Below are 287,659 nucleotides of genomic sequence, written 5' to 3' on the forward strand. Positions count from 1 at the left end.
TCTCTCCTCTGTGCACTGACTGACTGTGTAGCTCAGACATAGTGCAGGCCTTTAACCAAACTCACTCTGATAGTTCCTCTCTCCTTGGTTTTATCATGTGTTCAGAATGTCCTTGTGTATTCAATTAAAGATCCATTGTGTGACATCTGTTAAAACTCTCAGCTCTATGGCTAAAACTCAGAAGATACACTCCAAAAAGTTAAACATTCTTTGAAAATAAACAGAAGGGCAAGAGAGGATTCTGGATTGCATGACTTGTCTTTTTGAAGGCAGCTATAATGATCAGAGGTCCTTTATCTCATAGAGTGGGAACACAGAGGAGCCCTCCATCACTGGGTGAAACATTTCTGAGGCACCAGGTTCTTCACAGCAGCCTTCACGTCCTTGTTCCTGAGGCTGTAGATGATGGGGTTGAGCATGGGGGTCACCACCCCATAGAAAAGGGGGATGAGCTTGTCTGAAAGGTCTTCTTTGTTATTCCCTAGGGTATCCTTAGACTTGGGCTTTGTATACATGAAAAATAAGGTCCCATAGAAGATGACCACCACAGTGAAGTGGGCAGAGCAGGTGGAGAAGGCCTTTCTCCTCCCCTCGGCTGAGGGGATCCTCAGGATGGTAGCAATGATGAACACATAGGAGACAAAAATGAAGAGAACTGGGACCACCAGGAAGATCACATTGGCAACCCCCATGCTGATCACATTGATGGAGATGTCAGTACAGGCCAACTTTAGGACAGCTAGTAGCTCACAGGCAAGGTGGTTGATGACGTTGTTCCCACAGAAAGGCAGCTGAATTGTCAAAGATGTGTGTACCACAGAAGCCGTACAACCAATAGCCCAGGAGCTGACAGCCATGGGGACATAGGTGGCCTTGCTCATGACCACGGGGTACCTAAGGGGGTTACAGATGGCCACATAGCGATCAAATGCCATCATGCCCAGAAGCACACACTCTGTGGCACCCATGGCAAAGGAGAGAAACATCTGCACAGCACAGGCTGAGAAGGAGATGGTTTTCCTGGGGGTCAGGAAGCTGTCGAGAATGAGGGGGACTGAGGAGGTCGTGTAGCAGATGTCCAGGAAGGAGAGGTTCGCCAGGAAGAAGTACATGGGTGTGTGCAGGCGGGAGTCAAGGATGGTCACCAAGATGAGGACCCCGTTTCCCAGCAGGATGACCAGGTACATCAGGAGGATGAGCACAAAGAATATTTTCTCTAGCTTTGGGTAGGCTGAGAGCCCCAGGATTATGAACCCTGCCACAGGGGAGGACCAGTTGGCTTTTTCCATGTGCTATGCCTTCTGTCATCAGCCAAGGACAAATGCAGCACAGGAGGCTTTCTTGAGAAAAGTCTCAGGCATCTTGTACACCATCACTCTGTGCTACAGAACAGGACAACATATGTGCATGAGAGATAAATGATTGAAAGAGACAGTAGGTAGGAGTGGGGTTAGATCTTAGATGGGGGACGGTCAGGGCTGGAAGAGGGCTTACAAATACTGCATTGAGGCCCAGAGAGGGGAAGTGACCTGTCCAAGTCTTCTGAGCAAGGTGGTGATAGAGACAGGACCTGAGCCCAGCAGAGCTAATCCTCAGTCAAGGAGGGCTTTTCCTCTTCTTTTGATGAGCATGGGAAAATGCTGTAAATTCTTTGTATTTGATGTAAATGAATAGAAATTTCATTTAATCTGGGCTTTCCTTGATTCATAGAGAGGAGACTCCCCAAGCTGACCCTATTCTTACAACTCCCAAATTTCAAGCCTTTGTTAAACATTGATTACCTTTGAAAGAACCTTTTTTAAAGTGCTAATCCCCACCGAGGCAGAATAAATCCTAGGTAAAATTTCAACCACATGAGGGATCCTTCCTTAGTTTGCTCACCCTCAGCAACAGACTTGCCTATTGTCAGAATTGGGATCTGCCTATTGTAATACATATTAAAGGCAATATGTGGGGGGGTTCCCTCATGGGCAGGAATTCATGAAGGCCACAGAAGGAGTAATTGGAGTGAGTGAACCCACACTATGGGATGACAGCCAAGCAGCTTATTGACCAGTTAACTCAGTTCTTGATAAAAAAAAAAAAAAAAAAAAAAAGCTTCGGTTTCTGCCCTGCCACCACCTCTAACTATGGTTTGCAGCAGAAGATAATATTTCTGACCTGTGGTCAAAAGGTCAACAGTAGCCTTATGTTGCATCCTCACTGTCTAGATCACTTACCTCACTGTGGCTCATCATGTGGCCATTATCATCTTGCATTGTCACAGGATGAAAGGGAGTCCGGTATAATAAGATACTATGAGGGAGAGACCACATTCACATAACTTTATTATGAGATGTTGTTATAATTATTGTATGTTATTACCGGTTATTGTTAACCTCTCACTGTGTCAGATTTGTAAATTAAACTGTATCATAGGTATATGTATGTAGGAAGAGAAGGGATACATAGAGTTCAGTACTATCTGTGGTTTGAGGCATCCACTGGGGGTGTTGGGAGGTATCCCCATGAATAGGAGGTAGAAAGAAAGTGAGGAGAATAGAACTAGCCACAGACTGGGCATCACAGACAGGATGGGTCCCAGCTTGCCTGTCTGCTCTCCCTGTGACCCCGTGAAAGGCTCAGTCTTCTGGGAAATCTCAGCAGGATGGGGTAGAAATCAGGCTTCCTTCTTGCCAGGACTCTGGGCTCCTCTCAGGGAGGATGGAACAGCAGTGTCAGGGCAGGGCTGGGTCAGTGGTGAGCTCTGTAGAGCAGGAGGGACTGCCTGGGCTTAACCTCAGCTGCTCCTCCCTGCTCCAGCATCAGCGGCTCACATCTGGTTGCAGCTGGAAGGTGCTTGGAGCAGAGGCAGAGGGAGGAGGAAAGTCCATTTTGGGAAAATGCTCTGCAAAAGTCATGGCCACCAAGCTTGTCCCAACCACAGCCCAGCGCTCCCCACCTGCATCCTGCTTGTAGCCATTTCTCAGTCTCCTGATCCTGGAGCCAATTCTCAGTTTCTCGCTGTGCCCTGGGCCAGACCCTGGATCCCAGAGAAGGACCCCAGACACTCTCCTGCTGGGCTTCTTTCACCTCTGAGATCCTGTGTCTTCTTTTTCCCCATACAGCCCTTTGGAAACTCTAGCCTCTGGTGGGGTTTCTCTCACATCCTTCCTCCTAGATGTGCAGGCTAACTGGGTGTCTCAGCTACAGACTCTTCATGGGGAGGACCTGTCATCCTGGTCTGAAGCCCAGAAATCCCATGGGTACATCTTCCCCAGCAGTGAAAGGAGTCCTCAAGAAGTAGCTGTGAACTCCTACAGGGACCTTGTTGGTCTCAAAAGCAATTTAAAGTTTGGAATGTCAAATGTGCACAGGGTACAGGCCCTATACATACATACCTGGGGCCTCCAGGGACCTTCTCCCTGTCCCAATTAGAGATAACGACTGGGACATGGGCACCTGGAGATGGACAAGGCTGTATAGCAGATGGTGGTTTCCTCCTGAGCTTTCCCTGGGCTCCCAGAGAAGCCAGTGCTCCTTTCAGGGCCAGAGTATGTTGTCCCCCTGCTGAGTCCTTGACATCCAGAATGGGGAGGCAGGACACATGTCTCACAACAGCAGCAGCAGAACTGGCTACACTGAGTGAGGTGCTCTCATGGGCCAGGCACTGTGAAAGACACTTCACAAACCTTCATTTCAACATTTCCTCCACTTCCTCACCAGCACACTTTATTTCTTGCCATATTGATTCTCAGCATTCTGAGTTGTGTGAGGTGGTATCTCACTGTCGGTTTGATTTAATTTGAGCATTGTTTCATGTTTTCTTTAGCCCTCTGTAGGTCATCTTTGGAGACATATCTATTCAGATCCTCTGCCCATTTTTTATCAGATTATTTTCTTGGTGTTGAGTTGTATTTTTTATGTATATATTTTGGAGTAGTATCTAAATATATTGTTTGCAAGTATCTTCTCCCATTGAGCAGATTGCCTTTTTGCTTAGCTGATGATTTCCTTCACTGTGCAAAAGCTTTTTAGTTCGATGAGGTCCAAGAGGACTTTTCTGAGGAAGATTATCCTGAAAAATATTGTTGCAAGAGATTTTTGTGCAAGAATGTGTGCAAGAGATTGTTGTTGCCTAGGTTTTCTTTTAGGAGTTTTATGGTCAGGTCTTGTCATTAATCAATTTTTATTTCACATTTGTATGATATAAGAAAATAGTACTGTTTCATTCTTTTGCATGTAGTTCTCCAGTTTTCTCAACAGCATTTATTGAAAAGACTGTCTTTTCCGCATTTTGTGTTCTTGTGTCCTTTGTTGTAGATTAATTGATGAGATCAGCACCAGTTCACTTCTGGGTGTGCTATGCTATTCCTCCAATCAATGTGTCTATTTTTGTATCAGCATCAAACTCTTTTGATGACTATAGCTTTGTATTGATTTTGTCCTCCTTCTTGATCTCATCATCATGATTGTCACCCCATTAGTAGGTTTTACTTGTACCTGAAAGAAAATGTAAAAGGTATAGAAGGATATAGAATCAGAATTACTCCTTTATCTTGTCACCTAGTTAAGTACCCTTGAGGCAACCAATGCTAGCAATGTCCTAATGGTTTTTTCTCCCAGAGATATTCTATGGATTTTGTTCAGTTAGAAAAGCAAGATAATAAGACAAATTTTGCACAACAATGCACCACCTTAATACCTTGATTTTCTTTTTTAAAAATAAATTTTAGAATTAGTTTGTCTGTATTTCTTTTAATTTTTATTTAAGATTTTATTTATTTATTTGATATATAGAGAGAGAGAATAAGAGAGAGAGAGAGAGCATGAGAAGGAGGAGGGTCAGAGGGAGAAGCACATTCCCTGTCGAGCAGGGAGCCCAATGCAGGACTCGATCCTGGTACTCTGGGATCATGACCTGAACCAAAGGCAGTCGCCCAACCAAATGAGCCACCCGGGTGCCCAATACCTTGATTTTCGCACAGAACAATATACCTTGGGTTTATCTGAAAAAAATGTGTAATACTGCCTCATTCTTTGAAATCACGGAATTTATTCCATTGTAAGAATGTGCCATCATTTAATTAACCAGTCAAATATTAATGGACATTTAGATCTTCTAGTCTTTTCCAACCTTATTCTGTTATAATCAATGGCACAACATATTCATAATTTTGCATGTGATAAAAATATACCACATTTGTAATTTTGAGAAGTATTGCCAAATTTACACATTGCTATCATCAGCGTATAAGCATAGGTGTTTTCCACACTCTGATAACATACTATTTTAGTCTCTCAGGAGCTCTTTTTGCTATTTTTCAATCTGAAAGATGAGAGATGACATCACACTGTAGTATTTAATGCTTTAGGAATTTAAAACAATTTAAAATGTGAAAATAGCACACATATGTAAATGCATATGAAAGCTCATTAAACACATATTGTTAATTTAAAGATTAATAAAGTAATAATCTTCTAATTTAAAAGCTAAAACACTGCTAATACCTTGAAAGCTCCCTGGCTACTTCCTCAACCATCCTTTCCCTCTCTTTCCAGAGATAACCACATTCCTGATTTAATTTGTTTTCCTGAATTTTATTACTTTGTACACATTCTTAAATGCTAAAGTTTAGGCTTTCATTTTTCTAAACTCAATATACATGGTGCCTGGGGAGCTCACTCGGTTGTCTCTATGTCTTAGGGCTCCTTGGGTGATCTCGGGGTCCTGGGATCCAGAGACTTGTCAGGCTCCTTGCTTGATGGGAGTCTGCTTCTCCCTTTCTCTCTCCCCCCCTTCTCCCTCTCTCTCTTAGATAAAAAAATTTAAACTCAATATAAATTGACCCCTTATAGGTGTTCTTTTTAATTTGTTTCTTCAGACAATATTATGTTTGTGAGGTTTACTCATGTTTATGAGTATAGCTAAATTCATTAATTTGTATTGCTAAATTCCATTTTATGAATAAAACACAGCTTATTTATACATTCTATTTTGATGGATCATTGGGTTGCCTCCTAGTTGAATGCTGCTATAAATATCTTACACATTTCTCCTTGGTACACGTATTTCCAATTGTCCTGTTTGCGTTTATGACCCATCCTCTCTCCAGTGACATGTAATACATCACATGTGTTATATATCAAATCTCCAAACATGCTTGTGTCCATTTCTGGGATCCCTATTCTTTTTTTTTTTTTTAATATAATTTTTTATTTTTTATAAACATATATTTTTATCCCCAGGGGTACATTTGCGACAACATGGATGGAACTAGAGCGTATCATGCTTAGCGAAATAAGTCAAGCAGAGAAAGACAACTATCATATGATCTCCCTGATATGAGGAAGTGGTGATGCAACGTGGGGGCTTAAGTGGGTAGGAGAAGAATCAATGGGATCCCTATTCTTTTCCATTCATTTATTTGTCTGTTCATGTATCAATGCTAAGTTGCTCCAATCACTATAGCTTTATAGTATACTTTGATATCTTGTAGGGTAAATCCTTTTATCCTAATCCAGTACATCTTCAAATATGTCATGGCAGTTTTTAGTCCTTTGTTCTCTAAAATTATTAAGTTGGTTCAACTTCTTAAATTGTATAATTATTATTTTGGAGATTTAAAAATTGATATTACATTGAAGCTATAGGTCAGTTAGTAGAGAACTAATATCTCCATAACAAATTTTCTGACCCATGAATGGGAATTTTTCTCTATTTTACTATTACTCAAAACATGTTATAATTAAAAATTTTACACATGAAGGTCATGGAGATCTTTTGCCAGATTTACCGCTGTATGATGATATTTATATTTTAATACAGATGTATTAAAATTTTATATTTAAATATATGAATATGTATGATTATATTTAAATATATAATATGTATGCTTATGTTTCTTGGATTTAAAAAATATTTCATAATCTGTTGCTGGAATATGAAAATACAATAGATTTTTTGTACATTGATTTAGTGTTGAGGAACACTTTTAAATATTTATACCTCTAAGTTATTTTAGATTTTGCTTATAGGCAACAATAACACCAGTAAACAATGACAGCTTTCATCTTCCTTCAAAATTGATAGACTTTTCTCTCTTCTTGCCCTACTGCACTGGCTAGGACCTCCAGTTTAACACTGAAAGGTTTTTGTTTTGTTTTGTTCTCTTATTTGTGGAGCATAACAAATAGCATGGAGGACATGTTTTGTTTTGTTTTAATCATGAATGGGTGTTGTTTTTTTCAAATGCTTTTCCTGCTTCACTTGATATACTGACGTAGTTTTCCTTACTTAGCCTCTTAATATGATAGATTACATTGACTGATCTTCGACTATTGAAACAGCCTGTCATTCTTGGGCGACGAGACTCTCCTTGCTGAATCTCCTAGAGAGCAGGAGATTCAGCTTGCCACTAGGGCTCTGCTGATTCCATCCTGGCTGGCAAGGGCAGGGGTACATTTTTACTATTGCCAGGTCCTCTGCTGACATCATGGGAAGAGTGACCTCACCGCCATAGGCATAAGTCCAGACTCTCCTTTAGACCCTCTCTGATACCACCCGGGTTGGGGGGGACCAAGAAGGGGCACCTCATTACACAAGGTAGAGGATGAAAAGTCCAGACTTCCAACATGGTCTCCACCGACACCTGGAGTGGGGATTTGTTACTGTCCAGTGGAGACAAAAGTCCCACCTCTCTGCTCAGCCTCTTCTGATGCCACATTAGATTTAGGATATTTGCATCAGTGTTCCTAGACAGTACATGCCTGAAAAGAGTTTACTGCTTTTTTTGTTTGTTTCAAAAAGAGCCTGGGATTTGACCAAGACTGGTTTGCACTTTCTTGTATGTCAACTGAGAATGATCTACTATGTAGGATTGGAGATGGAATATGCAGTGGTCAGCAGGAGAGGGAGACCAGACAAAGATGATTTTACTTTGGGCTTTGTTATTGTCAGGATTCCCTAGGCTTCTAGCTAGAGAACTTACTCCAACCAGCTTATTCTCACAATGAGCTGTAATGTTCATGCAACTGAGAAGTTCAAAGGTGGATTCAGTCCCAGGTCCAGTCGGATTTAGGGACTCAACATGTCATTAGGACCTTGAGTTTCTTCATCTGTTTGTTTTCTCTATTTGTCTTTTCCTGGCTATATTTTACACTCTAGTGGACAGACTTCCTCACATGGGAGGGAAGAGAGTTGTCAGCAGTCTGATTCAGTTTCTTCTATTGGAGTCTCCAAATGCGAACCGAGCCCTGGCCAACACCTTGACTGCAGCGTTGTGTGGGACTTGGTTGAACTCTTGACTTACAGAAACTGCAAGATTATAAGTGTGTGCTGTTTGAAGCTCCTAATTTGGTGGTGATCTGCTATGCAGCATAGAAAGCTAATATGGGACCTTTTCTATGCTTGCTCCAATTACAAATGTCCTAGGGAATAGCTCTGCTTAGTTTGCCTTAGGTTACGTGCCTTCCATTAGACTGACTGATGTGCCAAGAGTTGGTGTACTATGATTGGTAGCTGCATTAGGTGACATAAGAGTGAGAGGGAGCAGTTGGGGGCAAAACTTTGCCCCCAAAGCAATAGGTGTACTGTGCAGGATACAGCTGACTTCTGTGATGGCATTCTTAGGGAGTCCAGCTGTGACTTTTGACTACTTATCGCAGACGTTGCAAATTGGCAACCTCTACCCAAATCTGACTATGGAACTCATTTTTGTTTGGCCCTTATAATACTTATCTTGATACTAGAGGTAAACAAGGAACCTGCAGGTGGGGTAGATGCTCTACATCCCTTCCCCTACTCCTGCATCCCTTCCTAGCAGCAGCTGACTGGAATCCAGCAAGGTTATCTGCTGGAAGACACAGTCAGCTGCTGCTTCACACCTGGTCCTCTCCTATAGTCCAGCATCTGAAATGCTCCCATTTCACCTATTGAGGTGATTACATTCTTGACTTATTTTCTGAGACCATCTGGGATGTTTGATTTGGTCATGTCAGTAAACACGTTGCACTTGAAGGTTTTAGGGGTGATCCTAACCTGAGATAAATGGTTATGAGTTGTAGTGAGGCGGGAAGTAATCAGCACATAAGCAGAGCTGTGAAAGCCTCCATTTGTCAGTGGTCTGTTCTAGACTCTTTGGTTACCTCCAAAAGCATGGACTGAGTTGAAGGCTGGTTTTCTTTGCTTCTGAGACCTTTAGATCAGGGAGCATTCATGTTTGCCTCAGGACTTGGACCTTCCCTCCCAACTAAGAGTTGGGGCTGCTCTAAGGATGGGAAAGTGGGTGGAGAATGGCTCTTCCCACCTGCTGGCAAGAGGGAGAAGGGCTTTGAATGAGGCACTTGGAGGATAGTTAAGTGTCCTGAGGCTTGCATTCTAGACTTTTGATTCTTCAAAATGAAAATGTCTCATGACTTCTCCTGTTAATATATAGTCATTGTAAATATATGATTTTCACACAGGCCTCTCATACTTCTTATATATTTTCCTTAGGTATTGTAAAACTTTTCTAACTGCAGTGAATTATATACAGCCCCTCTTGTGCCCTGTTTTATTATTTCCTGTAGTTTTAGTATTTGAGTAAAATTTTCTTTAGTAAAACAACATTTGTTGTTTTTCCTTCTTTCCAATATTTATGTTCCTTGTTTTCCTCATCTCATCTAATTATCTAGACTGCAAAGTGATGTAGACATTGCGTGCTGATGTTCTGATACTTCCTTTCATGTTAGGGGTAGTGTCCTCTAATGAAGTGTGCTACTTTTAAAAAGTCAGAAATCAGTTAACTTATGTCAAGTGACTTGTCAACATCTGTTGATGAGATCACTTTTTCCTCTTGAATCTATTAATAAAATTGTTGCAATAGATCTAATTTATCCTAATGTTAGAAGCCCCCTTACAAAACTGGATACTATGTACCATGTATTATTTTAAAAGATTTTATTTATTTATTTGACACAGAGAGAGAGAGAGAGAGAGAGAGATCACAAGTAGGCAGAGAAGAAGGCAGAGGGGGAGGGGGAGGCAGGCTCCCCGCTGAGCAGAAAGCCCTATGCAGGGCTTGATCCCAGGACCCTGAGATCATGACCTGAGCTGAAGGCAGAGGCTTCACCCACTGAGCCACCCAGGTACCCTATGTACCATGTACTTAATATGCAATGATTTAAATCTATTCAGGTTCAGTGTATGACTTTTTCATTTGATCAAGTTTCTTTGCTCATTCATTGTTCTCTTATTCTTTCAAACGTCTTCATGTTACTACTTGTCTACTGGTATTTCTCTTAAGATTTCCACAAGCATATACATTTTTCAAGATTTCATTTATCTGAGAGAGAGAGGACAAGCAGAATTGGGGCAGAGGAAGAGGGAGAAGCAAACTCTGTGTTGTGCTATTGAGCGGGGAGCCAAAAACTTGGCTCCATCTCAGGACCATGGGATCATGACCTGAGCCAAAAGCATCTGCTAACTGACTGGGCCTCCCAGGCACCTTTTTAAACAAGCATAGTAATACTTTTGTTATTTCAGTATCAACACATTATACTCATATATTATACTTGTAAGATTCCCTTTCCCGCCACATCCTTCATAAGATGAGATCTTCAATGGGCTATAACTATACATCGTTTTCTAAATTTCTGAGCTTAATAGTCATCTAGAATTGTAACTAGAGTTACACCATTGCTTTGTTGTCACTGTTTACCTCAATGCACTTTCTAATAATTTCTTCATATATTTTTCTTTGCACATTTGGTATGAAGTGTTCATTAGACTTTATCAATCTTCAGATATTCGACCATTCTCCACTGTGTCTTACATACCATATCTGTCCCAGTCCTTCCATTATTTATTTTTAACTATTTGTTGGGAGAACATTATAAACAAAATTTCTTTTTGAGAAGGGGATTATAGGGGTGTGTGCTGTCTGTATTTGCATGTGCCAACAATGTCTTTTCAAGTGTCATATTGGTGCAATGGTCAGGGTATATAGAATTCTGATTCTCAGCCCCTTTCCCTCAGTACTCTGTCAGTCTTGTTCCACTGGCATCTACATTTAGGGCAGGAGGGAAGCAGGCCAGCGGCAGCCAGATTCTTGATCCTTGTTGGGAAGTATGGCTTTAAGCTGTGGAAAACTCTATAGAATTCTTTTGGAATATGTGAGAATCACAACTTATCCTTGGATTGACTGTACATAAGTTGGTCTTTTGCTACAATTCTTACCTGATGATTGATGAACGTTTTATGAATAATTATACAGAATTTCTGTTGAGTGAAATGTTTTTCTCCTCCTTTATTATTTGTCTGTCATCTGTTCTGTTTTCTCCTCCTGAATTACATAATGGATCCCTGTGGTCTCCCTTTTATGTCTCTCACCTGTTCTTGAATAACCAACTTCTCTCTCTTGCTCTCTCTCTCTCTTCTTGTTTCCCTCTCAGCCTTGGAGAGAAACTTAAGTTCTTTTTTTTTAATTTAATTAATTTATTTATTTATTTTAATTTATTTTCAGCATAACAGTATTCATTATTTTTGCACCACACCCAGTGCTCCATGCAATCCATGCCCTCTCCAATACCCACCACCTGGTACCCCAACCTCCCACCACCCCCCCCTGCCACTTCAAACCCCTCAGATTGTTTTTCAGAGTCCATAGTCTCTCATGGTTCACCTCCCCTTCCAATTTCCCCCAACTCCCTTCTCCTGTCTAACTCCCCATGTCCTCCATGCTATTTGTTATGCTCCACAAACAAGTGAAACCATATGATAATTGACTCTCTCTGCTTGACTTACTTCACTCAGTACAATCTCTTCCAGTCCCGTCCATGTTGCTACAAAAGTTGGGTATTCATCCTTTCTGATGGAGGCATAATACTCCATAGTGTATATGGACCACATTTTCCTTATCCATTCGCCCGTTGAAGGGCATCTTGGTTCTTTCCATAGTTTGGCGACTGTGGCCATTGCTGCTATAAACATTGGGGTACAGATGGCTCTTCTTTTCATGACATCTGTATCTTTGGGGTAAATACCCAGGAGTGCAATTGCAGGGTCATAGGGAAGTTCTATTTTTAATTTCTTGAGGAATCTCCACACTGTTCTCCAAAGAGGCTGCACCAACTTGCATCCTCACCAATAATGTAAGAGAGCTCCCCTTTCTCCACATCCCCTCCAACACATGTTGTTTCCTGTCTTGTTAATTTTGGCCATTCTAACTGGTGTAAGGTGGTATCTCAATGTGGTTTTAATTTGAATCTCCCTGATGGCTAGTGATGATGAACATTTTTTCATGTGTCTGATAGCCATTTGTATGTCTTCATTGGAGAAGTGTCTGTTCATATATTCTGCCCATTTTTTGATATGATTGTCTGTTTTGTGTGTGTTGAGTTTGAGGAGTTCATTATAGATCTTGGATATCAACCTTTTGTTTGTACTGTCATTTGCAAATATCTTCTCCCATTAAGTTTTTTTTAATTTAAAAATTAATTTTTAAGCATTGTTTAATCTACTTTTAAATACTTTCTACATGAAGCACTGGGTGTGGCACATAAACAATGAATCCTGGAACACTGAAAAAATAAAATAAAATTTAAATAAAAGATAAAGTATAAAACAAAAAAATACTTTCTACTGGGTTTTATTTGACCAACAATTTCAGTTTTATCCCATAAGACAAATTTTTATCTCCTAGTCACCTTTTCTCCTCCTAGCTTCTATTTCATAGACTGCTTTTGTTTTATTGATGAGATTGCCTTCAGAATTCCACACAGGATACCATTGAGGCTTTTCTTTAGTGTCTCACCATCTTTCTGCAATAACTTCTTTCCAGGAAAGACTGTTTGTTTTGATGACTAGTTTATGTCCTCCTATTGGTTTAAAAGTTCGTGTCAGTTCTCGGAAGCTTTCTATTCCGCTCATTCTTTTAACTGGACTTGTAGATTGCTCACAATTGGGAAGTAGCTTGGAATTCCTCACCAGACATGGGGGTGATTCTTAGATGTCTGCTGGTGTACCTCACGTTCCTCTCCCTCTGACTGCCATGTAGGGTTGGGTATTCTTGGGCAGAAAAGCAACTGATGGTTATCAGTTGGCTGCATACATGGTCAAGCCAGGTCAGGAAGTTAAGAGAATTCATTTGATTCTCCTAAATACATCTCAGGTTCCACATCATTCTGATGAGCTCTGGGAGGTCTCAGCTATCCAGGGACAGAAGCAAGGGGGTGAATAACACCCTCGACAAGGGGAAAGGAAAAAAGCCTGGGGGTTTGACCCTTACATCAGTTTTGCCACCACTTACGCACTCTCTTCTGCGCTCCCAAGGTGTGAATGGTTTTCTGGTGGGTACCATGACTGAGGACAGGAAGAGGTCAATTTTGGAGACACAGGAAGAGAACAATTCAAGAAACAGTTCTAGGAATTAATATGAAAATAGGGAGAAAGAAGCAATGAGCACAGAGATAAAATATTACTATTATTTAATATGAGATAGGATATGTTGAAAGGTCCATGAATTAAGGACCCATCCAAACATGTTCAAAGAAAGAGGTCAGGGAGCAAGTGAATTACAGATATATGCCCAGAGCATTTTATAAGTTAAAAATAAAACTTGAAGGGTACCTGGATAGCTCAGTGGGTTAAAGCCTCTACCTTTGGCTCAGGTCATGATCCCAGGACCTTGGATCGAGCTCTGCATCGGGCTCTCTGCTCAACAGGGGACCTGCTTCCCCCCCACCCTCTGCCTGCCTCTCTGCCTACTTGTGATCTCTGTCAAATAAATTAAAAAAATCTTTTTAAAAAATTTAACTTGAAGAGTTATTTTTCTTGTACATCAATTTGTTCAATATGCATCCCAAAGATAGATGACTATAAGGTTTGAGGAATGTATATACTTCTCTGGAAGTGCTTCTAGAATGGGACAGAAACGTCCCATTAAATGCTTCCTATTCACACAAAGTGTTCTGTGTAATCAGATTTGCCTATGCACCTTTGATGAAATTAGCCCGTTAACTTATCCTCTGAGCTCCTCAGGTGAGAGAAACTAGGGAATAGAGATCTATCAGGACCCCTTTACCATCACTGGATGACATGTTTGCGTAGGACCAGGTTCTTCACAGCGGCTTTCACGTCCTTGTTCCTGAGGCTGTAGATGATGGGATTGAGCATAGGGGTCACCACCCCATAGAAGAGGGAGGTGAGCTTGTCTGAAATATCCTGCTTGTCTGCCCCCAGGGGATCCTTGGATTTGGGTTTCCCATACATGAAGAGGATGGTCCCATAGAAGATGACCACGACTGTGAAGTGGGCAGAACAGGTGGAGAAGGCCTTTTTCCTCCCCTCAGTTGATGGGATCCTCAGGATGGTAGCAATGATAAACACATAGGAGACAAAAATGAACAGAACTGGAATGCCCAGAAAGATCACATTGGCCACTGTCATACTAATCACATTGATGGAGATGTCAGCACAGGCCAACTTAAGGACAGCCAGGATCTCGCAGGTAAAATGGTTGATGACATTGTTCCCACAGAAGGGCAGTCGCATAGCTAAGGATGTTTGCACCATGGCAGTCATGCTTCCAGCTGTCCAGCAGCCGACAGCCATGGGCACACAGGCAGCCTTGCTCATGACCACGGGGTACCTAAGGGGGTTACAGATGGCCACATAGCGATCAAATGCCATCATGCCCAGAAGCACACACTCTGTGGCTCCCATGGCAAAGGAGAGAAACATCTGCATGACACAGGCTGAAAAGGAGACGGTTTTCCTGGGGGTCAGGAAGCTGTCGAGAATGAGGGGGACTGAGGAGGTTGTGTAGCAGATGTCCAGAAAGGAGAGGTTCCCCAGGAAGAAGTACATGGGCGTGTGCAGGCGGGAGTCAAGGGCAGTCACCAGGATGAGGATCCCATTGCCCAGCAGGATGACCAGGTACATCAGGAGGATGAGCACAAAGAACATTTTCTCCAGCTTGGGGTGGGCTGAAAGCCCCAGGAGGATGAACCCCACCACAGGAGATGTTGAATTGGACCTGTCCATGTATATCTTCCCTGTAATCTGCTGGAACTCAGAAAGCAACTTCAGGATTCTCTGATAGGTAAAATGGCCAGAAAGCCATTGAGGATATTTTCCTTGCTAAGCAGCTGGAGAATGGCCCTGGCAATGCCGGGGGCTCTTTACATTGTCCTAATTAAATGCAGAGAAATTGGTCAAAATCTTCTTTGTGATATTGGCCACCTATAGAGGTGTTTGACATTTCACAAAATTAGATTTAATCTTCCTAATCACATTTAAAATTAACATCACACATTTACCTCAGCTTATACCATGTGTGGCTGATTCATTTTAATCAATGTTGTAGGAATTGTTATACTCCATTTGTATGAATTTTTTTTCTTTTGAGGCATAAGACTGGTGGAAGTAACTGATCTTAATCTCAATTCCTGATCATTCCCTTCTCTATGTAACTTTGGATATGACTTCCCTCCTTTTTTATAGTTCTCTCTCACTGTCCAATGAATGAATATCCATTAGCCAATGATATCCTAATGGATATTCATTCATTGGAATATGCATTCATTCATTCCTTCACTCACCTTCCAAACTCCTTGGAGTACTTACCAAAAGAACTTTCACCAATCATTCAATGTATAGGGATTATCAAGTCCCTTTTCCTCTCTGGGCTCTGTTTCCCTAATACTCATTTTGGAATCGATTGTATTTAGAGATATTCTATCCAGGGACTAAATGATCTTGTGAATTTCTCATTCCTGGACTTTCTGTTCTGTCACTGAAATATACTTCTCTCTTTCTTTTCTGTTCACCCCATGCCACATAGTCATAAGGAATGAAGCCAGGAACTGGGCTGGGCTGGGCTCACAGAGCTTACATATTCTTTTACAAGTTCTCTCTTACCTTTTCTATAGATAGGGTAATGAATAAAACAACTTGTCTGAGGTCCAGCCAATCTGATCTGAAACTAGCAGCCAGAGGAGTAAATGGATGAAAGCTAAATTTTCTGGTCTTTGCTCTGTGTTTGGTTAAAATCCACAAAGGACATGCATTGCCTATATGAAGCCAGTTAAATTCCACCCTGCTGTTGGGACTATTCCAGTCCCTGAAGTGATTTAAAGTTTTGAAAGTGAAGTGACAAATTTTAGAAACTTTATACATCTGGGATTATGTCCCTAAGATCCAATTATTTTGAAGTCCTTCCAGAAATACTTTCTTCCTTTTCCCTCCCTTTATACCCATCCTGTAGAGCTATTGGAAAGCATTAGAGAGGAAGGGTCATTGTGGTTCTGCCAGGATTAACATAAATCCCCAGTCAATGAGAAGAGTCCATGGCAAGTCTAGGAGAATGTGAAACTCACTGCGCAGGACAAATCCTTATAGCTCAGTATCCCCAGAATTTCCAAATTCAGGATGTTGGGCTTGGAAAGAGGCAAGTGACCTAGAAATTTTCTTCTTGTCTGTGTTCCTCCATAGAGAGTCTGAGTTCCTATCATATGCCAGGCCTTTATAAGGCACTGGGAGAGTCATAAATGAATCTGATTATAGCTCTTGCCATGAGAGTTTCAAGGTATAGCAGCTGTGGGCTTGAAAAAAAGCCATTTGATTACAGAAGTGATGTCCTATTATTTGAAATCTTTCTTATGCTCCTTTGTTTTATCCTTTCCAGAGAATAAACTTTTTGTTGGGATGGTTAAGGACACTTGGCCAATGTCATGGGTTGAGTGAAGGGCTGTGGGGACTCTGTTTCTTTTACATTTTTTGCCTAATCCTCCTGGCTTTAGCAGTACCCCTTTACCCCAGGACCTAGAGGGACCTGGTGCAGTGGCTGCTCAGTGCTTGAGATCTGTCTGTAGCACAGTACTCTTCCCATTTCTGGCTCAGGATTTGGCTCTGTGAGATCTGCCTTAGAAATGACCACTAATCCAACACTTTCCAGCCTTCAAATTGTTATCACTCTAATGTTCCCCTTCTTCTTAACCTTGCGGTTTTTCATTAAAAAAAGAAAAGAAAAGAAAAGAAACAAACAAACAAAAACCCTGTAGTTTGGGTGCCTGGGTGGCTCAGTGGTTAAGCCGCTGCCTTCGGCTCAGGTCATGGTCTCAGGGTCCTGGGATCGAGTCCCGTGTCGGGCTCTCTGCTCAGCAGGGAGCCTGCTTCTCTCTCTCTTTCTCTCTCTGCCTGCCTCTCTGTCTACTGTGATCTCTCTCTGTCAAATAAATAAATAATCTTAAAAAAAAAAAAAACCCTGTAGTTTTTCTGTCTCAGGAGGGAGCAAAATTAGGTACATGTGTTCAGTCCTCCTGTATGCCTCAGTCCTGATTCCGTGCAGTTACTAACATCCTCTGTTATTTTCTTATATGTGTTAGTCATTGTTTTTGTCGGTTTCTATCCACTAGAATGGAAGTTTCATAGAGGCAAGGACTTTTTCCTACATTGTTTATAAATGTATCCTAAGTATAAAAACTGGACCTGGTTTATGGTAGACACTCAATGAAGAGTTGTTGAATAAATTAATAAATTAATTTGTGACCTATTCCAGTTTTCTTCTTTGTTCCATGGTAGCTCTCCTTTTTATTTTTACTTTCATCCCATCTTTTTACATTTTTATTTTGTAAACATTTTATAATGTATATAACATATTGGTTCAGTAGAACATTTATGCATTTTATAAATAAATAAGAGAGAGTGTATTAAGAGACAGTGTAATAAGAGACAGTGAGATAGTGTAAACTGTAAGGAAGCATGACTTTAAACCTAGGGGACCATCGATCCTAGATACCTAGCTTCTGGTTATGGCTGCAGCCCTTCAGTTATGTCGCAAACCTCTCTTTCCTAAGTGGCTCTTAAATACTGGAAACATCTATCTTTAGAAAAAATAAGCTCACAAAAGACCTCAATGTGAGGCAGGAATCCATCAGAATCATAGAGGAGAACATAGAAGAGGTTCGATGTCGAACCTCTTTGACATTGGCTACAGCAACTTCTTTCAAGACATGTCTGCAAAGGCAAAGAAAACAAAAGTGAAAATGATCTTTTGGGACTTCATCAAGATCAAAAGCTTCTGCACAGCAGAGGAAACAGTCAATAAAACAAAGAAGAAACCCACAGAATGGGAGAAGATACTCTCAAATGACAGTACAAAGGGCTGATATCCAAAATCTATAAAGAACTCCTCAAACTCAACACACACTCAACAGGACAAATAATCACGTCAAAAAATGGACAGAAGGGAGGAGGAGTCTAGATGGCGGAGAAGTAGCAGGCTGAGACTACTTCAGCTAGCCGGAGATCAGCTAGATAGCTTATCTAAAGATTGCAAACACCTGCAAATCCATCGGCAGATCGAAGAGAAGAAGAACAGCAATTCTGGAAACAGAAAAACAACCACTTTCTGAAAGGTAGGACCAGCGGAGAAGTGAATCCAAAGCGACGGGAAGCTAGACCCCGGGGGGAGGGGCCGGCTCCCGGCAAGCAGCGGAGCAACCGCGCACAAAATCAGGACTTTTAAAAGTCTGTTCCGCTGAGGGACATCGCTGCAGAGGCTAAACCGGGGCGAAGCCCACGCGGGGTCAGCGTGGCCTCAGGTCCCGCAGGGTCACAGAAGGATCGGGGGTGTCTGAGTGTCACAGAGCTTGCGGGTATTGGAACGGGAAAGCCAGCTACAGAGACAGAGCCGACAGTAAGCTCGCAGCTCGGGGTTACCTTGAACCGGTCGCAGGCTCGGTGACCTCGGAGCGCGGCCGGAGGTCAGGCAGACGGGAGTAACTGGGCGCTGTTCTCTGAGGACGGCCGGAGACCAGGAGGCCGCCATTTGTATTCCTGTCCTCCGGAACTCTACGGAAAGCGGAAAGCGCTCAGGGAACAAAAGCTCCTGAAAGCAAACCCGAGCGGATTACTCACCCCAGCCCCAGGTAAGGGCGGTGTAATTCCGCCTGGGGCAAAGACACTTGAGAATCACTACAACAGGCCCTTCCCCCAGAAGATCAACAAGAAATCCAGCCAAGACCAAGTTCACCTACCAAGGAGTGCGGTTTCAATACCAAGGAGAGCACCAGAATTCCAGAGGAGGAGAAAGCCAAGCACGGAACTCATGGCTTTTTCCCTGTGATTTTTTTTAATCTTGCAGTTAATTTAATTTTTCTCTTTTTCATTTTTTGTTTTTTTTTTTCTCACCTTCGGGTAACAATTTTTTTTTTAACTGTTACCTTTTTCTTTTTTTAATGATTTTTTTACTAGTTTATCTAATATATATATTTTTTAGTTTTTACATTTTTCTTAGGTGTTTTCTTTTTTTAAATTCTTTTCTTTTATTTTTTTTTTCTTTTTTCTTTTCTTTTTTTTTTTTTCTTTCTTCCTTTTTGAACCTCTTTTTATCCCCTTACTCCCCCCTCACGATTTTGGATCTCTTCTAATTTGGTTAAAGCACATTTTCCTGGGGTTGTTGCCACCCTTTTAGTATTTTACTTGCCCCTTCATATACTCTTATCTGGACAAAATGACAAGATGGAAAAATTCAACACAAAAAAAAGAACAAGAGGCAGTACCGAAGGCTAGGGACCTAATCAATACAGACATTGGTAATATGTCAGATCTAGAGTTCAGAATGACAATTATCAAGGTTCTAGCCGGGCTCGAAAAAGGCATGGAAGATATTAGAGAAACCCTCTCGAGAGATATAAAAGCCCTTTCTGGAGAAATAAAAGAACTAAAATTTAACCAAGTTGAAATCAAAAAAGCTATTAATGAGGTGCAATCAAAAATGGAGGCTCTCACTGCTAGGATAAATGAGGCAGAAGAAAGAATTAGTGATATAGAAGACCAAATGACAGAGAATAAAGAAGCTAGCAAAAGAGGGACAAACAGCTACTGGACCACGAGGGGAGAATTCGAGAGATAAGTGACACCATAAGACGAAACAACATTAGAATAATTGGGATTCCAGAAGAAGAAGAAAGAGAGAGGGGAGCAGAAGGTATACTGGAGAGAATTATTGGGGAGAATTTCCCCAATATGGCAAAGGGAACAAGCATCAAAATTCAGGAGGTTCAGAGAACGCCCCTCAAAATCAATAAGAATAGGCCCACACCCCGTCACCTAATAGTAAAATTCACAAGTCTCAGTGACAAAGAGAAAATCCTGAAAGCACCCCGGGGAAAGAGGTCTGTAACATACAATGGTAAAAATATTAGATTGGCAGCTGACTTATCCACAGAGACCTGGCAGGCCAGAAAGAGCTGGCATGATATTTTCAGAGCACTAAACTAGAAAAACATGCAGCCAAGAATACTATATCCAGCTAGGCTATCATTGAAAATAGAAGGAGAGATTAAAAGCTTCCAGGACAAACAAAAACTGAAAGAATTTGCAAATACCAAACCAGCTCTACAGGAAATATTGAAAGGGGTCCTCTAAGCAAAGAGAGAGCCTACAAGTGGTAGATCAGAAAGGAACAGAGACCGTATACAGTAACAGTCACCTTATAGGCAATACAATGGCACTAAATTCATATCTCTCAATAGTTACCCTGAATGTTAATGGGCTAAATGCCCCTGTCAAAAGACACAGGGTATCAGAATGGATAAAAAAAACAAAACCCATATATGTTGCCTACAAGAAACTCATTTTAAGCCCGAAGACACCTCCAGATTTAAAGTGAGGGGGTGGAAAAGAATTTACCATGCTAATGGACATCAGAAGAAAGCAGGAGTAGCAATCCTTATATCAGATCAATTAGATTTTAAGCCAAAGACTATAATAAGAGATGAGGAAGGACACTATATCATACTCAAAGGGTCTTTCCAACAAGAAGATTTAACAATTTTAAATATCTATGCCCCCAACGTGGGAGCAGCCAACTATATAAACCAATTATTAACAAAATCAAAGAAACACATCAAGAATAATACAATAATAGTAGGGGACTTTAACACTCCCCTCACTGAAATGGACAGATCATCCAAGCAAAAGATCAGCAAGGAAATAAAGGCCTTAAATGACACACTGGACTAGATGGACATCACAGATATATTCAGAACATTTCATCCCAAAGCAACAGAATACACATTCTTCTCTAGTGCACATGGAACATTCTCCAGAATAGATCATATCCTCGGTCCTAAATCAGGACTCAACCGGTATCAAAAGATTGGGATCATTCCCTGCATATTTTCAGACCACAATGCTCTAAAGCTAGAACTCAACCACAAAAGGAAGTTTGGAAAGAACCCAAATACATGGAGACTAAACAGCATCCTTCTAAAGAATGAATGGGTCAACCGGGAAATTAAAGAAGAATTGAAAAAAATCATGGAAACAAATGATAATGAAAATACAACGGTTCAAAATCTGTGGGACACAACAAAGGCAGTCCTGAGAGGAAAATATATAGCGGTACAGGCCTTTCTCAAGAAACAAGAAAGATCTCAGGTACACAACCTAACCCTACACCTAAAGGAGCTGGAGAAAGAACAAGAAAGAAACCCTAAGCCCAGCAGGCGAAGAGAAATCATAAAGATCAGAGCAGAAATCAATGAAATAGAAACCAAAAAAACAATAGAACAAATCAACGAAACTAGGAGCTGGTTCTTTCAAAGAATTAATAAAATTGATAAACCCCTGGCCCGACTTATCAAAAAGAAAAGAGAAAGGACCCAAATAAATAAAATCATGAATGAAAGAGGAGAGATCACAACTAACACCAAAGAAATACAAACTATTATAAGAACATACTATGAGCAACTCTACGCCAATAAATTTGACAATCTGGAAGAAATGGATGCATTCCTAGAAACATATAAATTACCACAACTGAACCAGGAAGAAATAGAAAGCCTCAACAGACCCATAACCAGTAAGGAGATTGAAACAGTCATTAAAAATCTCCAAACAAACAAAAGCCCAGGGCCAGACGGCTTCCCGGGGGAATTCTACCAAACATTTAAAGAAGAACTAATTCCTATTCTCCTGAAACTGTTCCAAAAAATAGAAATGGAAGGAAAGCTTCCAAACTCATTTTATGAGGCCAGCATCACCTTGATCCCCAAACCAGACAAGGATCCCACCAAAAAAGAGCTATAGACCAATATCCTTGATGAACACAGATGCAAAAATACTCAACAAAATACTAGCCAATAGGATTCAACAGTACATTAAAAAGATTATTCACCACGACCAAGTGGGATTTATTCCAGGGCTGCAAGGTTGGTTCAACATCCGCAAATCAGTCAATGTGATACAACACATCAATAAATGAAAGAACAAGAACCATATGATACTCTCAATAGATGCTGAAAAAGCATTTGACAAAGTACAGCATCCCTTCCTGATCAAAACTCTTCAAAGTGTAGGAATAGAGGGCACATACTTCAATATCATCAAAGCCATCTATGAAAAACCCATCGCAAATATCATTCTCAATGGAGAAAAACCGAAAGCTTTTCCGCTAAGGTCAGGAACACGGCAGGGATGTCCATTATCACCACTGCTATTCAACATAGTACTAGAGATCCTAGCCTCAGCAATCAGACAACAAAAGGAAATTAAAGGCATCCAAATCGGCAAAGAAGAAGTCAAATTATCACTCTTCGCAGATGATATGATACTATATGTGGAAAACCCAAAAGACTCCACTCCAAAACTGCTAGAACTTATACAGGAATTCAGTAAAGTGTCAGGATATAAAATCAATGCACAGAAATCAGTTGCATTTCTCTACACCAAAAGCAAGACAGAAGAAAGAGAAATTAAGGAGTCAATCCCATTTACAATTGCATCCAAAACCATAAGATACCTAGGAATAAACCTAACCAAAGAGACACAGAATCTATACTCAGAAAACTATAAAGTACTCATGAAAGACATTGAGGAAGACACAAAGAAATGGAAAAATGTTCCATGCTCCTGGATTGGAAGAATAAATATTGTGAAAATGTCTATGCTACCTAAAGCAATCTACACATTTAATGCAATTCCTATCAAAGTACCATCCATCTTTTTCAAAGAAATGGAACAAATAATGCTAAAATTTATATGGAACCAGAAAAGACCTCGAATAGCCAAAGGGATATTGAAAAAGAAAGCCAACGTTGGTGGCATCACAATTCCGGACTTCAAGCTCTATTACAAAGCTGTCATCATCAAGACAGCATGGTACTGGCACAAAAACAGACACATAGATCAATGGAACAGAATAGAGAGCCCAGAAATGAACCCTGAACTCTATGGCCAACTAATCTTCGACAAAGCAGGAAAGAATGTCCAATGGAAAAAAGACAGTCTCTTCAATAAATGGTGCTGGGAAAATTGGACAGCCACATGCAGAAAAATGAAATTGGGCCATTTCCTTATACCACACACAAAAATAGACTCAAAATGGATGAAGGACCTCAATGTGCGAAAGGAATCCATCAAAATCCTTGAGGAGAACACAGGCAGCACCCTCTTCGACCTCTGCTGCAGCAACATCTTCCTAGGAACAACGCCAAAGGCAAGGGAAGCAAGGGCAAAAATGAACTATTGGGATTTCATCAAGATCAAAAGCTTTTGCACAGCAAAGGAAACAGTTAACAAAATCAAAAGACAACTGACAGAATGGGAGAAGATATTTGCAAACGACATATCAGATAAAGGACTAGTGTCCAGAATCTATAAAGAACTTAGCAAACTCAACACCCAAAGAGCAAATAATCCAATCAAGAAATGGGCAGAGGACATGAACAGACATTTCTGCAAAGAAGACATCCAGATGGCCAACAGACACATGAAAACGTGCTCCATATCACTCAGCATCAGGGAAATACAAATCAAAACCACAATGAGATATCACCTCACACCAGTCAGAATGGCTAAAATCAACAAGTCAGGAAATGACAGATGCTGGCGAGGATGCGGAGAAAGGGGAACCCTCCTCCACTGTTGGTGGGAATGCAAGCTGGTGCAGCCACTCTGGAAAACAGCATGGAGGTTCCTCAAAATGTTGAAAATAGAACTTCCCTATGACCCAGCAATTGCACTATTGGGTATTTACCCTAAAGATACACACGTAGTGATCCAAAGGGGCACGTGCACCCGAATGTTTATAGCAGCAATGTCCACAATAGCCAAACTATGGAAAGAACCTAAATGTCCATCAACAGATGAATGGATCAAGAAGATGTGGTATATATACACAATGGAATACTATGCAGCCATCAAAAGAAATGAAATCTTGCCATTTGCGACAACATGGATGGAACTAGAGCATATCATGCTTAGCGAAATAAGTCAAGCAGAGAAAGACAACTATCATATGATCTCCCTGATATGAGGAAGGGGTGATGCAACATGGGGGCTTAAGTGGGTAGGAGAAGAATAAATGAAACAAGATGGGATTGGGAGGGAGACAAACCATAAGTGACTCTTAATCTCACAAAACAAACTGAGGGTTGCTGGGGGGAGAGGTTTTGGGAGAAGGGGGTGGGATTATGGACATTGGGGAGGTTATGTGCTTTGGTGAGTGCTGTGAAGTGTGTAAACCTGGTGATTCACAGACCTGTACCCCTGGGGATAAAAATATATGTTTATAAAAAATAAAAATTAATTTTAAAAAATGGACAGAAGACATAAACAGACACTTCTCCAAAGAAGACATACAAATGGCTAACAGACACATGAAAAAATGTTCATCATCATTAGCCATCAAGGAGATTCAAATCAAAATCACATTGAGATACCACCTTAAACCAGTTAGAATGGCCAAAATTAGCAAGACAGTAAATAGCATGTATTGGAGAGGATGTGGAAAAAGGAGAACCCTCTTACATTGTTGGTGGGAGTGCAAGTTGGTGCAGTCACTTTGGAAAACAGTGTGGAGATTCCTCAAGAAATTAAAAATAGAGCTTCCTTATGACCCTGCAATTGCACTATTGGGTGTTTACCCCAAAGATTCAGATGTAGTGAAAAGAAGGGCCTTCTGTACCCCAATGTTCATGGCAGCAATGGCCACATTTGCCCAACTGTGGAAAGAACCAAGATGCCCTTCAATGGACAAATGGATAAAGAAGATATGGTCCATATATACAATGGAGTATTATGCCTCCATCAGAAAGGATGAATACCTTTTGTATCAACATGGACAGGACTGGAAGAGATTATGCTGAGTGAAATAAGTCAAGCAGAGAGTCAGTTATCATATGGTTTCACTTACTTGTGGAGCATAAGGAATAACACAGAGCACATGGGGAGATGGAGATTGGGGGAAATTGGAGGGGTAGATGAACCATGAGGGACTGTGGACTCTAAGAAACAAACTGAGGGTTTTGGAGGGAAGGGGGTGGGAGGTTGGGTGAGCCTGGTGGTGGGTTTTTATGGAGAGGACGTATTACATGGAGCACTGGGTGGTGCATAAACAATGAATTCTGGAACACTGAAAAGAAATAAAAAAGAAAAAAAAAGGAAGCTCACAGAACACAGGACTTTTGGCCCTATTAAAAAAATAATCTGCTATCTTACTTGTCTGCAACATGTACCTCTCATTGTTGGAGGCCATCCATAGTGAACAGGGGTGGGTGACTGCACCTGTTTTGGAAAGTCACCTCTGAGCTTCGAGAAGCCTTGAGGATCTGGTTTGGAGTCTCTCTCTCTCTCTCTCTCTCTCTCTCTCCTCACCTTGGGTTTCTCTTGCAACTCTTCCACAGCCTGTCACCCCTCAGTACTCCACTCATGGGCTTGGGTCTTCTGCAGAAAGCTCAGGAACAAGTGAGAGGGCCCACACCATTGCCTCAGCTGTTATGATTGGCCCCAATACTGCCAATCATAGGAATGGCAGTATTGACACATAGGAATGAGGACACATATCACAGTGACAACCTGACTCACTTCTATTCTTTACAGGAGCTGTACCCACATTAGCTCTTAACATTTTTTTATGCTGATGTAACTGTTGATTGGTGGACTGGGGATACCTCAAGCTCCAAGGCCTTGACACAGCCCATCCAAAAAATATTGCTGGGGGCTCTTGGTCTCATCATGAGAAAGAATTCAAGGATAGACACAACACAGCAGATGATCAGTACAAACAGGAGAGTTTATTAAGTCTTATTATTAACTCTCTAGATGAGAGAGCAGGTGGGTTCAAGGGAATGCTGCACCCACGGAGGTTTGGATTTCAATCTTTAATAAATAGTTGTTAATAAAGGGGTAGAATATTCATTACTCAAAAGGTGGAAATTTTCTTCAAAGCAGGTGATCTCCTCCAGGAATGTAGGTTATGTGCCTTTTTTTCCTTATTTGGTCAAGGTTTTCTGTCATGGCTCCCTTAGGGAGAAGACTTTGTCAGCCATCTTGGGCCAGTCTGGGTTAATCTGGTTTCCTGTTGTTTTGTTTTGGAGTGCTGCCAGGATAGACCCCTGACTTTAGTTAGTTGTGACTTCCTCTTTGCTAGCTTCCAGGCATCCTGTCAGAACCTAACTAACTGCCTCTAACAACTTTGAGCCCTCGCCATACTTTCCTGGAATGAGATTGTACATGGAAAGAGATAACCTTAATCAATAGGTTCAGTAAAAATTCTTTAGAAATTATAGATATGAATTTTATATATGTATAAATAATTTATACTTACATATGTTTCCTCTTTCCACTGAAAGATCTAGAGACTATGATAAACTCATTAGCACCATTGGCACCCAGATTGTGGTTTCTAAATACCAGTCCCCACTAAAGAAAACAAGAACTCCTTAGAGAAAATGATTATTTCCATGTCTTGAAAGGAACAGTGAATGTTGAGTCTATGATATCTTGACATACCAGAAAGAAAAGAAGCCATCAAAGATTCTAGGGTCAGGGCACCTGAGTGGCTCAGTGGGTTAAAGTCTCTGCCTCTGGCTCAGGCCATGATCCCAGGGTCCTGAGATCGAGCCCCGCATTGGGCTCTCTGCTCAGAAGGAAGTCTGACTTAAATTTTTCCGTAAAATGAAAGAGAAATTCTCCATATCTTGGGTGATGTGTTGTACAGTTCTCTTTGAGCGTTTGATTTGTCATTTCTCTGCAAACCAGTTTTCTCCTTCTTGCAAGGCACATGGCTACATTAGTCCTGTATTTATGTGGTCCCTCAGCTTAAGAGCCCTATGCCAACTAACAAGGGTCTCTATATCCGCATTCATACTCCTTGGAGAGAAAATATGATTAGCTCTGTTTTGGTCAATAGTCTAATCACCTGTGCCCAGGGGGAAGGGTACTACCTTCTCATCAGTTCCTAAGGAGGAAACATCTTGCCTCTGGCAGAACTTTCTAGCTAGTTTGCTACAGGGTCCAGATATGCCAAGCTTAGAATCCTCCTGGGATCATTAAGCAGGATGTGTTATGACCTAAACCCCCAGGTGAATTGCCTTCACCCTCTACCTATCCCAGGGTGCCATACAAATCCCATTATTCTCTATGTGGTTCTTGGTAAAAAAAAAAAAAAAAAAAATGGGAATGGGAAACACTGAACTAAGGAGGTGGTAGGCAGATTTCAGAGAAGTTAACTACAATATAAAACAAATTTCAAGGTAAGTTGATAAATAGGGGAACTGGAACCTAATCAGAATCTGGTTTCAAAGCTTCTTATGCTAACATAAGTATTGTACATGATTTTTATGAGGATTGCCAGTGTTCTTGGATCTGAAAAGACAATATATGCATCATGTGAACAGTGGAATTTGCATGATGTCACAGTTTGAATTTGACAGGAGGCAGACTGGTGTGGAGATTGTGGTGTATAATGTTTATTAGGGAGTGCTCTTGGGATCAACACTGGAAGGGAGGATGAGAAAGGAGGAATGGGCAGAGGCAGGAGTTGGCCTATCATGTAGTCTCAACAAAGGCCACAGTTAACCCCTTGGGAAACTCTGGCAGTAGGGTCAGCCTTCAGAAGCATCCTGAGTAGGGGCAAGATGTTTATATCTCTTCATCAGTCAATCACTGGATATGGGCTACCCTAAGGAAGGGGGCATGATTTGGGGGAATCAGATCTCTTCAGTTAAGAGCACTCTTTAGCTAATTCCTGATTTAAAAAACGACAACTGAAAGCTTTCTGAGGGTAGCGCTTTCATCAGCTGAAGGAGTCCTGTAGAGAGTCCTATAGAAAGATCTGGGTGGAAATTAGTTCTCTAAGTCAAAACTAGTAAAATGAAGTATGTTGAAAGGAATTTTGCCCTGCAAGTATGTTTCATTTTTCAGTCAGTTATTGACTTATAAAGGATGGGATTGATCCTGACTCAATGTCATCCTCTCTGTAGTGAGCTAAGAAAGACATAGTTGGACTCTGTGCTCAACAGGGAAAGGAAAATTCACACCAGAGTGGGACAGAAAATACTGGGTTTGAAATAGTGGGACAGGAATAGACAGAGAGACTATTTAAGGGCCCACACAGGCAGTGACCCATGACCACGTTTCTGCCCAGTGTGGACAGGAAGGTGCTCTAGGGCTGAAGGGGGTAGCTGGCCATGTCTCAGACAGGAGAAGCCTAGGACACCCAAGCAAGACAAGCAGGGAGCATTTGTTTTCATCAGGAAATTTTGATTCTCAGGAAAATATAGACCTCCAGTTACCTCAAGGAAAAAGAGACATTCAGAGTTCAGTCCCTCACAGAATCCTTGTCACTTTTTGGGTCTCTAGTGACTGAGATCCTCACACATTACACTTCTGGACCCCTTCCCAGGTGTTCAGTGAACTGGTTCTGCCTTTTGGTTTTATCATTTAACTACTCTGCAGTCAGCCACCTTGCCCCAACTTCTTCTGGTCCCATGGTACTTCTGCTCTGCTCTCCCCCATAGATCCATCCTCTAACTCTCCAGACTATAGGGCCAGACTGTTTACCTAATATGTAAGACTTACTGAGGGCAGGAAAATGAAGCTTAAACCCAGATACCAGCTATGAGTGCTCCTGGGCTAAGATCTTCCACATGCATTTGTAGGATCTGGCTTACTTGCCCTCGAAGGAAATACTCTACATGGAATCTACATGATCCCAATTCCTCTGAGTCTCAGAGGAAGGAAAGGGCCAACTTCATTCTCATCTCCAGTCTCAGACCTGCCGCTAAGAAAAACAACATTGAAAGATCTGCCATTTTACTCCAACGCAGACAGTTTGGGGTATTGTTGTGTCATGAGGTTTTGCCCCACACTGCCTTTCATGCCTTCTTTGCACAGAAGGATCTTGGATCTTCATGTAACTCAAAAGAACACTAAGTTGTTTATCCCAAAACAGTGAAACAACTGCTCACAAGGGTGAATTCAGATGTGCCTAGAAGGGAACCAGAAAATCACTACTTGTTTTTTTAGTAGATCACCCATTTGATCCCCTCAAGTCCCACCCTCCCAGGTTTTAAGGTTCATCATTTTTACAACTTGGGTCCAGTAATAGCCAAAGTTCTCCATTATGTATGTAATTCTATTTTCTGGTGATCATTCTTCACGTATCTCTTCTATGGGGATACATTCTCTGGAGATTCATGGATGAGAGAGCCAAGAGCACAGAACTACAGGGATATTTGTCCTCCAGATATCACTGGGTAAAGCATTTCTGACTCACCAGGTCCCTCACAGCAGCCTTTACATCCTTGTTCCTCAGGCTGTAGATGATGGGGTTGAGCATGGGGGTCACCACCCCATAGAAGAGGGAGGTGAGCTTGTCTGAAACATCCTGCTTGTCTGCCCCCAAGGGGTCCTTGGATTTGGGCTTCCCATACATGAAGAGGATGGTCCCATAGAAGACGACCACCACTGCAAAATGGGCAGAGCAGGTGGAGAAGGCCTTTTTCCTCCCCTCAGCTGAGGGGATCCTCAGGATGGTGGCGAGGATGAATATATAAGAGACAAAGATGAACAGAACTGGGACCCCTAGAAAAATCACATTTGTTACTCCCATACTAATCACATTGATGGAGATGTCAGCACAGGCCAACTTAAGGACAGCCAGGATCTCGCAGGTAAAATGGTTGATGATGTTGTTCCCACAGAAGGGAAGCCTCATTGCAAGGGATGTTTGAACCATAGAGGCAGCACTTCCAGCTGCCCAGGAGCCAGCTGCCATGGGCACATAGGCAGCCTTGCTCATGACCACGGGATACCTAAGGGGGTTACAGATGGCCACATAGCGATCAAATGCCATCATGCCCAGAAGCACACACTCTGTGGCTCCCATGGCAAAGGAGAGAAACATCTGCATGACACAGGCTGAGAAGGAGACGGTTTTCCTGGGGGTCAGGAAGCTGTCGAGAATGAGGGGGACTGAGGAGGTCGTGTAGCAGATGTCCAGAAAGGAGAGGTTCCCCAGGAAGAAGTACATGGGTGTGTGCAGACGGGAGTCAAGGACAGTCACCAAGATGAGGATCCCATTGCCCAGCAGGATGACCAGGTACATCAGGAGGATGAGCACAAAGAATGTTTTCTCCAGCTTTGGGTGGGCTGAGAGGCCCAGGAGAATAAATTCAGTCACAGAGACGGTCTGGTTGGCATTTTCCATGACATGTCTCCTCTTTCAACAGAGGAAACCACTCAGAGATCCAAACTCAATATTCTTTGCCTTGCTTAGGTCCAGGGCATCTGGTCTGGAGTTCTGGTTAGGCTGAGTGATTAGGAAATAGTCTTGAAAGTCCACAGTTTCTATTTCTTTCAAGAAAAAGAAGCAATAAAATCAGAAATTACTTTGGAGCCATAGGACTTCAAATTTGTAATATTTAAAATGATGATTCTGATAATTTAATAAATTTGATCAGGGATAAGACATATAACAGATTCATTTTTACGGTTCTATGTCCATATGGCAATTCATCTCATTCAACTTCAATCAGAAAAGTGACTTTACGTTTCCTTCATGTTCTCCAACTTCGTGCCAGTTACTAGTGAAATGATTAGTTGTGACTGCATATTTTCTCTCTTCTCTCCAGAGATCTCTTAGATCTCTTAATCTAAGAGAAAACAAACTCCTGTTGTTCCCAAGATTTCCTTTCTCATGGGTGTCACCTGCTCCAGGGCTTTCCATCCATCTGTATTTCCATCCATCCATCTATCCACCCATCCATTCATCCAATAGTGTCTGACCATCCTTCCACTAAAATATTTGTTGATCACCTAGTATGTGGGGATGACAGTCCCTATGAGAGACAGGGGTGCCCCATAGACCAGACTTAAGTATACTCACAACTTAGCAGGAAAGGGAAGCAGAAGGATTCAAGAGAGGCTAAAATATCTGAAAGGGCATCCATGGTATTGATGGGACTAGAGTTATGGAAGGCTCCTTTGATGATATGGAATCCAGCTGGGCTTTCAAGGACAAAAAGAGACTGGGCATGCAGAGGTGGAAAGGGAGGTAGTGTGTGTTTGGTGTGAGGGGGTCTCTAGAGTAACTTCATCCTCTGGAAATGCTGGTATGCCCCAAATAGTTTGAACCCTATGTTCCACGAAAATAGAGGACTGGCTCTAAAAATGCACAGTGGATCACAGCTTCTGGAAATCTAGTTCTCTTAGATAACTAAAGCAGTGCTTTTTTTCTTATTTTACTGGGTCGCCCTCCCTCTGGATGAGCACCTTTATAGGAATCAATGAACATTAGTAGTCCTTGAGCCTTTTGACTCAGCTGCTAGGTATGTCACCTGGGTGCCATAGTATTCTAGTATTCTGTCACTGATTATGCTCCCCAAGTAATCTAGTCCAACCCTCTCTCCCATTCTAGGTCATTTTCTGCACTGCACTGATGCATGGCTTTCAGTTTCAGTTTGGTATCTTTTAAAAACAAAGAGCTCACTATATTCCCAAACAGCATACTGCATTATTTGCAGAGTGCTAGCGTATTAGAAAACGTTTCTTCACATTGAACCAAGCAGGGGGCTTTCTAAGAGTTCCTTACTCATATGATGATAGTCAGATTCCTTCTGGAAATGCTTGAATCTGTGGAAAGTGATCAGGTCTGTAAGGCAAAGATTTAGGCTGTATTCTTTTTAACCTTCTAACCTGCTGTGTAGACTTCTGTACTTCCTTCCCTCTCTTACATTCTCAGCTTACCCTATTCTGTATTGGGATTATAAGAAATCAAGGATGTTCAAACTATATAGGAAAGGTGTTTTTTTTTAGGAAAGAACTTTCATTTTATTAAATTTAGAACCCTCAAACATAAAGCAGAGCTGCTCTTGTTGAAGTGGGGAAGGAGAATTGGAAAAGTCTGGGCTCCTCAGCCAGGGAGGCTCCTTCAGGGCACTGCAGGCAATTTAAATGGCGCCCTCTGGAGCCCAACTCTGGGACAACTCAAGCCTTTCCATGGCTACTATGTGAATGATGCTCCCTGGAGTTATACAAGAAGGGGCTCTGAAACCATGGGCCCATCTCATTTCTGAGGGTGCCTCTAAAGTTAGATGACTCCATTAAATGAGACTGAAAAGTTTCATAGGCTTCTTCATAGGTTTTTCTGATGCAGGAAGAAGTGGTTTGTGTTGCCCTCGGTCTTTGTAAGACTACTGAAATTGCTTTACCTCTTCCCTTGTCAAGTCGCAACCCCTTTGAAAAATCAAGTCAGAGACTGGAAATTTTACTGTGCTAATAAAAGGCTGAGGATCACTCTGATAAGGACTCTCACTTACCTTTATCAGAACCTACTGAGAGGGGTGCCTGGGTGGTTCAGTCATTAAGTGTCTGCCTTTGGCTCAGGTGATTGAGTCCTGCATTGGGCACCCCACTCAGGGGGAAGCCTGTTTCTCCCTATCCTACTCCTCCTGCTTGTATACCCTCTCTTGCTGTGTCTCTCTCTGTCAAATAAATAAATAAAATCTTATATATAAAAAAAAAAGGAACCTCCTGGGAAAGTGTCCCTACAGTTTGGGAATAGTGCATGGGCCAGAAATAACAACAATAGTTTGAAAGGCCCAGGCTGAGATGCCCACCTCTGATTTAAAGAAGGGGTGAAAAACAGTTCTTCCCACCTGTCTTGATAGTGTATTGTAGGCAAAATCTCCAAAGGAACAACCAGAAGGCAACTTGAAATCAGTGCAGTAATTGGGACTGTTGTGCTCCCTGACGTGATTAAAAGTTTGGAAATGCAATCATACAAAGTAAGAAAACTTTTTATACTTCTGGGACAAAATCCCCAGGATCTAATCATGCTGAAAACACTCTGAGAAGTCTTCTTTTTCTCTTTCATTCATTCTTGCTGGAACTTTCCATTCTTAATCCACTGAAGGACATCAAGGGAAGTTTTTCTATGTCCTGCTTGAATTTCTACAAACTTCAAAATGCTTAATATTCTTGAGAAGAGGATCCAGAGAGATATGAATTATTTACAAGAATTCTATCTTCATGGTATTATAGAACCAACAACTGTGGGCACAGTGCTTCTAAGTCAAGTGCTCAAGGCATGGCTGTGGACACTTGGGGGGAACGTCCATCTAGAGCCCTGAGGAGACTTTAAGGAGCAGGAGATTTCTGGCCAGGACTTGAACATTGGGGGAGAATTTACACACGAAGAGATAGGAAAGAGGTGGGAGAAAGGGAAAACTATCCTGGCGACAGACCTTGGCAGGTCTTCGGCTTGAGTATGGTGAAAAAATAATGAATACTGTTATGCTGAAAATAAATAAAAAATAAATTAAAAAAATAAAAATAAAAAAAATAAGAAGTCAATAAGTCATTGTAGACATGCTCATTTACACTGAAGATGTGAGCTGGAATGAAGATGTAACCACAACATTCCTTCCACAATAATTTTACAAGGAACTCACAGTAACTAAACAGTAAGTCAACAAATATATGATGAAATCATGACCAAGAACCATCCTGGGAAACCAGACCCTAGCATCAGATCAGAAGGAAGAAGGAATCCTCGGCCCTCAAATGAGCTGCATATGAGAGGGAATTTTCACTATCATTTAGAGCAAAGAAACGGTGACAAATACAATAACAAGCTCCTAAAAGAATACACCTTCCTATTGTGTTGAAGCTGCTAGGAAGTCCATTAGACCAATTTGTGCCTTGCCAATACCAGTCATTATAACTAGTCCATACATTTAGGCAGACTGATAGAAAGTTGTTCATTTTGGGGGGGGGGGGTAAAATTTACTTACAGTCAAGTGTAGACATCTTAAGCAGATCATCCAGTGAGTTTTGACAGATGTGCACACCCATGCAACCCAAATCCAGTCCAGTTAGAGAATATTTCCAACATTGCAGTGGGTTTCGTATGCGCCTTCCCAGTCCATCCCCAATACCACCCTGCCGAGAGCAATCTCCATTGTTCTGATATGTTTCACCTTTTTAGAAACATCATATAAATAGAATCATGCAGTAAGTATTCTTTTGTCGAAGTCTTTATTCAGAATAATGTTTCTGAGATTCATCCATGTTGTTAAATGATTCAGTGATTTATCCTTTTTTATTACTGAGTAGTATCCTATTAATATGACCATCCCAGTTTGTTTATCTTTCCTCCTTGTTGATGAGCATCTGGGCTGTTTCCAGTTTGGGCTGTTAAGAATAGTCATTTTTAACATTCTCATACAGTGGGGTGCCCTGGGTGGCTCAGTCAATTAAGTGTCTGATTCTTGATCTCAGCTCAGGTCTTGATCTCAGGGTTGTGAATTTGAGCCCCAAATTGGGCCCCATACTGGGAATGGAGCCACTTACAAAAACAAACCAACCATTCTCATATAAGTCTTATTTTTTTTTAATTTAAATTCAAGTCAATTAATATATAGTGTAGTATTGGTTTTGGGAGTAGAATTTAGAGATTCATCGCATATGTATAATACCTAGGGTTCATCCCGAGTGCCCTCTTTATTATTTTTTAATTATGTTCACTTAATACATCATTAGTTTTTGATGTAGAGTTCAATGACTCATTAGTTGCATATAACCCCAGTGCTCATCACAACATGTGCCCTCCTTAATACCTGTTATGCGGTTACCCCATCCCCCCACCCCCTCCCTTCTGTAACCCTCAGTTTGTTTCCCAGAGTCCAGAGTTTCTTATGGTTTGTCTCCCTCTCTGATTTTTTTCCCATTCAGTTTTCCCTCCATTCACCTGTGGTCCTCCGCGTTATTCCTTATGCCCCACATGTGAGTAAAACCATATGATAATTGTCTTTCTCTGCTTGACTTATTTCACTTAGCATAATCCCCGCCAATTCCATCCATATCAATGCAAATGGTAGGGATTCATCCTTTTCAATGGCTGAGTAATCTTCCATCGTAGATATACATGTATATCCCCTCCACATCTTCTTTATCCATTCATCTGTTGAAGGACATCTTGGCTCCTTCCACAGTTTGGCTATTGTGGACATTGCTGCTATGAACATTGGGGTACATACGCTCCTTCTTTTCACTACGTCTGTATCTTTGGAATAAATACCTAGTAGTACAATTGCTGGGTTGTAGGGTAGCTCTATTTTTAACAACTTGAGGAACCTCCATACTGTTTTCCAGAGTGACAAGTGCCCTCTTTAATACCCATCACCCATTTAGCCCATTCTCCCACCCACCTCCCCTTCAGCAACCCTCAGTTTGTTTCCTAGAGTTCAGCATCTCTTATGGTTTGCCTTCCTCTCAATTTTCATCTTATTTTCTTTTTCCTTCCCTTCCCCTGTGTTCATCTGTTTTGTTTCTTAAATTCCACATATGAATGAAATCATATGACATTTGTCTTTTTCTGACTGATTTATTTCACTTAGCATCATATCCTCTAGATTCATCGACATCATTGCAAATGACAAGACTTCATTCTTCTTGATAGCTGAGTAATGTTCCATTGTATATATATATATATATATATATATATATATATATATATATATATATATACCATATCTTCCATTCATCTATTGATGGACATCTGGGCTCTTCCCATATTTTGGCTATTATGGACATTGTTGCTATAAACATTGGGGCGCATTACCCCCTTTGAATTGCTATGTTTGTATCCTTCAGATAAATACCAAGTAGTGCAATTGCTGGGTCATAGGGCAGCTCTTTCCCAAACTTTTTGAGCTATCTCCAAACTGCTTTCCAGAGTGGTTGTACTATGTTGCATTCCCATCAACACAATAACATGGTTTCCCTTTCCCTGCATCCTTGCCAACATCTGTTGTTTCCTGAGTTGTTAATTTCAGATATTCTGACTGATATGAGGTGGTATTTCATTGTGGTTTTGATTTGTATTTCCCTGATGCTGAGTGATGTTAAGCAATTTTTCATGTGTTTGTTGGCCATTTGTATGTCTTCCTTGGAGAAATGTCTGTTCATGTCATCTGCCCACTTCTTGACTGGATTATTTGGTTTTGGGGTATTGAGTTTGAGAAGTTCTTCAGAGATTTAATATACTAGCCCTTTATTTGATAAGACATTTGCAAATACCTTCTCTCACTCTGTAGGTTGCTTTTCAGTTTTGTTGACTGCTGTGCAAAGCTTTTTTATCTTGATAAAGTCCCAATAGTTCATTTTTGCTTTTGTTTCCCTTGGCTTTGGAGATGTGTCTGGCAAGAAATTGCCGTAGGCAAGGTCAAAGAGGTTGCTGGGTGTGTTCTCCTCTAGGATTTTGATGTATTCCTGTCTCACATTTAGGTCTTTCATCCATTTTGAGTTTATTTTTGTTGCCCAACCTGATAGTTTCTGTATTTTAATCAGTATGTTTAATCGATTAATGTAATAATTGATTAGTTGGATTTAGATTTATTCATTTCTTTTTTTTTCCCTTCTTACCATAACTATTTTTTTATTAATTTTTTATTTTTTATAAACATATATTTTTATCCCCAGGGGTACAGGTCTGTGAATCACCAGGTTTACACACTTCACAGCACTCACCAAAGCACATACCCTCCCCAATGTCCATAATCCCACCCCCTTCTCCCAAACCCCCTCCCCCGAGCAACCCTCAGTTTGTTTTGTGAGATTAAGAGTCACTTATGGTTTGTCTCCTTCCCAATCCCATCTTGTTTCATTTATTCTTCTCCTACATTTTTAAAGTAATTATTGTTATGGTATATGCTTACTATTGTTTTATTGTTTTCTATTTATCTCATCATTTTTTTTCCCTCCGTTTTTCCTTTCCTTCAATCTCTTGGGTTAATTAATCGTTCTTAGAATGGATTCGATTTTAATTTATCTATTGGCTTTTTGGCTGTATCTCTTTGCCTTATTTTTCAGTGGCTGCTCTAGAGATTACTGCATTCATCTGAATCCTTTAGCTGTCTCAAAATTATTAGTCAAATAAGAATATATAAATCAATCAGGAAAACAAATTAATAAATCAATCCCAGTGACAGACTACTTCTACCAGAATATTCTAGGTACTTGCTATTCAAGGTGTAGTCTAAGACTAGTAGCGAATCACTTGGGATTGTGTTAGAACTGCAGAATCTCTAGTCCCACTCCAGATTTACTAAACCATAATATGCATTTTAACAGAATCCCCAGATGATTCACATGCACATTAAAGTTTAAGAAGGTCTGTCCTCAGTAATTAATTGACATGCTGCAGTAACACAGTGCAAATATTAGACACATGAGGCTCCCTATTTGATGACATCTATCACTTCTTGGAATCCACCAAACCATGATGGTCTTCAGTCAACTTGCATAGTTTTGTTTGCTCCTGTTGTGAGTACTATCCCCAGATGACCATAACCACACCACCAATCTTCTGTTGTATTATCAGTTCCTTGGCTTTCTGGGTTATTCTGAAATCTGATGCTTACCAAGCCCCTCTAAAATGGAAAATGCACAATGCTTTTGCTCCATGCAATGCCACATTTATTTTATTTTATTTTTTTGTGAAGTGTTGTCTTCTATCTCCATAGCTGTGTTGTGCTGACAATGGAATAACTTCTGGACTGAAATGATAGCTCTCTCAAAAGCCAGACAACCTGATTCCGAATTTCTTGGGATATGGCCCTACTGTTGGATACATAGCAGTCATAGGTTGAGTTTCCCAGGTAACAGACTCAGGAATTCAATGCATGCATTTTGTTTATTTTTAATTTTTTTTTTATTTATTTGACACAGAGAGAGAGCACAAGCAGGCTGAGAGGTGGGGGGGCAGGTTCCCTACTGAGCAGAAAGTCCAATGCGGGGCTCAATCTCAGCACCCTGAGATCCTGACCTGAGCTGAAGGCAGAGGCTCAACCCACTGAGCCACCTAGGCACCCCTCAACACATGTATTTTAGTGGGACACAGACATTTAGTCCATAGCAGCCCTCATTGTGTAAAAGCAGCCCTATCTCCTCCTGATGACTAGCATCAGTTATATATAATTAGGATAACTCCTTTTCTTGCTGGCTGGTCTCTTGGCATAAGAAGTTCAACCTGACTCGGGGATAGCCACAGCTTTAAGTTTAGTAGAAAAAACAAAATGGAAATTTCTTATAGAAATTTGGGGCACCTGGGTGGCTCGGTGGGTTAAGCCGCTGCCTTCAGCTCAGGTCATGGTCTCAGGGTCCTGGGATTGAGTCCCACATCGGAATCTCTGCTCAGCAGGGTGCCTGCTTCCTCCTCTCTCTCTGCCTGCCTCTCTGCCTACTTGTGATCTCTCTCTGTCAAATTAACAAATGGAATCTTTAAAATATATATATATTAAAAAAAAAGAAATTTGTCCTTATAGGGGCGCCTGGGTGGCTCAGTGGGTTAAGCCGCTGCCTTCGGCTCAGGTCATGATCTCAGGGTCCTGGGATCGAGTCCCGCATCGGGCTCTCTGCTCAGCAGGGAGCCTGCTTCCTCCTCTCCTCTCTCTGCCTGCCTCTCTGCCTACTTGTGATCTCTCTCTGTCAAATAAATAAATAAAAAATCTTAAAAAAAAAAAAGAAATTTGTCTTTATATTTATGGTCGATTGGCTTTCAAAAAGGGGCGAAGGCAATTGAGGGGGGCAGACGGGGAGGTAGTCTTTTCAGCAAATGCTCTGAAACAATTGAATATTCATATGTAAAAAATAAATAAGACACCTATTTCACACCGTACAAAAGGTTATTTCAAAAGAGATCACAGACCTAAATGTAAAACTTAACAATTATACAACTTCTAGAAGAAAACATGAGAGAAAATCTTTGTGACCTTGGGTTAAGTAAAAGTTTCTTAATAAGACACCAAAATTTATTTTTAAAAATTGATTATTGTACTATAAAATTTAAAACTTTTGTTTCTCAAATGACACCATAAAAATGAAAAGACAAAGTTGGGTGAGCCTGGTGGTGGGTATTATGGAGGGTATGTATTGCATGGAGCACTGGGTGTGGTGCATAAACAATTAATTCTGGTACACTGAAAAGAAATTTAAAAAATAAAAAATTATAAAAAAAGAAAAGACAAAAAGGACTGAAAATACTCACAAATTATATATATGATAAAGGACTTATGTCCAGATTACATAAAAAACTCATACATAGGACTAGGGGTGCCTGAGTGGCTCACATGGGTAAGTTCCCAACTCTTGATTTCAGCTCGGGTCATGATCTCAGGATCCTGGGATTGAGACCTGCATCAGGCTCCATTCTAAGTGGGAAGTGTGCTTGAGGATTCTCTTTCTTCCTCTCCCTCTCCCCCTTCCCTCTGCCCCACTCACATGCTCTCTCTCTCAAACAAATATTAAAAAAACAAAAAACAAAAAACTCCTACATATGATTCAATAATAAAAAGACAAATAGCCCAATTTAAAGTATCTTCACCAAAAAGGTATGTGAATGACTAATAAGCACATGAAAATATGCTCAACATTAGTGCCCATCAGGAAAATACAAATTAAGACTACACTGAAATACTACTGCACATCCACTACAAGAGCTACATTGAAAAGACTTTTAACACCAAGTGTTGGTAAGGACAGAGAGAAACTGGACATGTCATACATTGTGGTAATTTAAAATGATACAGCCACTTTGGAAAATAGTTTAACAATTTCTTAGAATTAAACACATTTGTACCATATGACCCACCAATTCCAAACAAAGTTGTGTACTTGAACATTCATAGTAGCATCATTATTCATGAGGGCCAAAAACTGGAAAAATCCAGATGTCCATCAATGACTAAATATACACAATGTGGCAGATCCATAGAATACTTGTTTGAGAGACTACTGATATGTGTTATAGCTGGATGAGTCTCAAAAACATGGTAAATGAAAGATGCCAGACACAAAATCTACATATTGTATGACTCCAATTATCTAAATTTCTAGAAAAGGCAAATCTTTCTAGAAATGAGTTGGTTAGTGGGTACCTGGGGCTGGATTTGGGGACTGACTACAAATGGGCACAAGAGAAGTTTTTGAAATGATATAAATGTTCTAAAATTTGTTTGTAGTGATAATTGCAAGACTGTATAGATTGATCAAAAAATCACTGAACTGTGTAAGTGCTGTGTAGCACTCAGTTAAGTGCTACAAATATCTTGAAATATCATATTTCAAGTAGTAAATGATGAAAATTGATAATGAAGCTTTTTCTTTGTCCCCTGGTGGAAGCAACCCTCCATTAGGAACTAGGATCCTTAGACCTATAAAGCCCGGCATTACAGTGACTGAAAGCTCAAATTCCCCCAGGAGCTCACTGGAGGAGATGTAACCAGAGCTATTCTTGCTACCACTCTTGATTCCTGGACGGTATATTTTTCCTGTTGGGAAAACAGTACCATAAAACAGTCATTGATTTAGGGTTCATACTGCATTCTGGAGGGTTGCATCCCATTCTTGAAGAGTATTCTCTCTAAGCTGGTGCCTTAGCTGTGCTTTCAAAAGACCATTATGTCTTTCTCTTGGGCCAGCTACTTCTGGATGGTGCAGTATATGGAAGGATCAGTGGATCCCATAATCATGATCTCAGAGCTATACCAACTTTGCTAAGTGAATCTTGGCCCAAAGAGATATTATGCAGGATCTTTTGTCATTAAATCAGATCCTCTGTGAGTTTTCACATGGTGATGTTGGCTGATGCCCTACAGAGAGGAAAGGTAACCCATACTCAGAAGAGATGTTAATTTAATTTAATTATATTTTATTTTATCTTTAAAGATTTTATTTATTTATTTGACAGACAGAGATCACAAGGAGGCAGAGAGGCAGGCAGAGAGAGAGGGGGAAGCAGACTCCCCGCTGAGCAGAGAGTCCGATGTGGGGCTCGATCCCAGGATCCTGAGATCATGACCTGAGCTGAAGGCAGAGGCTTAACCCACTGAGCCACCCAGGCGCCCCGAGGTGTTAATTTTAATCAAGGTGAATCATTGCCCTTTCAGAATGGAAATGACCTAATGCAATCAGCTTACCAAGTGGTTGACTAGTCTCTTCAAATGAAGGTTGGTCGCTGTTGCTGGCAGTTTGAACAGTCTACTGATGCAGTAGCCACATCAGCCTTTGTGAATGAGACCCTGCTGTTTAGCAAATAGCCTCCCGCCATCATGGCTGCTCAGTTCATTGTGCCAATGGAAGGAGTTGGATGACATCAGCTCCTTAAGAGCCTGTGTTCTGTTTGGTTGTTGAACCTATTGGGGAAGAAGGAGGCTCTGAAGATGCTCCTAGCAATGAACAGCTAAAGAGGTGAGAGAAACCTCAGCTTCAAACACTGAAATACTGCTGTAAGACAGAGTGGGACTCTCCCACCAGAGAATAGAACCAGAGATCCAAGGAAATTCTCAGGTGGGCATCACCTCAGATTTAGTACTCCCACTTCATTGTATGGAAGAACATACTGGAAATTCTTCCAGAGCATACACTCTTGGTCTCTCAGCTCCATGTGGGAGGGCAGGGATTTGAACCCAGAACTTCTGAACATGTTCCAAATTTACAGGTGATAGGATCCACAAAGGGAAAAGCCACTGTAGCAGGAAGGTAGTAATTGATGACAAGAAGCATTACATATGGAGCTAACAACAACTGTTTTAAAACTGAGTTCTTGAAGATTTCTGCTGTGGCTTGTAGCCTGGCGCTCTTTGCACAAGGCACACTATAGAGACTATCCGCTTTATACAAGGTGGCAATCATATTAGATAAAACTTTTGTTGCTCTCTTTCAAAGAAAGTAACTTAATCTAGACTAGGGAAGATGGAATCTAGTGCAAAGATAGAGGAGTGTTCTTTAGAAGCAAAAGTGTAGGAATATGGATCAGGCCTATGAAAAATTGGAAACCAAGAACTGGGGACATATGAGGATGCTCTCATCATCTTTGCTCTTTGGCTGTTCTTTTTTATTTTTTCCTCTTTGCAAACTTGTTTTCTCTTTACCACCCCAATACACGTGGGCAAACACAATTACCTCAAAACTCCTAAGTATGTGTGTTATGGATCCAGTGACCTGCTCCCTGGTTATCAACAACAATCCCCAAAACCTTGCAGGAAGAATCTGGTTGGCTTAGGCAGAGTCAGTGTCACACAGCACAGACATGAGTACCTCATCTATGTGGATAAGGAAGAGGGGTGACCGGGAAAAATGCCCAGAGAAATGGGATTGTTGGCTCATAAGTTAGAAAGCCAAACAAAAACGTGCTATAAAAATAAATTAGAATTGATTCAGTTAAGTGTGGAATTGAACTCTCTCTTCAAATGTCATAAGGCTTCCACAAAGGAGTTATTTAACAAATTTTAATAATAATAATAATGTTCATTTATCAATTTGGAAGATATTCTTTGCTAGCCTTTGTGCATTTTATATTTTTGCATGTGTGTATGCATATGCTTTATTTTAAGTTAATCCTCACAATAACTCCATGGGGTTGGCTTAATTATCTCCATTTTGCAAATTAGAAAACTACAAATCTACAAGATTAAGTCACCTTTTTTTTGTTTTGTTTTGTTTTAATGTACCTGATATTAACACAGGCAGAGGCACCTCCCCATCAGTCAGGCTCCAAAATCCATGTTCTTAACCACAAGGGTAATTACAGGTAGATTTTTAACAACTGGTGCCTGTGTCCAGTCCAAATCCTGAAGAGAGAGAGGAAACTGAGTTTGACCACTGTGGTCTGGATGATTGCAAACATTTTCTAGGGAAATAAAGGAACTCAGAATATAAACTTTGCAGTGTAGTAATAATGAACTAGAGAGTTTTAGAAATTTTATTCTTGGCCTACAATATCTGGAGTTTGATTGGTGTTGACACAAAGTTCCCCTTCATAAGTTTGGGCAGGAATAGATGTGCTTTATGTACAGTAAAAGAAGATGGAGGTTCCCAAAATTGGTTCTAAGATATTAAGCAGGAAATAATCAAACAGCAACCCTCTGGGCTCCTTGCAGGGCGAAACAGTGTCATTTGGGATGTCTTGGTGTTGGTGATTTTCCAAAATGGCAGGTTGGTTTTCATTTTGGACACCAATGAAGAAGTGACTTTTCCTCACTGCCACCCTCTTCCCCATTGCACAGTAGAGCAGAAACAACATAATGGCACATATAACATGCAGCTGGCCTGCACAGGAACAAGGAAAGTGTGTTTTTCTTTTGAAATTTTACTTTTTACTTGTTTTTTCATAATAAAAATAAAACTTAATAGTCACTTATTCTAATTTCTAGGTGATTTAGCACAACCCCTTCTTTATTCTAAAGACTTGATGTTCCTTTATCAGTCATTCGGGAAAGCCCCATCCTGATGTGCATCATTTGGGGAGTTTTATGATGGAACTGATGTGTAGGACTATCAAACAAATCCATACATATGAAGTAGCCATTTCCTAGGGGACCTGTGTGCACAGAATCACAGGATATGCTGCTTTCTTCCACTCACTGGGCAAAGCATTTCTGATTCACCAGGGTCTTCACAGCAGTCTTCACATCCTTGTTTCTGAGGCTGTAGATGATGGGGTTGAGCATGGGGGTCAGCACCCCATAGAAGAGGGAGATGAGCTTGTCTGAAACATCCTGCTTGTCTGCCCCCAGGGGGTCCTTAGATTTGGGCTTCGCATACATGAAAAGAATAGTCCCATAGAAGATGACCACCACAGTGAGGTGGGCAGAGCATGTAGAGAAGGCCTTTCTCCTCCCCTCAGCTGAGGGGATCTTCAGGATGGTGGTGAGAATGAAGATGTAGGAGACAAAGATGAACAGAACTGGGACCCCCAGGAAGATCACATTGGCCACTGCCATACTGATCACATTGATGGAGATGTCAGCACAGGCCAACTTCAGGACAGCCAGGATCTCACAGGTGAAGTGGTTGATGACATTGTCCCCACAGAAGGGCAATTGTACTGCAAGGGAGATCTGCACCAAGGAATTGACTCCACCAGCCACCCAGGAGCTGGCCGCCATGGGCACATAGGTGGCCTTGCTCATGACCATGGGGTATCTGAGGGGGTTACAGATGGCCACATAGCGATCAAATGCCATCATGCCCAGAAGCACACACTCTGTGGCTCCCATGGCAAAGGAGAGAAACATCTGCCCAGTGCAGGCTGAGAAGGAGATGGTTTTCCTGGGAGTGAGGAAGCCATCCAGGACTAGAGGGATGGAAGAGGTTGTGTAGCAGATGTCCAGGAAGGAGAGGTTCCCCAGGAAGAAGTACATGGGCGTGTGTAGGCGGGAGTCAAGGGCAGTCACCAGGATGAGGACTCCATTGCCCAGCAGGATCACCAGGTACATGGACAGGATGAGCACAAAGAATGTTTTTTCAAGCTTTGGCTGATCTGAGAGCCCCAACAAGACAAATCCTGCCAGAACAGATTTGTTGGCCACTTCCATTTTAAATTCTCTCTTCTACCCTCAGGAAAACTGAGGACAGCAAACACATGTTTATAGGGATCAATATGTGGGGATAACAATGAGGTCCTTCTAGAATCTATTAATTAAATTTACCCTTTGTCATGCCAGTGTATAATATCAGCAGCAAAGTTCTAAAAATCATTGTCCACTGAAATACCTTAAAAGTTGGGATATATCAAATCAAAAGCAGAAAGAGCAGGCCCTGGAAGCCCAACCAAACCGCAATATATGGCAAAACTGTAGCCAAATCAATAGTATTAACACACTGGAAGGAAAGATCTCTATGGGAACACACAAGAGGAACCCTGAGGGTGTGCTGCACACATGGGTCCAGGGCACTGACTAACTCTTCTCACCAGCCCTGCCTGCCCACAATTGTCCCTGCAGTGTTCTTGGGGGCTTCAGGCTGTCACACTCAGTGATGCTAACCCCTGGCATCACTCCCCTGGCTCTAATTCTGTGTTTGTATAGTAATTTTGTAACTATCATTTTGGCTCCATGTGGAGTCCTACATGGAGAGATCGTGATGGACAGAGGTCAGGAACATTAAGACCTGCCTACTATTTATATTTGTTACTTTATGTCAGGTTTATACTTCATTTCTTGTGAGTTTGCCTGGTGATCTCCCTTCATTGCACTGTCAGTAGGCAAAATCCTGTTAATAGTTCAGTCAGATCCCAATGGAAGCACTTCCACATTCCCCCTCTGTAACCATGGCCTTTGTCCACAGCATTGCAATTCTACACCAGCCCCCAGGGCTGGGGAGCCGGTGTAAAATCCAAGGACAAATGTCCCTCATGCCTCCCAGTGTGAGCATTTGCGACTTTGTGAGCAGGCTCTATGCTTTTGTGGCTGTTCTGTAGTCTACAAATCCCCACTCAAACCCTTCCATACCTGCGTTGACCATTAAAGGCACAGCAATGCAACAGTAATGCTTTCTACCCCACAGAAAAGCGGACCATTCTATCCAGCCTTGCAGAGGGGTCACTCCAAAGAGACATTGTACATATGATATACTCCAGTTGCAGAGACCAGTAAACCCAATACATTAGAGGAAACCTTGACCTAGCTTCTCATGTTAAACAGGAGGAAACAGAAGCTCACGCGTGCTCCCCTGTTGTGCCAGAGCAGATCTACTGAGGAGTGAAGGACCCATTATGAAATGCTGGTCAACTTTGCTTTCCCTAGGACACTCGGGAAAAATAGAGATGTCACACCTTTCTCTAAGATGTTTGCCTTATAACAGAGCTTGGGGTAGGGGACAGGGCGGGGGGTCCCTGAGCTTCCCACATTGACTCTGTGACTCTTAAACTATTTCTGTTAGTCTGAAGATATCCTCAAGCAATTATCAGAGGAAAACTGTGAGAATTGGGAACCATTTGGGAAAAAAGAGATCTGTTTTTAAAGACATGAGTATTATTGGCTGGAGAATCTCAGACTTGGCAGGAATGTTGTAATGTAATTGGTTTGCCTCTTTCCCCTCAATTGTATGAACATCTGTGAAATGCAATTTTCCCATTTCTGCTTTGAACACCTTGAGCTATGTTGTATCATTCCTCTGTCAGACAGCCTTGGCTGTTGGAAGGTTTTCCCTCACATCAAGCACAGCTTTCTTCTTCTAAGGTTATCCCCACACTGTACCCCCTGCCCCATCCCTACACTGGCCTATACTCCCAGGACATGCCTGCTTCCTTCCCTTATCAAAGCCTTTCACAGACATGGGAGCTGTGACCAGGTCCCCACTCTCAACCATGTTTTTTCTCTCCCACCTACTTAAAGAAGTTCTGGCCAAAGAGAGAACTCAGTCTAGATCCAGTATGGAGTTGGAGATGAGGCCATGGTGGGGTTGGGAGCTTACCTGGACAGAAGGTTTCATGGTAGAGAGGATGCTGGAAGGCTTCTGGCCTTACAGGTGATTGCTTCAATTGCCCACCTGGACAACCCCTGTCTAGCTCTATCTGTTGAGGCTGGGCCTGGAAACCTGCAGCCAGTTCTGTTTAGCTGTCCTGGAGCTAAGTCGTTCCTTCAAATTTCATAGCAAGATGAAGAACATTCAGGGTTGGCCATAGGCTAAGGAGCTCTCGCTGTTCCCTTTCCTGGCCTTCTCCATGCCCAGTGAGATAATAGCCGGAAGGACATCTTGAGTTGCTGTTTCCCAGTGGTCCTGGCAGCCATGTCCAGCCTGCGTGCTTGGGGCAGACACACTTTGTTCTCTGCCGCTTGCCCTCTCTCCATAGGTTCTCTCATGGAGCCATGCAGCAATTTAGAGTTCTGGTTGTTTGGGGCCAGTTTTAATCCCAGAAGCAATTTAAAGTTTGGTGAAGGCCTCATAGGAGTTTAGGGCCTGTGTCCTATGAACCCAATTAGAGAAGTCATAGACAACACTGTAAATCTCAACTCTCACTACAAAGAGAGGTTCCTTAGATTAGAAAATTCCCGTCCTCTCCTTGCCAACCTTCCCAGAAGTAGAGGAGACGACTAAGGTCTGACTGTGCTTTTACCACAATGGTATCTGTTAAAGGAGTCTTGTCCTTGTCTTTGCAAGGCTAAGAGTCCCAACAAGAGGTGGAAGGTATGCCCAGGCCCTGGCAGACACACTGGGCACATTCATGCTTCAGGAGCTGACCCTTGCTGCTGTCCCTCGGCACCCATCCAGAGCTGACCAGCTCTAACCCTTAACCTCAAAGACAGGAAGCAACAGACATGTACCACAGGTCAGCTCCAGGCACTAGAAAGAGGACAGAAATGACAAGGGTGGCACCTCTGATTTCCAGTGATGTCCCAGTGACAGCTACAGTCTGAGAGATGATTGCCTGGTGCCCCTAAGCTATATGGGAACCCAGAGCAGGCAAGAGTCAGAGGAAGGAGGTCAGGGCAGTTTAGGTCCCCACTAAGAAGCAACTCTTTCTGTGTCCTGCCATGCTATAGTAATGTGGGGAACAAGGATTACGGATTGCAGCAGAGGACATGAGGGCAGAAGAGAGCTCTGGACTTGGTGAGAGAACAATCAAGTTTAGCTTTAGAAGCTGCTCTGGAGTCACAGGTCAGGCAGGGAACTAGGTAACTAGCATTTTGCTAAGAGTTTTTGTTTAGTTAGAGATCTTTAGTGATGGGGGACTGAAAATCCTTCAGGTAAACTCAGTTGGGGTCCAGGAGGTGAGAGTCAGGCAGTATGGATCTTGGCCATGCCTGCTCAACAGGGCCTGAGGACAGGAATCTTCCCTTAGAAGTTGATGAGGGGGAAGGCAGGGAGGAGGAGCCTTGGATTGAAGCGTAATCTCTATCAAAAGCAACTGACAAAGACCTGCCTTATCTGCAGGGTGGGTTTGCTAATAAGAGACTCTGGGTACTAATGCTCCCTCCGTAAGAAGATGGAAGTTGGTATCAGAGTTTGATGTTATGTCCCCATCACCCATGTGGACATCATGGTTCATGTTACCACAGGGGAAATTCACAAAGATTTCATTATAGGGCATGGGTTCAGCCCCTTTCCACCAATGCTGTTGTCATTTTCATGAAGACTGAGGAGAGGCAGCCCTGGAGACCCCTGGCTGGGGATCTCTATAACCCACAGACCACCACCAGCTTCAGGCTAGGGACTGGCATGTTGGGATTTTCTCTTAGGAAAAAATTTAATTTCTCCAAGTCCTCACTTAGACGGTCTATAGAAATCTCCAAGCCACACACCACATGTCTCCGAGCTCAAGGAGTAGAGGGGGATAAGAGAATGTTGAAAGGTAGTTGAGGAGAGACATCTGTGTGTTTCCTTTAGCACCTGGATGCTAAGTACATGTTTAGGCACTGAAGACAAATCTATTTGGAACTGTTGGGTCCATCTCAAGACTCCCCCACCCTCTGCCTGGACACTCTTACTTTAGGACGTCCCATCCCAGATGATGTCAAAATGCACCTGAATTACACTTGAAGTATAAGTTTGTAGTATATTTGTAATGATTTTTCTACTTTTGTTATTAAAATTATTTGGCTTACAAGTGATTCAATTTATAATTCTACGATTTCTCAACAAAAAGCATAAAAACTCTGGAAAGTGAAAGGACCTAACTACAGATTGTTCTAAAATAATGGGTCGCCTGGGTGGCACAGTTGTGTAAGCATCTGACTCTTGGTTTTGGCTCAGGTCCTGATCTCAGGGTCATGAGATTGAGCCCTGCCTTGGGCTCTGGGTTCAGCATGGAGTCTGCTTGGGATTCTCCCTCTCTTTCTGCCCCTCCCCAACCCTGTGCATGCTTGCTCTCTGTGTGCGTGTGTGTGTCTCTCTCTCAAATAAATAAAATAAATCTTTAAAATATGATTCATGAATATAAGCATTTATCCATTACTGAAGTTGACATAATGTTCTCTTTTATAGGAATGCAAATAAATAATTATTAAGGTTTTTTTTTTAAGGATTTTGTGTTTGTTTTGTAGTTAAGAGCCAACATGTTTTCCAGACTTCGAGTATCTTTGTACTTGGAGAACACCCCACAGACCTGACTACCACACCCTCATGTGCAGGAGGTAAGACAGCCCTGCCAACTCGGCTCAGGAGTAAAGACACTTGTACAATAAGTACAAATTAAGATCCATTTATAGGAATTTAACTTAGCAAATCGTTTTTAGGGAATAATTTTTTTCCTTGAACAAAAGGAATTCACCCAGTTTCTGTCCGTGGGAGCCAGGGTACAAGAGACACCTGAGAAGAATGTAGGCCCATCACACACACAGCTCACAAGCCAGTGCTGAGATTTGGCAATTGTTCTTTGTCGCAGGTAAGCTTTCCCAAAAAGCTGACCCTGATGGGGAGACTTTCACGCAGGAGAGAGCTCTTAAGATCAACACCTATGGGGTGAAGATGAAAGAAGCAGGAGTGAGCTCAGAGGGCCAACTTGAACTGCCCATAACTCTCAAGGGCCAAGGGCGAACCAGCGCAGGAACTCCCAACTGCATGCAGTCAGCTACCAACACTCCCAACAGCTGAGGTAAGAGGAGCTTCAGCCCTAGGTGGGGTAGGGGTAGTTTTGGGGTGATACACCACTTCCAGCATCCACTACACACCTGTAACCAATACTTCTCAAGGTTAATGTGCATATAAGTCCCTGGAGGGATTTTGTTAACTGTAGGTCTGGAATATGCTTGTCTAAAAATCTCCAGCTGATATTGACACTGCTGGTCCATGGACCACACTGTAAGCAGCATGGCTCTGAACTCCCGTTGCCCCTCACCTAGTATTAATTTGCACTGAATTTCTCAAGTGATCAGAGTGTATGTATGGGTCACAACGTATCCCACTGTCACTGGGTGACGTGCTTCTGAGCCACCAGGTTCCTCACAGCGGTCTTAACGTCCTTGTTCCTCAGACTGTAGATGATGGGGTTGAGCATGGGGGTCAGAAGCCCATAGAAGAGGGAGATGAGCTTGTCTGAAACATCCTGCTTGTCTGCCCCCAGGGGGTCCTTAGATTTGGGCTTCGCATACATGAAAAGAATAGTCCCATAGAAGATGACCACCACAGTGAGGTGGGCAGAGCAGGTAGAGAAGGCCTTTCTCCTCCCCTCAGCTGAGGGAATCTTTAGGATGGTGGTGAGAATGAAGATGTAGGAGACAAAGATGAACAGAACTGGGACCCCCAGGAAGATCACATTGGCCACTGCCATACTGATCACATTGATGGAGATGTCAGCACAGGCCAACTTCAGGACAGCCAGGATCTCACAGATGAAGTGGTTGATGACATTGTCCCCACAGAAGGGCAATTGTACTGCAAGGGAGATCTGCACCAAGGAATTGACTCCACCAGCCACCCAGGAGCTGGCCGCCATGGGCACATAGGTGGCCTTGCTCATGACCACGGGGTACCTGAGGGGGTTACAGATGGCCACATAGCGATCAAATGCCATCATGCCCAGAAGCACACACTCTGTGGCTCCCATGGCAAAGGAAAGAAACATCTGCCCAGTGCAGGCTGAGAAGGAAATGGTTTTCCTGGGAGTGAGGAAGCCATCCAGGACTAGAGGGACTGAGGAGGTTGTGTAGCAGATGTCCAGGAAGGAGAGGTTCCCCAGGAAGAAGTACATGGGTGTGTGCAAGCGGGAGTCAAAGATGGTCACCAGGATGAGGACTCCATTGCCCAGCAGGATCACCAGGTACATGGACAGGATGAGCACAAAGAACGTTTTCTCTAGTTTTGGATGGGCAGAGAGGCCAAGCAAAACAAATTCTGTCACAGCAGACTGGTTGGATGCTTCCATTTCAAATACTCTCCTGTATCCCTGAAAGTACTGAAGGCAGAAATATGTGTTGGTTTTCTGATGGCTTGCTTGAGTCACTACATGGGGATGACAGGGGTGCCTGGGTGGCTTAATGGGTTAAAGCCTCTGCCTTCAGCTCAGGTCATGGTCTCAGGATCCTGGGATCGAGCCCCGCATCGGGCTCTCTGCTCTGCAGGGAGCCTGCTTCCCCTCTCTCTCTGCCTGCCTCTCTGCCTACTTGTGATCTTTGCCTGTCAAATAAATAAATAAAATCTTAAAAAAAAAAAAGATATACTACATGGGGATCACAATATGAGGTCCCTAAAATTGTAAATAAATTTAACTTGTGGGATTCAACTAAAAGACCAAGTTATCTAAAGTTAGGCTGTGTATCAGTCAAAAGCATGAAATGCAGAATGTGGAAATCCAGAGAAGCTTAATAAAATAAAAGACATTTTTGTCTAGTCAATGACATTAATATACCTCAAGCAAAAATTACATGTCTGCATATGCTGTGTGTCTTCAACACTTTACAGAAAAGCAGGAGCCTCTGAGTAACTCTGTCTCTATCATATAATTGGGACCTCAGACTAGCTCAGCTCAGTGACACCAGCCATTGATGTCATGTGGCCCATTCCTATGGATCTAGTTCTCTCCTTGCCCAGCAAGTTTCTATTATAAGTGGACTTCCAGGGGCGCCTGGGTGGCCCAGTGGGTTAAGCCTCTGCCTTCAGCTCAGGTCATGGTCTCAGGGTCCTGGGATCGAGCCCCACATCAGGCTCTCTGCTCATCTGCTCAGCAGGGAGCCTGCTTCCCTTCCTCTCTCTTTCTGCCTGCCTCTCTGCCTACTTGTGATCTCTGTCTGTCAAATAAATAAATAAAATCTTAAAAAAAAATAAGTGGACTTCCAACACAGTCTTATAGGAAGAGAATATACTGGCTTGAAAACATAAGGTTACTTTAATAGTTTTCTTACACAGTATCTGGTTTACAATTCAGTATTTTATGAATGTAGTTAGTGTAAATCACTTCATCTGATCTTAACCCTCTTCTCTGGAAAATCTGACCAAATTGAATTTCTGGAGCCTACCACTTGCAGCTCCCACCAAAGTCTCCAGAAACCTGACCTGCAGCACAGGCCTTGTGTGTTGCCTCCTGTGAATGCAGCTGACCTGTCTGCACCTCTGCTTCTCTGGAACTTGGGCCCAAGGAATGAAATCTTACCTGATGGTCAGAGCCCATTCATAATTCTCACCCTTAGAGTCAGTTGAGTGGGGCTTGAGTCACACGCCTTCCAGTGGCACATAGATGCTTTGCAGACATTGTCACAGGTACTTCTACTCAGCTGCCTAGAACATCCAAGCCACAGTGTAGATCATCACAATTTTACTGCCAAAGAGATTAGGAACACCAGATGTCATCAGGGCCTGTAGCAGGGGACCCAAAACAGCATGACTGCCAGTTAAAAACAGGCTGCTGAGTCCTACATTTGGAGATGATCTCAGAGCTTAGTTTTTTGTTTGCTTGCTTTTTAAAGAAATGCTCCTCATGTACATTGGATCCACACCAGTCTGGAGGATCACTGACCTCTTAGTTTAAAGGTAGAGAAACGGAGGTCTAGAAACAGGTTGGTGAATTACACGTGGCCCTGAAGAAGGGGTGCGTTTTTCCTAATTGGTAATGATACAATGCTCAAAAGAACTTCTCTTGAGATATATGGAATTAAGGGATAGAGAACTGTGTTTAGAGAAAGGCTCTGCTAGTACCAGGGAGTACAGAATTTGAGACTTGGCAGACTTTCCCGATATTAAACCAGTCCAGTTCCCTTCTCTTACCCACCTGTTACAGTGATCCTCTCTTCAGGAAGTGATTTCACTGCCTCTGCTTCAACATTTATACAACAGGAAGCTGGGCTGTTGATATCTGCCCTTTTACTCACTTCTCCCTTCCTCCACTTGCCCTAAGACTCCTCTGGGCTCATGCAAAACAGACCTGTTCCCTGGCCACAGCTGCAGCCTTCAGAGCTTTGGAAATAGTTGTCTTCTTCCCAGTCCAGTCCTCCCTGCAGACACTCACCACCACTCTGCACAATAAAGAGCTGGCCATAGACATCACCTGGCAATTACCCAGCATGGAATGACGTCTAGGCTGGGTCTGTGGCTCACAGGAAGGGAGGCCCCTGGAGTGGAGAGGCTGCCAGCAAAGGGAAATGACTCTCTCTGGTGTCACCTTCCCCTCTGGGTGCTACCAAGCCATGACCAGGCCTTACAGACCTTGTCTCTCAGAGCTGCTCCAGCAACGTATGGATACACATTCTTAACATAGGCACATTGTCACCTACTGTCTGACTTCCAGGTGTCTCTAAATGACCCCAGGTATAGAAGCAGCCACAAGTCACAGTCCATAGAAGCTACAGCTACTCACCGTGCCTTTGCCTGACCTTGAGTCTCAGTGAGACAAGGAGACAAAGGCTGACTCTCAAGGTTGAGACTCAGCCAGGAGCCTCAGCCCAAAGGAGACTGTACCCTGTGTGGGCTGGCAAGCCATGCCTGGCTGTTGGACCCAACACCCTCTTCCTTGCACTCCACACTTTCTCCAGAGGGCCCCATGATGGCTCTCTCGGGAATTAAGGCTGGGTTGCTTTGGGGCCAGGCCTTATCCCAGAAGCAATTTAAAGTTTGGTGAGAGGCTCAGAATTTAGACTTCATTCTCCTAGACCCAATTAGGCATTATTGTGAAATCTACCCAACGCCCCCCTCTCACTCCAAGGAAATCTCAACTTAGAACACCCTCTGGCCAGGTAATCAGAGTTCCACTGGGTTTAGATCACACAAAATGGGCCCAAGATGGCTCTGTCATTGCCCTCAGAGAGCCTGGAAGGAAGAAGAGCTGGGTCTCAGTGATTCAAATATTCCCAGGGAACTTTGAGCCAGGCAGATTCCCTGCCATCCAGGCACCTCCTCCCCTCCACTCAGTGACCCAGTGTTCATTCTCTTTCTCTCTCCCCTTCCCTCTCTCTCTCTCCCCCCCAACCCCTGTCCCTCTCACCAACCTGCCCACCATTCTGAACAACTGCCGTGAACATGTCATATGTACCAAGCCTTGTGCCAAGTACCAAAGAGTAGAGATGGGGGACATGATGACCAGGAATGGGTCTTTGTCTTCAGAGAAGCCGGCAGAGCAGAAATATCTAGAGAGCAGGCATGACTGAGAAAGCCACAAAGCTGTCCAGGAGGCTGTGCTCGGGAGGACTATGCAGAACTCGCCCAGGACAAAAATAACAGGGACGGGGGCAAGAGGGCATGGGGAGACATGCAGGAGGAAAAACTGATAGGATTTAGAGGTTAGTCTGGGAGGGATACAGGCAAGACAGGAGTCGACAGTGGCTAAAATCGCAGATGCTGGGAAGCAGCTGGTGACATGGAGGAGAGCCTGTCTGGGCTGGTCGGGATAGCTGCAGCACCATTTCTGATATTTCAGTCATCTGAATTTTCACACATCTTGTGTGCCCCGCTCATTAATTACTAGTAATAAAGATAGGAAAAACAGATTCTGTGAGGAGTTTATGGCCTATTGGATTTGTTATATTTGAGATGATGGTGAAATGTTGATATTAATAAGAGTTGCCATTAATTTGTAACTGTTTCCTAGATCTTGTCTCACCTAATGCTCCTCAAGATCCCTTGAGGTAAATCTGAGGGATACCTGTATATGAGCAGTGGAGGGAGCCTCCATCACTGGGCTCCAGCCTGGGATTCATGGTGTCTAACATCTTGGGCTTCTGGGAGCCTATCCCTCCCTCATTCTTGGTTTTCTCAGGCCAAGGGGTTGTTATAGGGCTCATGCAGGTGGGCCTTGTCATTAGACAGGCACTGCAGTGTCAATCTGATCTGGCCCCCCTAAGGCAGAGCTCTGGGTCTCCTGCCTCTAGGACTCTACCACACAGAAGACTCAACCACTCTGGCCCTACTCCTAATCGGCCCCTTCTCTTTTCCCTCTCACTCGACTTCAGCTTACCATGGCTCTGGGTTTTTAGGCCTAACTGTCTATTTACTGTGGTTTCTCCTTCCTCTCCTTCCTCCCTTCCACCAGCTGCTGACTATGTCCTGGTGTTTGAGTTCAAGCTCCTGAGAGACAGATCTAAAGGGTTTAGTTAGTCATCATCTAGTATAGGCTGCCGGAGAGCTCACAGGTTAACTGCCCCTAGAACAGGAGTCCACTGGTCTAGTCAGGTGAGTCCTGTGGTCTGAGTGCTTCATGGTACAAAGCATGGAAACAATTTGAGGGGCAGGAGAACGTGGGCATACCCAGTAAGTGAGGCTTGCTGGAACGAAGCAATGAATCAGGCAAGTATTATTGAGATAGTCCAGCATTCAGACTTCGGAAATTATACCCTTGTGTCTCCACTGAGTGCTTGCTGTGTGAGTAGTCTCCTTTCCATGAAGAAACAAAGCCTTGACCCTCTCACCTACCATGGAGACAACTTCACCCTCCTGCCTCTTCCCTTTTCCCTCTTCAAGGAAGCTCTGTTTCCCTAACCTTATAGCACCTGATTCCAGTCCTGGTTTTATCTCAAAATGGTGGTGGTTCTTTTCTCACAGAGAATGTGCTAGAATGATTCCTGAAAGACTCTCAAAGCGTTTTTGAGCAAGGTTAAAAAGTTTTGACCAGGGATCTGGTCACAGACCTTGTGAATTCCATGGGATGTTATGTCCACATTTGTCCCCAGGAAGCCACAATAAACAGATACCTCCCTACAAAATACGGGAGTTGCTGGGGTTCAGAGTACCCCTTCAGTCAGCGCCACTCATCTTTGGCAAACTCACATTTACACACACCCAAACACATGGAATAAGGATGTTTCTGGCACATAAAGCTTTGTTTTGGCCAATTAAAATCTAAATATTCCCTGGCTGGTCTGACTAGGGCTTCTGTAGGCAGAGAGAAGAAATAAAGACAGACATTTTCAGCAATACTTCTAATCTCAGTGCCCTGAGATCCCACACACAGAGTTTGTAAGAACTCTAGCTCAGTGCTCCTCAAGTGTGACTACAGGCAGCTTTAGCATCACGTGGGAACTTGTAAATAATGCAGATCCCTGAGTACCTCCCTGGACCTACAGAATCAGTCTGGTGGTGGGTCCACCTCTATCCGTGTGTGTGTGTGTACATGTTTGTCTAATCTCTGTATTAGCAAGTCCTCTGGATGAATCTGATGCACGCTAATGTCTGAGAAGCACTGGTCTCTCTAGACGTTTCCTAGAATTGGAATCTAGTTATTCTTTGGAAGGAATCTAAGAGGAGGAGGGTATTTTTTGTGAATGATCCAAGCAGCTGCCTAGAATCCCTCTGCTCTGGAGTCAGCTGTTCTTTCAGGCTTGTTTGCCCCTAGCTCCTGGCCCTTGACCATCCACAGCCCTGTGGACCTCCTCTGGGTCACTGTTCTCTGGGGTCTTTCTATCCTTGGGATCTACTTTGTCTGAGAGTCCTCACCATAGAGTAAGTGGGAGCCTAGCAGCCCAGAGGTGAAGGGGGGAATCCCATAGATACTCTGACTTTGCATTTCAGGGGGCTGTTGGTCATCTCTTAGGGGGGTACAGTAGCAATTGTATCCAGAGAGGCAGAGAAGGGCCAGCAACCCCAGGCCTCCAGCCACTCTAGATGTTTAGTCAGTGAGTCTCCACTCATGAACACACTGTGCACTAGAATGAATTCATCTTGTCTCCTAAAACCAGCAACCCAGTCAGTGTTTTCTACTTCAGTCCTGTCCCCAGCATCCACCCATCATCTGAGCAGGAAATAGTGACTCTACCTTCTTTCCTGCCTACTACATGCAACCAAACTCTAGGATTGTATTTTGCATCCACCGAACATTTCCTGAACCTCTCTCTTCACTCCCCCTCCATCCCTTCCCAGTTGACGTCCTTGTCTTCACTTGCCTTTTAGTGTTCCTCTGTCTCTTTAGTTCTGTCCTCCTGCCCCCAATCTTCCCCCATACAGTGTCCAGAAGAATCAACCTCAGATGGAAATTTGACCACAGCAGACCTTTACTTAAACTCCCTAAATGCCTCTGGAGCCCTTACAGAAGTGTATCTCCTCAGAATGCCCCCGAAGACCAGCTAGAGTCCAGTCCCGCCTCCCTCCCCATCAGCAGCACCTGCCCAGAACACTCCGGCCATATTCCTCACTGCTGGCTGCACCAGCTCTCCTGCACCTGCTCTTCTGTGTCTTTGCTTATGCAGCTGCTGCTTCTGGGATGATTCCCACTCCCCGTTGTCAGGTCAGTTGTCACTCGTGCCCTCCAACGGTGTGCTGGTCAAGTTCGACAACAGGATCTCCAGGTCAAAAAGCCCTGATCTGGAGCATTTGCTGATTTCTGTGGTATAAACACTGCCACGATGGCCAATTTCAAGAACCAACAAAGTCACTGAATGGGAATTAGGCAGGGATGTACACAAGTGGTGAGGCAGCTTCAGCACATGAAAGACTCTGAATCATTTTCCCCCAACCCCACCACCCGCCAGGAGGTCTGACCCCTGCCTCCCTCTGGGCTCTCCCAGCACCTGGGCATTCTCTTCTCCCTCTCCTGCACATCCTCCCTTGGTCATTTCTCTTCATGTTCCTCTCTTGCCACGAGAGGGCGCAATCCAGAAGGCGGAGACGGTGGTCCCTCAGCACATCCCTGCCTTCCGGGCAGTACACACCCAGTGATTGCTGGCTGTACCCATTCTCTGGACCCACCCCGGCTCTTGGCCACAGGCTGTCAGGGACTTCCGAGAGGTTTCAGAGCACGTGCACAAATGACAGGTTGCTGAAAGGAAGTGATTTGAATAGATGCTGGGTGAGGATTGAGGAAGAAAGCAGCAGGTTGCTTCAAGGGCCTAATTCAATAAGTTGAAATTTAGAGGAAAAGTCTAAGTCTTCCACTCAAGGGACACTTAAGTGGCTCAGTCAGTTAAGTGTCTGTCTTCATCTCAGGTCATTGTCTCTGGACCCTGAGACTAAGCCCCACATCAGGGGCTCTCTGCTCAGGGGGGAGTCTGCTTCTCCTTCTGCCCCCCACCGTGCTCCCACTTGCTCTCTCCTTCCCTCTTTCTCTCTCTCTAATAAATAAACACAATCTTTAAAAAAAAAAAAAAAAAAAGGAAAAGGAAAAGAAAAAGTCCACTCAGACTCCTAAGAGCCACTGCCTAAGCACTGAGTTGGGGGGATGGGCTTGGGCATAGCACAGGAGAAAAGACTTGGGAATCAGAGTGAGTCCTGGAATCACTGCCCAGCAGGCTGTTGGACCCTCTTAACAGAATTGTGATGTTTAGAGAAAAGAAGGGAGGAGGGGTGGAAAGGAAAAAGCAAGCAGGCAGCTAACTTCCTCCAGGGCCTTCAGCATAATTGGATCTTGGGGATGACCTCCCAGAAGGATACAAAGTTTCTAAACTGAGTACCACTCACTTTCCAAACTTTAAATGACTTCAGGGACTAAAATGGTCCCGAAAAACACACTAGAATTTAAATTATCTTCTAAAGATGATGGCCAGTCCTTTGGAGATTGTGCCTTGAGCACAGGAGGCAGGTGGAGGGGAGAGGACGAGCTGGACCCCTCACCATCCTTGTCACATGTTCTGAGCCCTCAACCTGGCTCTTCAGACCCAGTGTTGCTATTTCTGATCTGTGGCCTCTTCCCAACCCTCAGGAAACAAATGGATCACTTCTGTTCTCCATGTTTCTGATCCAGGTAAGTGCAGGTTTCAATCATATCAGGATTTTCACTAGCAAGCTATATTTCTGTCATCAGGCTTGATTGTAATGGAGTAGAAGCGCAGGAAGGGGAGAAGCCCTGGCATCGGTATGTGTTACTCTCCCAGAGTCATATAGACCCAGCAAACTGCAAGATCATCTGGACTCATCCCACTTCATACAGAGGGGACAGGGCTCACCTAGGACCACACAACTCATAGTCTTTTGCACACATGCACTTGTCCCTTCTTGATTAAAACCATGGAGGGGGTGGGAGGCTCTATTTTTTTGGTAGTTAAGAATCCAAAGTTCAGTAATAATAATGAGCTGTGTTTCTAGATCTGGTGATGATGGCATAAAGGGAATATTTTCTTCACATGATCCACATTCTTAGGAGAGGATGGGCCAGCTCAGGCTGGGACCAATTTACTGCCCCAACACATATGTCACAAGCAACAGGGTGTCCTGGGTATGGAAGCCAGCCCCAAGCTGGGTCCATTCTCCGGACGGCACAGACAAGTAGTCAATTCCTGAATGGTCTGTTTGCCTCAAAGAGATATATCAATTTTTTAAGATGCTGGGAGAAAAAGGGAGATTGACTCTTGTTTATCGTTATGCTGAAACCAAGAGATCTGTAGCTTTTTGGAGGCCTGGCATTTGGAAGAGGGATTAAAGTTGCAAAGGAGCAAATTTCAGCTCAGTCTAGGGTGAAGCTGCTTCAGAGTGAATGAGCCTCGTCAGGAAGTGCAGTGTCCCACGTCACTCCAGGACCCAAGTGCAGGCTGGAGGGCCAGGAGGAAGGCAGGAGGAGCTGTCTGCATTGGAAAAGGAGCACATTGCTAACTAAATCCTAAGGCCCATTGTTAGTAGCATTGACGTAATTCTTGTGGTTGCTGTTGCCACGGATTCAATCACTTGTTGGCATGGCCATTTGCCTGACAATTTTCCCCCACTAGATTTTGAGCTCTTCAAGGTCATGGGCTATGCCTTTCATTGCTGGGCTCCCACCACTGAGAGTGATGCCTGACCCAGAGCAGATGCTCCATCAGTGTCTGTCAACCTGAACTGACTTATGATGGCACGTACTTGGTCACAGCTACAATGCTAAGAGTCGAGGTGTGTCTCTGAGCTCCCCAGACATAACCAAGGAAGCAGTTGGAGAGCTGAGGGCACTTGGTGAGCTGGATGGAAAGTTTATGAATCTTTTAGAGACAGAGCATGTAAATCTGAATGCCCAACACCCTCAGTGTGGCCTACAAAGTTTTGTTGTTTTGTTTGTTTTTTAATTGATCCAGAATAAACCCCAATTTGGGGAGCTCTTAGTCTGAGAAGACATTCAAGTTTTCTAGAAAGAAATGCTGACAGAGTGAGTCTCGGGGCTTTGTGAACAGTCTCAGGGAAAAGCCAGGGCCTCTGGTGCAGGGAGATGGAGAATGAAGAAAAGAAGGGAAATTCAGTCAGAATTCTCCGTAGTGTGGCCACAGTGTGCAGGAGGTCCCTTTACTGCTCCAAACGTACCAAAGGATCAACAGATGTTAAGACCTTGGCACCGTGGCCTGAGCTGATTCTCTCAACAGGTGACACGGGGCAAGGGATCTATTGGCTCTCATCTGTCCCAAGAAAAGTGATGCTTGATTTTCTGATGATTTTCATTTAGGTGGTCTTGTCTCCTGCATGCCTTACTCTTTTTTAAATGTGTGCCAGATGTTGTATTTGCAAAATTCTTTATGGAAGTGATTTGGAAGACTGGGGCGATGCTGCTTTCCTTCAGCATGGATTTACATTTGCTTCTGATTTTGGAAGCACCACCACCAAGAATGAATCTCAGGGCTTGAGAAGAGCTGAAGCTGAGCTACGGCACCTGTAAACAAAGTTTCCTTCAGATTCTCTCCTGCTCTTGTGGTGCTGCCCTTTGCGATGCCCTACCAAAGGGAGGAAGTGTAGTTAGAGGCCCTTCATGGTGAGCCTCGTATCTCAAAACCTGTCTCCCACCCTCAGGATCCTGTTAATCGCGCTGCTTAGCCTCTCAGCAGCCACTCCCAGATTCTATAAATGCCTCAGTTAACTCACAGCCTCAAATGCTACATTTCTCTGAATTCCACGATTCCCAGAATCATGACCTTATGGTTCTTAAGGTCGTACAACCTCACCAATGCTTTATGCAGATGTTTTATGTCATGGTCTAGTTTTTGTTTTTAATTGTCATATGCAGGAGAGTTTGTCCCATTTAACTCTTCATTCTTACTGGAAGCAGAAGTTAAATATTATTCTCTACTACATTTTTCCTAGAGTCCTATAAGATGACCAAATTATCAGAGTTATTCCCCAACGGCTCCGCAGGGTGGGTATCTTTCCCCTGCTGCCCAGGCACTTTTGGAGTCAGAGAGTGCTGAAACTGACTGCAGAGAGCTCCCACAGGTGACAGAGCAGATGCGTCATGGACAGGTCCAATCAGACCTCCCCTGGGGCGGGGTTCATTCTCCTGGGCCTCTCAGCCCACCCAAGGCTGGAGAAAATGTTCTTTGTGCTCATCCTTCTGATGTACCTGGTCATCCTGCTGGGAAACGGGGTCCTCATCCTGGTGACCGTCCTTGACTCCCGCCTGCACACGCCCATGTACTTCTTCCTGGGGAACCTCTCCTTCCTGGACATCTGCTACACGACCTCCTCAGTCCCCCTCATTCTCGACAGCTTCCTGACCCCCAGAAAAACCATTCCCTTCTCAGCTTGTGCCGTGCAGATGTTTCTCTCCTTTGCCATGGGAGCCACAGAGTGTGTGCTTCTGGGCATGATGGCATTTGATCGCTATGTGGCCATCTGTAACCCCCTTAGGTATCCCGTGGTCATGAGCAAGGCTGCCTATATGCCCATGGCTGTCAGCTCCTGGGCAGCTGGTATCACCAACTCTGTAGTTCAGACATCCCAGGCTATGAGACTGCCTTTCTGTGGGGACAATGTCATCAATCACTTCACTTGCGAGATCCTGGCTGTCCTGAAGTTGGCCTGTGCTGACATCTCCATCAATGTGATCAGCATGGTCGTGGCTAATGTGATTTTTCTGGGGGTCCCAGTTATGTTCATTTTTGTCTCCTATGTGTTCATCATTGCTACCATCCTGAGGATCCCCTCAGCTGAGGGGAGGAAGAAGGCCTTCTCTACCTGCTCTGCCCACCTCACTGTGGTGGTTGTCTTCTATGGGACCATCCTCTTCATGTACGGGAAGCCCAAATCCAAGGACCCCTTGGGGGCAGACAAGCAGGACCTTTCAGACAAGCTTACCTCCCTCTTCTATGGGGTGGTAACCCCCATGCTCAACCCCATCATCTACAGCCTCAGGAACAAGGATGTAAAGACTGCTGTGAGGAATCTGGTGCGTCAATAATACCTAACTGAGTGACTCTCGTGATTTCCAAGATACCAGAATGCAAGACCTCCAAACTCCTTATTGTTTTCATGGGGAAATGGTAACCCAAAGTAGAGAAGGGAGCTTCCTAAGGTCCCTGCTGTAGACCCTGTGACTAAGACTAAAAAGTAAACTGGTTCTCTATCTATTCACCCACTCATTGTTCCAAGTTAATGGAGCTTTTGTCTATGACCCTAGAAGGGAGGAGCCTTCACATTTCTAGAAATGTTGGCTAGTTGTTGACTTTGTGCACAACCACAGTGACATCGTATCTTAGCTATTTTATGCTAGTGAAGTCTTAGATTCTCTGCCACCAGAAGTTGGTGTGTGTCCGTGAAGCCTTATCTGTGTGTGCAAAATTAAGAAACAACCACAGAATCTGGTTTTAGTAGAACTGGGCTCTTGGAATGTACTATGAATTGCTAATCACTATACAAGCTTTGGTATTATCCTAGAGGACTGTGTTCAGTAAGAATAACATAAAAGGTATCATCTATATCATCATAGCATATTGGCTGATAGCACCATGGCAAGAATTCACCTTATGTCTTAGCACCAGGAAAAGAGGGCTCTTACCTTGAATGTGTAGCCGTCTGAGGAAGCTCAGAGAGATGTTTGGCCTCTCCTCCCCATGTCCCAGCTCCAATCATGCACTGATACAGTACTGCATAGCTGGGAGACAGCAGCTGTCCAACTCTTTTCCCCACACAAATTACATGTGTGTTTGTATCATAGCAACAAACACTCCCATGCAGGTGCCCAGACAATAAGGAAGTCCAAAACATGTTTTGGGGAAAGCAAAGGGTTACAATAATCCTCAGTTGCACAGCTATCATCAGCCATTAGTAAGAGTTGGTTATGGCACGGGTGTGATGTGTGATGGGCTGGGGGGCTGTAGGTTTGGACTTTTGGGTAGCAGCCATAACAGCTTGGAGGATGGTCATACTGGGTGAGAGACCTTCGACTGCACAGGAGAGAGAATTCTACTCAGCCTGGTTTCAGAATAATGTGGATTTTTCTAAAAGTAGGGTCAACCTCAGGAAAAGTTAATCAGGCTCTAGTTCCTTTGCTCTGAGATTCTCTTGACTCCTCACTCTTCTAAGTGTCAGATTTGTCAGGCTGACTTGTCTCATCGTCACAAGATGGCTGCCATTGCTCTGGACCCACAACTTCCCCATTCACTTACGGAATAGGAACCACTGGTTCCTACAACCAGAGAACAAATATCCTGAGGTTTGCTCTGACTGTACCCATCAGTGCAAACTGCAAACAAATCACAGTGGCAGGTGAGATCAGATTATGCAGATTGACTTAAACTAGCGGGACCCTACTAAAACAGAAGGTGGGGTCAGTCTAACCTAAGTCTACAGCTGCTATATCCAGAAGAACATCTGGTGTTATGAGTAAGAAAGTGATAGAAGGTCAATGGACCCTGGAAGACCAGCAAACAAATGTCCACCATTTTCTGGGCGCCACGTGAGGCTTCCTGACTCTGGAAAATCCCTAGGAAGGGAGAGGGCTGCTTCTACTCCTTCTTCTTCTTCTTCTTCTTCTTCTTCTTCTTCTTCTTCTCCTTCTCCTTCTCCTTCTCCTTCTCCTTCTCCTTCTCCTTCTCCTTCTCCTTCTTCTTCTTCTTCTTAATCTTGAAGAGTGAAAGAGTGCGTGAACTGGGGGAGGAGTAGAGGGAAAGAGAGAGGGGAAGCATACTCCCTGCTGAGCTCAGAGCCGAAGGAGAGGTTGGATCTCATGACTCCTGAGATCTCCTCCTGAGCTGAAACCAAGAGTTGGATGCTTCACCGACTAAGCCACCCACGTGCCCCCAGAATGTCCCTCATTGGATATGGAGGCAGCATATTCCCAGCCTGGTCAAATGGTGACTCAATGCCAGATTTAATCTGATTAAAGAAAACAAATACAAGAATATTCCTTGTACATCTGAGTTGTCCTAGATTCAAAACTGTTCCCGGTGTGCTTGTATCATGTCTCAACCCTGCACTGAGAAGTCCTCTTGACGGTTTGCCTTCCAAGGTGAATCTTACTCCTCCTTGGCTTTTTAATTTTATATTTTTTTCTACTTTTAGTTTTCCTTTGTCCCATTTGCTCACCTATTTTTAATTTTTTGTCCTTGGATGTCGTTTTGGTTTATCTCAGCTCTTTGTGGGATGATGCCAGGCACATGTTATAAGACCAACCAGTGAACAAAGCCACAAGTAAGCAAGCAAATGAATAAACAAATAAAACCCAAGGGAACTAATGACAAAACACAGCAGTGGGGGAGGTAGTTGTGGGGCTGTTGGAGACACAGCTCACAGCTCCTTCTCTGGGCCTTGCTGTCGCTCTTCCCTGCTATACCTTAGTTTGGGATTGGATGCCCTCGAGGTCCTTTCAAGGCTGACCTTCCAAGGTGATGACTCTAACCCCAGGCCATAGGCATGAGACTAGGGATGGTGAAAGGAGACTGTAAAAGTCAGCTTCCAGTATCATGGTCCCTAGGGCATCCTTGTCCTGTGCCGCTCCCTCACCTCCCAGTCCCCTGGATTTATTGTGTGTGTTACATGACACAAGAGATGGTGATTATATTTCCACATATGTACTTAGATTTACCTGAACACAAGACTCCATGAACAGATCCCAGGTCCTTTGTCATGGACACTCCCGAAGGTATATCAGTGCTATCTGGCAATTGCACTTGAAAGATTCTGCTCACTGCCACATTCTGGGTAGTGGTAGAGTTCCATTCATGTAGGATTGCATATAAAATACCAAAACTACCTTCAAAGATTAGGACTTCTTGTGGTCTTTCCAGCAGGAGAGAAAAAAGAATACACCAATCCCTACTGAACTTCTCTTTGGGCTTGAGGACAGTTGAAAGGAGGTCAGTTAGAACCTCCCTCCTTGGAAATCTGTAAACTGAGGCTCTTACTCTTGTTGAATTGACCACAATCTGACCCTCCTCACCACCAGGGGTGAGCCGGGCTACAGGCAAATAAAGGAAAGTGGGTTACCCCGGAGAAGGCAGGTGAGGGGACACAGGACGATCTGGGGCTCTCTGCTGCTGTCTCTGCATTTTCCTTTGTGTCATGATCTCTTCATCTGTCTTGCTGTGTTACCAGTGAGCTTAGAGCAAGTCTTACCAACAGTGAATAAGGGGAGGGGGAGGGAGATGAGCTTTATTACAGCCCTTTGCTCCCCTGCCCCGTTTAAAAATTTTCCTTAGACTCTGGGAACACCAATATTTGGGCTCCATCAGCCTCGGCCTTACTAAAACTTCTGCTCACAAATTTTAGGTGATTTCCCTAACCAACCCAAATGAATTCTCAGGGGAAAAAAAATAAAGAAATTTACTTAAGCCTACGCATTTAAGTCTTTGTTCTTCTAACTAAAAGAGCAAAACTAAACAGATTTAGATGAAAGTTCACTGAAGAGTCAGTGGCTTGCAGCTGGCACTGGCCACAGACTCAGGAACCATTAGGACTCCCAGGAGATCCTTTGAGGACCATGGCTGGTTCTATTTGCTCCCAATTAAGACTGATGCTTTGTTCCCCTGGGGGTTAAGTCCGGGAACCTGAGTATTGTAGAAAGTCCATTAGTATTCCAAATTGAATTATTACAACAGCTGCTTCTAGCACTCCTCAAGAAAACAAGAGAGCAGTTCAAAGAGCAGCTGGGTAGAGAGAATGGGAAGTGGGCATGCAGGTTGCTCTGTCAGCACAGACTGGAGCTGAGCCATTCTGCCATGTCCCTTCAGAGGTACTGTGAGTCCAGGGCCAGGGAGCCAGAGACCTGCCTTCTGATTCTGCTTCCAATGCTGTTTACCAATGTAGATTCTTTCCCTCTCTGAGTCTCCATTTCTTTGTCTGTGAAATGTGAGTGTAGCCCCCTTCTTCCATCTCTCTCAATAAATAATGCATGGGAAAACACCTAGGGAGAACCCAGCGGGAAGGAATTCATGGCTCACACCCCACAACCTGTCACTCTTTGATTAGGGGTCCCCTCTGGATTCTCCCCTCCACAGTTCATGAGCTATGGCTCCAAATTGCTAAAGCCACTTGGGGCATGATTTGAAGGAGCCTTGGATGGCCTGTTTGTGGCTCTGGTTACCTCTGCCTGCCGCACACCCGCCATCTGGTGGCCACTTCTGCAAGCCTCGACGATCAGGGCTTCTCAAATCTCAATGTGCTCAAGAGTTCCCTGGGGATGTTGTGAAAATGCAGATTTGGATTCAGTGAGTCAGAGGTGGGCCCCGGGGCCCTATGTCTCTGACAAGTTCCTAGGAAATGCCTATGCTGCTGCTCTGCGGGCCACACTTCCAGCAGCAAGCCCTAGGGACTGAGGGATGGAAGGAAGAGGCAGGAAAGCAACTCCCGTGTGGAAGGCTCCTGCCACGTGCCAGGTCAGTTGATGTCAGCCATCTGCTCTGGTCTCTCCAGTTTCCAGGGCAACGGTTTGCCCTGTGACCTCACTTCTTTATGGACCTAAGGATTGTTGATTACTTTATTAAGGATTGTTGATTTAAAAAAAAAAAAAAGGATTGTTGATTAATCAGTTTGTTCAGCTTCTTACTTGTTAGTGGATTGACTACCAAGCTTCTTACACTTTAGACCAGAAACTAGCCATTCCCATCTCAAATAGCTCCAGAGAGCAGTCAAGCGCAAATGCAAAATGTGGTGAGGGACACCCGGGAGGCTCCGTCAGTTAAGCCTCTGCCTTCGGTTCAGGTCATGATCCCAGGGTCCTGGGATCGAGGCCCAAGTTGGGCTTCCCTGCTCAGCAGGGAGTCTGCTTCTCTCTCTGCTTCTCCTCCCTGCTCATGCTCTCTCTCTCTCTCAAATAAATAAGAAATTTTTTTTAAAAATAAAAGAAAATGTGGTCAGGTACAGATTAAGAGTCATAAGTATATCAGAGAAGGAGATACATACCAATTTTTATAGAAAACACAATTATTATATTTCTGAAAATATAGTAGTATGAGTTCAGAAAAGTTAAGGAGATGGAAATAACTTCTCAAAAATCAATTGTATTCCTACATACCATCAGTATACAAAAGGAAAAAAAAGCAGGAACAATACTCTATTTACAGTGGCAACAAGTATCCAATAATTGGAAACAAACATCATTCGAGGCATGACAGAATTAAGGGGGAAAAAATTGTGGAAGTGTTTTGGGAGTACAAGAGATGGCAGAGTGATTGACCAGGAATCACTCTTGGGAGAAGCCAGGGAGAAGAACGATAAAAATGACATTAATTTCTAGGCTGGAAGCTCTCAAATTGTATCAAACAGAAGACGTTCTGTAATATGGGCTCTACCTCCAAATATTTCCATTTCCCTTTGTCAGAGGTAAGGCCAATAAGAAAGCTGGGCTCAGGGGCACCTGGGTGGCTCAGTGGGTTAAAGCCTCTGCCTTCGGCTCAGGTCATGATCCCAGGGTCCTGGGATCAAGCCCCACATCAGGCTGTCTGCTCCGCGGAGAGCCTGCTTCCTCCTCTCTCTCTTTCTACCTGCCTCTCTGCCTACTTGTGATTTCTGTCTGTCAAATAAATAAAATCTTAAAAAAAAAAAAAAAAAGAAAGCTGGGCTCAGGGCTCAGAAACATAGTTATTTAGTGTTTTTAAATCCCTCCAAGACTCCACTGAGCTACATAAATTGCTAGTGAAGAACAATTGAACAATACAAAGATCTCTTCAAGGGAACAATGTTAGATTCTTCCTACAAGATTTGAACTTACTACAAGGTAGCAATTGCTGAACTACATCATTGCTCTTTTTTTTTTTTAAGATTTTATTTATTCATTTGACACACAGAGAAAGATCACAAGTAGGCAGAGAGGCAGCCAGAGAGAGGGGGGGTAAGCAGGCTCCCTGCTGAGCAGAAAGCCCGATGCTAAGCTCCATCCCAAGACCCTGGGATCATGACCTGACCCGAAGGCAGAGGCTTTAACCCACTGAGCCACCCAGGTGCCCACATCATTGCTTCTTAAAGTTTTGAAACATCAGCAGCATCAGAGGTACTGGAAAACTATAAGAGTTAAATATGTATATGTCAGGTCAAAATTCATAGTGTGAAGGAAAAAAATAACTTTTTGATAGTGGCCAGCCACAGCTTTCAACTGAATGAAGGTTTCCCTCTGATCCACCCGAAACACCGAACATTGCCACACTCTTCTGATGGATTGGAATTAAACATAAAATACCATTGTGATGACAAAAAGCCAAAAAAGAACAGAATAACATATTTGTCCCAGCTGTAGAAGGAGATGTGATTCATTATTTTGAAAGAGAGAAGGTATCGGCACTAAAATAGACAAGTTCAAACACACATTGGACAATAAAGTCTGCCTAATAAAGTTTGATCAAACAAGTACCAAACCACTCCCAAATGGAAGTTTGTCAGACTCCACAAGTACTTCTTTAAATATACATATACCCCCAAATAACTTTTAATAGGTAGTGAAACAATGGACATGCGCAAACTTGCAATGTTTTGATTTTTTTTTTACACACCAGGGGCCACTGTCACATTAGCATGTGTGCCATTGAGTTGAATTCCTTTTGCAGAGACCTCAGAACAAATCTCTTCCTGCTGTCTCTGTGCATTTATTTTATCTTCTTTAAATGTGTCCTTGATTAGAATAAGTGTAGTTCTGCCATGATCTTTTCTTTAATCTAGGCTGATGCACATCCGCTCATGTATATATAATTGTACCAGGGAGTACCATACGCCCTGTTCCCAATTAAGCGTCGGGCAGGGCTCAGAATCATCTGCTTAGCGCATGTTCTCATCATGGTGTCCTAGCCGATTGCACAATAACACAAGAACATGTAACTGGTCACTCTGTAATAATGTCACATTATAAACAGTGATGGGATTAACCATAAATTTGGGGTGCTACTTCTCTAAACTACATTTACGATAAGGAATTGAGTGATTATCCAACCTTACTAGTAAACCAGTTTTTTTCTGATTTTTAATGTCAAACTAGCACTTTTTAAATTAATAAACTTTGTCTTTTAGAGCAGTTTCAGGTTCACAGGGAAACACGGCAAAAGCCTCTATGCTCTTCTTCATCCCTTGCTCCCCACCAACCCCTAGGAAGGTCTCATCTCTTTACTTTTTCAGAATGTCATAGAGTTGGAATTATAGAGTAAATAACCTTTTTGGGTTGGATTCTTTCACTTAGTAACATGCTTTTAAACTTCCTCATGTCTTTTGATAGCTTGATAGCTCATTTCTTTATTTTTTTTTAAGATTTTATTTATTTGTTTGACAGAGAGAGAGAAAGGGAGAGAGCACAAGCAGGGGGAGAAGCAGAGGGAGAGGGAGAAGCAGGCTCCCCACCGAGCAGGGAGCCCGACAACGAGGGACTCAATCCCATGATCCCAGGATCATGACCTGAGCCAAAAGCAGAGGCTTTTTTTTTTTTTTAAAGATTTTATGTATTTATCCGACAGAGAGAGATCACAAGCAGACAGAGAGGCAGGCAGAGAGAGAGACAGGAAGCTCTCTCCCCGCTGAGCAGAGAGCCCAATGTTGGACTCGATCCCAGGACCCTGAGATCATGACCCGAGCTGAAGGCAGCGGCTTAACCCACTGAGCCACCCAGGCGCCCCCAAAAGCAGAGGCTTAACCATCTGAGCCACCCAGGTGCCCCAAAGCTCATTTCTTTATAATGCTGAACAATATTCCACAGTCTGAATGGAGCATGGTTTATTTGTCCACTTATCTACTGAAGGGCATCTTCATTGTTTCCACCTCCCTCCATCAACCCTCAGTTTGTTCTCTATTGTTAAGAGTCTCTTATGGTTTGTTCCCCTCTCTTCTTTTTTTCTTTTTCCCCTTCCCCTATGTTCATCTGTTTTCTTAAAATCCACACGTGAATGAAATCACATGGTATTTGTCTTTCTCTGACTGACTTGTTCATTTAGCATGATAAACTCTAGCTCTGTCCATGTCATTGCAAATGGCAAGATTTCTTTGTATTTTTGTTTTTGATGGCTGAGTAATATTCATTTATCCATTCCTCAGTCGATGGACATTTGGGCTCTCTCCACCGTTTGGCAGTCTTGTGTCTTTAGAGGACTCACCAGAGGTTGGCAGGCATCACAGATTGAGGGGCACAGTGCCAAATTGTATGTGTCGGTATTGGCTGCCTTGGGGCAGGGTTTCTCTTCCTCTTGTGAGATCTCAACCCAGGGGCCAATGGGGAGGTCAGATACACACACAGATTCTGCTTTAGGGCACAGGAATCGCTTTTGTTCTACAAAGACATAACCTCAGTTATTAAATCAGCAGTGAACATGATAATAGGTAGAAAATGTTTTCTCTGGCTGGACCGATGCTTCTAAGCAACAACTTCTGGAAGGGCTGATGGACAGCTAGTTGTCTCTGCAAGACCCTCTCCTGTTAAGTGACTAAAACCTAATTTCATTCAATTCAGTGGGATCTCAGCTTTGTCGAAGCCTCTCCTCAACCCCCCTCCCTAGCTTTCAGAGGCCTATGGAGAACCAAACTCACCAGCTGGGACTGGGAAAGAGGGCAGGATATCTGGTCCTCTATAGTTATCATCAGTTTCTATTGACACCCGCACTGTCGTGTGGTATTGGGTAGAGATCAGGCAAACAGCCATGGCCTCTACAGGCTCTCCAAGCTAACGCCGGCTTGCCCCTCTCCAAGGGCACAGCAAATATTCAGCCACTCTTCGATGGCGCTCCAAGTAGAGACCAGGAAATAAGGCGTATTTAGAGCCATTTCTCTTCTACACTCACATGGAGTGCAGGGGAATTTTAGGACAACTGTCACTTTCCCGAGCTCCAGCAGGACAGGACTGTGTCTCTCAGAGTATTCTTCCAAGTCTGTTGTTCATATAAATGTTTTATGCCCTCAGCCTTTGGGGCTAGATTCTGATATTTCAAAAACTTTTACTCTGATGACTGCTGCCTCTGCCTTGAATTTCAAAGGTTTGTTTTTAAAACCAAAAAGTTAGGAATTATTGTTTTTGTCTACTGTTCTCCTCTAGGAATCATCTCTGAAGAAATGAATGCCTTACCTTAATGTTTTAGTTCTAATGAAGGGAATATTGAAAATAAGAAATATATTCATATTTTAAAAATTGGCCCATTGTACATACATGAAGCCAGCTATCATCATCTTTTTTTTTTTAAGATTTTATTTATTTGTTAGAGAGAGAGAGAGAGCACAAGCAGGCAGAGCAGCAGGCAGAGGGAGAAGCAGGTTCCCTGCTAAGCAAGGAGCCTGATGCAGGGCTCCATCCCAGGACCCTGGGATCATGACCTGAGCTGGAGGCAGACACTTACCCAAGTGAGCCACCCAGGTCCCCCTAGTCTTTTTCTTTTTTTAAGATTTATTTATTTATTTATTTTGGGGTGGAGGGACAGAGGGAGAGTGAGAATCTCAAGCAGACTCCTTACAGAGCTCAAAGCCCGATAAGGGGCTCGATCTCAAGACCCTGAGATCACAACCTGAACTGAAACCAAGAGTCAAATGCCCAACCGACTAAGCCACCCAAGTGCCCTCACAAATCATAAAGTCTTAAAGAACCAAAATGGACCTCTTCCTTTTCAAGATCAAGCGATTCATGATCATAAAATGTGTTTAGGCTAAACAAAGCCAGAAACATTATTTTCCTTAAAGATTAACTTCAGAAATTTATTATGCATAAATTCCTGAAAACAAAATATGATCCTAGCTAATTAAAATCAACAAAACCTGCCATGTTCTGCATGGACTTGATACCAGAACCCCAGGATCATGACCTGAGCCAAAGGCAGACGCTTAACCAACAAGCCACCAGGTGCCCTATTGGTAACATTTTAAAAGTGCCATAATGATCCCTAAGTGTTAACCTTTCCTTAGAATAAAAGACAATTACAATAGCACTGTGGAACAGAAGTATGTAAGTCCCAAAGTGAATCCAACCACATGTGTAATTTTAAGTTTTGTAACAGCCACGCTAAAAAGAGTAAAAAGAATAGTGGTGGGGATGTCTGAGGTGGCTCAGTTGGTTGGGTGGCTGCCTTCAGCTCAGGTCATGATCCCAGGGTTCTGGGATTGAGTCCCATATCAGGCTCCTTGATTGGCAGGGAACCTGCTTCTCCCTCTGCCTGCTCTGCCTGCCACTCTCCCTCCCTGTGTGTGCTCGCTCTCTCTCTCTGACAAATAAATAAATAAAATCTTAAAAAATAATAATAACAATAATAGTGGTAGATATGTGTCTTCATACATTTGTCAAAACCCATAGGATGTATAACACCAAGAATCAACCTTCATGTAAACTCTGGACTTGGGGTGACAGTAACGAATCAGTACATGTTCATTGATTGTAACAAATGTGCTGCTCAGAGCAGGATGTTGACGGTGGGAGAGCCAGTGCCTATGTTGGCGTCAGGGCTATATGAGAAGTCTCTTAGTTTCTGTTCAATTTTGCTGTGAACTGAAAACTGCTTTAAAAAAAAAAAAAAAAAGTCTGTATAAAACAAAAACAAAAACAACCCAAAACTCAAAATAAATTTAAAAAGACAGGTGGAATTAATTTCAATAATATTTTACATTCTTATTTTCATACCAAGTCTTTAAAATCTGGTGTCAGCACATTTCAGTTTGGACTTGTTATCTCTCCAGTACTCAAGAGCCACATGCAGCGAGTGGCTACCATGATAGACGGTACAACTCAAGATTTTTGACTCTCCTTTCCTGGGATAGAACTGGGAAGTAAGGTGGGAAGTAAATTCAACCAGTCAGTTCTGTGACCCATGTTGAAGGTTGTTCATAGATCTCATATAGTTCTGGAGTGTTTAACATCATTCATGGTCTGTCAGGCACTGTATTAGACATTTTAAATATAATATCTTCCTTCCTGTTCTTAAGAAGTCCAAGATAGGGGCGCCTGGGTGGCTCAGTGGGTTAAAGCCTCTGCCTTCGACTCAGGTCATGATCCCAGGGTCCTGGGATCGAGCCCCGCATCGGGCTCTCTGCTCAGCAGGGAGCCTGCTTCCTCCTCTCTCTCTCTCTCTGCCTGCCTCTCTGCCTACTTGTGATCTCTGTCTGTCAAATAAATAAATAAAATCTTAAAAAAAAAAAAAAAAAAGAACTCCAAGATAAACGTAAAGGGAAAAACCGAGACCCAGAGAAGTTAAATGATTTTGCCCACGGTCAGATAGCTAGTTAACAAAATGAACTACTAATGTGATTAACAGCTAGGGAATGCAATTGGACTTAGGTGTATCTTAAGCCCATGCTCTTTACACTACATTACATTGCTGCTTTCTATTTCATGGGAAACCTAACTGCTTCTGGTGGTCTGATCAGAGGGAAACAGGATATAAGATACTGGGTTCATCAAAACACGGTAAGATAATCCCACAGTGGATGTGCTGTTTGTTCAAGCATACTGCCCGAGGATCAGATCACTTGCCTCAGTGGACAGTCATCAGTAGACTTTCTATATCCTATGTGCTTCATAGGGTGCCCCCCACCCCCACCCAGAAAGGTTAATGAGCCATATAGTTGGCCAGAAAGTGTTTGGATAAGGGCCACAATTGTCCCTGTTTCTTGACTTCCCCCATGATATAGTGGCTGGTCAGCCATCTTTTGGTGTGAGAGGATCTCAGGCAGCTTCCATTTGATGGCTCATCATCACCACTCAGATTTCAGCCATTCTTCTAACATATCCATCTCTAATATAAATCTTGGTAGCAGAGAAATTGTCTCTACTATCAGGTGCCCTCAACCTCATTACTATATCGATTTACTTGTCCAGAGCAACTTTACTGCCATATCTCATAAGAATTACCTGGAAATAAAGTCATTTTTTATTCTATAGCTAAGAGCTCTCCAAGTATTCAGGCATTCTCTTCATGCCTGAGACTCCAGGGATCACCTCTGTGAGTCGACAGAGGTGCAGCCAACCACTCCTGTTATTAGGGACTTGGGATCTTTGAATCACAACTGAGTCGTCCTTTATGCTCTTCCTCCTTCTTCAGCTCCTTCTGAGTCACTGATTTCTGTTGGGACGGGTGGATAGTCTTTCCTCTTGGAACTGTTATGGGTTGAACTGTATGTCCCTGCCTCCCCAAAATTCATAAATTGAAGTCCTAATGCCCAGTACCTCAGAATGTGACCATATTTAGAAATAGAAATTATTGTAGACGTTATTTGTTAATATGCAGTCGTACTGGAGTAGGATGGGCCTCTAAGTCAATATGACTAGTGTCCTTATAAAAAGGATAAATTTGGACACACACACACACACACACACATGGAGAATTCCATGTGAAAATGAAGGCAGAGATCAAGTTGATGTGTCTACTAGCCCAGAAGTGCCAAAGACTGCCAATAACACAGCAGAGGCTAGGAAAGAGGTATGAGTCAGATTCTCCCTCAGGGCTCGCAAAAGGAACCAACCCTGCCAACACTTTGATCTCAGACTTCTAGCTTCAAGAACTCTGAGACAATAAATTTCTGTTGCTTAAGCCACCCAGTTTTTAGTACTTTGTTATGTCAGCCTAGGAACCTAATACAGGGACCCAGTGGTTGAATGGCCCATCTGCATGGCTTATAATGATGGGTCTACCTATTGAATTATCTTGGAAGTGGTAGCTATTACCTGCATGACCCCATTTTTCCATATGGAAACCTCCCTACAGACCTCTCTTATGACATTTTCTAAGGTGCACAGAGCTAAAGAGATCTGTTTTGCTTGGGACTAAGGAAGTGTCTGAGACATGAGACTTTCAGTTTGAAAATCAGGACAGTCCCAAGGAAAGCAAGATGTGTTGGTCACCTTATACACAGCCCACTTCCTGCCCAGGTCCTTCCAGGGCACAGCTGAACCCAGAGCAACCATCTTAGTCTCCTCAGCTGAGGGAGTTACCACAGGAATTGGGGAATTCTGTGCAGAGGAGTTACATATTGTGGCAGAGGGGTGGAAGCTCTTCAGCGGTCCGGAACTAAAGGTAAGAGGCTCTGAAAGAATGGTGGCAGAGGTGCAGGGAGGGTGTGGAGATGAAGCTGGAAAATGTAATTGGGTCCAATGGCTAAGAACCTCTGACCCCACATTAATAATTGTACATCACTCTGTCTTATAAGAAAACAGGTGGCCTCTCAGACTTTGAAGCAAGAGAGTTGTCATCAGAGAAGATGTTTCAGAAGTTATCTTAATTTATATTTTCCCTTTGTAAACTTAAAATAGAGAAAAGAGATATAAAGGGACCTAAAACACATATAAATTACAATATATGGACTTTGTTTGGAACTTGAAAAACGTAAAAGGAAATTGTGAAATAATGTGGGAAATGTAAACACTGGATATTTAATAATATTAAGGAATTTTAAATTTGTAGCTGTGGTTATATTTTTTTTAAAGGGGGGGGGAGAGGGGGGCCCCCCTGGGGACTCAGTGGTTAAGTGTCTGCCTTCTGCTCAGGTCATGATCTCAGGGTCCTGAGAGCACCCGCTCTTCAGGGAGTCTGCTTATCCCTCTGCCCCCTCCCCTTCTTCACCCCCACCCCCCACCGCTCCCTCTCTCTCAAATAAAATCTTAAAATAAAATAAAATAAAATAAAAGGTGTTAATTTGGGAACGGAGAGAGGGAGAGAGGCACTTTAATAGCCAGTGGGCCCTCTCAAACATTCCCCACAGTAGCTGTGGTGGTAAGGGGTGGAGGGGGACTTACCCCCAAATTACTTCTTAAACAAAATCTAAATCTGACATTCAAGGCTCTCCATATCTAGATACACAAGCATTCCAACACCCTGCAGGAATAACACCCTAACAGGAATAAGTACTTAACAGTCCATCAAAGACACATAGAGGCTACATGTGTCAAAGAGCTTTGGTGGTGAAACTGTCCCTCGGTCCCATTAGGAGAGGGACACTTCAGCAGTGCCCCTCAGATTTTAGGGGAGGTCGAGTTGACCCGGGTGGATTCTTTGCCTGAGAGGCAGCATCTGGTGAGAAAGGATATTAACAGGCTCACTGAGGGTAAAGAGAAGTGAAAGAAAGAGGTTTCTTTGGTTTAGCCTTGGACTATGCCCTAGCTCTCAGGCGAACTTAGAGTGTGATCCTGGCAGGTCAGTGTCCTCTGTGAGCCTCAGTGATCCCAGATGCAAAGCTCAAGAGGTGGTAAAGGTGTTGTAAGGGTCCTTCCTGCTCTGACATCTTCTGACCCGGCACTTGGGGAAAGCTGTCTGCTGGACGCCTCAGCGAAAGCCGACGCACAGCTGGGCCTTAACAAAGAGACGGGGTCTCGGGAATGTTCCCGCCCCCAGCAGGTTTTGGAAACTCCCAGAGGCTGAGGGGCGGGGCTTGAGAGTGCCGCAGCCAATCAGTAAAGGTCCAGGCCGCCGGGGCGGGGTTTCCGCGAGCAGCCGCGGCTGCCAGGCTGGGTCCGAGCATCCCGTGGCTCGAGACCCCCGGCCCGGACATGGCGGCGGTCCCGGCTTCCCGGCGACGTACGCTGCTGCTTCTTCTGGCCGTGGCGGGGGTCGCGGAGGTGGCAGGAGGCCTGGCCCCGGGCAGTGCGGGTGAGTAACTCCTGGAGCAGCGGTCCGGGGCGGTCCAGGGCGGCCGCCTCAGCGCTCCAAGATGGCGCGAGGCAGGGGGCGGGGGTGCGCGCGACCCCCAGACCTGGCCCAAGTCCGGTGACCCAGGGTCGGGAGGTCCCGGGAGGCGGGAGGGGGCCCTGAGACGCGACGAGCGAGGAGACCTCTCCACCCTCGCGCTCTCTGCTCCGAACATCTGCTGCACGGGGAACGGTGACGCGGGTTCGAGGCCTTGCCCTGTCACCCATAGGACAGGGGCCCCCCGTATCGACCCTCCCCCCCACAGCGGACTCTGGTCTCTGCCAGAAGTGGTGAAATGCCTTTGCCCAGGACGGTCGCGAGGGTTGGATGGGATTTCCGAGGTGCAGCCGCCTTACCGCAGCCTTGGCCAGTTACTGTAACTTGACCCACGGTTCAGAAAGGCATACCTCAGGCAGCGAGCAGTGATGGGCCCCACAGCCTACCAGGTTCAAGTGTCTGAGAATGGGCCCGAGCCTGCTGAACCTAATTCTCCTGCGGTCCGCAGCGGGTGCACGGTGTTTCCAACGTAGCGCTGGGCTCTGGCGGGAGATTAAAATCAGTAAACCCTGCTTTCTGGGGGCTGTTGAGCTTAAGGAGTGTTGTGTTCTTGCTCTTGAGGAATTAAACCAAGAATGGGTAAGAAATTGTTCAGTGTATCCCACTTTCTGGGCTTTAGGAGTTGATGCCAACTCTTGTTCCTCCCCCCCAGTCTGTAGGAGGTGGGGTACAGCAGGACACAAGCCACTGGGATTCAAGGAATAAGTGTCCAGAGGAGATGGAAGACTGTGGGGAGGGAGGGAGAGAGATGACATCCAAGAGGGTGGGGGGGAAATTGATCCCCCAGTTGCATAAACATTGTAAGATGCCTGGGATTTATACAAGCGAAGTGGTGAAGTCCATTGCCTACAGGGAGAGACACCTAGAACAAGCAAAATCAAACCCAACAAGATTTTAAGATAGTTTACAGTGTTAAAGGTTTTGTTTGTTTTTAAGACAATAAAGTATTTAAAGAAGAGAGAGAATTGTGTTGGGAACCTAGGATTAGATCATTGTAATTGAGTTCTAAAATTTGGCTGTCAGACATCAAAGGAGAGAAAGAATGAGAATATGCTGTGTATTCTTGGCTAAATCAGCTGACCTTTCTGGGCCCCATTTTTCTCATTAAGCTGATCTAAAGCACTTCCAAAGTTATGGCCCATGGAATACTAGTTGTCCATTCTCATCCCACAACCCCTTGATTCTGTGGAGTAATTAAGAATATTTGAGCAAGTTACTTAGCCTTAGTCTTTTTGTGCATTAATACCCACATTTATTTTATATAGTACCTTATGGATTTTATTGTGAAAATTAATTGAAGTAATACTTGTATAGAATTTAGAATAGTGTATAATGAGCATTGAAATGTAACTATTAAATAAGTTTGGGAAACACTGCACATTGTACCCTTCTCATAAATTCACAAAACATGTTAGATTCACAATAAAGGGTCCAGGGATTCCTGTAGTAAAGAACCTTGTTTGCTGGGGAATGAGAAAAAGACTTCTAGAGGTATGGAGTTTCTTTTTACGATAATGAAAATGTTCTTAAATTAAGTAGTTGTGATGGTTGCACAACTCTGAATATTTTATTTTAAAAGCAACTGAGTTGTACACTTTTAAGGGTAAAGTTAATAGTACGTGATTGTTAATGTGTAAACTGAGGCATATTAAACATTTTAAGAGTTTATTTGAGCAAAGATTGATTTGAATCAGGTAGCACCAAACAGGAAGTGATAGGAGCTAGAGGAAAGATTTTAATAGAGAAGAGGTAGAAGCAAAGCAAGGAAATTATTTGATTGGCTGTAGCTTAGGGGGATGACTTATTGGGAAAGCCTAGGTGTTTGTGATTGGTTGTCCTTAGATTTCGATTTCTTAATCTTGAGGCATTATAGGCTTAGGTTTTGCTTAAGAAGGCTACCAAGCCATTAAAACCACCCCAGTCTAATGGCCTCCTTGTTTAATTGATTTAACATGATTTATATCTCAATAAAAGTATTATAGGGGCACGTGGGTGGATCAGTGGGTTAGGGCCTCTGCCTTCTGCTCAGGTCATGATCTCAGGGTCCTGGGATCAAGCCCTGCATCGGGCTCTCTGCTCAGCGGGGAGCCTGCTTCCACCTCTCTCTCTGCCTATTTCTCTGTCTACTTGTGATTTCTCTGTCAAATAAATAAAATCTTTATTAAAAAAAAAAGTATTATAGGGGCGCCTGGGTGGCTCAGCGGGTTAAAGCCTCTGCCTTCTGCTCAGGTCATGATCTCAAGGTCCTGGGATTGAGCCCCACATTGGGCTCTCTGCTCAGCAGGGAGCCTTGCCCCCCCCAACCCCCACCCTCTCTGCCTGCCTCTCTGCCTACTTGTGATCTCTCTCTATCAAATAAATAAATAAAATCTTAAAAAAAAAAAAGTATTATAGAAAGAAGCTTGTTTGCTTATGAACTCTTTTTTGTTCATGATACCTAAAGGACACATTAGAAAATGCTGGGCTAGGGGCTCTTGGGTGGCTCAGTCCGTTAAGGGTCTGCCTTTGGCTCGGGTCATGATCTCGGCATCCTGGGATCAAGCCCAATATTGGGCTCCCTGCTCAGCAGAGAGTCTTCTTCTCCCTCTGCTCCTGCTCGTTCTCTCTCTCTCTCTCTCAAATAAATAAATAAATAAAATTATTTATTTAAATAAAATTATTTTTTTAAAAATGTTAGGCTAGTTAATTTCTAAAGGCCCTTCCAGCTCTAAAAATCCATGACAACATATAGTTTGCATTGTTTGAGAAAAAGAGAAATTCTGTTTGAACCAAAAATGAGATTTGTCCCTCTATTAAGTTCTAGGAAACATTTATTGCCTGGTCCTTACATAAAGGACATTGAGTATTACAATGGACAAAAGCTTCCATTGTGAATTTGTAGAAAGTGTGGGAAAAGTTCTTCAATCCTCAATAAAAATTTAGAACAGAATATTAAGTTGTATTTCAGTGAAGGCCTGGCTTTTATTCCTGATCAGACAGTCTTCTTTTTCCTCTCGAAGTCTGGGTTTCCCTATATCCTCTGGTATAAGGCTTTATTTAGAAGTCTTAGCTGTTTTTAGCGATTTTTATTGCTTTTCCTGGGGTGGAGATGAGGGAATGATATTGCTAGCTCAGTGAAGGGCACACCTTCTTCATTGGAGGAATGCTACTCTTACTATCCCAGTGTACTTTCCAATGCCAGCACTGCCCTCTCCCCCACTTCTGATATTCTCTTTGAAGGATGGGATGGGACCCTATGCTGTGGTGTCAGGATATGTGTGTCATGGCATCTGATAATAGGTCTGTTTCTATTTAAGATGTTTTGTAATGGTACAAAAAAAGGGAAAGATGAAACATTAAGGGCTAAATTTCAATAAGTTGACATTTACGGAATTATGTAATAGTCAGCCTAGAATCCTGAAAAAGAATGTAATGAATTTTAAGTTAGAAAAAGCAAACGCCTATCTGGAGGAAAGTAATAAAAAGCAGATTCTCTTCTCAAAGACTTATCTTGGCCCACATTGTGGAAAGAGCTAGGATTGGTGATAGACCAGATATGACAGTTTATTCTGGTATGCTGCTAAAAGTTCCTCTCTCATATCCGTAGATTTAAGCAATCTCAGTAACCATACTTTTCACTGTATACCTTTTCTAGAAGGAATTGGAACGATGTCAAGGAGGTAGTTTTTATATACTTTAAGTGTGGTTTTTAAAAGAGCAAAACATCTCACAGAAGTTTGTTTATTCAAAAAACCTGTATTTATTCAGTGCTTGCTAGCTGTCAGGCACTATTCTAAATACAGGATTGCTGCTTTCAAGGAGCTTACATTCTACCGGAGGAGAGATAGACAATAAACAAATAAATAAAATGTGTTTTGATAGTAATAAGTAGGCTGTGAAGGAAACCAGCTGATAAAAGGAGTGTGTGTGTGTGTGTGTGTGTGTGTGTGTGTGTGTGTGTGTTGGATGGTGGTGGGGGGTGGTTCTTTACACAGTGGTAACAAGAGAGTCCTTTTTGGGAAGGAAAGTTCAGAAGCAAAATCTGAAGACTGAATGTCTAAGAAAAATAGGGTTAGGGACCAGAAAGTGCAGAGGCCCAAAGTCAAGAAGGAACCAGTATGGTTGCAACATGGTGAACAGGAGGGTGGGCTAGGGCTAGCAGTACTGAGCCTTGCAAAAAGCCACATAAGGACTATGGATTTTATTCCTTGTGCAGAAAGAAACCAATAGACTACTGTGTAAGAAATGTAAGCTTTGATTTGTATTTTAGATCACTCTGGCTGCTGAAAAAAAATGATTGTAGTGTGGTAGGAGTAACAGCCGGTCGACTGGAAGAAGCCCTCTGAAGTACTTGAAGCAGGAGATAGTGGTCATTTACAGTGAAGTGGTGGTAGAAATAAAAGAGGAGAGATTCAGGATACCACCTGAATCTGATTCCACATGGATTGGATGTGGGAAGTGAGGGAAGGAAAAATTAAAGATTACTTGTAGGTTTTTACCTTGAGCAGTTTATTAAAAAATGATGCCATTTACTGGAGTCTGGAAGTTGGGGAGAGGAGCACAGATTGGAGGAAGGTTGGCACGTGAGCCAAGAAGAGCATCAAACGTTCCGTTTTTGTATGTGTTTAAGATGGATAATAGAAATGACTGCTTAGGTCCATTTCATACCTATCAGTAATCCATTCAGCAAATATTTGTTAAGCTGTTAATAGTGCCAGATACTGGGATAGGTGCCAGGTATAAAGGGATAAGCAAAAACAGACATGGTCTCTGCTTTCATGGGTTTATTGTTTAGTAGGAAATTCAGACATTAATTATCATATATATGTGTATATATATATATCTACATTGCTAACATGTGGTTGTATTAGTACATACCCATTTACATTCTAAACATGAAGAATATATCTGAGGAAAATGTGATTTAGTTAAGTATATAGCATGTAATATGATGGATGTTGTAAAGCACACAGATAACATGAAGAAGATGTCAAGAAGACTGTAACATTAAGGGAAACTTTTTGGTCATGCCACTGGGTGCCAAGCCTTTTTACTTTTAGATTCCTTTTTTATAGATGGAGTCCTGCAGCGTAGAATGGACAAAGGAATTATCTAAAATTACTGGCTATTAGCCTCTTTGGGGAGGACCTTAGAAGAGTCATTTGCTTTGGTTATTCCAGCATGATGAATGTCTAGGTTATGGCTCTTTTGACCCCTTAAAGGAACAGAAACCAAGGTGGCTCAGGATTGGGCGGCTAGTCTATAGCACCTAACAGGAAAGCACATGGAAAACCAAAGGTAGGAAATTCAGCAAAGCAGACCTCAGGGACTGCTGTGGGAACTAGAAAGCTGCCAGGAGCTGAAACTACTGTTAAAGACAGTCTCTCTGTACCTTTCATAGCTTCTCTGTGCCTCTCTTACATTTCCCACTCCCCACCAATCAGCTTCCTTTTTTTACTCATCATTTCTGAGCTGCCATAAAACTTCAGCTTCCTTAGCTGCAGCCCTTCTTGACCTTATGGCTTCAGGGCCCACAACCACATGGCCATACACTTCTGTGCCTGAATATATGATTGGGTCCAATTTATCTTTCGACTTAGGCCAAAACCTTGTATGATGTTGCTAAATTATTGATTGGTCTCTGTGTGAAGTGTGATACTAGAGTGTCCCAGTGGGAGAAATACAACTTTTTTTAGTTTTTTTTTCTGATAAATTCATTGTATAACTAAGAAATTTTTACTTATTAACCAATGAATATCATCTTTTGAGCTGAGCAGTATGCCAAGTGGATACAAGAAGTTTACAGTCAAATTGGGGATACCATAAGTACACACATGAAGTAATTAGAGAAGATTTAAATGTTAAAGTTGCCAGTTCTGACTAGACTATCAGGACTTTCAATAACCAAAAAATCAACAGGGCTTAGAGTTATTGGAGAGTTGAGGTAGGATTTAAGCCTTGAAAGATGTTCTGGATTTAGGACAGCAGCGAAAGGGCACTAAACATTTCAGTCAGAAGGCTGTGTTCATGGCAACTGTAGGCTTTCCTTGTTAAAAAATAATAGAAAGTCAGGGAAGGTAAAGTTATAAGAAGACTTTGAAAGTTTAGAACTGGAATAGCAGGAGGCCATTGTGGGCCCTTTATTAGAAGAGTGACATCATGAAGGGTCTTTCTGGTAGTCATACCTGCAATAGAATCAGACGAATATAACTGGCTGTTTTGTCACTGTAGTACAAGGGAAGCAGTGGAGAAGGGTATCTGTAATTTGCCAATGATTAAGAAAAAATATTTATTTCTCTAGATAGATAAATAAAGCCGTATGATGAAATGTTGGCAATGTTGAACCCAGGTAATGGGTATATGGGTGGTCACTTTTGTTTGGCTCTTCCTTAGCTGATGATACATTTTATATAGAAATACAAATACCACATATTTTTAAAGGAATAAATGTAACAATTGCAAGAATGGGCTTTTAAGTTGAAGATATAGTTGTCATTTAAATGTTTTAAAAATGTCCATTTCCAGGCTGTTTTGAAAAAAAAAAATGTAATTAAAAATAAGATGAGTTTTTTTTTATTATTAACACATCTTGTTTTTTTTAGAATGACTTTTTCTAGTATCAGCTCAGATGTAGTTTTTTTCCCTCCTCAACAGTGTGGGATATATATATATTCTGTTTTAGTAATTAATTCTTTAGGAAGACCTTAATTAGGGGGAATCTTTGTTTTCTTTAAAAAAGAAAGCAGGAATGGCTTTTCATTAAATTGAATTATAGCTTTTAAGAGGTTTCTGTGGCAAAATTCCTTTTAACTTCAAAAATCCTATAATTCTATGAATATTTTAGTTTTAGATTAGGGTATTTGTTTTTTTAAGTGCTGGTTGGTCTTAGAAGTTGCATTTTTCCCTTGTGGCTGGAGCATGTGCTTCCTGCTAACTTGCCTATCTTTAGTACACATGTGGCCCAAACTGTTAGACCTTGATGTTTCTAATTATTGGATAATTCTGCTTGCATATTTCTAGGTTACACTGATGTCTTCTTAAAGCCAATATACATGGCTTTTAGCAATCTCTTTGGTTTTTATTAATTTTATAATTACAGACTTGGAATGAGGTGTAAAATATCCATATGTCTTTAATGAGGATAATACCTGGGCTTTTTATTTTCATCATGTCAATATCAAGTTTATTTTTAACTAATTTACCTTTATCTGTTCAATTCCATTTCTTGAGAATAAGAGTTTTTTTTTTTTTTTAAAGATTTTATTTATTTATTTGACAGAGAGAGATCACAGCAGGCAGAGAGGCAGGCAGAGAGAGGGGAAGGGAAGGAAGCAGGCCCCTGCTGAGCAGAGAGCCCGATGCGGGACTCGATCCCAGGACCCTGAGATCATGACCTGAGCCGAAGGCAGCCGCTTAACCCACTGAGCCACCCAGGTGCCCTTGAGAATAAGAGTTTTAAACTATTTTTCTTAAAGAACAAGAAATTAGATTAGAATCAAATTATAAAAACAAAACATTTTTCTAAAATTGTCTTATATAAAAACATTAGGCCTTGGAGAGTTTTTTTGCACTCTAATTGTTAAATGACCCAATTAATCCATTTTAATAGCTCTAAAAAAGACAAAGACCTTTAGTTGCCACATTAATTGCATTTGAATCGCTTCTCCCCATGTGAAGGGGTGGCATGTGAATTGATGTCTATTTGTAGACTTTTATTTCTTGAAAAATATGTACTGTTAAAGATTGTAAAAAGTTTTGTTATTTCAAGGAAGAAAAATGTGCACCAATGTAATAATGGTTAAGGTTAAGGATAGGATATGGAAAATATGATGGAACATAGGTCCCCTAGCCTGTTCGTGGAGTGTGGCAGTCCTCTCAAGGGAGGAAATGTACTATTAGTGAGGAATGCTCTGTTGGGAGGGGGAAGGGAGTTATTACCAGAAGACTCTGGGCTGCCCTCTGTGATCCCATATTGTCAGAATTATCAGAAGGCTTTTAGAGGGGCCCCTGCGTGGCTCAGTCCTTGGGTGTCTGCCTCTGGCTTGGGTCATGGTCCCGAGTCCCGAGTCAGGCTCCCTGCTTGGTTGGGAGCCCGCTTCTCCCACTCCTACTCCCCCTGCTTGTGTTCTCTCTCTCTGTCTGTCAAATAAATGAATAAAATCTTTTTTTAAAAAGGGGGGGGAGCTTTTGAAAGACTAGAAGGAAATATGTCAAAATGTCAGCATAGGTTCTGGCAAGACAGTGGGAGTATAGATCATTTTTCTTCTTATTTTCCAAACTTTGGGGTTTCTTTAAAAAAAAGAATTATTTAAAAAATTTAATTTTGGTGGTCACTACTTTGTATATTTGACCTTAACTATTAAACAGGGGGAAATGGGCTTTTATATTTTTAATAAAACTTTCCATTGTTATTGGACTTTTAATTTTAATTATAACACATTTTGCTTCTGTTCTAAATAGACCTTTGCTCCAAGAAACTGTTTTACAAAAGTCCCTAGGCCCAAATCAGACTCTTGTCTGCCTGGTTGTTTACTTTTGCTAAGCTTGTGCTTATTGGGACCATATGTTATCCTGAGTTATCTTTGCTCATGATCAGCTGGATTTTTTTTTTGCCCTCAAATGACCTTTTTGTTAGAAGATGGTAGAAAGTGGCAACTTCTTCAGCACTTCAAAAGAGCACATCATTATCACACGAGAGAGCCTTTTTTTGGTTTGGTTTGGTTTTTCTTTTTCCGATCTGCCTTTCCCATTGTAATGCATAATAAGACTGGGGACATAACAGGAATTTTAGAAGATGGGGGGAGCATGGTGTGGCATGACAGGGAGAAGGGGTGTTTTTTTGTTTGTTTTTGAGAAGGGGTGTTTTGAGAAAGCCTCATGAGTGATTCCCCCCCACCATGCACCCTGTTTTATGGAGAACAATTTCCAGTTTTGAATTTAGAAGCCTTGTTGGTGAGATCTAAAGAGCTCTTTGTTTATTCATCCATTCATTCATTTTCCCCCAATACAGATCCTACCTTCAATCAAAAAAGCTCTGCTTTTGTCTAATTTGAGTACTGAAATTGTGTAGATTGCATTTGAAGAGATAATATTGCAAATTTATATTTTAAACCATTGTATCAGATACAGCTGCCTGAAATGTAACATTCTCATCTTGTCTCCTTTGACAGCCCCTGATCAATCCAGCTGTATCTTTTTTCCAGTTAGGTACACTGTAGAATAATATCATCTCTCTGCTGTTTATTTCCGTAGCCCGTTTATGCATTTCCTGGCCTGTAATGCTGCTTGGCAATGTTTCTCCTTTTCTCTGATTTGTTGTTTCTCAAACTGGCATTCTGAAATGTTAGTAAGTGCCATGAAAAAAATGCTGTGCTCTGAGAAGTCTGTCTACTTAGATCTCTTTTGGGATTAAAAGATCTCTTTTAATGTGTAAGCATATTAAAGGCTTTGTGAAGTCCTACAATAAGGAATTCTCTTTAACTTTTTAAAATTCTTCATTTCCCAATTTGTTTGAACATGAAACGTTTTCTCCTGAGGGATAGATATTAACAACTCATGAGTAGAATACAAGTTTGAGAAACATGTTTATAGTTGCCTCCTTTCTCTGTTCTCCGAAGCGACTGCTCCACACTTCCACAGTTTCGCCTCAAGCCCCCAACCCCATCTCAGCTGTTTTTGTTTTCAGATCTAATCTGTGTTTCACTGAGAAAATGGAGGCTATCAACTTCCCTCATAATTTATTAGTGTCCTTATATCCTTTTCTTGTCTAGACTTTGTTTTACCATCAGACTATATATAACCTGCGTAAAGTCAGAGAATATAACATTTATTCACTATTGCACCCCTTGCCCCGAATTCAGTGCCTTTTCTTTTTCCTTTTCTTTTCTTTATTTCTCTTCTCTTCTCTTTCCTTCCTTCCTTCCTTCCTTTCCTTCTTTCTTAAGATTTTATTTATTTGAGAGAGAGAGAGAGTGCACATGGAGGGGGAGAGGGAGAAGGAGAAGCAGACTCCTCACCGAGAAGGGAGCCTGATGCGGAGCTCAATCCCAGGACCCTAGAATCATGACTTGAGCCAAAGGCAGACACTTTTAACTGACTGAGCTAAGATTTTATTTATTTATTTATTTATTTTAGTTATCTCTGTGTCTACGGAGATCACAAGTACACAGAGAGGAAGGCAGGGGGGTGGGAAGCAGGCTCCCTGCTGAGCAGAGAGCCTGATGTGGGGCGTAATCCCAGGTCTTGGAGACCATGACTCCAGCCGAAGGCAGAGGCTTAACCTGCTGAGCCTCCCAGGTGCCCCCCTCAGTTCTTTTTCTTAAATCCGTATCTCTTTCCAGCAATCACCTCATTTCTCTAATACTCTGTTTCAGCCACAGCTCTGTGTATGGAAGTTCAGTTCTGGCACTAACCCCCAGAATTAGAGCAGACTCCACAAGTTACAGGGCATGGTCCCCAACAAGACAGCACTTATCCCAGACACCAGCCACACTTAGGCAGTCTCTAGGCCACCCATACTTTTGAACAACTAGCTATATAAATTCAGGCTTCCCATGACCACCTCAAAATTCGTAATTCACTAGAATGATATATAGAGCTTAAGGAAGCACTATAGTTATGATTGCAGTTTTATTATAAAGGATAAAATTAGGAGGACCAGCCGAGTGAAGAGCCATACAGGGTGAGGTCTGGGAGGAAATGCAGAGCTTCTGTGCCTTCGCCTCATGGGATCAGTGTGTATCACCTTCCTGGCATATCCGCATCTTCAGCAACTAGGAAAGATCAACTTAGCTGCAGTATCTAGTGTTCATTGGGATTTCATCACATAGACATGATTGATTGGATTGTTGGCCATATGGTTGAACTTGATCTCCATGTCCAGTCTTGCTAGAGGTTGGGCTGCTGTCATGTGGCTCAAAGTCCCAATCTTCTAATCTTCTAATCAAATGGCTGGTCTTTTCTGACATACTGGCCCCTATCCTAAAGTTATCTAGGCGAGACATTTGGAAGTGGGGGGTGTACCTCATTGGCATAACAAAGATAAACCTCTTACTCTAGAAATTTCAAGTATTAGAGTCTTCATCCCAGGACTCAGGGAAAAAGGCCAACTACAAATGGGGAGGGAGGATTTTTTCTTCCCTTGATCCCGCATCCTCCTGTAACCACTACTCTCTTTTTTTTAAGTTTTATTTATTTGAGATAAAAAGCGTGTGCAAGAGGGATGGACAGAGTGGGGGAGAAAGAGAGAACCCCAAGCAGACTACCCACTGAGCACAGAGCACTGCTCAGGGCCTGAATCCCTGAGATCAAGACCTGGGTGGAAACCAAGAGTTGGATGCTTAACTGATTGCATCACCCAGGTGCCCCTTTTCTCCTGTTTCTGCCACACTTAATGAGAGCCATTGTTTGTTGTTTATACTTCCTCATCTCTGGTTTACTACTTAATATCATCCGCTTGTAGCTCCACAGAAAGTACCTTGTGAAGATTATTAAGTGGCTTCCTAATTGATAACTCCGTTTCCTTTTTTTGAGTTTTCAATCTAACCTGTATATTTTGGTACATGACACTGTTCCCTCTTCTGTAATGTTACTCTCTTGAGGCTGACCAGCCTGTCTGACTGTTCCACCTCAGTGTTTTTTCTTATTTCTTCCCATGTCACAGACTTTGTGTTCTTTAGATTTGGTGCTATGATTTCTCACTACTAACTCTCCCTAGGTAATGTCTTTCATTTCCATATGTCTCCTTTATGTGGATGACTTTCAACTTGGATCTTTCAGCTTGGCTTTACCTGCAATCCAAGTTTAGATTTCTGACTTCACTGCTATTCCATCTGGATGTCCTATAGGCCTTAAATTTAACATATCCCAAACAAAATTTACTACCTTTTTTTAAATCACTTAGTCATACATTGTAGATATAAGAATAGAATATAGCCTATAAGGTAATTATAAGGATTGAATGAGATCATGCTTAAAGCAAACTTAGTAAAATTCTGGTGCATAGAAAGTACACATGACAGTCTCCGTTATTAGCCTGCAAGATTCTTGAGGGCAGGGACCATGTGCTCAGACAGCACTGTCCTTGGTTTGTAAATGTTTGTTAAGTTAAAATAATAATAATAATAATAATCTGTTGAAAAAATGTTTTTTGTAGCCATTGGATTTAGTTTAATAGTCTTGTTTATTTAACAGTGGGCAACATCTGGTGTTTATTTTTTCTCTTAGGTGCACTGTGTTGTAATCATTCAAAGGATAATCAGATGTGCCATGATGTATGTGAACAGGTAAGCTTACATAATAATTGTTGAGGTTATGTGACTGTTTATTAAGTATAGTTTTGGAGAAATCTGCTGGACAGCACCTTAACCAACTCATCACAGTTCACATCACCAATAATGGAAAAAATTAATATGTGTCTGCTGACATAATGCACTGAAATGAAGCACAGCATCTTAAGTAGCATTCCTGTCAAAAATACATAACCCAGGGGCGCCTGGGTGGCTCAGTGGGTTAAAGCCATTGCCTTCAGCTCAGGTCATGATCCCCAGGGTCCTGAGATCGAGCCCTGCATTGGGTTCTCTGCTCAGCAGGGAGACTGACTCCCCCTCTCTCTCTTTGCCTGCCTCTGTGCCTACTGGTGACCTCTGTCTGTCAGATAAATAAATAAAATCTTAAAAAAAAAATACGTAACCTGAATCATGAGGAAACAATAGGGCAAATCAAGATTGAGGGATATTCCTCAAAACAATAGCCAGTACTCTTCAAAGTTGTCAGGGTTAAGAAACTTGCAGATTAAAGGGAACTACAGCTATATGACAACTAAATGCAATATCCAGTCTTGGACTGGATCCTGGAATTTTAAAAAATAAATTGCTGTAAAGGACATTATTGGCTAAATTGGTGAAATTTGAATATGAGCTATAATAATAATGAATCAGTGCTATGATCCTAAATTTGGTGATTGTATGACAGTGACATAGGATAGTATCCTTTTTCTTGGGAGATAGTTGCTGGGAATTAGAATGAATGACCATATCTGTAATGAATCCTAAAATGTTTCATCAAAATAGCAATAATATCTGTATATGTAGAGAGAGTTAAAGCAAGTGTTGCAAAATGTTAATAATGAGTAACTAGATGAAGACTATGTGAGTGTCCTATACTATTCTTGAAACTTTTCTGTAGGTTTGAATTTTTCTGATTGAGCCTCTTAAGTTCCACTGAGACAATACCTGTGCATAAAGTCTTTACTTTCTTTCATCACCTTGGTTGTGCAGTTCTGGTGTTGGCACTTGAGAACAAATGGCCTCCAGTATCTTTTTTTTTTTTCTTTTTAAAGATTTTTATTTATTTATTTGATAGAGAGAGATCACAAGTAGGCAGAGAGGCAAGCAGAGAGAGTGGGAAGCAGGCTCCCTGCTGAGCAAAGAGCCCGATTTGGGGCTCAATCCCAGGATCCTGAGATCATAACCTGAGCTGAAGGTAGAGGCTTAACCCACTGAGCACCCAGGCACCCTGACCTTGAGTATCTTTTGAAGAGTTTTCAATAATGTATATTTTGTTACTTTCTAGAATTTAGAGAGCTACCTAACTGGAATTAAAACTTCTCTCAAACAATGTTAGGAGTTTATTTATTTATTTATAAAAATTTTATTTATTTATTTGAGAGAGCTCATGCATGCATGAGCAGGGGAGGTGGGCAAGAGAGGCAGAGGGGGAGGGAGGGGCAGAGCAGACTCCTTGCTGAGTGTGGGGTATGATGGGGGGTTAGGGGCTGGATCCCACAACCTGAGCTAAAACCAAGACTTAGCTGCTCAGCCAACTGAACCACCCAGGCACCCCTTCAAACAGTTTTTTGAATTTAGAAAGATTTTGCAAAACACTCTTTTTAATTATAAAACAAGATAGCGACTCAGCTCATGTAAGTACAAAATTCATGTCAAAACACTATAGCAGATTAAGTTTTCTGCAAATGTATTATCAGAACAATAGCTTTTTTTTTTTTTAAGTAAAATCCATGCTTTTTCATGTATGGTTTTGATTATGTAACTAACACCATAATACACCAATTTTATCAACTCCTCCCAAATTCTCCTGTGCCACAGTGTAAACAAGCCCCTCCTCTCCCCCGGCCCCTCCCCTGGAAACCACTGATTTATTTTCTGTCCCTTTTTCAAAATGCCATATAAATGTAGCCTTTTGAATACAGCTCTGTCAGCATAATGTGTTTCAAATTCGTACATGTTATATGTGAATCCATAGTTCATTCCTATGTATGGCTGAGTTGTAGTCCACGTGGCTGGTATGCTACAGCCATTCCCAGGGGAATGCATTCTATAGACCACCAGTTTATCCATCTAGCAGGGCATTAGGACATACAATCATTCTGAGATTGAGGCTGGTAGGGTTGTAGTATCCAGCTTTTAAAAGCAAAAATGGCTCTTAGATGGTATCATCATAAGGGAGGTAAAGCACTGCTTTCCTGACTTTGCTTATTTGGTGAATAAATCTGGCCGTTTATCCTGTAGAGTTTCTCACAATCTGAATTATGCTATTTGCAACTCCATGGTATCATTTATTTTGTTCCCCTGTCCTCTATATTGCTTAGTAATTGGTAGGTAGATTTAGAGCAGAGCTATCCAATAGAGCTTTCTGCAGTGATGAAAATATTCTCTATCTGTGTGATCCACTATGGTAGCCACTAGCTACATGTGTCAAGTGAACATTTGAAATGTGTTTAAAGGCAGATGAATGGATAAGGAAGATGCGGTATATACACACATACACATACATACACAGTGGAATACTATGCAGCCATCAAAAAACCCCAAATCTTGACATTTGCAATGACGTGGTTGGAACTAGAGGGTATTAAACTGAGTGAAATAAGTCAGTCAGAGAAAAAGAATTATCATATGATCTCTCTGAGGAATTTGAGAGGCAGGGTGCGGGTCGTAGGGGAAAGGGAGGGAAAAATGAAACATGATGGGACCAGGGAGGGAGACAAACCATTAGAGACTCTTAATCTCAGGAAACAAACTGAGGGTTGCTGGAGAGTAGCAGGGTGAGAGGGATAGCGTGGCTGGATGATGGACATTGGGGAAGGTGTGTGCTATGGTGAGCACTATGAATTATGTAAGACTGATGATTCACAGACCTGTACCCCTGAAACAAATAATACATTATATGTTAATTTTTTAAAAAGTTAAAAGTTAAAAAAAAAAAGAATGTGTTTAAAGAGGTCGAGAAGAAAGAGAAAAAGTTTGGGAAACTGAATTTTAAATTTTATTTAATCATAATTGATTTAAGGTTAAATTTAGATAGCCACACATGGCTAATAGTAACCTAACGAGACAAGTCCAGAAGCTTGATCTGATTCAGGTTAGGTTTTGCTTTATTTTGGTTTTGTTTATTAGTTCAGCAGGGCTTACTCTGTTACTGTTACTATGTTACTGTGTCTGATTGCTTCTTTTTGAAATTAACCTTATAGTCATTATTGATAATTGCCTAAATGCATAATTCACTAATGGTTGCAAAATGGTGATATTCTAGCTCTTGTCACGTATTAACTATATTTGGTAGTTTGGGAGAAAAACTGTAAGACTGACAGTCTAACTGGAGATAAATCCTTTTTCATTGCCCTTAGCATTCATGGATTTCACAGTCTTAACTATTTGCAGGTAACCATGAAGTTCTATCCCATATATAATGGCTTATAATTTACTGAGACATCAAGTTGTAATTATAGTAATTAAAATTCTGTTTGGAAGAGAGCCACCAGTTAGCCTGGTGAATGAACTGGTCACCTCCTCAGCATCTTTATTAAAAATGGCTTTGTCTCTACTTAATGGTATTTTATGGAAGTTTATGCCGTAATGCTATTCATAGACTTGTTGTTCACTAACAAGAGTAAGACATAATCTGTTTTACATTGTTGTCAGTTGACTAACAGCGGTTTGTAGAACGGTTTAGAATAAACTTATCTGTTTTTCTTTTATGTTTTCTTCTTTTTCTCCTTTGTCCTCTAACAGATTTGGTAGCATGGTTTTTTCCATTTTTGGTCATTAGAAAAGGTCTAGACTTGCATATATGGACTTTCTTGATTATTTGCCAAACTAACCAACTTTTAAGAGATGTTACCTCAGCTTAATTTAGATCTTTCCAAAGGTTTCCCATTTATAAAAGGAAGTTGGAAAATAGACAACTGATAAGTATAGAGGACAAATTTTACATCTTTTTATTTCTTGCAGAAAAATGCCACAAAAACTTTTTTTTTTTTTAATAGATATTCTCCTCAAAAAGTGAATCCCGACTAAAGCATCTGTTACAGCGAGCCCCAGATTATTGCCCTGAAACAATGGTAGGTTTTGTTTAACTTAAAGCTTTTGTCTAAATGAAGCCATCTAATGAGTTAACTTCTAGATTCAGGAAAATTTTCAAAATGATTTGAGTTTGTGACCAGATTAAAATGTTAGATTTAACTAGGAATTTTAAAAAGATCATCACACAAATTGCTAGGTAGAATATTGCTTTTCATCTTTTATTGTTTATCCTATGATGTAGGTATAAAAATAATACTAAATATAAATGTATTATAGTCTTTAAATTTCATAATAACCTTTTATTTGGAATTTGGAATTTTACTTATTTTGATAATGTTCTTAGATATTGTTATTAGATAACATTATTTTGATAATATTATGAAAACCATAATAACTATATCTTACATTTATTTTGAATTTGAAAAGTTAAATTTGGGATAAGGGGAAATGTGTGACTTCTCATTATTCCTATCTTCCCAGTTTTTGGTGTATTGTAGATATATTGCTTGTATGTCTGAATCATGTAACTTAAAAATCTTTACAGTGCTTGATCCATCCTCAGTGTTCAGGACACTGGTGGGCCAGACTACGGAATATGAACTTACATGAGACAGACTTTTTAGATGTGGTGACTTGCATTATATGAGGGGTGAAAACTTGATCAAAAAATTCTGACAGTTACATTTACCTTTACTTGCTCTATAGACACTTTTGTCTTTATGATTAGAAACAGTGATTCCAATAAGCATCCTGAGTACCCAGACTCATTGTTAGTGCTCTTAGATGGGAAGATAGCGAGCAATATTTTTGCATCTCAGTTTTATTTTTTCTTCCTTTAATAGCTGCTTGATACTCATATAGTCTAAGAACTCTGACTACATAGAAACAAACATAATCAAATTAGCTGTACATAATTTCTGTATAAATTATCATATTTAGGAACTGGTTATATAAAAGCTTTTTGGTGATTACAATTTTAGGTTGAAATTTGGAGTTGTATGAATTCATCTTTGCCAGGTAAGCAAAGAAGTGTAACATTTATTTAGCACTTTATCTTTAAAAACTTATTTTGTGATTGTAAAATCTTTGTCATAGTCTTGTATCGTAATGTATTCCCTTGAATTCCTATCTTCACTTTCTTGTAGTCCCCCAAATTTTCAAATGTATAGTTTATTCTCATTCACTCAATCATTGACTGTATTCTTGTCTCTACTTCTTCCATTCTAGTGAAACTGGTCTTTGAAAGAGCACTAGGATCTCACGATACTTAAAATCATACGGACTTTTCTCAGTATTCACTCCCTTTGACTGCCCTGCAGCACCTGGTACTGTGACTGCTACATCCTTATGACTCTACCTTGGCCTCATGCATGACCTTATCCTCTCCTGCCTTCCCTCTCCCCATTAAAGACCTTGGTTTTTCATGTGTGTGGTCCTCTTCTCTTCTCTCTCCACACTTACCTGGTAATTGCTTTCCTTCCCAGAACTGTTAACTAGTCAGCCTCGGGAAGACAGCCTTCAAATCTAAGTTGTCACTCACAACTTCTAGACACAGCACCAGGATGGATCTCTGCATCCTGGTAACATCTGAAGTATAAATTTAAAACCAAACTCAGAGGGGTGCTTGGGTGTCTCAGTGGTTAAGCCTCTGCCTTCAGCTCAGGTCATGATCTCCAGGTCCTGGGATCGAGCCCCACATCGGGCTCTCTGCTCGGCCCTCTGCCTGCCTTTCTACCTACTTGTGATCTCTCTGTTTGTCAAATAAATAAATAAATCTTTAAAAAAAAAAAAAAGACTCATAAATGCCTGTCTTGTGAATGACACTGGACTGGAATCTCTCAAGTTATCTTTGATTGCTTTTTCTTTTTAGTCCCATTGACTGTCCAGGGGCAAAGTCACAAGTAGACAGAGAGGCAGGCAGAGAGAGAGGCGGGGAAGCAGATCCCTGCTGAGTGGAGAACCTGATGTGGGGCTCGATCCCAGGACCCTGGGATTATGATCAGAGCCAAAAGCAGAGGCTTTAACCCACTGAGCCACCCAGGCACCCCACTATTTTGAATGTAATAATCCTTATGCCCTTTTTTGTTTGCATGTTAAGTTAAATTGGAAGCTTAGCCTCAGATTCACAGTTGTAAAGTGAGGAGGCCTCTTCTTGCTTTCCTTAACCTATGTGTCCTCTAGAGACACTGTCTACCCAAGAGTGAGAATGATGTAAAGAGAGTTTAGGGTGGGCAGAGAGAAAAGAAAAAACAAAGCACCTGATAATTATGTTGTGGGGGCTCTGAGAAGACTGACAGCATTGGAAGTAATGGTGGGAGGAGGGCCTTAATAATTTTGAGGCCCTGCTATCTCAGCTAATTTTCCTATGGACACCTGCTTTGACTTTTAGTAAGATCGGCGAACCAGTTTGGCATGCCATTTATGTTTGTTACTGCTTATGACCAAAACATTTGAATATTTTGTTTTTTAAGGTGTCTTTAAGAAGTCTGATGGCTGGGTTGGCTTAGGCTGCTGTGAACTGGCTATTACCTTGGAGTGTCGACAGGCATGCAAGCAGGTAATACTGGGCAGTCCGACTCATAAACTGCGTGGCATACAGTGTGAGTCTTGGACTTCGCCCACTTCATACCTTTGGAGAGGTGACCCATAAAAGTTGCCCATTTAGTATTTCTTACGTAGACCACTTCCTTTTAGACTTGCTGCTTTCTCAGTTATGGCTGCTGCATCTAAGACCTTCAGCCTTTTCTTATTCTTTCTTCTCTTAGCCATGCAAAAGAGAAGAAAGAATATTATAGGAACTGAAGCCTTTTGTACTCTGCCTCTGGTGATACTTAGTCCATGCTGAGTGACTACAAATGGTTGTATAAATTTAGAGTATGCTCGGATGAGAGCAGATGACTCAGTTGGCTTATTTAGCTTTCATCTTTCCTTCTCTCTTTTATCATGTTCAGAGTTTATCCTGATCATGTTTTTATATCCCTTCTCTGCTCCTAAGGTGAGCACGACTCCAGCAGTGAACTAGGACTTCTCTTTGATTGGATAGATCTCTGGTCCAATTCAAGTTAGGCCCCTGAGCTTTCCTCACTGTGTGTATTTTCACACAGTGAAATTTCACTGTGTGTGGTTTCTCAGAGTGCTATGGGAAAACTGGTCTCCTAGCTGCTCATACTCCCAAATGGTGAGAGTAGATGTAACTGGGAAATTTAGGTGGACTGGAAACCACAGCTCAAAAGCCTTCTCTTATTTTCTTCTTTTAATGACTGGTCTCTGGACCAGAGTCCATGAGACATGGTGGCACTTTTACTTTCATCCAGACCACTGTACTATTTAGCCTGAGCAAAGCTCACTGAGCAGCACACAGCCTAGCAATCCGCTGCTCTGCTCCAGCAGATGAAGCTGAAGTTGCAGTTGAGATGAAGCTGAGTTGCAGAGGATTTGAACTGTAATGGGTCTAGGGGGACATAAAGAGAATTACATAAAAATAACTTTTTTTACTTGCCTGGCATAACCTTTCCCTCTTTAGTTGTTCCGTCCATTACATGTGGATCTTTTCTGAGGAGATTGACTCATAAATCAGTATGAGAATTTAGAATATAAAGGGTTAAAGAATAAGCAGAATATAAATGCCCTGGCAGAGCTTCACAAGAAAATTTGCCACAAAGTGAAATTCAACTAAGAAAAAAGTTCTCTGATTTACATTTCCTTCAGAGTCATCTAGTTTCTGAAACAACAAAAGAACCCTGTTATTATGTGAGATTAAAGCCATAAAAGAGTGAAGTTTTAGCATATCGGGTAGGTTCTGGGGCTGATATTTGTTTTAAAGAACGTGCCTGAAATTTGTTTGTTGTATTTTGTGAACTTTTAAGTATTGGAGCGTAAGATTTTCCTTATATCATACCAGCAAGTAACATATTAATGTATATTCTTTTTGTTCTGTATTGACTAGCATGTGTAATAAATTAATGGAGAAATTTTTTATCTTTCAGGCATCTTCAAAAAATGATATTTCCAAAGTTTGCAGAAAAGAATATGAGGTATGCATTTTATTTAACAAATTTGGATAGATAATTCAAATATTATCAGAATCAATAAAACCATTAAAATTTAAAAATGAATTCATTCTTGCATTAAACTGCCTTTTACTTTACCTTGTTTAGAAATGTCATGACATTAATCGATTTGTTGAAATTGAATGAAATGCCCTATTAGCTATACATGAGTTAAGAAAATAAGATCTTAAAAGTTAAAAAAATTTTTTTTTAAGAAATGCCTACATCACATAGAGGCTTTAACCTATAATGTATTCATAATAGCAGCTGATTGTATCCAAGTTTGTGCAGTAGTTTTTCCTAGGTTCCATGTCCTTTTTTGCCTCTTTTCCTATTCATTGACCCATCCAGGTATCCATCTTTATAAACTATCTCTAATTGAAAGAAACAAAATCACACTGCTAGTGTGAGTAGCTTTGAACTTTGCTAGCTCTTGCATTTGGCAGGAAAAGTACTAAATTACAAAGTCTGAATTAAATCTGAAGGACTCTTGTCTCTAAATGGGTGGTTCCTAGGGCAGGCGTAGAGGAGGTATTTCACATCATGCAAATTCTTACAGAGGATTGTCCCTGATGTGAAAAAGCTCCTCACTGGACTACTTTCTTCAATTTTTAGAACTCCATTGTTAAATGTGACATAATTGTTCTTCATAGCGTTGAGACTGTGCAGTTAAGGGTACTTACATGCATATGCCTCATTCATCATTTTTACCTATAAACATTGGGATTCCTTTGCTTTTAATAGTCTGTATTCTCTTGGAAAAGAAAAAACAGTTCTCTTAATACCTTCTAGATTATAGTTCTACCTTTTTTTTCTTTTCTCGATGCCTATAATTATATCTCTTGATTAATGTTTTTAAATTGGAAAAATCTTATTTATCTTTTGTCCCTTTGTACTATTTACTAAGTTATATCTGTCTCTCTGAACACATTTCCAGAATAACAGCAATTCTTCTCTGTTCTTATTAAAAGGAGCCTTGCTGCAAAGAAATAAAAGATCTTTCTTTTTTTTTCCTTATCTCTCTACCTTTGAAATAACTAGTTTTAGTTTCTCTTGAACAAAGTGGCTAACTGTGATAATTCCTTCTTTTCTCCCACATGATGTCTGACACTGTCCATCTCCTGTAGCCTGTCCTCCATTATTTTAGTGTGCTTCCTTCTCTTGTCTGGATTTCTGCATTGCCCTAGGAAGTCTGCCAGTATGTGTTGATGAAGGACGGGACAGGAAAGGTAAGAGAGATAAACACTGTCCTATCAGAGAAATACTAAGGATAGTTTACTTTTCCCAGTCTGTCCTCCCTTATTGGCCTAGAATTAAGCAACTATTTTCCAAAAATCTACATGCCAAGGGGGTTCTTTTACATATACATATATATGTAAAATACATATATGTACTATAATATATATGAAAATTTACATATGTAATTTACATATGTAATTTACATAATATACATCTGTATTACATATATAATATACATTATATTACAAATTTACATATGGAATATAAATCTGTTAAAAACTGACTCTATAAATTATTCAAGATAATTCAAGGCTCAATTTGATTTCTTATGTATTACTTAGAAATAAAAGACAGACAAGAGCACTTGAATGCCGAAGGAGGGTTCTGCATTATAAACCTCAAATAACATTCACTCTCATGATTGTTGAAGTCTAGTCCAAAGACTATAACTATTTGTTATGAAGTGAATGGGGTAAATACAGTGTAATGCAACCTATTTTAATTGGACTGGTTGTTTATCTACAAAGTATAATTTATAAAACTAGGCTTTCAGTCTCTTTTCCTTAACACTGAGAGTGATCCCTGGAGTGAACTTCCAGATGTGTAAGCTGTTACTTTAGGCTTACAGTTACAGGGGTTAGCATTTACCCTGCAGGATGGTTTTATGAAGCTTGATTAGATATTCAGAGAGTGAGTAATTTTATTTGGAGGAGCTAATGTTTGTCTTTACTGGAAAGCTGCTGCAGAAGCCCTTTAGAGGGCATTTCCTGAGAAATGTACTTAAATGAATAAAGTTTAAAAATGTTAATGCCATTTAAAATTCTGTTTTGTTCCAACCAAACTAAGATAAAGCAGTTAATTGTAGAGCATTGTTATGTCTGATTTTATAGCATCTGGTTCCTTTTCTTATACAAATCAATTATTTATTGAATGTAAGAGACAGTTTTATATAATAGAAAGCATAAACTTTGGAGTTTTACCTAACTTAGAATTCTAGCTCAGTTACTTATAATTTAACTTCAAATACTAAAGAATTGTATCTGAGTATAGAACTGAAATATATACAACACACATGAGGAAATCAGGGAAATCAGAATCAGGAAAATCAGGGAAATCAGAAAGCAGAGTGAGCACGTTGGGGTTTATCAGGGGAAACTTTGCAAAGGAGAAAGGCCTGAAAGGATTGGCATACTTTGGTAAAAAGACTGTGAATTAAAAACATGGCTTGTGCAGACATATATGCACAACATATATGTTGTGAAGCATATATGTTGTAAAGGGAGTTTAAATAAATGGTGAGATACTGAGTATTGGTGTTTTTAAATATAATAACCTGTATCTCAAAGGTAATTAGAAAACAGGACCAAAGAGGAGGAGAGAGATCATGCCCAAGTCAACTGTGAAGTAACCCTTAGACCTTGAGAGTTAAAGAAAACTTGATGAAAGATAAAGTGTTGAAAAAAGAGGAGAGCTGGATTTTGAAATTGCTTTTTTAGGGACCTAGAAGAGATCCAGATACCAATTAGAAGGACCCTACCTGTGTTGAATGAGACTGTTGGAATGAGATGTTCCAAAAAAAGAGAACTAACCTCCTTTCAGTGGAAATGGTCAAGCAGAGGTTTACTGGATTCACATAGTGTGGGAGGGATTTTTGCAATGGATGGGAGATTTGGTTGATGATCTCCCAACTCTGCAGCTCTTTTTCTGACCTGTACCAAAGAAAGAGTACTTCCTTTGGTATTGATGAGTATTTTTTCAGAATCACACTTTTTATTAGAGCTACCTTTATCAACCAGTAGCTTGATAACTCTGACACAAGGACATGTTCAGGTGTTGTAGACACGCTCAGTTCTGGATTCTCCATGCATTTTCACAGGTGTGGTCCTTGGCCCACCTAGAAATATTGGTGAGGCCACATGGATTTGTAGATGTGTGAAACTAGAGTCAGGAATGATAGTGAAAATATTCAACAGCTAGAAGGCACCAGCTGAGCAGCTGCTGGCTGTAAACCATCACCAAGCCATACTAGCACACGCCACCTGTTAGAGCACCATCAGCAAACTATATGAGTCTGCACACACTGCCTCATTAGAGCCAAGGTACAAACTAAGTTGTGTTTTCTGTGAGTTGTGAGACATCTAGTATAAGTTTTTTTACATAGTTTTTGTCTGCAATTGGCTGAAAATATTTTCTTGGTGATTAAATATTTTAATGGTGATTAAGAAAAGAATTTTATTGTTCATAGTTTTTTTTCTTGAATGTCAGGATAAATGTTAAGTGAGGCTGATTAATTTCCAGAGACTTGGCAATGGCTGTAGAGTGGTGACACAAATTTTAGTTTTGGGTTCATGAATTCTACCTTTATGTCAGGCTGCCATTCATATAACATAGTGGTCATAAATATAAATACCATTTTCATTTGCTGAGTGAGCCACTGAAATACAGTGCTACAGACTTTTATCAGATTTCTACATTTTTGTTTCTTCTTCCTTTCACAGATCCTTTTCTATGTTTCTCTTTATATTCTTTTCAGAAGTGTCATTTTCAATTCTCTTTTCTTTCCTGCCTTTTTTTCACTCCAGTTATTTGATGTTACTTCATTAAGAAAAGCGAGAAACTATAAAGGAAGCAGTAGGAGGTATTTTTGTGAGAGCTCACTTTTTTTTTTAATTTGACAGACAGCGATCACAAGTAGGCAGAGAGGCAGGTAGAGAGAGAGAGGGAAGCAGGCTCCCTGCCAAGCAGAGAGCCCGATGTGGGGCTCAATCCCAGGACCCTGGGATCATGACCTGAGCCGAAGGCAGAGGCTTTAACCCACTGAGCCACCCAGGTGCCCCATTTTTTTTTTTTTTTTTAAATCTTAAGGCATTTAAGTTTAAACTAAACAGTTGCTAAACAAAACTAAAATAATGTTCTGTTCTGAGGTTCTGGTTCTGTGAGAATGCTAAGATAAAATTAAGACTCTGAGGATATTAAAAAGAGGCTCTAAGAACCACAAAAACAAAGGCCTTATGAGTTTCAGACTCAGATCTGTCAGTACCATCCTGTCAACACATAGCTCAGTGCACAAGAGAAATGTTCAGGTTAATTTTTATTTTTTGAATAATTGTTCAAAATTCAAAATGGTATACAATTAAGTCTTTTTTCAACCTCCTGTACCATAACCACCTAGTTCCTAAAGTCATTTATGCATATGAAAGTAAGTAATAGGGGCGCCTGGGTGGCTCAGTGGGTTAAAGCCTCTGCCTTCAGCTCAGGTCATGATCTCAGGGTCCTGGGATCTGAACCCCACATCTCTGCTCAGCAGGGAGCCTGCTTCCCCCTCTTTTTGCCTGCCTACTTGTGATCTCTCTCTCTCTCTCCCTGTGTGTCAAAGAAATAAATAAAATCTTTAAAAAAAAAGTAAATTATATATATATATATATATATATATATATATATATATATGGTTCTCCTCCACCCTCTATAACACAAGTGGTCATATATCCCTGGATGCCAGTGTTTGGTACATATTTACATATGCCTACATGGGCTGTACAGTGTATTCTCAGTAAATATCACATTAATATGTTCCGCTTTAAAGATTTCTATGTATTAATTTTATTTTGTTCCTTTTTCTCTCAAGTTAACCTTGATTCTAGATTTACTACCAGAAGCATAAAGGAAAGGGATGAAGAAATAGCCCTTAAAATTTGGAGATAAGAAGGTGGGGATGTCAGGGCCAGGAGGATTATCTGGACAGATAGAGGCCTCTGATGACTCATGTGATTGGATCTGTTCTGCAATGTTCTAAGAGTAGAGTAGACCATCTTGTATGACAAGTGATAGTCTAGGCTGTAGTTAGTCAGCTTTGGGGAGTTTAGCAAGAAGAATAATATAGTACTTTGCCCGAGCAAAGCCTTCAGGACCTAAATGTAAAGCTTCTTTGAGTTAGTGCTAAGGAAATTCCAAGAATTGGCAGAATATGATAAATAGAAGATTGTGAGTGGGAGGCTTGTAGATGAAAAAATGCTGTATCAAGACCCTGTACCAGAGTGGATGTGAGCCGTTACCTGCAGCTGATGAGCTCCAAAAAGAGCGAAACCTATTAGGTCCTGCAGTACTGGCTTAAGATGGAAAACCTTGATTATATTCTATGGGCATTTGGTTTTGTTTTGTCATATTTTGTATTGGAAGGGAATAACTCCTATTCAGTCTCCTTGTGCTAGTGTATTTCCTCTTCTAGTCCTTTTTCTCAGGAATCACCTGAATGAGATCATTCCAAAGGGAAGTTGGATTTAGTTTGATTAGATTGTGACCTGGTCTAATCTAAATGGCCAGGCTCTTCCCCCTAGGCAATCTCATCTACTCCCATAATTTTAATTGTCCCATTATGATGATGGCAACTCCAAAATCTTCTTTGGCTAACCTTTTTCTCTGAGTTCCTCAGTCACTACTGAATATGTGTACTTTTGTGTTCAGTGGGCATTTCAAATCCACCAAACTGATTGTTACCTTCCCTACTTCCCCTTCCCTCCAAGCCACTGCTACACAGTTTGTGTGTGTGTTTGAGTGCATGTGCATACGCACACAAATCCAAGACAAATTTTCATTCATTTCTTGTTTGGTTGTTCCAGTGCAGTCCTCCCAGACACATAAACTAAAAGCCTAAGAGGTATTGTCTATTCCTTCCTCTTTATCACCACCTCCCACAAATAAGAGACTATCAAGCCCTAAAGATTTGCCTCCAAAATCTATCTTAAGTCAGTCTCCCTTCCAGATCCTCAGTTACTGCCTTCCCTCAGGACCCTATGCCACTTTTCTGGACTACAGTAGCTGCCCAGCTAGCCTTCCTATCTAATTTCTCCCCTTACTGACTCTCTCCAGTTCTGATAGGGTGATCTCTTTAAAGACTAGATGTGGTCGTGTCACTCCCTTTCTTAAAACTCGTGAGTGGCTCACCTGTAGGATATAGTCCATGTTCCTCGGCTGGTAAACTAAGCTTTTCTCCATCTAGCCAGTGACTGTCCTCTCCTTTGCTCTTCAGCAGCATGCAACTTGTAATTTCCCAGACTGACCATGTGCTTTGTTAGTTGTAGTTGTAGGACCTGTGTGTTCTACCTAGAATTCCCTCTCCTGGAATCCATCCTATTACCCCATCCATTGGTATGCTGGAGCCAGCTCCTCCTAGCTAGGGAGAACTGTTAAATATTCAGGAATTTTGCCAGCCAGTTTTTAACCCAAAAACAGCCATGATGGGGGTATTTTCACCACAAACATCAGCAAATATTATAAATCAGGACTTTCCCTCCATCCTCACTCCTACAAAAGTTGGTCCTAGCACACCAGTACTCCTGTCCAACTGCCAACAACCTTTGCCTCAAATTCTGGCTTAGGTAGTTCTTTGAAACCTTTCCTGCCCAGCCCTCTTTCCTCTATATACATAAAATTGTTACTTCTAAACACTTTACAGCTTGATTATAGCATTTTTGACGTATAGTATAACTCTTGTGTTTACATGTCCCTTTTTAATATTAAACTCTTAAGTTCCTGGGACAGAGTATACCTCTCAGTTGTCTTTGCAACTTAACATTCACTGAACTGATAACACACCAAACTGATACATTTAATGTATCTCAGGCACTGTTCTCAGGATACAAAGGTGAGGGGATTTAGGGGATTTAGCCACTGTGTAAGAAGCTCATAGCTAGTCCATGGTAAGAGAGAAATTCAAATAGCTCATTATAATACAGTGAAACAAGTCCATTGCTAGAAAGCTGTACAAGACACATTGAAGCCTAAAACAAAACAACCCTGCACAGTGTAATGGGAAAGTCTTCACAGAGCAGGTAAGGCTTAAAGGATGAACAAAAATTTGTTGCCTTTAAATAGGTGCTACAGTTAGTATTTTTATAGATAGAACTTTTTAGTAGAAACTTTTTCCATTGTGGAAAGCTGAATTATACATAGTTCTTTGTTTCAGAGTAAATAGCAGTTTTATGTGGAAACCTTGTATAAATATCTATGTATTAGGCATTCTCAGAATGAATACAGAAAGCACTGAATGCTGTATCTGTTATCACAGTAATGTTGTGTAGCAGACTATTCCCAAACTCCATCATTGCCTGACACTACAACAGTTTATCATTTCTTATGAATGTAAGGGCCAGGTAGGCAGTGCTGGTCTGGCCAACCTTAGCTGATTGGGCTGGGTTTACTCATGGTTCTGCAGTCAGCCTGAAGGTCAGCCTGAGTCTAGCTTCTTTAGGATACTGTTAGCTAAGTCAGCTCAGCTCTCCTCCATGCATCTCTTCTAGCCTTCTAACTCAGGCATGTTCTGGTGGTGGTGATAAGAGCGCAAGAGAGGAAGTGGAAAGATGAAAGTCCCTGTGCAGGCCTCTGCTTGCCTCAAGCTTGCTACTGTCTACGTGACCAAAGCAAACCATGTGGCTAAGTCCAGTTAGTGTAAGAGAAATAGGTAGAGGAAAATGTGAAGAACTGGGGCCATGACTATAGTCAGTCTACCAAAACACTGTGCTGACCTCTGTCCTAGAACTTGGGTTACTCTACAGATGTTCCTTGCTCTTGAATTTGCTTACAGTTGGTTGATAATGAGTAAACTTTGAGCAGTCTAGGCCTATTGTTTTTTTTTTTCAGTTTTGAGTGTTTGTTTTTATCCAGCTCTTGAAATGGTATTAATTATTTGGGAGGCAGAAAATGAAGAAACCCACATTTAGCAGTATCTAATCAAGATATTAAATCCTTGACATATTCTAGTCACTTAAACTTTTTGACTAAAAAGCCATGGTGTCCACAATAAGGAAAAAACTTCTTGTAGAAGTTTAAAAACATGTTTGTTTTTAAAGGTCAATTATTTATGGGTGCCTGGCTAGCTCAATTGGTAGAGCCTGTAACTCTTGATCTTGGGGTTGTGAATTCAAGCTCTGCATTGGACCTAGAGCTTACTTAAAATAAAATTAAATAAAAATTAAATAAAATAAAGTAAAATAGAGATCAATTATTTAATCTCTCCAACTTAGCATCTGATGAGCTAGATTCCTCATATGAAATGCAAAACTTCAATGTGGGAGAAATTTCAGTCCATTTATGAAAAAGAAACATTTTATTTATTGAGGCCTTAAGAACAGAGCAGCTCCTTTACTTTTAACTAGTAGCCTTGGGAATAGGGAACATTAAATAACGGTTCATAAAATGTGCTCTTTTGGGTCTTTATCCAGAAGTAACTGAAGCATCCAAAATGATCCCCTTTTTTAATGAAGTTCATGTAGTCCGTGTTTGTTTAGTTTTCATCATCCTCATCATTGAGACAAATGGGCAAATGGAGAGATGTTAAGTAGGAATAAAAGAGTCTCAGAAATGGAAAAGGATGTGTGGCTGGGACAGAAAATAAATCCACAGAGCCAACTTCTGAGCAAGTGATTGGATCAGGAGAGTCTACCTCCCAGTTGTGCTGTAGTAGCTCTTCCCCCAAAGGAGGGTCAGTATGGCTTGCAGGATCACTGTGGTTCCCTTGACTTTTATTTTACTTTGTATTTTAGTTTTCCTGTCAGGCTTGCTCCCTGCTCCCAGCACTAGGTGGAAAACTTGTTGCAGTTCTCTAAAGCCACTGAAAGTAGGGCAGGGAACTAGAAGTAGCTACCTGAGGAAAGATTCATGATCAAAAAAATTTTTTTAAGATTTTATTTATTTATTCGAGAGAGAGAGCATGAGGAGGGGGGAGGGTCAGAGGGACAATCAGACTCCCCACCAAGCAGGGAGCCCGATGAGGGACTTGATCCTGGACTCTAAGACCGTGACCCGAGCCTAAGGCGGTTGCTCAACCAACCGAGACACTCAGGCATCCCATGTTCAAATATTTTTAAGAGAAATAATATAAACCTCAAGAAATGATTGTTGTCCCTACAATTTAATGTGCTGATTCTAAAACTAGGAGACTGTTAAAAAGAGATTACAGGGGCGACTGGGTGGCTCAGTCGTTAGGCGTCTGTCTTTGGCTCAAGTCATGATCCCAGGGTCCTGGGTTCGAGCCCCATGTCAAGCAGGGAGCCCACTTCTCCCTCTCCCACTTGTGTTCCCTCTCTCACTGTGTCTCTCTCTCTCTGTCAAATACATACATACGTACATACATAATTTAAAAAAAAAAAGATTACAATGTGGACGTAAATTCAACCTTGCATTGGCTGCATTTGGAAAAATAATCCAGTCTTCTTACAGCATAGTGGCATGAGAGAAAGTGTGGTGCCCTGGCTCTGCCCTTTGTGCTTACTGAGTACATTGTCTGTCCAGCTGGATAGTGGAGGCTTTTAGATTTGAAGATCTTTTGGGATCCTGTCAGCTCCAGCACACTGCTGTGCTTTTTGGCTTTCTGAGGTTGTGGCAGATCCTCATCTTGGTAACACTAATTTTTATCTATTCTAGAAGAAGATGAGCAGAGTTGTTATATGGAGGCAAAGTGCGTACAGTAATGGCCAAAGGTCGGAAGAGACTCCATCATGTTAGTATAAAGCCTCAGTTACCTCTTTTGCCACCAGATGGCGACCAGACACTTGCAAGACAAGAATTAGCTTTAGCTAAGACTTATTTTTTTTAAAGATTTTATTTATTTATTTGACAGACAGAGATCACAAGTAGGCAGAGAGGCAGGCAGAGAGAGGGAAAAGCAGGTGCCCTGCTGAGCAGAGAGCCCGATGCAGGGCTCGATCCCAGGACCCTGGGATCATGACCTGAGCTGAGAGTAGAGGCCTTGACCCACTGAGCCACCCAGGTGCCCCAGCTTTAGCTAAGACTTAACAAATGTCTTAAGAAATGAAGAAATTATAAGTTAATGGTGTAACTGATTATACGTATGTCTAAAACCCTGTCAGACTATCAGCAATAGTTTCAGCATTGAAAAGGCCATTACCTGTGATTTATACATTAGATAGTTACCCAAGGTATAGTTTATGCCTACCTATAGTTACTTAATGTTAAGAATCCTTTATCAAAGAGGATGATGTGATCAGAGTTTGAAATCATGATGCGTATAAGGTAAGCAAGAGAGAATTGATTAATTCATCAAATGCTGGTATACTTGGAATGAAGAACCATTCTTTAAAACCTTAAAATTAATAAAGATAAAAATAGAGATATAAAAATTGTCTTTATTAATACTAGAGGTACTGCTATATATAGTTCAATAAAGCAGAAGTACTGCTATATATAGTTCAATAAAGTAAACTTATCCATATAAGGTCTATCAGTGAACATTAAGAGAAAATCCGAAGTGCTTAAGGAATATTTCTGAACTGTGGATGTGACATCGAGGGAGACAGTTGGCCCTCCTTTTGCCTCAGGGGTTGACAGACTTTCTGTAAACAGTCAGATAACAAATATTTTAGGCTTGCAGTTTATATGGCCTCTGTCTACTCAATGCTACCATTGTAGTATGAAGTAGCTGTATACAATATGTAAACAAATGAGTGCGACTATTCCAATAAAACTTTATTTACAAAAAGACGCAGCAGGCAAGATTTGGCCATGTGCCATAGTTTGCTAACCCACATGAGGGTGAAAGCTAGAGTTCTAAAGATTTCTCCTTTTTAGGCCTCTATCTCTGGCTTTGGTCAAATAATGGGTTGAATTAGATGATCTCCGACATTCTTCAGGTTTTGTGTCCTTCGGTATCTCTCCCTGAAGCTAAGATCCACCAGGCCAAGTCAGAATGATATTTCTTTTATTTATAAGGTCAAATTTCTAAAAATCCAGCTTGAACAAATTTGAAAGTCTCCAGAACAGGGTTTCTGAAACTTGGCACTATTAATGTTTCGGTCTGTTGTTTGTTGTGGAGGAGCTGCCTTGTGCCCTAGAGGGTGTTTAGCACCACTGGTCTCCTCTGCCCATTAGATACCAGCAGCGCACATGCTCCCCCTCCACACCCAATGCCCCCTGGGGAGCACATCACCCCCAGCAGAGAACCACTGCTCTGGAGACTTGTATGAGTAACTGGAAGAATATCAAAACTGGAGATAACGCCATTTGACTCAGGATGGCCACCAAGATAATAAACGCATTCCTTCAGGTACAAGGTTGAAAAAGCCAAGCCCAAAAGAACAACCAGTTTATTAGAAAGAGAAAGGTGATGAGAATCAAAGGGGGCTGAAACTTGGTAGTAGATTGCTTTTTATTTTTATTTTATTTTATTTATTTTTGAGTGAAAGGGAGTGAGCGGGTGGGCGAGTAGAGGAGCAAAGAGAGAGGGAGAGAGAGAATCCTAAGCAGTTTCTATACTTGGTGTGGAGCCCAACTCGGGGATCGATCTTCCAACCCTGAGATCATGACCTGAGCCGAAATCCAGAGATGGACACTTAACTGAGCCATGCGTGTGCCCTGGTAGATTGCATTTTAATACTGATTTAAATCATTTTATGAAAAATGTTCTTAGAAAGACTGAACCAAAATAGATGGCTATATATAACAGGTAGGTAAGAAGTCAAACAAAAAAACATGTCTGAAGAGAGATCTAGAAGAGATCATTAACGTCAAAAATGTTTACTTTTCACTCCATATCATTTGAGATCTCTAGCAGAAAGAACTCAGACTGGATGAATCATTAGCCCTTATCTATCAAGTCTGGGTTTTTTGTTTTGTTTTGCTTTAAATGGATAAATCAAGTATAGTTTATTTCTACAGTAGAATATTACTTAGTGGAGAAAATGAATGCAGTATAGCTTCACACAGCTGCGTAGGTGGATCCTTAAAGGTAGATTTTAAATGTCAGTAAAGCTGCTCCTTTAAAAGACTGGACCACATAGCTGGCTTATGATTTAGCTACAATTAAAAGCTAAAGTCATCTATATTCAACTATAAGAGCAGTTGATTTCCATCTTCCTTTTGTTTATGCCCATATTATTTCTTTTAGGAATTCATTCTCTTTCAGTTGTAATTACAGAATATTAATCATAGCCAATAAGCCCTGAATATCCATGTGGCTTTGAACAAGAAATTTTTGGGTTTTGTCTTATTTTGCCTCTTGTTTTCCTTAGAGTGACTTAACACGGTGTGATGTTTTCTGAACAGTGATCTGAGAACTCAAAATACTGATTCTAATCTCAGGTTCTGTTTTTGACTTGTCATATGACCTGGGGCAGTCTCCCCACTGCTGAGGGAAACAGTTTGTTCATCTTTAAAGTGGTAGAGATTCCCCAGCTTCCCAAGGTGGTTACATAAGAATCATCATTTTGTTTTTATTTTAATTCCAGTATAGTTAACATACGGTGTCATATTAGTTTCAGGAATACAATATGGTGATTCAAAGTTACATAAGAATTATCTTTGAAGGCTTATTTAATAGGTAGATTTCTATGGTTTATTCCCAGCTCTTGATTCTTTAGTGTAGGGTAAGGCTTAGGAAGCCCACATGATTCTGGTGCATCACCATGTTTGAAAAGGATTAAAGATGATCTCTAAGGACCTTTCAACTCTAAAATGCAGTGTTACATGAGATCTCTATTTCCCTAAATGCCTTTTATTATATTACCTTCTGGGAGCTCTTTTATATACTGCAAGAAATATTTGAGATCAATACATCGTAGATTACCCCACATATACACAGCCTTGGTTTGCTATACTGTGATCATCTTATGGCTCAGGATGAGAATCTTGACCCCCAATGATTGTGTTAGAAGATGATTTCCCTTTTCACCAGGGTCCCATCTCAGCTTTCTTTGTCTTCATCCTTGGATTTAGAGAAGAATTAAGTAACTTGATATTCTGATTTCCCTGTAACCATAAAGTGGAATAAAATTAGAAATTCTGTATCGTGGTTAACTTGTTTGTTTTTCTTTAATTTACAGAATGCTCTTTTCAGTTGCATTAGCAGAAATGAAAGTAAGTATATTGTCAATGGTTATATGAGCAGTCCAAAGAGCAAAATACAGTTTAGAGAATACAATTTAGCTGTTACAAATGTTGCCAAGACCTGGCATTATGACGTGGGCTGTTAGTAAGCTGCCTGAAGGATTTTGGTAGGCTCTTTCCTCAGTGGTATTCAGGGTATTCGTGAATTATGACAGTTGCTATGTCTTAACAGTAGCTTTACAAAGCAGATACGACTGTTAGATGGGAAGATCATGCCCTACTTGAATTAATAGGATTACTTGCAGAAATTAAGCATTCCCAGGTGATACAATGTTGTGCTTACCAAGGACTACTTCCCAGTTCATTCAGCAAACATTTACTGCCTACTTGCTCTGAGGAGACAGACACAGGATTGATATAGTGTCCTAATAAAAGTGCTGTGGGAGTTCAGAGGAAGGAAGGATCACATCCAGCAGGGGTGTTTAGAGTTGACTTTGTGGAGTTGGCAGCTGAGCTGGGCCTTGAAGGATGGACAATATATCAACAGTGGAGATGGGAGGAAGGGCATCCCAGGTGAAGGGAGTAGTGAGAGCAGTTGCAGCTAGCAAGACACGGCTGAGGAACAGACAAGTTGTTTGGATTAGTTTGGCAGTTCAGTGTATCAGAGTATGATAAGAAACATCAGCTGGTTAGATTTTATCTTCTAACCCTCTCTAATTAGGGCTTAATTCACAATTTCCAAGACATTCTCATAGTAATCTCTATCCTCCCACACTGGCGAGGAAGCCAGGCTAATGGAGGAATCAGAAGATGGGCACCTTTGGCTTTTTTTCACTTGTCTCTTCTGTCCTCAGTATTCTCCACCCCACCCCTCAGTTTATCTTAAGGTTAATGGTGATACATGTAGCCATTAATTACTCTTTTTGTTGAAATTGAACAGTTCAGCAATGAGGACACTAAGTAGTAACTGTAAGTTACAAACAGGTGGCACAAGAGGTATTAAACAGTTTCCTGATGCAGGAAACAGACCTATCCTGTATCAGTTCAGTCCTAGTTTAATTTGTGTATAATTTTATCCTTGTCATTATTTCTGGAAGTTGCCTGATTCCTTGCTGATTCCCTGGTCGGTGGAATTCACCAGAAACCTGATTCTGGTTCCTCCATAACCTGTAATAATTGTAAGAGATTTCCTACCTGCCTTTCTCTTACCCATTTCCTGCCATACCTGGGTTCCCTTCAGCTTTGCACAGACCCTCTAACCTCTCCTATGTGGGTCTTGCACTTCCCCAGTATAAAACCCATATATGCACCCCCAACCACTCATCTAGGCCCCCCCCAGAGACCTGAGATGGCCCCCCTTGATTTCTAAAAATGCTCAAATCAAAAAGGGTATTTCAAATGTGGGTTTTACTTTTCAGTATTAAAGCAGGTAATATCAGTTGTGAGGTATTAGACATGTTCTTAGAGATGTTCAAATAGAACTTTTGAGAATTTTTTCAAGATACACAGTTATATAACTGTCAAATATATGAAATGAGCCTGGTATCCCAGTTTTTACTGGTCTTGTTTTATAAATGGGGAGCATATTGGGTTTGGTTTTATTTTGGTTTTGTTTGCCTTGCTTTGTTTGTTAATCCCCACAAATCTAACATGAAAAGAAGCTGTTCCAGTGGTTCTTGGCATGGGCAGTATTGGCATTTTGGGAGACTGCTTTGGTTCTGTGAGATGGCCCTGTACGTTGTACAGCAGTGAACAAACCCAACCCCATGCACTAAATGCCAGCAGTGTTCCCCAAGTCATTGTGAAAACCAGAAACATGCAGAGGGGTGATCGCACTCTTCCTGAGAACCACTGTGCTGGATAGACTATACACTCACAAATACTGTCTCTCTTAACACCAGCAAGCACCTGAATGTCCTCATGGCTATGCCTATAGTAGTGATGATTTAATCTGTGCCATGGCTTTATTTCTCAAATTCAAAAAGGTACATAATGTTCTATTAATATTCTGATGATTTATTGTTAGCAAATGGCTATTTCCATTTCAACATCATCTCCTTTTCTTCCCCCTAGTGGGCTCCGTTTGTTGCAGTTATGCAGGTCATCACACAAACTGCCGAGAATACTGTCAAGCCATCTTTCGAACAGACTCTTCTCCTGGTCCATCTCAGATCAAAGCAGTGGAAAATTATTGTGCCGCTATCAGCCCGCAATTAATACACTGTGTGAACAATTATACCCAATCTTATCCAATGAGGAACCCAACAGATAGTAAGTCAAATAAACATACTCCTCTCATTTCAGTCATTGGTAAAATCATTTTTAAAAAGGAAGTAAATTCTTGAGAGATCTGCATTGGTCAGTTGTTTAAGCATCTGACTCTTCATCTCAGCTCAGATCTTGATCTCAGGATCGTGAGTTCAAGCACCCCATTGGGCTCCATGCTGGCTGGGTGTGGCGCCTACTTAAAAAAAGGAAGTAAATTCTTTTTTTTTTTTTTAAGATTTTATTTATTTATTTGACAGACAGAGATCACAAGTAGGCAGAGAGGCAGGCAGAGAGAGAGAGAGAGAGGGAAGCAGGCTTCCTGCGGAGCAGAGAGCCCGATGCGGGGCTCGATCCCAGGACCCTGAGATCCTGACCCGAGCCGAAGGCAGCAGCCCAAACCACTGAGCCACCCAGGCGCCCCAAGGAAGTAAATTCTTGTAGATAATCTGCAGTCTCAGTCATTTGGGAAACACCAGACTTCCTTTGGTGTTTTAATTTGGCAGATTGCATATTCTTATCACAGCTGAAAGGTACCAAGAAAGGTAGAGCTGTCAAGGGTATGAGCAATCAGGCACTCTTTGTTCTGGGGATGAGAGAATTCATTAGTATGGATATTTTGAAAGAAAGTTGGGTTATGACCATGAGAATTTCAAATGTTCAAACCTTTTAATCTAGCAATTCCATTTCTCAGAATTTATCCTTCACAAAGATTCATAAGTTTGCAAAACTATATACACACATGTAAAGGATGTTTGCTACCACAGTGATGGTAATGGAGAAAAATTAGAAATAACCCAAATACCCATCAATAGGGTATTGATTAAAGTTGATGAAATAAATTATATATCTGTAGAATAACAATACTTCATAACCAACATAAAGAAAAAAGCATGTTTATGGAAAAAGAAGTCTAAGATATAGTAAGGAAGATAGTCAAGTTGCAGAACTAACTGTATAGTATAATACATTTTTAGTTATATACATATTTCATTTTATGTTTTTATAATGTTTGAATTTTTATAATGAACAGTTATTACTTTTACAATAAAAGCATCATAAAAATGAGAAGAGATTCTGATACTTTGGAAAATCAGGACCTCCTAATGAACCTGTACCTTATGGGGTCTTCAAAGTCTCAGCTTTATATGTCCTATAATCCATTTTCTTCATTTAAAAGTGACCAAACTTTAAGCAATTGACTAATTAACCAAACTGACAAAACACACAAGATTTATAAACCAAATGCCAAAATTTTGTTTACCCTGGGATACTGAGAACCTTGTTTTTGTAAACTCAGAGGCATTGATATGCGTACAGCAGCTGAAGCAGAACTCTAATGCTTATACTATTTTGTGGTGTGGCTGATGAAATCAGAGGATGAAGCATTTGCCACAGATAACCTTTATTCATTTTTTTTATTTTAAAGATTTTATTTATTTATTTGTCGGAGAGAGAAAGCAACAGTGTGAGTGAGCACAAGCAGGGGGAGCAGCAGGCAGAAGGAGAAACAGGCTCCTCCGTGGGAAGTGAGCCCAATGTGCACCTTGATCCCAGATCCCCAGGATCAGGACCTGAGCTAAAAGCAGATTGAGCCACCCAGGCATCCCTATTCATTTTTTTTTAAAGATTTATTTATTTTATAGAGAGGGTGCATGTGCATGGGGGAAAGGGACAGAGGGAGAGGGAAAGAGAATCTTAAGCAGACTCCCTACTGAGTGCAGTGCAGACTCAATCTCCCAACCCTGAGATCCCTACCTAGGCCAAAATGAAGAGTCTGATGCTTAACTGACGGCACCACCCAGGCACCCCAAACTTCATTCATTTTAAAGGCAGAAGCAACCTGATGTCTTGTCAGAATTTGCTATTGTATTATTTAAATACAGCTTAGGGGGGCCTGGGTGGCTCAGTAGGTTAAAGCTTCTCCTTAGGCTCAGGTCATGATCCCAGGCAGTGGGCACCCTGCTCATCAGGGAGTCTGCTTCTCCCTTTCCCTCTGACCCTCCCCTCTACTTGTTCTGTTGCTCGAGTCCTCTTTCTTTCTCTCTAAAATGAATAAATTTAAAAATCTTAAAAAAATAAATTACAACTTAGTTAACTTGCACAGATATATGAAAGCTCTGTAACCCAGAATGTGATAGAATATGGTTTTTGTGGACTTTGCTATTGAAATTAGTCATCTCTGTCATTCTGTCAAGAACACAGTCCCTTTTAGGCAGTTGTTTCTAGCATGAAATAATTCCAGTTTGATCTGTAATGATTATGTTCCTTTTCCAGGAACATAAGGTACTTTGCATGTCAAGACTTCCTAGGTGTAGGATGAGATGAACTTTCATTTGTGTAGTATTGGTGCTAAAGATCCCATGTTTGGAGACAATGGTAAATTCTGGTAATAGATACCTTGTCTACCTTTAGCTCTTCAGTTATTTGTTAGACTGCAAATAATGGAGAGAGAATTTGGTAGACCCTGTGTGCTGCGGATACTGACATATGACTGAGTAGTAGTGTTTCCAGGATACCACCATGTTCTTCTGTTCTGAGCAGTGCATGACATAAAATCAGCTAATTAAGCCACATATATTCTGAAAATGTAGGTTTATATTGCTGTGACAGAGCTGAGGACCATGCTTGCCAAAACGCCTGCAAGAGAATTCTGATGTCTAAGAAAACAGAGATGGAGATTGTTGATGGCCTCATCGAGGGTTGTAAGACGCAGCCTTTGCCTCAGGATCCTCTTTGGCAGTGTTTTCTTGAAAGCTCACAGTCTGTTCACCCTGGAGTCACTCTACACCCTCCTCCCTCTACGGGCCTCGATGGAGCTAAATTGCATTGTTGTTCTAAAGCAAACACTTCAACTTGTAGGTCAGTATCTCATTTTCCTCTATTAAAACTAGTAGAAAATAGCATTTTACTTAGTGATTTTAAGCCTAGCAAATGTACATTATGTTTTTGCATTGTATAGACTTAAGAGTTTAGAAGATGTAAAATCTTCCTTTCATCCAGCAAACATTTATTGAGTGTCATGTGTATATAAGACATTGTTTTTGAACATTGCTAAAACGAACTGTATTTTGGGGTATAGAGAATTAGCATTGGCAGGGCAATGAATATTTAAAAATGATGCAACATGGATTCTACCCTCAAGGCTATCATTAGGTAAGCTTACAGTTTAGAAGATGTTTTGATGTGACCATTAAGGGACATTCTCTTTGCTAAATTATGAAACTTGGAACAGTAACTGACCTTTTGTATATATTGGTGAATGATCTGGGTTGGCACTTAAACCCAAAGTTAGATAGCAGTATATTGGCATTCATTTGGATGATACACTTAGGGAAAAATTACACAAATATAAGACAGAAGAAACAATCTAGAAACAAGAATAAATGGAGGTAACTAAGGTCATGGTAGAACACAGGTGAACTAGAAGTTTACTTTATTAGGGATATTTTAGATGAAAACGGACCACGTATTACTAGAAATCCTGAAATATCACCTACCATGAGTGAAACAGTTTTTCCTGAAACTGAATGGACCTTTAGCAAAAAGTTTGCCTAGAATAACTCCTCAAATACCAAAGATATTAAAAATGCTGGAAGATATCCAAAGAAAATTAACAGAAGAGCTTAAAGAGAAGTTAAATTGGTCCGGTAATTAAGGGAATTTGATTGCTAATGGGAACTAAATGTATTTATGGGAGGGATGCTGAGTAATTCTTTGAATGTCCTTAAAAGTATTTATGCCCTAAAGTCACTGGAGATTGGAATTGCTGTGTCGTCTAGAAGAACTTCACTAAGAAACACTTTGCCCTACCTTACCTTGATGTAGGATTTTTTGGTTTATTTCCATCTTATGATTGATGTTGGTTTGTATAATTCCTGCATATATATAGAAAACTAATTCTGAGATGTTACTGAACAGTCTGTTGAAGGTCATAGAGAAAGTTAAGGACCAGAAAAAGAACTGGTTTCCAGCTCAAGGTACAGAATTTAACTCAGTTGCACCTTCCTCATCTCAAAGATGGATAAGCTCCATGGAGAACAGGGACTTTATCTCCCCTGTTTACTGTGATATATCCAGTGTCTTGAACAGGGTCTAACACAAAATGGGCATTCAATAAACATCAGCAGAGTGAATGAGCAAAATTATAAAAGTAAAAACATCCTCCTGATAGGATTAGTTATGAAAGTCAAATAAAATGTGGCAGGAATGGAGAATTTTTATGTGTGACTTTGCATATTTTGGGAGTATTATATTTTATATTACATGTATTTTTTAAACATTTTTATTACTTTTATAAATTTTAAAAATTAAACTAATGTGAAATTAGTTTGGAAATGCTACTGATACTATTTTAGTCATATGCAAGTTGCTTTGTAATCATTGAGTACTGCAAATAAGATTGTCATATATGAACTACAATAGTATATAGAAGCCTTGGAATTCATAAGCTTTTACATGTAGACTACCTTGGCCTATCTTTAAGAATGTAAGTGGCTTTGGGATAACTTTTCAGGGAGAAACTAATGAACCCTAAGTCTGTAAGCCTTCTTAAATCTAAGGACCATGTCACAGTTTTACCTCCTGTGAATGAAATATAAATATAGGGGAATCTATCTTTGTGGAGGCAAAACCATATGCCTTACCTTACTTTATGTAAAGGTAAGACAGAGATCAGAAATATAGAAGAAATAACTGTGCCAAGAATAAGAATGTACAAATACTGTAATAAAACATTACCTTTAGCACTGAGCTTTGTAGCAATCACAGGAAAATGGAAAGAAATAGATGACAAAACAAGGTGAAGATTTTCATGGAAAAGTTCACTGTTTATGGCTCTAAATTCTAGGAGATAAATTTGAGTCTTTTGGTTTTAGTAAGTTTTTTTTATTTATATTCTGCAGTATAGTTCATAGATTTTGAGTTTTATGCTAATCAAATTATTTATTCATTTGGCTCATCTGTGTTTCTGCATTTGTGCCTTTGTTTCAGAGAACTGTGCACTAAACTTTATAGCATGAGCTGGGGCAATACACAGAGTTGGCAAGAATTTGATCGTTTTTGTGAATATAATCCGGTGGAAGTGTCCATGTTGACCTGTTTAGCAGATGTTCGGGAACCTTGCCAGTTGGGCTGTAGAAATCTTACTTACTGTACAAATTTTAACAACAGGTAGGAGTAAACTATTGTACATGGAATGGAAGTATTTTATCATTATCTTTTTCTTAAATAAGTGAAAAGACCACTTTACTCTGATTTTTACTCTGATGCTAAGTTAAAAGGAAGTAGTATTTTTTTTTCTTATTTCATCTTTAAATGCTATAATCTATCCAGTAAATCACCTCTGGGAAAGGAAGTACCATAACAAAGTTCCTTTTAGACTAGTGATACTTACAGCATCTAGAATTCAAAGAACCTTTTCTGCCTCAGTCTACCATTCTTCCCCTCTTCCTTCTATTACACAACCAGTGGAAAGAATACATTGCAGAATAAATCACTGTAAACAATTTGGCCATCAAATGCCCTCTTTTGAACTGGATTACTTCAACCAGTCTGGAAGTCCCACTCAGTTCCCTATTTCATACAAAAATATTGTCTTCTTTGTATTTTCTTGAGGTATCAGTATGGTCAGAAAAACTACGGCCCAAAACTGAATGCCTGAACAAACAGTGAAGAAAACAAAAAGGCATCCAGAGGCATAGAGAACACCATGTCAGAGAAGGCAGAGACACAGTTTCTAAGCAAGAGGGAGCTGGTTTTGTGAGCTACAGTCCGGAGATCAAGGGGGCAAAGAGGGAAAGAATCATTCAGTTGGGCCAGACAGAAGTTCAAAAGGACATAAATCCCATTCTTTTAAAAGTACTCAGAATCTTTAAAAAGGTATTCAGAATATTATTTCGAGTAAGAAAACTGAGATATCTTTACGGTTGGTGATAGAATATTAGCCAGTAAGGACCTGGTTTAGAGATTGAGTAAATTTGAAACCTATGAAATGTTTGAAGTTAAGCTTGGACTTAAAGTCTGGCTTCGGGGGATAGTGGAGTAGTTTGTATCAAACTAATACTTCTGCAAGTACCAATTATGAACTCTGTACAAAGTATGAAAAAAGTATTGTTTTGGAGGTGGTAGAGAATAACCAATAGCAGGAGGAGCTGTATCTCATGAAACATAGAAACCATGCTGCATGAGGGCCACATTTATCCAGTTTTTCCTTCATGAGCACCCTTAGCCCCCTCACATGGCCTAAAAAATTCAAGCAAAAAGCAGCAGTCTTGGGCTGAGGAGCTAGAGATCAGAGTTTAGGGCTGCCAGGGTGGCTAGATGTAGGAGTAGAAAACCCCAGAAAGGTGGGAACCACTAAAGGAGTTGCGCCCAAATCTGCAAACAAACTCCCTGTAAATCCTTAAATTTAACAAAGTGACAGTATACAAGGTTAACGTAGAAAAGCCAACTGTAATTCTGTATGTTAGCAAACAATAGGAAAATGAAATTTATTTTAAAATACAAATTTACAAAATTACATCAAAAACATGAGATACGGGGCGCCTGGGTGGCTCAGTGGTTTGGGCTGCTGCCTTCAGCTCGGGTCATGATCTCAGGGTCCTGGGATCGAGCCCCGCATCGGGCTCTCTGCTCTGCAGGAAGCCTGCTTCCCTCTCTCTCTCTCTCTCTCTGCCTGCCTCTCTGCCTACTTGTGATCTCTGTCTGTCAAATAAATAAATAAAATCTTTAAAAAAAAAAAAAAAACCACGAGATACTTAGGGTAAATTTAACAAAAGAGGTGCAAAATCTGCATATTGAGAATGAGAAAACTTCGCAGAGAAAAATTAAAGACAGTGAATAAACAGAGAGAGGTACCCTGTTAATGAATTAGAAGGCTCAAAATTGTTAAGATGTTAATTCTCCTGAAACTAATCTCTAGATTCAGTACAATCCCAATCAAAACCCCAATTGGCTTTTTAACATTGAAATTGCCAGACTAATTCTGAAATTCAAATGAAAATACAAAGGGCCTAGGATAGCTAAAATAATTTTTTTTAAAGATTTTATTTATTTATTTATTTATTTGACAGATCACAGGTAAGCAGGCAGAGAGAGGGGGTAAGCAGGCTCCCTGCTGAGCAGAGAGCCTGATGCAGGGCATGATCCCAGGACCCTGAGACCATGACCTGAGCTAAAGGCAGAGGCCTAACCCAGTGAACCACCCGGGTGCCCCAGCTAAAACAATTAAAAAAAAATTAGAGAACTTAGAGTATCTGATTTTTTTTTTTTTTAAGATTTTACTTATTTATTTGATAGAGCTCACAAGCAGGCAGAGAGAGAGGGAGAAGCAGACTGACTGCTGAGCAGAGATACTGATGTGGGCCTCGATCCCAGGACTCTGGGATCATGACCTGAGCCAAAGGTAGAGGCTTTAACCCACTGAGCCACCCAGGCACCCCAGAGTACCTGATTTTAAGACTCGTTATTAAGCAACACAAATTAGAGGAACCTAGGGTGTCTCAGTGGGCTAAGCGTCATGATGCCAGGGTACTGGGATGGAACTCCATGGCATGCTCATCACGGAGTCTGTTTGTTATTCTCTCTCCCTCTCCGCCTCCTACCTGTTCTCTCTCTCAATAAATAAGTCAATATAAGTAATTAATTAATTAATTTTAATTAATTTAAGATGGGTCATAGAACGAAACAAAACAAAAGCTGAAAATATAAAGCTTCTAGAAGAAAATATAGGAGAATATCTTGATAAACTTGGTATAGATAAAGATTTTGTAGACAGGAGACAAAATGTGCTAACTATAAAAGAAAGCAATAATGAGATAGGGTTCAACAGTAAACACTTATTCACTAAAGACACCATTTAAGATTTCTCAAATCTTGAGAGAAAATATTCATTGTATCACATATGCACACTTACAGTCACACACACATTTGACAAAGGGCTTGTACCCAAAATATATAAATAACTTCTATAACCTCATAATAAAAAAAAAAATCAAACAACCCTTGGGGCGCTTGGGTGGCTTAGCTGGTTAAGCATCTGCCTTTGGCTCAGGTCACGATCCCAGAGTCCTGGGATCAAGCCCCACAGCGGGCCCTTTGCTTAGCAGGGAGCTTGCTTCTCCCTCTCCCTCTGCCTGCTATTACCCCTGTTTGTGCTCTCTCTTTCTCTGTCAAATAAATGAATAAAATATTTTTTAAGGATTTTATTTATTTATTTGAGAGAGAGAAACAGAAATGAGAGAGAGCGCAAGCGGAGAGAGGTCAGCAGGAGAAGCGGGACTCAATCCTGGGACTCCAGGATCATGACCTGAGCCGAAGGTAGTCACTCAACCAACTGAGCCATTCAGGCACCCAATAAATAAAATCTTAAAAAAAAAAAAAAGTCAACCCAATTTTTTAAAAATGGGCAAAAAAACTTTCAAGGGTCTTTCACCAAAGATGACATCAAAATAGCCCCCATGCATTCAAAGCTGATATCCTTTGATGCGTCATATGTACTTTCCTTAAGAAAATCAGATTTTCCTATTGCGTTATGTATGTATGTCAGGATCTTAACTATTACTTCTCTCTAGAAAATAATTTCCGCTTGATTCTTTCTGGATGTTTTTCTTTTCAGGCCAACAGAACTTTTCAGGAGTTGTAATGCTCAGTCAGATCAAGGAGCCATGAATGACATGAAGCTGTGGGAGAAAGGAAGCATAAAGATGCCATTTATCAACATACCTGTTCTTGACATTAAGAAGTGCCAGCCAGAAATGTGGAAAGCAGTCGCTTGTTCACTGCAGATTAAACCTTGTCATAGTAAATCCCGGGGAAGTATTATTTGCAAGTAAGTTTCTTCCCTCTTAATGACTCTCCAGTCTTGTTTCAGATGATGGTCTGAACCGCAGCCTATCTGTAGAGTTTTCTCTCCCACCACTTCCCTTTGCCCATCCTCCCCACACGTCAAATGCTCTCTCACTTTTTCCTTCTCTGCTTGAAACACTCTTCCATCTCCATTTGCCCACTCCTGTCTTTCTTAGCCTCTCTCAAATGCCAGTCATTCCCATGGAATCTTCCCAGCTCTCTCCTGCTAATAGTAATTTATCCTTCCTACAAACTTCTGTAGACCTTCACCTGAACTTCTCTTATGGAATTTAGTTTCAGAAATATTTGTCAAGTGCCTTCAATAATTTTATTTTTATATTTTAATTTGTGTACTTATATTCTGTTAGATTTTGCTCTCCTTGAGTTTATACTTTATGACTTCTTTTTCTTGTCTCCTCTTTTCTCTTTTTCTCTTCATCAGGGATTAGCAGAATTCTGACACACAGTAGGTGTTCCATACTGTTTAATGAGTGAGGGAGTTAGTGAATATAGTTATTAGGGCCCATTTCTAGTGAGCATTTTATGAATGGTTTGCTTAGGAGATCTAGGATAAAATAAAGATGAAAGCTGCTATCCTGGGTAAAACCAGCAGCATTACCCATGTAGTAATCTATGCCAGCTGATCTTCAACATCTATTTTTCCAAAAAGCTTTTCTAAAAACCAAGTTACTATCCAGCCCCTAAGCTGTTGGTGTATGTCTTGGTGCCGCTGGGCACTTGATGACTGATTGCAGATCATTTCAACCTTAAATAGGGTCCAGATACATTCTGTGGCATGACTTGGTAATGACTTGAATAAGGGGAAAGATGGGGGGTAACTTGGGTGACAAGAGGCAACTAGTGGGAAATTTATTGACTCTTAGCATAAGAACTTATAGAAAAGGAGTCAAATCCCTTTTAAGACTGAGAAATTTTAAAGTAGTATACTTTCTAGGTGTTATGGGTCAATCCCCTTAACACTGATAACAAAAAGATATTTAAAGGGGGCCTGGGTGGCTCAGTCGTTAAGTGTCTGCCTTCGGCTCAGGTTGTGATCCCGGGGTCCTGGGATGGAGCCCTGCATCAAGCTCCCTGCTCAGTGGGAAGCCTGCTTCTCCCTCTCTCACTCCCTCTGCTTGTGTTCCCTCTCTCACTGTGTCTTTCTTTGTCAAATAAATAAAATCTTTAAAAAAAAAAAAAAGATATTTAAAAAGAGAAGGGGAGGGAGGGAGTAAGAAGCAAGTAAGTATAAGATGCTGAAAGAAAAGATGCTCTTTTGCAAAGAGCAGATCAGACTAGTCTAGTTTAATTTCCTTTCGAAGACTGGGACAAGCCACACTGATGGTAGTAACAGTATGAGCATAAAATTTGAGCAAGGCCTTTGATCTCAGGTAAGAGAAAGGGATGCCTTGCTAGTGTAATACATTACTTGCTACTCTGCAACCTGGGGTAGTCTTGACTCCTGGGTTTTTTTGCCATTACTCTGACAATTGTAAAATATTTTATGAAAACTCACCTTCTGGAAGCCTTCAGAAACAAGATTGATACTGACTAGACAACATGAGGAGGTTCCTTGAACCCTAAATTTGTGTGTATTTTTCTTCTTAAGATCAGACTGTGTGGAGATTCTGAAGAAATGTGGGGACCAGAACAAATTCCCTGAAGACCACACAGCTGAAAGTATTTGTGAGCTTCTGTCACCTACAGATGACCTAGAGAATTGTATACCTTTAGAAACATACCTCAGTAAGTACTTTGTTTTTTAAGATTTCAAGTATTTCTGCCTTCCATCTCTGCCCTTCATGTTTGCTTTGGATGAACATCTATCTGTTGCAAATGTGTGGTTTAATGATTCTATCTCAATTGCAGACTCTTATCTTATTTGCTTGGCCTTTTTGGCCCTGGAAAGAATTGTCATCTTAAAACATATAAGCTCAAGTGACTGTCTTATCAGTCTGAGGAAATGATGAAATATTATCAATCAGGAATTGTAAGCAGTGAATCTGGGGCAAGCATCATAGATAATAGCTCCATATCATTGCTGTCCTCTTGCCATGATTTGACCAGGAAGTGGAATTTCCCCCCAGGGCATTTTCAGCTTTTTGTAATTAGAACATGAGTGGGCCTGAGCCAGGCATTGGTTTAGACACATCTACCAAATAGGGAGTAAGGAATTGACTGTCTGAGTTAGTATATGAAAATGGAACTTTTGTCTCTGCCAAAATACTCCTGCCAAGAGCTAGGCAAAGAGCTAGAAGAATAAGTTGGTATCTCCTTAAGGGATCCTGGAGCTGAGTTTCTCAGCGGGAGGTGACCTTGCGTGGAGGAAACCAGAGGGATAATGAGAAGAACTCACACACACCATGTATTGTAGTAGCAGTAGTGCAAGTGTCTAGGATGCCCCCACAGGGCGTTAGTGCCCCCAGGCTGGCTGGAAAGGCAGACCTTGAATTCAGCTCCAGCTTGCTTTGTTCTCCTGTGTTGCATATGACTTAAGTTCTACTGCGAATGAACAGAACAATAGGTAAAGGTAAAGGGAAGCCCAGAAATAAATAGTCCAGAGCTGTTAGAGTGGTTCACTGTCCAGAGTCCAGCCTTTTTTTGCTTTCTGCATTCTCCTTAGTGTTTCGCTTCCATCATCAAGGTTACTTCAGGTACTTTTTATTCTCATGACATGGCTCCTAGAAGTCTAGCCACCATATCTTAGTGTAAGGGAAAACCACCCTAGGTGTAAGGGAAACTATGGACCCATTGTCACACCATTATTAGTAAGCAGAAAGAGAAGAGTGGATGCTAGATGTGCAGCTAATAATATCAGCCACATTTTCTTAAGGCCAACAAACTATGTCCCTCAGCCTTTATGATCAGTGTAACCAAAAAAAAAAAAAAAGAAGAAGAAAGAAAAGAAAAGAACAAAAAAGGATTAGACTAGAGTATAGACCTCTGTGACTTTGGACAGATCACCTCTTTCTGCCTCAGAAAGGCTAGATGAAATGAACTCTAAGAACTCTTATACCTTTCTTAACCCTACAGTGTGAGTCTGGCCTAAAATCAAGTAAGCAAAGCTAATGTATTCACAAGCCTAGACTCTATTAAAGCAGTGAAATATATGTGTAGAAGGAAAAAAGTAAAAAAAATGTTTTTGTTTGAATTTTAGTACTCTCTTTAAATATCATATATGCTTAATATAAAGTGAGACTCTTCCATGGTCATTATTTTATAAGGTGACAAATATAATCATGGTACGGGATCCATCTTACCATAGTGAATTATTGTCGTTTATAGTAAAATGTGCCAAGTTATTCCTCTTAGGCATAAGCACCTCTTTGACCACTCTACCCAATGTATACTTTCCATTCCTTTATACTACTTATTACTTATCATTGGGTGACTTTTTTATTTTTACACACAGAGACACACAGACACACACATTATACTCTACCTATCCCCAGTCTGTTTATTGTCTCTTTCCCAAATAGAATATAAATTCTACATTAGGGATTTGTCAGTTTTGTTCACTACTGTATCTCCAGTGCTCAGAACTTTTCCCAGCGTATCATAAGTACCCAGTAAATAAACAGGTGAATAAATGTATATATGTTTATACTAAATTCACAAATTATCAGAGAATCTGTCTGCTTTAATGGTTTCCTGGAATCGGACCTTGGTTTCTGCTCATGAGCTCTCATTTATTCTAGCCATAATTAATTCGGATAATTCAGAGACCTCTGTTACCTTTTTGGGTTGGTTAAACTGATCTGTGTTTGATTTTTCAGGGCCAAGTACTTTGGGTAACATTGTAGAAGAGGTCACTCATCCCTGTAACCCAAATCCTTGCCCTGCTAATAAGCTCTGTGAGGTTAACCGGAAGGGTTGTCCGCCTGGAGATCCCTGTCTTCCATATTCTTGTGTTCAAGGTAAGAGGTAAATGGGTGTGGTTGTGAAGTGGGTATGGATTTGTGCTGCTGGTGTTTCTGTATAGGGATACTCTTTGGAGTAAGCTCTAAATAAATAAATAAATAAATATATAGAAATAAAATCTTTTTTTAAAAAAAGATATGTGTAATTTTACAACTAATTTTTTAATTTTATTTTATTTCTAAAAATATTTTATTTTTTAAAGATTTTATTTATTTACTTGACAGAGAGAGAGATCATAAGTAGGCAGAGGCAGGCAGAGAGTGGGGGGGAAGCCAACTAATGTGGGGCTCAATTCCAGGACTCTGAGATCATGACCTGAGCTGAAGGCAGAGGCTTAACCCACTGAGCCACCCAGGCACCCCACTAATTTTTTTTTAATTCAGGAATCCTCTTGAATAAGAAATGCTTATCCCATTGAATTTTGATAGTCTTTCTTTCTGCATCCCTTTAGGGTACAGTGGGCAACGTTTTGCTTCCTTTTATTTATTTCCCAATTGAAAATGTTTTTTTGTCCTGTTAAAATCACCATTTTAAAATATCTTAAAGTAATAAGGAATAGAAGATTAAATAAGCATGATGTCTCAAAGGATCATCTATAATATTTGTATACCAGAATATATCAGTCAAGATAAATTTTGTTAAAATTGGAAATGAATGGATTTTCCTTAAGCCCAATCAAGTATTCAGCTTTTCTTGAATTTATGATATCCTTATATTCTATCCCTAAAAGTTTTCCTGACCAAGAAGTTTCCATAGTTCATTTTTAAAATATCTGTGATTTTTTAAAATTTCCTTGATAAGCCCAAAGCAATAAAAAAAAATACATATCTTATAGCATTTTTATACTGAACTATAGCTAACTCTGGGGTATAGGTCCATAATCACCACCATCTTACGGAACATGGAATTTTCCATTTGAGAAGATATGTTTCAGTCAGTGAACCAGACCAATTCTTTGACTTAGTGAAAATTCTATTACATAAACTTTAGTAGCCACACAATACCTATGAGACCAATGTAAAATATATCTAATGTCATAACAATATCATGGCACAATACCATCTCTCTCAGCTTATTTTTGTTTGTTCAGGTTGCAAATTAGGAGAAGCCTCTGATTTCATCGTCCGTCAAGGAACACTAATCCAGGTGCCATCATCTGCTGGAGAAGTTGGTTGTTACAAAATTTGCTCATGTGGACAAAGTGGACTCTTGGAAAATTGTATAGAGATGCACTGTATAGATCTTCAGAAGTCATGTATTGTTGGAGGAAAAAGAAAAAGTGAGTCTTGAGCTGTACTTATTTGCTTTTTGTTTTTAGTATGAGATTAGTTATCTTTTTTTTTAAGATTTTATTTATTTATTTGACAGAGAGAGATCACAAGTAGGCAGAGAAGCAGGCAGAGAGAGAGCGAAGAAAGCAGGCTCCCCGCTGAGCAGAGAGCCCAGTGTGGGGCTCGATCCCCGGCTCCTGGGATCATGGCCTGGGCGGAAGGCAGAAGCTTTAACCCACTGAGCCACCCAGGCGCCCCTGAGATTAGTTATCTTAACTTTGTAGGAAGAACATTGGATAGATTCCCACCAAAGAGTAAGGTCTACAAATCATATCCTCCAGGCCAGTATTTTCCAAACTATACTCTACAGAACACCAGGACTGGGGCGCCTGGGTGGCTCAGTGGGTTAAAGCCTCTGTCTTCAGCTCAGGTCATGATCCCAGGGTCCTGCGATCAAGCCCCGCATCGGGCTCTCTGCTCGGCAGGGAGCCTGCTTCCTTCTCTCTCTCTGCCTGCCTCTCTGCCTACTTGTGATCTCTGTCTGTCAAACAAATACGTAAAATCTTTAAAAAAAAAAAAAAAAAAAAAGAACACCAGGACTTCTAAGGAACCCTCTTAGGAGCCTCCTCAAAAAGGGACTAATAGCTAATAACAACTAGTATTACTAAACTTTTGGGGTCCTTGGGTGGCTCAGTGGGTTCAAGCCTCTGCCTTCAGCTCAGGTCATGATCCCAGGGTCCTGGGATCGAGCCCCACATCGGGTTCTCTGCTCAGCAGGGAGCCTGCTTCCCTTCCTCTCTCTCTGCCCACCTCTCTGCCTACTTGTGATCTCTACCTGTCAAATAAATAAATAAAATCTTTAAAAAAAAAATACTACTGAACCTTTAATTGTGTGCCAAGCACTATGCTAAGTCTTGGCCTGTGTTATCTCATGTGACCCTTCCAGTTGTTCTTTGATTTCTGTGTTGTTGTGAGGAAGATGATGCTCAGACAGGTCACCCAGCTAGTAAGTGACTAAAGAAGAACTCAGTCCTGGGTCTATCTGACTCCAAAGCCCTTGACATCCACAGGCAAAGACAGAGGTGTGCTCCTTCCCTTCCTTCCTCAACTACATCTCTTTATGCGTAAAAGTCAGAGTTTGACGTTGTAGAAAGCAAACTATTAACTAGGCATTGGGAGACAGCACATGAACAAGTGCCACCCTTTGATGCCCTCTCTAAAAGTCTGAGGGTCTTGCTTTCTTATTGCTTCCTTAACCATGTTTGCTTATAGCCCTAACAAACATTCTGTCAATATACAACCTCTGAGGATAAACAAATTCATTCCTTCCATAGACTTCCAATGATTAAATGCCTGCTCTTTACAGAAGAACATACTAGCACCTTATGGGGCTGAAACTGGGATGAGGGATTCAGGTCATGTTGTACATGATCAGATGGGGGAGCATTAGAGCCACAAAAGGAGCAGACCCAGTGCTCTTCAAGGACCTAGTCATTCCCGCCACGGCATCAGGGGAGTCTTAAATTCAAAGATGGCATCAGGGATGATTGTGGAGAGATGACTGAAGTTCCAGAAGGAAGAGAGGAGCATGTCAGGCAAGAGGGGCAGCCAGAAACATTCTCAGAGAACAGGGAGCAGTCTGGTAAGACTAGCACTTCGGGGGTTTGGAGAGAAATGGTGGGAGATAAGCATGAAAATATAAATATTACAGATTTAGCTTCTCAGTTTGTATATTCAGAAGTCATCTTTCAAGAATTTATATTTTAAAACTTTTTAAACTATTAAATTGTTAAAATATGATTTATTTATAAATGCATGAAATGGAGCAACATGTTATTTCTCCTTTCCTTAGGTCATGGGACCTCCTTTAACATTGACTGCAATATCTGTTCTTGTTTTGCTGGCAATTTGGTGTGTTCTACCCGCCTGTGCCTCAGTGAGCACAGTTCAGAAGATGACCGGCGCACCTTCACAGGTAACCACGGCCACCCGGAAGCAGCCCTTAGCGGCCATCATCCCTTTGTACCCGTTTCCCTTCAAGGTAGCTTCACCACTCTCGCCGTAACTGCATGTACGTGGTAAAATAAATACATAATCTGAGAACAAGGTACTTTCCCTCTCTGGATCTGTTTCTTCCTCTATGAATTGAAGGCATTAAACAAATGATTTCCTAGGTCCCTTCTAGCACTAATACTCTGAAATTCCATGGGTTAAAAAGAACAGGGCCAGTGACTGGGACGGTTTTAGTAAAATGAAACTTTGTACCTACTAAAATCCACCCCTACCATTATATTAGAAAATGTATTTTCTAAGTTAGTCTGTGTTGTAATGTTTTTCTCATCACCTTTTCCCTGTCCTGCCTTAGCTTACTAGTTCATTCCGTGGAGACCCTTATAATAAAGCTATAAGTAGGAAAAGTAAAGAATGTTCCTTCCAATCTAGTGTATAAAATCTAGAAATTAGAGGTTTAAAGTCTGGCTTGGGGGATTTCTGGACTGTCAAAGGGTAATATCAAAACCAAAATAAAGACAAAGTTTGTAAACTCATCATGTTCCACTCTTCATCTCCTTAGAGAAGGGGAAGAATAAGACCTTGGGAAATTATTGTAATTTTGAGACTTAGGCATTTTTATGAACATCTCTGGGTTGTGTTTGGACTGAGACAATATCTGAGTCCCAAAAAATGAGATACACTTTGTGGCCAATAAAATCTCTTTAGAGTCTGTTAGCTAAACATTACCTTAATTTATCCCAGGACATGAGGGGCTACACACCACAGGGAAAAAAAGTCCTGCTAGTTGTAAAGTTCATCTTCCAAATACATTTGGATATAAGTAAGTTTATAAGTAAATTAAATAAATAAGTAGTTTTCCATAAAAATCTTTAATTAATTCTTCATCCCCAGTGGTTTTATGGTTTCTCTAAGCAGAATGAATGTCCCTCATCAAAACAAGCAAATAAAGGATAATAATAAGGATAACAACAACAAGAATGACAATAAAACATCAAGATTGGTACTCAGGATAGGTAGAGGGTGGGGTGGGGTTAGTCCTGCCTTTACTTCCCTAGCAGCCTGCTGTGTACTTCTTATTTCTGATATCCTTTTTATTTTAATGGGCCGGAGGTAGACCAGTAAATCCCTAATCAGTTCTCTTCCCATCCCTCTCCATGTGCCATACCAACTCCCGAGAAAGAAGAATCAACTTGCTGCTGCAGCTGCATGAAATGGGGTAAATTTAGGGGGCTACCTGGCTCGTCTTGACCCAGAACCAAGCGTATTTCAGATCTGGAGCAAAACAGATCCCAGTAGATAGCAAGAGACCCTGCTGTTGCTGTCAACAGCTGTAGCTGCTTCTCAAGAAAAGAGCATCGCATCTCACTGGCCTGTTTGCTTACTGGAGCATAACCCAGCAGAATAAAGCATAGCAATGTCAAGAACGCAGTGTTCTACTTTCTTCTTGTTTTGGTTTACCCTTTAACATTGCAGAGATCTCCCAAGCCAGACTTCAGACATCTAAATTCTAGATTATTCACTAGATTGGGAGGAGCTTTCTTTACTTTTCCTACCTATAGCTTTGTTTACATGGGTCTCTACCTCTGGGGTCAAGGTCTGGAAGCCCTCAATTAGCTGGCAATAAATGGAACAAAGGAAAGCCAGTATGCAGACAAATGCCTTTTCAGAGCCTTGCCGTCTTTAAAAGCACTCTCAGAGACTGGAGGGATGCCTTTTCCTGAACTTAATTCACAATGCGGTTTTAACTTGAAAGTTCTGTGTTAATTAGGAAATATGACAGGCAGGAGAACGTATAAGTAGCCAGCATTGAAACTGTGTCCTCTTCCACAGGTCTGCCCTGTAACTGTGCAGATCAGTTCGTCCCTGTGTGTGGGCAGAATGGCCGCACTTACCCCAGTGCCTGCATTGCTCGCTGTGTGGGCCTCCAAGACCATCAGTTTGAGTTTGGATCATGCATATCAAAGGATCCATGTACTCCAAATCCCTGCCCAAAAAACCAAAGGTAAATTAAATGACTCCTTACCTTTTTTCTTTTTTTTTTTTTTTAAGTTTTTATTTTAATCACCTGGTGCTGATTACCTGTTTCACCAGTCTCCCCACATACCTTTCCGCTGGTAACTATCACTTTCTTCTCTATAGTTGAGAGTCTGCTTGTTGTTTTGTCTTGCTCTGTTTTTTGCCCCGTGTGTATTTTGTTTCTTAAATTCCGCATCTAAATGAAATATATTTGTCTTTCTCTGACTTCTTTCACTTGGAATTACACTCTCTAGCTCCACCTATGTCATTGGAAATGGAAAGATTTTATTCTTTTGTATGGCTGAATAATACTCCATTGTGTATATATGTATGCCACATCCTGGAGAGTGGCTCAGGTGTCCCCAGTATGGAGGACTTGGGGGCCAGGGCTCTGGGGACAGAAGCCCAAAGACACAACCTGGGTTTATTGTTAGGGCCTCAAGGGCATAGCAGGCCTGATCTGCCAGCACAGAAGTGGGTTCCCAGGGAGCGGAGTGGAGGGCAGGGTTGGCAGGTGTTCAAGGATATTCCAGCCATGCGGTCACCTGGCATTTTGCAAGCTTTCTTGCAGGGTTCAGGCACGACCACTCAGGACCACAGGCCAGTCCAGGCGGCTCCCCTGAAGCGAATTCACCAAGGGATTCTGGCCAATTCTCAGGAGCTTTCTGCCCAAATTGACATCGATTTGGGCAGAAAACTTGTGAGAGTGGGCCAGCATTGGGCAGCGATCCGTGCTGCTCACGCGCCTGGTGTCTGCAGCACTTTCTAGCTAGGTACGTGTTGTGACCATCGGGGAGCGCGGGCCGGGCACAGGAGGCTCCCCAGCGGGCCCCACTGAGGCGAGCATCCTGGGGGCAGAGTTGAGGGAGGGGGTTAGGCTGAGGGTCAGGCTTCCGATTTGTGGCCCTGTTTGGGGAGGGCACCAAAGTTGGGGGTGGCCTCAGGGGGGCATGCGGGTTTCTCCCGCTCTGAGGGTTTTGCATGGCTCCAAATGGCACGGTATCCTCCGGGAGAGGGGGCAGAAGTCCTGGGGTATGGCTTGGAGCCCCCACCATGGAGGGTTTGGGGGCCAGGCAACCCAACCTAGGGATAGGGTTCAGGCCTAGGGGCAGCGCCAGGCTGCAGTGGGCTCCCAGGTGTCTGAGTAGAGGGCGGGGTTGGCAGGCATTCAAGGTGATTCAGACCACACATACACCTGGCGTATAGCACGCTTTCTCGAAGGGTTTGGGCTGCAACCACTCGGGACCATCGGCCAGGTCCAGGCGGCTCCCCTGAAGGCCCACCCTGCTGGAAGCAAGTTTGGTGGGGGTTTCCAGCCAATTCTCAGGAGCTTTCTGCCCAAATCGACATCAATTTGGGCAGAAAGCTCCTGAGTATTGTTCCGCATTGGGCGGCGATTCAGGCAGCTCACCTGCCAGGTGTCTGGAGTGCTTTCTTGCTAGGTAGGTGTTGCAACTGTCAGGGACCCCAGGCCGGACCCACGAAGCTCTCCTGCTGGCCCCTGCTGAGGCAAACTGCCTGTGGCCAGAGTTGAGGGAGGGGGTCAAGCTGAGCATCAGGCTGTGGGTTTGTGGCCCTGGGGGGTGGGGCACTGAAGGTGAGGGTGGCCTCAGGGAGGCATGCGGGTTTCTCCCACTCTGAAGGTTTTGTGAAGCTCCAAATGGCATGGTTTCCTCCTAGAGGACAGGTGGTGTTCTGGCGTGTGGCTCAGGGTCCCCAATCTGGAGGGCCTCTTGGGACAGAAGCCTGTAAACCCAACCTAAAGTTAGTGTTAGGGCCTAGGGGCATGGCAGGCCTGATCTGATGGAGCTAAGGTGGGACCCCTGGGGGTCTGAGTTGAGGAGAGGGGTCACGCAGTGGATCAGGCTCCAGGTTGGTGGCCAGGGAGTTGCCAGATTTGGGGATGGCCTCAGGGAGTCATGCAGGTTTCTCCCAGTCAGAGGATTTGGAGCAGGATCAAATGGCACAGTTTCCATCTGGGTGGCAGGCAGACTCCTGGGGTGTGGCTCTGGTGTCCCCAATCTGGAGGGCTTGGGGGACAGGCCATGGGGGACAGAAGCCTAAAAACTGACCTAGAGATCGGGTTAGAGCCTTGGGGCATGGCAGGTCCCATCAGCTGGTGCTGCGCTGTGGCAGGGCTCCCCAGGGGCCAAGTACAGGGTGGGGTTGGCAGGTGTTCTGAGGCAATTCAGGCCACACGTGCACTTGGCGTTTAGTGTGCTTTCTCACAGGGTTTGGGCGGTGACCACTGGGACCATGGGCCCTTTCCAGGAAGCTCCCCTGAAGGCCCATGCCACCAGAAGCGAGTTTGCTGGGGAATTCCGGCCAATTCTCAATGAGCTTTCTGCCCAAATTGACATCGATTTGGGCAGAATGCTCACTGAGAATTGGCCGGCGTTGGGCGGCAATCCAGGCCGCTCATGCACCTGGTTTCTGGAGCGCTTTCTCTCTAGGTGTGTGTGGCGACCGTCAGGAACTGAGGAACTGGGCCCATGAGGCTCCCCAGTGGGCACCCACTGAGGCGAGCTCCCTAGGGGCAGAGTTGAGGGTGGGAGTTGAGGGCAGCCCATGAGCCCTCCAGGTTTGTGGCCACTGGAGGAGGGGGGAGGTGGGCGCCGAAGGTGGGGGTGGCCTCAGGGGCACATGCAGTTTTCTCCCACAGGAGGGTTCTATGTGGCTCCAAACAGCACTGTTTCTTCCTAGAGGGCAGGCAGAGTCCTGGGGTATGCCTCAGGGATCCTCCATCCGGAGAGCTTGGGGGCCAGGCCCTGGGAGCTGGAAGCCTGACAGCCCAACCTAGGGTTAGGGCCTAAGGGCATTGCAGGCCCGATTTGCTGGCACTGAGGCGGGACCCCGGGGAGGCTGAGTTTAGGGCAGGGGTCTGGCAGCAGGTTAGCCTCCGGATTTGTGGAGAGGGCGGAAGGTGGGGGTGTAGTGCCAAAGATGGGGGTGGCCTCGGGGGGGGCATGCACCTCTCTCCTGCTCTGAGGGTTCTGCAGAGCTCCAAATGGCAGGGTTTCCCCCTAGGGGCCAGTGGTGTCCTGGGGTGTGGCTCAGGGGTCCCCAGTGGAGGGCTTGGGGATGAGGCCTTTTGGGATGGAACCCTGAAAACCCAAACTGGGGTCAGCGTTAGGGCCTAGGGACATGGCAGTCCCTATCTCGCAGTGCTGAGGCAGGCTCCTTGCATGGCTGAGTTGAGGGTGGTGCCTGGCGCTACGTCAGGCTCCGTGTTTGTGTCCAGGGTCCAATTGAAGTTGGAGGTGTCCTCAGTGGGGCATGCAGGTTTCTCACACTCTGATGGTTCTTTGCATCTCCAAACGAAATGTTTTCCTTATGGGTGGCAGGTACAGTCCTGGGGTCTGGTTCATCGGTCCCCAATCTGGAAAGTTTATGGGCTAGGCCTCTGGGGACAGAAGCCTAGAAACCCAACCTAGGGTTAGGGTTAGGGTCTAGGGGCAGGGCAGACCAATCTGCTGGCACTGAGGTGGGCTCCCCGCATGTGTAAGTTGAGTTTAGGTGGCGAGTCAGCCTCTTCTTTTCTGGGCACTTTCCATAGTTTGGCTATTTAGGACTTTGTTGCTATAAACACTGGGGTGCAGGTATCCCTTCGGATCACTACATTTAAATCTTTAGGGTGAATACCCAGTTGTGTGATTGCTAGATCGTAGGATTGTTCTATTTTTAACTTTCTGAGGAATTTCCATGCTGTTTTCCACAGTGGCTGCCCCAATTTCCATTCCCACCAACAGTCCAAGAGTGTTCCTTTTTCTCTACATCCTCACCAACAACCAGTTGTTCATTTTAGCCATTGTGGCTGGTGTGAGATGATATCTCATTTTAATTTTGATTTGCATTTCCTGGTGATAAGTGATGAGCATCTTTTCATGTGTGTATTGACCATCCATATGGAAAACATTTCATATGTCTTCTTTGGAGAAATGTCTGTTCATTTCTTCTATTTTTTTTTTAACTGGATTCTTTTTTGGGTGTTGGGTTTTTAAGTTCTTTATGTGTTTTGGATACTAACCCTTTATCAGATATGTCATTTCCAAATATCTTCTCCCATTCTGTAGGTTGCCTTTTAGTTTTGTTGATTATTTCCTTGGCTGTGCAAATCCTTTTTATTTTTATATAGTCCAAATAATTTGTTTTTGCTTTTATTTCCTTTGCTTCAGGGGACCCATCTAGAAAAAAATTCCTACAGCCAATGTCAGAAAAATTACTGCCTCTGTTCTCTCTAGGATTTTTATGGTTTCAGGTCTAACATTTAGGTCTTTAGTCAATTTTTAATTTGTTTTTGTGTATTGTTTAAAAAACTGGCCCAGTTTCTTTCTATTGCATGTTGCTGTCCACTTTTCTCAACACCATTTGTTGAAGGGACTGTCTTTTTCCGATTGGATATTCTTTCCTTTGTTGTCAAAGATTAATTGCCATATAACTGTGGGTTTACTTCTAGATTTTCTGTTCATTGGTCTATGTGTCTATTTTTGTGCCAGTGCTGTATTGTTTTGATTATACATCTTTGTAATATAACTTGAAGTCTAGAATTAGGATGCCTCCAGCTCTGCTTTGCTTTTTCCAGATTGTCTTGGCTATTCAGGGTCTTTTGTGTTTCCATAAGCATTTTGGGATTATCTAGTTCTGTGAAAAATGCTGTTGGTATTTTGATAGGGATTACATTAAATGTGTAGATTGCTTTAGTATTTGTTCTTTTAGTCCATGAGTGGGGAATGTCTTTCCATTTCTTTGTGTCATCTTCCATTTCTTTCTTTTATAGTTTTCAGAGTATAGGTCTTTTACCTCTTTGGTTTGGTTTATTCCTAGACATCTTGTGATTTTTGGTGTAATTATAAATGGGATTATTTTCTTAATTTCTCTTTCTGCTACTTCATTATTGGTGTGTAGAAATGCAACAGATTTCTGTAAATTGATTTTGTATACTGGGACTTTATTGATTTTGTGTATCAGTTCTAGCAGTTTGTTGGCAGAGTCTTTCTGGCCTTTTTTTTTGTTTTGTTTTCCTCATCTTTTATGTATAGCATAGAAGCATGTCATCTGTAAATAGTAAAAGTTTTCTTCTTCCTTACTGATTTGGATGCCTTTTATTTCCTTCTATTGTCTGATTGTTGTGTCTAGGACTCCCAGTACTATGTTGAATAAAAGTGGTGAGAATGATCATCCTTCTCTTGTTCCTGACCTTAGGGGGAAAGCTCTCAGTTTTCCCCTTTTGAAGATGATGTTAGCTATGGGTTTTTCATATATGGCCATTACTATGTTGAGGTATGTTCCCTCTAAACATTTGTTGAGGGTTTTTCTCATGAATGGATGTTATACTTTGTCAAAAGCTGTTTCTGTATCTATTGAAATGAACATATGGTTCTTACCATTTCTTTTAGTGATGTGATGTATCATGTTGATTGATGTATGAATATTGAACCACCCTTGCAACCCAGGAGTAAATCCCACTTAATCATGGTGTGTGATTTTTTAAATGTATTGTTGGATTAGGTTGCTAGTATTTTGTTGAGGGTTTTTGCATCTATGTTCATCACAGACATTGGCCTGTAGTTCTCTTTTTGTGATATCTTTATCTGGTTTTGGTATCTGGGTAGTGCTGGCCTCATAGAATGAATTTGGAAGTTTTCCTTCCTTCTCTATTTTTTGGTATAGAATAAGTATTAACTCCTTTTTAAATGTTTGATAGAAATTGCCTATGAAGCCACCTGGTCCTGGACTGTTGTTTTTTGGGAGTTTTTAAGTTACTGGTTCAGTTTCTTTGCCAGTAATCAGTCTGTTAAAATTTTCTATTTCTTCCTATTTCAGTTTTGGTAGGTATTTGTTTCTAGGAATTTATCCATTTCTTCTGGGTTGTCCAGTTTGTTGACATCATTTTTCATAATATTCTCATAATGGTTTGTATTACTGTGATGTTATTAGTACTTCTTCTCTCTCTCTAGCTCCTGGTTTCATTGATCGGTTGTATTGGTTTCCGGTTTTTTGTTTATTTTAGTTTCTATATAACTTATTTCTGCTCTAATTCATATTATTTCCTTCCTTCTGTTGGTTTGAGGTTTTAATTGTTCTTTTTCTTGCTCCTTTAGGTATAAGGCTATTTATTTGAAATTTCTCCTGCTTCTTAAGGTAGGCTTGTATCGCTATAAATTTTCCTCTTAGAACCACTTCTACTGTGTCCCAAAGGTTTTGGACCACTGTGTTTTCATTTTCATTTGTTTCCATGTACTTTTTAAATTTCTTCTTTTATTTCCTGATTGACCCATTCATTTTTAGTAGCATATAACTTAAGCTCCATGTATTTGTGGTCTTTCCGGATTTTTTCTTGTCATTAACTTCTAGTATCATAGCATTGGGTGAGAAAAGACATATGGTATGAGTTCAGTCTTTTTAAATTTGTTGAAGCTTGTTTTGTGGCCTGATATGTGATCTATTCTGGAGAGTGTTCCATCTGCCCTTGAAAAGAATGTATTGTGATGTTTTATGATGGAATGTTCTCAATATATTTGTTAAATTCATCTGGTCCAGTGTGTCATCAAAGCTATTGTTTCTTTGTTGATCTTCTGTTTAGAGGATCTGTTGATGTCAGTGGGGTGTTAAAATCCCTTACTTTGTGTTATTATCAATTAGTTCCTTTATGTTTGTTACTATTATATGTATTTGGGTGCTCCCAGGTTGGGGGCATAAATATTTACAATTGTTTTATCTTCTTGTTGGATTGAACCCTTTATTATTAAATAGTGTCCTTCTTAGTCTCTTGTTACAGTCTTTATTTTAAAGTCTGTTTTATCCATTATAAGTATTGGCCTTTCTTTTGTCTTTCTATCTTTCTTTTGGCATCCATTTGTATGATAAATATTTCTCCATACCCTCACTTTCAATCTGCAGGTGTCTTTAGATCTAAAACAAGTCTCTTACAGGCAGTATACAGATGAGTTGTTTTCTTATCGATTCTGTCAGCCTATTCTTTGATTGGAGCATTTAGCTCATTTATATGCAAAGTAATTATTGATTGCTGTGTACTTATTGCCATTGTATTACTTGTTTTGTGGTGCTTTCTGAAGATTTCCTTGATCCTTTCTTGTCTTTCTCTCTTCAATGGTTAGCTGGTTTTCTTTAATGATGTATTTGGATTTCTTTGTCTTTATTCTTTGCATATTTATTAGTAGATTTTGAATTGTGGTTGCTATTAGGTTTGTATATAACATCATCTCTATATAACAGTCTATATTAACTTGTCCGTCATTTAAGCTTGAACTTATTCTCCTTCCCACATTTTAGGTATATGGTGTCATATACCTTTTATTTTGTGAGTTCTTTGATTTTTTTACAGAAATACTCCTTTTTTATATTATGTATTTCCTACCTTCATACTACAATTTTTGGTCTTTATACTCAAAAAATACTCTTTAATATTTCTAATAGGGCTGGTTTAGTGGTCATGAACTCTTTTAGTTCTTGTTTGTCTGAGAAGCGCTGTCTCTCCTTCTGTTCTGAATGGTAGCCTTGCTGGATAGAGTATTCTTGACCACAGGTTTTTCCCATTCAGCACTTTGAACATATCATGCCACTCCTTTCTGGCTTGGAAAGTTTCTGGTAAAAAATCCACTGATAACCTTATGAGGTTTCTTTTGTCTGTAACTCTCTTCTTTTGTCTTGCACCTTTTAATTTTTTTTCTTTATTAACTGTGTCTTGCCATTTTAATTACAGTGTGTCTTGGTGTGGATCTGCCTTTATTGATTTTGTTGGGGGTTCTCTGTGCCTCCTGGATCTGGTTATCTGTTTCCTCCCCCAGACTGAAGAAATTTTCAGCTGTTATTTCTTCAAATAGATTCTGTGACCCCTTTTTCTCTCTTCTTCTAGGACTCCCATAATATGAATATTATTATGTTATGGAGTCACTGAGTTCCCTAAGTCTTTTCTCATTTTGTCTAATTCTCTTTTCTCTTTTTTTGTTCAGGATTATTACTTTCCATTATTCTGTCTTCTAGGTCATTAATTCATTCCTCTGCTTCTTTCAGCCTGTTGTTTTTTCTTTCAAGTGGGTTTTTTATTTCATTTATTGAGCCCTTTATCTCTGTGTTATTCCTTACTCTGTGTTAAGTGTCTCACTGATGTCCTCCGCTCTTTTGTCAAGTCCAGTGAGTATCCATATGATCATCGCTTTAAATTCTCCATTGGCATGTTACAACATCAGTTGTTGTATCTATTTTGCTTAGATCTCTTAGGCATGGCCTTGTCCTATTCTTTCATTTGGGACATATTTCTCTGTCTTCTCATTTTGTCTAAGACTCTATGTGTTAAGAAAGTCAACCACATCCCCTGTTCTTGAGGGTAATGGCTTTATGAAGAAGTTCTGTAGTGCCCTGTAGTGTCTCCTGTTCCTCAGGGCCTGGTGCTTCTGGGAGTGTCTCCAGTGTGTGCTGTGTGTACTCTCCTATTGTGTCCTGGCTGCTTTATCCTTCAGGCCAGTCATCAGCAGAGGATCTCTGCTTGTTGTGGACAGTGCTTGGTCCTAGCCTGAATGTGGTGCTTTTTACCTAGATGTAATCTGGTCTGTTAGTGAAATGAGACCTAGCACCACTGCTACTAGAACCTAGGCTCTCCAAACTCCCACATGAGGAGATGCAGTGTTACTGGGGTTTGGGCTAGTCTTCTGGAGGAGGGTGCCTGCCACACTGGGACTCAAACAGCTGTGCCCAGAAGGGGCAGTTCTACCAGAACATGATGGTGTGGGGCTTGGTTTAAGCAAGTAAAGTAGTGAGTGTTGGTGCTGCACTGTTTCCCAAAGGTGGCCCTGCTGAGAAGCAGGGGAGGGAAATGACACATTCCAGTTCCTTTTTTCCCTGGAGGGGTCTCTCGGTGAATGCCATCTCTCTGGGACACATTCTGAGATGAATGAATAACCGCCCTACTATGTGCCCCGGGTACATAGTACCCGGGTACATATCTTCAGATTGCCATTTCCACACTGTATATCTGCAAACTGTTTGCCCTGCCTTCTTTTCAAAACCAGCCCCAATGTCTTCTGAGCTCTCGCAAAGCCAAGCACACTGACCTTTAAAACTCCAGGCTTTAAGCCCCACTGGTTCCAAGAACTCGTGAAAATCAGGCCCTCTCACTTTCCAAGCCAATTGCTATGGGGATTTGTTTTCCCCATGCACTCCCCTGTATACTAGTTTGTCTCTCACCTTCCTTTGCAACTGTGGCTGCCTCCCCACCACAGGGGCTACAATCCATTTCTCTCCCAATCCATGTCTCTGCACTTCCTGCCTTCTTCTCTACTTTTAGTTTTAGAGTTTGTTCTGCTAGTCTTCAGATCAATTTCCAGAGTATTTAGAATGGTCTAATAGTTATCTAGTGTGTGTGTGGGTTGAGGTGAGCCTAGGGTCCTCCTACTCTATCACCATCTTCCCCAATGGCTCCTCATCTTTTTCAACTAAAGACCAGCACTTACCAAGCATCTATTGTATACCAGACACTGAAATACCAAAATGAATTAAGAAGACCTCTGTCCTAAAGAGTACAGTCGACTCCTTGATGACACACTGTGATTAGGGGCCCAGAAGTGTAGCTGATGCAGCCTGGGGGAAGCCTGGGAAAGCCTCTAGAAGATGTGATACTCAGCTAAGAAGATGAGAAGGATATTGCCAGCAAGGTTGATAGCAGAGGGTGGTGTTGGTGAAGGCAGGGAGAACAATAGGAGCAAAGATCTTGGCCACTAGAAATGAGAAAATAGTGTGATGTCTCTTGGGAGCTACAGCAATTCTATAAGACTTAAACAGAAAGTGCAAGGCACAGAATGGTAGCAGACAAGATGAGAGAAATGGATGTATTCTCTTTATTAGCTATTTATGCCTGATAGTAATAGAAATTTTCTTCTACTTATCTACCTCCATATTAGGGATTGGACATGAGAAATCTCTGGAAATGCAACTTCAGTTTTGTGCGAAGTTTTTTGTTTAGGGGCTTCTTCCTCTGCAGTTTCCTCATGAGCTCAGAGTACAATGGACCTAGACTTAATGATGGGTTTCTGTATATGGTGGCCAGAGGGCAGGAGTCCCGCTGACTGTCTTAGGTTTAGGCTTCTAGAACAGTTTTCCCTAGCTGCCTTAGAGACCTGAATAGGACATATCCTTTCCTAGTGAAGAATGTTGTGGAGAATAAGCAGTTGCATCTCCATCCTTAAAACCTGTTGCAGTAAGGAGTGAAGGAAAGATTCTCACACATAGTAAGAGAAATGACAAAGATAATTGGTCATCCATCTGGCAAAGTATATACATGAAAACTTAGCCTAAAAAGTTCCTATAGAAGGAAGTCAAGATGCTGGGCATAAGAAATAAACTGATAAGATGATATAGTTGTGTTGGGAGGTGACTTGAAGGCTGTTTTGTTATTTGTTCATTTGTTTTCTCTGTTAGCTAACCCTTCTTTTTTTTTAAGATTTTATTTATTTATTTGACAGAGAGAGATCACAAGTAGGCATAGAGGCAGGCAGAGAGAGAGAGAGAGAGGAGGAAGCAGGCTCCCTGCTGAGCAGAGAGCCCGCCGCAGGACTCAGTCCCACGACCCTGAGATCATGACCTGAGCGGAAGGCAGCGGCTTAACCCACTGAGCCACCCAGGCGCCCCTAGCTAACCCTTCTGAATAAGGTTGTTTTTCTCTTACAATAAAACAATAAAATCCCAAAGTGGGAAGGTCATGCTGGGTATAGTACAAAACCAATATAAAAAGAAAAAATCAGGGCGCCTGGGTGGCTCAGTGGGTTAAGCCTCTGCCTTTGGCTCAGGTCATGATCCCAGGGTCCTGGGATCGAGCCCCACATCGGGCTCTCTGCTCCACAGGGAGCCTGCTTCCCTTTCTCTCTGCCTATTTGTGACCTCTCTCTCTGTCAAATAAATAAATGAAATCTTTGTTAAAAAAAAAATATGTGTGTGTGTGTGTATTATTTACATATACATATATATACATATTTCTTTTTATACATATAGTATATATATATACTATATGTATAATGTATAAAAAGAAAAGATTGAGTGTGCCTGGGTGGCTTAGTTGGTTAAGCGACTGCCTTTGGCTCAGGTCATGATCCCAGGGTTTCAAGTTCGAGTCCCACATTGGGCTCCCAGCTCTATGGGGAGTCTGCTTCTCCCTCTGACCTTCTCCCCTCTCACACAAATTTTCTGCATCGTAACAAATGATAAACTGGAAAAACATCACAGAGAAAGGGCTGATATCCTTAGAGTATAAAGAGTCCCTACAAATCAACAGGAAAAAATCAACAATCTAATATCCTCTAACCAAACAGAGAAGGTACAGGGAGCTATGAGTCTGCAGGAGCTGGGAGTCACTAGATGGAGGGATCTTAGGTTTCTGAGTCATTCTGTGGAAATCCACTTGCTGAACACACAAATGGATTGTATTTGAACTTCTGTTACATTAAAGTACTGATACTTTGGAGGTTGTAGTCACTAGAGAGAATTACTCTATAAAAGCCTTATTTCAAATGTTTAATAACTATTTGTTTTTCTATGTTTATATCTTTGGTTCATTTTTCTATTAGTTTTTTTTTTTAAATTTTTGCCCATTTTTGTATCAGGTTGTCGATGAAGGTTGCTCTTGAGACGCTTTCATAGGCCAGGTTTAAGAGTGACATTTACCTTTACTTCTAACCACACTCTCCTGTCAGAACTCAATCATTTGGCCACAACTTTTGCCAGGGAGTCTGGAATATATAATCTAGATGTGTGCCCAGGAAGAAAATTAAAATGAACTTGATGAACATCCAGCCAAATGTACCACCATGCTTCACCTTTCTTATTTTAAGAGAAATGCAAATTAAATTAAAACTACAACTATACACCATTTTCCATCTATCAGATTGGCAAAGGTAAAAAGTTTGTAACGTAATGTAAGGAAACAGGCACTCTCCTGCAAGAAGGGGGTTGAAGGAAGGGTTGGTACATCCCTTTTGTCTAAGCCTATCAAAAGTTTAAATGCACATACTCTTGACTCAGCATATATAAATATTTATACTTACATAAAAGATCTTGGGAAGACTAAACAAAAAATTGACAATAGCAGCTGTTTCTGGGAAGTTAGTGGGGGCAGCTGCGATGGAAGACTAAGAGGCAGACTTATTTTGCACCATATTTAATTTTCTCTCTTTCCGGTTTCACCATGGGTTTGTGTTATCTGTTCAAAAAATAATTGGTTAAAAAATAAAAGTTGTGTTCATTCATCAAATTTCTACTGATTACCAGCCATCTTTCTAAAGGACACAACGATAAGCAAGACAGAATCCCTGCCCTGATCATGTTCAATTTACTCCCTAAATTCTCAAATTTCCAATTGATCTTATTTCTCTATACTCAACTTCATAAAGTTTTTCCTTCCACAATTACCAAATGCCTCCTGATATTCTTGGTTCTCATCCCTTCCATGTTAATAGATAATAAAGTTCTAAATATTCTTCTCCATTATTTTTTTTCAAATGTCTTACATTTCCAAAAAAACATAACTACATGCATTCTAATTTTAAATCCCATCAGGAAAGGCGGCCATATGTTAGTAGTGATGGAGCTGGTGGTCATTTCAGAGCAGGAGACTTAACCCTAAAGAGATTAGAGGTCATTTCCTTTGAAATCAAAATAATGCTAGCTGATATATTCTTCTCCTTTTATTGTACAGACTAACATTTGTGTTTCCTGTTATTTCAAGGCCCAGTGAAACCTCAACATTTTAATAGGTCTCCTTATAGAAAGTTATAAATGCCAATGTAGAAATGAAAGAGCAGAAAAGTCGAAAGAAGAGCTATCATCCCCAGCCCCTCCAAGGAAGTTCAGGAATTAAGAATGAGGCAAGGTCCTGACATTACTAGGAAGACCCAGCTTTGTGGGGTGGCATTGTCTCTGTGATTCACAACCAGCCAGTGGCAGGTCCTCAGCCTATAAGCACAGAAGCCTGAGTTTTTCAGCTCATACTGTGAAGCCTTCTCTTAAGACAGACTCAGTAATACCCAAGCTGGAAATTAAACCCCAGAAAATGCTTCTTTTATTATTGACTAAAAGGCCTCTAGCGTCAGACCCCAACCCACCTGATGAGCCCTCATATCCTGCCACTCTGTCCCTGTGAACTTTGCTCCTACCCTCAGGGTCACCTCCCCTTTCCCCCAGCACCGTAGTCACACCACACCTTTGCTCTTGCGGCTTCCTCAGCCAGGCAGGCCAGTGTGGCCCTCCTTATCCCCCAGGTGACAACCAGGACACCACCTGTTCCGGCTGCTTTCTTCAGGCTCCTGAATCAGAATGACTCATTCTCACGGGCATTTTGTATAGAACCTACTTGCTCACTTCATATGCATGCTTGACTCTCCTACTCTACATAAGCTCTCGGGGATAGGGACTCTTTCAGACTTCCCTCTTGCTTTTTCTCAACCTCTTACCCCTTGTCAGTGCCTTAGCGGCCCCATCATCACCCACCCCCACCTGCAGCACTGGCTGATGGTACCACATTTGTGTTTTTCAGATGCATACCCAGACCACAAGTCTGCCTGACAACTTTTGATAAATTTGGATGTAGCCAATATGAGTGTTTGCCAAGACAGCTCACTTGTGACCAGGTTCGCGATCCTGTTTGTGACACAAACCACGTGGAACATGGCAATCTCTGCACTTTGTACCAGAGGGGGCAAAGCCTCTTATACAAAGGCCCTTGCCAGGTACAGTTGATTGGCTGACAAACCCAAGCATAAAATCAGTTGATGATCTTTCACAGATGAAGCAACAGTTAAGACCACTTGGGGGTCTTCTATGAATCCTATCAAATCTAGAGAATTAAAATGAGCCATCCCAGGCCTGGCTTTTTCTTCCTAACTCTGGAGGGCTGTCCTACTCCTTTTGGTACCTTTGGGCATCTAGTGGACAAGCAAGAGCAGAGTGGCCTCATGCCAACCACCATTAGGAAAATAATGTAAAGTTACACACCTTGGGGTGCATCAGTACCATTTTCACTTCCCCTTCTGTGGCCCTCATTAGCATAGGGTCCAGGAAGAATGCAAGTTAAAACCACCAAGAAAAGAGTGCTTTCCCACTCTTTCCACTGAAGTCCCACTCATAGAAGAGTGAGTGAAAATTTCTTGAATACTTGGTGTCTTTTTACATCAGTTTATCTTGAAGCCTTTTGCATTTCGTGTCCAGAAAATACCCCCAAGGACAACCACACACACACCCCTGCAGGACCCCCACTCACGGCCAACTAACACCTGACATGATTGCTTCTCATTTCCTGGTCTTCACCAGCAGGAGAATGCCTTCAGCATGTCTCCCTAGGTCTGTTATCCCTCAGAGCTTGTGTTCCAAGTGCATTGATACCATTTACTCTGAATTCCCAGTCTTCCCTTCCTATCTGTTCCCTCCTACTGGCTGCAAGTTTTCTCTTACTTAGCCTAACCTATCTGATGGGTCCAGAGTCTCCACCCCACTGAGCTCTCCACTCTTCCCTCTCCCTATCCCTACCCAACATGAAATGATAAGGCTTCTGAATTTGCATGGAGATTGATCTTGTTTTCATCAAACAGGTAGGTACTTCGGGAATGATAGAAGTCTGGGATGGGGGAAGGAGTATCTCATATCAGTTCACAAGGAATGAGCACCCAAGTCCCAGGGAGGATCAGCAAAGTAATCATTTCAGTTCATCTTGGGACAGCCCTATTGACCCCACCCCCAACCCAAAGTTTAGCTGACCTTAGGAGCTTAATTAAGAGGGTCCAGGAATTTATACCTGTATCTTTTTTCCTTTGTTTTGTGCTCTTGGTTAGGAAAAGAGTACTACAGAGGTTTATAGGCTAAATGTGCTTTGCTTGTCATCAGCCCTTTTGCAGGACCACGGAGCCCATCTGCGGGCACAATGGGGAGACCTACAGTAGCGTGTGTGCCGCTTACTCCGATCGCGCAGCTGTGGATTACTATGGGCCCTGCCAGGCGGTTGGGGTCCTCTCAGAGGACAGTTCTGTCGCTGAGTGTGCTGCAGTCAAGTGTCCTTCCCTCTCTGCAACTGAGTGCAAACCCATCATCCCACCAGGTAGGCTGGCAGTATTTGGGGTGGGATTGGACAAACAAACTTACCCACCTTCAGGGAGTAAGTCACTCAGAAAGAGAGTTGACTCATTTACTTAAACTTTTCAAAAAGTCTTGACGTGGAGCTCCTGGGTGGCTCCATCAGGTAAGCATCCAAGTCTTGATTATGGCCCAGGTCATGATCTTGGGGTTGTGAGATCAAACCCTGCCTCAGGCTCCAGTGCTTGGTGCAGAGTCTACTTGAGATGCTCTTTCTCCTTCTCCATCTGCCCTTCCCCTGCTCGTGATCTCTCTTTCTCTCTTTCTAAATAAATAAAATCTTAAGAAAAAACAGTTTTGGCTCTACCTGGTGCTGATTAGATGCATTACTCTGGGTCCCCCTTAAAAATCTCTAGATTAATTTAGACATCATCTTGTCCATGGGATTTAAAACAATATAGCAGGGGTACCGAGCTCAGTCAAAAGAGCATGCAACTCTTGGTCTCAGATTTGTGAGTCTGAGCCCCACATTGGGTGTAGAGATTACTTAAAAATAAATCAGCTTAAATAAAGAAATACATAAAACAATATGGCAAATGTTTTCAGGCAAAATCACACCAAACACCAATATATAAATAGATAAAGCGATGGGGCGCCTGGGTGGCGCCTAAGCCTCTGCCTTCAGCTTAGGTCATGATCCCAGGGTCCTGGGATCGAGCCCCGCATCGGGCTCTCTGCTCAGCGGGGAGCCTGCTTCCCCATTTCTCTCTGCCTGCCTCTCTGCCTGCTTGTGATCTCTGTCTGTCAAATAAATAAATAAAATCTTTAAAAAAAATTTTAAATAAATAAATAAATAGATAAAGTGACATTTAATTACTAAAATTATGGTTAGTAGCTCAAATGTATAAAGTTTACTCATCATAAAGGTAATAAAGAACTAGTAGTTAATGAATAAAGAGTAAGTAATTAATGAATGAATAATTGAAGTACTTTTGAGGAACACAAACATTTGCAATTCAGAGAAATGTAAGATATTGGTCTTATATTGGCCTTAGCATCTAGTTGCCTATAATCAAGAAAGTCTTGTTTCATACAGAGTGTTATAAGAATAATGGTTGTTTTTTTTTTTTTTTTTTAAGAAGATTTTACTTATTTATTTGACAGAGAGAGAGTACAAACAGGGGGAGTGGCAGGGAGAGGGAGAAGCAGACTCCCACAGAGCAGGGAGCCCAAAGTAGGGCTTGATCCCAGGACTCTGGGATCATGACCTGAGCCGAAGGCAGACAGTTAAACACCTGAGCCACCGAGGTGCCCCAGTAGTAAGTTTTCTTAAACTACTTACCATAGAGTGCAGTACTTTTCAGTTAAGCAGAGATAAGAGACAAGACTTGATCCAGTGTCTGCACAGAACAGGTTAATCTGGAGTCTCACAAGTTCATTCATCCACCCCTGGATTCATCAAGTGTTTCTTGAGCTTCTACTGTTTGCCAGAGACTCTTCTAGACACTGGGGCATAGCAGTGAGCAAAAAAAACAAAGCCTCTTTCTTTCTGAAGACCATGTTCTCATATTTTGTCATCATTTTTAACAGCTTAAATATAATTTTTAAGGTTAAATTTGAACCAAACACTCATGGAATCCCTAAAACATCTGCTCCCTTGTTTTGCAGACAGGAAATCAAAGGCACAGGAAAGCACTTCCCTGGGATCACAGTGAGTTCTGAGGCAGGGCAGGGTCCAGGCCCCACACCTCGTGAAAGGCGAGCTCTCTCTCCTGCCTCATACCATCACGGGTTGCCCTGAGAAGTGGTAAAGGATGAAGGCAAGGGTGGTGGAAGGATTTGGGTAAATGTATAGATAATAAGATCCCAGCTGGTGAGGGAACATATCTAAAAGTACATCAGGGAGGATAGCTACAACTCTCCTAGCACAAAATGAAGGGTTGCTTATTTCACTGGCTATTTTGATTTCTAATTTTCTAATTCTGAACATGCATAAAATGGTTTCTGTTATACAGGTGCTTGTTGCCCATTATGTGCTGGAATGTTAAGAGTTTTATTTGACAAAGAAAAACTGGATACTATTGCAAAGGTAAATCACTTTATGTGCCACATACTGTTGAAACCTTATTGATAAACTTCTCAGTAATCCACAGAATAGAATGTGTTGTCCCATTTATAGAGGAAGAAAGTAATTCACAGAAAAGCAGATTGCCCGACACTGTATAGCTCATTACTAGTAGAACTCAGGGTGTCTGGCCCCCAATCCCGTGCTCCTTTCCCCTGCACTCTGGCTGTTTGGTGACCTTGTTATGCACAGCACAGCCTGACCTGCCTTAGAAGAGGCCCCTGGCTTACATAGTATGTTGAGTTAGGACTGGAGGCAGAACCAGGCAGCCAGAGACTGGTAGATGCCTATAAGGTTTCAAGGCTGCCTGCCCTCACAGTCCCCATTCCTCCCCACCCCCAGGCGGTGGGGTTGGGGGGAGGCGCTTCCAGAGCCCACCACCTTCCCGTGTCTGCTTTGCCCCTTTCCCTTCAATGTACCATCACTTCTGCTCCACTTCTGAGGACACAGGGTTCCAGAAATGTAGCAGCCAACACTACCACTACCGAAAATTATCCCGTTTGGATTCAAACAACTATATATTTATAGGAAGACTTTAATCATTTTCCTGTGGCTCCCAACTCAGAACAGTGCCTTAAAGGGGAGTAGGGGCTTTGGGTTAAAGTGTTTATCTTGAGCTACAAAGCTCTGGAGTCAGACAAAAGCCCTCTGGAATGGACTCTGTAGATTTCGAATTTAACCAGAAGGGGCTTTTTGGGGCCCCATACTTGGGAGTCCCAATAGGCAAAATAGCAAGGCAGCCTCAGCAGTAATAAGGAATTCCTCTTTTATGCAGGTAATGGAATTTATTTTCTCTTCCCAGGTAACAAACAAAAAGCCAATAACAGTTCTGGAAATACTTCAGAAAATCCGCATGCACGTGTCTGTTCCGCAGTGTGACGTATTTGGATACTTCAGTATTGAATCCGAGATAGTGATCCTGATCATTCCTGTCGATCATTATCCAAAAGCTTTGCAGGTGGGGTTCAGCGCGCCTTGTGCAGCCTTCTTGTTTAGAGGATTTAGGAGAGGGAGGAAGTAGAGGCATTTGGAAAGTTAGGTAGGGCAGGAGCGGGAAAAACAAGGGCAGTCTGGGAAGGTGTCCCTCCCAGGTGACCGCAGCCGGGCTCATCTCTGACAGCAGAATGTGAAGGAGTGGGAGAGCCGAAATGCTGAGGGGCCACTCAGAGTGCGCACACACAGAGGGCTTCTACTTACGTATGGATGAGGCAGCTGAAGCCCAGGGAGGGAAGCAGCTGGTGCAGGTCGTGCAGTGACACAGCCCTAGACGAGGTCACCGGCCGCATGGGGGCTGTGCTCCCACTTGGGAGGAGAAGCCCACCGGGCCTGGTCTTATGGACTCCATTTTTCTTCCTCATATTCTAGAGGTGATCCTCACTGCTGTGGGCCCAAGTGTCAGCATCAGAACAGTGGGGGCTCCAGTGAGGGGAGTGAATACAAGCGGTTTGTAAATGGCCAGTCAGGAAGCTGAGTAAAGCCCCATTGCTGTCCTCTGGGATGGGTAAGGAAGCACTGAAAGTCCATTGCCTGGGACTATGTCTAACTGTGGGAAGGTAATGTCTGAACGCGGCTGAGTGGTAAGGGCAGTGGCATTGTGCATCATTTCTGATTTAATTTCCCTCGGTGCTATTACTATTGGTATAATTAAGACTATATTAAAATGTTACTTTGGCTCAGAAAAGGAAAGAGAAAGTATATTCTCTGCTGGGATATATGCAGATTGTGTCTGACTTGACCCTTTCACAGGTTCCGTGGTTGTAGATTTTAAAATCTGATTCTCCTTTCCCAGATTGAGGCCTGCAATAAAGAAGCAGAGAAGATTGAATCCCTCATCAACTCCGACAGCCCCACTCTGGCGTCCCACGTCCCTCTGTCTGCCCTCATCATTTCCCAGGTACGGGTCTCAAGCAGTGTGCCATCGGCTGGTATCAAGGCCAGAGCCCCCTGGCCCTCCTGCCTCGTCCTCCTCAGTCTGAGCCCTGCTTTGCACATGGTCTGGACACGTATCTGACTGCCCATGAAAAGTGCAAAATGTTCCTCCATCAAGTTTTTCTACATTGTGAAAGACATGCAGGACTCCTGGTTTATAGTTGAATAGTGGCCAAGGAAAAGCACTTGTCACCTCTGTTCACCACACAGTATTTTTTTTTTAATCTGCCAATATTGGGGAGTTTGTTTTATTACAAATGTCAAAATATGTTCTTCCAAATATTAATGAAAAGAGGATGTCTTCTTTTGGTGGATCACTGCCTTACACTTTATACTTTGCTCATTAGATGGGTCATCCCACACTGTAAAACAAATTAGGAACCATTGGTTAAGTGAGATGATCACTTTTTAGAAAGATAACTCACTTTACTATAAGCTTCCCACCCAGAAACTTCATTTCGGAGTTCCTTTAAATACTAAGGTGTCCCTAGTGTGTATGTGTTTACAGATAATTACCTACTCTATCTAGAAGCTAGGGGTCACTGTGAAGAGCCATTTTAGAGTGTGAAATAAAGATAATGCATCTTTGGAATTATCATATAAATCATCAGGCAAAATTAATTTTCAGAAATTTAATTCAGGAACCCATCTATTATGTTAAGCAAAGCTTGCTAAGGAAGTGGCATTTATGAGATACATTGTACACAATAGGCTGAGTGATTACTAATGTGTGTATGACTTTGTGAAAGGGAGAAATTATACCACATCAAAGCAGATTGCATTATGCCTTTTTATATTAACCGATATATATTGTTCGGTATTCATCCGAGTTAAACTTAAGAGTTTTTAAATATCAATCTTTAAACCAATTGCTGCTACTTATATACTTGCCAAAAAGTGAAATAATTAGTAGTGTAAATAATACATGATATTTCTATTTTATTATGAAGAAGGTAAATAGCCATATTTGTAAAATGACAATCATGTGTGTTAACCCAGTACTTTCCGTTCATGAAGACGCATTGCTTTTTGTGATATGCACAGTGTGGGTAAGTGTTCTGTCTGACTTTCTTTTTTGATATAGAATTATAAAGACTTGTGGTTTATATATTTAAATATGTCAATCTAAGTATAAAAGTGTTTGCATGTTGTCTAAGCAATTGAATACTTTGAATGTGTTTCACAGTTTGAAATAAGCTATTCAATGTAATGCCTCCTGTTGGTATGCACCTAAACTTAGATGTTACATGAAGTATTTTTTTCAGTATTATATGTACCCTTTGAAATATGTAGGGATATGTTCATTATACCAAAATATGTTTAAAAGTGGGCACTTAAAGCTTTCAGAATATTTCAGTGCTGATGTAGCATGTTTGTTGCAATTGCTTTTTCTATATAAATGTCTTCAATGCAATATACTGGAAAGCTTTTCTATTTTAATAAAAATAATTTTATATGATTATGTGTACTTCCAAGCAGTGTGGACATTTAAAATGAAACCACTGACCACTCTTAGGTAAGCTATGTCCTTTGCTCTGGAAAAAGAAATCGTGGGGGTTTTATTATTCCAAGCCAAGGGCCCCGGGAAAGCGGGGCAGCTAGAATGGAGCTAGTCAGACCAGATGGAGGCTTGAGCAGAGGGCATATGGTGGCCAGAAGTCAAGTACAAAGACCCCAGCTTTAGGCCCTCCAAGACCCCAGAACAGACAAGACAGTCCTACTCCCCACTGCCTTGGGCCCAGTGTTGCAGTTCCAGGGCACACCCTGAGGCAGAGAGGACTCTGGGCTGTGGAAACAGAGAGCCTGTTGATTAGAGCCTGAGAGGATCTGTCAGTCAGCTGAGGCTAAGGCCCCAAACCTCCATGGCTGACAACAAAAGAGGCTCACACTTTACTCCATCCCATGTTTACTGTGTGTCAGCTACACTCCTGCTTTATACCGTCTTCACTCAAGGACCCCTTCCAGTGTCCTCACAGAGTGGGAGGAAAGAGGCTGGAGCTCTGAGGAGCTACTCAGAACTTGCTCTTGGGCTGCTGGTCCTCACAGGGTCGACGGCGCAGGTGCTGTTAAGGCCCAGACTGAGGACGGATGCCTGCCCAGTTCCTGGAGAGGCCGCTGGGGTCATCACTTCTGCCACCACAGATTCACATCCAGCTATGACAGATTCCTGTGCAGGAACTAGGAGACCCATTGGTGTTTTACCTGGAGGCATGGCTGGCTGACTTGATCTCCAGCCCAGACCACGCCATAATTCTGAAAATGGAGTGGCTGAGCCAGGTCCTGCCAACAGTGGACATACTTTACTCTGGAGACTGAGCTGGAATCACCGTCTTTGGTCAACCCTGTGTACAAAATTAGGTGGAGAGCATACCCCTGAGCCCGGCATGGGGGCACCAGGAACATGGTGCCCGAGATATGTGTGTACACAGAGGAAAGAGCACGTGAGGACAAAGGAAGATGGGAGCCGTCTGCAAGCTAAGGAAAGAGGCCTCAGAAGAAACCAACCCTGCTGACATCTTGATCTTGGACTTCTAGCCTTCAGATCTTTAAGAAATATCTGCTGTTAAAATCAAAAAACAAAACAATAACAAGAAAAGGAGGAGGGGAAGAGACGGAACGAGAGCTGTTCCTTAGGCCTCTGCTTAAAAGTGGCTCTGTTCTTTCTGCTGACATCTTACCGGCCCAAGCAAGCCATGTGGTCCCTCCTGAGTTCAAAAGGTAGGGAGGTATAGTCTTCGGGGATGGGTGTTGTATGTTGCGGGGAGGCAACAAGGATGGAGCTAGGGGAGGGACCGCGAGTATTTGGAACAATAATAAAGGCCACTGTGGAAGTCGTTTGTCATCAGGATAGCCAGGACTGACTAAAATGCTTTATTAGAAAATAAGTAGAAATTTCATGTTCTGAGAAGGAATAAGAGAAATGAGAGAGGTGCTTGGGTTTGGGGGAAGGAGAATATTAAGAAAGAGAAAGATCTATAAGTTGCTCCTGCTTTAGACACAATCATGAGAACCCTGAAGACGGGGCAAAATAAGGCCAAGTCAGGTCCGTTTGGGGAGATAATGCTCCTCACTTGCACGCTGCTGTGGCGAACACGCCCTGCTGGCCATGTGGGTGATGGTCGGTGGCTCTCCAGCACCAATGCAGGAAGGAGGCCCTGCCGCTTTGCTCCCCAGCATGCTGCCTAAGGCCCAGTGTGTTGGGCTGGTAGAAGCCTTGAGTCGGTATTATGTGGGAAACAGCTGGAGCTGTTGGGGGAGAGAGAGGAGGTTCCTGCACCCCAATAATTTTAGCAGGCAGAACCTGGAAGTTCAGGAAGAAGTGGTTCTGCAGGAAGACAATTTAGGTGAGATAACCACATGAAAAGTAGTTTCCAGAGAGATCCAGAGGCTCCTCTGGCCATAGGTAATGAAACCAAGATACTAGAAAAACAAATGAAATCATTCCCCATCCAGTCTATGGTAAGTTATTGGACAGGAATGGACCCTGAGAGAGTCATTGGTCCAGCCTAGGTCACATGCCCACCTCCATGGCAGAGAAGGAAAGGCAGGGAGCTCTGGTCCCACCTCAACCTGATGGAGTGGATTTCTCTCAGGGAATAGCCCCTTTCCTAGAAGAGGCCTTCTGCCAGATGTATCCTCTGGGGAGTGTGCATTTCTTTAATAGGCCATTAGCCCCCAAATCAGTTCAGCCTGGGAGCACACAGCAATGCCTCACCCTCAGGCTGAGCACACACCTGGGGGTTTTACACCTGTCAGCCCCAGGAGCCCACTAACAACCATAGGGCTGCTCTGAAGGCTGGCCTACTAAGAAAGGGAATTATCCAAAGTGACTAATAATCATATATTTGTTATACCAAGAGCAAAACTGGGAACAAAAAGGACAATCTGTGATGAGTGCAAGAGATTTAAATCCATTAGTGCAAAAAGGAACAGGCCAACTCAAAGAAGATTCTCCTCACTTCCTGGAAGCCTCGCTTCAGAAACAGCTTTATCAGGGGGCTTCCTGGGGCTCCAGGAAGGACAACCCGGGCTTAAGGCCTGTCACTGGATGAAACTGAACGGTTGAGCCCTCCAAAGTCACCATTTTCCTATAGCACAGGGACAGCACAGGTATGTCCCTCATGCCACCACCTCCTCATTTTGTGTCCGTGGCAGAGATCACAGCTCTGTCATGGTTTCCTGGTGGTTGTCTCAGCTCCAAACTGAGCTTCGAGCAGTGTTCTGAGCAAGAAGAAAGATAAGAGTCACAAGGGCCTTCTCCTTTTGCTGCCAGTGCCTCTTCTGAGTATGAAAATTATTTCTCAGAATAGTGCCTCCTGGGCCCAGATCAGATGGTACTCTGGGCGCAAGACGACTGGCCCGGGAAAGCGGCATGGCTCCAGTCGGCTAGCCGGGGGCTGTACCCCCGCTGCCCAAGCTGAGCCAAAGTCCAGGAAGGCAAGCAGGAAGGCAAATGCCACCAACAGCCTTTGCCTCAAGATAAAACCAGTCTTTTGGCAGGCTCAGCTTGTTAGGGCATAAACATGAAAACCCTTCTACTTTTCTAGGAACTGCCCTCAGCTGTTCTAGGCGAACCCCTGTCTGCAGCTGGGCAGCAGAGCCCCATACTGACATTCTCAGCCTCCATATCGTGAGTATTACCTCCAGCTGCCCAAACAGCCTCATTTCATTTCTCAGGCCTCTGACCAGGTTAATTTAAAACTTCAATCCCACATGCAACACCTCCTCCAGCCTCAGCTCACTTCGCAGTGAGTTGGTGAGCTTGGCATGGTGTCCCTATCAGCATCGGTAACAGTCCTAGGACGTCTTCAGTCCAAGCTTTGGGACATTTGTTTCTGGTAAGGTTTGTCCACTAAGATCTCCTGAGTGGCACGGCCGTTAGTTACGGCTTGCCTGTACACGACAGGAGCAGGAGATCTAACTGCGGTATGTACAGGTGTAGTTTGTATACTGTCCAGTGTGCCTTGGGAGGAGTTAGGAAGAGGAGAGACAGGGGAAGTCAGAAGGCTTCTTAGAAAGGGTTTGATTTGAGCAGGGCCCAAGAAAAACGGGCTTTGCCAGAGGCCTTCAGGAGATGTATTCTCGGTAGAAGGTGCAGTTGGAGCAAAGGCACAGAACCAGGAGAGCCTGTGTGGGTCCCAGCGACAGATGAGCAGAGCTGACAAGGAAGGGGAGATGTTGGGCGGATCAGATGTGCTGGCCTCAAATGTCAGGCCAGAATGGCATCCAGAGCCTCTGCCCTGGCCCTCTCGGTTCTTCTGACTGACCTGGTGTGCATCAGACTTCAGTATCATAAGAGATCTTTGATTTGAGATCATCCCCTGATTCATCCTCAGGCTGCGCTTCCTCTCCTCCGTCCTACGAGCATCCTGGACTCCACTGAGCAGACGATAACTGAGCCAGTCCAGGTGCCAGGCTTTGCCTGGGGCTGGCCTCTGTTCTCCGGGTTTACCCTCAGCCTGTTTCAGCTCCAGTGCAGGAAGAAAGTTAAGCCGGCCAGCAATGCTGGTGGCCTTGACACAAAATGCATAGAAGACATTTTATTTTCCTTCTTTTGGTTTAATGATTTTCCCTCAGCCCTGGGCTGCTGGGAGTCAGACCCCCACATCCCACAGACGCTGCTCTATTTCTCAAAGGGACAGGAAGCCCTGCTCCAGGATACTCCTCTCCCCTTGCCTCCTAGCTGTGGAAGAGGCCTGAGATGTGAGCCCTGCCAGCTGAGGGGAAGGGATAGCAGAGGCCTCATTCCTAAGGAAATTCCTTTCCCCAATCCAGCAAGCCTGGAGCTAGAGGGTAGATTTCCACTATGTACATAGAGGGAAACAGGCCCAGAGAACAGAAGAACTATCCCAGAGTCCCACAGCAAGTCAGAGCAAAGACAAGGCCCGGGGCCAGGTCTGGGCTTTCCCTGGCACAAGGGAATGGGCTGGATTTGTGCTTCTGGGAGATGGAGCCAGCCATGTGGGAGAGTTCCATGAGGGTGGACACCAGGGGGTGGCTAGAGTGAACTAGGTTCAGTGTCGGGTCAGATTGACAGGGCAGGAACACTAGGCAGGGTCTGATAGACAAGTCCAAGGAGAAACAGGAATCATGAGAGTAACTGATACAGTTCTCTAGCATTTTTATTGACGATTTACACAGTGTGTTTCATCTTGTTCTCTCACTGGCCCACAACAAAATGATGCACAGAGACAGTACATGCAAAGTCTAAGGCTGAGTTAGATTCTCAGGAACTTAGGCTCCTAAGAGGCAAGGGTAAGGGAGGAAGTCTTCATATGGGGAAGCATGCTAATACCCCTGCTCCACTCCAAAAACTTTAATTTTTCCAAAATGAAGTCCACTGTACCGTTTTCTCATTATAAAAAATAACACATGCATTTCCCCAAATACTTGCAAATATAAGCAAAGGGAAAAGTTACCCACAATGCACTTTCCTCTCCCTTCTACCAGTGAGTGCAAAATCTTTCTAGAGCCTTCTCTGTAGGAAGCTCTCTGATTGGGGCAGGATCCCTCCAACATCCACCTGGGGGCAGAGGTGGTTATCTCCCAGGCCTGCAAGGGAAACTTCAGGAACCTGGTTTCAGATTTGGGATGTCTCTACTGTTCCCGCTGGCTTGGCACATTCCTGCAGATGGAAACTCCAGCTTGGCCAGAACCAGGTGACATGCTACCCTCTTCCTGAGTACCACCTCACCTGTCTTCCCCCTACCGATCTGGCACTGAACTCCACAGGAGATGTGAGTAGTTGCTTTCCTGTTGGTCCCCGTGGGGCAGGAAAACAGGTGGCCCTCCCAGTTGGGATCTTCTGAGGAAGGCTTGATAAGGGAACCATCCACAAAGGTGTGAGCAGAGTGTAAGAAACTGCAGGGGGTTGTGGGTGACAGCTGTAACAGGTCGCTCCTAGGGCCTCTAAGCCCACAGCGGGGAGGTGGTCCCCAGGACACAGAAGGGCCCCCAGGGCCCGTCCTTTGCTCCCATCACCGAACCCAGTCACAAGACCGAGGATAAGGGAGCCCGCTGCTGTGACAATGCAGGTCAGCCTCCTGGAGGGAGAGAGGAGCCAGGACAGTTTAGGGAAGGAAGTGGAGCAAAAAGAAGTCAGAGGGGGGGCACATGTGGTCTGCCCAACCATTCCAGTGCGGCACCCAAGATGGTGAAGGCCTCTTGGCTTCACCCTCTGGAGGCGACCCCCACCCAGTGCGCTCCTTCCTGCCTGACCCCCTTCCCCTCTTGGGTCCTCTCTTGGCCCTTCACAACACCATTTCAAGCATCTGTCCCCACCCTTCCTGGTGGAGACCACTTCCGGCCCTCTGCCTCCTCTTCACTGGCACACCCTCAGGCAGTGGCCCTTGAGGCAGCTGCTCTGGGGCCCCCTCACCTGCCCGGCAGCAGGCACCCCTCAGAAGAGTGAGTCTGCGTTTTGTTGCTAAAACAGCCAGGGCTGTTCTGGTGAGGAAGGGAGGTAGTCCCCAAAATAAAGTGCATGTGGTCCTGTGTGTACAGAAAGAAGCCTATACCTGAGTGCTTTTAAAATGCGGGGCTCTGGGTGCTCTCCCAGCCTGCCCCCTGGTGGAGCCTAACTGGTTACTGATGCTTTGTAATAAAGTTTTGATTATTTATTTATTTGTTTGTTTGTTTTATTTGTTTATTTGAGAGAGAGTGAGAGAGCACCTGTGGGGGTAGGGACAGAGAGATGGAGAGAGAGAGAGAGAGAGAGAGAGAGAGAAAGAGAACCTCCAGCAGACCAGCATGGACTTGATCTCATGACCCTGAGATCATGACCTCAGCCAAAATCAAGAGTCAGATGCTGAACCAAATGAGCCACCCAGGTGCCCCCTCACTGATTTTTTTTTAAATATTCCTTGGACCTGGCTATCATTTTTAAATTTTTATATTAATGTAATGGATTTCCTTAGGTTTTTCCAGAGGGAAGCTTACAGCTTCTTCTCTCTCCCTTCTGATATTTATACTTCTTACATCTTTCTGTTGCCCTAGTATTGGCTAGAACTCCCAGAACAAAGTGGAGTAACAGTGGCGATAGCTGGAAACCTTGTTATGTTCTTGACTTTTAATGGTAATGTCCAACCTTTCACTGTTAAGCATGGGGGCTTCCCTTTATACTGCTGAGGGAAAATTTAAGAGTTTTTTTTTTCTTTTTAACTCAGTAATGGATATTGAATTGTAGCAAAGGTATATTTAGCATCTGTTTATGTTTTTCTTTGCCTTATGAATATAAATCATGAATATATTTCTTAATATGAAACCATCCTTATACCCTTGAAATAAATGTTATTTGGTCATAATGTATTATTCAAGTAGTACAGTACTACATTCAATTTGCTGGCTCTAGCATATATATTCATAAATGATGTACTATGGTTTTTTGTATTTGCTATACTTTTCATTGTTTACGCACCACACCCAGTGCTCCATGCAATACACGCCCTCCACAATACCCACCACCTGGTTCCCCCAACCTCCCACGCCCGTCCCCTCCAAAACCCTCAGTTAGTTCCTCAGAGTCCACCGTCTCTCATGGTTTGTCTCCCACTCCAATTTCCCCCAACTCCCTTCTCCTCTCCATCTCCCCATGTCCTCCATGTTATTTCTTATGCTCCACAAATAAGTGAAACCATATGATAATTAACTCTCTCTGCTTGACTTATTTCACTCAGCATAATCTCTTCCAGTCCCATCCATGTTGATACAAATGTTGGGTATTCATCCTTTCCGATGGAGGCATAAGACTCCACAGTATATATGGACCACATCTTCTTTATCCATTTGTCCGTTGAAGGGCATCTTGGTTCTTTCCACAGTTTGGCGACCGTGGTCATTGCTGCTATGAATTGGGGTACATATGGCCCTTCTTTTCACTATATCTGTATCTTTGGGGTAAATACCCAGTAGTGCAGTTGCAGGATCATAGGGAAGCTCTATTTTTAATTTCTTAAGGAATCTCCACACTGTTTTCCAAAGTGGCTGCACCAACTTGCATTCCCAACAACAATGTAAGAGGGTTCCCCTTTCTCCACATCCTCTCCAACATAAGTTGTTTACTGTCTTATTAATTTTGGCCATTTTAACTGGTGTAAGGTGGCATCTCAATGTGTTGGGTTTTTTTTTTTTTTTAAGATTTTATTTATTTATTTATTTGACAGACACAGATCACAAGTAGGCAGAGAGGCAGGCAGAGAGAGAGGGGTAAGTAGGCTACCTGTTGAGCAGAGAGCCCGGTGCGGGCCTCAATCCCAGGACCCTGGGATCATGACCTGAGCCGAAGGCAGAGACTTTAACCCACTGAGCCACCCAGACGCCCCTCAGTGTGGTTTTGATTTGAATCTCCCTGATGGCTGTTGACCAGGGAGCCGGATGCAGGACTCAATTCCAGGACTCTGGGATCATGATCTGAACTGAAGACAGACACTTAACTGACTGAGCCACCCAAATATAATATTATTAAGTTTGGTTGATGCAACCAAGCTTTGAGATTAAAGAATTTCTCCAAGGTCACATGGCTGGTAAGTAGCAGAGCAGGGACATTTTGAACCCAGGCCTAACTTAAAGCTTATGTTCATATTCATTATACTGTGTATTTTCCTTTAAGAACAGCTTTGGGGGCGCCTGGGTGGCTCAGTGGGTTAAGCCGCTGCCTTCGGCTCAGGTCATGATCTCGGGGTCCTGGGATCGAGTCCCACATCGGGCTCTCTGCTCAGCAGGGAGCCTGCTTCCTCCTCTCTCTCTCTGCCTGCCTCTCTGCCTACTTGTAATCTCTCTCTGTCAAATAAATAAATAAAATCTTAAAAAAAAAAAAAAAAGAACAGCTTTGGCCACATCCCTTATATTTTCTGACAACAGTAATAAACAGAATATAAAAGGATAAAATAAGGACATTTTCTGCCAAGGTTTTTAACTTCTAGTTGCCATGGCTTTCTACCCATTGAGCTACTACAGTGAATTTTTTGTTCTAAAAACCTCTGCAGAACAAGAGCCAAAGCCTGAAGCTCTTAAAGCATAGTTTGTATCTTAAACTATGGGGAAGACTTTATAACTATGTTAGAGCTTAGACTGAGAAGGGCTAAGTCATGGGATGCAGCACATCCTGGGGAAGCAGATTTTAGGACAAAAACAAAATGCCTTTTAAAAAAAAAGATTGTATTTATTTACTTAACAGGGAGAGAGACAGCAAGAGAGGGAACACAAGCAGGGGAACACAGCGAGAGGGAGAAGCAGGCTTCCTGCTGAGCAGGGAGCCTGATGCGGGGCTCCATCCCAGGACCATGGGATCACAACCTGAGCCAACAGCAGACGCTTAACGACTAAGCCACCCAGGTGCCCTATCCTTGTCCTAGAAAAGGGAGATCTGGTTGACATTTGCTGGGTTTACGCTGCTCAGCTTGTGGTGAAGATGAGTGTAAAATATCTTGTACCTAACTATGGAGGCTGCAAGGGGGTAGACATTCATTTCTCTCTTTTCTTTCTGAAAGCATAGGTGAAGGCATGGGACCCTGGCTCCACAGATGCTCCTGCCCAGGAATCTGAGTCCGGAGAAGGTGACCCAGAAATGTAAAGAAAGTCAGGAAAGATTCTGGATTGCCTGAGTATTAATCCCCAAGAGACTACCGTAGATGTGACTGAGTTTCCTTCAGTGTTCAAGTTTACGTTTTCTGCCATCAGTTGAACTTGGACTCGATCTAGACAAAGAATTCCCTTTTTACACATCTAAATTGTGATTGGGAAATGTTGAGTGCACAGTGTAAACAGTGACATTTAAAGAGTGCTAAGTATCATCTCATTTAATTGGGAAAAAACCCTCTAAGTGTTACTATCTTTTTATGAATACCTGGATCAGAATCACAGTCAGGGGAACAGAGCCAGAACTTGGACGACGGCACGTGACTTCACGTCCATGCTCCACACTCTCAAACATTATAGTTATTCCGTATTCTAATTCTCATTCATCTCTGAACATCTGCTTTGATTTCCCCTTTCAGTGTGCTAGGAGGGATTTTTTAAAATGTATAACTAGTTCCAAATTTTTCAGTTAACCTTTTGTTGCTAAGTTTTAGTTTAATTACATCATGCTCAGAAAATTTAACCAAACTATTCTACTTTCAGGAATCTATCATGGTTTACTTTAAGGGCTACTATTGGGGTCAAGTTTTGTATTTGTACCCTAGAAATTTGAAAAAAAGTTACCCAGTTTAAATGGTCTTAAGACAAATTAGAAGGCAGATATTGTCAGACTAGATAAAAATAAAGATCCAGAGGTGCCTGGATGACTCAGTGGGTTAAGCCTCTGCCTTTGGCTCAGGTCATAATCTCAGGGTCCTGGGATCGAGCCCTGCATCAGGGCTCATTAAAAAGCTTTAATGACTACATTAATATCAGACAAAGTAGATTCCACAGGAAGGAATACTACCAGAGATAGAGCCCTTTCATAATGATGGGTTAATTTATCAAAACGATGCGAGAATTTTCACGGTTTATCCTCCAGATAAAAAGTTTTAATGCACATGAAGCACCCATACAATCTACAGATTCAATCCAATCCCTGTCAGAGTACCATCAGCATTTTCCACAGAGCTGGAACAAATAATCCTAAGATGTGTATGGCACCACAAAAGACCCCGAATAGCCAAAGGAATGTTGAAAAAGAAAACCAAAGCTGGTGGCAATTCCAGACTTCAAGCTCTATTACAAAGCTGTCATCATCCACACAGTATGGCACTAGCACAGAAACAGACACATAGATCAAAGGAACAGAATAGAGAACCTAGAAATGGACCCTCAACTCTATGGTCAACTAATCTTCGACAAAGGAGGAAAGAATGTCCAATGGGAAAAAAAGACAATCTCTTCAGTAAATGGTGTTGGGAAAATTGGACTTTAACTTCCCCCTTAAGAAGCTGGAAAAATAAGGGCACCTGGGTGGCTCAGTCTATTAAGCGCTGCCTTCGGCTCAGGTCATGGTCCACATCAGGGTCCTCTTGCTGTGTGGGGAGCCTGCTTCTCTCTCTCCCTCTGCCTGCCACTCCCCCTACTTGTGCTCATGCCCTCTCTCTTTCTCTGGCAAATAAATAAATAAAATCTTTTAAAAACCTGGAAAAACAAGAGCAACCTAAACCCCGTGTAAACAGAAAAAAAGTAAGAAATATAAAAATCAGTGAAATAGTAAAAGGGAAAAGAATAGGGAAAATCAATGAGACAAAAAGCCGGTTTTTAAAGATCAATAGTACAATTGAGTCTCATGATTTGCAGCAGTTATGTTCTAGAAAATTGCAGGGGATGTTGCATTAGAGAATACTGACCCACTGCTGCTAGGGTTACAAAACAATCTTAGCAAGTAGATGAATTTATAAATATAGAATCCACAAATAATGAGGATCAACTGTGTTGATAAACCTTTAGAAGGCACAATATCAGAATTGATAACAGGTCACCGTTAGACATCATTCAGTTAAAGGATGACAATATTAGCAACCTCATGCATATAAATTCCATCATTTAGGTGAAAGAAATAGACAAATTTATTAAAAGAGTCAAGTTACCAGAGCTCACTGAAGAAGAAAAGGACAATCTGAAGAGTTCTGTATCTATCAGTACAGCTGAATTTGTAACTGAAAACCTTCCTAACCCCCAAAAAGAAGAATAAAAACACCTCCATGACTAGATGGCTTCACTGATGATTTGTAGCAAATATTTAAGAAAGAAATAATACTAATTCCATACAGACTCTTCCAGAAAATAGTAGAGAACCCTTTCCAACTTTCTAAGGCCAGTGTTGATCCCCAAATCTGAAAAAGACATTACAAGAAGGAAAAATTGAATACAGAGCAAGCAGCCCACAAAAAATAGATTAAAGAAGATATAAATAAAGAAAATGATACACCATGGTGATGGACCAGCAACTCGATATAATTAAGAGGTCAGTTCCCTCCAAGTTTATGTACGTATTCATGATAATTCCAATCAAAATCCCAACAGGTTGTTTGTTTCACAGTAATTGATGAGCCGATTCTATGGAAACGCAAAGGACTTAAAATGCACAAAGAAAAAAAAAAGTGAACATAGCAACTTTGAAAAGAAAAAGAAGAGGATTTACACTACTTGATATCAAGATACATTATGGCGCACCTGAGTGGCTCAGTCAGTTAAGCGTCCAATTCTTGATGTTGGTTCAGGTCTCCATCCCATGCTTGTGAGTTCAAGCTGCACATTGGGTTCCACAAAGGGAATGGAGCCTACTTTAAAAAAAAAAAAAAAAAAAAGATTTATTATAAAGCTGTAACAATCGAGGCAGGGTGGTATTAGTGTAAAAATATGTGTATCAATACATGTATAGATCAGTGGAACAGAATAGGGAGCTCACATATAGATAGCCAAGTCCAGAAATGATACTGGAGCAATTAGGCATTCATAGGGATAATGAGAGAGAGAGAAAGAAAGTTCTAATCCTGACTTCATACTACGAATGACTTCATACTACATACCATAATCAGAATGAGTATAAGAGCTAAAACTAAATGTGAGAGCTAAAATTTTAAAAACTTCTAGAAGAGGGGCACCTGAGAGCTGCAGTCAGTTCAACATCCGACTCTTGGTTTTGGCCCAGGTCATGATCTCAGGGTGATGAGATTGAACCCCACTTCTGGCTCCATCTCAGGGTGGAGTCTGCTTGAGATTCTCTCTCTCTCCTTCTGTCCCCCTCCCAGTTTGCAATCAATCAATCAATCAACCAATCAATAAAATCTTTAATAGAAGTTCTAGAAAACATAGAAATATTTCATAATCTTGGAGTAGATAAGTAGTTCTTAATATAGGAGGTGAAATGAAAAAAAAGTGGTTAACTTGGGTCACCTGCTCCCTGTGTCTGACCTTTGTTACCATTTCTCTCATCTCTGTCTGCTCCCTGGGCACTGGCTGGGACAAGCTGGGCAATGGTACCCACCCACCACAAGCCCACAGCCCTTGGAAGGGAGCAACTTTGGCTCTGCCCTAACCCCACTTAGCACACTGTCCCTTCCACAAGCCTGCTGCTAAGGCCACCTCTATAGCCCCCAGCATCCCAGCCCACACAGAACTCCAAAGATGCCACTAAAGTTTGGATTTTGTCCTCTCGCCCCTCCAAGCCCACCCTTATCTCAGTATGGGGGTGAAACAGGAGTGAAACTCAGTGGTCCCTCTCAGCAGGCAGTGAGCGGCTCCATTGTGCTCAGCTGTCTCCACTCATGGCCTTGAAGTTTTCCTTACAATGGAGACAGCCTTCTGGGGATTCTAGAGGTGATATGGAACAGGGTGTATTTGTGGACATTTCAATGGGGATTTTTGGCAAAATAGGAGAGGGCACTGAACAACACAATGGGTTGGATCATCACCTAACACCAAAAAATCTCTTTGATTCAGGGTGGACCACCCTTTCTAACACTCTACCACAGTTTGAAAGTCTGACATAGGAGTAGGAGGAAGTAGAGAGTACCATTGCCTTCCTGGACTTTCGAAGCCTGTGCTATTGCAAATTCTCCCCTTCTAATCAGCAAGTCAGTTCACTTCAGTGCCCATTTATTGAAAGCCTACCTAAATTTAGCTTCCTTTACCTCAGAGTTACTCTGGGGAGTGACGCAGGTGTCCCAGGCTGTGTCTTCATGCACATGCTGTCCTCACACAGGGGTAGGGTATTACTGAGACCAAGTCTCCCCAGTGCCAGGTGTGTACTGACCACTGCCCCCAAAGTCAAGAAGGGTTGGGGTCTCTGGAAGTTAAAGGGACCCAAAGTTAAAGGGACTCCAGTGGGCAGAGATGAGCCAGCACCCAGACTGTGGAAACAGCCCCAGCAAAGGTGAGGAGGGAAGAAGTTTCCCAGCATGTTTGGGGAATATGGAGAAGTCTAGTTTGGAGCATGGGATGAAGTTAGGGAGTTGAAGAGACAGGTCTGGAGCCAGACTTCAAGGGTGGGGGATTTGGCTTGGTTTGATACCCAGTGAGGGACAGGCCCATGGGTCAGAGCAGGGCTGCTGCACCCTCCCTGGCAGGGCCCACGCAGGGTTGAGAGGTTAGCGGGGTGAGTGCCGGACTCCAACCCTGATTCGCACCAGAGGGTATAGCAAGTGAAGAAGACAGAGATGCCCTTGGAGTCCTGTGTCACTGGGGAGCAGAAGGTGGGGCACTCGGAGACAGGTATTCAGGAGGGTCAGGGCGAAGTGGGGAGAGCCCTGGCCCCTGGCGATGCGGGCTGTAACTGTCTGCCTCGTGCTGCGACAGTAAGCACTATGGTCCTCGCAGCGCCTTAGCGGCTTTCCTATGCGCCCCCATTCCGCATCCAGAGAGGGGCCGTTCGGGGCTGAGATCCGGGAGGTCCCCGACTCCCAGTCCACACCTGGAGAGCTCTGGACAGTCGAGGCGGTACCCTCGCGAGGCGAGTTCTCCAGAGCGGGACTGGGAGGCGCGCAGAGCGCGGGAGGCGTGGCGCCTCCTCCGGGAAGCCGTCGGGGTGGCCCCCGGCGCCTCTGCCTGCCGCTACTACTGCCTTATAAGGCGGGGGCCGGGCCGCTCCGGGGGAGGGGCTGCGGCTGCCCGGCCTCCTCCTCCGCTGTCCAGCTGCGCCGGGCCGGCAGGAAAGCTCAGCGCAGCGCAGCGGCGGCGGGAGCCGGGGAGCGCGCCGAGCGGACCATGGGCAAGTCAGGTGAGCCCGCGGGCTGGCCGGGCGGGTGCGGGCAGGGCTCGCGAGTCTGGGCGCCGGGGCCGCCCTCCCCCCGCCTTCACACTGCCCCGCGGCGGGCGGGTGCCCCCGGGAGCCGGGCGGCCGCCGCCAAGCGGGGTCAGAAAGCCGGCTGCGCTGCGGGATCCGGGGTGCGGGATGGGGAGGCGTGCGGGACCAAGCGCCGGGAGGCTCCGCGCCGGCAGTTTTCGGGACAGCCAGGAAGCCGGGGTGGCCATCGGGCCACCAGGAGAGAAGGAGGGAAGGAGAGACCGAGGGAGGGTCCCCCTGTCTGCGAGCCAGAGATTGCGTCAGGGAGGGTTTCCAGGCGCTGATGGGATTAGCGCTCGGCGTCCGGCCAAGGCGTGGCTTTTGCTTTGTTTCTGGAGCAGAGTTAGACTTGGAAAAAGCCCCCCAACTCTGACAGCATCTCCTGCCGCAACACAGCTCGCCCCAGCCAGCTCTCTTAGGGACAGCTCTGAGCATCCTTTCCTTCTGTCGTCGTCCCTCCTCCCCCGAGCGCCCCTTCTGTGCCCAGCTATGTGCCAGGCTCAGTCTGCCTCCACCCGGGTGCAGACTCGCACTTCCCCTTTATGGCTGACCTGTCGCTGCCCATCCTCACCACTGCGGCTGTCCGGGTGAACTTTCTAAAATGCAGATCTGTCCTGTCACTTTCTAACACCTTCCATGCCATGGTCTTTGGGAGAAAGAGTACCACTCTTCCGCTGGGCCTGGGGCCCTGTGGGAGTTTATAGGTACCCTTACCTCCCCCTCTGCACGCTGCTATTGGGAGACTGGCCCGCTGGTCCCTTCCCCTGGGTTCCCTCTCCCAGCGCACACCACTAACTTTCTATCTTTCCCACTTTGCTGTGGTTGCAAATCCTCCCCATACTTCTAGGCTCAACTCCGGCCTGGGACGGTCCTACTCTGTATCTTCTTTGTTGCCACCCTCCCAGCAGTCAGCTTGGGTCACTGCCTCAGCCATGGACCTGTTTCCCACAGACTCCTCACTTCTGGGGCCCCGGGGCCGAGTCTAGCCCAGCATAGTTTCTGCCTCACAGGAGGCTCTCAGTGAACAGCTGTTCAACAGGGTTCAGAAGTCCTGCTTCATGGGAAGTTGGGGCTGTGAATCTCAGGTGGGTGAGGCCGGGTCCCTCCTTGAATCTCTTCTCAAGATCCAGACTCATGAGGTGCTGGTGTTGGGAGTAAGTGGCTTTCCCTGGCCTTCATCCTGACCTGCTGTGACAGGTCTGGCTTTCAGCCCTGGCTCTGCTGATCACTTGCTGTGTGATCTTGAACAAGGCTTTTTACTTCTCTGTGCCTCAGAGGGTGGCCCATAGGCTCTCCAGTACGGACAGGTGGCACGAGTTGTCATGTAGTTCAAGAACAGGGTGATAGGCGGCGATAGGGCATGGAGATGGCAGATGTGAAAAGGCATTTTGAGAAATCAACTTTTTTTCTGTACCCTCGGAGAAAATCCACAAATTCTCTGAAGCCACATTTGTATCTGTTGTTTCTGCCTTCTTCCCTAAGAAACAGTTTTCCAGGACTTCTAGTACTCAGCTATATGCCCATTTTTCTATCTGTTCATCCATCTAGCCCTCCCTTCCTCTTTCTTCCTTTTCTCTTGCTCTCTGTCTCACCACCTATTAGTGGGTCTGCCAAGCTGCAGACCCACTGCTGTCGAGGCATGGCCTCGGTCCTCAGCAGAATTCATTTGGATCATGGATATGCTCCGGAAAGAGGTGGGAAGTGATTCAAGCCACAGGCGGGTGCGGGTGAAGAGTGGCAGGAGATCGGGGGAGAGAGAGATCTCTGCAGAGGGGACCATCGAACCTCCTGGGGCATCTTGGGGATTTGGACTTTACTCATGGGACCTCAGGTGCCACTGAAAGGCATTGATCTGAAAGTCTGAGTTGTGCCAGGGTGGAGGGTGGCTAAGATGGGGAGACTACTGTGGCTGCTCAGGAGAGGCATGTAAGGACCACAGAGGATGAGGAAGATGGTAGCCAGAAGCAGACTTGGGGACTGACTTACTGTGAACATGAGGGAAGGGCCAGCAGTGTGCATCTGGGTGCAGTTTCCTCATTACCGCATAGGGGCCAATCTCTTTTTAATTTTTAACCTCAGATGTACGTTAGAGCTATCTGGGGTTGTGGGCATTGCTGAAAAAGTATCACACAACTGACACAGCTAAAATTCCAGAAGACACTCGGGCTAGTGCTTCAAGATTCCCAAGACATGCTCCTAGCCCCGTCTCCCTGTTGGGCTTCAGTTTGCAGCAAGTGTGATGGGGGCAGAGAAGAAAGGCAGTGGCTTCCAGCTCTGTAGATGCCTCTGGTTCCTAATAATGGTGATTACCAATTATTAAACTCCTACTGCATACCAGACTTAGAGCTAGGTATTTTATTTTACTTTTTTTTTTTTTCGAAGATTTTATTTATTTATTTGACACAGAGAGAGAGAGAGAGAGCCAGAGAGGGAACAGAAGGGGAGGGAGTGGGAACAGGAGAAGCAGGCTTCCCACAAACCTGATCGAGCCTGATGCGGGGCTCCATCCCAGGACCCCGGGATCATGACCTAAGCCAAAGGCAGACGCTTAACGACTAAGCCACCCAGGTGCCCGGAGCTGGGTATTTTATACACGTTACCAACATTTGTTAACCGCCTACAGGGCAGGTATTACCAATTTTGTAGGTTTACAGAGGTTGAGTACCTTGCCCAAGTTCACACCTTGACCCGTAAGTGAACCAACCGGGATCTGAACCGGGTTTCTGCTTTCCCAGCTGTGTGCTTTCCCCTCTACCACATGGACCACTTACCACCTGCTCCCCACCGGCTTTTCACCCTGGATTGCAGCCCCGTAGAGACTTCTACACAGCCTGCAGTTACCTCTGAGAATCTTACCTCTGCCCACAGCACAAAGCACCAGAGGACAGCAGAGCAGAAGACCTTTTAGGGACCCACTACCCTGGGAATCTCCTACCAAGTGGGGGCTGTCACACCTTTGCTAGGGAGGGCTGTGTGGGCCGGGTCATTCAAGCAGTTCCATTTTCATGTTGATTTTATTGAAAAAAGGGGGGGACTGGTTCAAAGAAAGGGTTTCCTGCTTTGAAGATACTTTGAAAACCACAGATGTCATCCTTCCTTCACACAGATGGGGAACCAGCCTGAGCAGAGGCCCAGGGACTCGCCTGTCTGGCAGGCCTGAGGGGCCGCAGGAACACACAGCCACTCTGCGGGCCAGAGCGAGCTCTCCCTGGCTTCTTCAGTCCTTCAGGGATGAATGTCTGCCTGCAAAGGGGCAGCCTGGGGCCAGTGCTCCAGGACATCCGTGTTCCCAGGTGGCACTTGGGCAACTCTTCATTGTCCATCGTTTTTGCCGTTAGGTAGAGGAAGACATCTGTGAAGTGGTAGTATGCGTGATTTGAGGGAGGGAAGAAGGGGAAAGGAGGAATAACTTAGATCGGGCTGTAATGTGGACTCATTGTGGACCTTGGGCAATTCACATGTGCAACGGAAAACCACAGTTTCCTCCACGTAGAGAGAAGGCTCCCGTCCGAGTGCCTTCTCGGAGCTCGTGTGTGGAGGCTCCATTCTTTTGTTCATGGGACTCATTCACCCAGTAAATAAATGTCTGAGACCAATTTAAATACCAGCAGCCCTGCTCGCTTTAAAAATCTAGGTTTGGTTTTGTTTTAAGATTTTATTTATTGGAGGGAGGGAGAGCGAGCGAGCTCGTGCACAAGCCTGGGGGAGGGGCAGAGGGAAGGGAGAAGCAGGATCCCTCTGAGCAGGGGTTCCCAACATGGAGCTCCATCAGGGGACCCTGGGATCAGGATCTGAGGCTCAACCGACCGAACCACCCAGGAGCCCCTAAAATCTAGGCTTTGACAGGGCAGTTTCTGCCAAGGCCAAGGGATTAAGTGTCTCTGCCCAGTAATGAGGCTAATAATTATAGTTGACATTTAGGAACTGTTCATTGTGTTCCAGAACTGTTCTGAAGCATTTTCATAGGTTAATTCATTTAATTCTCACCACAACCGTGTGAGGTAGAAACTGTTCTGCCTATTTTATATATGGGAGAAATGAGACACAGAGTGATTAAGCAACTTGCCCAAGGTCACACAGCTAGTGAAAGGCAGAGCTGGTCTTGAATTTCCTGGAATCCAGGCAGAAAGAGCAGGAACTACCTGCGACCCGTCTGGAACTCACTTTTTTTTTTTTTTTTAAATCAACTTATAATTTTTCTTCCTGATAAACTAGCAAAGCCAGCTTTGCCCCGAAGGTGGGACCAGGTTGCTTTCCAGCCTCTTGCCAAGGGGACGGAAGGGGCCTGTCCACAATTTCTGCCCTGACCCCTGATGCCCCTCTTTGGGGAGGATTTTGGAGAGGGCAGGGAAATGAGTCAGACTGGGCCCAGGGAGGCCTCAGAAGAGGACCAATGGTGAGGGAGGAGTCTGTCTGTCCCAGCCAACAGCCCCAAGGAGGAGGGGCGCGGCCTGAGTTTTTATCTCCCGGCAGTTAGAAGTCTGGGCCCCAAAGGACCTCCAAGAGCCCCCATCCCAGCACAGCACTCCCTCCCCTCATGGAGACAGCCCAGCCCTGACTCCATAGTCCCTCAGCCACAGCGAACCTTGCCCAGGCAGCTCCTTGCACCTTCCAACGGCTCTGACCTTAAGCCCCACACCCATCCCTGGAAGCTCCTCCTTTTCATCTAGGGCCCCTCAGACAGGTCTGTCCATAAAGGGCTTGGCATAGAGGAGGCTTCTGAGGAAGTTCTTTTCTGCTCTTCCTGCCCCTCCTCAGAGATTGGCAGGCCCAACTCCACTGGACTTGATCCTCCTCCCGGACCTGGTGACCCCACTGTCTCTTCAGTGTTTCCTCTGTCTCCTGGGCCTCAGGGATGGTATAGAGTTAAGGACAGGGTTTCCCTCTTCGTGGTTCTACTACCCCTGGACCATTTGTGGGAACTTGGGTAGATAACTTCCCTTCTGGAGCCTCCGTTTCCTTATCAAATAAAAGGTACAGTAGTGGGGGCTCCCACAAAAGGTGGCAATAAGCAAATAAAATCGTGCACAGGCCTGGCACCTGGAAATGGTTGGTCAGCAAAAGAAAGGACCTCTTCCATTCTGGGCTAGCACCCTGAGCCTGTAGGAGTTCTCTGAGCCTTGGTTTACCCTCCTACAACATAAGGACATTATTCCTACCCTCCCCGATTGGGGGGGGGGGTGGCTGGAAGAGCTCTCCTGTCTAATGTGGGGATGGGTGGGGGTTTTTTTTGACTTTTTAATATTTACATTTATCTGTGTCCTAGGGTTTTTGTACAGAATAAGGTGTGCCTTTCGCTGGGTGTGTTCACAAGTGATATCTTGCCTCTGAAGGCTAAGGCCCTGCTCCAAGGAGTGGCCTGGGCGGGGACTGGCCTCTGAAGTATGGTTGGGGATAGGGAGAGAAGGCTCCCCTACCAAAAAGTCTTCCTGACCCCTTTCTAGAAAACCTGACCCAGGACACTGGCCTTGCTGGCGACAGTGATCAGCGTTGGCTTCTGGGCACCAAGCTTAGATTGGGCTCAGGAACTTTCACTTTTGTTTCTTTTTACTTCCCACATTCTGGGAGTACAGTGACCTAGTTTTTAGCAGCCTTGTGTATCCCTCTCTGTCGAAAACACTGCAGGACCTACAGCTCTGCTGGGTCCAGTGCGACCTGAGCCCGGCCCTCAGAGATGGCTTTAACCTGGCTTCACCTCAGCTAACCCACCCACTCCCCATGTCTCCCCCTCCTCCCCATAGCCCTGGATCTACCAGCTCCCTTGTCCTGCCTGGCTCTTTCTGTGTCTGCTTTGCCTCCTTACTGCCTCCTCCGGGGAGGCTTCCCTGGTACATCGGTGGTCCTCATAGCCCACGCTCCTCAGTCCCATGCACCTCCTGTGGTGTCCCACTGTGGCCTGCGGGGGACATGGGAGCTAGCAGGGACATTAGTGTGGGCCTCACCAAGCCCGTCCCTCAGATGGGGACCCTCTGCCCCTTGACTGTGTGCACCCACGCCTGCCCCTGCACAGACACAGACACTTGTGATCACTGCATCTCCTTAGAGAAGCTCCGAACTCGCTGCAAGAGTGAGGTCAGCCATGACTTGTCTCCTCTCACCCCACCCTGACGGGACCTTACGGGATCTTGGGATTGGAGGGACTTGAGGGTCATCCAGTTGGCCTCCAGTGCCTGAACCCTTTTGAGAAGAGTCACTTGTTTGTACTCCCCCAGTGCTGGAGAGCTCATTACCTTGTAAGGTCACTTTCAGTTTTTGTGGAAAGTTTTGATTGAAAGAGCTTTCTTGGGCTGAGCTAAAATCTGTCATCCTGGCCTTTTCACCCGTTGGCCCTGATTTTGCCCTCCGGAGCCCCAGACTTACCAGAGGTGTCCACTGTGTCTTCCAAAGGCTGATCTCCAGGATGAACAGACTCAGTTCTTGCCATCTTCCTTTTGAAGACCTCTGTTTCCAGCCCCTTCTCCACCTGGCCACCACTTGTGGACACACTTCCGATAGTTGCTGCCTCTCAGACAAGGCCAGGGCCAGGCTGGGTGAGGAAGTCCAGCTGAACGCTGGCTCCTGCAGGACTGCCAGTGCCTTGCCCAGGGCTGGTGGGACTCTGGCCGCCAGGCCGCCCTACTGACTCCTTTGTGTCTCATCGACTAGAACCCCTCTGGCTCCCACCAGTCGTTATGGCTTCTATCTGACATATACTCTAAGAACCTCTGTGACTCCATTATCACAAATACCACATTAATATACTGAACCCCAATTTTTGTTTTTATTGCTGTGTTAGAAAACATGGGACACAAAATTCACCGTCCTCACCATTTCAGAGCCTACGGTTCAGTAGCATTACGTACATTCGCATGTACGTACTGTTGTTGTACAACAGATCTCCAGAACTTTTCCATCCTGAAAATCTGAAACTCCACCCAGTAAACAGTACCTTCCCTTGTCCCCTTCCCTCCCATAAACCTGACATCTTTACCTTTCATACCAACAAGGGTTTGTCTCCTCTCTTGACCACAAAGACCTGAAGAGTTCAGGTCACAGCTCCTCCCCTGTCTCGGTGGCAAGATGGTAGCAAGCAGCTACTGTCACCCCTTCCTTTGCGGTGTCCCCCATGTCTGCCTGTCAGCCACAACCTCCCAAATCCTGCCATTCAGACCCCTGCCCCTGCCAACATCGCTGTGACCAGACCTCACTGAACTGCCCCGCTGGGCCCCACAGGCCTAACTCTTCAGGTGATTAGAACCCCCTTGGGCCGGCTCAACTGCCACCCACCGTGGGCGTGACCCACAGTCACCTTGTCTGTCCTGGCCCACATGTAGCCCAGAGCTCCCTGAGGGCAGGGCCCGGCCTGGGTCTTCCTTCTCCTGCATCGTCTCAGAGACCCAGTGGGATTTGATTCAAAGCCCCGGGAGACCTGGGGAATCTGGCTGAGGCAGGGGAGGAAGACTCCCTGTTGGGTCATCTCGGTCTCTGGGGTGAGAAGAGCAGAGGAGAGGAGGCTGGTGAATGACCTGGGGCGGGGGGAGGAGCAGCGTGTCTTCACCCTCCGCGTGCACCCTTACCGCCCACGGCCAAGCTTCAGGGACAGGCCCCTGCCAGGAGAGACAAACTCTGTGTAACGACCCTGTGGCTCTTACTGATAACCCACACGACTGGCTCCCAGATTCCCACTGCTGGTGCTCAGTGCCTTCTAACCAGCCTCACTAGCTCCTGTCTGAGCCACTTTGGGGCCTCCAATCAGGGGCCACCTTCCTGATCCCCAAGCCCATGGTAGGTTACTTTTCTCCAAGTTCCTCTTGACGACCTACACTCACCTGCACCTTGGCTATCACTCTGCTGGTGCCTGTTTACAAGGCTGCCTCCCTCTGTGTGTGAGCTCCCTGAGGGCTGGACAAGGTGGATGTGTCTCTGGAGCTCTCGTACAATCCAGGAGGCCGGAGTGGAGGAGGCACTCAGAGACCAGAGGAACCGATGGGTGGGTGATGGGTGGCTGAACAGATGATGAACCACGAGATGAACGGAGGAGTAGTGGGGAGACGGATGGAGGATGGGGGATGGAGGGGGTTCCATTCCAGAGCCAGACTGGGGTGACTTCTGTCCGCTGTTGACCTTGCCTCCACCCACTTATTCTCTAACTGCAGCCTCCTTGAGCTTGTCCTTTCTGAGGTCAAGACCCAGTTGCATCCCTGGGGGCAGCTGACCCCCAACCCCCCACCACATTCTTTTCCACCCTGTCCCCTCAATCCACTTCCCCAGTGCTGTCCTCCCCAGGCGCTTCTTTGTCCCAGTCTTTTTGGTTTCCCCAGCACAGTACGGGCACCCTCACCATAGCCAGGCCTGGGAGCTCTGCAGTCTCCATACATTTTGTCCCAGCGGTTCCATTGCTCCCTATCCCGCCCCGCAGCCCCCACGCCTTCTGCGCACCTGCGGCCCAGCCTCCACTCAGCGGCCAGCGGTGTCTCCCAGGAACACACGTGTCCTCCTCTCAGCCCCTTGTGCCCATTCCGTCCCTTCCCGCTCGCTGCCCTGGATAAAGCCCCAGTTCTCTCACATGTGGTCCATGGGCCCTACCTGACCCAGGAGGCGCCTCTGTGCAGAGATGGGGAGGCCGGCTCAGGGCTGTGGAGCAGGGTGTCCCTGTTGTCCAGCTGGTGGGGGTGCCGAAGGGGAGTGCAGCCTCGCCCTGCGGCCTGGGGCTGGGGCTGGGCGGCATTCTGAAGCCGCCATTGCACTTTCTTGGTGGGTCTCTTCTCCTTCTCCGCACTGAAACCTTCTCCATTTTGAAATCATTGCAGCTTCCAAGCAGTTTAATAATGAGGTCCTGAAGGCCCACAACGAGTACCGGCGGCAGCACGGCGTCCCCCCACTGAAGCTCTGCAAAAAGCTCAACCGGGAGGCTCAGCAGTGAGTCCCCAGAGAGCAGGGGTGACGCGGGCCCTTCGCGACGCTATCACAGGGGACAGGGGCGGGGGGGGGGGGGGATGGTGTCAGCCCAGAGGACGTGGGTTTGAGGGGCAGGTACAGCCAGGCTTGAGTAAATAACCCTTGCGCCACTGACCTCGGCAGGTCCTTTTTCTTTGAGCCTCAGTTTGCTCCTCTGTAAAATGGGGCTGTTGTGGGGCTCAGAAGAGTGGCTGGCGTGATGCTCCCGATCTCCACCGCCAGTCTGGGGCGGGGAAGGAGGCTGGGCCGCAGCAGCTTAGGGCTCACATCCCAGGGCTTCCCTGAGCCGCCGGCCTGCTCTGAGGGGGCCCGTGGACTCTGGCAGGTATTCAGAGGCCCTGGCCAGCACGAGGATCCTCAAGCACAGCCCAGAGTCCAGTCGTGGCCAATGCGGAGAGAACCTGGCATGGGCCTCCTATGATCAGACAGGTAGGTCGCTTTCTTGGCTGCCCTCCCCCACCTCCCCTCCCGGCTGAGCTGGGCCCAGGACATCCTGTGTTCAGACCCCAGCACCCCGCTCCGTGTTGCCTTGGAGCCACAGGCCCAGAGAGGGAGAGGGGCCCCAGAGCTCTGTGTGTGTGCTCCTGGGGGCTGCCTGCAGCTCTCCGCAGTCTCAGATGGCCACCTCGGGGCTGGGCCTGTGACGGGTGCCAGGGACACAGAGATGAGTCAGACTGCCCGGCCCTCCCCCTCGGAAGAGCTCCCAGCTGGGGCGTGGGGGCGGGGGAGAAAGTCTTTTCTCTGCCCTTTCTGTGCAGTTTCAGCCTGACCCTGTGGGCTCCCAAGTATCCCCAGCTGCAGTTTTGCTTTCTTCCCATTTTGCTTTCATTTTTAAAATGTTGGTGTACTCACTTTTATCATCAGAAAAATGCAATTGAGCTTCTTCCATGTTAGGAAAAAAAAAATGAGAAAGACAATCCCTCCATCTGAGGTCACAGCCTGGAATGGCGATCCCGCCACACTGACCAAACATTCTGGAGCTTCCTGGCTCTGACGGGGCTGTCGTGGCTTTTTAGGAAAAATGCTGGAGAGAGATACTTTGCCCTCTGAAGTCTTCTCCAGACCCCAGTGGGAGGATGGCTACCCCCTCCTCCCTGGGCCTAACATTCCTGGGAGTTCCCCTGGGGAGGCCTGCTGTCCTCCTCCCCGTGTCCCTTCCCTGAGCTGCGGGCCTGCAGAGGGGGAGAGGTGCGAGCACCCTGGAGCCTGCAGCCTCCTTTCCAGGCCGGGGCCATGGGCCCTAATGGGGAGAAGGCTCCCTGAAGGGTCAGGAACCACAGGCAATGGAGGTGATTGGTCCCAGCCTTGCGTTGGTCCCCTATGGAGCCCTGAGCAAGTCGCTACCCTCTGTGGCCCCAGTTTCCCCATCCCTCTCCATAGACTGTCTTTATCCCCACCCTGGGGACACGTTGGGATCTTTTGCAGCACTTTTAGAAAAGACCCATGCCTGGGTCTCTCCTCCAGAGACACTGACACAGTCTGTGGCAGGCCCCAGGCGTCGGCCTGGTTTCAGTGCTCCCCGGGTGAGGCCCGAGTGTGGAGGCCTGCCTGCCCAAAGTGTGGTCCTTGGGGAAGCAGTGGCACCTGGGAGCTTGTTACAAATGCAAACTCAGAGGCTGCAGCTTTGACCTAGACAGTCAGAATCCAAATTTTAACAAGTGCCCCAGGTGATCCATGTACATGTGAAAGTTAAGGGTAAGACTTACTGCCGTGGAATGGAGGCTCCCACAGTGGCCTGGACATCAACAGCTCCCAGGGAAATGCTGTGGGTTTTCTCCTGCCTAGAGTGGAGACCCTGACCCACCAGCCCAAGTGCCTTTCCTCTTGTGGATATTTCAGGAGACACACTTAGGGTGGGGTGAGGGCAGAGTGTCCCGAAAACTCAGAGCATCATTAGAAGCCCTTGGAGTACGTTGCATACAACCCTTGTACAGAGGCCCAGAGAGGGGAAGGCCTTGCGCGGGATTACACAGTAAGTTAGTGGCAGGGCTGGTCCCCCAAAGCCAGGCCAAGGGTCTTCCTAAGCAAGGCCCTCTCTGCAGAGGGGGATGGGCAGGAGTCCCTGTTTCAGCTCACTGGTGCTTTGTCAGACGTCTATGGGGTGTGTGGTTTGGGGTTAGTGGGAGAAGGTGGAAGGAGTAGCGAGTGGGTTAATTTTGCTGCCGGGTTTGAAACAGTGTCTTTCCATACAGGAAAGGAGGTGGCTGATCGATGGTACAGTGAAATCAAGAACTACAACTTCCAGCAGCCTGGCTTCACCTCTGGGACTGGTGAGTGAGGGGGTCACCCCCGTGGCCTGGACCTGGGCAGGGTTGCAGTTTGGGCATCTGACTTTGGAAAGGCACTAACCCTCTGAAAATCGATCGTGTCTCTCCTCTTTTACCTCTTCTGTATTTCTCTGGTTCGACTTCACCCAAAGGGCAGGACTCCTCCCGTCACTTCCTCCAACACGCACGCACCCCGCTCTGGCTGAGTACACCCGATCCAGGAATTCCTGTCCCACCAGCTCCAAGTTCTCTACATGACTAGAGTGTGCCGTAAGGAAGCTGTCGATTTTTAAAATTCCCGAGTGCCTCCTCCCAGAAGTGGTGGTATAACCGGTCGTCCTCCTGCTAGTTTTGGTCCCCTCCAATCCAGCCTGCTTCCAGCATCCAGAATATTCTTTCTAAAGCCCTCTCATCAGGAAAACAGCCTCACTGTTCACTCTCTCCTTCTAGTCTTAACTCCCTCCCCCTCATACCCTGCATCCTTCCAAGGTGCTCCCCACACCTCCAGCCTCCCAGGAGTCTCCCCTGCCCCCCAACCCCCACCCCTTCACCTGTTCCCTCCAGTGTGCGTTCAGAGGAGCTTGGAGCGCAGACAGCCTAGATCTGCTCTCAGCTCCAGCACTAGTCCTGTGAACTTGAGTTGCCTCTCTGTCCTTCCCTGTCCCAGAAGGCGAGGGGCAAGGCGGTAGCCTCTAGGGGACATTCTGAGAGATGGTGTGTAGATGCAGGGCAGCGCCACAGGCCATAGCGGCCATGGGACCGTCCTGCTTTCCTGTGAGGCCTCCAGGGTGAGCAGGAAACATTTAGCTGACTGAAGCCCCAGGCAGCCGCTCTGTGTTCTGGGCCCACACCTGCCCCTCAGCCAACTCCCCTCACCTGGCGCCTGTCTTTCCTCAGAACTGACTCAGATCTACTTGCGGCCCAGGAGGGGTTAGACGGGACTGAGAGTTTCTCTGACCAGAAGGAGCCAGGGAAACTAAAAAGGGGATTCCCTGCCCACCCCTACCCTACCCTACCTCATCCCACCCATGGGTGGAGCTCCTGTGGCCTCTCCCCCTCTGGAAGATTCTTCCACAGCAGGAAGTGACATGCTCTCAGAGCCAGTCACTGTTTCCTGTGGTTTGCTGCTCACCCCTTTGGGGCAGAGGTTCTTGCAACAGTGTGGGCAGGACTGTGGGGCAGAGGTGCAGATCTACTGAGGCATTTCTCCTCTCAGCTGTCCAGCCAGGGGTAAGGAAGCTGCTCTCAGTGATGGTTCTGTGGCAGTTAAATTCAAGAAGTGAGGGAGGGAACAGCAACAACCTTCTCCCAGTGATCAAGGTTCTTTGAAGACCCAGAACCTATCTTTTCATAAAGTTCAATGTCCAGAAGACATTGTATTTCGCACCCTCTGGATTTGCTTTTCCCAGAAGCAAGGCTCCCGAGCAACTGGACATGTGTCAGAACAAGTAACTACCGTTGCTTCTCTGTGCCTGCCACTTAAAAATTACAAAGTGACTCCACATTCCTGGCCATGTGAGCCTCACAGCACCAGTTGTGGGTGGGGCTTTATTCTACCCATTTTGCAGAGGAGGAGACTGAGGCCCAGAAGGAGGAAGAAACTTATTATATATCTCCTATCCTCAATCCGATATTTTTTCCATGGCTCCTGCTCCAAGGTGGGAGTCTCGCAAGTGTCAGAGCTGGGAATGGGGCTTGCCATGATCACTGACCACCTATCCAACCTGTTGCCCCACATCTCCCACCCCTAAAGAGGAAAACCACAGAGCAACTAGCTCCTAGGCTGTCCCAGGTGCCAGTGGGCAATGCCTAGGGACAGGAGCACAGCTTTGGGTGGTGGTAGAATGAGAGTTTGCAAGACCCTTAAAGATCCTCAGGCCCATTCCCCATGCCTCATTCCCTGACCTGAGTCCATGTTGTAGGGAAAGAGACTTTGAAATACCCTGTAATCTATCCCCACCCACCTTGAGTCAGCAGCATCTAGTGATGAGGGGCACAGTTCTGTGCTACAAGCTGAGTGAAGAAAAACTGTTCCTTGCAACTCCTTTGTTAGTTTTTTTTTTTTAATGTTATTTATTTATTTGTTTATTTGAGAGAGAGAGAGAGAGAGCATGAGATGGGGGAGGATCAGAGGGAGATGCAGACTCCCTAGCCCATGTAGGACTCGATCCTGGGACTCCAGGATCATGACCTGAGCCGAAGGCAGTCACTTAACCAACTGAGCCACGCAGACGCCCCCTTTATTACATTCTATTTTAATGCGTAGATTGGTTTGCTTATTTATTCTGAATAAATAATATTTCCACATGACATGAAATCTGCAAACTGTATAAAGTAAAAAGTCGTCCTTCCATTCCTGGTCTCTAGCACTTTCCCTTCAATTTCTTGTGTATTATCCTAAAGTTGGTCTGATCTTATACCAGCATGAGGTAAATATGTTCTCTTTTCCCCTTTTTTCTACCCTGGTCTGTGATCTGTTTTGCATTTGCTTTCTTCACCCAGCAGATTGTAAGAGATTGTTCCATGTTAATACAAAAAGAGCTTTGTCGTTCTTTCTTTCTGTTACCCATTATCATTATTCTCTTGCAGAAACATACTGTGACTTATTTAATGTGTCTTTCAAATGTATATTCTAGGGCTTTTAGGTCGGTTGCAGGAAAGAGGATGTGATCCCTTTTTAAAAAAAAAAAAAAAGAAAAGGTTTTGTGTCTGGTTTTGTGTCAGTTAGTGATTTAGTTAGAAACCACTGTGTGTCTGATGGTTGCTAAGGAAGTTGTGTCCTTTAACTCATCTCTAAATACCCACACTTAATTATCTCTGGACAGAAACCTCCCTGGCCAGAGGGAAAATCACTTAGTCTCATCTGTTTGGAAAAGGCCTCCAGGGGGCCCACATGCTGCTTGTGTCTGTGATCATTTTCTTGGCAACCCGTGGATAAATGGCAGTTCTTCCTCACCCGGGCAAGAGAGGAAGCGGATGGTCAGTAGCCAGAGTCCAGTTCTCTTGAGAGAAAAGGCTCACACGTGGCAAAGAGCTTGAGCCTTAATGAAAAAGCAGCCTGTGGAAACGGTGACACCTCACCAAGCTGCTGGCCATCCTGGAGCTGTGACTCAGAGAGTAGGGGGACCCAGGGGGAAGAGGCAAGAAGCATTTCTCTTTGATTTTGAGGTGAAAATCAGAGTTTAGCGGGCACTGGTTAATACAAGTTTAAGGACAAGTGAAAAAGATGCGTTGGGGTGCCTGGGTAGCTCAGTTGGTTAAGCGGCTGCCTTCGGCTCAGGTCATGATTCCAGGGTCCAGGAATCGAGCCCTGCAATCAGGCTCCCTGCTTAGCAGAGAGCCTGCTTCTCTCTTACCCTCTGCCTGCTGCTCTGCCTACTTGCGCTCTCTATCTCTGTCAAATAAATAAATAAAATCTTAAAAAAAAAAAAAAAAAGATGCGTAGTTGTGCCTGGGGTTTGTTTTCCTTGAGTTCTTGCTTTGATTTTATCACAGCAAGCTCTGCTGATTACTATTTATGGTTTGTTATTCTTGTAAACAATTTGGTAAAACTTCAGATCTTCTATGGACATAGACAATTAAATAATACCTACATTTAGAAATTATAAAAATGGAGTTCATCTGTAAGACAAAATACACACAATCTTTTTTTTTTTTAATATTTTATTTATTTATTTGACAGAGAGAGATCACAAGTAGGCAGAGGCAAGCAGAGAGAGAGGAGGAAGCAGGCTCCCTGCTGAGCAGAGAGTCCGATGCGGTGCTCGATCACAGGACCCTGGGATCATGACCCGAGCCAAAGGCAGAGGCTCTAACCCACTGAGCCACCCAGGCGCCCAACACAATCTTTTTTTTTTAAAGATTTTTTTTATTCGTGAGTGAGAGTAAGTGAGAGAGAGAGAGCACATGCAGGGGGAGGGGCAGAGGGAGAAGCAGACTCCCTGCTGAGCAGAGAGCCAGGTGGGGTGCGGGGCTCCATCCCAGGATTCTGGGATCATGACCCAAGCCAAAGGCAGACACTTAACCGACTGAGCCACCCAGGTTCCCCCTTTCTTTCTTTTTCTCTCTTTCTTTCTTCTTTATCTTCTGGTAAAACATATTTACCATAAAAATAACCATTTCGGGGTATCTGGGTGGCTCAGTTGGTAAAGCCTCTGCCTTTGGCCCAGGTCATGATCTCTGGGTTCTGGGATCGAGCCCCGCATTGGCCCCTCTGCTCAGCGGGGAGCCTGCTTCTCCCTCTCTCTCTGCCTGCCTCTCTACCTACCTGTAATCTCTCTCTCTTTCTGTCAAATAATTAAAAATCTTAAAAAAAAAAATAACCATTTTTAGGGGCAAATCTCACAGGGAGGTCGCTTCTCCCTCTGCCTCTCTCTCTCTGTCTCTCATGAATACATAAATAAAATCTTCAAAAAAATTAATCATTTTAAGAGCACAGTTCGGTGAGATTAAGTACATTCACATTGTTGTACAACCATTGTACAACCCTATCCATCTCCAGAACTTTTCAGTCATCCCAAACTGAACCCATTAAACAGTAACTCCCATCCGTCCCTCTCTCCCTCCGCACCCGTAAGCTCTGGTGACCACTATTCTACTCTCTGTCACTGTGCGTTTGGTGATTCTCGATATTATGTAAGTGGAGTCCTATAATATTTGTCTTTCAGTGTCTGGTTTATTTCACTTATCATAAAGTCCTCAAGGTTCATCCTCAAGGTAGAATATATCAGAATTTCATTCCTTTTTAAGGCTGAATAATATTTTATTGTATGTGTATATGTAACATTTTGTTTATCCATTCATTCATTGGTGGACATTTGGGTTTTTTTCCCCTTTTGGCTACTGTAAGTGGTGCTGCTATAAAACACGAGTGTACCAGTATCTGAGTCCCTCCTTGCAGTCCCTTGGGGTTCATTCCTGGAAGTGGAATTACTGGTTCAGATGGTAATTCTATATCTCATTTTTTAAGGAACCCCCGTACTGTCTGCCACAGTGGCTGCACTCTTTCATATTTCCCCCAGCAGTGCACAAGGGTTCCAAGTGCTGCACATCCTCACCGACACTTGTTATTTTCTTCTTCTTTTTCTTTTTTAAAAATATTTTATTTATTTATTTGCCAGGGAGAGAGCAACAGTGAGAGAGTGAGAGAGTACAAGCAGGGGGAGCAGCAGGCAGAGGGCAAAGCAGGCTCCCCGCTGAGCAGGGAGCCCGATGCAGGACTCAATCCCAGGACCCCGAGATCATGACCCAAGCAGACGCTCAACCGACTGAGCCACCCAGGCATCCTGTTATTTTCTTCTTTAAAAAAAAAAAATTCACCCAAAGAGATGTAAAATGGTTACCTCTTTCTTTCTTACCCTGTGGGATACTTTGCCACTCTGATTCAATTTTCCTCCTTCCCTCTGTCTCTTTCACATTTATATCAGATATTGGGAGAGCATCTCCTTTGTGCCAAGCTCAGTGTTAAACACTGGGGATATTGTGACCAGTAAGTCAGGCATGGGGGTACCTGGGGGACTCAGTCGGTTGAGTGCCTGCCTTCAGCTCCATTCCTGATCTCCTGGTCCTGATATGGAGCCCTGCAGTCAGGCTGTCTGCGCAGCGGGGTGTCTGCTTTTCTCTCTGTGCTGTCTCTCTTACACTCGCTTTCTCTTCTATAGATAAACAAAATCTTAAAAAAAATAAAATAAAATAATACAGGTGTGGTCCCTACCCTCAAGGAAGAAACATAATCTCTTCAGTGTTGTTTGAGCAAATGAATGTCATTCTGTGCTATGGAAGTCAATATTGACCTGTCAAAGGATCTCTGAGTCCTTAACAGTGAAGGTGCAAAGGGTAAGCTCCCACCCTCTACTCCTTGAAGATGGAAGAATTTATGGTCACTGAGCAAAGAGTACATTATAGCAACTCTTTTACTCCCCAAGCGGAAGGGGAGTGGGAAGCTGAGCTATATGAAAAGTTGGAAGGAAGCAGTGAGTGAGGGGCAGGCAGCCTCAACAGTGGGACACTGAGGCTGAGAAGCTTAACAAACCACAGAAGTGTCTAGAAGGTCAGGCAGTAGCTTGAGAAGGAATCGGGATGCTTGGCTTAGAGCAGAGGGAATTAAGGAGGCTCCAGCTTGTCAAGGTTTCAAAGAGTGCAAAATGTAGACGGCCTGCACTTGCAGTGAGGGTAGAAGCCAAGTCCAAGATGGTTTCCCATCTACCTTTTCATTCATCCCACGTATTCACGCAACAAAGGTTTATTTTACACTCTTCATGTGCCAGGCTGGGCCAGGGTACTGAGTATACTTTGCTGAATAAAACAGTTTCGTTCTTGCCCCTGTAAGTCTGAGAGCCCTAGCAATGGAGCGAAGCAAATGAACAAGAAATCAAACACATGTAGCATTGCAAATGGAAGAATGCTATGAGGGGGAAGAACAGGGTATGATAGGGTGACCTTGGGAGGGAGGTGTTGAGGAAATAAGTGATTGTGAAAGGCTTCTCTGCACAAGTGACATTCAGGCTGAGGCCCAAGGGTTAAGATGTTGGTCATCAGGAGAGTGTTCCACACAGTGGCCAATGTGTGCAGGGGTTCCATGGTGGGGACTAACCTGATCAAGGAATGGAAAGGAGGCCCTTGGGCCAAAGCATCCCCTTTCATTCTAGGTGCAACTGGAAGCAGTTGAGGGATTTTTAAGTGGGGAAGTAAACAGATATGACTTATGTCTAAAAATGATTACTCTGGCTCCTTTAGAGAAAGGGAATTGGAGGAGACAAAGGTGGGTGCTGGGGAACCGGTCGAAGGCTATTAACAGGGGTCCACGTGAGAAAGTTTGTGATCAGAACCCAAGTTTGGGGAGTGGATAGACTTAAGATCTGTTTTGGAGTTAGAGTCTCCAGGATTGAATGATGGGTTGTAGAGGGGAAATGAGGGTGAGGGAGGAATACAGATCAGTCCCTAGGGTTGTGTGCATGGAGGGAACATTAATGGAAAAGGAAGGTAGGAAGAGTAGTGACTCTGGGGGGAACTGAAATCAGTAGTGAGGTTTGGACAGGTGACATTCGAGATGCCCGTGAGCCATCCAAGTGGAAATGTCAAGTAAGTAGTTGTATCTGGAACACAGAGGAGAGATCGGGGCTAGGGAAATAAATTTGGGAGCCAGAGAAAGATGAAATTGCCTAAAGAACGCAGCAGGTAAAGAAAAGCGAGCCCAGGACGGAGCCGTGGGAAGGGCGGGCGGGCATTTATCAGTGAAATAGAAGAGGCGGAAGAGGCAGTAAGATGGGAATGACCAAGGAGGGCAACATCATGGAAACCAAAAGAGAGGGTACTTCAAAAAGGGGAGGAGTCGACTATTAAATGTTCCTGAGATGTCAAGTAAGAGAGGGACAAAAAGTGATCTTAGGGGAGAAACATGGAGATCATGCATGACCTTGAATAGAGTCTGGGGGGTGTGGAGGGGTGGAGGCAGAGGCCAGTGGCATGGCATCCTAACTGTTAGGCTCACTCAGCTTTGTTGTGATCTCCAGGACACCACGACACCTTTGAGCATCTGGAAACGGTGAGGTGAGGAGGGTCTGTGTGGCTGATTGAGAGACCCAGTGCCTCAGAAAGTCAGGCAGGGGAGTGTTCTCTGTCTCCTGCCTCTGACTGGTGTGCTGGAAGCTCAAGCTTCCCAAGCCTGACGAGATGGTGCAGGGGTTCGAGAACCCCTGGAAACGTCCTTCTCCAGATTCTGCCCACTAACCTGTTTCCCTCTCCCCCTGCCTCTGCCCCTCCAGGACACTTCACAGCCATGGTGTGGAAGAATACGAAGAAGATGGGAGTGGGAAAGGCATCCGCAAGTGACGGGTCTTCCTTCGTGGTGGCCCGATACTTCCCTGCAGGGAATGTCGTCAACCAGGGCTTCTTTGAAGAAAATGTCCTGCCTCCAAAGAAGTGATTCATTAAATGTAGTGGGAACGTGGCAGACTTAACACGGATATGAAGTGCCTAGAACAACAAAAACTCAGCTGCGTGTCTGTCCCTGTGGGTGTATGTGCTTGTGTGGGGGATGCTTTTGAGTGTCTCTTGCACACACACTTGGATATACTGTTCTGTATGAACTTATTCTTATGGAAAGGAATGAGCCTATTGAAAGCCTTTAATCCTGATGGTTACCTAAACCACAATTATTTGGACTTAGGGGGAAAATGAAAAATCAATTTTAAAACTTTTTTTTTTTCTAAGCAAACTTCTTTTGTACATTTCTTATAATATCCATCCCTGGTCTTTTTCTAATTCCAAATGTTTGTGATGTTTCAAGGTGAAGTTCATTTTATGTGATCTTCATGCATTGTAATCTACTTCTGGTAGATATTTAAGATTATTAAACCCTCTTCTAAATGTAACATAAAACCGCTTTAAACACATAAATATAAAGCAGCTTCCACTGGAAACATGGGACAGGCAGGAACTGCCTTTCACAGAATGATGGAGATTTCTCCGTTTTAAGACATGATGTCATCTGCATGCCTCCTGGAATTCTCTGATGGGAATGCCAAAGAACAAATGGAGAGAAAAGTTTCACTTCCTTGCATTTTCTCCCTTTAAATAGCAAAGTACCACTACTCACCACCGCCCTTGTCCCCCTCCCACCTTTTCTCTTAAAATCCTCTGGCATCTCAGAGCTCCATATGTGCCTCCCGGTTCCTGGGGCCTCGGGTCAGGCCGGAAAGCCGCCCCTCCCCCACCTCAGTGAGGTGGCCCAGGGCCTGTTCTGGGAGAGAAAGCCCCTCACACTGCCTGGGCTCCCAGCCAAGCGACTGAAGGATGAAGTCAGTGAGTGTGGGGGGGTGAGTGTGAGCTCACCAGGGCTCCCAGAGGAAGCCCTCCGGCCTCTGCCCTCCCCAGGCTCACAGGGCAGGAGCCACCGCCTGTTTCTGGCAGCTGCAGGGGCAGCTGTGCGGCTGCTCCCTCCAGGAATGCGGGACAGGCCCAAATGTTCCAGGGAGACATCCCATGGAGTGAGGGGGGGAGGGGAGGTTAGAGTTGCCACTTTGGTTCTGTGTTTGGCCTCACACCAAACAAAGTTCCCCTGCATAATGATTTCACGTGGTCTGTGTGGGAGGACCCGATCCAGATGCCAGACTGGGTGTCGCAGAAGCAGGACCTCTCTAAGCAGAGAGACAGCAGGCTGCTGCCTTAGAGACTCACTCGGAGCAGGCCAGTCAGGGAACTCGCTTCCTGAAGGTCGGGCTGCACTGTGAACGCAGCCTCGTGCTGTGCCCTTCCTTTCACCCAGGGATATTGACTAAGACAACAATAAAATCTCTTTTGTGTAATATCTTCCATGTCATTCATGCCTGATGCTTAATTGGTGACTAAGGTCATCGTAACTCTTAGTTCCTGCCTTAGGTAACTCAGGCTTCCCAGTCCCTCAAACTCTCCCTGGAACCTTGCACCCTGCTGGCCTCTATGCTTCCATCTGGGGGACCTACCCTCACATGGCTGATTGGACCAAAGCGGACATGTGATCCAAGGGCAGCCAATCCCTGGGCTGGCCATGGGCCAGGCATAGGAACTAAGAAATAAGAAAGAATTAGCCAGTGGAACTAAAATGAGGATGCCATGAGCTTGAATTAGGGCCATGGCCAGCCAAAACTATATGCAAGCCAAGTGGCCAGTTGAAAATAAACGGAAGTGAGAAAGCCAGCATTAGAGGTACAAATGAGGGAGATCCTGAGCTTTCTAGCCGAGGCCAGTCTGTGTATCATTAAAACATAACCCTCATCTTCAGGGCTTCCCAGCAAAATGATATGTTAAGTGATGTTCCCCAGAAGGTTAGAATATTAGGGTCACCTCCCTCAGGGAGTCTTCTTAAGCCAAAAATGCTGAGCTGGGCAGGGAGTGGAGGGCGGGGAGTAGAATAAAGACTGGGCTGATGCCACACCTGGGCAAAAGGGACTGAATGACCAACAAGTCAGCGAACTTCCTGGTAGCTCCCAAGGAGACCATGCGCTCAAGTACACATACATAGCCAGGTCGCAGACACTGACATGCAGCCAAGTGCTTAAGGCTGACATCTGTTTCCTCAGTTGGCTGGAGGAAGATAAAAGCTGACCAGAAGAGCTTTCTAGGCTGAAGAAAAGCCACGCAACAAAGCTGGCTGAGCAGGTGTGCACTAATTTTACTTGCTCAATGGATTTCTTAAAGAAAGCAACTGCTACGGTTCAGGAAGGGCAGAGGACAAGCCAGATTGCCAGCTCTCCTTTGTGGCCAGAGAACAGAGGAAGGAGACAGAAACCCTGGCTCCAAGCTCCAGCCCTGTGCTCTCAGAGTTGTGTGCCCTTCCCCTCTTTGGGCTGCAGTCCGTCCAGCTGTTCAAAGTCTGGCACAGGGAGTTAAGTCTACTGGATCTTCTCAGGTCCATGGCACCCCCATACCAAACTTTCTCAACTGGAGAGACCTTCCTGCCCTTGTGTTTCTGGCACTTGAAACAAATGCAAAGGGGCGCACAGTCATTCCTCCACCAAAATGCCCCCAAGATGTGGGGGCAAAGGGGCAGGTACAACAACAGATCTGACCCTACCCAGGCTCTACTCTTGGTTGGAATGCCCCGGAAGCTGAGGCTGGCCAGCCTCTCACCAGGGCAGGCCTGGATGCCAATGGGAATGGAAAGGTGTCTGCGATCAACACCAACAGGTCTCACTTGCCCCGAAACTGCTGCCACTTCTCGAGAGATCAGGGCTGGCTAAGTCTTTGGAGGTCAGTTAGTCTCACGTGGAGAAAGCAAAGAAGAACCCACCCAAACCACACAGGTTGTCTGGTGGAGAGGCTGAAATCTAAGCCTTTTTACGGGGAAGACAGAAGTTCTTAGCCTTATGCGGAGATCTGTCAAGAGACTGAGTGCCTCTATACCATTCAGGAATCAAGGTGAATGGATTCAGCATTAAAACGTAAGTACTTTTAAATCGTTTTCAAGTTGCCAAATCCCCAAGGAAAAAGCCAGGTCTGAAATGGAAGAATGAGATACAGAGACGATGACTGGTAACCTGAATAAGCCAGGGAGGGAAAGAGCTGGCAGGCTCCCATGCCCCAAGCTCCAGGCTCCACTTTTCCTTGTAGGGGCGCTAAGGACGACCTAAGGGTCGGGAGTGGGGCTTGGGGCCTGGGTTCCCTCTGGACCATCTCGCCGTCGCCGCAAAGGCCTTCGAGTTGAGCCCCTTGCCTGGAGCCCCCCAAGGCTGGTCGGGGGTGGGACCCTGGGCTCTTCCACTGTCCGCAGAAGCCATCCACCCTCTGCGGGGGCTCCGCTGAACTTTAGCCCTTCCGTGGCACGGGCAACACAGAGACGCGCGGCTGGCACTCCGGGAATCCCACGCCCGCGGGCGGGCAACGGAGTCTGCCGCCACCCCACCCAGCGGGGCGCCCAGGGGGGACGCCGCGAGTCAGAGACGGCTCCTCTCCCGCGCTCCGCACCCCACCTGGAAAGCGGGCACAGGCGGCTTTGTGCTGGACGTGGGAGGCCCTGCCATGGGCACTACAGTCGCCACCCGGCGCCGGGCGCGAGGGAGCCGCGCGGCGAGGGGGCTGGGGTGGGTGGGAGGGGTCGCTGCTGTCCCCGCGGGGAGCGGCTGCTGCGGGCGAGCTCAGGGAGCGCGGTCTTCCGGGCCACCGCGGCCGGAGATGGCCCTCCAGCCCCACCGCGTGGCGGGACCAGGCTGGCGCAGCCCGCCCCAAGAGGGCGCGGGATTCCGAAGGGATTCGTTTCTCCGCCACCATCAAACACCAGCCGGAGGGTGACAGGTATTTACGTACAAAGGGAGCACCCAAGGACACCGGCGCAGGGTGAACTAATATCATATCAATAAAGTAACGGCAGCTAACATTTATTGAACGTTTTCTACAAGCCAAACATTGTACTTAACATGCTGTATCATTTTCTCATTTAAATTCTTAATAATCTTCGAAGGGGGTGCTGTTATTCCCGTCTCACAGATGAGGAAACTGAAGTTTAGAGAGTCTGAGCCACTTGTCCAAGTCGATGCTTGATGGAGACAGCTGACCGGCCACAGTCCCCAAAGTTGCATGACTACAGACTTGGAAATGTGGAGAGAAGGTCCCAGTTTGCTGTAGAACTGAAATCATCAGGGCTTCAGAGGCCCTCCCATTCCCCAGTGTGTGGCTGACTCCTCTGTCCCTGGCCTCTACCTCTCCCTCCATTTTAAAGAATGGTGTCATAAAAAAAAAAAAAAAAAAAAAAAAGTGGTGTCCATGGCTACAAAGGTTAGAAGGCAAAGGACAGAGCCTGAAATTCTTCTCTGATGGCCAGGAGCCTTGGCAGAGAAAGGTACCTTGAGGCCTAAGAATCAGAGACTTGGGAAGGCGAGGTAGTTAGGAGCTTCCTGGAAAGATGAGCACTGTGTCAGAAGACTTGGCTTCCAGGGGTCTGATTCCAACCTGCTGTGTGATCTTGGGCAAGTCCCTTCTCTTCTCTGGGCCTGTTTCCCTCCTGTACATGGAAGGAACCTTCTAGATCCAAAAATCGCTTTTCTTCCTCCACCTTCCCCTTTTCCCTTCCTATACCACCCCCACCCAGACTGGCTCAGACATTCCAGAAATAGCCTTGAACTGAGTCTTAAAAGCCCTGGATAAGAGTTGCAACCCATCTCCAAATTTCTCTTGAGCTCTGGGCCCAAGGCTTTAAGTCCAGGCAGGAGATCTAGCCTCGATAGGTTGGAGCCATCAGAGGGGAGAAAGGCCCTGAGCCTCTGAGAAAGGCCTCAGGGGCTGGCATTGTGATGACCTCATCCATTCTATGACATCACCCTCTCTCCCAGCCCCCCTCCTCCCTGATCAACTGCTCTGCAAACCACCATCAATCTGAATCCCAAAGGCCTGAGAACGTCTGTTCTCCAATACCCGCTGCTGATCTGCCTCAGCCAGCCAGAAGCACCATGAAATTGGAATTCACAGAGAAAAACTACAACAGCTTTGTGCTGCAGAACCTGAACAAACAGAGGAAACGCAAAGAGTACTGGGACATGGCCCTGACTGTGGACCACCATGTCTTCTTTGCACATCGCAACGTGCTGGCTGCTGTCTCCCCACTGGTGAAGAGCCTCATCTCCAGCAATGACATGAAGACCACCGATGAGCTCTTCATCACCATTGACCCCAACTACCTGAGTCCAGCCACGGTGGACCAGCTCCTGGACTACTTCTACAGTGGCAAGGTGGTGATCTCGGAGCAGAACGTGGAGGAGCTCCTTCGCGGGGCCCAGTATTTCAACACGCCACGCCTTCGAATCCACTGTAACGACTTTCTGATTAAGTCCATCCGCCGTGCAAACTGCTTGCGTTACCTCTTCTTGGCTGAGTTGTTTGAGCTCAAAGAGGTGTCAGACTTGGCCTATTCTGGCATTCGTGACAACTTCCACTACTGGGCCAGTCCCGAGGGCTGTATGCACTTCATGCGCTGTCCCCCTGTCATCTTTGGCCGTCTGCTCCGAGATGAAAACCTGCATGTGCTCAATGAGGACCAGGCTCTCAGTGCCCTCATCAATTGGGTGTACTTCCGGAAGGATGAGCGGGAGAAGTATTTCAAGAAGTTCTTCAACTACATCAATCTGAATGCTGTCTCCAACAAGACACTGATGTTTGCCAGCAACAAGCTGATGGGCATGGAGAACAGCTCAGCCCACGCGACCCTGATCGAGAGTGTCCTCGTGGACCGAAAGCAGGAGAGGCCGTCCAGCTTGCTGAGTTACCAGCGGAAAGGTGCCCTGCTTGACTCAGTGGTCATCCTGGGCGGCCAGAAGGCCCATGGTAAGTTCAATGATGGAGTGTTTGCCTACATCATCCAGGAGAACCTGTGGTTGAAGCTGTCAGAGATGCCCTATCGGGCGGCAGCCCTTAGTGCCACCTCTGCTGGCCGCTACATCTACATCTCTGGTGGGACCACTGAGCAGATTTCAGGGCTGAAGACAGCTTGGCGGTACGACATGGATGACAACTCCTGGACCAAGTTGCCAGACCTGCCAATTGGGCTCGTCTTCCACACCATGGTGACCTGCGGGGGGACAGTGTACTCAGTGGGTGGGAGCATTGCTCCAAGGCGGTATGTCTCCAACATCTATCGCTATGATGAGCGCAAGGAGGCCTGGTGCCTGGCAGGGAAGATGAGCATCCCTATGGATGGCACAGCTGTGATCACCAAGGGGGACCGGAACCTGTACATTGTCACAGGCCGCTGCTTGGTGAAGGGCTATATTTCACGGGTCGGAGTGGTGGACTGCTTTGACACCAACACTGGGGATGTGGTCCAGTGTATCACCTTCCCCATTGAGTTCAACCACAGGCCCCTGCTCTCTTTCCAACAGGACAATATCCTCTGTGTACACAGCCACCGGCAGAGCGTCGAAATCAACCTGCAGAAGATAAAGGCTAACAAGACGACCACCTCGGTGCCTCTCTTGCCCAACAACTGCCCCTTGGATGTGTCCCATGCTATCTGCTCCATTGGAGACAACAGAGTGTTTGTATGTGGGGGTGTCACCACAGCCAGTGACGTCCAGACAAAGGATTATACCATCAACCCAAATGCCTACTTGTTGGACCAAAAGACAGGCGAATGGAAGACCCTGGCCCCCCCACCGGAGGCACTGGACTGTCCTGCCTGCTGTCTAGCCAAGCTACCTTGCAAGATTCTTCAAAGGATTTAAACAACTTTTTAAGTGGGAGAATAAGTAAATGCATTATTATTCACAATTTAATGAGAGAGAGAGGAAGATGGCCTGTTGGTTCCTTCTTAGTGTTCCAGTCTGTTTGGCCCTGAAAGTGGAGATTCTGGGCTAGGGCTGCTCCCGGGGGTGGAAATTCAGGGCTACTCTGTCATCGGAGGGATCCAAGCTGAGGCTGGAATGGAGTCCCTGGTGGGTGGGACTGAAGTGTCTCCTGGGCACTGGCCAAGGTGGTGTCTGGGAAGCCCCATTCTGTCCCCTGTAGTCACCTCGCCGACATCTGCTGGACGGAGATGCAGTGTTTGCTTAGAGTTAGGAAACCTCAGACTCCTCCAACACTCACTCCCCTTGAGTCTGTCCAGGAAGGCAGGGGAGGGCCAGTCCCAGGTTCAGGACAGAACACTGGGGCTGCGGGGGGAGATGGAGAAAATGGTGTGGGAAGGGCTCAGGGGTGGGGATGGCGGGAACAGAGGCGGCAGGGTCACTTGGTTGTTGTATTTGACCGTGCAGCTGTGGTGTGTTTTTGACTTATTGGTGGGGAAGTTGGGGGTTACTTACAATTGTTTTCAGTAAGCAAAGTGCATCAGGAACTTTCTCCATGAATATAGGGCCTGAGGGATTGGGAGTGAAGGAGAGTTCAGTAAAGGGAGAAAAAAGGAATCTATGCAGCACCACCCGCCCCCCTTATCTGTGGTTTTGTGTCCTGTGGTCAGCAGTGGTCCAGAAGCAGATGATCCTGCCTCTGGCGTATCCTTAGAAGGTCAGTAGTAGCCCTACACCATGTCCCAACGCCCCCGCCATTGACGTCACTTCATCTGATCACGTAGGCACCCTATCACCTCACATCACCACAAGAAGGGTGAGTACAGCATAATAAGATATTTTGAGAGAGAGAGAGAGAGACTACATACACATAACTTTTATTACAGAGTATTATAAAATTGCTCTATTATTCGCTATTGCTGTTAATCTCTTACCATGCCTAATTTATAAATTAAACTTTATTATAGGTATGTGTGTAGAGGAAATAACATAGTAGATAGAGGGCTCGGTACTATCTGAAGTTTCACGCATCCACGAGGGGTCTTGACACAGATCCCTGCAGATAAGGGGGGGTCTACTGTATCTCTGTTGGGGAAAAGCTTGGGGTTGAGCAGAGAGGACAGGATGAGAGAGAGAGGATGGTGTAATCGCTAGGAGTATGGCCACTGGGGCCAGTCGGCCTGGTTTAAATACCAGTTCCACCACCTGCTGGGTACTCCTGGCCAAACTACTTCACATCTCTGTGCCTTAGTTTCCTTATCTGCAAAAGAGGAGTGCCTACCTCCTAGGGTGATGTGAAGTTTAAATGAGTTCATATGCGCAGAATCCCTAGGACAGTCCCTGGCATTATTAAGGTGCTACAGAAGGACATTTTTTTTAAAGGTTGGGGGGGAAGGAGTGTGGCAAGGGTCCATGTTCTTGAGCCTTTATATCAAGTATAAGGTCCCCTAAAATGCTCTTGAAGATTTCCTCCCTCAAAGCCTTGGTGAGCTTGCCTCAATTCTAACTATCTCGGTTACCCTGTCATATATAATTCTCCACAACTGCGAAGAAAATGGCCGAGTCCTCGAAAACGATATAGGATCCTCACTTATCCACTCACTCATTCACGAATTTACTTATTCATCGACTCATCGATTCACACACACATAAACACACCATTCCCTGAGGCCTCTCTGTGTAGGTCCTTGTCCCAGGTATTGGGGCCACAGGCATGACATAGACAATCCATGTCCCAGTAAGGGAGTCTCTAGAGCAGTGCTGAGCAAGAGAAATCGAACACAAGCCACACGTGTAATTTAAATTTTTCTAGAAGCTTCACTACAAAGGTAAAAACAAACAGGTGAGATTAATTTTAATAATTTGTTTAACCCAATAGATCCATATATTATTTAAATAAATAATCAGTGTAAACATTAATTTTTTTTAATTTTTTATTTTTTATAAACATGTATTTTTATCCCCGGGGTACAGGTCTGTGAGTCGCCAGGTTTACACACTTCACAGCACTCACCAAAGCACATAGTGTAAACATTTATTAATGAGATATTTAATGTTCTTTTTTTCAATATTAAGTCTTTGGAGTAGCATGTATGTTTTACACTTAGAGCACAAATGAAGTTTGGACTAACCCCCAGGAGGCCAGCGTCTACTGGATTAGATCATGCAGGACAGTGAGCTTCATGGCTCACACCGGCTCCAGCTCCTTCTTTTTCACGGGAAGTCCCAAGGACTTTTTCTTTTTCTTTTCTTTTTCCTTTTCTTTTCCCAGGAAGTCCCGAGGACTTTTTCTTCAGTCCTGTTCAACCCACTCAAGATCATCCCCCTGACCTCTCTGCCAAGTGCCACTTGCTTCAAAGCCCACATTCTGCCCAAGTCTCACTCTGCTCCCTGCAGGTGAGGATCTTGGACTTCGCCGCTGAGCCCCTCTTCTCTGGACCGTCTCCTCCCTTTCTCTCTTCTTCAGCACTGGGCAGCCCCCAGCTCTCCTGACCTCACTGCCATCCTCCAGCTGGAAGTACAAAGGGTCTTGCAGACCCAGGCAACTCAGCCCAGCTGCGCCCCCCCGCCCAGGCTGATCTGACTCCTGGTGCTGTTCTCCACAGCTGATTCTCTAGCCCTCTCTGGTGTCCCGAGGCCCCACTCTTCTCTCCTCTTTCTCAACTGCTTGCCTCCCACTCTGCCACCAGATCTCCAGATCAGAGAGGTCACATGATCTGAGCTCCACAGGCGGTCCCACATCCACCAAAACCCTCTCCAGAGCTTCTGCTGCTTTCCTGCCTCTCAGAGGAAGCAGCGTCTTTCCACGATTCAGTGTCCGTCCCTCTGCCCTGGCTCTCCATTTTGTCACTTCGCTGCTCCTCAGGACCCTCAGTTCCTTCTCTCTGTATATCCCCTTCCTGATCATTTCTCTCTATTGCATAAACATTCTCAAGTTTCTCTTTCTCTGGAAACAAACCTTCCTCAGTTCTCAGGCCCACCTCTTGCTCTCTGCCCATCTTTTTCCTCAGTTGAGCATCCTAAATGTCTCTGCACTGGTTCCATCTCTCATTTCCAGATCAATCACTAAACGACTCAGTCTGCCTTCTGTTCCTACCACGCTGCCAAACTGGCTCCTGACCACGTCATCCTCTTTGTGCTTTTCTCCTTTGATTCTTTCCCTTGCAGTACTGCGCAGCCGTGGCCTCTGCTGAATCATTAGGGTGCTCGCTAAAAAGGGAGATCTTTGGCATGGTAGGATTATAATTTGATATATTAACCCCTGTTGCCCTTCCTTCCTCCTCTTCCTTCCTTCCTAATCCCCTCCCACATTACAGTTAGACCATAAGGCTGAAGCATTCAAGGCTTACCACCGTGAGGAGGCTGGCAGAGGCCAACGCAAGACTCAAAAGCCAAAATCTTGGCTTTGTGCTACAAGGAAAGCTTTGGCAATTCATAGCAGAGGTTGTGGTCTTGAAAGACAAGGCTTTTGAACGACAACCCAGGTCTCCCAACTCAGAAACATGAAGTCTTTCCAGGGGAAATTCAGACATGCACAGTTTTTAGCCAATCAGTTTCCAGATCTTCAACTTTTTTCCTAAAATCAATCTACCGGAGAATACACCTGTGGTGATTTCCTTCTAGTTCTCTTTTCTTTCCCATCTTCCCTTTCAAAATTATTCTTCAAACACACACACACACACACACACAGCAACCTTTACCTATTTCACAGCTTCCTAGGACATACTGCCTTAGGATGCCACACAAGGATCAGTGAAGCCTCCTTTCATCAAGACACCAATATCCAAAGAAGAATTTGTTGTATTTTTCTGTGTTATTTATACAGTGTTCCTGTTAAGATGTAAAATCTGGTGTTAAAAACTGGGGTACTTTTGTCCCACTTAGGTTGTTCAGAAATATTAAATAACAATGAAATGACATATTTTGAAGAACTTTATTGTAGATATATAACTTACCTATTATATAGTTCAAGGTGTCCAATTAATGGCTCTTAGTATATTCACAGAGTTGTATGATCATTATCACAATTGATTTTATAACCTCCTCCTTACCGCCCCCCAAAATCTTGATCTTCTTAGTTGTCACTCTCTAGCTCCCTTATCTTCCCAGCCCTAGGCAACGACTAGTCTACTGTCTGTCTCTATGGATTAGCCTATCCAAGACATTTCATAAATACAGAATCATACAATATGTCACTTCTTACCTAGCTTCTTTCACTGAGCATAATATTTGCAAGGTTCACCTATGTCATAGCTTATGCTGGTACTTCATTCCTTTTTATGGCTGAATAATATTCTACTGCACGGATATACCACATTTTATTAATTCATATATCAATTAATTGATGGACCTCTGGGTTGGTTCCACTTCTTAGTTGGTATGATAATGCTTTATGGACATTCATATCCAAGATTTTGTGTTCACGTGTGTCTTCACTTCCGTTGGGTATATACATCAGAGCAGAATTGTTGGATTCTGTGGTAACTCTATATTTAATTATTTCAGAAAGTGCCAGACTATTTTCAAAGCAGATGCATCCTTTTACATCCTACCTGTAATGTACGGCAGTTTCAAGTTCTCCATGTCCTTTTCAACACTTATTATCTGTCTTTCCAAATATAGCCCTCCTACTGGGAGCAAAGTGGCATCTCATTATGGTTTTGATTTACCTTTCCCTGATAGTTAATGATGCCAAGCATCTTTTCATGGGCTTATTATATGACGGTTGCTTAATAACCTTGCGTCTTCCATGCTCAGTTGTTGTCAGAGAAAGCATTCTTCCTGTGAAGGGGCTCTGTGAGAACAAAACAAAGATGATGTAGCTCAGAAACATGGACAGTCATAGTGTATCATTTTATTTTGGCCAAAGAACCATGGCAAGTCTATGCTTACCTTCCTACCATTTATTTTTTAATTAGAATATTTAAGATTTATCAGAAGTATTTTAGAGGGGCTCCTGGGTGGCTCAGTCAGTTATAGTGTCTGCCTTGGCTCAGGTCATGATCCCCGGACCCTGGGATCAAGCCCCGCATCAGGCTCCCTGTTCGGTGGAGAGCCTCCTTCTCCCTGCTTGCTCTCTGCTGCTCTGTTCTGCCTATGCGCTCTCTCTCTCTCTGTCAAATAAATCTTTTTTTTTTTTAAAGTATTTTAGAAAATAACTGGGACCAAGTATGTCTGCTTTGCATTTTTACCTTTCTCGTTAGTGAGAAGGAGCTCCGTTATCCCATGTCTAGTTGTTTATTTTACACCATTTAAAGGATGACATAAAACATTCCACATTTACTTCCAAAAGATCTGTGTTACATTTTTGAACAAAAGTAAATATATCATATATAAGTTAGAATGCTTATTGAGAAATGTAAGAAACATGCTAAATAAACCCTTTTTACTGTGAACACAACACATAAAACCAATGATACATAACTATGTAGCTTAACAATTTATTGTAAATATTTTAAGTATCCATGTAACTACTACTGAGCACAGGAGAGCATTGCCAAGACCTCAAAAACTATGTGGCCGCTTTCCTGATTATGATCTCTTCTCTCCCCTCTGACCTCGATAATAACGTGTTCCTAACTTTTCTATATAGTTTTATTATCTAAATAGGCATTTCTCGGGCGCCTGGGTGGCTCAGTGGGTTAAGCCGCTGCCTTCGGCTCAGGTCATGATCTCAGGGTCCTGGGATCGAGGCCCGCATCGGGCACTCTGCTCAGCAGGGAGCCTGCTTCCTTCTCTCTCTCTCTCTGCCTGCCTCTCCATCTACTTGTGATTTCTCTCTGTCAAATAAATAAATAAAATCTTTAAAAAATAAATAAATAAATAAATAAATAAATAGGCATTTCTCATGTATAGGTAAGTTCAGCCTGTTTTTGGACTTCACAAGAAAATTGTACAGTATGAATTGCCTTGTACCTGTCTTCTTTGCTCAAAATTATGTTTTATAATTTATCCATGGTGTATGCACATTTAGTTCCATCCATTTCACATCTGTATACTATTCTGTCATATAACTATGTCATTTTCCCTATCCATTCTCGAACTGTTGATGGATGTCTGGGTTGTTTGCATTCTGGGTGATTACAAACCATGCTGTTCTTGTGAGTGTATCTTGGTGCACATGTACCAAGTTTGTCTAGGGCATATACCTAGTAGTGGGATTGCTGTCTTATTTGTAAGGTAATTTGCAAATTATTTTTGCAGAGTGATTGTTAATTAACATTGTCATTTGCAGTATATGAGAAGTTCTGTTGTTTTACACGCTTGCCGGTACTTGGTAATGTCAGACTTTTATTGATTTATTGATTTATTTGTTTGTAAAGATTTTATTTATTTATTTGACAGAGGGAGAGAAACAACAAGAGAGGGAACACAGCAAGGGGAGTGGGAGAGGGACAAGCAGGCTTCCCGTTGAGCGGGGAGGGACCTGATGCCAGTCTCGATCCCAGGATTCTGGGATCATGACCTGAGCTGAAGGCAGGCGCTTAACCCACTGAGCCAGCCAGATGCTCTGGTATTGTTAGACTTTTAAATTATAGACAATTGCATATTAAGTGGGATCTCAATGTGTTCTTTTTTAAGATTTTATTTATTTATTTGTCAGAGAGCAAGCAAAAGCAGGAGGAGCAGCAGGAAAAGAAAGAAGCAGGCTCCCTGCCAAGCAAAGAACCTGATGCCAGGCTCCATCACGACCTGAGCCATAGGCAGATGCTTAATCGACTGAGCCACCCAGGCATCCCTTCAGAGTGTGTGTGTGTGTGTGTGTGTGTGTCTGTGTTAAGATTTATTTATTTATTTATTTATTTATTTATTTATTTATTTATTTTAGAGGAAGGGAGAGTTGGGGGAGGAGCAGAGGGACAGAATCTTCAAGCAGTACCCCTGCTGAGTGTGGAAGCTGACACAGAGCTCAGTCCCATGATCCATGAGAACATGACCTGAGCCAAAATCATGAGTGGGTGCTTAACTGACAGCCACCCAGGCATCCCTGGAATTCTTAAAATATTCTGGATATGAGCTCTTTATCAGTTATATATGTGGTAAATAGCTTCTTCCCCTCTGTGTCTTGTCTTTTCACTCTTAATGGTATATTTTAATTGTAATCAGCCCAACTTATCTTTTCCTTTTTGGTTACTGCTCTTTGATACTTGGAAAAAACATTCTCTACCCTGGGTTCACAAAATTGCCATATGGATAGATAACTGTCCAATCCATTTTCCGCTTCCCTGCAGTGCAACCGTTGTTGTAAATCACGTGTCCCTATACGGAAATGTGTTTATGAGCTCTCCTGGTTCATTGGTCTATTTTTCTGATCTTATACCAATAACACAGTGAACAGTTACTGACATTACCAAAACCTTATCACATCCTACACAGTTTAGATTAGTAGAATTAGACCATCGAAATCCATTAAAAAACCTGTTGAGATTTTAGTTGTGATTGCGCTAATTTATAGATCAGTTTAGGGAAATTTGATATATTTACAATATCAATTTTTAAAATGCATGAACATGGTATATCTCTACACTTCAGAGAGTCTTCTTTAATTTCTCTCAAAGTTTTATACTTTATTCTGTAGAGGTCTCACTTTTGTTAGATTTGTTCCTAGGTATTTGACATTTAAAAATTTGTAAACACATGTAAGTATGTATACTTTATAGTATCCTTTAAAAAATTCATTTCCTGGGGCACCTGGGTGGCTCAGTGGGTTAAAGCCTCTGCCTTTGGCTTAGGTCTCAATCTCAGGGTCCTGGTATTGAGCCCCACATCAGGCTCTGCTCAGCAGGGGGCCTGCTCCCCCCACCCCCACCGCCGCCTGCCTCTCTGCCTACTTGTCATCTCTCTCTCTGTGTCAAATAAATAAATCTTTTTTTTCTTTAAAACTCATTTCCTCTTTTTATAGTCAGTATTTAGAAATACAGCTGGTTTTTGTATGTTGATTTGTATTTAGCAAATTGTAGGACATCTTTATGTATTCTGGATGTGAGCCTTTTATCAGTTTTACATGTGGTAAATATTTTCTCTCCACTAATACAAATTATAGCTGGGCATGTAAAAAGCAAAACTACAAAACTTTTCGAGGAAAACAGAGGAGAGTATATTTATAACCTGGAGTTAAGCAAAGATTTCTTAGATATGACACCCAAAGCATGATCCTTTTTAAAAATTGATAAATTGGACCTTTTCAAATGAAAATCTTTTGGGGTACCTGGGTGGCTTAGTCAGTTGAATGGCTGCCTTCAGCTCAGGTCATGATCCCAGGGTCCTGGCATCGAGCCCCACATCTGCTCTTTGTTCAACATGGAGGCTGCTTCTTCCTCTCCCTCTGCCTGCCATTCCCCCTGCTTGTGCACCCTCAGACTCTCTCTCTCTCTCTCCCTCTGTCAGATAGGTAGATAAAATCTTTTTTTTTTTTTAAGATTTTATTTATTTATTTGACAGAGATCACAAGTAGGCAGAGAGGCAGGCAGAGAGAGAGAGAGAGAGAGGAGTTAGCAGGCTCCCCGCAGAGCAGAGAGCCCCATTCGGGTCTTGATCCCAGGACCCTGGAATCATGACCTGAGCCGAAGGCAGAGGCTTTAACCCACTGAGCCACCCAGGCGCCCCGGTAGATAAAATCTTAAAAAAAAAAAAAAAAAAGAAAGAAAGAAAGAAAACCTTTTGCTCCGGGAAAGATACTGTTAAGAGCATGGAAAGGCAAGCTACATATTGAAGAAAATATTTGCAAATCACCTATCTGGCAAAGGACTTGTATCCAGAATATGTAAATAATTTTAAAATAGTTTACTTGTAGATACTCATATGCTTTCCAAATATATAATTATATATAATGACTTTCTATTTCTTTAAGGAAATTTCCTTTATTCCAAGTTTGCTAAGAGCTTTTATTGTGATAGTAAATGTTACCAAATTTTTTTTCTGCATCTAGTGAAAGGAGCACAAGTTTTCACCTTTAATCTGTTAACTAGCACAAGTCCCTTTTATTAATTTGTCAGTGCAAAACCATTCATTTCTGGTATAAACTTATAATATAGTTTTATATCTAATACTGTATATTTTTATATAATTACTGGACTTATTAACTACAGAATTCCTTCTATATTTTGCTGGATTTTATTTGCTATATAGTCACTCAATTTTATTTTACTTGTAAAATTATCATAGGAAGCTATCAGAATTGGTATTTTAAAAATTCTAGTTTCTAACCACACATTGTTAGTATAGAGAAATATGATTTTTGTGCGCTCACCATGTGTCTTGCAACTTGGCTAAACTCACTTATTAATTTTAGGAGTTTTTTGGGTAGATTTCTTAAAATTTTCTAGGTAGACAGTCATGTCATCTGCAAGTAGGGACAACTTCATTCCTTCCTCTGCAATCAGTATGCCTTTTTTAAAATTAAGTTTTAAATTTTAGTTCCAGTATAGTTAACATACAGAGTTATGTTAGTTTCAGGTGTATGATATTGTAATTCAACAGTTCTATATATTACTCAGTGCTCATCATGGTAAGTGTACTCTTTAACCCCCTTCATCTGTTTTACCCATGCATGCCCCCCATATGCCCCCCATATGCCTTTTATTTCTTTTACTTATCTTACTATATTAGCTAGGACTTCCAATGAAATATTGAATAGGAGTAGTGAGGGAATATCCTTGACTTGTCACTGATCTTAAGAGCATTCAGTTTTCATCATTAATATATCAAATTTATCACTAATATGATAGGTTTTCATAACGAGACTATAATATTAGGTATTGAGTTTTGTCAAGTTTTTTTCCTTTTTTTTTTAAAAATATTTTATTTATTTATTTGACAGAGAGAGATGACAAGTAGGCAGAGAGGCAGGCGCGGCGTGGTGGGGCTCCCTGCTGAGCAGAGAGCCCTATCCGTGGCTCCACCCCAAAACCTTGGATCACGACCTGAGCCAAAGGCAGAGGCTTTATTTAACCCATTGAGCCACCCAGGCACCCTCCAGGTTTTTTTCTTGTTTTTTTCTGTGTGAATTACATGGGTTTTTTTCTTCACTGGACTGTGCATGTGGTGGATTACATTGATTTGTTTTCAAATACTAGACCCGCTTTGCATCCTGGGATAAACTCCATTTTGTCAAGATATACTTTTCCTTTTATATGTTGATGGATTCAGTTTGCTAATATAGATCTTTCTGGGGCACCTGGGTAGCTCAGTCATTAGGGGCTGGATCCCAGAGTCCTGGGATGGAGCCCAAGGCTCCCTGCTCAGTAGGAAACCTGCTTCTCCCTCTGCCACTCCCCCTGCTTCTGCGTTTCCTCTCTGTCTTTCTCTCTCTCTCTGTCAAATAAATGAATAAAATCTTAAAAAAAAAAAAAAATACAGGGACGCCTGGGTGGCTCAGTGGGTTAAAGCCTCTGCCTTCAGTTCAGGTCATGGTCCCAAGGTCCTGGAATCGAGCCCTGCATCGCGCACTCTGCTCAGCAGGGAGTCTGCTTCCACCTTTCTCTCTGCCTGCCTCTCTGCCTACTTGTGATCTCTGTCTGTCAAATAAATAAATAAAATCTTTAAAAAAAAAATACAGATCTTTCTCAACTCACCACAGGGTTAAGTCCTGATAAACAATATGCAGGTCAAAAGTGCTTAATACACCTAACCTACCAGACAGACATCATTGCTTAGCCCGGCCTACTTTAAACATGCTCACTTTCATTGGCCTGGGGTTGGAAAAAGTCATCTAACACAAAGCCTATTTTATAATGAATTGTTGAATATCTCATGTAATTTATTGAATACTGAAAGTGAAAAGCAGATTGGTTGTATGGGTATGGAATGGTTCTAAGTGTATAGGTTGTTTACTTTTGGGATCTGGGGCTACCACCGCTGAGGAGTATCATTCCGCACATCACTAGCCTGGGGAAGGATCAACATACAAAATTCAGTTTCTACTGAATGAGTATTGCTTTTTCTCCATCATAAAGTTGAAAAATCATACACTGGACCATCATTAAGTTGGGGACTGTATTCTGTTGGGGGGATTTTTGCACCTATGTTCTTAGGAGATAGTTAGAGGATAGTTTTATCTTTTGGTACTCCCCTTGCACAGTTTTAGTACCAGAGTAATGCTTGCTTCAAAAAATGCATTGGGAAGTATTCCCTTCTCTCTGTCTGTTTCTCTCTCTCTCTCTCCAGGAGCTATTGCTTAAAATTGGTGTTACTTCATTAAATATTTGGTAGAACTGGCTGACAATATTATCTAGTCCTGGAGTTTTGTTTTGCTTTGCTGTTGGTGGTAGTTCTTTTTGTTTTGTTCTGGTTTTTGTCTGTTTTGTTCTGGTGTTTGTTTGTTTTGCATTGGGGAGAGGTTTTTAACTGCAAACTGGATTTTTTAGTCATAAAGCTATTCAGATTATCCATTTGGTGAGTTTTGGTAGTTTGTGGCTTTCAGGAATCTGTGCATTTCCCTTACATTGCCAAATTTATGTGCCTAGAGTGATTCATAATATTCTCTTTAATGTTGCAGAGTACTTCATGATGCCAGTAATTTGTGTCTTTTCTTTTCAGTCTTGCTAGAGATTTATTGATTTTTTTCCAAGAACCAGCTTTTGATTTCATTACTTTTCTCTATTTGTTTTCAATTTTATTGACTTATGCTCTTTATTGTTTTTTTTCTACTTGCTTTGGGTTTATTTTGTTCTATTTCTAGTCTCCTAAGGTGGAAACTTATTTACTTGAGGCCTTTCTTCTTTTCTAATACTAACATTTACTACTATAAATTTTACTCTAAAAACTACTTTAACTACATCCCACAAACTTTATATTTGTTTTTTCATTCATCTCCTTAAAAATATTTTTCTAATTTCCCTAGATACTTGACTCATGGATTATTTAGAAGTGTTTTGTTTAATTTCCAAAGTTTTGGAAATTTCTTTATATCTTTCTGATCATCATATCTACTTTAATTCCATTATGGTCAGAGAGCATACACTATTTTTCCTAAGTTCTTTTAAATACTTGTTGAGGTTTTTTTTTTTTTTATGACCCCAGATATGGTTTGTCTTGATGAATATCCCATGTGCACTTGGAAAAAAATGTATATTTCGTTATTGTTGAATAGAGTGTCCTATACATGTCAATTAGATCCAGGTTGATGGTGTTGTTCAGTCCTTCTATATCCTTATTGATTTTCTTTCTATTAGTTCTATCCATTTTTCTGAGTGTTGAAGTCCCCGACTATATTGTTTATTTGTGTTTCTCCTTTTTGTCCTGTCAGTTTTTTCATCATGTATTTTGAAGTTGTTACTTATGTGCCATTTGGGATTTTAATGTTTTCTTGGTGAATTGACCCTTTTCTCATTAGATAATATATGCCTTTATCCTCTGTTATTTTCCTTGCTTTGAGTCTACTTTGTCTGATATTAGTGTTTGCATGGTTTATCTTTTTCCATCCTTTTAGTTTTAATCTATCATCTTGAAGTTTCTTGTAGACAGACTATAATTGGTTCATAACTTGCTATTCTAACGAACTCTGATTTTTGTATTGGTGTGTTTAAAACAGTTACATTTAATGGCACTTATCGATATGTTTGGATTTAGGTCTATTTGTTTTATTATTCATTTTCCATTTACCCCCTCTTTGTCATTCCTCGGCCTTCTTTTCTGCCCTCTTTTAGGTTATTTGAATATTTTTTATTATTCCATTTTAATTTATTGTGTTTTGACAATATCTCTTTGTATAAAGTTTTCAGTGGTTCTCGGGATTACAATATATATACTGAACTTCATGATCTATTTAAAATTAATATTTTACTACTTCAAGTGGAATTTTATTTTATTTTTTTTTAAGATTTTTATTTATTATTTGACAGAGATCACAAGTAGGCAGAGAGGCAGGCAAAGAGAGGAAGAAGCAGGTTCCCTGCAGAGCAGAGAGCCCAATGTGGGGTTCGATCCCAGGATCCTGGGATCATGACCTGAGCCGAAGGCAGAGGCTTTAACCCACTGAGCCACCCAGGTGCCCCTCAAGTGGAATTTTTTAAAAACTTACTCCATATAGGTCCCTCTACCCTCACCCTTCATATTACAGTTGTCTTATATATATCCCATCTCCACGCATTGAAAACCCCATCGGACACTGTTATATTTTTTTGCTTTCAAATACCAAGTTTATTTTAAAGAACTCAAGAGAAAAAGAATAGTCTATTATATTTACCCAGATGCTTATCATTTTTGTTGTTTTCCTTCATTCCTGTTGTTCTAGCTTTCATTTTGGTGTCATTTCCCTTCTCTGAAGAACTTCCTTTAGACATTCTTTTAAAGCACCTCAACTGGCTATGAATGCTCTTACTTTTCCTTCTTCTGAGAATGTCTTCATTTTGTCTTCATTCCTGGAGGTTATTTTTACAAGATAGAAAACTCTGGCTTGATAGTTCCTTTTTTTCAACACCTTAAAAATGTTGCATCACCTCCTCTGGCCTTCGTGGTTTCTTTTTTAAGATTTTATTTATTTATTTAATTATTTGACAGAGAGAGAATGTGAGTGAGGAGAGAGGTAGAGGAAAAGGGAGAGGAGAATCCCAAGGAGACTCCCCACTGAGCACGGGGCAATCCCATGAACCTGAGATCATGACCTGAGCTGAAATCAAGAGTTGGATGCTTAACTGACTGCATCACTCAGGTGCCACTGGCCTTCATGGTTTCTGACGAGATTTCAACTTTCATTCAAAGCATTGCTTCTCTGAATGTGTTATTTTTGTGTAGCCATGTGGAAGATTTATTTTCTTTAGTTTTCAGCAGTTTTATTATGATGTTTATGGGGACAAAATTCTTTGGCTTTATCTGATTTGGAGTTCATGGTGCTTCTTGAGTATGTAGGTTTATGTTGTTTGCCAAATTTGGGAGGTTTTCAGCTGTTATTACTTCAAACATTTTTCCAGCTCTGCATCTTCTTCTATTTCTGGAAGTCTGATGGAACAAATGCTACACATTTTTTTTTATTGTTACACAAGTCCCTGAGGATCTTTTGGGGTTGTATTTTCCCTCACTGTTTTCCAGACTTATTTTTACTCATTGTTATGTTTGCTGACTTTTCTGTCATCTCCATTCTGTTTTGGAATATACCAGTGAGTTTTTAATTTCTGGGTTTTCTTATTTTCCAGTCCTAACCTTTCCATTTTGTTATTCTCTGTATTTTCTATTTCTTTACTGAATCTTTCTAGTTAACCATTTGTTTCAAGAGTATTTATGATTCTTAGAGCATTTTTAAATTAGCTGCTTTAAACTCTTTGTCAAATGATTCTAATGTCTAAGTCATCTTGGTATTGACATGTGTTGACTGTCTTTGTGAGTTGAGGTTTTCCTTCCTCATATGCCAATTAATTATCCATCGGCTAAGTTTAAGAATATATATTAAACATTTTGAATGTTAGTCTATGAAACTCTGGCTCTTGTTTAAATCATATGAAGAATGTTGATATTTTTGAATTAGTATGCAATTGACCTCATTAGATTTAGGCCATAAGTTCCAAACCACTCTTGTGGACTGTGGTTAGAATTTCATTTCAATTTTCAAAGACTTTGCAAGGGCGTTCAGATCTACACCACATGTGCACCACCCAGTTGACAGTCTGGGACCTAGACAGTGGAAAATTCAGTTCTCAAAGTCTTAGGTACTGATTAAGACCAGGTCAAACCTAATTACAGCTCAGGGCTGAGCCCAGAAGTTTTTAAACAATTTTACAGGGTCACTTGTACTATTCACTTCCCTGAGGTTCCTCTTTTTGGCTCTCCACCAGAAAACTAGAGCTTTGCTTAGCCTACTGTGCCTGCCATCCACTTTCATAACTGTGCCTCTATTTGAGGCCTGATGGCAGAAGAACCAGAGGATAAAAACTAGTGAACTCATTGCCAGTTCAGTGCTTCATATTTTTGGTCTTTTTCCCAATTTGCCTGCCACTATTTACTCTTCAGAGTCCTCAAATAGCTTCTGCTCCATGCATTCTGGCTAGGTTTTATAGCTGCATTCAGTGGGAAAGACCAGGAAGAATGTGCTTACTCCATCTCACTCCCACTCATGGTTTTTTCAACTATATTCATGAATGATTTTGCCTGTAATTTTCCTTTCCCTTACTGTCTGTTTCGGGTTTTGTATCAAGACTGTGCTTACAATAAAATCAGTTGGAGTGTTTTCTCCCTTTTAAAATTCTCCCTTTTAAAAAAAATGGAAGAATATGTGAAGACAAGTTTCACTGATGAAGGCAAATCAAGTTTTTTTTTTTTTTTGTGGGAAGCATTTTGGTTTATTAAACTGGTTTTACTAGTTATAGAAATATTCAATTCTATTTCTCCTTGTGTTATTTTAAAATTACATTTTCTAGGAATTTTTCATTTAAACTTTCAAAGTTATTAACATATAATTGTTTGCATACCTTCTTTTGATCCTTATATTATGTTTACATTTTCAGTGACCCCATTTTTAGTCCAGATTTTGAATTAAAAAAAAAATCATTCCCGGGGCGCCTGGGTGGCTCAGTGGGTTAAGCCGCTGCCTTCGGCTCAGGTCATGATCTCAGGGTCTTGGGATCGAGTCCCACATCGGTCTCTCTGCTCAGCAGGGGGCCTGCTTCCCTTCCTCTCTCTCTGTGATCTCTTCCCTTCCTCTCTCCTACTGTGATCTCTCTCTGTCAAATAAATAAATAAAATCTTAAAAAAAAAATCATTCCCACATAAGTGTTTTTATGACTTTGGATAGGCAATGGCTTCTTAGATATTACTCCAAAAACACAAATAACCAGTATCAAGTTTAAAAACAGAAGATAAAGCAGAGAAGTATCCAGGCTGAAACACAAAGGACACCATCAAGAATGTGAAGACACAATTGAGAAAATATTTGGAAAGCACATATCTGACAAGGAACTTGTATTTAGAATATATAAAGAACTCTTACAACCCAACAACAAAAAGCAAAAAAAATTAGAAAAAAATGAGAAAAATTAAAAGATGGGCAAAGGATCTGAATAGACATTTCCTCAAAAAAGATGCGCACATGGTAAATAAGTGCATGACAAGATATTCAGTATCATTAGCCACCAATGAAAAGCAAATCAAAACCATGAGATGCTACTTCATACCCACTAGGATCACTATAATAAAAGTAAGTGTTGGTGAGGATGTGAAAAAAAAAAAAAAAAGGAAACCTTATACAATGTTGGTGGGAATGTAAAATGGTTTAACCACTTTGGAAAACATTATGGCAATGTCTCAACTGATTAAACATGGAGTTACCATATGACCCAGTAATATATATATATGGGGTATATTATCCATTAATTTCATTTTTAGGTATATATACTCAAGGGAAATGAAAACACATGTGCATAAAAAAACTTGTACATGAATGTTTATATATAACAGTCAAAAAGTAGAAACAACCCAAATGTCCATCAACTGACAGATGAATAAATAAGACATATCCACACAATGGAATGTTACTGAATCATCAAAAGAAATGAAGTACCGATGTGTGCTATAACATGCACGACCACTGTAACTATTGTGCTAAGTCAAAGAGGCTAGTCACAAAGAAGCACATATTATATCATTCCATTTTCATGAAATGTCCACATTAGGCAAACTTATAGAGATAAAACATAGAAACCTAGTGCCTAGAATTACAGGGTTTGAGAAGATGGAATGTAAAATTTCTCTGGGGATAATGAAAATATTCTCAAATTGATAGTGGCGATGGATGCACAACTCTGTGAATATGCTAAAAGCCACCGAATTGTACACTTAACCTGGGAGAATTGTATGGGATGTGAATTGTACCTCAATAAAGCTATTAAAAGATATCATGCCTCTGTCTTGATCATTCTTTCTTGGGTTACTCACTCTGGAGAATGTCAACTGCTCTGTCCTAAGCAACATTTTGGAGAAGCTCGTGTGGCAAGGAGCCAACAGTTCCTGCCAACAGCCATGTGAGTGACCTTGGAAGTGGTTATCCTGTCCCCATCAAGATTTTCATGAATGCACCCATTGCCAATAGATTGACTGCAACCTTATGAGAGATCCCAAGTCAGAACCACCCAGTTAAGCCTGACCCTCGGAAATTGTTTAATGTTTATTACCTTAAGGTTCTAAGTTTTAAGATAACTTATTACACAATAAGTTACACAATAAAATACGCAATAGATAATATAAGCCCATCTAGCTCTTTAAGACAGGAATTTCTAATAAAATTTTGTTTTATATTTAATAATTATAAGATTTTCTGGTATACTTTGCTATTTGATTAAATGTATACTACTACTAATTATGTCAATCCAAAACAAAATTTTAAGAGCCTTATGGTCATGGGATATTTTTAAATAGTCAATTATACTTATAGCACATATTTTTGTTACAAAGAAGTATGATACATTGACCAATAAAAGTCTTTCAAGCAGGGCTGCCTGGGTAGCTCAGTTGGTTGAGTGTCCAACTCTTGGATTTCAACTTAGGTTGTGATCTCAGACTCATGGGATGGACCCCTGAGTGGAGCTCCATGCTCAGTGCAGAATCTACTTGTCCCTCTCTCTCTGCTTCTTCTCCTGCTCTCTATCTCTAAAATAAATAAATGAAATCTTTAAAGTCTTTCAAGCACAAAAACATTCTAGGGGCAAGTGTTGGAATGATGGGGTGTGTTCAAGGAGCAAAAGTAATACTATGAAGTTTTTTAGTGTTAATAAAAGACTTTGCAATGTATTTTTTAAATGTATGATAGTATCAAACCATTATATAGACACCATTAGATAGATTTAGAAGAGCAATGCAACAATTTTATTTTAAAGGATCAATATTTACAATATATTAGAAATTACATCTTTGCAACTACTTAAGTTTTGAAAAAATTAAGATGTCAATTCAAAAATGCACAAGAGGCCTGTAAATTTTTTAAAAATTGCTTTAGGAAAGTATTTTTTAATTTTTAATTTTTTAAATTTAATTAATACATAACATATTATTAATTTCAGAGGGAGAGGTCAGTGATTCATCAGTCTTATATAATACCCAGTGCTCATTACATTTTGTTGGGAGGGTACTTTTTATCTTGCTTGGAGTTCATGGTGATTCTTAAAACTGTGACCTGGTTTCATCAATTTTGGGAAATTCTTAGCCATTTTATCTTCTAACACTGCTCCATTCTCTCTCTCCTCCTTCTAGCTAAAATTACATGTTTATAAAACCTATTCTTGGGGCACCTGGGTGGTTCAGTCAGTTGAGCCTCTGACTCTCGGTTTCGGCTCCAATCACAGTCTTGGGATCATGGGACTCAGTCTGCATCTGGCTCTGCCAGCAGCGCTGATTCTGCTTGAGATTCTCTCTGTCTCCAGCCCCCTACCCCTGCTCGCTTGTGAGCACACGTGCTCACACACACTCTCTCTCTCTGAAATAAAACCTTAAAAAAGCAACCCAAAACCTATTCCTCATATCCCATATAATTTTTATGCTCCTTTTTGTGTTTCAGCCTGGATATTCTGTGCTTTATCTTCTGGTTCACTAATTCTCTTTTCAGGCAAGTCCGATCCACTATTAAATTTATCCACTGAATTGTTTATAACACTATATATTTTAATAATACTATAAATTTTAGTTCTCACATTTTAAACTGTTGAAATTCTTTATTTTATTTTTTTAATTTTTAAATTAACATATAATGTATTAGCCCCGGGAGTATAGGTCTGTGAATCGCCAGGTTTACACACTTCACAGCAATGAAATTCTCTATTTTAATTTCTTTAACTCAATCATAGGTATTTTATGTATTTTATTTATTTTTAGATTTTTTTTTTTTTTTTTTTTTTGCTAGAGATCACAAGTAGACAGAAAGGCAGGCTGGGGGGCAGGGTGTGTGAAGCTGACTCCCTGCTGAACAGAGCCTGAGCAGAGAGCCCAATGCAGGGCTTGATCCCAGGACCCTGAGATCATGACCTGAACCAAAGGCAGACACTTTAACCCACTGAGCCACCCAGGTGCCCTAATCACAGCTATTTTAAAACCTAGGTCTGATAAATCCATTATCTGATTGCTCTGGAATTTCTATTCTAAGTCTGTCTCTCAAAATGTCTCTGAGCACGTTCTGTCTTTTCATGCTTAAGTTATTTTTGGATGAAGTTTTTTCTATTGGAGAGAATTTACTGTTGCTTTTGGCAGGCAGCTCTAGGCTAAAGACACTAGAAAGCCTGGATCATTTTAATTCAATCAAGGAATTATAGGATTCAAAGCTGTGATTTAGTCAATTTTCACCATGATTCCAACTGTGTAGCCCTGCAGGAGCCCAACTAAAAACCTGATACAGTTATCAGGGTCCTTCCTTTTTGGTAAGCCCTCTATTATTTTCTTCTCCCAGCCTTGTCCCCCAAGCCCCAAAGATTTATTTGAGAGAGAGAGAGAGAAAGCACGAGTGGGGTGAAGGGCAGACAGACGAAAAGGCTCTCTGCTGAGCCTGCCCAATCCCAGGCCCCTGGGATCATGACCCAAGCCAAAGGCAGACGCTTAACCAACTGAGTCACCCAGGCACCCCCTCCTCCCAGCCTTGTTTACTGAAAGCCCTACTCAGCTTCTCAGCTTTTAGAACAACCTCTTTGAGATAAAAAGTGGCTGGAAATATTAGGATCATTCTTCTTGGCCTACCCTCCTCCTAGAACTTGGGCCCACAATTTCTTACTCCTTTGGTAGTCCTCTGATGCCCTCCGATTTTGAAAACTTCTTGCCCAGTTTTTCTAGTTATTTTCAGCGGCAGAGGCAACTCTGCCCACCATTGCTAGAAGTAGATCCTCCACTCCTAAATGTCAGACTGATTTCCAATATCCTGTTGAATGCCTCCTGAGTTATCTCACAGTTCCCTTGGGCTCACTAAGAAGCCACACTGAAGTCTTGGTCTTATCTCTTGCCTCATCCTACTCAACTGGCTTTTCCTGTTGTAGCTATTTCTGTTTGTGGTTTTCTGAGCTATAAATATTGCTTGTGGGGGCACCTAGGTGGCCCAGTCTGTTAAGCTTCATTCGGCTCAGGTCACGATTTCTAGGTCTTGAGACTGAGCCCCACGTGGTGGGCTCCAGGCTCAGCAGCAGGGAATCTACTTGAGATTCTCCTTCTCCCTCTGCCGCTCCCCCTGCTCGCATTCTCTTTCTATAATAAATCTTTAAAAAATATATGCTGTGAATGTCTTCCCTCCTAAGTGCTGTCAGTTACCAGGTTTTCTGTACATTACCTCCATTATTTTCTTTCCATCAGAGCCCACTACTGTTCTTGAGATACCGTCCTCGGCCTGTCCTCTCCCAAACCACTGCAGGTTCACTGCAGCACCTTTCCTAACTGATGTCCCTGCTTTCAGAACCCTCTCATATGCTTACTGAGCATATGCCTGAGCTGCTAGAAGATTCTTTCAAAACAGGGTTCTGAGTCATTGCCTGCTAAAAGTCTTTCAAAGGCCCCTCCTGAAATTCAGGAATAATCCTCATCTGGGCAATCAAGCACTCCCTGAGTTGACTCCACACTTGCCTTCAGCTGTATCCATTTATTTTCAGGAGCGAGTGCCATCTGTCCCTCAGCTACTACTGCTGTGAGCATCCAATATTGTCTTTGGACTCTCTCATGGTCCTCCTTTCCCATTATTCTACGCCCAGGACAGGAGAGATGGTCTCCAAGAAAAGATGAAAGTGAAACTACATTATATGCTGTTGATAATTTATGTTAGGGATGAGCATTAAACAAGAAGAGGGAGGAGAAAACAGTACAGTGCCGGCACTAAAATTTTAAGTTTCTTAAATGTTTTTCTTCAAAACTGTCCTACGTTCCATACTAAAAATGACTAAAAATTCACGCTTTAAGCAAATAATTACCTTTTTGTCATTAAAGATTCATGCATATTTTAAAAACCACTTTCCTGTCCCTCGCTGACTATCTCTGGAGACCTCTTTGACCTCCGGTTGGTTGGTCTTTGCTCTTTTCCTTTTCAGGGAGTGGTGGTGAAGGAGAAAGGTCCTCCTGTTGGCCACTGCTTATCTCGGCAAGACCACAGTTAACTGTGATCACCCATTATCCTTTCTACGGTGTAGACAACATCCCCTGAGGTAAAATACTGAAGGAATTTTAGAGCAAGCTCCTGCTCTCCTTAGCTGACAAAATATGTACTTACAAGAGGTTGTTACCATTACCAAGGTACCCAGGAGACCTGGGTTTCTTCTTGACCACTCTCTCCCTGCGTGATTATTCCCTTCCCCATGCAAGTGCCTGTTTCCATACGAAATTTCTAAGTGATCCTACGCACAGTGTTCCGGTTCTAGAAACTTCTCTCTAGCCCTGGTAAGGTGTCCTGGCTGCAAAAGAGCTTTGGAAAGGAGAGACAGTCGCCTTTTTATAAAGATACGGTGGGGGTAGAAAAATCAGGGCAGATTTGAATCAATTATGTCTAAGTCAGGCGGCTCTACAGGGGAAAATAATCCAGACTGCGTGAATAAATTAACACATACAAATTTTTTAATAAAGCCAGTACAAGGCCGTGAAAGGATTCAGTCTTCCCAAGGAGCCTGGGAGGGAAGTAGTACAGGATGCTCGTTCCCATTTGAAAACGAGGAAACGTGGGTTCAGAAAGCCTAAATAGCTTGCCTCCTTGGTAGGCGACCGATCGATCGATGCCGTCCTCATTCCACCTCACCTCCGGCTTTGGCACTTGAGTCTCCTCAGAGGTGGCAGTCCGGGGTCAAGACCGCCCCAAAGGCCAGGCGGGGAAGGCCGCTTTAAGTCAAGCCACTTCCGCCTCCCTAGGGCCTTGCTGCGTTCACCGCCACCCTCGAAGCCGCCGCGGCCCTAGTCACGAGTTTTCCTCGGGGGCCCGCCCTTCTTCCTACTGATTCGGTAGTTCTTGAACCAAATCTGTCCTCTGATTGGTTGTTATCCCTTAGGCTCTCCAACACCGCCTACACCAACCGGATATAGGGGCAGGGTTTCCGCTTCCGCCTTCTCCCTCCCGCTTATCGTCGGTTCGCGGTCGCCGCCACAGCTGCCGCTGCGGGGCGCGGTGTTGGTGGGTCGGTTGGCTTGTCTCTCAACGCCGTGTCTGTGCCGTTGAACTGTCCGCCATGACTGAATTAGATCCGTTCGGTGCTCCTGCCGGCGCTCCCGGCGGCCCTGCGCTGGGGAATGGGGTGGCCGGTGCCGGCGAAGAAGACCCTGCCGCGGCCTTCTTGGCGCAGCAAGAGAGTGAGATTGCGGGCATCGAGAACGACGAGGCCTTCGCCATCCTGGACGGCGGTGCCCCCGGGCCCCAACCGCACGGCGAGCCGCCAGGGGGTCCGGGTGAGAGTGCGGCCGCGTTTGGGGCGGGAGGGCTTCTATAGAAACTCAGCCCAGAGTGTGTCTGAGGGCTCTCTGAACTCTTGATTCTTGCTGAACCTGGACGTTAAGAGTGTAAGGAGGAAACGAGACCCCAGCCCAGTCATAGCAGAAACCTAGGTTCGGTGAGCCTCCTTGGTGGTATGAATGTTTGAGCTCTCGGACGGGGCAGAGTGAGAAAGCAAAGAAAATAGGGTGTCAGTCAGGCTGAAGAGCTGGAAGAAGCCGGTTCATTTCAGGAACTTTTCATTGAGCGCTTGCTGTGCTTTGAGCCTAGCCTCTAAAACACAGCCGCATTGGCGCAGTTTGGCCAGACTTAAAAGGCAAGCTGAGCCCTGCACTAAACCAGTTATTTGGAAAGGGAGGCAGGAAAAAAAAATGAGAATAGTAGTATCGTTTTTTGAGATATATACAAAACAAAAATGGCAAGGCAGTTCAGCTTTGAAAGCACTTCAGGTGTACAGAATGTTGAATTATGGGGAGGAAAGGAGGCATGAATAGCGAACTCAAGGAAGGTGGTCTAATCCTGGAGGAAGAAACTCTAACCAAAGAAGGATAAGAGTTTTACCATTTGTCCAGCGGATTATGTCGGGATTTCTGGAGCTCTACTTCCTCTAGCTACAGCTTTGTTAGGCAGTGTTGCCTAAGCAGTATTTAAGATTAGTCTGAATTAGTTCTTCCAAAAGGTATCGGATAGAGAATGTAGTGTGGCCTTTTTCCAGCCAAAATCAAGAAAAGACAGACAACAACAAAAAATGAGCAGTAGGATGCCAGTTTGACCTCTGAATGCCTTACCTGTGTGTGATGCTTCGAATTACAGTGGGAGGAAAAGATGAGTAGAAGAGACCTATTCAGTAGAATGGGGAAGTAGGAAATTAGCTGGAAGAAATGAGACCTGGGTTTGCATTTACTTAAAAAAAAAAAAAAGTCTAATTAAAAGAGAATAGGGCACTGGTGGGGCAGATAGGAGTGTTTGTACTACTCTAACCTCAAACCTCAAGGGGCCAGGCAGATAACATAAATGAGAGAAACCTGCTGTACTCTGAAAGCATTCAGATTCAGAAATCTCAAATTACTATGCCAGCCAGGCAGAACCGTTTTTGTAAGTAGGGGTAGGGAGAATGCTCGTTTGCAGCCTCTGAGTTTTTATGCTGCACCATGTTACCTCCTTAGTAGATTAGTCCCAAATAAGAATTTACACAAGAACATAGAATTCACCTGAAAATGTGAATCATAGCAAGCAGGTTGGACTGAACCGGGTTGTGGCCGGGAAATGAAGTTGGCTTTAAGTCTGTAGGGTTTTGTTGGGTGGTGTTTATTAACATTTACCTGAGAATTATAAAATTTACTTCTTAGATCCTTAGTTTCCTTCCTTCATTTAATACAAGAAAATTTGAGTCCTGCGGAGAAATGACTTGCTTAAGAAAAAAGGACAAGTTCTTGGCTCTGCCCCCAGTCTCCCTACCCGTAGACTGTACCATATGCTCTTGGCAGTTGTTTCAGCAGGGGTGTTACAGGACAAGAGATTGTCATTTCTGAAAGGTGGTGTGGCTGCCTTGGGTAGGACAGAGTTGGGACAGTCAAGACCCATAATTAGAAAAGTGTCCTGATTCAAGGACAGTGTTACTCTTGCTTACAGTTGTAATCCCAGCGCCTAACAGGGTGTCTGGCACATAGTAGACAGGCACAAAGGAATGAACAAAATCTACAGGTCCAAGAGTCCTGTAGAGAAATGACAAATCTTGATGATGGGCAGTTTGGAGAGGTAAAGGGGGGAGGGTAGAGTTAGATACACAGGTCCCTTGTGCATTAAGCTTTCAGCAAAGGGAAGGAAGGGATGATTGCTGACTTAGTTTCTAGGAAGGACTTTCTTAGTGAACTAAGCATTTAGTGATTTAAAGCCAGACCTCTGACAGTGTAGTTGAGGTTGGCAGTAGTGCATGGTCAGCACTTCCTTTGGGGATCAGAGAACTAGTTGGACACTTTATTTCCTTGAAAAGAGGCACTCTGGTGTTGACATTCTGTGCTGTCCTAGACTGCTTGAGTGTAAGTTTAACTTTGTGGTCTCGGGCAACTTAGGTAACCACCACTGCCCTGCCTTAGATTTTTTCATCTGTACAAGGTACAGATATATACCGCATAGGGTTACTAGGATTACATTAGTACCTATAAAGTGCTTACACACAGTACTTGTACATATTACACAGTACATATTACTGCCACAGTACCTGGCTGTATTCTTACTCTTTGGGAGTAGAAGGAAGGCATTACAAAGCCTGTAGGCCTTGGGGTGTGCTGAGGAAAAAGATTCAGGAGGGAGCCCTATATCTGATGTATTACTATACAGAGATACATCGTCAGGAGACGCAAACAGATTGAATTGCAGTCTTGGGGAGAACTCCCATGTAGGATGGGAACAGGCAAAAACCAGAGGGATAGAGCCTTGGATGACTCCTTCAGCTAGGAGATCTGGAGAAGAGAGGTAAGTTTAGAGTGGGAGGTGACCAGCTGAGTGAAGTGGCTCAGATACTGTGGAGGAGTAGGTAGTCAGTAGAGAGGCAGCATTAGTGTAGAGCTGTTGAAAAGCCCTCAATTACGAGGGCTGAGGAGGGAGGAGAAAAAGGTGATTAAAGAGCTACTGAGAGAGTATGGCAGTGAGGCACCATTTGTTGTTCCTGACACGTCTGTCCTTGGAGGAGGAAAAGAGGCACGTGAATTAAAGGAAAGCCTTCTGGAGGAGGAGAGTAATTTTCTTGGTAGCAGTGGTGGAGAGAAGTTCAGGGAAATTTCATGCTTGCTAATTAGTATTGTGCACTTACGGTGTGCTGGTTCTCTGTAGCTGCTGATCCACGGGGTAACTGCGGGCTACGTGATAGCATCGTTATTTGAGATAAGAAATGGTCATGGAAGTTAAGCTGTGTTCCTGAGGTAGCAAGCTAGTATATGTCTCTACTGGAATTCAGACCCACCTCTGCTTGACTTCCAGTGGATGGGCACCATGGGAAGTCAAAGGTGGGTTTGGGACAAAATGTCTTTCTTCTTAGGAAACTTACTCTTTTTTTTTTGGAAACTTACTCTTATTCTGGCCTTTGAGATGCCTTAGGAAGTTTCCTTCTGGAGTGTCAGGTTGCTTAGCCTAGTTGTCCTAATCAGTCAAGGCCCTAGATGTCTTTCTGCATGTTTTGTAGCAACAGACAATTCTTTGACTTGGGCCAGTTGTACATCAGTACAGTAACTAATAGAAGCTCAAAGCACTTGCCAGTGGGTTTGGATGAGTCTTCAGTCCTAAAGGACAGGAAGCATGTGACTTAGAAGGAGGTATGGGATGAGAATTGCTTCTAGTTTTGTGTATAGAATACAAAGGCTCTCCTTTTGGGAATGGCCCTGGCCTGGAATATATTAACTGAATAGTTGGTGTGTTAAATGTAATATATTAACCAGAATTTAGGCCTAGGCCTGGCCATACTAGCTAGCCATTATAAGCTCTAAGAGTCAAAGTTATCTCACTCTTTTTTGTCTTAAACAAAAATGAATTCCAGGTGGATTAGAGAGACACATTTCTGGTTTTTTTAGTACCAGAAAAAACCATATAAAGTGACAGTGGGGGAATGTTTGTAATATGAGGGGACAAATAATACAAAGTGAATAAAGATCAAAAGATAGAAAAATGAGTAAAACTCAAGACAATTCAGTAAAGAAGAAAAACATCAGCTACATGATTACCTCACAAGAAAAAGAGATTTGCGGGACAAAGTCACCTTAAGTTTTTTCCCTGCTGTCAACCCAGCAAAAATTTAAAAACCTAAAACTCAGTCTTTAGTATCACTAAGAGTCTGAAAAATGGGGCAGTCATGTGGTAATGGTGATATAAATGAGACACTAAAGGAGGGACAAGTGGTCTGTATTTAGACATCTTTAAAGTGTATATATTCTGTGACCCAGAGGTCTGTATCTTGAAGGTTGTCTACTGGAGGGTCTTCAGGGTGACCAGAATGGTGTCACCGAAGCTCTGCGCCAGGCTGCTCCCCGTGCTGCCCGCTTGGCATGATTTGTGCTAGCAGTTCTAGATGAAGGGATTTATTACTGAGGAGCAATTGACTATGCGCCCCAAATACTTTTAGTTTTTTGAGCGCTGGGTGCAACTCTCTGTCATCTTCCTTATGCTACCCCGTCTAATAAGTTTGGAAAAAAAAAATCTTTTTTGGACAAAGTAATGCAAGTCCTAGGTGGTACGTAGTAAATATTGGTGGACCAACAGATCCAGAGTACAGAATGTGTAGGCAGAAGCTTAAATCTTTATGATGCCTGTATGGAGACTTGGAAAGAAGGCGGAGCAGCACCCCTGAGGGATGGTGGGCAGCCCGGACAGATGGCCGATGGCCTCTTCACAATAGCTTGTGGGTCAGGGCAGGGCTTAGAACACATGCTTATCTGGCTGATCAGATAACTGAATTACTGAAACACAGTAATTAAAAAAAAAAAAAAGTGGGGGGATGGGGAGGTCCTCGCAGATAGACCAGACCTTGCTGTATGTAAAGGCTGCCCTCCTCTCATGCAGGCCCAAGATTGCCAGATCTGTCTGCCTGCCCTCACCCCAAAACCTAGACATCCTGAATGTGTGAAATTTTCTGACTTGATAGTATATGTTGTAAATATGTTCAGCCAGTGGACCACCATTTTGCATTTTGTACTATATGGATTGATGGTCTCTAGCTCTTATTAAAAAACCATTTCCACATTCTTCAGATAGACTTTATCATTTAGCTCATGAACAAATTGTACCAGTAAGACTGTATCATACATCACACTTTGAGTTTTTGTAACTTAAATCCTTGAAAATACTGACTTAATTTGGTATGTCCAGATCTTAACCATCCCAGACTAGTTCCAGGGGTGTAGAGGAATTAGCTCAAGAAGTCTCAACTGTAGACCCTTAGGTCTACAGGCACAGGATGGAGAGTCCTTACTACCAAAAAAGCACCTTGGTTTGAACACGAAGCTGCATGTCCTTGCTCACAGAATGATTCCAGGCCCCACTTTTCTTTTGCCTTCTCCAGAACTTTCATAGAGAAACACTGTTGCTCTGTGAGACTCTTCTGCCAGGCATCCATGTGTTCTTTCTCTAGGGCAAAAGATCAAAAAGCTTTTGAATTGGGGTTTTGGTATAGATTTGTCAACATTTTGGTGAAGTACATCTTGGTTTCATTAAACAAGAAGTTGTTGATTGTTCTGTCCTGTGTGTAGCACCAGGATAACATTAGTATAACTTCAGTACTTGCAGCGGATAGTACTGTGTTACACTCGGTAATGCTCTGGCCCAGCATCTGACGAGTCCTGACTGACTGACTGAAATTTTGTCTTGCAGATGCTGTGGATGGAGTGATGAATGGCGAGTACTACCAGGTACAGAGTGCTCTGATATGTTAAAAGATAGTGATTGCGTTTTCCTTTCCTGTGATTTGAATTTATTAGAATTGGATATGTTATCTGCTAAAATGGATTTGAAAAGTGACATTAATCATTCCTTTAAAATGTTACTGATCTGGCCCTAGTATTGCTGATTTTATTTTCAAGAAATGAGCCTTCATGGCGATGAGGATAGCAGTGGCTAATTTAAACACTGTGTGCCATGCACTGTGTCAGACACTGCTTATATTTACTCTTTAATACTCTCAACAACCTGGGGGTCCTGTACTGTTGTTCCTGTTTACAGATGAAGAAACTGAGGCACAGAGTAGTCTAAAAGTCATAAAGCTGGTATGCGGTGGGGCTGGGGCCAGCGTTCGAACCCGGAGGGGGTTGGAGTTCATGGTGACTGCCATTATTCTCCCGACTGTATCACTGTGCTGAGTTGCCCGCCCAACTCAGACTAGCTCAAACCAAAAAGTCTTTTAACAGTTTATATATACATAAATGAAGTGTCCTTGAACCAGGACTCTAACTCGTTTTCCCTAGGACTCTGGCTCTGCTTGCTAAGCATGCATTTTTGTGCTCAAGCTTTTTTCATGGTGGTCAAATGACTACAGCACTTCTAGGCTTCTCAAGTGCATGTCATGTTATCTAGAAAAAGGTGGGGGTTTCTCCTCTTCTCCCAGCCACCCAGCAAAAGTCTTGCATTTCCTTCTGGATCATCTGGAAATAGTCACTACAGCCTGGGAAAATAGCATGATGCTTTGTTTAGACCTGGGTTTCTGCCCATCCTTCAACCAGTTAACTGGCAGGAAGGATGTTAGTCTAATTGGTTTAAACCAAGGATGGACTAACTTTTTCGTAAAGTAGATAGTAAACGTTTTAAGCTTTGTCATAAAGTCTGTGTCAGACTGTTCTTGCTGTAATGTGAAAGCAGCCATAGACCATACATAAACGAATGCACACAGCTGTGTTCAGTAGAATTTAATTAAACAAGCAGCTGGTCTGGACTCTGGTTTCCAGTGCCTGCTTTAGAGCTTAGCCCTTAGGGTGAGACAGTATGGGTTTTAGATCCTGGCTCTACCTCTTACTAGCTGTGAATTGGACATGTCATTTCTCTGTGCCCCAGATTAGTCCCCCCAAATGTGAAATGGGAATAAAAACTTTGCAAGTTGCTTGGGAGATAAAGCCTTTATGTGGCTAACCCATGGAAAATGTCAATAAGTTAGTTACTAATACTTCAATAATAATTCTCTCTTTATAGTCTGGTTGGGTGAACCTGGAATTTATTCCCTAGTTCAGCAGGTGAAAAATCTTCTAAAGATTAAAATCTGTTTGAGTTGTATCAGTTTATTAGCTGTCAGACCTTATGCACTATGAAGAATCTGTCCCTGTCCCCACCCCCATGCATACACTCATAACTCCTAATTTGCCTGCCTTTTTATTCTTTCCCTCAGTGTGGCTAGTGACTGTACATTTTCTTTTGGACTCCCTTATACCCAGAATTCACATATTAGATGGTATCAGGTGCTCTTGATAGCATTTAGAAGTTTTAGCTCCTGAGCCTCGCTGAGCAGTGTATTTTACCTTTGTTACTTTGAAGATCCCACATAAGCTGCGTGTCAAGTTAGGAAACTAAAACTAGTAACACTGTAAGTCCATGACCCAGCTCCCCTGCTTTCCTCTTTCCCACTTCTGTCCCAGGTATTACAAGGCAGGGTAACAACCACTCCGCCTTCCTTGCAGAGTGGAAGGTTGTGTGCAGTCATTTTGAGAGCTCCCTGTGAGCACATAAGGTGGTGGTGGTTTTTTTTTTTAAGATAATCCTCTAACATTTGCTAACGGTCATCAGCACGTGACCAGGGTATCCTGCAGTGGATACGCATTTCGGGAAGGTGTATTTGGTACTGATAGAACACAATTGTGTTTTGTGTTAAGGAGAGTAATGGTCCAACAGACGGTTATGCAGCTATTTCACAAGTGGATCGATTGCAATCAGAGCCTGAAAGTATCCGTAAATGGAGAGAAGAGCAAACAGAACGCTTGGAAGCCCTCGGTAAGGAATCTTTTTCTGTCTTGGGGTGTCTGTTTTCAGTGGAATAGTTGACCTTGACTCTTAGCCCTTTTTAACTGGAATTAGCCATAATGTCCTTGTCTAATATTTGGGAAGATACCTTCTGCAGCTTGAGGGTTACAAGGTCACCCACAGGGAGATGCTTAATCACAGGCCATTTTGTGAGGATTAGGGCAGCTCAGAGAGCCACCACTAAGTGCATCCTCTCGGGAAGAGCAGAGCAGAGTCCTGAGCTTGGAGCAAGGAAAGTAGATTCAAGGCCCAGCCTTATTAACTCTTCCTAGCTATGGACACTTGGTAGTTCAAACCTCACAGAGTCTGTTTCTTAGTCCGTGGGGTAAGATCAGTGTTAGCAACTCCAGGGTTCGTCTGAGATGGTGTTTATGAGAGAGGGATGTGAGCTTGAAGGTCCCCGCGAGAGAGATTTCAGAGTTCGTTTATCATTTCTAGGCTGAATGTAAGGTAATGCTTTAAGAAGAAAATGTGAAGTATGTTAAGAAACACGTACAACTTGATTTTCCTACTCTACTATCCCTGTAAGTTAAGTTTGTATGTTTTTGTGAGTGAGGAAAGTGAGAATCCTAGGGTAAGTTTTTGAATCACACAGCAAAGAAGCAGTAGCATCAGAACTCCACTTATGTCTGCCCTGCCTCATGGTCCGTACCCCTGCATCCTTCAGCCGCCTCGCATGTAGTGTATGCCGTCCCACCGACATCAGTGCCAGCTGGCCTGGCCTTCCGTGAAGATCTGTGTACGTGGAGTGTCACTTTTGGTCAGGGTCATGGGACTTGGCATCTGTGCATAAGTGGGTTGCAGAGGTGTGGCACAGTGTGGAGATAAAGCCGTGGGGTATTCTTTTCTCATCTTTTTATTAAAATTTCAAACATGGGCATCTGGCTGGCTCAGTTGGTAGAGTGTGCAACTCTTGATCTTGGGGTCATGAGTTCGAGCCTCACATGGGTATAGAGATTACTTAGTAAAACTTGAAATAAAATTTCAGACACCAAAGAGTTGAAAGAAGAGTAAAATGAACTTGTGCATTACTCCCTTAGATCAGTGATAACATTTTTGCCATATTGAGTTCTCTGTATGTAAATGAAGCATGTATGTATGTGTGTTTGTTTGTTTTATTCACACCCATTTCTCATCCACTTGCAGATACATCATCCATTTCATGCCTAAATATTTTGTTGTATATCTGGAAATAATGACGTTCTTTGTACGCACAATGTCAGCATTATTAGTCCTTTTTGGGAACCATTGAATTAGTACAAACTGACTCTTTGTTATATGGGGTTAACTGACACCTAGAAGTATGACCCAGTTAGTGCCCAATCTGTTCTCTCTCCAGCCCAACTTATGTGGCTTTCAGAATAAAGGGCACACTTTGAACCTTTGTGGCACTGTCCAGTAGAATTTCTTTGATGGAAATATTACAGATGTGCTGTACCGTATGGTAGCCACTAGCCGCATGTGTCTGTTAAGAGCTTGAAATGTGACTAGAATGACTGAGAAACTGAGTTTTTAATTTAATAAATAGCCACATGTAGCTAGTAGCTACTGTATTCGATAGTGCTTTAAAAAGATGAACATTGTCTTCATGATGCTGGTAGCTTCAGTCTTTGCTTTTTCTTTGTGTGTCTCTTCTGAGCGGGCAGAAAGGCAGGACTTCGCTGGTACTAATATTTGTCATGTTACAGAACCCAGCCTTTCTCTTTTCCCAAAGTTTAGCGAAGTTGTCTTCCCCGTGAAGAGAGTATACTTAGGTCACTTTGGTATCTGGAATAATCCCCCCCCCCTTCCCAATGATCAGATTGGGCACTTTGGGAATATTCCATGAAGTGTTGTTTCCTTAACTCAAGATGCTTTTCTCCAAACATTTGGCTTTGCAATTGAATTAAATTGGTCTGTGAACTAGGTGTTTCTTCAGTTTCATCTTTTTTCTTTGCAAGAAAGCACAAGATGCTAAAAATAGAGAACCATGGTTTTCAGCTTAGCTGGTGACTGCGTTCTCAGAGATTTATTTTCCGTGAACAGTAACAAGGACTGCTCGAGAAGACGGCCGTCTGTGCTCCCTGCTCTCTAAGGGAACTCTTCAGCCTTCCCTCCCTCTTCTTCTGCCCAGATGCAAAGATCATGTTGTCACTTGGATCTTTGTTCTGCTGAACTAAGCATTTAAGAATTGTTTGTATTTTTTTTTAAAGATTTTATTTATTTGAAAAAGCACACAAGCAGGGGATAGAGGGATAGGGAGAAGCAGGTTCCTCGCTGAGTAGGGAGCCCAATGTGGAACTTGATCCCAGGACTCTGGGATCATGACCTGAGCTGAAGGCTGATGCTTAACCATTTGAGCCACCCAGGCGTCTCAGAATTCTAAATTTTTTATCAGCTTTTTAAAAAAATCTGTAAAAGCAAGACAATTTAAAGGGATGGTTTTTATGCAGTAACTACAGTCTGTGCAGATGGTTACAGTTTTTATTTAGATTAATTTTTCAGAGTAAATTTCTGTGTTATTTTGTTCCTAGTATATTAAAACTTAAAAAATAATCATTTTCAGACTACAAAGAAAGGAAATACCCAGTCAAAAAGTAATGTTTCAGAAGTGATTTCACCACTATTGAAAAAGATATTTTTTTGTTTTAATTTTATTTATTTGCCAGAGAGAGAGTACACACAAGCAGGCAGAGAGGCAGGCATAGGCAGAGAAAGAAGCAGGCTCCCCGCCGAGCAAGGAGCCCAATGTGGGACTCGATCCCAGGACCCTGGGATCATGACCTGAGCTGAAGGCTGCGGCTTAACCAATTGAGCCACCCAGGCGTCCCTGAAAAAGATCTTCAGGCTTCCTATTTTTTGGTTTCTTGTCCACATACACTGGCAGCCCAAAGTGTATCCTGCTGCATTCTAGCACCCTCCATTCTACTTCTCCTTAGTGCCGCAGACACATATTACAAGTCTGTTGTATAGACTTGACTTATCAGTGAAAATCTGAGTATAAAAGAATTCTGTGTGGGGCGCCTGGGTGGCTTAGGTCATGATCTCAGGGTTGTGAGATTGAGCCCCGTGTCAGGCTCCATCCTGGGCGTGTAGCCTTAAGATTCTTTTCTCTCCCCCTTTGTGGGCACCCTCCCAATCTCTCTCAAAACAAAACAAACAAACAAAAAAAAAAACAAAAAAACAAAAAAAGATCAGTCACCTTCTGATAAATAACAAGGTACAAGTTCTTTATAATCTGAAACTTTGAGGAAGTTTCTAGCTGCTAACAAGCTATTTCCAGTAGCTACAGACCAAGTCTTCTGCAGGTTGTTACTGTAAGACGTTCTTGGAAAGGCCCTGAAAATACCCCAAAGTGCTTAATTGCTTCCCTTCAAGAGGTTACTCACTGTTGCCACCACTGCTTTCTCCTCTTCCATGATGCTAGCTAGTTACAGGTCGGGCTCTGGCTCTGCACTGTCAAAACTCTTGTTTGGATCTCTGGTGATCACCTTCTGTTCCCGTCTTGTGATTGATTGTTTCTAGTTTTGTTTTCCTTTCCATTCCTCTCTTTGGATGCAGCTTAATGAAGTAAGAACGGGTAAGCTTCAGAGTCAGACCTGGTTTGAATCTTAGCCACTTTAGGAAAGGTAACTGAAATTCTCTGAGCTGTAGTTTTTCTCAGTGCTGAACATGGATCTAGAGTTGACCTTCTCGGGATTGTTGTAAAGATTAAATGAGAGGTCTGTCTATTATAAAATACCTGCCAGAGAGGATGCTTAAGAATGTGTTCCAGGTGAAGTCTCAGGGTAACTTCAGATGTCCACTGCAGCCCTAGCCCTGACCTGCATTTCTGTCTCTTGCTATCTACTGACTTGGTCTTTTTAGCTAATTGTCATATTTGAGAATCCAGTCTGGAAAACTTCCTAAGTTTGTATTTTCTCTCATTCGAGAACCTTCTGATTAACTGTTAATGAGTCCCACCACTCCACCTCAGCCCCCTGCAGTCCCCTCCATTAGAGCTTTTTAAATTCTGTCCTAGCTCTGCCACAGACTCACTCTGCATCTGAGCAGGAATAGATGTTTTGTGATCCCCTTCAACTCTTAACATCTGTATTCTCTTCCCTGGTTCCTGAACCCTCTCTTTCTCTGGTTATTTCAACAGTAGGTTTCTGCTTTATAGAAGTGTTTCTACCATGTTCAGTTAAGAGAGTGCTACCTTGTGTTTTACAAAACCATCGATAGGCAGAGTTGGGGTGTTAAATATAGTTTGTAAGAAGATTTTGTTGAAAGATTATCTAATATCAAAAGTCCATCCTGAACTAATATTGGCAGTATAAGTATTAAAGAATCCTCCTGGGGTGCCTGGGTAGCTCAGTCGGTGGGGCACCTGACTCTTGATTTCAACTCGTGGTCTCAGGGTCCTGGGATTGAGCCCCGAGTCAGGTTCCACACTCAGTACAGAATCTGCTTGAGATTTTCTCTTTCTCCCTCCGCCTTCCCCTACTCCTTCTGGGCTCTCATGCATGTGCACTCTCAGATCTTTAAAAAAGAATCCTCTGCTTTTTCCCTAGTTGGTGCTGCCAAAGGCTTTTTTCCTAGGTATCTTCCCCTACCCCCAGAAGAAACTCCAAAACAAGTGAATCCACTAAGATGTCAGTAGATTGAGAGAAAACGTGAAACAACTTGGATAGAATCACTGGGATAAGAGACTAGATGTACAAATACGGAAAATAGGATTTTGTCTTCCCTCCTATTGTCCCTCCAAAATACACACACACACACACACACACACGGATACATGGACACGGACACAAACCTGCACACCCCATAAGTTTAATAAGACCAAAGAAATTGATGGTGCAAACTTCAGTTTGTGTTTTGCCTCATTTGTGTTTCTTTTCCTTCCCTTCAAAGATGCCAATTCTCGGAAGCAAGAAGCAGAGTGGAAAGAAAAAGCAATAAAGGAGCTAGAAGAGTGGTATGCGAGGCAGGACGAGCAGCTACAGAAAACAAAAGCAAACAACAGGTCAGTCCCTGTGCTGCTAGCACTGTTTTCCGAGACGGAATCACATTCATTTCTGACAGCCAGCATAGTTCTCACATGCTGCCTCTTATAGTGTGAAATGTCTCTGTGGGTTTTGGAAAAAGTACTGGAAACATAAAGGTTGCAAGTCTCTTGGGTCATAGGAGCATAATTCAGCCTGTGCTTTAGCCACTCCGGCTGTGGTGACTTTAGCTCTTCACCTGAGAGTTTGGTCACTTCACGTTGCTTGTAATAGTACAAAACAGCAAAAGGGAAAGTTATTTCATGGATCCATTCCACATTTGGAAATGTAACCCTGAAATGAAGGGCCACTTTCCTAAATATAGCAGGATCTCAGTACTTTCCAGATGATCATAGACTTGGTCATGTTGCATCCCCTAAATACAGCCCTGCCTTCTGAAAGCTGCTTTACAGAGGGGTCCAGTAGCAGGGAAACGTGTGTGTCATTGGGTAGCCGAGAATGTTCCAAAATGGTGACTGCAGAAATAAGGGGTCTGAGAAAAACTCTATTTTTTAAAAATGCTCTTCAGAATGGGCTCGCTCAGTGAAGGTTAAGAGCAATTGTAGGGAGAAATCACTTTCTTTCTCTCAGCCCCTCTCACAGCACCTGCGGTCTTGATTACTCTGTGCTTAAAGTCCACTTGGAAGTAGCTCAGAGAAAGGCGGAGGTAGCACTCCTGGCCTTGATGCAGGCCGGGGGCTGGCCCGTCCTGGGGGATTCGGAGCCCAGCTGTCCCTCCGTGGTCACTCCCCTACCTCACAGGAAAGAGTGGCGAGACCAAGCCTGGGGTATTGGTAGTTTTCAGTATAAAGAGCCTTAGGATCCTGCCCTCAGAGCAGAAGGTGGCTTACATGCTCTTGCCTCAGGCAGTTCTTAGCTGGAAATGTGCCGGAAAAGAGGGAGTGGACTGCTTTGCCAGCCAGCCTGTTGTTTAGCATAGGGCAGCGACGGCAGAACAGCTGGACCGTCGTGTACGGTAGCCTTCAGCTACCTGTCTCTTGTTGGCCATCCTTGCATCTGGCGGGCTGGAGCCCGTGCCCAGTGGGGGATGGATTCTCTAGGCGTGCCTCTCAGGTTCCAGGATAAGTGCAGTGGGCTGCTCTCTGCTCTCGGTGTTGAGTTGCTCAGGGCTGGGGCACTCGCTACCGGAGCTTCTCCTGAGCTTGTGATCAGTTTCAAGTGCTGACAGGTCCAGGCTGCTTTATTCTCTGCTCATTCAAGATGATTGACCTGAGGTACAAGTTCAGAAATCTAAAAGGAGATGAGTGGGTGCTTTGTGCAAGCTCTGTGTGAGGCCCCATTTATCCTAGCAAGTTGCTCATGAGTCATTCTGCCCTGAAGTACTTGGTAGAATCAGGCTGACCCTCCCTGTTCGGGATCCCTGATGTGTAGACAAGCTGATATATAGATTCTAAGACTTAAATGACTGTGTTGGGAATAGGGTTCTGATGGCAATTTTGCTAAACCGTGGCCCTTTCTGTAAAGAAAGGGGTGTCTGAACAGCATCTGTTGTCCTTGGACCAAATAAGTGTACCTGTTCTTAGGAGATCAGTCCCCCAGGTTTAGTCCCTCCAGGCATGGATTTAGGGCGTTGGTACTGCTCTTAGAATTGTAGAAGGGTGGGTTGGATGGTCTCATAGATGAACGTCCCAGGTTCCAGAGAGGGGAAGAGACTTACACTTGCCATTCATGGAGAATGTAGGACTGTTCCCAACCAGATTCCCTGCTTTGCAGAAACCTTGAAGCATAGGGTGGACTCTGTCAAATTAGTGGCACACTGGCCCTTGTCACCAGGGTTCCAGGATAGAAGAAATGGTTTTGACACTTGATTCCACTTATTCTTCATGGGCTGGGGCAGGAGCCACTTTGAGCTACCATGGGGGACTATTTGCAATGGTTTCCCCCTTCCCTGGAGATTTTGACATTGTTGCCACTCCCCCTCCATTTTTCTTTTTTTTAAGTATTTTATTTATTTATTTGAGAGAGAGTAAATGAGAGCATGAGAGGGGAGAACGTCAGAGGGAGAAGCAGACTCCCCATGGAGCTGGGAGCCCAACGCAGGAATCAGTCCTGGGACTCCAGCATCATAACCTGAGCCAAAAGCAGTCGCTTAACCAACTGAGCCACCCAGGTGCCCTCCCCCTCCATTTCTGACTCTATAAACGGTGTCCCATGGGACTAAATCAGTAAGTCCGTTTACATATGTGAAAGAACTGTCTGTAGGTAAATAGTGAATCTCAGGAGAAAATAGAGTGCTCATTTCAGGCATGTGTCTTCCTCTGAGTGACTTTTGCTGCTGGATTTTTTAGGGGCCCACAACGCTAAGGCAGAGCAGTTTGAGAGAAGAGATGATGTGGTGGGGAGCAAGGGCCTATTTCTAGGAGTGGATCATCAGGCCTCCTGCCTTCTAGATGCCCTAACCTAAAACCTCAGGAGCACATCTGTGCCAGGCACGGTACTGGGCAGTGGGCAGATGACAGTTGATCTTGCCTTCATGGCATCTGTAGTCTGGTGTCCCTCTGCAATTTCTTTCTTTCTTTCTTTTTTTTTAAGATTTTATTTATTTATTTGATAGAGACAGAGAGCTCACCAGTATGCTGAGAGGCAGGCAGAGAGAGAGGGGGAAGCAGGCTCTCTGCTGAGCAGAGTCCAATGCAGAGCTCAATCCCAGGACCCTGGGATCATGACCTGAGCTGAAGGCAGAGGCTTTAACCCACTGAGCCACACAGGTGCCCCCCCGCCCCTGCAGTTTCTATCTCCTTCCTTTTGTCCCAACTTGAGGCCCAAATATTGTTGTACAAGAACCATGAATTATTAGTGACAGCCTGTGGGGAAAATAACTTTCCATTGGAGCCAGTCAGAAGAGTGTTGACCTGAGAGCAACCCCAGACCATCTTCCCTTACAAACAGTGACAGAAACATTCCCTTTCACAGGGAGCTCTGGTGTATCTTTTTCAAGATACTTTTTTTTTTTTTTCCAAGATACTCTATAAAAAGTTTGGGGAACCTGGTTTTCCATGATGGCAGACACTTTTTCTGTGCCCCCTGGGGACTGTTAATGTGGGTCACTGCTTGAGCACCCTGCAGTCCAGCCCCCGTTTCCCACAGGCTTCCCTGAGGATTGCTGCTGTCAGACCCCTCTGTCAGGTGAAGACCATACAGGTAGAGGGGCTGCCTGTGGTGATCAGGGTTTTCCGTCTGCTTTGTTTGTCTGTAGCCTGGGTGGTGCTATGCTGTCCCTGACGAGTTCTGTAGTCTTGGGGTTAGCTGCAAAGGCGGGAAAGCCTGCCTTTCAAGCTTTTGTTGTCTTAGTGATGCTGTGGCCATAGTCATTCAGCCTTTATTTTCTTCAGTAGGAGCAAGCACAAGTTGAAATTGATTATGTTTCGCCCCTTGTGTAAACTAACAGGATTATGGGTTTACAAGCCCGCCTGCCTTTCCTTTCCTGCCCACTCAGTCTGCCCACAAACAACTCTGTTTTCTTGCTGATTCAGAGTTAAAATCAGGCTGTTCTTTTTTGCTTTCTTTAAATTTCCACAAATCACCACCTATGTGTAAACCAAAATGGGAAAGAAGGAAGGCTATGTGTGAGTTTAAAAATAAACTGAAATAAAATTACTAGAATTTCCCTCCAAATAAATAAGGGTGCCTAGGTTAATAAGCAGGCATGATTGTCCTTAAAAATGTCCCTTCTATTCCTATACCCCAAACCAACCTGGCAAAAGACAGGGTAGGACTTCCGGGTGGGGGAGGTCCCCTGCCCACCCACAGTGGATGGCGTGGGGTGGAAAGTTTTATACCTGGGATGTGCCCCCCTTTCCTTTTTGTACCAGAGTCCTGCCCCTTTGACCCATTTCTGGTGTTGTAAGAGGGTTAAGTGAAGTTCTGGTCCCCGGGCTATACCTTGTGACAGCAGTCCAGTCTGGCATGGACTGAGCAGATCAGCACCTTCAGGGACAGACAGGAAGCCAGAGCCAGGACCCTTGGCTGCAGTTCTTTCCACCGGACCACTTGATGTACAGCAAGTTTTTCCTTTAAGGTGGGGATTTTGCAATGACCACCTCTGTTCCCAGAATACAGATAATGGATCTCATTCAGTCAGGGCAGGGCAGCAGGAGTCAGATAACCGAAGATAAAAGTTGGCTACCAGGCGTAGCCGGTCTGGCGTCTGGCAGCATTGACGTCCAGTAAGACTGAGTCTCCCAAGTGCACAGCCGCGGGGCAGCCACACTCTGTCCCGTGCGAAGAACCAGGCAGGTTTGCTTGGGAGTTCCGGGGCCACTTCCGGAACTGGTTGCTGCCAGTCCAGGTCTCCTGTTACTTTACCTGTAAAGTGTCAGTGAGAACACTGGGCCCGAGGTTATTGGGGTCGAGGACCGGCTTGAATGGACGCAGTAGCTCTGCGAGGGCTTACTGGAAGTGGGTGCCAGGAGACCTGCTCGCTGTGGCTGGGAGAAGGCGGGAAGGACTCGGCAGGGCTCACCTGTGAGAATCCCCAGGGGGAAGGCCAGTGGGAACCTTGCCTGCCAGGGTCTCCGGTGCTTGAAGCCTCGCTGGGTGAGCACAGAGCCTTGGGAGCCACGTCCCGGAGCACAGTCGTGCCTGTGTTACGGATTTGAGATGTTTCTGCTTCTCAATGTTCTCTCTTTTTTCCTGCCTGCTTGCCTGCCTTTTGGACCTCTTGCTGTCTAGGGTGGCAGATGAAGCTTTCTACAAACAACCCTTCGCTGACGTGATTGGTTATGTGTATGTTGCAAAACTAATTTTTTCCTGTTTTGATTCTACTTTTTGTTTAGATTTAATGCTCCTGTAATATCACAAGTTGTTCTGCTTTCTAAATGATTTCAAATTGGCACTCTGGGGGCTGCCTGAGAGTTAGAAGGTTGGGGTGTGATTCATCGATTGTCTTGCAGAAGCGTGACTCCCCCAAAAGTGGAAAAAAGGCTCAGTTCAAGGTTTTGGAGGGAAGGAAGCAGATTCCCTTTTAAAATGTGGGTCATTGCGACCTTGTCAGGGAAGGCTTTGGGACTGGGGTGGCCCTTTAATCTGTTGCTGCCACCACTGCAGCCTCCCTGCTTGGGAGCCAGTGGGGGCAGTATTTTCTCCATTTGGTTCTTTTGAAGACCATGTGGGGTTGGTTGCTTCTCCCTTGGGAGCAGAGGTTGTCTCACTTTGCGGGGGTGGGGGTGTCCTGTAACTGTTTCTCTATGGTGGAAATTGTTCAGTGGCCAGCTTCTGATGCATGTTCGCCCACTTGGGCACAAAGAAGCCCCAGTTAAGCCTAGGCCACTGTGGCTCCCCCCACCCCCAAGAAAACGGAATCTTCTCTGGGAAGGTATTTAAGGACTCTTACTTTCAAAACAGTATTGCCGAAGACAACTTGGAAACCGTTCTTGCTGTTTCCTGAAAAAATAGTACTCAATTTTGATACAAGGGAGATGGGGGTAGAGGGAAGAACAACTGGCGGGAAGGGTGTATGGTAGGTTCGTGTCTGTAGAGCTTCTTAGGGCCTGTGACCTCGACATGTTCATCCATTTAGAATACAGAGTGGAGTTTCCCGGGTCCCCAGATGCATTTGCAGTGAGATTTGTGAAATGCTGGATTTACAGGTGGTGTTGGATTGATTTTTGCACATTCTCTCTGGAGTGGAAATGGAGACTGGAAAGGTCGAGTCTGGGTTTGCTGGGCAGCAGGGTGGCCCAGCAAAGCCAGCTGCACGTTCCCAAGTGTAGACGGAGTGGCAAGGGCATGTCTAGCTTACTGACCATCTGCATTGAGCTCATTCTCATTTTCTATATCTGACCTAAAGTTTCTCTCGTTTCTTTTCTTCTCTTCACCTTTAAGCACAAACATAAACCATCCTTGCTACAGCCTAGAACAGTTAAGTAAACCTTTCTCACTGCCCCTCACTGTGTGTGCCATGAAGTCGCAGTGTTGTAGTGGCTCCGGGCTTCAGCAGTGTTTGCCACGGCCATCCCTGTGAGAGTGCCACCCCTCCGTCCCCACAGACCAGTCATCTCCATCGCTTTTGCTTTGCCCGTGATGCTTGTTGGAGTAGATGAATATAGTGTGTCTTCCCTCCTCTTTCCACTGTCCTTTCAGGCTGTAGCTCCCACGAGGTAGTTCCCAACTGGGGGTGGGCTGACCTTGATGTGAAAGAATGTTGGAGCAGCATCCTACCCCCAAGCAGCTAACCTTGATGGGCTCTTCAGCCATTAGGCACTGCCCCCTTCCAGAGCGTGCCCTGAGCGGCCCAAGGCACCTGGCTGGAGGGAAAATGGCCAACTTGCAGCTCACCTGGAGAATGTCCTAACAAATCCCCTTCCAGAATGGCTTCAGTCTCTAGCGCCTGCTCGCATGGGAGCTGTGTCTTGAATTCCTTTTGGTCTGCCCTGTTTCTCTCTGGCCTTAGGAATAAATCCAGAGGCTATCGTGCAATGACCAGTGGGCTTTTGAGAAGTCTCTCGATTCACTTGAAACTCAGAGCCCAACATCAACTACAGTGCACATTCTTGACCGGCCTGCTGCTTTGCTCCTGCTGATGAAGGCAGTGCATAGCTGGCTAAGGACTTGCTTTTTAATGCTCTGTATCGGCAGAGACCGAGAGAGAGTGAGCCCTGAACCAAACACCTGTATTCCAACATTTTACACAGTGGTCCGGGCACCCTGTGCCTAGGAGAACTGGCCGCGTGTCTGCTCCCGAGTCTGACCTGAGCCAGGGGCTATTCTCTTTGGAAAACCGGAATGCCAGGAAGTCAGGCACGAAGAGACGGTCACTTCTGTCACCAGGTAGCCGTCAGGTAGCTCATGTGAGTGGTTCTGCATTAAACCAACATACTTTGTTGTTACTTCCAGGGCAGCAGAAGAAGCCTTTGTAAACGACATAGACGAGTCGTCCCCAGGCACTGAGTGGGAGCGGGTGGCCCGGCTGTGTGACTTTAACCCCAAGTCCAGCAAGCAGGCCAAAGACGTCTCCCGCATGCGCTCTGTCCTCATCTCCCTCAAGCAGGCCCCCTTGGTGCACTGAAGACCCCCCCCCCTGTGGAAACACTACATCTGCAATATCTTAATCCTACTCAGTGAAGCTCTTCACAGTAATTGGATTAATTATGTTGAGTTCTTTTGGACCAAACCTTTTTGTCTTTAGAGTTGATCATTGTTTGTGATTGCATGTTTCCTTCAACTCTGTTCTCCCTGGCAGTCAGAGAGGAGGGGGAGGAGGGGGGAAGCCTCCCAAAGGTAGCCTCAACCTCTACTTTTGTGCATTCTGAGAATAAATTTGTTTCAAACAATAAACCTGAGGCTGCATTATTGATTTCAAGACCTGCTGCAGGTTGGAGAGAGATTGGGAAGGATGAAGAATTTCCTATTATTTCCTATTTTTGGCACAGCCACTGAATGTCCACCCCTTCCTTGAACTGAGAGAGCTCCCAGTTATTAACCATCTATAGTAGGAGTCTGTGGAAGTCTGTTTGAAAAAGGGAGTTCCATGGCTAAAAGTAACCTCTCATTGCCCAGCTGAGGGAGAGCTGGGAATCCCTCACCAACCAAGACCTTTCTCAAGTGACAACTTGCTTGTCACTGTCCCCTACTTTAAGGTCTTAGATAGTACTTTCCAACAGGGCTCTCTCTGGATATTTATCATTCCTTCAGATTCAGCCAGTAAACCCGAATCAGGGTGGCATTACTTTGTGGCTAGTCCCATTACTCTGGACTCCCACAGTACACACTGGGGTCGATGCCAGCCCTAGCTGCTCTATTTCACTTGTCAGATCCTTCAAGTAGGCCTTACTAGCCAATACACTAAGCACATGTGTTATTTCAGTAAATTTAAAAGTACATTTCTAGCCTTAGATCTTCTATGCTCAGTGGCCACATGTGGTTAGGTAGCATCCCAACTGCACAGCACAGAGAATATTTCCATTATCACAGAAAGTTCTGGACTGTACTGATCTACACAACAGGTACCACTAAGAGTGCGCCATTCAGGCTTCAACACTTGTCTTCATCCTATCACATTTTAGGTGATGGTTTGAGCAACTTATAAAGCCAAGTCAAATCTGCTTAGTTACCTGAATTTCCAGGTTGGAGACTGATGTAAACTCCTGTAATAACCACTCAGAAGGGTGGGAATGGGCAAGAAGGAAAACCCGTCATTTCTCCCATGGTAATTATGGCTGGAGGGGGTTGGAACCTTTTATTACTTTTCTGCCCATGTCGCACCCCCACCCCAAGCTGCTTAGTTGGGCATTCTTTGATCTGGGTCACGTTTCTGGCCTCTTCGCACACTCTTTCCCTTTAGCGGTTTGTGGTTGCAATCTTAAGCAATCACTCATTTATCATTTTTGGGCCTTGCGAATGCCCTTCAAAATGTCAGGCCAGTTTAAGAATCAGCTCAAAGGTCACCTCCACCAGCACCTTCCCTTACTCCCCTCTGTGAGCTCCCATGGCCCTCTAGCTGGGGCAGCTTACCTTTGGGTATTCTCTTGATGGGGTTACCTGGACTGGTCTTGCCTCACACACCAGATGGGCTTCTTGAGGGTAGATGTGGCAGTTGTAAAAGATCAGTCAGGTCTGATACTCCCCAGATCAAGACTGGTTAAGATGACAGAAAGTACTGCTGTGAGACTTCCAAAGGCTAGATCATAAAAGGCAACACAGCTTAACAGCTGGTTTGTTGAAACATGCAAGCTACACACGCTGGTATTCCTTGTGTCACCATGTCGAAACACCACCCTGAAGCCACAATCTGTGAAGCCCAAACCAGCCTACACAGATCCTGAAACTACAAGCAGAGAGAAATGCCTGGCCAGTCTAACCTCTTGCTACTCTGGCTCTAGCCACGGTAACTGCAAATGCACCAGATACAGTGAGTCTGGATTGCCAAGTAGAGCCTTTCCAAAATTCCCAGTCCACAGAAACCATGAGAGAAATGATTACCGTTTGAACCTCTAAGTTTTGGGGTGGTTTGTTCCAGAGCAGTAACTTACAACTGTTTCTGATGCCTCCATTACCCACGTGGGGCTCCATAAAAAGAAGGGAGTTGGTCCAGGAACTCCGGGTTCAACATTTAGTTTTAAACTTTTCTTTGGACCACTTTGCTTTTTATGTCCAACTTTAAATGTTATTTAACACAGTGTGAGAAGTTCTAGCCAGAGCAATTAGGAAAAGGGAAAGGAAAGGAAGAAAGGAAGAGAAAAAGAGAAAGAAAGAAAGACTAAGTCCTGAAAGGAAGTAAAGCTGTCAGTCCTGTCAGTCTTGGCAGATAATTGACATTATATATAGAAAACCCTAAAGACCAAAAAATGTTGGAACTAATAGATTCCATATAGTTAGAGGACACAAAGCCAGTATACAGCAGTCTTTTGCATTTCTGTACACTTGAACTACCAGAAAGAGAAATTAAAACTTTCCCCCTTGCAGTGGCATCAGAAAGAACAAAATAGGAATAAATTTAAACAAAGACATGAAAGACCTGTACAATGAAAACTCTGAGATTAACAAAGGAAATTGAAGACAAATAAATGGAAAGATACTACATGTTTACAGATTAGAAGATTATTATTAAAATATTCACACTACCCAAAACAACTTAGAGAATCAGTTCAGTCTCTCAAAATTCCGATGGCATAATTTAAAACAATCCTAAGGGGTGCCTGGGTGTAGCAGACCAACTCTTGGTTTTGTCTCAGGTCAAGATCTTACAGTTGGGAGACTGAGCCCCTCATCAGGCTCCATGCTTAGCGTGGGGTCTGCTTAAGACTCTTCCTCTCTCTCTCTCTCTGTCCCTCTCCCCACAACCAAATAAATATCAAAATAAGGAAATAAATCCTAAAATGTATGGAACCCCAAAGACCCCAAATAGCCAATACAACTTTGAGAAAGAACAAAGCTGGAGGCATCATGATCCCTGATTACAAACTACATCACAAAGCTATAGTAATCAAAACAGGATGCTCTGATCAATAGAACAGAGTTTAGAAATAAAACTGTGGGTGTATGATCAGTTAATTTGTGACAAAGGTGGCAAGAATATAATTGAGAAAGGACCATCTCTTCAGTAAATGGTGATGAGAAAATTAGATCACTATTGTAAACCACACAAAGATTAACTCAAAATGGATTAAAGACTTGAAACCAATAGGCTGTAAGCTCCTTGATGTTAATCTTGGGTGATTTTTTGAATCTCGCCGCAGAAGCAAAAATGAACAAATGGGGACTACATCAAACTAAAAAGCTTCTGTACAGCAAAGGAAACCAACAAAAAAAAATGAAAAGGCAACCTGGTGAATGGGAGAAAGTATTTGCAAATCATATCTGCTAAGGGGCTAATATCCAAAATATATTTTAAAACTCCTATAGGGGCACCTGGGTGGCTCAATTAAGCGTCTGCCTTCAGCTCAGGTCACGATCCCAGGGCCCTGGGATCAAGCCTTGAGTCAGGCTCCCTGCTCAGCCGTGGAGCCTGCTTTTCTGTTTCCCTCTGCCTGCCGCTCCCTCTGCTTATGCTCTCCCTATCAAATAAGTAAGTAAAATCTTTAAAAAAATAAAATAAAAACTCCTATTACTCGGGACGCCTGGGTGGCTCAGTTGGTTAAGCATCTGCCTTTGGTTCAGCTCATGATCTCAGGGTTCAGCAGGGAGTCTGCTTCTCTCTCTCTCTGCCAGACCCTCTGCTTGTGCTCTCTTCTTCTCTCAAAGTCTTTAAAAAAAAAAAAAGAAAAGAAAAAAAGAAACTCCTATAACTGACTAGTCAAAACAAACTAAAAACCCAACTAAAAATTAGGGGATCTGAACAGACAGGTTTCTAAAGATACACAGATGGCTAACAGATAGATGAACAGTTGCTCAGTATCCCTCATCAGGGAAATGCAAATCAAAACCACAATGAGATTAACACCTTGTACCTGTTACAATGGCTGTTAGCAAAAAGACAGCAAGTGTTGGTGAGAATGTGGAGGAAAGAGAACCTTTATGCTGTGTTGGTGGGAAAGCACACTGGTGTAGCTACTATGGAAAATGGTGTGGAGGTTCCTCAGAGGTTTAAAAGTAAAACTACCAGAAAATGTGTATATAGATACACGTGTGTATCTATATATACATATAGATAAATATCTTATGTATTTTGTCTCTCTCTGTATTTTTTCATACACACACACAATCATAATGAAGTATGATTCAGCCATAAAAAAGAATGGAGTATTGGGGCGCCTGGGTGGCTCAGTGGGTTAAGCCGCTGCCTTCGGCTCAGGTCATGATCTCGGAGTCCTGGGATCGAGTCCCGCATCGGGCTCTCTGCTCAGCGGGGAGCCTGCTTCCTCCTCTCTCTCTGCCTGCCTTTCCATCTACTTGTGATTTCTCTCTGTCAAATAAATAAATAAATAAATCTTTAAAAAAAAAAAAAAAAAAAAAGAATGGAGTATTGCCATTTGTGACTTGGATAGACCTTAAGAGCAAAGTCAGAGAGCGACAATTAACTGTGTGATCTCAATGACATGTGGAATCTGAAAACCAAAAACCAACAACCGTGCTCACAGATACAGAAGACCAGCAACAGACCAGTGGTTGTCAGGGGTGAAGAGTGAGGAGGGGGGAAGTGAACTGGGTAAAGGGAGTCGGAAGGTGCAAATGTCCAGTTATAGAAGAAGTCATGGGGCAGTGGCAAAGACAGAGCATGGCAAAGACAGCCAGTAGCGGACGCCCGCCTTGTAGACCGTGCCCGTTCGGCCCCACAGCGCCACAACAAAGGGAACATCGCAATAAGGTGAGTCAAATGAGTTTCCTGGTTTCCCAGAGCACATAAACGTTTACACTGTAATCTGTTAAGTGTGCAACAGCATTATATTTAAAAAACGGACATACCTGAATTAAAAAATACCAGCCATCATCAGAGCTTTCAGCAAGTTGTAATCTTCTTGCCAGTGGAGGGTCTTGCCCTCAAAGTTGAGGGCTCCGGACTCATCAGGGTGGTGGCCGCTGACGGCTGGGGCGGCTGGGACAAGTTCTTAAGACAAGACAGTGAAGTCTGCTCCATTAGTTGACTCCTCCTTTCACAATTTCTCGGTAGCATTTGATGCTGTTTGACAGTGTTTTGCCCACAGAATTTCTTTCGAAAGTGGAGTCCATTCTCTCAAGCCCGGCCACTGCTCTGTCAACTGGGTTTACGCACTCTGTAAATTCTTTGTTGTCACAGCAGCAGGCTGCACCGCATCTCCACCGGGAGCAGTTTCCATCTCCAGAAACCACTTTCTTTGCTCATCCATAGGAGCAACTCCTCATCTGTTACAGTTTTATCATGAGATTATAGCAATTCAGACATATCTCCAGGCTGCCCTGCTAATTCTAGTTCCCTTGCTATTTCCATCACATTTGTACTTCCTTCCTTTGCTGAAGTCTTGAACCTCTCAAAGTCATCTGTGAGGGCTGAAGTCAGCGTCTTCCAAACTGCTGTTGCTATTTTGAGCTCTTCCATGAATCATGAATGTTTTGTTTTTATTTAAGTAGGCTCCGTGCCCAGGATGGAGCACAACATGGGGCTTGAACTCACAACCCTGAGGTTAAAAGCTAAGCAGAGACTAAGAGTTGGACACTCAACTAAGTGAACCACCCAGGTGCCCCACAAATATTCTTAATGCCATTGGGAATGGTGAGTCCTTTCCAGAAGGTTTATCAATTAACTCTGCCCAGATCCATCAAAGGAATCCCCATCCGTGGCAGCCATAGCCTGACGAGATGTATTCCTTAAATAAGACTTGAGGTTGAAATGACTCCTTGACCCACAGGCTGTGGGGTGAACGTGTGTTAGCAGCTTGAAAACAACACTCACATTACTGTACATCTCTGTCAGAGCTCTCGGGTGACCAGGTGCCTTGTCAATGAGCAGCAGTATTTTTTTTAAGGTATCTTTTTTCTTTTTGAGAGAGAAAACACTTGCAGTAGGGAGAGGGAGAAGCAGACTCCCTGCTAAGCAGGGAGCCCAACATGGGGCTTGATCCCAAGACTCTGGGATCATGACCTGAGCCGAAGGCAGATGCTTAATGACTGAGCCAGCCAGGCGCCCCGAGCAGTAGAACTTCAAAAGGAGTCTTTTTTGGTCTGAGCAGGAGGTCTCAACAGTGGGCTTAAAATTAAGTTCAGCAAACCATGTTGTAAACAGATGTGCTATCATCCAGACTTTGTTCCATTTACAGAGCACAGGCAGAGCTGATTCAGCAGAATTCTTAAGGGCCTAGGATTTTCAGAATAGTATGTCAACACGGTTTCAACTTAAAGTCACCAGCTGCCTTAGCCCCGAGCAAGAGAGTTAACCGGTCCTTTTTGCAGTTTGAAGCCAGGCATTGACTTCTCTCTCCTTTCTAACTCTGAAAGTTCTAGAAGGCATCTTCTTCCAGTAGAAGGCTCTTTCATCTTCATTGAAAATCCGTGGCTTAGTGGAGCCAAGTTCATGATGAACTTAGCTGGATCTTCCAGACCTTGCTGCAGCCTCTGTATCAGCACCTGCGGCCTCACCTCGGGCTTTGATGTTAGGGAGACGGCTTCGTCCTTAAACCTCAGGAGGCAACCCCTGCTAGCTTCCAGCTTTCTCCTGAAGCTTCCTCACCTCTCCCAGCCGTCACAGAACTGAAGGGTTAGGGCCTTGCTCTGGATGAGGCTTTGGCTTAAGGGACTGTTGTGGCTGGTTTGATCTTATATCCAGACCACTGAAACTTTCTCCATGGCAATAAGGCTGTTTTGCTTTCTTACCTTTTTTGTGTTGACTTGCCTAGCACTTTTCATTTCTTTCAGGAACTTTTGCATTCACAGCTTGGCTGTTAGGTGTGAGAAGCCTAGCTCTGGCCTGTCTCAGCTTCTGACAGGCCTTTCTCACCCATCTCTAGCTTTGATTCAAAGTGAGAGATGTCTAACTCTTCCTCTCACTTGAGTACACAGAGGCTCCTGCAGGGTATTAATTGGCCTAATTTCAATATGTGTCTCGGGGATAGGGAGGTAGTAGGAAGAGAGGGAGAGAGATGGAGGCATGGATGGGTCCATGGACCAGTCGGAACACAGACCAGTTAGGGTCACCATCTCACATGGGTGTGGCTCGTAGTGCCCTAAACACAACGGTAACATCAAAAATCACTGATCACAGATCACTGCAACAAAAAAGAAGTTTGAAATACTACGAGTATTACCACAAGATGACAGAGACGCAAAGTGAGCAAATGCTATTGGAAAAGTGGTGCCAAGAGACTTGTGTGATGCAGGATTGCCACAAACCTTTGTAACAACACATTATCTGTGAAGCACAATTAAATGAAGTATGTCCATACTATATATATGCCTATACTGTGTATTTGAAAGCTGCTGCAAGAGTAGATCATACACATTCTCGAAACAAGAAAGAATAGTTCTGTATGTACAGTGATGGTTCTTTTACTGTAGTGATCATTTTGCAATATATATAAATGTAATACATTAATGCTCCCTATTATCAAAAAAATTGTTACTGTTAGGAAATTTATATTAGATGCCTTAAGAAGTTACATGACCTTCAAAAAGCAAGCAGTGCAACAAAATAAACCTCTTCTAGAAAGGAATTTTAATTAGAGAGTTAATTAAGAAAACAAAATGCAAAAATGGTAGGCTTTCCACAGAGAAATATATTTATTTTTTCTTTAGAATTTGGCTCAGAACAGTAACATAAAAATATTTACATTAAAATAAATTAATGTGATTAAGCATATGTAATAATTATGTTGGAATATATTAGCCTTTTCGTGAATTTAATAAAAACTAAGATTTGGTTTTAGATTTAGTACCATCCTTCCAAATATTTGGTATAAAACTTGGTAGCAATGCACCTATCTAGTGGACAGGGCAGTCAGAGATGTCGCCAAGGGACAACCAATGCCCTTCACAGTCCGCTACCTCCCCTGGGGCGCTGATGGCCAAGCTACCAGCTTCCTTCCTGGGAATCACTGTGGAATTTTTCAACAATAACCAGGATGTGGAGATTATTTCAGGGCTGGTGGAATTCTAGGAATCAGCCAACCTATCTTTTCACATTAACCACCAGGAAGGAAGTGGCAATATAGATTCTTTCACTTTATTTTGTATGCTAACACCAAAACAATGCAAACCTTCAGGTTTTCCTAAAATTAAAATCTGAAAAACATGCATATGCTTTTTTAGATCATCTAAAAGTACCCATAAAAACCTGTCACTGGACCAAATACTGTATTGGCAAAATGTCCACAGCATAGAGGAATATTTGATTAAGTTTATCACTGAAGGACAGCATCAAAGACAAATTGAGTCAGTCTTACTGAAGCTGTTGGTAGTATGAAGTAAATCAAGATATATTCACATTTTGCAAGTTTCTTATCTGAGGGGTTGTGTGGCATAGCAGAAAAGCACAGAGGGACCTGGGATCAAACCCTGTTTCTAAGACTCACTAGCCACAAGGCTTTAGGTAATCACTGCAGCACATCAGGACTTAGTTTGGGGCTGTATAAAATGGAAATGAGGACATCTACCTCCCAGGTTGTGCGAATTAGGAATTATGTATATGAAGCACCTAGTTCAGAGCCCGGCATCCAGTAGGCACTTAACAAATGGAAGGTCTTAGTATTTCTTCTAGGTTAAAATTGATAGTAAGAACCTTGGCCTTTGTATCCTGACACCAGTGAAAGCACAGGATCTTATTTAGCCAGAATCCAGATTCACAGATACGCGCTCCACAAGTACTCGTTTAATGGATACTCCAAGGTCGTACTCAACATTAGCAGGAAAGGTTATTGAAGGGAGAGGTATCTGTCGGTTGCAAAGATCCTTTGGGGATGGTTAATCTCCTTGCAGAGGCTGTAAGTCCTAGTGGCTTCTCAGCTGTCCTTAAGAAGATAAGGACAAGGTCAAGAAGGTGACTCATTCAGATCCCTAAAGTTGCTCAAGATTCTGCAAGGGTAATAAATAACAGCATTAAGCAAACAACATTTGGGGATGACAGAGGTGTCCAATGTCTTGACTGCAGTGATGGTTTCACAGGGGTATACATATGTCAAAGCTTATCAAATTGTGCACTTTTAAAAATACCTCAGGAAAGCAGTTTTTTAAAAAAAGTTTACGCAAGCCTTTCACAGTGAGATTTCCTTCTGTTTCCTGACCGGATCCCTTTCTGCAATCGGAGTTTAGGGCCAGAGGAGGAAGGAAGAACGATCTACACTCCAGTCTTAAGGCCCCGCCTCAGGCAGGGCCTGTAGGTCTACATGGCCCGTCTAGTAGCAGAGCCCTGAGGCGTCCTTGTCTACTGTCACAGCAACTTTGGCACAGAAGATTGTGACTGGTGCTTAGAGGGTTTGAGCTGAAATGACCCCAGAAGGAGCAGCATCTACAAAAATGAGGGTTGGGAAAGGTGGCTCCGGAAGAGGAGACTAAAAGCAAAAATTTAACTGCCGAAGTCACCTGCCAAATACCAAATTTAAATACCAAATCTGCTTTTTAAGAAATGCTCGTCTAAAAGACAACCTGATTCCACGAAGAAGCTCAGAGTCTCGGTCTGGGTGCACCCCTGGGAGGCCTAGCAGATCCTGCGAGTCGTGTAGTCCAGAACCATGCTGGCGGCACCGAGCAGCGCAGGGTCCACCAAATCCGACACCACCACATCCACATCTTGAACCGAGGACAAGGCTTGCTGGCGGATGACGTCTTTGACGATGTGGATGTAGTGACTGGCTAGGACTCCAGATAGGATCACAAGGGAAGGATTTATGGTGTGGAGGATGTTCACAACCCCAAGACCTAAAGCCGTTCCAGCTACAAGAAAACAAAACCAGAAAGTGAATCTTGAAAGTCAAATCAAGCCTGGGTGGCTCAGGTCAGAACTGGACTCCAGCCAGCACTGGGCTCCTTGCTCAGTGGGGAGTCTGTTTGTCCTTCTGTCTGTACAGCTAGCGGGCTGTACTCCCCCTGCTAGTATACTCTTTCTAATAAGTAAAATCTTTAAGAAACAAAACAAACAAACAAACAAAAAAACCCCACCACAACAAAAAACCCACCAGAGCATGGTAGAAAAGGGTCAGCAGCCCAGAATACTTAGTACATTCCAACTATATAACAGAAAAGTGGTGGTTTTAAAAAGATGTGTGATGTATTCTTTTTTTTTTTTTTTTTACTTTTTAAGGATTTTGTTTATTTATTTGACAGAGAGACGAGAGAGAAAATACAAACAGGGGAAGTGGGAGAGGGAGAAGCAGGCCTCCCGCCAAGCAGGGAGCCCAATGTGGGGCTTAATCCCAGGGCCCCAGGACCATGACCTAAGCCAAAGGCAGATGCTTAATGACTGAGCCACCCAGGTGCCAAGATTTATTCTTAATATTAGAAAATGAAGTTATGCTTTAAAATTTTAAAAGCTGGCTATTAAAAAATAAAAGCTAGGTATACTATATAATATACCATATGATCTCTACTATGTTTAAAAAAAAAAAAAGCAAAGACTGGAAGGAAATGTTAATAGTTTGTCTCTGAATGGTTAAAACTTGAAGTGATATTTTTTCTTACTCTCCTATAAGATGAACAAGTAGTTTAGGACAAGTAGTTTATTCATAGTCATAAAACGAAACAAAAAACCTGCTTAATAATGGCAGTGCTGCCAAATACCTCAAATGCCATTCCCTTTTTCTCTCTCAGAAAGCAGGAAAACACCTCCGAACACACATTCCAGAGCTGGTCCCGAGAGAAGCTGGGTGTGTGCGGGAGCCCTGGGCAGGCTGAGGGCCCGCCCATGGCAGGGCTGCCCGGACCAGAGCCCCACCCTCACCTGTTCTCAGGATGCTCTGGGCCTTGACGTTGCCAAGTTTTGCAGCTTGGATGAGATGGGCCGCGCTCACGGCCTCGTCTTTCGGCACTGACATCCCTTCCACCAAGAGCAGGTCCTCTGAGCAGAGGAGAGAAGCAGCAGTCATTAGTGAGCTGTGGCAGCCCTGGAGGGGGCCGGGCTGAGAAGTCCACCTGCACCCGCGGGCAGCGAGCCGTCCCACCAGAGCCTCCTAGCCAGCCCTCGAGCTTCCCACTTCTCACTTCCCCATGCAACACAGATTTGTCTATTTCTCTCCTTCCTTGATCCATCCCAGGTGCACGACCTGTCACCTGCAGCCCCTGCCATTCTATGGCAGCGCCTAAAGCACTGACACGGACAGGAGTTCTGTTGCCAGCTCGGCCACGACCCGCAGCACAGCCCCATCCAAGTCACATCACCTCTGGAGCCTTCTCTAGAAAATGGGGGTAACACCACGTACCCTAGCAGGATTATTTGAGGAACTATAGGAGATCATGGACTAAAGAAGACCTCAGTCAAAAAAAGAGCCAGAGTCAGTGCTCACTCAACAGTAAGTAGGTGCACTACCTGCAGTCCTTGTCTTTCCTGCCCGCACTCTGCCCGTCATCGACCCAGGTCCATCTCCCTCCTCATCTGCTATCATGCTTGGGCTCTGATGAGAGCAAATCCCAACCACGCAGGCTGCTATCCCGCCCGCCCCCGCCCTGGGGTCTCCTCACAGCTGCCCTGCCAGCTCTCCCGCATTCCCTCTCAGGGCTCTTCTCAGCTTCCACCACCTCAAACCTTCTACCCCGTCCCCACCATCACGAGATCTCCGGACTGCTGACCTCTCCAACAGAGGACCCCACGAGGACCCCTTCCTGCCCCTGCCTAAAAAGACATCTGTGATCTGCACACCTTCACGCTCCCTCTCCGTCTCTCAGGCCTGCCGCCCAGGCCCTGCAGCTCATCCCCCGCCCCCGCTCCTCAGGAGCCCTGTGGCGGGGGAACTCAAGCGCCCCTTCTCTCCAGCTTCACTTCCATCCCTGCCGCCTGCAGGCGCTCACAGTCTCCCTGCCCTCAAAGCACTTCTTCCCTCTCCCTCAGTGCAGTCAGGCTTCTGTTCCTGATACTGAATCCGCTCTTTCTTAAGACATGAATTTGCCCCCAGGGGAACAAAAACTGGTTTCTGAGACAAAAAAAAAAAAAAAAAAGCTTACTCTTTTTATACAAATAGTACATAAACACAAACAGATAAACAGTGGATCTGTGGTACTGAAGCAGCATGTGTGGGGGCCAGGATTAGGGGGAAAATGTCTGAGAAGGCCCCTAAGGGAGGCTAATGATAAAAATGAAGTTGAAAACAAAAGTTTTTCAGGGTTTCAAATGATGTCCTCATGGCCAAAGCCATTAAGAACTCTTCTGATTTTCTCTTACTCATAAGCAGCGCTTGACATTCCAACTACTCCCCCCAGCCTTGAAACTCTCCCTTCGGCTTCTGTGATTTTACCTTTTCCTGATTTTCCTTTTTGCCTGTTAAATGCTGTTTTACAGGATTCCACCCCGGACTCTTGCCTCCCTCCAAATCTCATGCAGAGATTTAACTGACACCTCAGTGCTGATGATTCCCAAGTCCCCACCTCTAGCCCAGTCCTCTCTCCTGAGCGCCAGAGCCCCATAGCCAGCTGCCGCCTGCACATCTCCAGTAACGTCCCACAGGCACCCAACCATCCCCTTCTGCCACAGCTGGTTCCTCCTCCTATATTCCCAGCCCATCCAACCAGAAAACCAGAAGTCACTCTAGAATGGCACCATCTAAAGCTACTCCACTCAACTAGTATTTTTCTCCCTGAAAACAAAGAGTTCAGTTTCATGAAGAGTCTAACTTAATTCAGATCTGACCATGGTTTTTCCCCCCAGAAGTCTTCTCCATTGGCTGCTGGTCTTCAATGTCTTTTCCATTGGCTGCTGGTCTTGGCCTCACCTCTTCAATGCTTAACCCTATGTTGCCCTTTATGCACCCACAGCACCGTTTCCCAGGCTTGAGAGCATCCTGGGCTCATCCCAACTTGCCCTGCTAATTCTATTTAGCCTCTCTCAACCCCAGAGAGCACCCTAACACTCCCTTCCCTGTATGAGGAGGGCAAAGAGGGAACACTGGTGTCCTTATGTGCATCTACATTTCCAGGCCAGCATTCTCAGCACAACTGACGCTGTATTATAATGACAGTAAATGACTCCCTCTTGCATTAGACCAGAAACAACTAATTCAAATAGACTTCTTGGAGCTCACAACTGTAATGTGTTAATCCACTTAGTGCTTGGGCTAGGGGCTGAGGAGACAACAGTCAAATCTTCCCTGCTGTCCAGAGTACAAGTGTCCACCCCCACATGGAGAGGAAAGTGTTAAGATGGGTAAGGACTAAGGGGATTTCAGAGCTTGGGCATGAGGAAGCCCCACCTTTCCTCTAGAAAGTGGAAGGGTAGAAGTTCTGGCTTCAGTATCCAGCTCTTTCTGGAAACATCTACTTTGAAATACTTGTCTACTGTTAGCTATTTAATTCCTCAGGTGAAAGAAACCAACCATCATGTAGCTTCTTTGCTTCCCTCTGCAAGGCCATTCCAGAGGCGTAGGCTTCAATACATCCACGACCTCCACAGGAACAATCAGGCCCATCCAGAGACACAACAAGGTGACCAAGTTCTGCAGCACAGAAGGAGCTTCCATGGATCAGCTCGTGCTGATGGATGATCCCCCCGCCGATCCCTGCAGCGAGAGAACAGTCACTGAGGTGGCTCTCAGCTCAAACAGGAAGCTGGGATACAGCAATGCTTCGTCCGTTTAGCAGTGTGGCATGTGGGGTTCTTTCCTAAGTAGCTGACATTTAACTAAGTACCAGCATTTCATCTGGAAGCATTCTGGAGGGAAATGCTTTAAGCAGATCCCCAACCCTAACCCTAATGCTGCAACCATTTGGCTCGCTGTGGTTTCAACGACAGCTGTGGGGAATAGACCCATGTAGGCTCAGACTCACTGTGTGACAAGTATGCCACCTCAAGCTCTCACGGCCTGTCTCCTCACCGAGGCCATCTCTAACAATAAAAAGCCTCATCACCCATGAGAGCACAGGATGTCCTCAATCAAGCAAGACAAGAGCCAGCAGAGTCTAGTGGACAATTCTGCATGGTCTTCTGCAGACTTCTTGGGAGGTTCTGGTAGATTTCAGCCCCCACTGCCCTCAAGACAACCTGGATAATGGCTTTCCACCTACTCTGTTCTCTTCCCGTTCCTTCATTCCTGCTTCTCAGCATCACCTCCTACATAAAATACCCTAAGTCCTCATCTTGGGCTCTGGTGTAGGGGAAACCCAATAGAAGACCATCTTTCCAAAATATATCATGTACCACCCTGTTTCTCAAACAAAGTGTACAAAATATGATTTTGCCTCTTCTTAATGGCACCACGTCTAAAAATCTGTGACTCAGTGATTATGAGTATCAGTGACTCTCTTGTTTGTGGAGTTTAGGAGTCATTAAGGAGGAAAGCCTGAGAAGGCCCTGCTTTCTTATCCTGCCATCAGTTACTTCCCATGGCACAAACTCTTCAACTCCTCCCCTCTAATCTGCAGACTGTCCGCTCTGACAGAACATCTAGGAAATGATATGCGACCTTGCTAAAACTGTGTCTGAGACTAGGAGAAGGGCTTGAGCTTCCAGGGGAGGTAGAGGAGGAGAGTTGACCAGCACACACATTTTGAAGTTAGACCTATCTGGGATCACATGGTGGCTCAACCACTTACTGGCTGAGTCTGTTTCCTCATTTGGAAAACAAAGCAGGACTAAGCAAAAATGGGGGAGTAGGCAGCTCCAGAAGTCCATCCCTCCACTAAAGCAATGAAGAAATCGGCAAAAACTGTCAGAACCAATTTTTTTGGAACTCTGGATACTAATAAGTTTGTAACAAAAAGAGGAATGCTTAATCAAGGAAAAAAAAAAAAAAACAGCTGAATTTTAATAAGAAGGCTTTCTGGCATTTTCTGGTCCCAACACCCACTCCCCTGTTTGGTAGCCCTGAACCAGCCCACATTCTCAGCAAAGATGGCAGTACTGGAGTAAGCAAGACAAACTCTATTTTCAAAAAACTGTTCTAGTTTATATTCACCTACTTGGCAGCTCCTAGAGGACCAGCTCAAAGAGCTTGTTATGTCATCTACCACAGAACTGGAGGGGGCTACCTGGGGCAGGGTTGGGAGGAGGTGGGGGAGTGTTGTCAAAGACATTTAAAGGAAAAATCTGTTTATTAGTCTCTGCTTCCCAGGATAACAGCTGCTAGTTGACGCAAATATTATACTAACCAAAAAGACTGGGAGAAGCTGGGAAGGAGAAGCTTCGGGGAATAAGAGCTCTGAATAGCTCTGACAAGTCTCTGGGAGTCTGAGGTCCACATGTGTACCCAGGGCAGGGCACACGCTTAGGAAAGCCTAGGAAGGCCCTATGCACTCACACGGGGCTCCCCTTCTGGCTCTACTCAAGCAGGAGGTGGAGACTGAAGCAGACTTACAAGCTCCCTGGAGGACACCGAGGGCATGCCCCAACACACACTCGAACTCCCAAAGCGACCTTCGCTTACTCCACTCACCTGTGCCTGTGATAAGTGTCACAAAGTTTTCCAGGCCCTTTCCTTGGCCAAATTTCCTTTCTGCCAGGGCAGCACAATTGCCATCGTTGTCCACCCACACAGGGAGATGCAAGGTGTCCGAGAGCGGGCTCCTGAGGTCCACAGAGTTCCACTCTTGAATCAGTTTGGTTGAATGCAGCACAACTCCTTCCCGGGGATTTACACGGCCGCCCGTAGAAATACCTGAGCTCCACCACACACGCCAGGAAAACAATTCTCATAAGCAATCTTAGAAAAAAATGTGCCCACTTTCTGGGTTTCAAACACAAATTAATTCACCCAAAATCTCCTAAGACAAATATTACCAAAGACTGCAAGGAAATGTCAGGTAATTCTGAGCTACATCTGCAGCTCCCCACCTCTGTATCCATAATGATGACTGCTGCTCCAGAAAGTCCCCATGCTTGGGACCCACAGACAGGACCTGGAGCCACATACATAGGACAGTGACCTGACGGGTCAGTCATGCATCAGAACTCAGTAAACTCTGTATCAAAATGAACATTTCTTGAATATGCAATTCACAAGCTCACCTACTCCCAAAATTCTGCAGTTCAGTTTTACAGCTTCTGCCGCAGCTTCTACACACATCTGTAGGATTAAATTAATCCTCTCTTCGTATGTTTTAGGATTGAACTGAGTATACTTCTTAACAATTTCACCCTAAAAGAGAAAACAAACAACCCCTATCTCACTTATCTTACCTAAGGAGTGTCCTGTGAATTTTCTGACCTCTTTCGTGCTGAATCAGGCTTCACTACAGGACAGAGAGGCCTGCAGACCCCGCCGAGTGCTTGGAGGGGAGCCGCTCCCATGTAGGCCAGCCCTGGGGTCCACCACAGCCGTCTCGGGGAAGCCATCCCTGGGAGTGGCGGCTCCAAAGCAAACCCTGGCCCCTCACCATGCCAAGTGAATGCTGGCTCATCTCAATCTTCGTGAGAAGGTCATAGTTTACTCTTTCAGGGTGACCAAATTTACTTGCTTAAAAACTAAGGCAGTTAAATAAATATGCTAAGGAGGTTAAGCTTTAATCACCCATAAAGGAGGGGCGCCTGGGTGGCTCAGTGGTTTGGGCTGCTGCCTTTGGCTCGGGTCATGATCTCAGGGTCCTGGGATCGAGCCCCGCATCGGGCTCCCTGCTCCGCAGGAAGCCTGCTTCCCTCTCTCTCTCTCTCTGCCTGCCTCTCTGCCTACTTGTGATCTCCGTCTTTCAAATAAATAAATAAAATCTTTAAATCACCCATAAAGGAAAGCAGGGTTCTACAATGTTTATATTACCACGCTTTGTGGACAGCCCTCTCAGGCTCCCTCCCTCCCTAGGAGCTTTGTACTATCACTTTGCTGTTGCTCAATAAACTTTGCTTTGCTGCCCGCCCCCACAAAATAAATAAATTACTGTGGTTTGTGATATGTTTTAATACTATGTCAAGGAGAGTCTCTCCTAAATTATTATTTTTTTAAGATTTTATTTATTTATTGACAGACAGAGATCACAAGTAGTCAGAGAAGCAAGCAGAGAGAGAGAGGAGGAAGCAGGCTCCCTGCCGAGCAGAGAGCTGAATGCAGGGCTCCATCTCAGGACTCTGGGATCATGAACCTAGCCGAAGGCAGAGGCTTTAACCCTCTGAGCCATCCAGGTGCCCCCTCTCCTAAATTATTCTTTTTAAAAAAATTTTTTCTTTGGGGCGCCTGGGTGGTTCAGTGGGTTAAAGCCTCTGCCTTCGGCTCAGGTCACAGTCTCAGGGTCTTGGGATCAAGACTCACATGGGCTCTCTGCTCAGCAGGGAGCCTGCTTTCTCCCCGCCCCCACCCCCTATCTGCCTCTCTGCCTATTTGTGATCTCTGTCAAATAAATAACTAAAATCTTAAAAAAAAAAAAAAGACTTTAAAAAATGTTAAACTTATAATTCAATTTGCAAAGTGTTGACATTTTAACAATACTCAGCACTCCCATCCAGGATATTTTTCAAGCCTTTACATTATATGCTAAAATTTTATAATTTTCTTTATATAAATTACATAGTTTTTGGGTTTACAGGATTCTTACAATTTTTCTGGTTGTTGTTCTGAATAGGCTCTTTTTCCATTCTTTCATTACTAATGGATTTTGCCCAATTACAAAGGTTAGGGCTGTCTCTAATGACTGTCATTACAAATAAACCTAGGGGCACCTGCATGGCTCAGCTGGTTAAGGGTCCAACTCTGGATCTCGGCTCAGGTCTTATTCTTATGGTCGTGAGTTTGAGCCCCACGCTGAGCCCCACGCTGGGCACCACGCTGGCTGTGGAGCCTAGTTAAACTAAATAAACAAACAGGAAAGCAAACCTAACTTGTGCTTCTCGATGTTCACTGTGCAGCAGAATCACCCGGACTTTGAATAAATACTGATGCTGCCCAGAGATGCAAATTAGTCTTGGGGTGGGAGCCAGGTATCTATATATTTTTTAAAGCTTCTAGGTAATGCTAATGTGCAGTCAGCTAACAAACACTCACTTACAGGAAAACTCAAAAATCTTTGCCTAAAAGTTCATGTTAAGTAGGAAGTCACTGATATTTATATATTTATCCTAACATCTAACCATTTTGCTCAGGTGTCTTTTTAATTCTGCAAGCTTATTTATTCTTATTGTCTATAATATTTTTTGTTTTACTCTGTGCACAATCTCCACTTGTGCTGTCTGTCCCTTGCTTTTATTCCCTTCCTAACTTCCAGAATTATGTGCAATAATGTTGCAGAAAACATCTTTCTTTTCTTCTTGATTTTAATAGGAATGTTTCTAGAATTTGACCACTACAGAGAGTTCTGGCCAGTGATATAGAAAGATCATCTTTAAGAAAACCTTTTATTAATGCTTTTTAAAGAGTATTTACAAAGGAGACATTGGTCTCTTTTGAGAAAATTATGTTTTGTTTTGCTTTACTTGACCTAAACAACTTTATTTTTTTAAATCCTTGCCATTTCTCAAAGATTCCCAAAATTTTACATACCTATAATATTTCAAAGGTTTTTCTGGTACGTTTATTCTTAAGTCATCAGAGGCCATTTTAACATGAACAATTTATGTTTTTAGGAAGGCGCTCTCAGTTTCTGTCAACACTGTGTTGATCTTTTGGTTATAGGATTGAAGGTATGCTGTACTCAACTAAAATCATGTGCTATCTAGAGAAGATGCAATTCCCTTCACCATTTGCTGACACCCTTCCCTAGATAGTGACAGTAATCAGCACGCTCCATACTTTACCAAGTACAGAATTCCAGGTCTCCTGGATGGCAAGAGCCCTCTCTGGTGCGTCAATTCAAGTCTACTAACTTGGATTCCCAGAAAATTTTACTTCTTTGAAATGTTAATGCTTAGTAAAATAGTGAGGCAAATATTGTAATGGATCCAAATGTCAATACTGTGGGCAAATGATTACAAGCTCTAATGTTTCTAGTCCTACCTTCCAAACATACTTAAAAAAAATCATTTACATAAGATATGAAGTTAAGACTTAGGAATTTTACCTTCATGCTGACTATTGCAACTCGGAGGTTTGTCCCACCGAGATCAACAGCCAAGGCACTTAGAGTTTCAAGAATATGGTCAATATCTTGAGAGATATTTTCCTTCACAGGAGGAAAGCAGAATTTCTTTTGTAGTGGCTCTTGAAGATCAATAGATTTAAGAAACTTCAAAATCCTCGGAACAGCATTTCCATCCCCATAGATCTTTGAACTGCAAGATCAAAAAAATCAATTAAACACTTCTCTCATACATTTTAAATGACATGGAGGACATGGTGCTAACAGAAACCGAGACTTCAGGTAATAAAGTTGTGCTTCTTCATTTTAAAATAACATCTGATATCACCAGCAACACAGTAAGTATGTGCACATTACTCACAGAAGGTCTAATTCTACTGTTGACTGAAATACAGCTATTTTCAGCCTCAGATACCAATAATTAATGCCTCTATCATTAAGGAGAAATTATGTTAGTTAAGCTAATTTCAGAATGTAACCTAGTTTGGGACAACAAATTTATTTATTGCTTTCTTCATCTTTGCATTCATGGGAAAAATGGTTATTTTCAGAATTCAAACATTCAAATATAGGAAAATCTCATTACTTTGAAAGAGAGAGGAGAGCAGTCTAAATTACAAGGTTGAACTAGACTATTTTTAAAGAAAATCAATCATTTTCTCCTATTTACAAAAAGTCAAAATAGGCTCAAGAGGTATTTTCCTGGCAGAAGTGCTGTATTAATTAACTGAGACAAATAAAAGAAGTTACCCTCCATTTGAACCCTTGGTAGAATAACAGGGGTTCTATCAGCAAGCCCTGCCTCATTCGCAGCTAGGGGACCCCGACGGATGTAGAATGAAAGCTCTGTTAAAATGACTGAAAAATGATCACAGCTTAAAAATGGTACCCAAGGCAGCTCCCCTTTGAAATCACTTTAGAAGGAGTATATACTCACCAAGGGTATTGTTTACCAAACTGAAGGTGCAATGCTTGCAGTATTTTGTCTTGGGTATCAGCATCCCGGACATGAAGGACATTCTCCCCTAGGTGAACCCAGTGACACATTACAATGATTTGAAAGTGGAAACGTCCAAAGAATAAAGAAATTAGCAATTTGTTGTGCTGTGCTCATAATTAACCCTGAAACCCAGAGGACTTCAAATGAGTCCATTAGAGCAACATCAACTTTTCTCCTTTATATGTTTTAAAGCACTCTCAGAAAGATTTCCATGTATCAAATACTTAAGAACACTAGGGTCCTTTATTCCCAAAGAGAATAAATGAAGTTCTTATTGATTTATTGAAATAAATGATATGCATGAATCCAGCACCTGCGTACCCCTCCCCGCCCTAGTCATCTAGTGTGCCCACTCTCTCCATCCACCTGCCTTCCATCTACTCAGCTGGCTGGTTAACCACTTTGTTTCCACGTATTTTCTGACCAATGTGATGGAGTCAATACAGTGAAAATGGCCATATTTTTCAATAGTTCTGGCTAAGAAGAGAAGAGTGGGAGCCAGAAAGAGGAGTGGGGTTGTTCTTTCTAAGATGTGAGAGGCCGAGGAATGTTTCAGTGAGAAGGAGGTTGAAGATCCATGGCAGAGAAAGGATGCCCCTGAGTTCCTAGAAAAGGCAGGAAGGGTGGGGATCTAGAACATGGGTGGAAGGCTGAGCAGTGGGCAGGACAGAGAGATGCCACACCCTCCAAAGTAAGTAGGTGAGAACAAAAGGATGGACAGGCATTGTGCTTATCCAAGTGTGGTGACACAACATACAAGACTGCCTTTGATAACAGAAGATCCACTGCAAATCCAGTGTTCAACTGTCTGTTCGCACAGTCCTTCAGCTCTCCGCAGAGTCAACTCCGTCTCTTCAAAACAATTTCTTTTCTGGGCGTTACTGCTATCACCCTCCTGGATTTCCTCTGACCCCACTGGCATTTTCTTTTCAGTCTTCCTTGCTGGCCCCTTCCTCCTCACTGGAACTCTGAATGCTGAAGGGCTCCAGCCGCTGGTCCTGGGCTCCATTCTCTTCCCTATTTACATGTCGCCCCTGGGCAATCTCATGTAGTCCCTTCGTTTGAAATGACATCTCTGGCAGAGGACACCATTATCCTCCACATCCTTTCTCTGTACTTGTAACAGAATTTTTAGCTGCACATCTAATAACTGAGCTAAAGACTATATTCTTCGGCTTCTCCTACAGCTAGATGTGACCCTGTGACTATATTCTGATAGGATATGTGAAGAAATATTTGCAACTTCCAAGTTGTGCTTTTATAAGGAAGGACACCTTTCCTCTCTTCCTTCCCAATGGCTAAAATGTGGACCTGACAGCAAGAGTTGGAGCATCTATCAAGAAGACAGACAGAGGCTAATTCTCTGATGACCATGGAGCTATACCAATGAGAAAGAGAATCTAACTTATTTAGACACTATTATTTTGGGTCTCTCTGTTATAGCAGATGAACGGATATCTTAACTACACACCATCCACATATCAATTACTCTCAAATTTCTATCTCCCAACTCTGACTCTCCATACAACTATCAGAGCTGCTTGCTTGCCATGTCCACTTTGAAATCTGATAGGCATCTCAAATTTAACATGGCTACTGGAGAACTCTTAATTCCACCCTCCCAAATGTGTTCCTCCTGCAGTGTCCCCTATGTTAGGAAAGAGTACCCCACTGCTCAATCCAAAAATCTAGAAGTTTTTTCCTTTCACTGCTCACATCCAAGCAGCAGCAAGTACTCTAACAAACCCCAGACCTAAATTTTGTCCCTGTTATTACCAGGTACTCTAAGCCACTATCAGCTCTCATATGAACTGAAACTCTTAAGTGATCTCCCTGCTTCCAGTCCTGTCCCACCATACTCCACTCTGCACGGAGCAAGTCACATCGTGTCCTCCTCCCATAAATGGCTTCCCATGATACTTAGAAATACATCCCAGATTATCTAACCTGGCTTACGGAGGTCTGCTTCCTTCTCTAACATCATCTCATATCACTCTTCCTCTTGCCTACTACCCTACAGCTACACTGGCCCTTCTGTTTCTCAGCCACATCAGGCTTGTTCCTATCTTAGGGTCTTTGCACTGGCTGTTCCCTCTTTTCCTCCCTGATCCTCACATAGCAGATTCGTTGTCACTTGGGTCTCAGCTGAAGTGTCATCTCAACGAGGCCTTGTCATCTAATGTATCCCATCATACTACCTGTGTTACAGGCTACACAGCACCTAGAAGGTCTGATACTTGATTTTTGGTCTATCATCAATCTCCCCTCCCTCTAGAATAAAGTTACATGAGAGCTCAGCTCGGGTTAGTATAATGTACTGCCAAATCCCAGTGCCTAAACACAGTAGGTGCTTATTAAATATTTTCTTAATGAATGAAGTTGAAAGAATTTCCATTCACTGGGTTGTATTTTCTCTGTGAAGTGGGGAACAAAGTAGTACATTGGGAACGAAAGAGGAAGAAGACCTAAAGGTAATAGAAAATTAGGCTAGCAACTACATACACAGAAAGAGCAGAGCTGGAATGAACCTCTCTGATTCTAGTCTAGTTCTTTACCCCCAGAGTACATATACTTCCATTAGCTAGAGAAATATATTTGTATGGATATTATTAGAACTTGGACTAATATTAATAAGATCTAACTCGACCAGCAAATTCATTAATAATTATCCTTCTTACACTTCTGTTAAGGGGGCATCTTATTTAGAATTTCCATGCTTTAAAGTATTCATTAAAGGAACTCTACTGCACCCACAAATGAAGGACTGGCATTCATATACTTACAACACAATCATTCTATCTCAAACACAGCCATCAAAGACCATAATCAGCTAAGAAAATCTTAGCTCTGACATTATAAAGACAATAAAAATGTTAAGTGGAGGCCTAAAAAAATTGATAATCACATTGTGTTATTTATAGATTTTAGGCGACCACTGGCCATTTAACCTCATTCACTCACTTGTTCATAAAAGTGCATTCCAGCACTGATATATGCAAACCTTGTAATAATTCAAATACATGATCAAAAAAAAGTCACAGATGGGGGCGCCTGGGTGGCTCAGTGGGTTAAGGCCTCTGCCTATGGCTCGGGTCATGATCTCAGGGTCCTGGGATCGAGTCCCGCATCGGGCTCTCTGCTCAGGAGGGAGGCTGCTTCCCTCTCTCTCTCTGCCTGCCTCTCTGCCTACTTGTGATCTCTGTCTGTCAAATAAATAAATAAAATCTTTAAAACAAAACAAAAAAAATGTCACAGATGTATAAGGGGGAGCTCATATTTAATGCCTCTCTCCTCACACTTCCCTAGCTACTGCCTACACCAACGGAGGCCAAGTTACTAATCCGACTGGTCAGACAGCAGGACAGCAACCACACTGTGTTCACCAGTGGGCAGGAGCCACTGATTCCATATATATTTCTAGTCTGCTGAGACACAAACTGAGGTAAATACCTGTTTCTCTTCCAATCTGACGTGTTCCCAGATTGATCACAGGTGTTCCAAAAGCTCCAACCTCTCGTACTCCACAGCTGCTGTTCCCAATCATACACCCAGCATGGGCGACCAGCTGTATAAACTGGTCAAATGGGACATGTTTCACTGCACGGAAATTGGGATGATGCTCAATGCCCTTCTTCCGCATCACTCGAACCATCTCTTTGCTCCCTGCGAAAATGGAAAGAACCACCTGTTAAACAGTTTATGAGATAAACCATTTCCCCTGGCAAGTAAAGCCCCACTTCAAAAAACTACCCTATAAAAATTCACGATGGTAATTAGGGAGATAGTAACTTTAATTACCAATCTTTTTAGGAATGATGAATAGCTAAAATGTCTGGTCAGCTCACTGCATCAGCTAATCTAGGAACTTTAAACAGCAGCATTTGGGACTTTTCAAACAGATTCAGCAATGTAAATTGCCTTTTATTAATGCCCCCAGTAAAAGCTCTATCTTAAACAGCAATTAAGAGGTTCAAAGACACTCCAACAGTCTCTATGTCTTAGGCTGGGAGTTCCTAAATTGAAAAATCTTGGGTTCCACACACCGAGCTGATCAGAGAGCCTCTGCCTCAGCTAGGCTCATAGTTACTTTAACAGCTCAACTGGACAGCACTCCCACTCTTATAAACTGAGCGCCAAGAAAATACATGTAGATTCTGATACTGTAGCTGATACTTTATTTCAAATGCATGATTTTTAAAACAAATGTATGAAAGGGAGGCAATATTTAATGCTTGGATTGCCTCTTTCTCACCCTTTCCTAGCTACCATCTAGAAGGGAGACAAGGTTGCTATCAAGATTGGTTAGACAGCAGGACAGGGACCACACACCACACCGTGTTACCAAACTGTTCACCAGTAGGCAGGGAGCTACTGACTTAAGAAAAGCTGGACATGCATGTGTTTTCTCTCTTTTTAACATTTTCTGTGGTGAGGTAGGTAACAGATTCAGGGTGTAAGTCCTTACAGCAGGCTTGGCCACGTCTCTATGCCCAGTCCTGCTGGAGCACACCGGTCACTGACTATAATTACTGTAGTATTTGGTATGCCAGAAGATGGCACTATTCCAAGATTCAAATTTGGGCTCAGTGAAGGCTTTCTCTGGCCTTAAGCCTAAACCGGACACTACTTTTACCCTACTTTGTTGGGGAATTGGGCCATACATCACAAAATGATAAAGAGATGCCATGATTATTTCCCTATTGTTCCTTGTGTGTATTTTATCAAAAACCCTGTGAGGAGGACAGGTGAGTGCCAGACATGATTTAGGTACTCCTTGGACCCTTTACTTTCCTAGAGGAAAAAATCTCTAATTCTAAAGTATATACAATCAGGAATGTTTATAACAAATAGAGTATCGCTGACAATGAATACTGAGTGAGAGACATATAATGAATTACCAAATGTTTACAGAAATTGAAAGGATTAGAAGAATCAATATTAAGGTTTTTTGCAATACTAGTACACCACCTGGATGAAACCTGGGTTGGGGAGTCTTAATTTCTTTTTTTCCAGCTAAGATACTACATTGTTTCCCCCAAACAGAAAAGATTATTCAAGAGACACTAGGAGAGGGATACCTTCAGAGTAAGATGGTAACATCTTGGTATTGCAGAGAAGGGTCCTGCCTCCTTCATCAAAAAAATGCCTAAATCTCAGCAGTAAGTGGCATCAGCTAAACCAGTAATTCAAAATTCTGCAGTGTCAGGCCCTGCTCTGCATTTCTCATTTATATCTCATCTTCCCGTTAACCTGCTTAAGGTCTCACCAGCACCAATGGCTACAGTACCATCCACCAGCAGGAGGTCGATATCACGCTTGAGGATGAACTGGTTGGGCACTCCAAATTTCAAATGCCTATGCCCAAGACCAAGGTATAGCTAATATAAATAAGAAAATAAGAAATAACAACAGTGGCTAGTTTATGGCACTCACTAGGATCATTACTTTCCCAGAGATCCCCTTTCACCTTCTAAGGCTAACGTCTTTTATCTACTGCATTTTCTCACTGGTGGAAACTGGAGGGAAGAGACTAAATTTGGAACTACAGTGGAGGCCGGAGAAATTTTTTGTAGTATTTCTTTCGTATTCAGTTTCTACTAAACTTGGCAAAAACATCACAAGCTTCCATCTGCTACAAACTCAGTGATCCCCTAATAAATGGAATGCATTTCAGACTACAATGGCTTCAATGGTAAGATCAGCAAGACAGAAGGGGCAGTTAAAAGAAGACATAATAGAAACATAACATCGGAAAAGTTGGTGGCATAACTTCAGTTTCAATTACCTGCATCAATGTTTGGAAACAGAACTAGGGTCCGCTTGTTAAATGAGATAAGCGCATCCAGTGTTAATTCAAACATTTTTATGGAATGCTTAATGTCAGTGGTCACAGGGTGCTGTAGCGCAACAATGTAATCTTTGGATTTTACATCATCACCTGTTTAAAGAAGATCAAACCACACTGCATCATTAGTTAAGAATCTTAAAGAGGAAGAAGCAAATTCTAAAAAGTAAGATCCCAAAGTCTGTGCTTAAAAATTCCAAGATAAAAACAGCTTGCCACATCCCAGGCAGAGTATCTGAATATAGGATCAAATGTTAAGAACACAGAGGAACAAGTCCTAGAATCCAGCAAAAGGCGCTTGCTACCACAAACAACATATGTAACTTTAAACAGCAGTCACTAGAATCTGTTGCTTTAAAATTCAAAATATTTCAAAGCATTAGAAAAATGTAAATCTTCCCCATTTCTAACCAGTGTTTCTAATGAACTGTCAGCAATGAATGAACTGCTGATGCTCAAGATGACTTTAATCCATAGCCAGCAGAAATAAGAGAACAAGAAATAACAGTAATGGCTATTTCCCTGCAGAGTGTAGGATCAGTACCTTCCTAGAGATACCCTTCCACCTTCTAAAGTTTGTCTCTGGGCTACTGCATTTTCTCCTTGGTGGGAACCAGAGGAAGAGACTAAACATGAAACCTCTTGTTGCTCAATGTGCAATTTCTGACATCACTCTGCTTCGTCTCACTCAGCCCTTCTACACAACACTTTCCATTAAGGTATCATCATTTTGTTTAATGTTGTGAAGTTCTCTATTTACTGTGGTATTTCTTTCATTATTAGGAATTTAACAAGTCTTCTTAACCTTTTTTTTTTTTTTTTTTTTTTAAGAGAGGGAAAGGGAAGGGCAGAGGGAGAGGGAGAAAGAATCTTAAGCAGACTCCACGCCCAGCACAGAGCCAGACACAGGGCCCGATCTCATGATCCTGAGATCATGAACACAGCTGAAATCAAGAGTCAAACACTTAACTAATAGGGCCTGCCAGGTGCCCCAAGTCTTTTTAACAATATGCTAATATTTTTACTAGGACTGTTATTTATTTGTGTTCTGGAGATGATGTTGTACGCTCTAAGTGGCCTACCCAACCCTGTTCTTCCTAGAAGCTGAGTAATACCATCCGAAGTTGCAGGTAGAGAAGTAGTTACAGGTTTTGCACAAAACATACGGCCACGGGTGGGTTGCTTTGACTCACGGTCTTTTCTTTTCCACCGGCTTTACAAAAAAAAATCGTTTTTGCTGTTTTGTCATCCTTCTTTTTATAAAGAAGCTGCTGAAATGGTTCCAAATAGAACCTTAAGCCCCACAAGTATAGTCTTGCCACATTTTGCTTTGTAAGGGTTATGTTCTATTCATTACAAGTTTTTCAGAAATACAGTTTTTTCAGAATCCATCTAGAGCAAACAGAATAATCAGAATGCAAGAGTGTTCACTTAAAGCATACAAAAAGGAGGGGCACCTGGGTGGTTCAGTTGGTTAAGTGTCTGCCTTTGGCTCAGGTCTTAATGCCAGGGTCCTGGGATCCAGCCCTACATCAGGCTCGCTGCTCAGCTGGAGCCTGCTTTTCTCTCTCCCTCTGGCCCTCCACCCAGCTCATCCTCTCTCCTTCTCTCAAATAAATAAAAATCTTTTTTTTTTTTTTTTAAAAAAACAGAAGAAGAAGAAGAAGGAGCATACAAAAAGGAGAGACTGAAGTGACAGAATTTGTTCCATTGGCATTATCTAGACAGGCTCCTTGGTAACTAATACCTGTGCAAGGGTAAGTAATACAGATTGGATTAACGAATTATAGGACAACCCTATTCCTTACTTGTTCTAATGTGATCTAAATTAAAAATATACACAATCACAAGGTACCAGGGTGGCTCAGTCTATTGAGCTCTTGTCACAAGGTCTCAGGGTCACAATCTCATGGGTTGTGGGATCAAGCCCCATGTGGGCTCCGCACCCAGCAGGGAGTCTTCCTGAAGATTCTTTCCCTCTGTCCCTCCCCACACTTGCTAAAAAAAAAAAAAAATACACACACACACACACACACACACAGACTCACACACAATCACTAAATCAATTTTTTGTGGCGCCCAACACAGGATTTGAACTCATGACCCTGGGATCAAGACCAGAGCTGAGATCAAGGGTCAGTAGCTAACTGACTGAGCTACCCAGGTGCCCCACTAAATCAATTTTCTATTGATTAATTTCATTAAATTATAGATCTACCTCTTTAAAAAAGGAGAGTCGTAAATGTTGAAGAATGATCTTGATTTGCCCTCTAGATAGTACTCTTGCTGTAAATTAAGCAATGATGTTGTTTATCAAACAATTTTCTTTCCTCTTATTTGAAAAAGGTAATTTCCAGGAAGCTAGATCATTGATCAGTGAAGATTTCAGATCTTAAGGCTAATTACAGAAATAATACTAATGGTACAACTATGATTTTTGCTTTCATTATAATCACCAGAGCCCCTTATATTACTAAGTAATTATAGCTTACTGGCTTCAATATTATCTAAGAATTCCAACAATCTCATATGAGAGACGTTAAAATTAAAAATAGTTTTATCAGGGATGCCTGGGTAGCACAGTTCAGCATCTGACTCTTGGTTTCAGTTCAGGTTGTTCTCTCAGGGTCATGGGATCAGGCCCCGAGTTGGGCTTCATGCTCAGCATGGTGTCTGCTTGGGATTCTCTCTCCTTCTCCCACTCACCCCTCCCCCCACACTCTGTCAAATAAATCTTTTTAAAAAAGTATTTTCATTCCCCAAAAAACAAAATATAGGCAAACAAAAACCAAAACATCCATAACTCTACTAACCAGAAGTCAACATTATAAATGATTTGGTATACATACTTCTTCATCTTTCCATTATATTACAGATTTTATTAAAATAGCATCATTTATACATATAATTCTGTAGCTTGCTTTTCCCCCCTTGTTGTTATATCAGGATCTCTCCTTGTAACTATTTACCCACACCATATTTAATGGATTAAAAGCATACCATTCTATAAACTATAGCAAAGATTTTTAAAAAATTCAATCCAGGGCGCCTGGGTGGCTCAGTGGGTTAAGCCGCTGCCTTCGGCTCAGGTCATGATCTCAGGGTCCTGGGATCGAGTCCCGCATCGGGCTGTCTGCTCAGCAGGGAGCCTGCTTCCTCCTCTCTCTCTCTGCCTGCCTCTCTGCCTACTTGTGATCTCTCTCTCTCTCTCTGTCAAATAAATAAATAAATAAATCTTTAAAAAAAAAAAAAAAAAAAAAAAGAATTCAATCCAGTAAGACTATTCCACAGAAAAGGTGAGTCTCAGAGAGTTGAAGTCATACCATAGAGTGAGATCTATGAACTAAAACTTTAATCTTCTGAATTCTAATGGAATATTCTACATTCAGTAGTTTCTTAAAAAAAAAAAAAACTGAAACATATCCAAACAGACAAAACCACCATTAGACTGAATAAAGTTTGATACGTACCTAACCACATCCGAATAATGCTCATGTAGTCTTTGTTCTTGGCAGAGAGAAGCTTGTCATAGGAGGGGCAGCCCGCCAGAAGGATGCGGTCATGGTCCTCACACATGGATATCAGGTGTTGCTCTGCACTCCGGGTGCAGCATACATGATAATGAGCCAGTTTGGTTATGGCATGTCTGATAGAATCATCAATGGTCCCACTGACTTCCCCACCTTCAATGTGAAGGATTCGGATATTCATCAAGGCGGCAGATGTAGCCAGAGCCAGGGCGTCAAACCTGTCTCCGTGAACAATCATGATATCAGGCTTCAAGCGATTAAGGACATCTGGTAGCTTCACTAGGGCCAAGCCCACTGATTCTACCATGGCTGCCTCATCTTCCCCTCTAACAATTGTGTGCAGCCTGGTGTTAATGTCGAAGTCATCTTGTTCAATCATGCGGTATGTGTTCCTAAAGCAGAAAAGAAATAAAGATATGAGAGCATGTTCAACACAGGGCCATAAAAACATATGAAAAAAGTGATAACATCAACCCTGAAGGGAGAAATATTTTATAAAATTTACTTGTTAAAATAGACAAGTATACACAAAAACTAAAAAGCACAGATCATAAGTGCATAGATTGCTTGATTATTTTACATGAATACCCCTGCGGCCACCACCCAGATCAAGACAGCACATACCTGGATAGAGAAGCACCTGAAGGAGAATTTTTTTATTAAAACAGAGACCAGAGTTTTTGGTGGTTAACTTCTTTTCCTTCTCCCTATGTAAATTTTTTAAAAAGAAATATGCTACCTAATTAAAAAAAAGTTACTTATAAAACCAAAATGCACTTTTTTAAAAAAATAGGGAAATCAGAATACTTGACATGTCACTATACTATAAATTTCTGAATGATGAAAATTATCTTCTGAATTTGTACTGTACCACTAATGCAGCATAATTTGGAATGGGATGTAGATGTAGGTTTTACAGCATTAAATTGATTTTGAAGGGGTGCCTGAGTGGCTCAGTCAGTTAAGTGGTGAACTCTTGGTTTCAGCTCAGGTCAAGATCCTTACAGTCCCAAGTTTGGCTCCACATTCAGCAGGGAGTCTGCTCCTTCTCTCTCTTGCCCCTCCCCCTATACTTTCTCTCAAATAAATTCTTTCAATTAAAAAATTTTAAAAGTTGGCTAAAAAATGCAATTTCAATTCTCTTTAATGCTTCAATAACAGCTGCAATTCTCAGTGCCTCGAAATTTTATATTATGACTAGATTTTAAAAGATTTGGCTTTTTTCCCTAAATATAGATATATTTAGAATATATAATGTAATTCTATATAGTTGTTATAAATATATTTTTAATTGGGAAATACATAAAATTATCATCCCTAAACCTGTCACTCAGCAATACCAATGTAAATCATTTTGATTTTTTCCTAGCCCCTTTATGTATATTTTATAATCTATTTTATAACCTATTTAATCCATTTTATAATCTGTTTAATCCATTTCATATAATATTTTCCCAGATCATGAAATATTCTTTACATCATTTTACATCATATGGACGGTCTAATAGTCATTTTATAGATTCCTTGGCATTTTCCTATAAAACTATCATACTGTCTCTAAACAAAAACAGTCTATGTTTTCTTGTCTCTTTCTCACTTTATTACACTGGCTGTTATAGTCTAGCACAAGCTGAAGAGAGGTGGTAAAAACAAAAATCTTTACCTTGCTCTCTCTCAGGGGGAAGCTTACTTTTATGCTAGCTGTAGGTTTTCCCACCGATGCTCTTTATCAGACTGGGGGATTTCCCTTCTATTCAAAGTCTGCTTAGAGTTTTTTTTAATAACTGGGTTAATTTTGTCAATTTTTTTTGGTATTTGTTGAGATGATCATATGTGCTTCCCCTTTATGCTGTTAAGAGGTGAGTAACACTGATGCTCAGATGTTACGTCAATCTTGATTTCCCGAGATCAACCTATTTGGTCACAATGTATTACCTGCTTTTTAAATTGCTGGATGTGATTTAATATATATTTTTAAAATTTTATATCTATCCTCATAAGGTATACTAGTCTGAATTTTTTTCTTTGTCAGGTTTTATTATCAAGTTGTTTTTTTTTTTTAAGATTTTGAGGGCAAGAGCAAGCACAAGCTGGGCAAGGGGCGGAGGGAAAAGCGGACTCCTTGCTAAAGAGGGAGCCCAACGTGGGGCTGGATCCCAGGACCCTGGGACCATGACCTCAGCCAAAGGCAAATGCTTACCAACTGAGCCAACCAGGCCTCCCAAGATTATACTGACTTTATAAAACAATCTGGGAAAATTCCCTGCTTGTCTATTTTCCAAAAGAGTCTATGTAAGATTGGTGTTATTTCCAAACAGAGGGGGGAAAAAAAAAGACAAACCAAGAAGCAGACTTTTTTTTTTTTTTTTTAAGATTTATTTGAGAGAGAAGAGAGAGAATTGGTGGGGAGGGGGGGATGGCAGGAGAGGAAGAGAGAAACTCAAACTAACTAACTAAACTTTTTTTAGATTTTATTTATTTATTTGATAGATAGAGAGTGTGCCTGCACAAGCATGGGGAGCAGCAGGCAGAGAGAGAGAGAGAGAAGCAGGCTCCACTGAGCAGAAAGCCCGAGGTGGAGCTCGAACTCAGGATCCTGGAATCATGACCTAAGCCAAAGAACAATCTCAGAAGCTTAATCAACTGAGCCACTCAGGTGCCTCTATAAACTTTTTTATTTTTTTTTAAAGATTTTATTTATTTATTTGACAGACAGAGATCACAAGCAGGCTGAGAGGCAGGCAGGGATGGAGGGGAAGCAGGCTCCCCGCTGAGCAGAGAGCCAAATGTGGAGCTCAATCCCAGGACCCCGAGATCATAACCCAAGCCGAAGGTAGAGGCTTAAACCACTGAGCCACCAAGGCACCCCTCTAAACATCTTTTTTTTTTAAAAAAAAGATTTTATTTATTTATTTGACAGAGAGATCACAAGTGGGCAGAGAGGCAGGCAGAGAGAGAGGGGGAATCAGTCTCCCTGCTGAGCAGAGAGCCTGATGTGGGGCTCGATCCCAGAACCCCGGGATCATGACCTGAGCCGAAGGCAGAGGCTTTAGACCACTGAGCCACCCAGGCACCCCTCATTTCACATTTTTAAAACCTTTGAATTTTTGAGCAATGTATCAGTTTCTTCTCTACTCTTTGTAAGTATTTTCTTAGAGAAAATCGGTTTTTAGAGGCAGGTTTTTGTTTACTTTTGTTGTTCTTGTTGCCTTGCTTTTAAAGAATACTCTGAAAAGGCAATTTTACTTTAACACGAGCTTCTTTCATTTATAACATGGTCGTTACTAACCATCTTGGGAAGCTGCATTAATGTTTTTATGCCACAAGAGTGCACTAAATGCCACTTTACTACCAAAAACAAACCGAATGTTCACCTTTGGTTTAGACATTCTGTTCCCTCTAAGATTTCCCAACTCTCATTTTTCAAATTTAGACTATGATAACAAACCTAATGATAAACACCAGAATAAAAACCAATGACAATATAACATTCTAATTTATCTTGTAAATTAACTTTTTAAGTCTTGTTTCCTACCTACTACTTGATGCACTATTGATCTATCCATGAGTTTTAAGAAAGCAGTACCATTAGAACTCACAAAACATATAACAGGAAGTTTCATTATTAGAGTCACACACCATGTAAGTGGCATTTCTCCTGAATGTAACAGGTAATGATAAAAATATTTATAGCTATCATTTATCGAGCACCTATTAAGCAGCTACTCTGTGTGATGGACAATTTGTATCACTATCTCCATTCTTCACAGTAACCTACAACATAGGCTTTCACTCCATTTTATAACTGAGGAACCTGAAGATGCAACTTCTCCAAGGCCATATAAAAACTAAGAGGGAGAGCTGGGATTTGAAGATAGGTCCACTTGGCTACAAGATCCAAGCTCTTTCTAGTACACCAGGTTGCAATGAAGGATATCATAAGAAAATGCTTTCATCTTACCCGTAGTCATCTATCAGGTGAGAGCCAAGTACCACCACATCAAGTTCAAAGAACTCAGGTTCCATTTTAATGCCAAACATGATTGGGGCAAGTTTAGAATAATCAGCACGGTTGCAAGTGGCAACACAAACCCGAAGTTTTCGGTTATTCCCATTCTTTTCCATGACTTGTTTCTTTTGTTTTGAAACGTTCTTAAAATAGAGTTCCTAGAGTTGCAAAAATAAAAATTATTTATCATCAGAATGATAGGTCCTAGACAAAAACACAGAATTTTCTAGTTCTAAGCCTTTTAACCATGATTTAATACAGTGCTTCTTAACCTTTTTTTCCACCCCTGCTCCTGTGTGACACACCCACTGGTATATCCAGAGCTAGGAAATTCCTGCTGACTAATTCCACCCCTTTCTCTCACACTCAAGAAAACACACTGGAATACAATTATGAAACAGTGACATAAATCCACTCCCTTTTAAAAGCAAGCAAACGTCAGTTCTTTATTAGTTAGAAATTACTTACCACACCTCACAACTGATCCCAACATACCAGACTACTGAGAATAACTGATCTAGTTCAACTCCCTCTCTTTACAGAAAGGGAAACACACGTCTTGAGAGAGGAAATTACTTCCCCAAGATTCAAGATAACATCTTATAAGGGATAAGATCTATTTACCCTCACACTAAACACCCACTATATACAAAGCCCTGTGATTGGTGTCGAGGAAGAGAAAGGTAAAATAAAAAAGCCTACCTCCAAGGCCTCATTAGCCCCTATAGCCAGTGCCTACAAATCTCTGACAATTCCAAATGCCTACCAGGTATCTCCTGACCCATACACACCTTAAAGTCAATCACCCAAACCGAACTCATTTTTTGCCCTCATTTCCTTTCCTCCTTGCTTGTTCTCTAACTCAGTTATGAACTTCCATTCACCCAAATGCCTTGACCCTGGACATCCTTGTCTTCTCTGTCCCTTACTCTGTACCTACTAAGCCCTGTCAGTTCCACCTCCTTAATCTCTTTTTTTTTTTTTTTTTAAAGTAGGCTCCATGCCCAGCGTGGAGATCAATGCTGAACTCACAACCCTGAGATTAAGACCGGAGTTGAGATCAAATCAGACGTTTAACCAGCTGAGCCACCCAGGCACCCCTCCACCTCCTAAATATCTTTCAAAACTAGCTCCTCCTCTTCATCCCCACCAGGACATCCCCCAGTCCATCCTCTCATTTTAGGTCTGAACCATTGTTAACAGCTGCCAAAGTAGTCCGCCTATCTCTAGCCTTGCCCTGCCTCCCACAGACTTTCAGAGTGATCTTTCCAAAGTTCAGAAATTTGATTATCATGCTCAACAGAATATACAACCTATGAATAAAGTCCAAATTACTGATCTGGACTTACCCCATCTTTCCAACCACTTCGCCCTGACCTACAATTACCCTTACTCTGTGCCAAAGCCACACTAAAATACCTATAGTTCTACCAGTGAGTCTCCAAATCTCTGTACATAGTATTGTAGATATATGTACCCTTAGGTTAAATTTCCTTTCCCTCTGGCCTGGGCTTCTCATCCTTGAAAACTCAGTCTAAGTGTTGCCTCTTCTTGAAAACCTCTACATAAACTTCAGTTCCTCTTCACTTCACCCCTTTTAGCTGCTACCTTCCTCTGAGCACTATGGCCCTTCCAAACACATATATAGTTTTGCTTGACTCCTCTCCCCACATCCACCCACTCTCCTCCCGCCATCTATAGCCTCCATTCAAAGTAAAAATCATGGGTAAGGGATAAGAGATGTTCTAAACTTCTCTGTATCAAATGTAAAATTCCACCTCATGGAGTCAATGCTTTTGCTTCAATGTCAATATTTAGACTTTGCCATCAGGCATACAAAGAAGCTTGAATAAAGATGCCAGGAGTAGGGGAGTTACCCTTTAAATCAGGGTAAACTCTAAACCCTACTGGAAATCTCATCAGCTGCCATCTCATCTCTATTAGGCTCAAACTTCTGTGAGAACACAAACTGCCCCATCATTAGGCCCATTCTGAACTCAACAGTCTCTGGTCAAAGCTAATTCCACCCAACAGAAAGCATTTATGATATAATGAAATAGACATTCTGTCAAGAGAGCTGTATTCACTAGTTCTAAGCACTACCTAATCATTAAAGACAAAAATGTTTCTCCAAAAATGGCTGTCTTAAATGTTGTTGTACATAATCCTTCCTTCAATGATCATTAAATTTAAGCTGAATAAAATGTTGGTGATACTCAACTTGCTGGGTGAGGCAGAGCAAATCTTTCATGGTTGGTCAATTTGTTTTTATTTTAAAAGAATGTAAACATCACCTCACAATACTAAAATGCTTAGTATTTACCAAATAACTCAAAAGTTATTTTACTAAAACCGAGAGTAAAGCAGCCAAATAAACAAACTATGAAAAAGGCAAAAATGTTACTAAGGCCAAAGCTTTTTTCAGGAAAGGAGTTAAATCTTTAAAATATGGCAAAATGCCTCTTTAAAGGGAGAAGTTTGGGGTTTTCTAAAATAACTTTAACTTACTTCTAAGGTAGTAAAATTCACATGGTTTAAAACTGAGAAATAACAAGAGGCGATATAGCAGAGTCTTCTCATCTGTGCTCTACAGCCATGCAGTTTTTCTCCCTGGAAGCTAGAAGTTACTAGTTCTTGTCTATACTTTCATAGGTAAACCATGCATAAATAAAATAAATAAAGATGTATTTGCTTATAAATACATACAACATACATTATACAACTGATAACATTCTATAAACTGATGTTGTATCCCCTGCTTTTAAAAATGCTTTTAATTATGCTTCTGAATTGAATGGTAAAATGGGAAACTTTAAAGGCACTGAAAATATCAAAACGAAAATGCAAAGTTTTGAAAGTTGCTGGCCATCATCCCTTTAAATATATGAAGGGTTATGAGAGCTCCAAAAGTAAAAACAATCAATGTCACAAACATTTAGTATCTACTCTGTGCGGAGAACTATAAAGAAAGCTGAGACGCACAGAGAACTGAAAATGACCCTGCCTCATATTTAGAAACCTTAAAATTAGTACCTGAAACCAGACGACATAATAGATGTTAGCTAGTTCACTTTTCCAAATAGAAGCCCCAGAAACAATTAATAAATTTTTTTCTCAGCCCTGTATACATTATTTGCTCTGGATCAGGGATCATACCCAAAGATACATTTTTATACTGAGAACTATGACCAGAGTCCCCATGACCAGGATAGAATGAATAAATGGCAAAACAATGAATAAGTGACAAAATGGACTTAAACTGTAATAGGACAATTTAAGTTACATAAAGTACAATGTAAGGCAAAACTCAGTTCTTTACATGGTGAAATACGAGACAGCAATTAAAATGGATGGACTATGTCTACATTTGTCTATATTAATAAATCTCAGAAACAGAGCAATAGAGGAAAACAGCAAATTCTAAAAAGTTAGATACAAAGAGGGTACCAAGTTTTTCAAAACGTGTAAAACATTACTGTATGCTATTTACTGATCTACAGCAAAGTTCCACACCAACTCAGGGAAGTAGTTACCTCTGGAGAGGGAGGGAAGGGAAAGAAAAATGGGGTTTCGGGCTTTAGCTAACATTTTTTTTAAACCATACCATAAGCAGAGATATGAAACAAACACGGTAACATATTAATATGTGTTAAATCTCAGTGACTGGTAGAAGGTGTCATACTGTCTTCTGTCCCTTTAAGCACATTTGAAATTTCCATTCTTAAAAACAAGAACTCTTTTAAATAGATACTGTGAAGTAGGTGTGTTGTCCATAGCCACTCACCACCCCACCACAAACACCCCAACCTAAAGCTCAGAAAATTAGGAGGGACTGGATTTGCCCCTCATTTCACCTATGAATTCCAAAATTGTAACTAAAATACAAATAAATGCGAGAGAAGTATGCTTTCATCTTGAATTCACTGGCAATCTCTGAGAAACCCAATTCTGAAAGACCACTTCCTGCGAATATTCTCTCAAGACTGACCATTTTAAATAGACGAAAGGTGATCAGCACTTTCCAGAAAAATATTCCACTCAACTGTGGAAAAAGACAAACATCTGGCTCAGTCACTGGGCAGAGGAAACAGTAACAACAAACATTTGAGAAGTACTTCTGAGGTGCTAAGCACTGTGTTAAAAACTTTGTAAGCATTAACCATTTCATCCTGACAGTCCTCTCACTAGCCCCATTTTACACAGGGGGACCCTGAAGTATTGCCAAAATAATTTACTTGCCCCAAATCACAGTTAATAATTGCCAGAACCACAAATCAAACCCAGCCTACAGGATACTGCCACATCCAGTGTTTGCCTAGTACCTGATCATTAACATCCTTGGAACTTCTTTGGACCAGGTCCTGCCAGGCCCCATGGCAATGAAAAGAACACAATATATCCCTCGTCCCTCGGTGCAGCAGGGATGAGACTCAGGACCAAGAAGGAAGGGGCTATCTAAAAGCGGCCTGGAATTCAGAAACCTATTCCTGAACTGTAGTTTGCTTTGGCTTCTTCCAGAGCCTCTACAGCTGGGTTCAACAGTAAACTTAGACCGCTAAATTGCACTCCTCCTTTCGGAGAAGCCAATACTTTAGCGTTCTCTAACAATTTAACGGGTGTGCTCCGATTGGGGAGGAAAAATAAACACCTATCAAACTCCCGAGGAAGCCCAGACTCAGAACGTAGTCAGGGTTCGGCGCAGATCTTCAATACCATCGTTTAGTTCAACCCTTTAAACCCCAAGGCCACTTGTTTGTCAAGGAGCTCTCCGCCCTCTCCTGCACACCTCCGTAACAGCACGCTATCTCCCAGGACAGCCCGCTTTCTTACTGGACAGCATTGCTCGTGGGTGGGAGCCCTTCCCCGCTGCCGGCTACTCGCCAGCGGCCCGCCACGAACCTGTCTGCTCCCCGTGCCGGGAATACAGAGGGGCCCTGGCACGTAGGCCTGCGGAAGACAGGGCGACGCCCGGGTCTCGTGCGGGCCCGGGAACGCCGGGAGGTCCAAGCCGCGGGACTGCGGAGGCCACGAGACAAGGGCCGGAGCAGGAGGCCGCGGGGCGCCCGGAGGATGCTCTCCCCGGCACGTCCCCCGGGTCCCGGCCGACGCGGGGCTCTCACCAGACGCTGGCGCGCAGCTCCCTCCCAGGCCGCCGCCGCGTCTCGCGGGCTACTGCCGAACGTAGCAACTGAAGGCGGGCCCGCGCAGGTCAGCCCCGGCGGCTTCCGCAAGTCCGCCACGCGCGTAAGAGACTCTAGTCTCGACCCCAGCCCCGCACGCCCCTGCACGCCCCAGCACGCGTCCCCCGGCACCGAATCGGCGAACGCGCCCTTACGTAACCTGAGAGCGACCCTCTGATTGGCTGCGCCCGGCAGAGCCCCACCCCCTTGCCAAACGGTTTTTGGAAGGGGTCGACCGGGAAGGGTGGAGTGTTTCCCGTTGTTGTGGCGGACTCCGGCAGCGTGTTGCCGCCCCGACGCGTAGTGCTCCGCGGCTCACATGCTGGAGAGCCCGGGTCTTCGCACGTGGAAGCTGTTTTGGCCTTGCACCCAAGGGAGAATTACGCCTCCTCTTCCCTGAGGCATTTCATAGGCCCTGACCAAAACAATACTGTCGTGCCGCCGGTCCGCCCCAGAGCCATCTTTTGAGATAAAAGCCTCGCCACTGCCGGACGGTGTCTGCTGGAAGACTGATGGAGTGTTGATAATGAACCAAACAAGGCACATACCTGATGATTTTAAGGCGCTCCGCCTGGGCCTCCTTTTAGGGAACCTTCTGCCAGTCGGGCCGGGGAAGTTCAGAGGGGAACTTGGCAGCGGCAGAAGAGGTGGCGGAAGAGGGCTCCCACGGCGCCCGATAAAGACCTTTTTTTTTTTTTTTTTTTAAAGATTATTTATTTATTTATTTATTTATTTGACAGAGATCACAAGTAGGCAGAGAGGCAGGCAGAGAGAGGGGGAAGCAGGCACCCCGCCGAGCAGAGAGCCCCACAGGGGACTCAATCCCAGGACCCCGAGATCACCACCCCAGCCGAAGGCAGCGGCCCAAGCCACTGAGCTACCCAGGCGCCCCTGATAAAGACCTTTTAATGATATTTTCAAATTACCGAGTCACCATTGACAAACTTAGAATGAGTTGGTGTTAAAAAACATTACAACATTTTTTACCACCATTGAATAATTGACCATAGGTGAAACTTAACTACACATCCAGAGTTCTTGCTCGGAGGCGAATTTCAAACCCTAACTTTTGCATTTCATGTATTTCATTTAATAATGAAGCTGCAAGTTACAGAGTACTTAGGAACTAGCATTTCTCCGGCAACTAGCCTGGAGCTACTAAAAGGTTATTTTCAGCCACAAAATGACAGACTTTAAGGGGATTTGTGTAAGGAAGTGCCAACAGATTTTATTAAATATCACTTTGGATAGTATGTGGAGAATGGATTGGCACTGAAAGAATGGTGGCAGTGAAAAAAAATAATCTGGAAGGATACATAAAAAACTGGTCCCACTGACAGGGCCGGAAGGAGATGGACTTTTCCACCAAATACCTATTTATAATATCTTTTGTGTTTTGTAATATATGCACATGTTGCATATTAAAGAGAACAAAAATGTTAAAAATGGTGACAGTGAAACTCAAATGGATGATATGAGATTGAATTTGGAAGCAGAATTGAAAATTATGGATTAGGTATGAGGGAATGAGAGAAAAGGATGGAAACAAGGATGACTTCCAGGTGTCTGGTGTTAGTAATTGGGTGATTGGTGCTAGTTATCAAGATGAGAGAAAAGCTGAGGGAGTGACCACGTTTGGGAAGTTTAAAGTAAAGTTTTATTTTGGGATATATTTGAGATGCCTATTAAGTGAACAATAAGATATATGAATCTGAGCATAGATTCACCAGAGAGTGCGTTAGTTTTCTATTGCTGCTACAACAAATTATCTTAAACCTAGTGGTTAAAAACTAATGTATTATCTTGCAGTTCTCTCCAGAACTCAGGAGTCTGAAATGAATTTTACCCAGCTAAAATCAAAGTAGCAATATAGATATCATCACAAGAAAAGAAAATTGAACTGTTTGGTGACAGATGTTAGCTAAACATAATTTTGATCACTTCACACTATATACATATATCAAATCATTTCACTGTATACTTGAAAGTAATATATAATATCTCAAATATATGTCTTTTTTTTTTTTTTTTTAATTTTTAAGGTATCAGTGGGTCGGCCTTCCCTAGGGGGCAGTGGACAATCTACTTCCTTGCCTTTCCTTGGCTACAGGCTGCCCTCATTCCTTGGTTTGTGGCCCCTCTGACCTCTGTTTCCCTTGTCACATTTCCTCTTCCTTCTTGACTTAAAAAGACTCTTCTGATTATAGTCCAGGATATTCTTCCCCTCTCAAAAGCCTTAATCAGGGACGCCTGGGTGACTCAGTTGGTTAAGCAGCTGCCTTCGGCTCGGGTCATGATCCCAGCGTCCTGGGATCAAGTCCCACATCGGGCTTCTTGCTCCGCAGGGAGCCTGCTTCTCCCTCTGACTCTGCCTTCCACTCTGTCTGCCTGTGCTCACTCTCTCTCTGACAAATAAATAAAATCTTTAAAAAAAAAAAAAAAAAGCCTTAATCACATTGTCAAAGTCTCTTTTCTATATAAGGGGACATTCACAAGTTCTAGGGATTAAGACATGGCTCTTCGGGAGCTATTTTGCCTAACACAAGTGGTATCAAAACCCCAGGGAAATGTTCAAGATGGGCACATTGCTTTTATTTATTTATTTATTTATGATTTTTTTAGGGATTTTATTTATTTGAGACAGAGAGGTACAGAGAGAGCATGAGCCATGGGAGAGGCAAAGGGAGAAGAAGAAGGAGAAGCAGGCTTCCTGCTGAGCCAGGAGCACTATATGGGGCTCAATATATGGATTGATATGGGGCTCATGGTGCTCGATATGGAGCTCAATATGGGGTTCGATCCCATCATGACCTGAGGCAAAGGCAGACATTTAACCATCTGACCCAATCAGGCACCCCAAGATGGGCATAAACTTATATAAACTTTTAAACTTACATGCCAGGGGCACCTGGCTGGCTCAGTCAATGGAGCATGTGACTCTTGATCTCGAGGTTGTGAGTTGGATCCCCACATTGGGTGCAGAAATTACTTAAAAATAAAATCTTTAGGGGCATCTGAGTGGCTCAGTTGGTTAAGCCTCTGCCTTTGGCTCAGGTCAAGGTCTCAGCGTCCTGGGATGGAGCCCCACATTAGGCTCTCTGCTCAGTGGGGAGCCTGCTTCCCCCTTTCTCTCTGCCTGCCTCTCTGCCTACTTTTGATCTCCGTCCATCAAATAAAATCTTTTAAAGAAATAAAACATAAAATCAAATAAAATCTTTAGGGCGCCTGGGCGGCTCAGTCGTTGCATGTTTGCCTTCAGCTTGGATCATAATCCCAAGATCCTGGGATCCACCCCCTGAATTGGGGGGGGGGGCGTCCCTGCTCAGTGGGGAGCCTGCTTCTCCCTCTTCCATTCCCCCTGCTTGTATTCCCTCTCTCACTCTCTGTCAAATAAAATATTTTTTAAATAAATATTTTAAAAATAATAGTTACATGCCATATCACCAAATATCCAGAAAAGAACACTAATTTTTCTCTTAAAACTTAAAAAATTTTAGGGGCACCTGGGTGGCTCAGTGGGTTAAAGCCTCTGCCTTCAGCTCAGGTCATGATCCCAGGGTCCTGGGATCAAGCCCCACATGGGGCTCTTTGCTCAGCAGGGAGCCTGCTTCTCTCTCTGCTGCCTCTCTGCCTACTTGTGATCTCTCTCTCTCTCTGTCAAATAAATAAATAAAATCTTTAAAAAAAAACAAAAAATTTTAATTTAAAAAAACAGTATGTTCAGTTTTTAAAAATCTGGATGCTCATTACATGGGTGTGTTTAATTTGTTAGAATTCAAATTGTACCCTTGAGATATCTGTGCTTCTTTATGTATCTTGTAAGTATTACATATATTTTCTTAAAGATTTTATTTATTTTTGACAGATTACAAATAGGCAGAGAGGCAGGCAGAGAGAGAGAAAGGGAAGCAGGCTCCCCACCAAACAGAGAGCCTGACACGGGGCTCAATCCCAGGACCCCGGGATCATGACCCGAGCCAAAGGCAGAGGCTTTAACCCACTGAGCCACGCAGGCGCCCCAGTATTACATATTTTTAACATACTTAATGCTTAAGTTATGGCTAGGAAAAATGTAACTAGAAATACAAATACTTTGAATAAAGATAATATAGTTTTGAGGATTTTTGCACTTATTAAGCCACTCAGATTTTATGTTTGACCAATATTAAAAATTTTATATTTCCATATATAGTTCGAATAGTTCTGTGTTCATGGAATCACTTAACCTTGAAATGAAACTGAAATTAATGAAATGAAATGACCCTCTTTTTTAGACTTTTTCTTTATGTTCTCTTGAGATGAAGTTGCAGCAAGGAACTGTAGGAGGCATTTCCTTTTGGCTTTCTCAGATTACATTTCTATCCGTACCATTACATTTCCAGATCTCTGTTACTTTGCTATTTAACAGTTGTGAATTTAACATATCAAAATCTTCTCACGTCATTGTTTATGTTTGGTTTGGTTTCCTTTGGCTTTAATCTGAGAGCTCTACAAGTTGCAAAAAAAGTACATATGGCTTTATGATATAATAAAATCAAATTTTCCATAATTACTCCATAAGCAGAATTACAGTTTCAAACATTTATGGCATAATTGGGTTATCAGAGAATCCTAAGTCTTAAAAGATCATCTAACCCAACCTTCTCATCAAAGGAGGAGACCTCTCGAAACCATCCCTGACAGATGTTCATCTGACCACTTTAGGAACATTTCTTTTAATAGGGGCTTTTTTGCTCTTTTATTTGGTGGTTTAGTTGTAAAGTACTCGCCTCTCTATAAAGTCTACGCAAGTATTAGCACCCCATTATCATAACTACTTTGTTTATATTCTCTCAGTACTTGGAACAACCTTAAGGTATAGATTCTATCACTCCCATTTTATAGATAAGGAGGCTGAAGTGCAAAAGGGAAAGTTGCCTAAGGTCACAGAGTTGTTAAGCAGAAGAAGATCCTACGTGTTTAGACACTACCTGGTGTTTCCTCTTTCTACTAAACAGAGCCTTTCTTATGATAGAAAACTATCTTCAGGTTGCACTTGCTCATCGCTCTTTGGGTATGCTGTTCCCCTAGTTAAGAATTGACATAACTCTTCTGTTATCCAGCCCACATCTCTCTGAATCACTCACATAAACGTCTTTAAGAGACTTTTAAAGCGATCTCCTTTAAAATCAAGAATACAGGAGACACTGGGTGACTCAGTCAAGTTGAGCGAGGAACTCTTGATTTTCGCTGAGGTAGTGATCTCAGGACCCCAGGATTGAGCCACACACGAGCCAACACCCCCACCCCATGGGCTCCGTGTAGGGGCTCCACGGTCTGTGGAGTCTCCTTATCCCCCCACTAAATAAAATCTTTTTTTTTTCTCTTTTTTAAAAAAGATTTTATTTATTTATTTGAGAGAGAGAGAAAATGGGGGGAGAGGGAAGTGGGAGAAGCAGGCTCCCCACTGAGCAGGGAGCCCCACTTGAGGGAGACCCCAGATAGTTTTTTTTTATTGTGTTATGTTAGCCACCATACAGTATATCATTAGTTTTTGGTATAGTGTTCCAAGATTCATTGTTTACATATAATACCCAATCCTCCATGCAATACATGCCTCCTTAATACCCACCACCAGTCTCACCAATCCTCCCAAGCCCCTCCCCTCTAAATTAAATAAAATCTTAAAAAATAAACACAATAAAATCAAGGTATACAATGTCTAAGACAGTCTCCTGATGTACTAATTTTATGAAGCCTTCAAAAAAGAAAATGAGGCCAGTGTGGCCCTTTTTAAAAAAATAAACTTTTCGGGACACCTGGGTGGCTCAGTTGGTTGGCCTTGGGCTCAGGTCATGATCCCGGGGTCCCAGGATCGAGTCCCGCATCGGGCTCCCAGCTCCACGGGGAGTCTGCTTCTCTCTCTGACCTTCTCCTCACTCATGCTCTCTCTCACTGTCTCTCTCTCAAATAAATAAATAAATCTTTAAAAAAATAAAAATAAAAAAATAAACTTTTCACTGAAGTGTAACAAAGATACTTGCACATAATAAGTATGTGTTGATTTCTGAATTTTCACAAAGTGAACATACCTGCATAACTACCACTAAAAGAAAGAAAACATTGCCAGTGTCTGTGGGCTGTCTATGCAAGGGCTGCCTATCTATCCATGACCCAAGGAAAGTCCCAGAACCAAGGCTGTGCTAGTAATAGACACAATGGTATTGATTAAGCACATTAAACTAGCTCTCTGAAGCATTTAGACCATGGAATACAGGGAGGATTGGCCAGTTGGGAGTGAAGTGGAAAATGAGGCACAAAAACAGACACAACAGATATGCTACAGAAGGTAGAACATGTGGGCTGTAGGGAGAGAATTCAGTCCCTGACTTGCCTTGGATCCTGCACAACTTCAACCCATATGAATTCTTAAAAAAAAATCCTCTGTTTCTTAAGAGGCTCTGTTCCTCACAATCAGATGATACTAACACCAAAAGTGTAAACAGGAAGAAACTCTAACCCCATTATTTCAACTCCCAACTCCAACCAGTTGGTAGTGGCTTCTTGGAGAACTGTGTGGAAGATGACTCTGATGCTGAGTTCAAAGGAAAAAACACCTGGGCTATCAGCTGTGATGTTTTGCAGGGAGGAGGGGAGGAAGGCAGGGATGGTGCCATGTACTTGCCATTCCTGCCCTTAGCCAATTTCATGAAGAAATCCAGACATGGAAAAAATCGAGCAACTAACCACCATATTAAGCTGGATATTTCTGTTCAATAAATATCCTTTTGTTAACTGTTCCCCTCGCCCCACTCTATATATCAGGCACAACACCTTTAATTGCCAGAACCTCTTGAGTACATAAAAATAAAACACATCTTACAAACCAGATATCACTGCATAAGCCAGATTGCTAATAGCCCAACCAAGTCATCTAGGCACCTCCCCAGAACAGACAGAACTGCTCTTGTTGCACTGATGATGACAGATGAGAAAGCAATTCTTTCCCCTTTAGGGAAAGCATGTAAGGATTAAGGTTACATTGACTGAAAATAATTCAGTAATATCCTGAACTCTGTGTGTCCACTTCAGGTTTGCGAGCATGAGATGGAAAGATATGCTTACAAAGGTAGTGATTAAGACATTCATAACAAGAACAGAAGCCTCTTGAAATCGGGACCATTCACTCATTCTTCATATCCTCAATTACTAATCAGCTTATTATGTGAACCAGTCAGCTCTTTAGAGCACCTCTAGTGGTGAGCCCTCCCCATGCCAGCCCTCCCAATTAGAGAAGAAAAGTATAAATAAATATGACTATGTGTTTGTTTTTGTGAAATGTTGCCCTTCATTCAAATTTTTAAGTGTATTTTTCTTTATGAGCTATGAAACCATCATATTTCCAACCAGTAAGTAATTTTATTTCTTATCTGTCTGCTAGGAAAATGAGGGAAGCCAGAGAAAGCTCAGCCATCCCTGACTAATTGGAGTTCAGAAAGTTTAATTTGCACAGCTATTCTGGAAGAACTGCAAAAGTATTTAAAACTAGTTTATCTTTAACCTTGACTCTGTTATAACAAGTTAGATCAACAAAATTATGTTCTAAAAGTTATGTTCTAATATAACTGCTCATGAAAGAGTTCTGTGAGAAGGATGTTCTTGTGGACTTGCAAGGACCTGGCTAAGATCGGTAGCACACAGTGCCAGCAACAAGCCCTGGGAGAAATTTCATGATTTCTCAGTATAGGCTGAGGAACCAGCCAAGGTACTAGCCCCAAATCTTTGGAGCTGAGGAAGAGCCCACACCTGGCAGTCAGCATGAAGCTGAAGCTGAAGATGGGGTCCCACATGGACATTCCTTCGGAGTACTGAAGTGGGCTTCGTCATACCTGTGTGAATGCTTAAGACAACCAAATACATGGGGTGCCCCGGTGGCTCAGTCAGTTAAACGTGCAACTCTTGATTTTGGCTCAGGTAATGATCTCAGGGATCATGAGATTGGGCTCTTCACCGGGCCCTACCCCCACCCCTCAATTTAAAAAAAAAAAAAAAAAAAGACATCCAAATACACATAATTAACATCTACAAACCCTAAGCATGAACATAAGCCTCAACCTTTCTCATCTCATGACTTTCCCACCCCACCCTGGAATAAATCTAATCCAACCTGTCACATCGTTTTTGCTTTTCTTCCCTACCCTGCCTCCTGTCTCTAAACGTGGGTATTTCCTAAGGATTACACCTCTGCCTCTGGCCCTCTACATATGCCATCCTTCAGAATTTCCTTCACTCTCAAGTCTTCTGTTTTAACTTCTGTGTCGATAATTCCTAGGATGCATACTCTATATTTTTCTTCCTAGTTCTAGGCCCATATCCCAGTTGCCTGCTAGATATTTCCTCCCCTCAAATTCAATGTAAAAAATTTAGTTGGGTTTTTTTTTTCCTCTTAACTTCCCCATGTCTGTTAATGGCACCAAGTTGCCACTTGCATTCAGACTCAAAATCAGAGTCATATTTCAGTCTTTTGACTCTTACTATCCAATGTCTCAACTCTTTAAAAATGGTTTTGGGGTTTTTGTTTTGTTTTGTTTTTTGGGCTTTTTTGCATCTACTCTTCCTTCCCATTCCTACCAGTCATAGCATCACTACCTTAGTTCATCCTGTTATTTCCTTAATTCTGAGATGCCTATATTTTATGATATTCACACCTAAAGTCAAGATTTATCTTATAATCAGTATATATATTTAATGTAGAGTTTTTTTAAATTATGAACTCTATTATGTCAACAGTGTCTTAGAATTGAGAAAATATGGCATCTTAGACCTAAATGACTATGTTTCTATTGGTTCTTCCAGCCTGCATTCCCTGGCTTCTGTAATCTGTCCTGCATGCTATTGCCCGGTGAATCCCCTTAAAGGAATGCTTTCATTAAGTCATTTCTTTGCTTAAGAACAACTTCAGTTCCCTATTCCCTGCTAGGTAAGGTATGCCTATGACATCAACTTTAGATTGAAAGTCCCCCACAATCACACCCTGACCTTTCCTGTCATTAACATTTTCCCCTACCCAGATCCTTTTGCCCTGAACAGATATTCTCTGCCTCACTTTGTGTGGTTCCCCACAATGAGAAGGCTACCATCCCTCCTGCTACTAACCTGCTACTCATGCTTCTGGTCCTATTTCTGTTGTAAAACCTCATTTGAACATCCTATCCCAAAACAATCACTTCTTCCTCTAAATGCCTGTAGCGCTTGTACTTGTCTTGATTACTTATTTCATACTTATTCTTAATTATCTGCTATCTTTGAATGTACACATTTATGACTGTAAAGTAATAGATCTCATGCTTTATCTCATGTTTTATATTTACTGTAAAGTAATAGATCTCATGTTTTATAAGTAATAGATCTCATGTACACATTTATGACTGTAAAGTAATAGGTCTCATGTCACATAAGTTACTCACTCTCTATGTCCTATTTTTTCAACAGATCATAAATTTCTTAAAGTTCATTCTGTTAGACATATTTGTCTCCCTGAGAGTTCCTTGAATCATGAAGTATGCAGGAAATACAGTCTAATAAGCATCAAGTGAAATGGGGCGGGGATCATATCAAAGAGTCATTGCTGGCCACCTGGCTGGGTCAGTCAGTAGAGCATGTGACCCTTGATCTCAGGGTTGTAAGTTTGAGCCCCACACTGGGTGTAGAGATTACTTAAGAGAAACAGAATCTTAAAAAAAAAGAAGAAGAAGAAGAAGAAGAAGAGTCAATCCCAGTTCTTTTCTCTGTGGCTGGTCCAAGTCACTTGGATTCAACCTCCCCACCTACTCTCCTCCAGCACTCAAGCTTATGATCTTACTAGTACAACAGTGTTGCTCAGATTTTATAGTGGATCAAGGGTGAGAAAGCAAGTTGAAGAACAGGAAGAAACGTAACAGTGTTCTAGGATAGATATGTGGAGACAGAAAGTAACGAGATACAGTGAGGTGGTGGGGTAAGTCCAGCTCAGCAAGGGTCTTGGACGATGTTCTGCTGGTGAGACTAGGCTTTCTTTGTCCTCACTAGAATTGGGAAATTTTTTAAATCAGGGAGTGACATGATCAGACTTGCTTAATTCCAATTGTAGAAGATGGGTTGGAAAGAGGAGGTAGGACTAGAAGGCAGACCAGTTAAAAATCTGATTTCAGGACCTGAATGAAGATGCTGGTGGTCATGGGAATTAAGAAGAGAGAATCAGAAGAATGTGGAGAAAGAATGGACAGAACTTGATAGCGGAGATGAGACAGAAGAGACGATGTTGTAAAAGAACGACTGAGCTTTCTGTTTCAAAGCAGTGGGGTGGCTGGCAGAGCTACTGTCTGAAACAGAGAAGAAGAAAGTTTGGGGATGAGCTGGCGGCCGTGATAAAGATTTCTGATTTGGACATGTTGAATTTGCAATAACTAAAGGTCATTTTCATTAGACTGGAGACCTGGACAATGATGTGGGTCAGCGATACGTATTGTGACAGGCGTAATTCACCCAACAAAATGCGTATCTATTGTGAAATACACCACACACTCCTAGCCCAAGGCACCCAGCTACATTTCTTGTTCTACCTGTTTTGCCAGAGTTTTTTTAATGCCCCTGATACCCAGTTTGGCCAGTTCAGAACTCTTTTTATAAAATTCTGCATGTAACAGTTTTCTAAATCCTAGATGATTAGACTCTTAGACATTATTAAATTTAATTTTATAGGGTGTAAAACCCTGTGGAAGCCCAGGGACATCAGTTTATGGTGTCTTACATTAAATATTCAGTGGTGCTTTCCTGGCTACATTCCCTCTTTCTCCACTCACTTTTTCTGACCGCCAGGCACCTACTCTTCCCTGCCCTCCAGCTGCTCTTCTGGTAATTTCTTCTTTACACTGTGGTCACTGTCTCATCCTGAAACTTTCTTCTTCTGTTTCCACGACATCTCTGGTTTCCTGCCTACCTGCCACCTCTCTGGTTCTATACTTCCTCAAATCACTACTTAAAAGTTAAAGTTTTCCCAGAATTCCCCACTTAGCTTCCTTTTCATCTCACTTTAGTAAACTCCCAGCATAACTTCATCCACCCGCACAGCTTACCAAACAAACAATTTATTTTATTTTTTTAAAGATTTTATTTATTTATTTATTTGAGAGAGAGAGAGAGAGAGGGAGAGACAGAGCATGAGAGGAAAGAGGTCAGCGAGAGAAGCAGACTCTCTGGTGAGCAGGGAGCCCGATGTGGGACTCGATCCCAGGACTCCAGGATCATGACCTGAGCCGAAGGCAGTCACTTAACCAACTGAGCCACCCAGGCGCCCCCCCCCAAAACATTTTAAATTATTGCTGAATCTGAAACTCTAGCTTAGTCTTCTCAGTCCAGACCCAAATAACTAACTCCTTTTAGGAGCGCCTGGGAGGCTCAGTCCGTTAAGCGTCTGCCTTCGGCTCAGGTCATAATCCCAGGGTCCTAGGATCGAGCCCCCCCAGGGAGCCTGCTTCTCCCTCTCCTCCCTGCTTATGCTCTCTGTTGCTATCTCTGTCCCTCAAATAGATGAATAAAATATATTTTTTTTAAATATATCATTCCCTTTAGGACACCTGCTTTTGGCTGCATTCCACAGGCCCTTCAAATCAACTTGCCAGAGTGAAATTTTCTTCACCATAAACTTGGGCTTTTCCACTCTAATTCTCAGTGAATGATATCATCATTCACCCAGTAATTGGGAGACTTCTGTGACTTCTCCTCCATCAGCTCTCATGTTCAGTCTGTCATGAGATCCTATCAATTTTACATTTTAGATTAGCATTTTTCTAGAAGAGAATATGGTGTGATTGAACATAATAAGGGAGTGAGAATAACATATAGAAAAGAATAACCCAACAGAACAAAAAGTTTTGTTAAGGAATATTGGAAAATACAGACTATTAGTAAGGGGAAGAGAATATTAGTAAGGGGAAGAGAACCTTGAAAGGTAACTTTAAAACTACAGTATTTCAGAGTTGATGTGGTCATAGAACCCCCAAACATTAGGCAGACGGATGAAATGGTAATTTCAAGGCACATTATAAAAAATCAGTCACATGAGAAATGGGAGTCAGAACAAATATTACCTTTGTAACTAGAGACAGCCATTTCTTAGATTTAGTTGAAAACATGAGGAAGAAGAAAAAAAAAAACACTAAGAAGTTCCAGCTTAGAACTCAGAAAATCTGACCTCGAATTTATTTTTTTTTTTTAAAGATTTTATTTATTTATTTGACAGAGAGAGATCACAGGTAGGTAGAGAGACTGGCAGAGAGAGAGAGAGAGAGAGGGAAGCAGGCTCCCTGCTGAGCAGAGAGCCCGATATGGGACTCGATCCCAGGATCCTGAGATCATGACCTGAGCCGAAGGCAGCGGCTTAACCCACTGAGCCACCCAGGCGCCCCTGACCTCGAATTTAAATGTAAGTGCAAGTGCTACAAAAAATGAAGATAATAATTTCTTACCAAAGAAGGCAAACTGAGATTAGACATTAGTGATACAGCTAGAAGTCGACTCTGACTATGTCAAAAATAATTGCAAGAATGGTGTTATTTGATGGAAGATGGCTTATAAACCATTCCTTAACTACAGACTATCTTTTTTTTAAAAATATTTTATCTTTTTAAGTAATCTTTACACCCATTGTAGGGCTCAAACTCCCAATGCTGAGATCAAGAATCACATGCTCTACCAACTCAGCCAACGTGGCACCCCTAGATGATCTTTAAATATATAAATATATTTTTTAAAATCATCAAACTGAAATGTGATGATAATTCCCTAAAACATCTGGATTTCCTTATGCCTCAATAAAAATTTTGCTTAAATAAGTTTCACTATAATACAGCACACTATATGACATAGTTACACTTCAATAAACATGGGAATTGCCATTACCACTGGAAACTAATTAACTCAACATAAACACACTCCTCTCCCACAGGTGGCTAGTCAACAGTTAACTAATTGGGGGAGAAAGAAGCATTAGCTGGGCCCTTTTATACAGCAAGTTTCAAAAGCAAAGAAGAAAGTAAAAATAGTTATCAGGAACATCACACTTCTGGTAATAAACTACATTTAAGGAAGCAGGAGACTCAGAAAGTAAAAAGCAAACCCTCTTTATCTGATGAAAGCACGAGGCATTTGAGGGAGAGTTCATTTTCAGCTTTCAGTTCAGACCGGGAGTTTGAGCACAGTAACAGAGAAACAAATAGCAACCACAGAATGACTAACATGGGTTAGCAGTCAAAAAGAAGACATTTAAGAAAAGATGGATGGGATAGGCTTAAAACCAAAGCTTTCCTCCTCTTCCTTGTAATTTCTCCCTTTTTTTTTCCCTCCCCAGATTGCAGTTTTCACGATCAAGCTCTACTGACTTGTTAAATGACTTACGTGAGGTCCTTGAAGACACAACTTCCAGTGAGGATACATGTTGATTTCCATCCCGCAGCAAAAGCTCTGTACCCGGGGTTGTTTGAATTAATGAACAGGGCAGCTGTTTATTCTCTTGACTTAGCTGCCACAGAGCTAAGTCATTAACAGGCATCTGAATCCCAGACTGAATCTTGACCCCGCCCCTCTGAAAAGGAAGACCAGGGGAAAAAAAAAAAAAAAGTGATTCTAAATTCTTCCTATGTTCTTGGACAGTAGCTTGAAAGCCAGAGGACAGTTTCTGAGTGTTACTTCCCTGTTTCTACCACTTGATTCTATTTTCCACTCAAAAAATTACTTTCTTCTCCTGAGTTTCTCAAAGGTAGCAACAAAAATCCACAATCAAAAATCTCAATCATCTTTTTCGCACTGTTTTCACACACAGTTGACATACTACTTATTGAAATACTACTTTGAGCAAAGAAGGAAACTAAAGAAATTAAACTAAAAATAAGTTAAAACTAAAAAAAATTAAAATTTTTAATGGAAAAACTAAGGGAGGATTTAAGATTCTTTTTAAGATTTTTTAATAGTCACTGATCTCAGCATATTAGAATCCTTAGTTTCATGAGACTGAAGGAAAAATCAATATTTTGCATCTTTGTCTAAGCTACATTATAATAGGAAACTGTGGCTACATTTTTAAGGGATGTACCTTGCACTTTTGGTGCTCAGGGACCCTCACAGCCAGACTGGTGGCAAAGGATATAAGCTGATCATCTGCTTTATCCCATTTGATTAGCATATGTTCATTTGAACACATCACCAGCCTAGCCTTACCTACTATACAATTTTACATTCTACTTAAGGAATGCTTAAGGCTGCTGTTTGTAAATACCAATGAACAATGAGAAGCATATCCACTAGCATATGCTAGCAGATTTACTGAACTAGTGCAAGCCAGCACAATCAAAAAATGAAATTGATTTTTTAAATTTGATTTTAAAACTCCCGATCAAGTAAATAAAATCAGAAATAAAAGAGGAGAAATAACAACCAAAACCCCAGAAATACAAAGAATTATAAGAGGGGTGCCTACGTGGTACAGTTGGTTGAGTGTCCAACTCTTGTTTTCAGCTTAGATCATGATCTCAGGGTCCTGGCATCAAGCCCCACATCAGGCTCTATGCTCAGCAGGGAGTCTGCTTGAGATTCTCTTATCCCTCTGCCCCTCCCCTCCATGCTTGCTCATATGCACTGTCTTCTCTCTAAAATAAATGAATAAAATTTTAAAAACCCAAAGGATTATAAGAAACTATTATGAAAAATTATATACCAACAAATTGGAAAATATAGAAGAATTGGAGAAATTCCTAGAAACATATAACCTCCCAAAATTGAATCAGAAAAGTTAAACAGATCAACTAGCAAAGAAATTTAATCAGTAACAAAAAAAACTTTCAACAAATAAAAGCCCAGGACCAAAGAGTTTCATGGGTGAATTCTACCAAACATTTAAAGAAGAGTTAATACCTAGTCTTCTCAAACTACTCCAAAAAATAGAAGAGGAAGGAATGGTTCAAATTTCATTCGATGAGGCCAGCATTATCCTAACACCAAAACCAGACAAAGACACTACAAAAAAAGAAAACTGTAAGCAAATATCTCTGATGAACCTAGATGCAGAAGTCCTCAACAAAATATTAGCAACCTGAATCCGACATGATCTGGTGGAATTTATTTCCAGAATGCAAGGGTGGTTCAGTATTCACAAATCAACCAATGTGACATACCACATTAACAAGAGGAAGCACAAAAACTATATGATCACTTCAAGAGATGCAGAAAAAGCACTTGACAAAGGACATATATTTTCATGACAAAAACTCTCAACAAAGTAGGTTTAGAGAGAACATACCTCGACATAACGAAGCCCATGTACAAAAAACCCACAGCTAACATCATCTCAATGGGGAAAAACTGAGATCTTTTCCCCTAAGGTCAAGAACAAGACAGGATGTCCACTCTCATCCCTTTCATTCAACGCAGTACTGGAAATCCTAGCCACAGCAATTGGACAACAGAAAGAAATAAAAAGCATCCAGATTGGTGAGGACGAAATAAAACTTTCACTATTCGTGGATGACATGATACTATATACAGAAAACCGCACAGATTCCACCAACTGGTAAATAAACTCAGTAAAGTCACAGGATACCAAATCAGTGTACAAAAATGTGTTGTGTTCCTACATACTAATAATGAAGTAGGAGGAAGTGTAATGGGGAAAACAGTGCATTTACAATTGCACCAAAACCAAAAAAGAACAGAACAGATCTGGAAGCATCACAATGCCAAATTTCAAGACATACCAATGCTATAGTAATCACAACAGTATGTATTGGCACAAAAATAGACACATAGATTAATGGAATAGAATAGAGGCCCCAGAGAAAAAGCCATCATTATATGGTCAATTAATCTTTGACACAGGAGGCAAGAATATGCAATGGGAAAAAGGCAGTCTCTTCAACAAATAGTGTTGGAAAAGGGTACGGCGACATGCAAAAGAATAAAACTGGACCACTTTCTTAAACCACCCATAAAAAT

At 43.1% G+C, this 287,659-nt stretch overlaps 11 protein-coding genes across 19 annotated transcripts; 5 read left to right on the forward strand and 6 right to left on the reverse strand.

Annotated features, from left to right (window-relative positions):
* Positions 1–329: 329 nt before the first annotated feature.
* LOC309846102 (olfactory receptor 2S2-like) lies at positions 330–1,289 on the reverse strand (the record flags this gene model as incomplete). Its single annotated transcript, XM_082694806.1, has 1 exon — positions 330–1,289. The coding sequence occupies one exon, from the start codon at positions 1,287–1,289 to the stop codon at positions 330–332; it is 960 nt and encodes a 319-aa protein (XP_082550932.1).
* A 12,755-nt stretch (positions 1,290–14,044) lies between these two features.
* Positions 14,045–15,004, reverse strand: LOC309846353 (olfactory receptor 13C7-like; the record flags this gene model as incomplete). Its single annotated transcript, XM_082695209.1, has 1 exon — positions 14,045–15,004. The coding sequence occupies one exon, from the start codon at positions 15,002–15,004 to the stop codon at positions 14,045–14,047; it is 960 nt and encodes a 319-aa protein (XP_082551335.1).
* A 14,497-nt stretch (positions 15,005–29,501) lies between these two features.
* On the reverse strand, positions 29,502–30,461 carry LOC309846101 (olfactory receptor 13C7; the record flags this gene model as incomplete). Its single annotated transcript, XM_082694805.1, has 1 exon — positions 29,502–30,461. One exon carries the CDS (start codon positions 30,459–30,461, stop codon positions 29,502–29,504), a length of 960 nt encoding a protein of 319 aa, XP_082550931.1.
* Positions 30,462–43,674: 13,213 nt separating this feature from the next.
* Positions 43,675–44,631, reverse strand: LOC309846103 (olfactory receptor 13C7-like; the record flags this gene model as incomplete). Its single annotated transcript, XM_082694807.1, has 1 exon — positions 43,675–44,631. The coding sequence occupies one exon, from the start codon at positions 44,629–44,631 to the stop codon at positions 43,675–43,677; it is 957 nt and encodes a 318-aa protein (XP_082550933.1).
* A 5,312-nt stretch (positions 44,632–49,943) lies between these two features.
* On the reverse strand, positions 49,944–50,900 carry LOC309846106 (olfactory receptor 13C7-like; the record flags this gene model as incomplete). The annotated part of the gene is made up of 1 exon (XM_082694810.1): positions 49,944–50,900. The coding sequence occupies one exon, from the start codon at positions 50,898–50,900 to the stop codon at positions 49,944–49,946; it is 957 nt and encodes a 318-aa protein (XP_082550936.1).
* A 7,536-nt stretch (positions 50,901–58,436) lies between these two features.
* Positions 58,437–62,015, forward strand: LOC309846354 (olfactory receptor 13C7-like; the record flags this gene model as incomplete). Its single annotated transcript, XM_082695210.1, has 2 exons — positions 58,437–58,631; positions 60,923–62,015. The coding sequence occupies exon 2, from the start codon at positions 61,071–61,073 to the stop codon at positions 62,013–62,015; it is 945 nt and encodes a 314-aa protein (XP_082551336.1). The 5' UTR covers positions 58,437–58,631; positions 60,923–61,070.
* A 14,381-nt stretch (positions 62,016–76,396) lies between these two features.
* Positions 76,397–151,010, forward strand: RECK (reversion inducing cysteine rich protein with kazal motifs). 2 transcript variants are annotated; one of them, XM_082694812.1, is made up of 22 exons: positions 76,398–76,575; positions 88,876–88,934; positions 92,936–93,010; positions 93,953–93,989; positions 95,444–95,529; positions 96,959–97,006; positions 98,209–98,250; positions 110,092–110,125; positions 112,169–112,366; positions 114,955–115,222; positions 117,353–117,532; positions 120,978–121,190; positions 122,817–122,953; positions 124,984–125,124; positions 126,219–126,407; positions 128,252–128,374; positions 130,243–130,414; positions 143,969–144,161; positions 145,312–145,522; positions 147,513–147,586; positions 148,425–148,580; positions 149,412–151,010. In XM_082694812.1, the coding sequence occupies exons 1-22, from the start codon at positions 76,476–76,478 to the stop codon at positions 149,631–149,633; spliced, it is 2,958 nt and encodes a 985-aa protein (XP_082550938.1). In that variant the 5' UTR covers positions 76,398–76,475; the 3' UTR covers positions 149,634–151,010. The 2 variants fall into 2 exon arrangements, with proteins under 2 accessions (XP_082550937.1, XP_082550938.1); XM_082694811.1 differs by lacking the exon at positions 98,209–98,250 and having other exon boundaries at positions 76,397–76,575.
* A 13,996-nt stretch (positions 151,011–165,006) lies between these two features.
* GLIPR2 (GLI pathogenesis related 2) lies at positions 165,007–184,882 on the forward strand. 2 transcript variants are annotated; one of them, XM_082696723.1, is made up of 5 exons: positions 165,007–165,233; positions 174,089–174,197; positions 174,562–174,665; positions 176,429–176,506; positions 184,267–184,882. In XM_082696723.1, the coding sequence occupies exons 1-5, from the start codon at positions 165,221–165,223 to the stop codon at positions 184,425–184,427; spliced, it is 465 nt and encodes a 154-aa protein (XP_082552849.1). In that variant the 5' UTR covers positions 165,007–165,220; the 3' UTR covers positions 184,428–184,882. The 2 variants fall into 2 exon arrangements, with proteins under 2 accessions (XP_082552849.1, XP_082552848.1); XM_082696722.1 differs by lacking the exon at positions 165,007–165,233 and adding an exon at positions 173,185–173,268.
* A 3,843-nt stretch (positions 184,883–188,725) lies between these two features.
* On the forward strand, positions 188,726–191,251 carry CCIN (calicin). Its single transcript, XM_082695211.1, has one exon. The coding sequence runs from the start codon at positions 189,424–189,426 to the stop codon at positions 191,188–191,190; it is 1,767 nt and encodes a 588-aa protein (XP_082551337.1). The 5' UTR covers positions 188,726–189,423; the 3' UTR covers positions 191,191–191,251.
* A 21,947-nt stretch (positions 191,252–213,198) lies between these two features.
* Positions 213,199–233,394, forward strand: CLTA (clathrin light chain A). Of its 4 annotated transcripts, XM_082694915.1 has the most exons (7): positions 213,199–213,561; positions 218,963–219,000; positions 220,945–221,062; positions 225,968–226,079; positions 230,791–230,844; positions 231,943–231,978; positions 232,954–233,394. In XM_082694915.1, the coding sequence occupies exons 1-7, from the start codon at positions 213,345–213,347 to the stop codon at positions 233,123–233,125; spliced, it is 747 nt and encodes a 248-aa protein (XP_082551041.1). In that variant the 5' UTR covers positions 213,199–213,344; the 3' UTR covers positions 233,126–233,394. The 4 variants fall into 4 exon arrangements, with proteins under 4 accessions (XP_082551041.1, XP_082551042.1, XP_082551043.1 ...); XM_082694916.1 differs by lacking the exon at positions 231,943–231,978; XM_082694917.1 differs by lacking the exon at positions 230,791–230,844.
* A 7,326-nt stretch (positions 233,395–240,720) lies between these two features.
* Positions 240,721–285,256, reverse strand: GNE (glucosamine (UDP-N-acetyl)-2-epimerase/N-acetylmannosamine kinase). Of its 4 annotated transcripts, none has more exons than XM_082694821.1 (12): positions 285,071–285,256; positions 266,430–266,635; positions 262,409–262,860; positions 258,879–259,031; positions 256,544–256,756; positions 253,031–253,118; positions 252,076–252,286; positions 249,104–249,233; positions 248,532–248,753; positions 246,477–246,659; positions 243,896–244,012; positions 240,721–242,892 (listed from the first exon to the last, which is right to left on the reverse strand). In XM_082694821.1, exons 1-12 carry the CDS (start codon positions 285,119–285,121, stop codon positions 242,657–242,659), a joined length of 2,262 nt encoding a protein of 753 aa, XP_082550947.1. In that variant the 5' UTR covers positions 285,122–285,256; the 3' UTR covers positions 240,721–242,656. The 4 variants fall into 4 exon arrangements, with proteins under 4 accessions (XP_082550947.1, XP_082550950.1, XP_082550948.1 ...); XM_082694824.1 differs by lacking the exon at positions 285,071–285,256 and adding an exon at positions 272,206–272,348; XM_082694822.1 differs by lacking the exon at positions 285,071–285,256 and adding an exon at positions 271,598–271,824.
* Positions 285,257–287,659: the final 2,403 nt, after the last annotated feature.

Source organism: Mustela nivalis (assembly GCF_964662115.1).
Source record: "Mustela nivalis genome assembly, chromosome: 13".
In the NCBI taxonomy this organism is placed as follows: domain Eukaryota; kingdom Metazoa; phylum Chordata; class Mammalia; order Carnivora; family Mustelidae; genus Mustela; species Mustela nivalis.

What these genes read in the sequence shown, in the direction of transcription:
- RECK (XM_082694812.1), top strand. Translation starts at nt 76,476, where the DNA reads ATGGCGGCGGTCCCGGCTTCCCGGCGACGTACGCTGCTGCTTCTTCTG. An exon ending in ATTATTGCCCTGAAACAATG is followed by an intron (nt 93,011 to 93,952) that starts GTAGGTTTTGTT and finishes TTACAATTTTAG; the next exon opens with GTTGAAATTTGGAGTTGTAT. An exon ending in GCAAACACTTCAACTTGTAG is followed by an intron (nt 115,223 to 117,352) that starts GTCAGTATCTCA and finishes CCTTTGTTTCAG; the next exon opens with AGAACTGTGCACTAAACTTT.
- CLTA (XM_082694915.1), top strand. Translation starts at nt 213,345, where the DNA reads ATGACTGAATTAGATCCGTTCGGTGCTCCTGCCGGCGCTCCCGGCGGC. An exon ending in GCTGACGTGATTGGTTATGT is followed by an intron (nt 230,845 to 231,942) that starts GTATGTTGCAAA and finishes TTCACCTTTAAG; the next exon opens with CACAAACATAAACCATCCTT. An exon ending in CCTTGCTACAGCCTAGAACA is followed by an intron (nt 231,979 to 232,953) that starts GTTAAGTAAACC and finishes TGTTACTTCCAG; the next exon opens with GGCAGCAGAAGAAGCCTTTG.
- CCIN (XM_082695211.1), top strand. Translation starts at nt 189,424, where the DNA reads ATGAAATTGGAATTCACAGAGAAAAACTACAACAGCTTTGTGCTGCAG.
- GNE (XM_082694821.1), bottom strand. Translation starts at nt 285,121, where the DNA reads ATGGAAATCAACATGTATCCTCACTGGAAGTTGTGTCTTCAAGGACCT. An exon ending in CATTATTCGGATGTGGTTAG is followed by an intron (nt 259,032 to 262,408) that starts GTACGTATCAAA and finishes TTCTTTAAACAG; the next exon opens with GTGATGATGTAAAATCCAAA. An exon ending in CCAGAGCATCCTGAGAACAG is followed by an intron (nt 242,893 to 243,895) that starts GTGAGGGTGGGG and finishes GTTTTCTTGTAG; the next exon opens with CTGGAACGGCTTTAGGTCTT.
- GLIPR2 (XM_082696723.1), top strand. An exon ending in CTCAACCGGGAGGCTCAGCA is followed by an intron (nt 174,198 to 174,561) that starts GTGAGTCCCCAG and finishes GGACTCTGGCAG; the next exon opens with GTATTCAGAGGCCCTGGCCA. An exon ending in TGGCTTCACCTCTGGGACTG is followed by an intron (nt 176,507 to 184,266) that starts GTGAGTGAGGGG and finishes CTGCCCCTCCAG; the next exon opens with GACACTTCACAGCCATGGTG.